We start from the raw sequence: 287,048 nt of genomic DNA on the forward strand, positions 1-287,048 counted from the left end.
CCTGGGCTGGTAAGGGCAGCCGCGAGGTGGAGAGATGTCCCCCTGGGTTATGCCCAAGCTGCCAGTGCAGGAGTGCCCGTGTGCCCCCGAGACCTTTCCTCAGCTCCTTCCCCACCAGCGGCAACTTGGGCATTTCCAGAAGCATGTGATTTCAGAGTAGCTCCCGCGAGGCTCCACTCACCTGCATTACTGCTTGATCGCGGTAATGAACCTCCCACCCATCAGTGAGCGGCTGGCGAGGTTTCCTTCAAGGGGCGCCTGGGCCAAGAGGTGACTCCCCCGTGCCCTGGGGAGTCTCGGGGCCCGGAGGCCTGGGGGGGCGGGGGTACAGCCTGGAGCACAGATTCTGGAGTCAAACGGACTTTTGGGCAAGTCCTGGCCGCAACTCTCTCCAGGAGACTTTGAGCAGATTGCTCGATGCCTCCAGACTTCGGGTTCTCTGTGAGCTGAGGACAGTTAACAAAACCTACCCCGGGGGATTGTTGGAGGCACGAAACGAGGCAAGGAACCAAGGCCCGGCGGAGAGCGAGCATTCGTCAGATCTCCCGTTAGAATGACCATTTCTGTGATTTATAGGTCAAGGGTCACGGTCATTCCCAAGGAGGAGTTTGTTGGAGTTTCGAAGCCTGCACAGCAAGTCGCTGACACCGGCGGGCCTGCAACAAGGGCCACGTCTCGATTCGCTCGTGGGCCTGCCGCGGGGGTGGGGCTTGGGGAGGGGGGCTGGTGTCTGCGCCCCTTGGGGTCCGTGCCGCCCCTCGAAGGCCCGGAGGTCCACGCTTGGCAGCTGACGCCGCTTGTCACCTGAGACCCCAGCCAGAGACGAGGGCCACGGCACCTTCCCCTCCCTCTCCCGCCAGCCTGGGCTTCCCCGGGTCACGGTGGCTCCCAGGGGAGGCTGCCTCCGCTCTGGGGCCTGGCCCCGCAAACCCCGCGGCCCCGCCTCTGCCACGGGGCCCGCCCCGCCCACACCCCGCCCCTGGCAGGCTTGTCCGCACGCGGGCCGGAGGGCATGCGTGGCGGTGCGTGCGTGTGCGATCGTGCGCGTGCGTGGTCATTTTCGGGACGTTCGATCCACCGAAAACTTGCACCAGACGCGTGGACACCGCCCAGCGCTGCGGCGGGGAGGCCGCCAACACCCACGGGGGGCTCGGTCCACAGGCTCCCTCACTTTCCTGCAACAAGCAGGTGTTACTTCGATGATCACTAAACATCGCAATGTTTAAAAAAGTGTGATATAGTGTTTAAAGACTGTTTCTTGGAAAATAGAAAGCGGAGACAGAGAGGGTTTATACCACATGACAAACACCTCTGAGATTCCATCCAAACAACTCTCTGCCTCAAGTTCCTCTCCCTCCCCCCCGAGCAGGCGTCTCCACCCTGAGCTGGCTTGGGGCGCCCGCCAGCCGACCACCGTCCTCCCACGTCACCCCTCCACACCACCGCTCTCCCCTCCTCACGGGCTGTCTCACGGGTTGTCCCGTCCAACACGGCAGCGTTTATAGGCACTGACTCTCGAGCCATTTTCTCCCACCACTGACCCCAAGGAGGCATGACTCCATTATCTCAACAACCTTTCTTGAGTGATCAGGAAGCTTTAACCTGTTCACACTTTATTATTTTTTTAAAATTTTTAATGTTTATTTATGTTGAGATTAGAAGAGAGAGAGAAAGCAAGCCGAAGGACAGAGAGAGAGAGAGAGAGAGAGAGAGAGAGAGAGATGGAGGGAGAGAATCCCAAGCAGGCTCCACAGCACAGAGCCCAGCACGGGGCCTGAACTCATGAACCTCGAGATCGTGACCTGAGCCAAGACCTAGAGTCGGAGGGTCGACCAACTGAGCCACCTAGGTGCCCCTGGTTCACACTTTAAATACCTTATGGGGAAAATGTCAACCAAGCAAAGGTTATTTGGGGACAAAAGACAAACGAACGACTTTTTCCCATTGTTGTTGGGGGATTATTTGAAACAGATCATTCAAATGAAGCAACAGGAAAATAAATAGTAGAGACAATAAACACTTCGTACAAAAATAAACCTTAAGCAAACCCAGGATAAGAAATCTGTCACGGCCGTCATCGATAAAGAAACCAGTGAGAACGCATCCATGTGCTCTGTCCTTTTTATTCATTCACCAGCTCCGTAGGGATCCCTGCTGCCCAGGGCCCAGGGCACCTGCTGAGGCCCCTCCCTGCAGGGCCTGGGGGGATGAGGGGGTGAGCTCTTCCAGGGGCTTCTGCCCACAGCAAGAAGATCTATGTGGGGAGCACGTGACAGATGTGGCTTCACCGAGAAGGCAATGGAAACTGGGCAAAGAGAGGAAGACGGGGCCCCGTGGAACCAGGGGCCTGCACACCAGGACCCACGTGAGCGCGCCAGTGCGTGGCAGGATTCCTGGGTGAAGGCCGTGGTCCAGTGGGCGGTGACTGGCTGGGTGACGCTTGGGGAGAGAGGCAAAGGGACAGGTGGGTGAGAGGCGGGTGCTCTGGAGGTCGGGGTGACGGGCGGGACTCAGACCCCATGGCCCTATTGGGAAGCTCCTGCCTCTGGGACATGGAGGGTTAACCCAACGATCAATGACAGTGACCCACCACTCCTGCGTTCGTCCTTTGACTGGATGCATTTTTACCTGATCGACAGGCACTCAGTTTCCTGCTGGGTTTTAGCAGCTCAGAGGGCACGACTGAGTTGCCCCACGTTACCCGGTGGTGTTTCCAATGAAAGGAAAAGGTGCAAAAATTAAGCAAAGCTGCCATTTAAAAGAAATCTTCGTCTGTTGTCTTCCTATCATGTCTTAACTACAGATCGATGGCTTAAAAATGGATTAATTCCACAGCCCTCAAAGTGGGCAAATGTTTGAAATACAGATCCCAGACACTTAGGAAGCAGCTTTTTCTCAAGCTGGTTCCCCTTCTTCTCCCTGAGGGTTTCCCTGATTACGCCAGAGTTGACCTTTCTTCTCCAACCGCATGATGACTGACAGCTAGACAGACATGAGCATAAACATGGATGTCGATAGACTGTCTACGACCTTCAATAATCTCATTTCCTGAGATTCAAAATCACGGTCAGAGGAACGAAAATGAAAGTTCCCAAACGTCTGGGTGAAAACCAGAAGCATCTGGAACTTCCCATAGGGGCCAGGAGGTGCCTGTGTGTTTCTAGGTGCTAACGTCATGGATGTTTTCCACCTCCTTCCAGCACAAAGTCTGGGCTTGTGTGATCTCCTATGTCCTCCCACTAACATGGTTTCTGGCGTAGTTCTGTGTCGTCGTGAGCCTCGGATAACTACCCTTGGAGTGTGATGATGGTGGTGATTAAGTCGTGCTGACAGCAAACAGATGGCCCGCAGCAGGAACGACTGAGCAGGGCTTAACAGAAGGGCCGTTAGGGGCGCGGGAGCAGCTATGGTCAGCACGCGCGGCCGGGTGCCCGGGACCAGCCTTCGCAGGGACTGTCCTGCTGCGGGCCTGAGGGAGCAGGACGCGGTCCTCACCGGAGCCGGGGCCCCTGGAGGCCCCCAACCTCCTGGGCCTACTTTGGGCCGAGCAAGTACCCCAAATCCGCTGCTGCCCACGCGGAAGCACCAAAGGCCAGAGGTTGTGGTGGGGAGGCTCCGGGGCCACCGGGCGGGGGAGAGGATCTCAGGCAGCGAGTCCACCGCCGGGCCCCTCGAGGCGCTCGCTGCCGTGGGTGTAGACAACGCTGTGGCCCCGACGTGGCAGACAACCCACCCAGTTCCCACACGTTTGGGGGGCGAGGCGAATGAAATCAGTCACGTGTCCGAAACCCACAGTAGTCCCCGACCAGGAAACAGTAGGGGCAAAGAAGGGAGAGAAAACTTAATGGGAAAGCATGGCCCTCCAGCCTCTGCTTCTGCAGACGGTCGCGGGGCCCAGATGGCGATCGCACCTGCAGCCGACCCTGCGGTGCCCCTCGCCCCTCGCGGCACTTCAGACCCCAGTCTGCTCCCCACAGGCCCTCAGCGTCTGGCAGGCCCAGCTGTGTGCTGACTGGTACGCCGGGTGCCCGCTGAGCCCTCTGGCCCCGGACACTGTCCCTGTCCCATGGGATACGGGAGACATAACTTGCCCCCGGCAACTGGGATAACTGCCCAGCGAGCGTAGCCACCATCTTCTCCACCCGATGTTTCCGCGCCACGAGGCGTCAGCAGGGCCAGGGGCCCGGCTTCAAATCGCATCAAGATGGTGGATGCTGCACTTGGGCCACGGGCTCTCCAAATCCACTAAGCCCGGGTTGCGGGGATGAAGGTTATCGGGCGGCATAATGAGAAGGGTCGCTCCCATCTCCCCTTTTTGGGGGCCAGTGTCTTGCCCCGTGATTCCAGGGAGACGGCGACATATGCCAGCTGCTGGTTTAAGGCCAACAGGTGACCCCCGCAGGACCCTACCCGACCTCGCCCGACCTCGCCCCGTAGATGTACTGTGCCTTCAGCAGGCCGTCCCAGCACGGGACCAGCCAGCTGCTTCTGGGCCTGAGGGTTCATGGGGGTGCCCGTGGGGCCTGGGCGTGAGGGTTCCGGGGGGGGGGGGGTGGGGGTGCCCGCGGGGCCTGGGCGTGAACCTATTGTTGCAATGACTGTCCCTTAAAATGCACTTCCTGGTCAAGACCACACTGTGTGGGAAGCCGCGTGGCCCAGCAACCATTCTGCGAGAGCGTGGATGGTAACTAGGGGAAGGGAAGGAGCATCTGAGATTCACTTTTGTGAGGGGGAGTTGCTCCCCGGAACAATGGGGGGATTTGGGGGCGCCTGGGTGGCTCAGTGGGTTAAGCATCCGACTTCGGGTCAGGTCATGATCTCACAGTTCGTGGGTTCGAGCCCCGCGTCGGGCTCTGTGCTGACCGCTTAGAGCCTGGAGCCTGATTCAGATTCTGTGTCTCCCTGTGTCTCTGCCCCTCCCCCACTCATGCCCTCTGTCTCTCAAAAAATGAATAAACGTTAAAAAAACAAAAACAAAACCAAATGGGCGGATTCATGGGACCAACCCGGAACAGGGGTCTGGGTCGGTGGACACAGACCAGGAACAGCGGGGAGGGAGACACTGGCCGACGGGCCCACACGCCCAGGACCGCCCACCTGGTGACCCGGTCTCAGAGCTTCGTACAAAGAGTGCGGGCCGTGCGAACTCCCAGTGCTGCGCCCACCGCGCTCCCCTCACCTCATCGCCCCCATCCCAGTCTTGCGCCTTGTAGACCCCCAACCAGCCGGCGGTTCAGCCAGCCCCCAAATCAGTGTAGACGCGTGCCCCGGGCCCCCTCTCGTCTCCCAGGCAAGTTTACAGAACTGTCGTTCGGTCTAGCCTGATGTTCCCCCGTGGAGACTTCCTTCACCTGCCCTCGGGGCCACTCCTGACCTGGGGGTGGGGGCTGAGGCCAGCACAGCAGGACATGTGACCGCTGCTCTGGGCCTGCCCCTTCCTCCTCAGCTGACGGACGGCAAGGACCTGAGCGGGGTGGGGGAGGCAGCAGCCAGGGGAGCAGGGGTCCACCGAGGTCTTCCAGAACCACTCAGGCTCAGCCCTGCCGCTGGCCTCTCCGTCTGAGGTTTAATGCTGCCCCGTACGTCCGGCTGCACGCCGAAGGGGTCAGGTCGCACTTCACGCTGACAACGCGGGTGCAGTCACGTGGGATCTTGTGGCCAGGCAGCCGGCCTCTCTCGGGGCAAGCAGCCAGTCAGCTGGCTTTCCAGCGGACGGGACAGATGGCAGGAACCTCAGGCGTTGCCGGGGGTTCCGTCTCTGTCCCGGCTCCGCCTCCCCCAGCCCGCCGTCTCTCCGGGTGCTGTTGGGCGAGGGTATGCCACCAGACCCGCCACACGAGCCACTTTCCCGGCATCTTAGACGGCGGGCTCCCGGCGCTCCCAGAGCCACGGCCGCGCCTTCTCCGGGAGGTCCCCATCTCTGCACGGGTCGGGGGGCTCCTTCCGTGGGGGCTTCTCTGAGCCCTGGGGGTCACGTCTGCTCCTGTGGCTGTCGTCTGTGCGTTCTTTGGCGGTTACCTTGACTCACCAGCCTCATTACCCGAGTGCCTTTATATGTGATAACTCTTTCCATTAAATTTCTCTGTTCAGTTTACAAGGTGGGTTCTGCTCCAGACTGGACCCTTACCGGAGGGTCTGCCTCCTGGCCCCTGCCCCGGATGCCCAACCCCACTGGCTGCTGCCTGAACCCAAGTGATGGCCCCAGAACCCAGATCTGACCCAGAAGCTAGCCTCACAACACTGGTGCTGAGACCAGGGCTTACCCCAAAGCAGAGAGAAACCCGCCCAATTACGTCCTAATACGCGTGGCAGAGAGCGTGTTCACCGCACTGAAGAGGGACCGGGGAGGCGAGGAGGAGGTGTCGCTGTGCCCTGGGGCAGTGGCAGCGTATCTGAAGAGAGGCCCCGTAAGCCGTGAAATAAACAGGCAACAATTTAGAGAACGCGGTTAATTAGCTGGGTTTTAGCCACCATCGCCCCACCCAGAACGGGCAGGTGGAAAGGCAGGATTTTTGTTTGTGCTCACTCAGCCCTTGTGTGCGTTCACAAACACTGTTGGGAATCTTTCAAAAGAGACTGTCTTCAGTTGAAGCACTGTTTTGCCGCTGGAGATCGCAGTGGAAATCTTACCACCAAAACACACTGGTTTAAAATATTTATTAATTAAAAAAAATTTAAAATTCTTTTTATACAAAGATGATGAGAAAAATCTCATGCAAACTGGGCATACAATAAAAATAACTCAACTATTCGTATGATGATTTTGTACAAAATAATCCCATTTTGAGTAGGACCCCCGACAGACGTTGCGGCCGCCCTGTCTGGGGCCCGGCGCCCCCTCGGACTGCTGCGGGGGTCCGGGGTCCACGTGTGGAGGCGCTCAGGGTCGTCGCTATGACTGGTGATGATGATGCTATTGCTACTACTCGGGACACCGGACGGACACCCAGCACTCGGAAGGAGCCCCCGTGCCACGGGGCTCAGAACCCAGGGAACACACAAAGGTTTGGAGAAAAGTTTCAGGTACTAGATCAACTCATGAAAACACCTTGAGAGGGATATAGATATTTCTGCTGAGCTACAAACCTGCGGTGGGTTTATGATTTGTATATATTACAAGTACTTTGCATAATTAAACAATGAAGGGAGCGACCTACCATGGCAATTAGAAACGCATCAGACTCGGAACGCCATACAAAAGAGAGCTTCAATATGAAACAGTAATCCTCCGAGAAGTGCGCGCAGCCCCGCGCGGCACCCTCCGCTCCGCACCTGTCCTACTGCGCCTCTCACACACTCATCTCATCTTCCGCAGCCGGAGTCGGTTTTCCTTGTCCCGTTTCTTAAGAATAAGTATGAATTGGTTGAAAAAATGCTCCTGGTCCTTCTTTCTTTGAACAAGACGAAACCTCTGGTCCCGGCCGTACTTCTCTGCAAACTCCTTAAACGTGGTTCTGAAAAACAGGAACTTTCCTGAGACCGGTCTTCCCGGGGAGCGGTTTCCGCACCTCCTGACCCCCGCAGGCTGGCATCCCCTCCAGAGGTGGACAGCCGCTACCACCCGATCTAGCTGTCCTCGGGCCACAGGGAGAGGACATGGGGAAGGTTGGGGACGGGGGCGGGACTTGGGGCAGGTTGGGGGACAGGGGCAGGATCTGGGGCAGGTCAGGGGACGGGAGCAGGATCTGGGGCAGGAAATGGGCATCCCACACCTGCCCCAGCTACTCCCGTGCTGGGCGCCACTCCCCGTGGGGGCCCTTGGGATCCTGACCCCACTGAATACCCGCATGGCTACCTCTCCCCAGCCTCTGGAGATGAACCCAGACTCTCCGGCTTCTTCAGCCTCCCTCCCTCGGAGCTCTCAACTGCCCACCTGCGTCCACCACTGCTTTGGCCACACAGGTCCCCTCCCGTCCCCTCTTAGGATGTCCTGGCTGCCACAGGCCACTCAGGCAGCCCCTCTGCCTGGCACGCTGTCCCTTACATCTGCTCTCGTCACTGGCAGTCGGGCTCCACGTGTCTTTTTTGAGGAAACTCACCCCACAGACGGGGTCCCTCGCAGCCCTTGTCAACAGCCACAACCGTGGTAAGCCCAACTGTGCCATCTACTCCTCCCCGCCCCCCGCTCCACTGGAGGCTCTGTGATCCGTGTTGTTTCCCGCCAAAGGTCCCGGACGCCTGGCGGCAGTGGCCGGCGTGTGGAAGAACCCAAGGTCAACTGAACGGGCCCGGGAGTCCGACGCAGGGTCTGGGCGGCTCAAAGGGCAAGTGGGTAAGCCCCTTGCAGGGACAAATGGCCCCTTCGCGAGCACCGGTCCCCACAGCCTCCCCCGTCCCAGGCCCGAGCTGGCAGCCGGGAACAGGCCCGCAGGGCTACGTGAGCTCGGTCCAGGGATCCAAAGTCCTCCCGCTTCTCCTTGTGGGGGACTTCATACTCCGCTGCAGACATTTCACTCTTGTATCAAAGGATTATAACGTAACAGCTGTTTCACACATAAACAGGAGGGCTGCACTGACACGGCTGTCAGGAGCCCGGACACATCCCCACCTGCCACCAGCGTCCCTCTTCCTGGTCCAGCCCCACAGCCTCCTGGGTCACGCTCCGGGGTTGTGCCTGCTCATGCGCGTCTCAGAAAGAAAGTGCTTCTCTCTGCTGCCCTCCTTCCTTCTTCCCTCTTCCTCCTTCTCTGCCCTGAAAGCGTACATCCCCCAGGATCCTAGGTGGACCTCCGGGCACCCCCCGGTGCTAGTGTTGGGGGGGGGGGGGTCAAGGCCTTTGGGAGGTGACTAGGTCACAAAGGCCTCACCAGACCCTGAGCCAGAGCGCTGATCTCGGACTTCCAGCCTCTAGAACTGTGAGGAATATCCGTTGCTTGAGGCCCCTGGTTTGTGTTCCTGGGAACAGGAGCCCAAATGGACTAAAGGACTAAGGCCCTTGTCTCATCCTTCCTTCCTTCCAAGATGAGAATCACAGGGACTTGCTACTCTCTTCCCTTGTCTGGATAGCAGCCTGCGTATCTTCCATTCAGAGGCTGAGCACAGATCTTGTCTACAAGGTCCTGCTCGGGGCACTTCTGAAAAGAAGTGTCCCTGAGAAGAGAGGGAGAATTACAAATCTGTGGCCCCCCAGCCGCGCCGTGGGGCATCCTGGCTTCTGCTGGGCCTTCCAGTGGGCCGGGGGAGCCCCTGAGTCACGGGCACAGCACCCCCTTTGCCCTCCGGCAGCTGGGGACACAGCCCACCTGCACCTAAAGGAGGCAGACAGTGTGGCCTTGGGGAGAAGCACAGAGCGCAGACCCCACAGCCCGAGCGGCAGACCGAGGGGAGGACCCCCGTGGCCCCTCGCCCCATCTCAGGACCCCCAGAGCTGGGCAGGACTGGGAGCTGGCTCTGGCCGTCCCCGTGGCTGTGGTGACAGGGCCAGAGCACAGTGTAACTGGCGGAGCTGCTGAACCCCGAGAGGCTGCTTCTAGGGTGCTCAGATGGCCTGTGCTTAGCTCACCCGGCCACCCGTGTGCAGCGCCTTGAACGGCACGTATTCTACTAGGAAACCTATGGAACAGTGAGGGGAGAAGGTGAAGTGGTCTGTAAAGTCTTGACGGTGGTGCAGAATCAGCCATTTTGACATAAAAATGGTTTAATAATCATAAAAGCACGTATGCACGGTGCACATTTTTAACCTAGCAGGCAGTTTAATCTACCTTCAAAGAAGAAGTAAGTTTAACTTTCTGATTTCTATCAGTCGTTTTCCTTCTGTGTGTGTGTGTGTGTGTGTGTGTGTGTGTGTGTGTGTGTGAGAGAGAGAGAGATCTTTCTCCTAATTGCCAGACGCGTTATGAGTATTTTCTCCTTTGTCTTCAGGACGGGAAGGGGAATGTGTTGACTTACTGTTAACATTTTACCAATGGACAGATTGAGAATATTTGATGATGATGGTGATGAGAGGCATCTCCGTCACCAAGCTCCTTCTACCTGCCAGGTGCTATGTTCGCTTCCGCGTCTGCACCACCCAGGGACTCTGCTGTAGCCGTACTGCCCACAGATGATGCCGGAAGCTCAGAAAGGTGCAATGCCTCACTCCACTGCAGGGCTGAGGAGGGGTGGGGGGGCTGTGCCCCGAGGCAGGGGCTCCACACCAACTCCTCTCTCCTAGGGTCACCATGTGGGGACACAGAGATGCCAGTGTTCTCATCTCTAACCACAGGAAGTCACAATTTACAAACGTTTAGATGAACATTTGCTCTTCTAGATTAGCCTTTTGTGATGGGGGTAATTCATGCTGCATTTTTCCCCATTCAGAAAACATCTGTCCTTTAAACACTTGGGGAGGCTTTATAAGGACCATATAACCAACATCCAATTATTGACCAGGTGAACTAAATAATTATCAATCAAAACATGGGAGCCTATGTCTTCACAGAAAGCAAACATCAATTAATGTTTTTTAAAAAAAATAATGTTGTATTTATGCATTATTACTAAAATTCCGAAGTGCCCGCATTATTATTAAAAATAATAATGCATAAACGTCCATTCAGATGTATCTCAACCCCAAATAAAAATAAACCAAACTCAACTTTTTTGGCTTATAAAAGTTATAGTCCTATATTTCTAAAAGTAGTACAATGTTCATTACTTCTTAAATATCAGCCAATTTTAGGGGTGCCTGGGTGGCCAGTCAGTTAAAGCGTCTGACTCTTGATTTTGGCTCAGGTCATGATCTCACAGCTTATGAGTTTGCACTAACAGCATGGAGCCTCCTTGGGATTCTCTGTCTCCTCTCTCTCTGCCCCTCCCCCTGCTTACATTCTCTCTCTCTCTCTCTCTCATAAATAAATAAATAAATAAATAAATAAATAAATAAACATTTTTACACAGAAGCCAATTTTAAAGAAGACTTAAGTTCATGCATTTTTCTAAGTTCTAACATCCAGTTTCCTATTGGTTTATTTCACGGGAACAGTGCCAGGTTATTTTAGGTGACTTTGGCAGCAAAATTACTTGGCTCATTTGCCCTGGTGTGTGTCCCTTCTCTTTCCACCCTGGCCGACTGGGAAGACGTCCACAACCAACGGTGAGGTTTATTTTACTGCCGCTGTTCGGGCTCTGTATGCCTAGTCTCCGAGTTCGTGTTCCGTGCGCTTACTTTCTGATCCCTAGATTCGAGGTTAGCCCTCATCTTGAGTGCTGACCTACTGACTAGTTATTTAGGTCATGGAGTCAGGGTGGCCACGCTGGAAAACCAGGCAGGGCAGCAAAATGGAAGGGTGTGGGGAGCAGAGAGAACCGTGAGCCTCGCAGGCAGGCAGGGCTGGTGGCTTAGTCACCGACAACTTCACCATTACGCTTGTGAGGTCTCCGCGATGGTAGGTTACACGATTTAACCAGAACAGACTTTAAAAGCCCTCTTACAGTCATCGTAAGTCTCCCGCCCCGAAGTCACCCGGCATTTCTGTCTCCATACCTGGGTGACACCTTAGATTCCTCCAGAAGTTTCTTGAATTCTTCTTTGGCGAGCAGCAATTTGTTTTTCTTCTCCTTATATTCTTCTTTTATCCTTGTCTTGACAAACTGTTCGAATATCTTGAAACACACACATACGCACACAGAAAAGTATTACAGGTTGCATATCAGAAATGAAATCTTGTGCCTCAAACACAACACAAAAGAACAGCGAGCATCTGTGGTTAAGCCTTTCTTTTCCATAAGGTGGAAGGCACAGCCCCTCCGGGGGGGGGGGGGCTCTCCTGAACCAAGCGTCTACATAATTAAGCCTGGATTCCCAAGAGAATCTCGGGGTCAAACGCTGAATCAGCCCCGCTTGGGGGCGGGGGTGGGTCCTGTTTCTTGTTTCGGAATTCCGTGAGCAGCTTCTGGGGTCACGCGCTGTCTGGCTGACCTTCACATCGCTGCCGGTCGTCCCAGGAACACATGAGGTTTTGTCATTTGTTCTAGTCAATTCCTACAGTGACACAATTGGCATCTGAGCCTCCAAACGTGATTTTAACTTGTGAGAAGAAAGTCAACCCAGCATCTCTGATCCCCCAGCCTCTAGTCTCTAAGAAGACCACTTGTGGTCTGGGCATCAGGGCGGGGGCATCACGCAGACACGGCAAGCCTCTCCTGGGGGCGTCACGGAGCCTCTGGGTGGTCAGACCCAAAGCGAAGACCTGACCCTCGGACACTGTGTGATCCCCAGTCGGACAAGAAGTGGGATTTGAGCAGGAGAACCCCGTCCCCTAGCCTGAAGGATACGAGTATCGTCTGGTGGGCAGGTGCATCATGGCCCCGGGGCCCTCTCCCTTGTGAGGTGACAGTCAACACAGTGACGTGACACCGAGGACCCTCTCTGCAGCCGTCAGTCCGTCAATGGATGGGGGCAGCGCATCACTGTGGTGTGAGGTGCCATTTACAAACCGGAGCCCGAAGGGGGTAGGGACAGCTGCTTCATTCCTAATGCTATCCGAGCCTCAAGAGCATTAAAAAGAAAATACCGGAGATGACTTGAGAGTGTGCGCACGCATGAATAAAAAGATCAATACAATTTTCACGTGTGACCCTGGAAGGCCTATAAACAGCAACTCTGTCCCAACCGGACCCAAGGCCACTGCCGACATTAGACTTTGACCCGAGCGCTCTGGGGGTCCCCCGCACTCCTGCCCCCGAGGGGGAGGCGGGGAAGACGCGGCCGATGCAGGAGGCTCTCTCGGCTTGGACGGGGATTTCACACTGCCTTTCAGTGGCCACTCGCCTTATGGGATTATAAACACCCAATGCTCCCCTGTCCTGAAGACTCTGCACGGAAAGGAAACATTCAAGAGTAGGACTTAAATGGAGAAGGTGTGCTTATACATTGAAGTAGGACTATCTTGGCTTATTTCACCTTCAAGGCAAGTGGTGTGCAACCTCGCCGGCTGTCTTAGAACTTTAATAAAACAGGTGAAGGAAGGGTTATTATCCACATAAAAGTGGCGCTCCGTCATCAGAGCTTTCGCTCTACTAATTTTAAGTCTGGACAGAAACCCTGCCTGGCCGCGGGAGACCCTCTTGTCCTACCGCCGAGCGCCCACCCATGGAACTCGACTTCCCACCTCTCCCCCCTGCCCTGTCACTCTATTTACGCCGCTATAATTTAACGTAGCGGCATCTTTATCCCCTCTTTGACAAATTACACCAGCTCCACTCAAAGTGGGGCACGACTGTTTAAAAGAGAGACCACTGGCCATTGTCCCGCTATGGCGTGTCCTCCCATAATGAAAAGGAAACACTATCTGTTACCGTGGAAACAGGTCTGATGAGCGTGGCCCGACCCCTCGTCTCTGTTTGGGCTCAGTCGCTTCTCCTTTGCAGCCCCCTGTGGAGGACGGGCCATTGGTGGTTTGCCCACCGTGATCTCCAGTTTCCCCATAGAAACACCGTGTGACAGCGGGGCCGGTACAGGTTCTAGCCGGATGCTTGCCATCAATGGTGGGGGTGGGGGGGGGGGGTCCTGTGAGGAGCACTGGGGTTTCGGGTGGCCTAGATAGTGCCTCCTTCTCTGGCACGGCTCCAGCACCAGTGCTCACAGGAGTGCTCATAGGGCTTCCCCCGCGTCGCGGGTGGTTTCTGATCCCAGGGCTCTCGGATGCTGCTCTGTGTCGACCGCCAGCGAGGCCCAGTTCCCGCTCTTCCTCCCGGGGCCTCCGGGGCCACGTTGCAGGCTGGTGACCCTGAAGTTTCCTCTGTCTGATGGTGTCCCCCAAACAGCGCACTCCGGTCTGATCTGTCTGCACAGCGCACATCCAGGCGTGGGGGCCCGGACATCCCAGCCCAGGTGGCCACAGCTGCACCTGCTGCCATGGGGGGGAGGGACACGCAGCCCCGTGGTGCTCACGTGTGCATCTGGTGCAGGACGCCCCCAGAGCAGTTCAGCAGCACACCGAGTGCCACATGCTCCCATCACGTGCGGGGGGGCGGGGGGTAAGCGTTAAGATCCTGGGCGGGGGGGGGGGGGGTGGGCGGCGGGCTTCCTCAGCTTCCTTCAAAGGGGCTTACGGTCTCTAAAAACACCACTGAACTGGCAACAGTGGTGCTGACCGCACCATCAGCGAAAGCACAGTCCGCAGATGGCCAGCGTGCGGGTCTTCACCAAGTAAGGCATTCTTCACAAAAACAAGCGGACTACGAGTGCTCACAGCCGAACAGTCTGACCGTTTGCTCTTTAATATCGCACAGGAGAGCGAAATATTACTCATGATTAAAGTCTACAGTTTTCTTCGGCTGTGTGCACACGTGTGTGTGCGTGCGTAATCTAACCTCCTCTGACTCTATTGTAACTTTTTTTTTTTGGAGCCACTGCTAACACGTTTCACACGTTTTCAGATGTTTCCTTCTGGAAAATACAAGCCAGCTGCAATGCAACAAAAAGGTCATTAATTCTAAGTTCCTCAAAGGTCTAAGTTCCGTGTTCCAGTGTGGACGACCCAGCACCATCCCAAGCCCCGGCGTGTGCCAGCGGGGCCCTGCCATCGGCGGGACGGGCAGGGGTCCGCAAGCCCGAGGCTCTGCCCGCTCGGTGTTTCACTGATCGTGCCGGCGTGTGCTTGAGGAAACTTCAGGACCCACGACAGAGCTGGAAATGGGGTTGCCCTTTCTGTCCTCTGGGCCCCGGGCTCTGCTGTCTGATAGCACGCGGGCCGTGGTGACAGAGGCCACATCTGAAACAGCACTCCGGCCCTCTCTGTTTCCAGCGGCCGATCCGATGACCCACTTTCCATGTGCATCATTTCACACTCAGAAGACTGCAGACAGAAGAGGCAGGACTGGAGCAGGAACCAGAGACCCCAGAGACCTCCAGGGAACACCGGACCCCAGCCGGGCTGTGCATCAGGGCCCAGTCCCTCAGCCGGCAGTCAGCACCGCCCGTCCCTCTGTCCGTCCGCTTCGTCTTGGAAGCCGTATCGGCTCCATGATCTACGCTGACAACCAGCCAGCGCAGACCGGCCAGGCTAACGTGTCCTCCAGGCGAGCTGCCTCTCGCCCACCTCTGCCCTTTCTGGGGACCTGCCCTCTGGACCTGCCACCCCTTCCCTCATACACCTTCTTACTGTTTCCGGGACCCTCCTCTCGTTCAATGTCATCGTGTAAGAGCTTAATTGAGTCTTAACACAGCTATCTGGGGTGTGGTCAGTGTTCCCAGCACGTGCATTTTCATCTGTCCTGTGGGGTCACCCCCAGATGGTTTGCTAAGACACTGAGGGGATGACCGTCCTCTGCACCGGTAACCACTGCTGCGCACAAGCTCACACGCGAGACCACCGGGTCTACCCCTTCCCCTCTGACAAAATGAACGTGACAGGCGTCTGCGTGTCACGAGCGTCAGGAGGAGCGTCCTGCTCGCGCTGGGTTTCCAGAGCCCGCCAGCCCGCCACCATGTTACCTGCTTCCGCTCCTCAGAGTTTAGCAGGAGGTAACGCGGATCAAACACGATTTTGTGTAATTCTTTCTCCCAGGTAGAAAACGCTGACACCTGAAGAAAGATATTCAACAGAGTTGTTTTTAGCATCTAACACAGAGCCCGAGGTCATGCTGAAATCATCGATGGGGGCAAACAGCATCGGGGTGCCGTGGGCTCAGCGACGCAGCCTTGCACGAGAGCGTTAGGCACGCCAACGTTCCAGGAAATCAACACCTAGAGCACTGGGAAATTAAATTCTACACTCATGCCACTATTTCTTCCCTGGATTTCTTCCAGGGCCATGTGCCGCTGATCTGAAGCCCCCATTCTATCTGTGCAGCTGGAACGCCATTCTGGAATGTCACATCTTGAAATCAGAAATAACGGTAAAAACTTTCAGAACCCCGCAGACCATGACAGAGGGCGATTTCTTATAGTCTGCACTTTGCAACAATTTTAGTTGATTTTTAGTCAATATTTAAATCTTTTTAGGTAGGCCATGTTTTTAGAAACAAACCATGTTACAATAGTTTTAGATTTACATAAAAGTTAACAAGAATATTACAGAGTGACCACATATCTTACTCAGCTTCCCATACTGTGAACATCCTACATCAGTATGGATGCCAGATTTGTCTACACGGTTGGTAACAAAAGTCCACATTTAAGACTTCTTTAGTTTTGGGGGCACCCGGGTGGCTCAGTCGGTTAGGCATCCGAGTCTGGCTCAGGTCACGATCTCGTGGTTCGTGGGTTCGAGCCCTGCATCAGGCTCTGTGCGGACAGCTTGGAGCCTGGAGCCTGCTTCAGATTCTGTGTCTCCCTCTCTCTCTGCCCCTCCCCTGCTCACACACACACTCTCTCTCTCTTAAAGATGAATAAATATTAAAAAAAAAATAACAAAGAAAAAAAGACTTCCTTAGTTTTGACCCAGTTTTCTTTTTCTCCCTAGGATCCCACCCAGGACAGCACGGGACAGTGTCATGTGAGTTTCTCCGACTTCCCTTGTTATTCTGGCCTTGACGGTTTTGCTGGTCAGGAGTGTTGTAAGATGGCCTCTATTAGGATTATCTTTTAGATAATTAGATGATTAGACCAAGGTTCTGGGTTTGGGGAAAAGCACAGAACAAGGTGCTGTCTTCATCCATCACATCACAGTGCTTCCTGTCACCGTGACTGACAACACTCGGTGTGGACCCAGACCACTGGGCTGAGGCTGTGCTCACCAGCTCTGTCCTGCTCACACTCACTCTCTGTCCCCTTCCCGCTGTGCTTTCTGGGGGGGAAGTCACTGTGTGCAGCCCCTCCTCGGGTTATGTTCCACCTCTTGAGGGGGGTATCCCAATACGAGCTATTTGGAACTCTCAAGGGGATATTTACCAATTCCCCCACATTTACTTATTTATCGCATCATTTATTTGTATCATTACAGGCTGATGGGTATTTCTAACCTGGGTTATAACCCAATATCATCCAGACGCTTCGTTTTTGCCCACATTCTTCCAGCTTTGGCCGTTGAGAGGTTTTCTGACTGGCTCCAGCGTGCCTTTGGTGTACCCCATCATCGTTTTGGGGGGGCCCTTCCTTATTTTCTGGAACTTCAAGGTGCCCCGGCCTCATCTTGTGTCTCTCCTGCCCCAGCCCTAGAGTCAGACAATTCTCCAAGAATCACGGTTCCTTTTGCTGGAGAACAAATCAGAAACCGTGACCTGGTTCTCTGCCGTGGGACACGGAGCTTCTAGCTTCTCCCCGCTGACAGAGCAAGGAAACGTTTAAGTCATTTACACAATAATTTATCCACTTAAAAGCATGGACTAGGGATTGACTATGCCCTTGGCCCCACGCTGCGTGCTGAGGACTCAGAGAAAGTCAAGGTCCTGACATCAGAGAGCCCGTGGCCTGGGGCAAGGCAGACAAGCGAGCTCATGATCCCTTGCGAGGCATCTGTGCCATATGAGGGACACTCCCGGACACGGAGAGGCCACGGCGAAGGGACATCCCCATCCCCAGGGATCGGTTTCCAGAACACTGACTATTCTGGAACATGGACACTCCTCAGGCTCCCGAAGGGCCGGGGGGTCCAGGAGGGGCTGTCTGGGGTGCAAAGGCGTGTTCGTGAGCTGGGGGTATGTGACAACGGCAGAGCACGTTGGGGGGCAGGGAGGGGTCGGGGAGAGGCGGGATAGTCCCAGGCTGACAGAGGACCTGCACTTGACCTGGGGAGCCACGGCGGGCAGTCACACGTGATGCGCATTTGAGGGAGGCTACTCCGGCCCAACGGGCGGGGAATGAACCCTGGGCCCAGAGGAGACAGCAAGCTAACGGTGGCTTTACAAAAACAAAACCCATTCACCCTCTCACCTCTGAGCACATTGACGTGTTGCTGGTAGAGACACTATTTTAATAAACAGGTGCTTTACTGGGTACACCACAACGTGTGGGTTTTTTTTTAATCGACGCTTTCTACCTTTATTAACAAAAGTCAAAACCCCTTGTTAATATTCATGAGCTCCGTTACTGGGCGGGATGACCCAGGCTCCACCCGGGGACTTCTTCCAAGGAGAACATGGTGAAGTGTGGACACAGCCCAGGGATTGGGGGCAGGGTTCCCGGGGAAGCATCCAGGCAGAGCGATCCCATCATTCTTTGGCTCCCGACCACAGCACCGTTAGGACAGCTGTGGAGAGAAACTGTGGGCCGCCTCGGCTCAGCCCAGGCACACAGGCTCCTGTCCACCTGCTAGGGACCGGTCTCTCAGCTCGCTAGGGAGGGCAGAGGATGTCACAGAATCGGTGTCACATAACTAACTCTACCAGGATTATGAGAATTTGGGGGATTCTAGATGTATAATAAAATCATTAAAAAAAATTAATGGTATATGGTTGCCTCCAAAGGAATTTGCAATCTGTAAGAGGAGATAAGCCGCGTCTTCAATGACTGTAATTCACAGTGACAGAACAGGTGTTGTCACATTACCTGAGAGCCATGCTAACAGGTGCTGCCCAAGTTCAGAGAATGGCGGCCGTGGTTTCGAGAGGGACAACCAAGTGTGGGACCCAGGGCTGGGGATCAGAGCAGATGGGACGGATGGATGGCCATGTTGGAACATTCGCCACCTGTGGGGGCACAGCCTTGTCTGTGAGACCCAGCTGTTCCCAGAGGACCCTGGATCATTGCCGTTACGATCGATTACAAGCATCGCTGCAGACACAGCCTGATCTCACTAGGCCTGCGCCTCCCATGTCCCCAAGGTCACGTCTAGGTAAGTTCATTCTACGGGGCCGGGAAGGAGGTCTCCCCACTCTTGCTGGGTGCCAGCAGGAGCCATTCTCAGCCCCAAGGCCACCGTGTTCCCTGCCGTGGCCCCCCACCCCATGCCAAGTGGCTGGCTTCTCCAACACCCACAGGAGAGTCTGTACGAGCCCCAGGCTTACGTCACGTCACGTAATGTCCTTCCGGGTTGGCCCACCACCCTATTCACGGGCCTGCCCAGTCTCAAACGAGGGGGTTACTCCGGGGGTGCACCCGGGGGTGGGGACCTTGGGGCTGCCTCAGGATCCTGCCCACCCAGTGGGCCCAGGACTGACTCCAGCACACGACTGTTTCTCTCTTATGTCCAGCCCACACTTCCCGACACTTTGGCACTTCCCCGAGATTTCGTCTTTGAACGGTGGAATTTTTCAGCAGTTTTAAACCCTCGCATGCAGAGTCCTGCCATCCCTCTGCAGCCGGGCGGTGTTCTGTGCCGATTCAGTCTCCCCCGCGGGGCCGTGTTCCGTGATCCGCGATCAGCTGCCGACCATCAGCAACTGTGATCCAGGCACGTCTGAGCGCCTGGGTGTGCCGGCCACCGGGAGACTCTGCCGCCAGCCTCTCCTGAGCCCCACGCACGTTCTCTATTTCATCCACGCTGGGGTGTCATCGCCGGCCAGCGTCGTGGGCACGTGCTGGACGGGTCACTGACTGCTGGGCCACGGCCCTGCCTTCTTCCCGCACAGCCTCCTGCTCCTGGCGTTCCTCGGGCACGTGCCCTCCCCGTCGTCTCTAGGTCCTGACTTGCTGTTGGTTCCCTGGCGTCTACGCTGCCGAGGACACTCCTGGCAGACGCAGCTGTAAGATGGCCTGCGGACAGGCCTTGACCTCCGGGCGGGGACCAGAGGTGCCACATGGCTGGCTGGGGAGGCTGTTCCTGTGTGGCACGTCTGCACCCACAGACGTCGCTGCTGGGAGAGGCAGGGGGAGGACGATGAGAGGCAGGGGAGACGCTGGCACCATGGCCGCAGGAGCCGGGCCCTCTTCCAGCCGCTGTCAGCGTGCTCCCCGCGGAGACAACCTCGCTGGGAAAACCCCCGCGTGTTTTGCAGGAACCAGCTGCAAATGGAGGCTGGTCACTGCAGTGCTTGGGAGACGGTGGTCTGGTCCCCAAACTGCTCCCCGTCCTCCAGCGCTCTTTCCCCTGGACCCCAGCACCCACCCTCCCGAGGGCTCCGTTTCTTGAGATCCGACTGGCCAGCCGTTCGTTCAGCCAGGGCCCCCGTGGCGGCTTCTTGGCCAGCCAAGCCCTGAGCTGCTCCCGTGCAGGGCCCGTCTTCCCTGAGCGAGGGACCTCCTCGGCCCCCTCCACCTGCTGGGCACAGGCGAGACCCACCCTCTATCAGAAGCCCCCTGAAGGTGACCAAGGTCTTGGGCACGAGGAAGAAAAATCGCCGATGAGATTGTTTCTGACCTCAGCCCCAGCGTCACCGAAGCCTCTGAAACCGGAGGAAAAGGGTCTCGCATTGCGTTCCACCCGGAACACCAGGTGATATGCCAGCAAGAGCCCCCCGGGAGGCCGTCACAACCGGAAAGGCCCCCGCAGGCAGGACGCCGCGAAGGAAGCAGGCAGATGCTGCTTTTATCTTCAAAGCCAAAGGCCATTTCACGAGCTTGTCACTCACTGGATCACACACAAGACCAGGGACCCTAAGGACCAGAGAAAATGAAGGAAGGCTGGAAACGGATGGCTCGTGCCCAGCCCCGAACTTGAGGGTCAGTTGGCAGGATGGCGGGCTCCGGGGCACATTGGGGGGTGGCAGGGCCACCGGGGCTCCCCTCTCATGCCCTGTGGGGCAGACGATGAGCCTGTGAACAGGTGATGTGACTGAGTCGCCTGTCCGTCCACGGCACCGCCCCCCTGCACTGTCCTGTCACCTCCTGAGGGCTCTGTCGGGGTGCCCTGGCTGTTGGCTGGGCTCAGGAACACGGAGCTGGGTGGTCTCAGGGTCTCGGGGGCAATTTCCATCTCAAACACAAAATGCACTTATTTCAGAAGCCAACGGTTTTGCCCAAATTTGATTCTCAAACACGTCGTGTTTACTCTTTCCTGCCTCTGCGTTCCTAAATGTGTTAACGGAGCCTGGAGGGTGGACGGTCCATCCGTAGGGTGGCTTTTCCCTCTGGTTTTCACGGCCTCCACGCCCCGCAGAAGGGCATCTGTCACAAGCACCTCCCAGCTCTGTGACAAGGACCCTGGCCTCCGAGACACGGGCCGCACCTGCCTGGCCAGTCGGCTCTTGTCTTAGGCTTCTGTCTGCACACGCTGTCTTGGTGCCGAGAGGTGAGCGAGGCTCCTGTGTAACGTCTCCTCATGTCACGTGAAAAACCAAAGAAAAGAGAAACAGGAGAGCGAGACCCCTCACAGGCGTGTGAGGTGACGGCCTGTTCTCGCAGCTGCTAAGCAGTGGGCTGGGCTGGGCCCCGGGGACCCGCCGTGCTCCCCGGCCCCTGGCAGGGCCCCATCGCTGGTCCCCTGGGCTCAGGCAAGTTCCCCAAAGTGTCCATCGGGGGCAGCAGAAGGTATCTGTCACCAGATGGAGGGAGGCGGGGAGCAGGTGCAGGGGTCTCCCAGGCACCCCAAGACTACTGGGTGCAGGTGGACGTAGTGTTTGTCTAGCCACACCAGAGGCCCAGTGGCCCCCGGAGAAGGGTCAAGAACCTCCCTCCGGCCTGAGCCCACTGACCTCTGCCTCCAGGACCAGAGGCTGGAGACGTGGCCCCTTGTTTAGTCTGTGTCTGCGTGGGGTGTGCCTGCCATTCTGTCCATCCACTCAGGAGCCCCCAGCCCCAGCTCAGCTCCCCACCCAGTCCGCCCATGGCTCCCCTCCCAGGACCGGTTCCTCCTGAGCACCGCAGTGCCCCCCCCCCCCCCCACTGCCAGCCATCTCCCACAAACCCGGGTGGCACCAGGTCTATGCGGACGAGTTCTGGTTCCGAGAATCTGCATAGCTGCCCTCCACCCCTGTTCCCGTCCTCCCTCTTCCCTCCTCTCCCGCTGCATCCCACAGGCTCAGGCTGATACCGAATACAGTGTTCGCTGTAATTAGCGATACCATTACCCCCTTTACCCAATTTCTTGGAACGCATGGCTGTGTCTTCCGGAGCTCCTGACAATTAAAGGCAGCGCGAGAGGCCGGAAGGACAGGCGTGCTCCCAGCTCGGCTCGTCCTTGGTGGGGAGGCATGGGCACCCCTGTAGGTCGCCGGGATGAGGCCTGGGTGCAGGCGGTGTGTTTGTGGGGCAGCCGCAGGCATGCTGGGAGGAGAAAAGCCAAGGACGCCGCACAAATGAGCAGGTGACCACGGCGGGCCACCGGCAACCTCGGAAGACTCACGTGGAGCAGGCCCACGGCTGCCTGAGATTTGTCCCGCGTAGGACGGGGACGTGGGGGTTACCTCCAGGTTCAAAGTCATCCACGGAGATGTCCAACCTCTAAACCTAGACATGGGAGCGGTCCACACGAGCCCAGGTGAGCCAGGTGAGCTACAGGTGGGTCCAGAGGTGAGCAAGGGGTCTGCCCGCTTCCCCTGAACTCTGGGCACGACTCCCGCCCTCACCTCCCAGTGCTCATGGGGCTTTAGCAACTTCAGCTTCTTTCTTCTGTTTTGACAGATAAACAGAATTTTGTGCCATCGTTGCACAACATCCTCCGCCGATTTGATTTACGTGTGCGGGTTGTTTTCACCTTAGCGACGGGCGGAATCCTGCTCCGGCAGTGAGAGGGGTGGTCCGCCTCCCTCCCCAAGGGCATCTTCATGATTAGAACAGGGTCTCATCGCTAACCACAGGTATCTGAAGATCTGGATTGCCAAAGGCCACGGCCGTCAGTCCAGGAAAGAGGAACCACAGCACAGGAGCGAGGCAAGACATAAACCCCAGGCAAAGAGTTATAGTATTCAGAAAATGGTATTTACGTTTCTTTCTATTCAGTGCTGCTGGGGCTGCTGGGAAACGCCGTGTCAGGAACTCTCAGACGTGGCCACCGAACTACTCTTCCCAGAGCAATTCGGTATATCGACCACATGTTCGTAGCCCGTAGGAAACAATTCCGCACACAAAATACACACGTCCATATGATCATCAGAGTATTATTTGAAATAGCAAATTTGGAGAATATAAGAAATGAATGAAAATGCAGGATTTCTGAATTGACGACAAATTGAATATTATGACCTCATCCAAGTGTTTTCCAAAGGATTATATGAATGCTTTTTAAAAATGCTGGAAAGGGGTGCCTGGGTGGCTCAGTTGGTTAAACATCTGACTTTGGCTCAGGTCATGATTGCATGCATGGTCCGTGAGTTCGAGCCCCACGTCGGGCTCTGTGCTGACAGCTCAGGGCCTGGAACCTGCTTCGGATTCTGTGTCTCCCTCTTTCTCTCTGCCTCTCCCCGCTCATGTTCTGTCTCTCTCTCTCTCTGTCTCTCTCTCTCTGTCAAAAATAAATAAACATTTAAAAATTTTTTAATGCTTGGGGCACCTGGGTGGCTCAGTCGGTTGAGTGTCCGACTTCGGCTCAGGTCATGAGCTCACGCTTCGTGAGTTCGAGCCCCACGTCGGGCTTTGTGCTGACGGCTCAGAGCCTGGATCCTGCTTCGGATTCTGTGTCTCCCTCTCTCTCTGCCCCTTCCCCGCTCATGCTCTGTCTCTCTCTGTCTCTCAAAAATGAATAAACGTTAAAAAAAAATTTTTTTTAATTTTCATGCTTAAAAAGGAAAAACAGTACACAAATGTATAAGTAGGTTAAACCTCATAAAATCAACTACATCAGAATGTTTGGTTGAACCATGTTCAACTACAGGTCAGTCCTGGTTATGTTCTAACCATTTAAAAATTGATATTTTTAAATCTAGTTTTAGAAACAAAAGACTGGAAAGAAATGTATCTGAATGAAAATAATGATCTCTTAGGACAGATAGGACTTGGGGTGAATTAGATATTCTTTTTGGCAAATTTTCTTTCCATGCACACGTCACTGTGCAGCAGGACTGTGTGTTATTAGTGGTGTGACGTGTGCCCTGCAGGGTTCGTGGACTTGCCATAGGTCCACGAGGAGCAGACACCGCAGGTGTCCAGGCGGGGACTCACACAGGTACCTGAGACGCGTCGCCTCCAGGGCCGTCTCGCCTACGTCGGCCGCTGGTCACGAGGATGACGGAGCCCTCCCGCGTGCGTCCGGAGGCAACGCCATGTCCGTGTCTGAGAGAAGGGGCGCCAGACACGGCTCACGGGGAGGAAGCGAGGTGGCGCTTTCTGCTGCCGGGAGAAGGCGTCCCCCGCCGCCCTGTTAGCCAGAAGGCACCCAGTACTGTTACTTTACGGCAGCCTTGTCACGGTGGACGGCGACTCAGTGCAGAGAGAGATGGGCGTGGCCCGTGGGTGTGAACACGTGGTCTGTGAGTTCCTCTCTCTAACACACTCGGATCCCAACTCCACGGAGCTCAGCTCCACAGTCAGCCACCATGCCAGCCCGTCTCCCTGAGGCCACTCACCGCCGGGAAGCTGGCCGAGGGTCACCCACACAGGGACCCCAGAGAGCACAGCAGGTCTGGGCCGTGGAGTCCCTAAGGTAGGATCTGGGACTCTCCAAAGGCCCTTGGAAAGCCATACTTTTTTTTTTTTTTAATGTTTATTCATCAAATTCAACTGAAGCAGGCTCCAGGCTCCCAGCTGTTGACACAGAGCCCGACGCAGGGCTCGAACTCACCAGCTGTGAGATCATGACCCGAGCCGAAGTCGGATACTTAACCCCAGCGTCCTATGGCTAGGTGCCCCAGCCGTACCCACTTCTAAGGGATACTTTGCAGGAGGAAGATGTTCTCAATAAAATGCTTCTAATACATTTGCCTGAATAGGAGGGATCACATTAACAATCTGCTATTCGACGAGACCTGCCCCTTCATACGCTGAAGTTTTTTTTTTCTTTTTTTTTAAGGCTCTACTGTGCTTTATACAGTAAAGCAAAACAAAAATAAAACCTTCCTTGAGCCGTCAGATACATACTACAAACACGCAAAGCCACAGGCCCTTCCCCAATCTGTGATCCCCACGGAAAAACCCCAAACATGCCCTTGTTAAACTACGAGAAACCCACAGGACCTAGCTCCATCGTTCCGTAAGTACATGAATTTCTGGACTGAAGCATTGTACAAATGCAATAAAAAACATTATTAATCACTCAGTCCATGAAAAAAGTGACCTTTCTGTGCCTCATTTTCAAGCAACAGGAAATCTTATGGGCTTAGCTATCAAATTCTCTTGAGCACTGAGTAACTTATAAAATATGCTGGCATATTTTATAAAGTCAAAAAGCCATAAATGGTGGCATTGCTTTATGACATCAGCAGTAAATTCAGATTAATCTTTCCTATTCATGAGCTGTGTGTGGGATTCTTGCAAAATCCTCCTAAGACAGGGGTTCAGGCTTCGCCCAGGTCTCTTCTTTCCAGGGAAAACTCAGAACTCCGGGTGGGTACTTGGCATTTCTGTGTTGTTTTGCTGATTCACATCTACACGACCTACACAAGGTTCTCACGCAGAAGAATCTACGAATCAAGGGCCGAAAGGAATCACCCACCCGGTGAGGCAAGAGCGTAGTGAAAATCTCATTAGTAAAGCTGCTCGACCACAGCCATTGGGATAAATTCAAGAAACCGCACAGCCCTGGCCTGCCGGCAGGCTTAGCAAACACAGGTAGGTGTCTCAGGCAGCCCTGGGCTCTCCCGGGGGTCGGTCTGATGCTGTGCTGGTGAGGCCGGGCTGGTTGGTTTCCCAAACAAAGAGGGGGACGTGCAGACGAGATAAAATACGTTCCTGCCTCCATTTCTCAAAGGCTCCTAATGCCATCACGTCTCAGGGAAGAGGGGTCACGTCTCCTGCTGGCTGGGTCAACAGGAACAGACTGGCCAGGTCGATCCAGACACTAAGAATTACATATATTTCTGTGCGTGACAAGGGCAGACAGCCACCCGCGTGTTGATCAACGCCTAATGAGACTAGAGACAAACCTCAGGAGCGTCCACGCCTATGGCTCTCCAGAGCAGAAGCAGCTAATTCTGGCGATTGTGTAGGGGGAGGAGTATGCTTTATCACGTCTCCCGAGTGATGCCGAGACCTGTCCTGCAGACGCCTGGTGGCCATGCTCGTGGAGAGAACAGAACGGGGAATGACAGGTGCTTCGGAGATAAGCCCCTTCGTCACGGGCTCGGCGGGCGGGCTCCAGGACCAGCGGGTCAGGGGGCATGTGCGGCAACACCACAGCCCAGTCCCAGATGGCGTCCACGTGGACACTGAGGGAATCTCGGGAGGTTGTTGAGCGCCTGCTGCACACCAGGCCCTGGGGACCCAAGGGAGCACCAGGCAGTCCCGACCCTCAGGAGCTGAGGCCTCTCACGGCAGCTTGGACAATGTGGAAGGGACACAGGACAGTCATTTGGCATCCTGTGTTAGCCAGGGGACGGGCGGCAGGGCAGGGGACCTGAGGCGAGAGCAGAAGGCGGGCAGGGCATGGCAGAGACAGGGCAGGGTGGTGACACTGGGCCATGAGGCCAGCCGGACCGTCACAACCCGAGCAGCCCCAAGGGTGGCAGTGACGGCATAAACACTCTGTTGGCAGCGTCCGGGACCCCCCCGGGAAGAAGGGGAAGCAGCCCGCAGGCCCACGTCCCCAGCAGGCCCAGCTGAGCAGAGTGCAGGACAAGGCCGAGAGCAGAGCGAGGCCCCAGTGAGGGCTGTCCCGGCTCAGCGGGTCTCTCCCTGTCCTGTTGGAGATACGCAGCCGCCCGGGCGGGAGCAGGGGGCCCACTGCTCCCCGGGCCACTGCACATGGCAGGATTTGTTCCCCAAAGGGTCTCAACGTCTTGAAACAATTGTTTGCGTGGGGAGGCAGGAACTGACGTCCTTTTGAAGATAAAATTTCAGCCCAACACATGCAGGTTTGAACATCGCGTCTGTTCAAGTAACCCATCGCCATCAGCGCACACAGGCCGGCCCCCATGGGCCTGTGCCCCCAGCGCCCCTCCCGGCACGGCCGTGTCACCTCGCATCCGTGCCAGTTTGGGCTTCGCACACCCCACCGCGGTTTTGACTTCATGAGGCGACTTCTCCCTCCAGGCCCTCACGGCCAAGGGCTGTATTTCATTTGTAAGTGAATGACAAGACCGATGAAGCCATGCAGACGTTAAAACCCATGGTGCGAAGGAAGAGAGGCCCCCGCTGTGGACCACCTCCCTCCTACCTGTAACACTTAAAGCTGACACGCCCCAGTCGCCCTGCATCGCCAGGGCCTCATGCCAGCCTGACTCTGGGGAGCCCTGCTCGACCTCCCGCTCCGGGGGAGGTGGGGTCTCCCGACACCCGGCCTCAGGGCCCGCGGCACCTGCTGTTGGGAGGGCCGGCCCAGGAGGCGGCCTGGGGACAGCGATCGACCAGGGAGGGAATCTGCTCCCTCTGCCAGGCCTCCCAAGGCCACCAGAGTGTCTGTGATCGTCACCACCACACAGGGCCCCCGGTACCGCGTTCAGCCTCATTTTGTGAAGAAGCCCAACTGGGCTATTAGAGCTGACTCATTTTATACCCAAGAGCCAAAGCTGGACATAAAAGTCATTGGAAGGAGATCTGGTTCTAAAATGTTTCTCTCTTAAATTCAAAACAAGGTTCACAAGTCAACTATAATGAAGACATCCTCATTCTACTAAAAATAGTTGAACGGACCCACAGGCGTGACAATCCCGGCTTGTCCAAGTTAGAACAGGGGACGCCCCTCTGGGGGGCACGGACCCCGGGACCTGGCCGGGCTGCAGCAGGAAGCTTACCAACACAGGTGCTGTCCGTACACAACGCCAGTGCCCGTCCCCCGCCCGCCTCTCCGGGGCCGGCATGAGCGGCGGGGAGGGGGCCGGGCGACAACCACAGCCCTCAAGACCAGAAGCAGGGGCCCCTTTTCATGTCGCTTCAGCCTCAAGTCTTTTGGCACCTGAATTTCACTCGGCCCGATGCCCTGCACTCAGCGCAGGAGGAAAAGCATCCCTCGGGCTGCGGGGGAGACGGCTCGCTGACTGGCTTCCGAGGGGAGCCGTAATCTGCATTCGGGACCCGCCCCCTCGCTCCAGGAGCACGTCTCCGAAGCGGTTCCTTACCCCTCGCTCCAGGAGCATATCTCGGAAGTGGGTCACCCGCTCCTCCAACGGCAGCAGGATCTGGGGAGGTGGCGTCTTGGTGTCCTTGTCCGCTCCTTCTGCCTCCTCTGGCCCAGGACTCGCGTGGCCTTCTGTCCTTTAGGGCACGAGACACAGACAGTTAGCCGTGCCCTCGGAGACCCACCTGCCAACCCCTAAAAGTCCCCCAGGAAACTCTTTAAGAAGCAGACACTCTGAGAACCTTTCAAAGCCTGGTGCAGGCAGCCCAGCAAAGGTGGCGATTTTTGCTCTGGGGCGAAGACTGCTTTGTTGCGTTTGGGGCAGAGCTGAGGCTGAGACCCTGACCCCAGGGGCGCCGGCAGGGAGCAAAGGCAGCGGTGGGTGCGTGCGAGGGCCCACAAGGTGGGAGGAAGCCCAGAGTCACCGTTTCACTGCCTAGACCCGGCCGTCAGAGGAGGTGAAGAAGCCTTTCCATCTGACAAACCACGGGAGCCCACACCTGGCTCTCTTCCTGTTGTTTGGGTTTGTTTCGTTTCAGGGAAGACCTTCCTTTTGGACAAATGCAGGAAGACAATTACCGGAGACCAATCCGTCGACACTCTGCGTACAGAAAACGCCGTGCCGGGGTCTAGCCCGACAGGGAGATTTCAGTGACAACAGGGGGAACTCAACCCCCACCCCAGGCAGTCTGCGCAGCGATCGGTGCAGAGTGGGACCCGCAAGCCCTGGAGCTGTTCCCTCCCTCCGGTTCCCCCCGGCCCACAGCCACCGCCCAGACGCAGAGGGCACAAGCCAGGGCCCGGCGGGCACCAGGGGATCCAACAAGCCACCTTTACCAGGCTGGCGGCTGAGAGGAAAGAAAGAGCCCACTCTCGCGAAGCACCAACCTGGCACCTGCCTTCTGTTACACACCCGGCCGCTCGATGGTGCTCTCGGGTCCACAACTCATTCCAGCAGCATTTGGGAACCTGCTTCCCAAACACCTGAGCATTCGTTGCTGCAAGATGTTCAGGGAACAGCAGACATGGCTCTCTCGCGATGCCCCTCTCACCCTCTGTTCCCCGATGGGAACAAGCCCGTCCAGCCGCCGCGCCTGCCCCGCCTCACAGCCTGGGCTCTGCCCTGAGGCGTGTTCTCCCCCTGCCCCGGCCTGGAGAGCCACGCGCTCTGACCCCCCGGAACCCTCTGCCGGGCCTCCTTCTGGCCCACCCTGCCCCATGCTTCCCCACAGTCAGGTCCCACGGCCAGTGACTCCCGCAAGGACGGGTGCAAATCCATTGTGTCCCGAGACCCCCTGGTTCAGAGAACCTTCACTTCTGATGCGCTTTGGTCAGGTTAGACCAGCGACTGTAAAGAGAAGTCCCCTGGGAGGCGCCTGGACTCAGCACCTCCTACGGGCCCACCAGCACCGACATGGAGACGTCAGAGCAGAGGATGTGCCCCTCAAGAGCATGGCACGTCCCTGCTTCTTTGCAAACCCAGCCTTTCCCTGGGAGTTAGTCAGTGAGAGTCACTTACGCCAGATACAGGGAGGGGCTTCCTGACACAGGTGTGGCATGGTGCCCCCCCAAGGGGACTGCGCTCCTGGGGGACACCCAGCGGTGCCTAGAGACATTGGTGGTTATCACTGCCGGGGAGGCGCTGCTGGCACCTGGAGATATAGAGGCCGGACGCGCTGCTAAATGCCCTGCCTCGCACAGGACAGATGCCCGCGAGGGCTTGTCCGGCAAATATCCACCATCCACGTGTTTGGGGAGGAGGGGGGCAGGCCCACTGAAGGTCATACCATCACTTAGTGGCCGGGACCAAGGTGGTCCCTGCCTCCTGACACCTGCTTTTTCCATCACTGTCTATCCAAGATACCGCAGAAATCCGTTAGTTACCGGCTTCAGGATGTGCCGAGAATATACAATGTTCTATGTCTAACACTCACCAGGGTTGCGCTATGGCTTAATCCAACCTAATACAAAATGTGTGAAGGGAAAAAAAAGAAAAAACATTGGCTCAGCCCATTAGGGAATCTTATTTATAGACCAACTATTTCAGGAGAACTTACATTCTTTGCTGCTTATGTGATTATGTGGAATTTCAAGAAAAAGCAAATTACCAGTGGATTTGCAATTGTATCATAATCCAAAGGGTATAATTAGGAGTTCTTTGTAATAAATTTTCATTAAAAATAGAAGTGTGGAAACAAGACACGTATTGTAACTTGAAACAAGATTAATAGGAACGTTGTAAGCCCAGCAATGATCACATTTTACTGCTCACTCAACACAATACTTTGTTCAGAGGTGCTGGGTGCCTTCCATATTGTGAAGCTATCGGTTCAATTAGAATCGGTCAAAAGTAATGCAAACTTGCTAAATATATTTTTAATAGTCTCATGGCTGAATGAGTGTTGTACCTTTACCAAAAAGCAAACTCTAGTACTTGGGATACAACTAGCTTCAGGCCAAATCACCAGGGACAAGAGGCAGAAACCCCAAGGACATGGTAATTGGTGCCCACAGGTCCTGCTGGCCGGGTGGGTGGGAAAGGCCTCTCATCCAGAAAGAGTTTTGCCGCATGGCAGACCCCTCGCCAGGTCGACACCCTGCTGTGGGACATCTTCCAGGTCAAGTGCATAGGTTGAGAAGGGCCTGGTCCTGCCCAGCCTTTCCCGCAGAGCAGGGGTCCCCAAGTCTGGGCCGCGGTGCTGGGGTCCCTTCACTCTGAGGGGCAGCTCCCTGGCTCCTGGCTCCCTCTGCCCTCTGACTGCTACTGAGCTTGTCCAGCTGAACCGCTAATGGCCTGCGTACGTGAGCACGAGTGGCGTCCACCCGGCCGCTAAGTCTGTAGCGACAGGGTTTGCCGACCTCGCCCATGTGCACAGGGAAGCAGGCTATTTGGTAAAACTCACCAGACGCATGCTCCGTGCAACCAGATTCTAGACGCGGCACGTCTGGTCACGGTTTCCTTTTTGTGGATGACAACCTTTAATGAGCTCATCTGAGGCTGAGGGAGCTCAGGTCGCGGGACTTTGCACATCTGCTGTGTGCCCAGAGGCCACCTCGGACTTGCAGACGCGCCTCTCTCCAGGAGAGGAGGGGAGGAGGCCCGGAGGTGGCACCGTCACCGTAGCAGGTGCGCGCTGGGGGGCATGGTGCTCAGCGCGTCTGAGGCACCCGCTGTTGACCCCAGTGTCCATTCGCCAGCGTGCCATCATTCTGCCACCCCACGGGGAAGCTCACGTGGGGCTGGACCCATCAAAGGCCAAACCTCGGTTTGCACCGACGGACTGAGGTCCGCACACCTCAGGGTCCTCATGTGGGGCGATGACAGTGCTCACCTCACCGAGCTGTGAGGATCCGTGAGATAACCTGTGAACCCCTCCGAGCACCCGCCCCCCTCCCCTCTCCCCTCCCCTCCCCCTTCTAACACCATCACGCGAGAGGCTGTGCACAAATAGAAGGCATTCGCCGTAACGCCGCGCCGACGGCAGCACTGGAGCAGAAGGGAGGTGAAGGCCGACGCCCGGTTCCGGAGAAGAAGCCACACGTGGATGTGCAGAATTCAACGTGCTTCTGAGCCTCCGTGGGGACGGCTTGTTGCAAACTCTTGGGCAAATTATGGAAGTTCTCTGGACCTCGTTTTGGTAAAACCAGGTGGTTTGGACAAGACGATCTTGACACGCCTCAAAGCACCTCCATTCTGTGATGCAAATGGGATCCTGCTCGCTTAGTCCTGGTGAAATAGTCCAGCATCTGGATTCTTCCATAGATTAGCTCTGCCTCCTGGTTTTGACTATAAATTTGGTAAGAGGCTTCCCACATCTTCATCCAGATGGTCATAAAACGTGCAGCAGGAAGTGCCCAGGGCAGTGGCCTCTGGAGGGACCCACCAGCCCCGCCCCGAGGCGACCCTGCGTTCTCCCAGGTGGGCGACGGGCAGGGGGGCGGCCACGGCGGGAGCAGTGTCCTGGCAGCATTGTGTCTGCACGTGCCACGGCCACGGCCACCACTGGGGTCCCTGCAGGAGACGGCCAGCCTGCAGTGCTCTCCGAGGTGCTGGTGGCCCGTCTCAAGTGACCTTGGTTTCATTTAAACCACCTCTCCCTCCCTCCTTGTCCTTGGGTCCGCTTCCCAGGGGGAGGGTAGCTTGGATGGTATTTCTGCTTTACCACCATCGTCTGCAACCGGTGACCACTTGGTGCCACACTCTGCCGAGGGCCGGCTGGCCGGGCGATGAGCTGACAGGGGTGGTTCCATCAGGTAATAACGACTGTGTCTGGTCTTTGTCCCTGCTTTCTTTGTGAATTTCCTGAGTGACTGGGGTGTCCTTGTTAAGGAGCCCGTTTTGGCCATCCCTGAGGTTACAAGACATGGTGATTCGGGGTGTGCCCTCAGACAGGTTCAAGGGAGGGCCAGGCCCACTGGAAACACCAGCACGTGAAAAGAGGGCTGGAACCCTCAGGAAGGGAGGGGGCTGGAAGTCGAGTTCGGTCACAAGGCCAGTGATTCAATCCGTCCTGCCTATATACCAACACCAGTGGGTTTGGAGGAGCCTCCTGGCTGGTGGGCCGGTGTCCCAGGAAGGAGGTGCACCCAAAATCCACAGGGACAGAGGCCCAGGACCCTTCCAGAACTCACCCTATGCATCTCTACCGTTTGGCTGTTCCCGGGTTGTGCCCTTTATGATAAAACCACAACCTGAAGTAGAGTGCTCTCCTGAGCTCTGTGAATCATTCTAGCAAATCATCAAACCTGAAGAGAGGTTATGAGAACCCCCGGATTTACAGCCAAGTCAGACAGAAGTGGGGACAGGCTGGAGACCCCCCCCGTCTGCTGGTGTCTGGAGTGGAGGCAGTTTTGTTTGGACTTCACCTGTGGGGTCTGTGCCGACTGGGGGCAGTTACGATCAGACTCGAGTGTGGGACACCAGGTGACTCTCAGAGAATCACCCTCAGAAGGCAGGCACAGGTTTTTGGGTTTTTTTATTCTGTCAGCAGGTGTGCCTGAGGGCCTGCTGTGTCACCCCCGGTGGCCAGGGCAGGCCGCATGGCTCCTGGGCTCCTGGGTCATTCATGGCAGACCCCCCACCCCCCCAACCATGCAGCACTCAGCCAGGATCACCGATGGGTGCCTTTCAGAGGTCGAGAGATTCTGTCCCCAGTCCCTCCTGGCTTGGTGGCTCACCAGCTATACCTGGTGTCCCCTGGCCCGTAGAGGCATCCAACAGGTCTCTGCCCTCGTGGTCCCATGGCGTTCCCCCATGTGCATTCATGTCCAAATGGCCCCCATTTTTAAGGACACCAGTCATTTGATTAGGGCCCACTTTAATGACCTCATCCTAACTAATTACATCTGCAACGACCCTATTTCCAAATAAGGCCCCATTCTGAGGTTCTGGGGCTAGGACTCCAACGTATGAATGGGGCGGGGGACACGATTAAACCCATAACCAGGTCCATTCTCACTGGGCAGGAAAGTGCCACACCCTCCAGGACGGTCCAGGTTTTCTCAACGCGAGAAGCAACAGGCTGGAAATCGGGGGCCCGAGGTCTCCCTGTGTGTGAAGTGGGGTTCCGACATGCCCCCCAACCCAGGAAGCACCGCACCAACCTCACTCTCCCAGGGATGGAGACCGCCTGGGTCATGGCTTTTTTTCTAAAACATTCACGTTGGTTTGTGCAGAGAGGTCTCAGCTTCTCCAGGACATGCCTCTGTTTGCCCACAGCCCACGCAGGTGTCCCCTGTGAGCCTCTTGGTGGCATCACCACAGAAGAGCCACGTGCTTTCTCAGCTCCTCAGGCTGCCAATCAGTCCACCTGCCTCCTGTCTTCATGGCTGTCTCACCTCTGTGCCTTCGCCGTGACGCTTCATCCTGACATCTGCTCTTCCTGCCCCTTGTCCGCTCACAGGCCTGGCTTGGTTTCCATCTGGTCACCTGGCCTGCACGCCATACCTTACCCTGAGTGACTGAGCCGCTCTCTCCTCTGCACTCGCAGGTGTGGGGTTCCTGCAGCAGGTGGCCCGGACACACGATGCTTTCGTCGGAGCCACCTGGGGACCTGCCTCTCTGGCTGCCAGGCACGTCCCTGCATGCAGCATGAGGGCTTGTTCATGTCTTCTTCTCCAGCCCTAGGCACGTGCTGGGTGCCCAGAAGGCAGTGGCTAAACTGCTGACTTAGATTCTGTGGTTGAGTTTGTTCCCTGTGATTTCCTAGGAGACGCGTTAAATGCAGGAGAGCCTCAGGTCTCACTTCCTAAAGGGGACAGGTGTTGTGGTCTTTAGACGTCTTTCTTACAGCCACAGAATGGTGCCCTTCTGAGCGTTTCCTCTCAAATTTGTCTGGATGTAATTAACACATTTGTGTAAGCCTTCTTGAATGCATGGCTGTTCTCTCTGAGAAGAGTTGTCAAAGGAATTCATAAAACAAGGTTGTTTTGTAAATGTCCTGTGGTTTGGTATCCACCGCTCTGTGCCATGTAAAGTGGCTGAGAGCAACGCTTCAGGACCCAGGCAAGACTAGAACCCTTCCGTGGCTCACGGTAACTGTCTTCTGGATATTCATTAGCCTCTTCAAGCTTCATAGTCCTTGTCCTCAAAAGGGGAGGAACACGGAGGAAGAGGAGGAGAAGGAGGAGGGGAAGAAAACAGAGAAGAAGAAGAAGAAGGGGAAGAGGAAGAAGGAGAAGAAAAGGGGGAAGAGGAGGAAGGGGAGAGGGAAGGGAGGGGGAGGAATGGGTGAGGGGAAGAGGAGGCAAAAGAGAAGAAGGGGAAAGGGAAGGACAGGAAGAGAAAGAGGAGGAGGGCAGATCTACACTGTAGGGATGACACAGGAGGCAGAGCGTTTGTTGGGCATTAATGGTTTGATCTCAACAGACTTGTCTTTGAACTTGGACTTTCATCCAAACATGCTGTGTATTTTCAGACAAGCATCATCATTTTCTTTTTTTTTTTCATCTGTAAAATTGGAATTATAATAGTACTTGACTCTTAAGATCTGTTGTAAGAATTAAATGCAGTAATATGAATACCTGATATTTGTTGACATTCTGTGTGTAAAACCTTATCCTCCTACTTTGCCTACATCACTTCATTCAATCCCAGTGCTACAGGGCGACATGGTTATCATCCTCACTCCACAGATGGGAAAACTGAGATGATGCCTGAAAAGTAGTTAGCACAATGGCTGCTCTATACATAGTACTGATGCTGCTGCTGCTGATGGTGGTGGCGATGGTGGTGATGATGATGATAGTGGTGGTGATGGTGGTGATGATGATGGTGGTGGTGATGGTGGTTGTGATGATAATGATGGTGGTGGTGATGATGGTGGTGGTGATGATGGTGATGATGATGATGGTGGTGGTGATGGTGGTGATGGTGGTGGTGATGGTGATGATGATGGTGGTGGTGGTGATGGTGGTGGTGATGGTGGTGGTGATGGTGGTGGTGGTGATGGTGGTGATGGTGGTGGTGGTGATGGTGATGGTGGTGGTGATGGTGATGATGATGGTGGTGGTGGTGATGGTGGTGATGATGGTGGTGGTGGTGATGGTGGTGATGGTGGTGGTGGTGATGGTGGTGGTGATGGTGATGATGATGATGATGGTGGTGATGGTGGTGGTGATGATGGTGATGATGAGGATGGTGGTGATGACGATGGTGGTGGTGATGGTGGTGATGGTGGTGGTGATGGTGGTGATGGTGGTGGTGGTGATGGTGGTGATGGTGGTGGTGGTGATGGTGGTGATGATGGTGGTGGTGGTGATGGTGGTGGTGGTGATGGTGGTGGTGGTGGTGGTGGTGATGGTGGTGGTGATGATGAGCACGGTGGTGATGACGATGGTGGTGGTGATAGTGGTGATGGCTATGATGAGGATGGTGCCACGTGATAGTGGTGATAACAGTAACGATGATTCTTCACTTTCATTGTCTCTGGCAGCCTCTGACCACACACACCAACCCTCCGAAGACTGGGATCCAGTCCTCTATGTGGCTGGATGATGTCTCATCTTTTATTTGATTTAATAGAAGGGGAGAACTTGTTCTTTCTCCTGGCAAAGAAGGCTGGGAATTCATCATCAAAATACTGCCAGCCTGTAACTCTGGTGTCAGACACAATACGAAATTCTGCAAGAATCAAAGTCTCTGTGAACCTCTGCCTTGTGGGGCCTCAAACATTATGTTGTGTGGTTGTAACAAATAGTCTTCAGATGAGGCGAACTTTGAAAGATGCGTATTCTCTGGTCTTTAGCCCTGACACAGAGCGCGGTAGCATGCCCCTGGCCACTGTCAGAAGACTGGCGCATCGATCAGGGTGGGCTCCAGGTCCCTTGACGGGGTGGGAGGGTGCAGGGGTGCCGGCTCTTCCAGCAATGCCCTTTGTATGCGGATGGTCGGGATCCAGCAGTGGCCTCGAGCAGGGCGCCTCTCCCGGATGAAACGCAGCCATGGGCAGGATCCTGGCTGCGGGGCCTCAGCACCAGTCCCGGGCAGGATGGAGTGAGGAGCTGTGGGAGCACAGGGATGTGGCTGTCCCTGCCTGCACACAGAGGTGAGGTTCAAGGCTGATAGGGACACAAGGTGCGCCCGGAGGAGCAGGACTCAGGCTCCAGGCCGGGCCTGGGACCTCGGGTTTTCAGCGCTGCCCTGCTCTGCCTGACTGACCGCGGACCCCCTGGCAAACCTCTGTGTGTCTCCTCGCCCGGCCCCACCTTCTGGCCCTGATGACACCTTCAGGGGGGTGTGGGGCTGGGGACCAGCACAGGCACCCCGGCTCTGCCGAGGCCAACCCCTCCGTGGCGGGCTGACCACTCAGCCGTCCCCTTTCTGTGCACACAGTTACGATTTGCCAGTTATGAGCCAGGACCTCCTACCACACGATGCTCTGCTGGCCACGGCCTTCAGAGAGACCGAGGGGTGCCAGCTGCAGACTTACTTGTCAGCCTAAAGGCCATCTCTGCGCTCGAAGGCCAAGGTCCCCTCCGTGGAAAGCAGCGGCTGAAGGCTGTTTTCTGGCTCATGGCAGACGGCCCCATTCTGGACTGCATAGAGCTCAGACCCCTGTCTCCAGAAATGGGTCGGTCTGGTTGTCAAAAGGGCAGGTTCTGAGTAGAGTCCCGCTTCACGACCCAGCTCCGTGAGGTGCCATGCTGTCCTGGCTTCAGTGCTTGTCTTGGAGAAATCGGAACAAATTCCCAGCAGCTGGGGGTCCTCAAACGCCTCGGCGGATCCTGTGCGGTCTCATCTGGGAACGCACAGGGCCTCAGCACCCAGAACCTGATCTCACACGATGGCAGCACAGGGGGCCCGCGGATGGGTCCTCACTGTCCCTCAAGAAGGTGTTTCCTCCTTGCATGGGGCTGGTGGCCCCGTGCTGAATCCTGAGCACGCCCAGGCTTGCGGGGGGTGGGGGGCGTCCTCGGCTTGGGGGACGTGGGCCGGGGCCCACGGAGGCTGCCGTGTCACTTGCATTGCAACAGTCACGACAGAACTTTGGGGAAGCACTGGAAGGAATGCATCAGCCCAATCCCACACACCTCGGGACACAAGACTCTTGGACATTTGAAGCTTTAAACCACAGGAAAACCTCCTGATGTGAAACAAAGCAAAGGCAGAGAAGTTCTCAGTGTCCCCAAATCCTCACGCTACAGCAGGCCGTCAGGACCGCGGAAGACAGCCCGCAGACAATATCTTCACAAGTAGGGCAGAGGCTTCCCTGGGAACTCTCACTGTGGTGGGCACAGCCAGGCCCCAGGCACCAGCGGGCCCTCGGGTATCAGCGACGGCCCCAGGAAGCAGGGAGGTGGCGGAGGCCCAGGGAGCCTGACGTGTCCCCGGGGCTGAGAGGCAGCCACGGGGCAGCGGCTGCCCGGAAGGGGTGGGGCTGGACCTGGAGGGGCTCCGGCTTCAGAGAAGCCAGCATGGTGGCCGGGCCTGCGAGCTAAGGGTCCCTCAGGTTAAAACCCGGGACAAGGACAAAGAGAAAATGGCGTGAACTTATCGGAATTACACAGAGACACCAAGGAAAGGGAAAGGAGGGTGAAAGTGGGGGGCACCGTGGACAGGCTCCAAACACAGGGGCACATCCCCGTGTCACGACAATGAGAGGGAGTGTTTCAGAGCCCGGTGACCAGGAATGCCGCCTTGGACCATCTCCCTAGCACCCTCTCGTTTCACTCGAGCTGCAGAAAAATGTCACCGTGCAACCCCACGTACAGGAGTAAGAGAACAATGATGCCCCTGCAGACAGAAGGAGCAAGGCCCGAAGTCAGCCAAGAATCTGATGAAAATAGTAACCAACCACTTGAAAATGAGCTAACTTTTCTTTTCTTTTTTTTTTTATTTTAAGACAGAGACAGCACGTGTCGGGGAGGGGCAGAGAGAGAGGAAACAGAGAATCCCAACCAGCTGCCAGTGCAGAGTCCCACGCGGGGCTCGAACCACGAACCGTGAGATTGTGACCTGAGCCGAAACCAAGAGTCGGATGTTCGACCAACTGAGCCACCCAGGTGCCCCGAAAATGAGCTCACTTGTCAAAGGCTGTGGTGGAGGTTATAAAATCACAGCCTATATCAGAGTAGATAATTCAGGGGGAAAGGGGAATGTTGTTGCACCAAATAAAGATCTGAAAAGACAGCTGGATGATGCGGGAAATTACAAATTAAAGGGAAACAAATTAGAAATGAAGCATAAACCAGAAGGCGCACAAACATGCCTTAAGATTAACAGATAAGAACGAGAGGGAAAAACCTAAAGAAACCAGGAAAGGTACAAAGAGGATGTGAAAGAAAGTGACATAGAAAGGCAAAGAGCTACTTGTGTCCTTGGAGTGGCCAGTAAGGAGGCTCAAAGCATAAAATGGAACAAATTCTAAAAAAAAAAACCCCACAAATTCAAGAAAATCTCCTCGTATTAAAAAGATGTACACCGACATTTTGAAAAGGTACATCTCATGCCCGGGGCAGTCAAGCAACAATCACCAAGACAGGGACAAGCACTTTGTTGTTGTTGTTGTTTTTAATTTTTATTTATTTTTGAGACAGAGAGAGAGAGACAGAGCGTGAGCAGGGGAGGGGCAGAGAGAGAGGGAGACACAGAACCCGAAGCAGGCTCCGGGCTCCGAGCTGTCAGCGCAGAGCCCCACGTGGGGCTCAAACTCACAGACCGCGAGATCAGGACCTGAGCGGAAGTCGGACACTTAACCGACTGAGCCAGCCAGATGCCCCTCTTTATTTATTTTTGAGACAGAGAGAGAGACAGAGCGTGAGCAGGGGAGGGGCAGAGAGAGGAGGAGACACAGAATCCGAAGCAGGCTCCGAAGCTGTCAGCACAAAGCCTGACGTGAGGCTCGAACTTACGAACCATGAGATCATGACCTGAGCTGAAGTCAGACACTTAACTGACTGAGCCACCCAGGCGCCCCACCAAGCTCCTTGTTTTTTAAATGACAGGACCCGTAACAGGGGGAAACACATCAACTGTTTAACTCTGGGAACTCATCGTGAGTTCATCACCTTTGCAGGACACTACCAAGTCAGCACAAGGCTTTGACAATGAGCTTGGAAGGGGAAGAATCCAGCTTTTATCCTGTTTTCTATCTGGGTTATAACTTAAGGGAACCAAAAAGTTTATGAGGCCATTGCTCTTTGTAAAGTGTTCAATCCAGCAGGTGCAAATAAAATGGGACGACTCACACACTGGTGTTTAACAACCCTTATGGAAATGGCAGTCCTACACAAATCACCCACTCATGTCACAAAAAGACAGGTGACCAGAGATGCTGAGGCTCCTGGCGGAGGGAGCTCAGTGCTGCCGTAAGGTTTTCTTACCAAACGTGGACCAGACCGGAGCTGGGGCGGCCTGTACGTGTGGCTGCACGCACAGAAGCTCAGGGGCGGTGGAGCCCATGGACGTGAGGACACGGATGCAGACCTTGGGTCGGGGGAAATGCTGATTTCTTTCAAAGCAAATAAAGAAAACCAAACTGGAGCAGGAGAGGATAAAACCGCAGATTAAAACAGACTCAGGAAGGTGATCAGCAGGGTGTGGAAAGCAAACCTGACTCGGACGCTGGTGCGAAAACGAAGAGTAAGAGAAAAAGAAAACCATCAAGGGAATTTGAACAGTGTCCGGGCGGTGATTTGGTCACAGTAAGGAATTATTGTTTGCTGCTTGTTTTCAGGCGTGACTACGGATATCTTCTAAAAATGTGGTATGTTAGTCCTGCGCCCTGAAATACGTCCAAACGGAATTTATATGAGACCTGGGTTTGTTCCCAAATAGTCTGAGTGGGGGGCACAGACCAGACATGAGCTGCACTGGCCGTGACGTTACTGAGGCCGGGAATGTGGCCCCGGAGGGCGGATGTCCTGCTCTCCTTTCTATACTGAACTTTGCCCCGTTGAAAAGTTGAAGGATGAACTCAGGGCTGGGTCTGCTGAGTTGACCTCACCTGCGTTTTCCCTGCACACAATCCTGCTCTCATCGCGGACCATCCTCTTGGGCCGCACCTGCTCTGTGTCTGTCACCATAGAGGCAAACGCCGCCCTGCTGCTGCTCCAGCCACCTCCCCCTGCCTCCCGCCAGCTGAGCGTTCTTCGCGGTAGACACGACCGTCAGAGGGCGCAGAGCTGACCCATTACTTTTCCCAGGTCTGCAGCATGTACATTCTTGCTCACGGGACACAAGAGAAAAGGCTGCCTCAGGCTGTCACACGCGTACACCTCCCGGGGTTAGGGAGGGAGCCCAAATTCTTGACAGCCAGTCTGGAGAAGAGGGAGGTGAGACGTGGGCCAGCACGTGGCGACGTCTCTCTGTGTCCCCGCCGTGACACTGCCATCACACCGCCGTAAGGGTCAAGTCGACTGGACGGAAGGGCTGCAGGAGACAGGCTCACTGTCGCAGGAGGCGCCCGGCTCCAGGCCGCACCCCCTTCCCCTCACTGGCCGTTGGGCGCGCCGCACAACAACGTCTGCTGAGGCAGAAAACGCATTTCGCATTTCCCCTTCGAAGGGCTGCAGTGATTTCGGACATCCTAACTGCAATCGAGGCAACGCATGCAGGTTGCTGATGCTTGGTCGCTCGTTCGAGCGGCTTCTGGGGAGCAGCTGTAGCCGTGATGACCTCTCGGTAGGGACAGTCACCCTGGGTGCGCCACGGTCAGCAGGATGGAGAGGAGTCTGGGGATAGGAAACTCCCTGGATTCCGTTTAAGACGGAGAGTTTGAAAGTGGGAATTTTGAGGAAGAGGTGGAAATTGAAACTGTCTTCTCAAATCAAAGACCATCTCCAGGAGCGGTCCTGTCCTAAGCTCCCTTGGGAGCGGGCGGCAGAGGGCACTGCACAGGGGTCCCGGGGAGGCCCCCGGGGCTCATCGTGGTGGAAGGAGAGAAGGCCAGCGTGAACCCAGACCCCACACGTCTCCTCGGGCTCCTCCATCCTGGGTAAGCCTGTCAAAGTCCTGATTGTTTGAGACTCAGCTGACGCCTTGCCTCCCTGACCACCCAATGTCTGCGTGGCCTTGCAGGGACCCCCTGAATGCTTTCTCAGGGAAGGCAATGCAGACGGGCACAGCTCCGGTGTCGATGGCCCGTGTCACACCCGCGCTGGGCCCTCCCTTCCTGGGCAGGGACTCAGATCAAACAACAGCTGTGGTTCTGTCATGCAGAGGCCCGAGGAGAAGCCAGATGCCCACGGAGGGACAGACCGGAATCGGTGACTGTGCCCGGCCCCAGTGCAGGGGCGGCAGGCGGTCCCTGTGCCGAGGGGAGGGGGCTGCAGCTCAGCCGTGGTTATCGTACACCCGGCAGCTTCAGCACAGAGACACAGGATGGCAAGTTCCGGGATCAAGGGCTAGAGCGGGGAGTGCTGACATGGTGGCACCAGGGACGGAGACATTTCTGCTGCAACCAACTGGCCCCGGGGTGCCCCAAGCCAAGGAGGAAATACGGTTGGTCCAGCGGTGCCGCGCTGCAGCGTCTGGGATGCTGGGTCTGTCTAGCATGGCCTTAACACTCCTGTCTTCCTGGGATAGAGCTGCCGGAGACAGAAAACGACACCCAAGTGTTTGTGTGTCCCTGGGCCCCACACAGCAGGTGCGGTGGGCATCTGCTCGGCGCACGCCCGAAAGAGAAGGGGAGAGCCAAGGATTGGTTATAATCTGGGAACATGGCCTCCTGTTTGTCCATCCATCCGCTCTGTCTGTCTCTCCAGGAGCCATGGCCTTCCGTGGGAGGCCCCAGGCCTCCTATGCATGACCATTTGACAGACGTGGGCCTCATCTTGTCCCTGAAGTGTCCATCCCACCACAGAGATGGGGGCCATGGGAAGCTCCCAGACGGGGACAACCTGGAGGACACCGGGGGCCCAGGCACACAGTGCAGCACATACAGCAGGTGCTTAGCATTTGACGGATGCATGGGCCAGAACCTAGCTTCTCTCTGCTGGCCTGCCTGTGGGCGGGTGCCACGTTGGCCTTAGGAGGTCACGGCAGGCCGGGAAGGTCCCCAGGGTCTCCTGTGCACCCTGCATGTGGGTGTGCTCTCGACGGCATGAATGGACCCCTCGTGGAAGAAAATTTTCCAGCAGTCCCTCCCCCATGTGAGGGAAGACAGACTGATCATAGACATCACAGTTTTATCTCAGAGTTCAGGCACCTGCTGCAGCACTAGAGGTCCCCAGAGACCCCTGGCCAGCCCTCCCACGCAAAGGTAAGTGATGGCAAACCAGAGTCCCAGGAAGAAAAGGTAGGCTGAGAGTTCTGACGAAGAGCCAACGGGGGAACTTTGGGGGGGGGGGGTGAGGGCTCCGGTTGACTTGGCCTGGCCTCCTGCAGGCCGGATTTCAGATCTCTCCATGGGAGACCCTTGCGTGACGGGTGACAGCAGAAGTCTGCCTGTTCACCCCAAGGCAAGGGGCAGCGCCCACCGCGTCTGCGTGCAGCTGGCGTGCAACACGGGTCTCCTTACCAATGCTGGTATCTGGTCACCCCTTCAAAAACACAGAGGTTTATAATTCTTTTTGAAGAGAAAATAAATGGCAGGAATATGTGTGTTCCAGTTCAAAAAGACAGTGAAATCCCAGCACAACTGATCACTCCATCCCAAAGGCAGCTGTCACAAGGTAACCTGTGTGTGACGCTCTAGTGACCTGTGGCACAGGTTTCTATACAGACCCCACTGATCAGCTGAAATCATGAATTATGTACGGGGAGTAGCAGAAGGGCAGTGGGCGTTAATCGTTTGTTTTCCATGCTCGTCAAAGACCACAGAAAGACGACACACTGTCCTATCTTACGGAGTCTCCTGGAGAAGAACGTGAGACTCCCACCCTGACCCTGGAATGCGGATCATTCTCGTTCTATCAGGGCCAATTAAAGATACAGTTTTATAGCAACTTTATTTTTAAGCCCACCTATTTTCTAGCATTATCTGATGGCATTTCAAAGAGGCGATGCTCTCACTTTCTCAACAGCTAACCTCTGTGGGATTCGAGAAACCCGGTATGTAGAAAGGAAAGAGCTTGGCTCCTGGTTGTCTCTGTGGCGTGATGCCCCCGCCGCTGCCCACACTTACTGATAATCGTTTGCTTGTGCGCCGGAGATCAACGGCTTTCTGACTGCGGTAAGAGGGTTTCCTTCCACCTTCCACAGTTGGCTCTGTCTGGATACGGGCTTGACTGGGGAACAGTGTCAGGGGCAGTGTCTGCAACACCTCCACACTTTATATTAGGCTTGTCTTTTGGATGCTAATGTTTTTTTCGTACTAGATGGATTGTCCCAGCCCTAGATTGCCCCCAGGTGGGGTGTAGAACTCCAGGAAGACAGATCATAACCTCACAGCTCTGTGCGGGGCACCTCGGGATCATGTGTGGACACGGAGGATGGGGATACCTCCTCAGGTGACCCCAAAGATCCTTCAAGACCCAGCCTTGTCCAGAGGCCCTGCTTGGGGCGTGCCTTGGCCACACTGGTTTACCAAGAGAAAATATGCGGGACGTACTTGGGGCAAACAGAAAAAGGACCGGGCACTTCCTGCCGATTCAATGTTCTCTTAGGTCTCCAGCCCACGCTGCTCACGACCCCAAGAAAGCGCCCTATTGATGCGACTTTTTTATGGGATGAGGCCAACTTTACCCCTTCTACCCAAAGCCATCAACTGGGCATCCCCAAACTTACAAACTACAAAAGTTACAAACTTAGAAATAAGCAATACTCCAAGCCAAGAGATTTCTTTTGGTCACCCACAGGATAAAAAATCTGCGCCACAGCTGTGGGGCCAGTGGTAACTGAAGGAGCAAGGCCACCCTTTCGTGCTCCAGGAAGCCATTAGTGAGGAGGAACCCCCAGCCCATCAACTGGTAAAATCAGGCACCGCTAAAAGCCACACATATCGTTGACAATTTCTTCTCTAATGCGTCTTGTGGATCATTTCATTCTGATGTTTAAACTATATGACTCACATTCGCTGGATCCTTGAGATAGTACCGTTCAATTACCTGACATAAATCCTAAGTTCTTAAAATAGACCGCACATGTGAAAAGCAGTCTGAACTTAGAGAAGACCACTCAACCAGAAACCGGCAAAACCCGTAGACACTGCACAAAACGGCAAAACAGGGAGACACAATCACTTTCCCACTTCCCAGTCCCGGGGAAGATGCAGGGTCACATGTCATGGGCGCATCCCATTAAGTAGTAAATAACAAGGCACTTGAAACTGTTCACCAGGTCATGTAAAATATTTTAGTAATTTGAAAGGCTGTCACTGGGACGTATTTCTTTTCCCAGGGAGTTTTGGGAAAAGTATCATCTAGACCTGAATTATTGGAACAATTGAGCTAATTCCATCTGTGGAAGAGTGTGCAAGATGTATACGAGTCGTGTCGGGGTTTGGAAGAAACGCAGGAGCAGAAAGCAACGTCTAATGTTTCCTGAACATGGTGGCTGCTGAGTCACACGCCATAGGAGGATTTGACACACTTCTTGATGACGAAAAATTTCATTAGTTATACAATAAAGGTAGGTCAGAAGGGACTGATTTCAGCAGGTCCTCTGAAGGCTTGTTCTCTTAATATCTATGCCAGAATCCGCCAATTAAAAATACACAAACGCAGTCAGGAACTCGAGAAAAGCCCGGACTCACTGACAATAACCTTCCCAAAGACAGACACAGTGCACGGAGATGCCGGTGGTCTGGCAGCCCAGGGCAATTAGCTCTGAGCAAATGACACGCGGATCAGGCTGTGGGGGGAGTTTGGAAAAACCGCACAGGAGTGAGCCTTCCAAACAGAACACGTGGTGTGTGTAAATGGCTCAGAGATGAATGACCAGGACAGGTGGAATATTCTAGAAGCCCAGTCCAGCTGCATTCACTACAGAGGAAGCACTTCCTGCCAGAGCTCAGTGGGAGAAAAGCGTGGCCAGGACAGGGACCCCCAGCCAGGGAAGGAGTCTGCAGGAGGAAACCGGGGCAGCAATGCCCACAGCTTCTGGGTCTGTTCCAAAGCTGGTGCTCATTTGCGGAAATCATTCAGACGAGTAAGACCAAAATTAACGTTCTGACGTTACTTGAATGCCAGCTGATCAGAATTCAAGGCCAGTCCCATGGGAACATGAGTGAAATGGGGCCACGTGTAGGCAGATGTCCCAGCTACTCTGGACCCCATCCAGCGTCTCCTCCAACCCAACTCCAACATCATCAAATGGTGGCTCCATGTGCATATTTCTGGTGCCTCGGGAAGCTCGTTTTGTTTTTCAGATCGTGGATACATGTATGCAAAGACCAACAGAGACTAGCTTGGCTGATCCCCATGGTCTAAACATAAAAACAAAGACATGACACTCTACTCCCTTTCCTGGAGCCGTTGGCCCCGTGAAAGGCACATGGCCACAGGGAGCCTCTGGCCGTGCTGACCGGCAGCCCTGGTCCCCTTCGTCCCAGGGAGGAGCCATCCCTGCATCCAGACAGACCCCTGTCTTGGGGAGGACAGTGCTCACCATCCCCTGCAGTGTTTCTAGAAAGTTCTGTGCTGTCTGCTTGTGATCAGTTGAAATTACAACATACCTGGGCCCTGGTCAGCAAAACGATTTTTTAAGGGGTGCATAATAGGGAGAGACCCAAAGGCATCGACATGAAAGGAATGGGGACCACACAGGGCTAACTCTGCAGGTCTGGGTCTCCAACCTCACTGGTCCGTCCTCAGTCCCAGAGAAGAGTCCCATCCCGACTGGGGGTCAGGTGTCAGGCGCCCGGTGCCCAGCGCTCGCCCTCCCTCCCTCCCTCTCTCCCACCTTCTTTTGCCAGGAAGCCGCCCCTAAGGGCTGAAGAGGCCGGGATGGGCACAGGCTGAGACAAGATGGCATTTTCCTTCATCACCGTAAACAGGTGTCACTGCGGAAGTCTTACTTCTAAGGCACTTTTTTTTTTTTTTGGTAGAAATAATATTGAGAGTGTATTTTTAAGACTGTACAACATAAGGGTAAAGAAGAATCAGGTGAAAAAAGGGTGCCTGGCTGACTCTGTCGGTGGAACATGTGACTTTTGATCTCAGGCCCCATGTTATGTGCAGAGATCACTTATAAAAGAAAATCTTTAAAATGTTAAAAAAAAAAAAAAAAAGAATAATTGGGTGGCATGGAAATGGTGACAGATAATGGTTTTCACCAAAACACATAGATCAGTGATGTGAGGTCTATTTTCCTCAGATATACAGACGATGATTTTTCTTTACCACTATAGTGATCACACTTTCCGTTGTGATGCTATTAAAAAACCACCAATTTTCACAAGTTGGCTTTGGAGTCTTAGCCAGCACCTTCCCCTTGTCTCCCTCGCCCTCACAGCCCCGATGGCAGGCTGGAGCCCGCCCACCCGGCCATCTGCCTCCCTTGTCCACACAACGAAGCTCTTCTTTGCACTGTTTCTGTGTCCAGAGACTCGTCTCAAACGCTTTCCTTTCAGAATGACTTCAAACGTGAGGCTCTTTTCTGCGTGAGCAGGGTGGGGGCTGGGCTCTGTCTGCAGCACCTGCCTCCTCCGTGCTCGGGTTCTAAGGCACATTGTGTAAGGAGAACGTACCCACGGTGCTCACCCTCCGGGGGCACGCTGATCCCTGCCGCCGGCCGAGGCCATCCCGTGAGAGGCGGGACAAGGGGGCGGCTGGTGTGTGGCCGGGAGCACCCACTGGGCCATGATGAGGGCCGGGCTCTGGCAGGACATGGGCACCCCCTGAGCTCAGGAAGCAGCCCGTGACTCATGCTTCACGGGTGGCCTTTTATATCCCCCTCCTTCTCTGCCAGAGGCGGGTGCCGGACCACACGGCCACACCTTCTGCCCGCTTCCTAGGGGCTTAGACACACGGACCCGGGCTTCACCCCTGATGTGGGGGTCAGAAGGAAAGGAGCCACGGAACCGGCCCAGCAGGAGGGGCTGCAGGGGTAGCAGTCAGAGGAGGGTCCCGCACCTGCGTGTGCTGCCCGCACCACAGCCACAGGGTGACGAGCACAGAGAGCTGTGTATTCGCTAGTGTGACCACAGTCACACGCCCCCTCCCCCCCCCCCCCCCCATCCTCTGTCACCTTATGCTGTCATCGGGAGCTTCTGCAATCTCGCGCAGGTGGGAAATCTGAGGTCAGGGTGGAATTATTTTGCCCAAGTCACAAAGCAAGAGGCGCCCAACTCCAGCCCCAGACCTGCCTGACCCGCAAAATGGTGTCCTCTCCTCCCCCCACACCTGGCACCTTCCATCCACACCTTCAGGGCTCCGGGTGCCAGGCCAGGGCTGAGCATGTGGGCACCAGGGAGAGGGCCAGTGCGGGCCCGACACTGGCCAGTGTCCAAGGTGCCTGGAGTCCTCCCGGGCACCTGCCTGCCGAGGCACAGGGCACCCGGAGCAGTCACTGAGGAGGAACCTGGGACCTCCTGTTGCCTGTCCACTGGTTACACCTCTTCATTGCTCACACGGCAGGGCCAGAACGATCCCTTTTCTTTCCACACCCCCCAATTACCCACTAAGGAGAGACACAGGAGCAAAAGGCATCGTCACCTACCGGTTCCTCTTGGTTCTCATGTTTCGGTCTTCCCTGCCATCCTCAGACCTCGACCCATCGCTGTGGTCGGCTGGAAGAAAACCAAGTTAACAAGATTGCCGGTCAGCGCCCATAACCCTGGCAAAGCCCGGGCAGCCCCCACTTCCAAGCGGAGTCAGCTGGAGGGTCAGGAAACATACTTCCCACAAAGACTGATATCAAATCCTGGAACCAACCTTCCCTTGGTACTCGCTCTATGTTCCAGCAGAAGAGAGATCTGATTCTCTTTCGTGCAGAGAAGGCATCTCTAGCTGCCGCCCATGTGTAGAGGCTGCTAGATTGTCCAGAGAAGCCAGAGGCTGGAGACTGGGAGGTGGGCATCACCCAACCCCCACCCCCCTGCCCCGCCGGCACCTTGGGACTCAGGCCCTGGATAAGCCCTTCTGTGTCACGTGCCCCAGCAGGTTCTCACAAGTGACCTGAGAGACCTGGTCCTCCCTCTGTCCACTGCAGTGAATCACCTCACTTTTTTTTTTTTAATATTTTATTTATTTTTGATAGAGAGAGACAGAGCACAAGTGGGGGAGGGGCAGAGAGAGAGAAGGAGACACAGAATCTGAAGCAGGCTCCAGGCTCCGAGCTGTCAGCCTAGAGCCCGACGCGGGGCACGAACTCACAAACTGCGAGATCGTGACCTGAGCCGAAGTCAGATGCTTAACCGACTGAGCCACCCAGGCGCTCCGTGAATCACCCCACTTCTGCACACGGCATGTACCTCACTACTGGCCATGCAGCTTCTTCAAAAACCCAAATTGATTTTGAAGACAGGCCCCCTATTTCCATCCTGAGGAGGCTGGCCTTGTAAATATTTGATGAGCTTTTGGAATGAAAAAGTAAAAAGGTGCTTCAGCATTTCTTATTTGTCTCCAAAAGGGAAAGAGGAAAAATGAGTATCAGGATGCTTCCAGAGCATTATTATTTCAGTCCTGACAGATGAATGATTTCCATACGCTCCCTGGCGTCACAACTGATTTCTGCCCTGCTTCTCATTCTGTGTCCATCATGCACAGGAGACCACTTTCTCGTGCCCGTGTCCCGTGTGGGCAGAGGTGCAGGGGGCTGGGCTCCGTGAAGCATCCCCGGTCTCCGCGTCCCCCAGCCCACCTGGCTGCCTGAACTCCACCCTTCCTGGGGAGGCTCTGCCATGAGAACGGGGCCACGAAGGATGCGCTGTTTGGAATCCCAGAGAAGCCTCCGCCCCCCACCTTTTCATAGGCTTCTTTCTATGTTCAGTGTGGGGCTGCCTGCAGGAGGAGAGAGTCAGGTTCTGGAAGCTCCCGGCTGCCCCAGCCCAGCCGTCGTCCTGGTTGGGGTTCCTCCCACGCACAGCCACCCACGCCAAGCTGCGTGCACTACACTATGCCATCACGGGACCAGTGGGTGCTTGCCAAGAACCTTCTGGAAGCACCTTCTGGAAGAGGCTCGCCCAGGAAGGAGACATTACAGACACGGACACTGTCCAAATGAAGATGGGGAGCGGGGCTCCCTGTGGGACAGTGGGGAGGGGTGGTCCGGGACCTCAGCCCCGGCAGCCTCAGCGGCACCTGGGGAGCCCTCGCGCAGGGAGCCTCCTGCGCTGGTGACGCTTGGGGCTGGACGTGCTGCAGGTTGCTTAGCACATGCCTGTAGCAGGGGGGACAGGTCCCAGGTGCGACAGCCAGAAATGTCTCTAGAAACTGCCAAACACCCCCTAGGGAACAGAAGCCCCCTCCTGGTTGAGAACCAGGTCTAGAGACGAGAGCATTTGTGACACCAGCTGATATGGGGGGGACTCACCGTCTTCACGCTCCACACTCTCTTCCCACATGGCCCGTCCAGGGCGCCAACAGTCAGCCCTTCTAGGCCGCTGCCCCAAGAGGCACACGCACCTCCCTGCCCCTACCCTGTCCTCCCCACCCGGCCTCTCTGCTTCAGTGGCCCACGGGCACCCCAGCCCTGCACACTCAACCTGTCCACCCCTGTACCCACTCTCCCCCGTCCCTGCCTCCATGCCTGCCAGACCCCTGCACCTGAGACGCCAGGACTGGATCCCGGCCCCTCTGCCCCGGGGGGGACAGGGGTCCCCCAGGGGCTCCGCCTCAGTGACCCCAGAGCAGCCGTGAGCCTGCCCGTCTGCATCTCAGGGTGTCTGAAGGTGCACCTCCTTCCCAGAGCGCCTGGGGGGAAGGGACGCTGCAGCCAGGTTTCGCAGAAAGAGAGGGACTGTGTTTTGCCATCTGCTGGCCTTTCAGGCAGAGAGGACGGGGGTGACGGGGAGCAGGCAAGGTGTGGCCAGAATAAGAAACCAAGTGGAGCAGAGGCAGACCACGCCCCTTGCTCCACTCCAGTACACACTTGAGGGAGGGCAAAGGGTACACGTGAAAAATCAGAAGTTTTTTTCAGGAAGAATGAGGTCATACAATTATAAAGCTATTGATTATTTTTTAAAGATCTTTTGTTGGTTTGTTGCGGATAGTCTCGTCGTGAGGAAAGTAACCAAGACACAGAATCCAGAAGCCGTAAAGGAAAAGTCTTGTACTGCGACTGCCTTTAACAGTACAAGACCAGGAGGAAGATCACGCATTCGGCAGAGCGGGGGGCGCTGCGGTCGGCAGCTCCTCCGGACGCCCACTGAGCTCTGGATTCGGACGAGACCGCATAGCCGCCCGGATGAGCCGCCAGCCTTCAATAACCACAGAGATAATAACGGAGCAGAAACTCCAGAGGCCACATGCAAGGATCACACGTTTAAGAAAATCGTTTGGAAAACTCACAAATGGATGCCTCCAGTCCTCCACAAGCAGGAACCAGAAACCCCTGAGGATAGGAGAATCCGTTTTCCAGGATTTCCATGTAATAAACCCAGAAAGTCCAGTTCTCAACAAAAAATTGCAACCCATACAAAGAAATAGGAAAGCGTGGCCCATTCACGAGAAACAAGAATTGGACAGAAACCATTCCCGAGGAAAATGACCTGCGAACAGATGAGAGAGGTAAATGTGGGAGCTAAAACCATAAAACTCTTAGGGGAAAACACAGGGAGCCATCCTGACAGCAGATTCGGTAATGGTTTCTTACCCATGACACCAAACCACAGGCGATAAAAGGAAGAAAACCCGAGAAATGGGACTTCATAAAATTAAAAACTTTTGTACATCAAAGGACACTATGACCACACAATGGGAGCAAATGTTTGCAAATCACATATCTGCCAAGGGATTAGCACCCGGACCATGGGTGAACTCTTACTGCTCCACAACAACACCACAAACTAAGACAAAACAACCCAGTTATAAAAAGGACCAATGACGTGAAGGCACGCTTCTCTAAAGAAACCATACACGTGGCCAAGAAGCACGGGACAAGATGTTACACACCCTTAACCATTAGGGAAACGCCAGTCAAAACCAGAATGATGCGCCACTTTACATGCTCTATGGTGGTGATCACAATAGCAGTGATAATAATACTAACGATAAAAACGAGATCGGCGGGTTCTGGCGGGGATAGAGAAGGATGGGAAGACCCCCGCGTTGGGACCGTAAAACAGCGTCACTGCTGTGACAGAAGAAGTCTTGGCCGCTCCTCAAGAGGCCAAATGTAGAACTGCCCCTTGAGCCAGAAATTCAACTCCTCGGTATAGACACAGAAGAACTGAAAACAGGGACTCAAACAGTATCTGTGCGCCGATGTTCATACTAACACAATTCATGGTAGCCAAACGGAGGCAACAGCCAAGCGCCCATCAACCGACGGACGGACAGGAAACGGGTCCATCCACACGATGGGATATCATTCGGCTGGAAACAGGAACGAACGTCCGACAGAGGCTACAGCCTATGCGGATAAGCCGAGAAGACACTAAGCTCGGTGAAGCCAGTCAGACACTAAGGGGGCAGGACCGCCTGGTGCCACTCGCAGGAGGCCTATGAGCCGGCGAGTCCATAGCCGTGGGGGGCGGGGAAGGGAGGCTCCCGGGGCTGCGGGAAGAAAGTCACGGGGACTTGCTGATAATGGTTACGGAGTTTCTGTCTGGGGTGAAGACAGAGCTTTGGAGGATGTGGTGATGGTTGTACAACATTAAGGAAGTTAATGCCACCAGATCGCACACTTAAAAATGGTTACAAAGACAGACGCCAAGTTACGTATACTTTAGTACAATCAGAAGAAATTCGGGACCGATTTTTTATGGAAAAAAAATCAAAAGATGAGGAAAAACATACTGTAATCGTGCTGTAGCCCAAATACCGGTATCTACAACACTCCATATATTTCAATAAAAGAGACAAAGCCTTAAGCATGTCACGGAATACAAAACAAAACAAATGGCCAATAAACCTGTGAAAAGGTTCAATTTCACTCAAAACTTAAAAAACGCCAGTCGAAACAAAGAATGGTTTTAAAATTCAAATGTGGATGATCTCTGGTGCTTGCAGAAGTGTGCAGAATCTATTAGTGGGTCTGGGAGCTGGGCTATTGTGGAGGAAAATTTGAAAGGCATGTACCTTTTGACCTGGCAGTTCAAATAATACGAATCTGTACAATACAAACGCTTGTACAGATGCTCCTAAGATAAATATATGTGCACAAAGACATTCTTATCAGCACGTCCAGCTGAGGGAGAGGGAACGGGAGAGAGGAGGGAACCTTGCACAGAGGACCTGAGCACTCTGCGGGAGAAGCCTGGGCCCCGGGAGCCAGGGTCAGTGCTGGCCAGATGTCCGAGTCCCGCCTACAGGACTGCCCCACGGGCACGCCCAGAACACAAGGCTCAGCAGGCCTGTCCTTCCGCTCGATGGGGGCCAAGCTTTGACGGGACAGCTGCACCCCTGACCTGAGTTCTCTGCCAATCGCCCTGCGACAGCTCTGTCTGCATTTCCTAAAATCCATGAAATTTGCAACAGATGAGTCATTCATTTAAAATCGTTGTCCCAGGGGCGCCTGGGTGGCTCAGTCGGTTAAGCATCCGACTTCAGCTCAGGTCATGACCACGTGGTTTCTGAGTTCGAGCCCTGCGTCGGGCTCTGCGCTGACAGCTCAGTGCTTCCAATTCTGTGTCTCCTTCTCTCTGCCCCTTCCTCGCTCGTACTCTGTCTCTCTCTCTCTCTCAAAAATAAATAAAACATTAAAAATAATAATAATAAACACATAAAAGTTGCTGTCCTGTGCTCTTTAGGACTGCTGTTTGTGAGCCAATGGGAAGAATGGGCACCCCTGTTCCCTCCGAGACCCAGAGGAGAAGCAGCCCCCAAGACCGTGGCTGCCCGGGGCGAACGGAGGGGCAAGGTGGGTGCACTTTCCTGCTTGGCCACGAGCCCCGAAACCTGTCCCCCAGGCTGGGTCAGGGAAGCTGGCAGAGGTGGGTGGGGGTGTCAGCACCGGGGGACACGAGGGAATCCCGGGGCAGATCCAGGGCCCTGCACCGTGGCTCCATCACCTCCACCAGCTGGGGGCCTCCTGACACCAAAACTGGTCTCTGCGTTTCTTGTTTGTCTGCCGGTGGTGTTCAGTTTACGGCCTGGCTGCTGGTCTGGGACTCACTTTGCTCCTCCCCCACTGCCCCTAGGCCCCCTGCTCACTGCTGGGGTCGGGTGTCAGCCCCGTCCCCAAGTACACAAATGACTGGTCTGGAAAGGAACTAATGTCCTCCTCCTTCCCCTTCCTTCCCTTCCTCCTTCATTCCTGGGTCCGCAGTCAGGGGGTGACAGCTTGAACATTAGGTTCTGGGGAAAACCACTTTGAAAAATGCTCTTCCCGCCTCTCGGGGTTAACAGCTGCACAGACGGGACCCAGCCCCTGCATCAGCGCTAACTCAGCAGTGTTGCTGACCCCGGTTGAGCCTCTGCCCTGCCGTCCTGGCCACCCATCTGCAGGAAACAGGGAGGTGACTGTTACGGAGCTTCATGAAGACCCCTGTTGTGATGCCTGTCCTGGCTGCCTGGCACATTCTGCTAGGAGTTCAGGCCCCCTGACCCTGCTTTCTGGAGGCATGACCTGTCCCCACTCACCTGCCCCATCTAGGGTCTGGGTCATTCATCCCGCAAAGAGGAGCCACGGGAGGGGCCCCCACGTGTTGTCGGGTGTGGGACACATGTCACATGTGAAGGGCAGCGTCCCTCCCAAATAGCCGGGACAGCTGAACTCTGCTTGGGGTGGGGGCTCTGCAACCTGATCCCAAGGGACAGGTGATGCCCACACTGGAGTGTGGAGGACGAGTCGCTGAGCCCGGCCACCTGGTCCCCCTGTGGCTCGGAGATCCTCGTGCTGTCCCTGGGCAAACAAAGCCGGGGAAGTCACAGCTGTGTTGACTCACGGGGATGGTTCTATGTCCTACTTGGCGAAATGAACGTCATTAGCATTGTACATCTGTCTTGAATATAAATGACTAAAATGTTTACAAAGTAATTGAAGCCAAGTGACGTCCGTGCCCCCTCTGCTGCAGGTTGGGGACAAAGCGGCATTAGAGAACAAAGCCGCCTGCACCTGACTATGGGTGTGTCGGGCACAGGGGGAGGTGCGTTCCCCTCACAGGCTCGCAGCTCATGAGAAGCCTGGTGGAGTCGGACCCACCAGGGTGCAAATCCGGGCTCCCCGCCTGACAGAAGCGTGACCTTGGGCCATCTCTTTTTTATCCCCTCTTCTGTAAAATGGGTACAAAGCCAGTGGGTTGCAGAATGATGACCCCAAAGATGGCCGTGCCCGGTCCCTGGAGCCTGTGACTATATCAGGTTAGGCTGCAAAGGGAGATTTGCAAAGCATCCTTCCTTGACATGGGAGAGCATCCGGGTCGTCCAGGTGAGTCCAGTCTCATCAGAAGGACCCTGCCAAGCGGAGGAGGAAGGCAGAAGAGTGTCCAGAAGGATCTGAGGTGCTGTGCTGCTGCCTCTGTGGTAGAGCAACGGGCCCGGATCCCCGGAAACCAGGCGGCCAGCAACACGTCTGCCGACACCCTGGGACTTAAGTACCGTGACAAACTGGCGTTGTGGCAAGCTGCTAAGCGTGTGATGGTGTGTCCCAGCAGCGACGGGTAGTTCACACAGACGGCGCCCGCCCGGTGAGGCTGGGGTGGGCTGGGCCCGCCGGGCGACGCACCCCTGTTTTCCGTGCGCACGTCCCTGCCCTCCCCCACCCGTGCCACCCGCAGCCCAGGTGCGAGGCCCGGACGGCCGGGAGCCCTCCATCCGGCACGAGAAAGGGGGGCTCTGGTGCCGCAGGGGAATGCGGCCCAAGAGCCGAGCGTCTGATGGGGCCGTGGACACCGAAGCCCGCGGACGAGCGCGAGCGCCCTCTGAACCGAGGCCCCGGCCAAGGCCCCTGCGCGGCTGGGGGGGGGTCGCAGGTGCAGGCTGAGGCTGGCGCCTCTCCGTTCACTCCGGTTCCGCAGGTGTCTACTCTCAACGAGCCGTGGACTTCGAGAGCCGAACCCAATCAGGACACGCTGCCAGACGGTCAGGAGACGGTCCCGGGCTCTGTCTGACTCTCTGAGCGACGCTACCAGAATGAAGGGGCTCTGCTGCTCGTCTGCTGACTGACGAGCGGCTCGGCACTTTTGGCCGTGCTGTGTCCTGGACCCCGAAGCCCTCTGGCACCATCAGCCCCTGCTTGTTTGCCTCACGTCCCCGGCAGGCACGCGCGCTTCTAGAACCATCGCAGCTAGATGTGGCAGCTCTTTTATAAAACTCGTGTATTTCATTTGCCTCTTGAAAGATAATTGGTATCCACTGGAAGGCTTAATTGTTCCATTCCAGACCAGAAACAGGTATTCATATATTCAAATCCATAATGACTCACAGTCGAACAAAATGTGAAAAACAAAATCCTCCACCAAGAACAATCTCCCCTGGAGCTGAGTCTTATAATAATTAGGGTCAGATCACTGATGAGTCATGATGGATGAACAGCCAGGGAAAAATGTCACTTGCTGAAAGCTGGAGGTCATCAACTCTGCCCACTAATCGCTAATTAATCCTCCACAAACACCCTCTGTCCTAATTGTTTTGCGGCAAACACAACAATTTGGGCGGGTGGGTCTTAGGAAATTAGAAATTATGCACGTAAATGTCAATCCTACCCTGCGACAGGAAGTTGCACTGAGGTCATTTGCATATCTTGAAGATTCAGGTTAAAAAAATACTGGTTTAAGAAAATCTCTTCCTCTCTTTACAAGAGGAAGCAAGGTGAAAACTTGTTTTGTAACTACACATAATCTTAGTAATCACATATCTATCTAGGTAGAGTAGTTTGGGTCATAGTAGCAGGTTAATGGATGACAAAATATCCTGATACAATAAATCTAAATTCATCAGATATTTCTGCGTGTGTTTGTCAGACTTAAGACTCAACTGTCTACCTTTTTTAAGTCTAAAATGAGATTCTGTTGGGAGACTCAAGTGGAGCACTGATCTATGACCCACGTAACTCAGATCCCTGCCGTTAAATTAATTAAACAAGGAGGCCACCAGGCTGACGTGGCTCTGATTCCTTGGAGGTCTACTTAAGCAAACCGAAATCTAAGCCAGTAAATATCTCAGGTTGCAACACCAATCAAAACACTAAGGATGACCGGGGCGCCTGGGTGGCTCAGCCTGCAAAGTGCCCCACTTTGGCTCAGATCATGATCTCGCAGTTTGTGGGTTCGAGCCCTGAGTCGGGCTCTGTGCTGACAGCTCAGAGCCCGGAGCCTGCTTCGGACTCTGTGTCTCCCTCTCTCTACTCCTCCTCTGCTCATACTCTCTCTGTCAAAAATAAATAAACAGTGAAAAAAAGTGCTAAGGATGACCAATCACATATAGGCACCTGTGTCTGAAGCTGCCGCCAATCAAACGGTTTCTCTTCTTCGCTTCCCCACCTCGTCTGTCCCCCCTCACCGCCCCACCTCCGCCGCTGCCCTGAACTGCTCCTGCTTTGGTACTCCCCAACTGGAACCGGCTTCTGCTCAAACAAATTCTTCAAATGTTTAATATCCCTCAGCTAATCCTCAACCCAGTCCTCCACCTACAATACCCACAAGCCTTGAAATGGCAGGTGACTCAGCGGGGAGCTCTGTGCATGCCTCTGTTTCTCCTAGACCTGGCTTCATTAGACCCAAAGGACAGAAGCCACAGGGCAACCATGCGTTGACTGTTAATGAGCTCCTTCCTCATGCCTACCAATACTTCGGGGGGGGGAAAGAGGAAAGGGAGGGAAGGGAGGGAGACAGGGAAGGAGGGAGGGAGGAAAGGAAGAAGGAAGGAACGGAGGGAGGGAGGGAGAAAGGGAGAGAGGGAGGGAGGGAGGAAGGGAGCGAGAGAGGGAGAGAGGGAGGAAGGAAGGAAGGAAGGAAGGGAGGAGGGAGGGAGGGAGGGAAGAAGGGAGAGAGGGAGGGAGGGAGGAAGGAAGGGAGGGAGGGAGGGAAGAAGGAAGAAAGGAGGGAGGGAGGGAGAGAGGGAGAGAGGGAGAGAGGGAGGGAGGGAGGAAGGAAGGGAAGGAGGGAAGGAGGGAGGGAAGGAAGGGAGGGAGAGAGGGAGAGAGAGAGGGAGGGAGAGAGGGAGAGAGGGAGGGAGGGAAGAAGGAAGGGAGGGAAAGAGGGAGGGAGGGAGGAAGGAAGGAAGGAGGGAGGGAGGAGGGAGGAAGGAAGGAAGGGAAGGAAGGAAGGGAAGGAGGGAAGGAAGGGAAGGAGGGAAGGAAGGAGGGAGGGAGGGAGGGAGGGAAGGAAGGAAGGAAGGAAGGAAGGAAGGAAGGAAGGAAGGAAGGAAGGAAGAGAGGGAAGGAGGGAGGAAGGGAGGAAAGGAGAAATAGTACCCAATTACCTATAAGTACGTAAGCTAAGGACACTGCCTGCATTATCCATCTTTTACCAATCAAATAAAATCCCAGCTATCACAACTGCACCCCGTGTTTCTAATGGGACTGGGGAGTCCTGTGAGGCCCCAAGGTGTGCAGTGTTTTGTGGTCCGTGAGTCAGGGGATGGTTTTCTATGAGGATTTGTTTTCAGACCTTCTGTCAACAAAATATTCCCTGTAAAAACGGACACCACTCAGTCAAAGGAGGAAACAAAATCACAAACCCAATTCGTAGTGTCCCTGAATGCAGCCAAGTTTTTACAGATTCAGTTCACGATGCACCTAAAGCACTTGTCTTTTCCCAATGTGGGTTGCCCCAGGCTCTCTGGAGAAGGGAGGGCCGTCTTATGTGAAACAAGCATATCACACTGTCACCTCTCAATCCTGAGGACCACCACCAGCTCCGGAAGGGCAACACCTTCCAGGCTCTCAGCGCTGTTAAAAGTGCTAAGAAAGCTTTTATAATACCGCTTTCTAAAGTTGTAGTTAACGCCTCTGCCTCTACCTTTGACTAAGAACTGTGGGCAGGTGCTGGCTTGTGTTGGCCCTATATGATGGAATAAAAACCATCGATAAGCTCAATAAAGCACCCCATAAAAATAAAGACCCCTTTTCCAGGGGTCAAGATCCAGTTTCCTGGCCTCTCAGCCAAGCGCGTGCATCTCAGGTCGGGAGAGTGCTGCCGATTTCAAGGTTCTCCAGCGTAGCCAATGCTATTTTAACCCACGTGCTCAGGGAATGGGGCTTTCCCAACACCACAGCTAATAAAAAAATATATGGCATCTAATCAGAAAGTATCCTTGCTGAAAATGCTGAACGTTCTTCTCAGACTCTGGGGAAATGAGATTTACACGGGTGTCTTCAGACACCATCACCTCCCTGCCAAGTAGCCCGTTCCCTACAGCAGGAACGCAGGAACGTCCCCCACATGCCCACCTCTCCCTGGAATTCAAGCACCCCTCAAATAAACGATGGATGGATTTTGTTCAAGGCTCTAAAACGAAGGTAGAAGGAAATGTGCTCTGGTTTGTGAGCGTCTGGTCTCTCAAGTGGAGCTCACGAAACATTTGGAATAAAAATTCAATGTTGGCTGATGACGGTGCTAGAAGCTTCCAGAGGCAGACAGAAGGCCTCTCTGAGTTCACAACTTTCCATAATGCGGCAAGGAAGCCCCAGCCAGCCCCCGGGAAGGACGTGCCCTCAGCAGAAAGTGCCATAAAAATTTAATTCCTAAATTCTAGAGTAGCCAAGACAATTCTTTAAAGATAAATTTCCTGCATAACCGGGAAAACCCGCTTCCCATCACGACCATCAGGAACACGCAGTTCAAACACTAGGAAAGAGGACGCAAACAGCCCCGCTGTTAGTCACCTGTCGGGGCCTCCAGCTTGCGCTTGTGGGGCGGGTCCTCGATGATCCTGTTGAGGTCCCCACGGTTCTTCAGGTCCATGGGCTTCTCCCACACGGACAGCTGCATCGTCGGGTTGAAGAAGAAAACCCGGTCATCTCCCGTCCACACCACACACCTGTTTGAATGGAAAACTCACCTAAGTTACCCTCGGAGACATTTAGTTAAGAAATCATTGGCCTGCACCCTCACCCAATTATAAACCCTGTACAAATAATGATGACCGTGTCTGGCTTTTTAGGGGTCCTTCACAGAGATTCTCGTACGTCCCCATTTGATTCACAGGTTGGTACTATCCTAACCATCCTTTGACGGACACCAAAGTGGAGCAAAGCAAGCAGCCTGACAAGGTCCTTGGAGGTCCAGGCTCCTCCTGGCGTGCCAACAGTCTCGGCTTTGACATAGCTCGGACCCTGCGCTCTGCCCCAAGGACTGCATACTTTGCAGGGGGCTTCCCGCTAAACATTCCGAAGTACCGTACACGCGGGTGGATTCACGGGCCGTCGTGGCCCAAGGGAGTCCATACGCTCCGGCATCAGAGATATTAAAAGGGCTGCTTTGATTAGCAACTCTGGCCCTCGTTTCCTGGCTTGTTTCTAAAAGATCAAAGGGTGAAGCTTTGTGTTTTCATATGTAGGAATCTAACACCTCCAGAAGGAATAATATGTAATTTTAGGACCCCGTATCTGGGGAAGGTTATCAGGCAGGAGAAAGATTAAAAAGAAGGGAAGAAAACAAAAGAATTTATTTCACCTGTTCCGAAGGAGTGTGTGTGGATCTGTAAGGACTTGGATCTGGGGTCCCAAAGAACGCAGCCGCTCAAGGCCACCAGCCCAGCTTCCGGCTCTGTCCCGAGACTCGTCCCGGGACGGGGCAGGGAAGCAGCGGTGTGCTAGCCTGGGCTCCCAGAAGCTTCCTCTCGGACAAGGCCTCTCCCCTCCCTGGGCCTCAGTTGCCCACAGTGATCTCTCAGCGCCCTGCAGCCCCAGGCATCTCAGACTCCTGGTGCTGGGGGCTGAGCAGGAGAGCCCGCGTGTGCTGAAACCCTCTGGCTATTGACTGTCCCCTGAGGTGGGGGCCTCTGCCCAACGGGAACCGCCTGCCAGGCACGGCCTTCGTCTCCGATAACCAGTTCCTCCCCTGCCCAGCCAGTGGCATGGAGCCGTCTGCCATCAGGATAGAGCCAGCCGTCGCCAGCTGCTCCGCTCTGCACAGAGGAAACCCCTCCGGCCCTGAATGTACAGCCCAGCACACCAAGGAAGACGTTTCCCACGGGCCGCACAGAGGGCTCGGGCGCTGAACCCATGTTCTGGGAACTCTTAACAAATCAGTCTCCTTCCCGAAGGTGACACTGAGATGGTCTGCTGGATTTACTACCCCAGCCAGGCCAGGTTCAAGGGCATGGTCGGCAGAATGATGGCTCCTAAAACGTCCACATCTTAATCCTTCAAGCCTGCCAGCAGGTGACCTAACATAGCAAGGGGGGGTGCTTTGCAGATGTGATTCAGTTAATATCTTCGGATGAGGGAGGATCCTGGATTGTTTTGTAGAAGAGCGAGGCAGGAGGGTCCGAATCAGAGGGGGAGACTTCATGGAACCAGAGGTCAGCCGCACGGGGAACCTGAGACACATAAAGACCCCCTGTGGCTCTCAGGTGGAGGAAGGGGCTCCAGAAGGCAAGAAGCTCCGGAAGCTGGAAAAGGCAAGGAACAGACTGCCCCCTGGAGCCTCCAGAAGGAATGTGGCCCCACCCACACCTGCACTTCAGTCCTGTGAGACCCGGGTGGGACTTCTGACCTCCAGAATGGTGAGGTGATACATTTGTGGAGTTGAAGCACCTGGGTTTGTGGGAGACCGGTCAGCGGGGCTCTCCTGTGGCCCCTCTCCATCCTGGGCACCAGCATCGGGACCCGCCTCCAGCCAGCAGTGACCCAGGTGCCAGGCACCGGGCCCACAGGCACTGGCCACCACTGGCCCAGGCATCCCAGGAGGAAGGAGACAGCAGCCTGCCCTCTGGCTGACATCTTCAGCTGGAGACCTGTCCTTAACTAACCTTCAGGTGACCTTGAGAGCTTCCCTCACCCTGGCGGCCTCTGTTCCATCATCCGTGTAGGAGAGGGTTGGAACGGAAGTCTGCATTATTCCAACACCCCCCCGCTACGGGGACGTGAAAGCAAGACGTCGGGGCCCCTGCCTTTGTTAGAGGCGGGAGGGCTCCCGGGCCACAGGGGTGCTGCCCGCGCTGGAGCTGGAGGTCCAGGGGGAGGGCTGGCAACCGGGAACACAGTGTTCCCATCCCTCCCCTGCCCCAGGCAGCCTGGGCGGGCCTTGCCTAACCCCTGCAGGCCGGGAGGGGGGGGGGGGGGGGGGGGGTGCATGGCTTTACAGCGCGCAACCCGGCGGCATAGAGCTTTTATGGAGCGTGAAGCCGAAGGTAATCACGCTGGCCGTAAGTGATGCACAGTTCAGCCACCGTGTGAGCTCCCCAGACGGGCTTCTGGGCCAACAGGGACCATAAACCCTGTCAGGGCCGCGAGCCTCCTTCCCCCTCGGATGCAGCTCCGGGGACAGAAGGCTCCCCGCCCGTCAGGGGGCCTCACTCCTCACCACACGCAGCCCTGGTCTGGCCACCCCCACGCCCTGGCCTGTGACCTCCGGACTGGAGGGGGCTGGTTTTCCTGTCCTCACGGCAGCCTCACCTGGAAAAAGGTTGTGGGTCAAGCCACGTCGGAGGCCAGCTCCGTGCAGGAGGCGACGGCGGACCCCCGGCCTCTTCCTGCGCGCTGCCCCGTGTGCCTTCGGGCTCGGGGCGCACGCGGCCCCAACGTGGTTCGGGAGCCTCCTCGGGCTGGGCTGTGGCTGGAAAGGGAGCTGCAGGCCGCAGCGTCGTGCATGCTGTTTGACAGCACGGGGCCCGAGTGGAATGTTCTAAAGCATCCCTGGCCCCTGCATTCGTCTGCTCACTTGACATAAAAGAGGGGCCGCGTGGACCCACAGCGTCTCCCCGGAGCCCTGACCTCACCTGACAGAGAATAACCTCTGTCAGCTTGGCTGTGGCTGACACACCTAACGGGCCCTCGGCGCCCAGCAGCCGGGCGTCCCGTCCCCACCGCCCCCACCAGCCCCGGGGGCCCCGCCCCCCACGCTGACTGACCTGTTCCCTCCCCTAGAGCCGTGGAGGGAGACGGCACTCAGCTGGGAGTCCAGGGGCCTGGAGACCTGCCCTCTGGGGCGGCTGTGCCTCTGCGTCTGTACCACCCAAGCCTGTGGCTTCATGCCTCAGCGTCCTCATTTTTGAAAGAAGGTTGGCGGACCGGGATCTGGTCCCAGACGGTCGTGTAAGTCCCTCCAGGCTTCGATTCCAGTTTCTAGACTTCTCTCGCAATTTTCCAGGTTCGTGCCAGGACCCCAGTCACGGTCAAGCTGGTGTCCCTCCCCTCAGACCGACGTTCCGGGCAGGTGCGCCCACGCCTGGCTCCCGGAGCCCGGCGGCCTTGGGTCACGGCCGCACGTCCGAGGTAGCTCTGCTCAGCCAGTCGCAACCTCACCCGGGGCAGTCTGCAGCCCCCCACTTCAGCTGGGGTCAAGGGGCGGGTGCGGTCCGTGGCCCAGGGCCCCCAGGCTCGGCCTCAGCTGCCCTGCCGCTTCCCCTCTCCCCTCTGCCCGGAAGTCACTCCTTGGCAACACAGACATCCAGATCCCTGCCTGCCGCTCCTTCTGGGACATCTGATCCGGACAAAGCCCAAAGGGGAGGAAGGACTGTGTTTCAGGAGATGTCCCAACAGGCGAAACAGCAGGTGGTGCCCGTGCCGGGGACACGGTTGCCCCCCTCTGCCCTAGAAAACCTGCACTGTGGGTTTTCAGAACGAAGACCTGATCCCACCAAACACAGAACTGTCATCGTTACGGTGGCTCAAGGACTCAGGCGTGGAGAAATGGAGAAATGGAGAAATGGCTAACTAGGGCCTGTGGATGTGACACGGTCCTGGGGCACATCAGTTTGTCCCACAAGTAGCTGGGTCATTTCACATGAGAACTACTGAGGAGCAGGTAGCCTCGGAAAGGCAGGTGCCCAGTGGCTTGGAGCAGAGAGGGGGCGGCCTTGGCTCCAGGCCAGTCCCCCAAGGTCCATCACGGGGACCAACCTCAGATCACCCCCAGGCTCTCTCACCTGGCTCTGGGAGGCTGCCCCACTCACGGAGCGGATGGCCTCCTAGGTTGTTGACTGTAAGTCACTGGTTTCCCAAAGGCCCGGGCAGTGTGCTGGGTCCTAAGAATGTTCTGGTCAACAGCAGGGAGGAGACTTGAGAACAAGAAGACGCTGAAGACAGATGAGGGAAGATACCCACCACTCCTGGCTTGGGCAAGCCCACAGCTGTCATGTGGTGCCATGGGGTTTAAGAGAGATGGGGTTTCAACTCTGGGCCCTAGGCTGCCACTTGCCCATATCATGTTGTCCTGACATTAGGCTGAAGGGAGGCTCGTGGGTCCAGGCAGGGTCCAGGCAGGGGTCCAAGCAGGTGTGTCTAGCAGGTGAGTTTGGACAGTAGGTTCAGACAGGTGGCTTATGGTCAGGTGGGTCTAGGCAGATGGGCTTGGGCTCATGAGTCTGGACAGGAGGCCTGGGGTGGCTGGGTCCACGGAGGGGTCTGGACAGGAGGCCTGGCGCTGGTCACGGAGGGGTCTGGACAGGAGGCCTGGGCCAGCAGGGGGCTCTGGGCAGCTGTGTTCAGAGAATTAGGGACTCCACTGAAGCCTACCCCAGATAGGCTAAATGGTGTCAGAGGGACCCCTGGATACCCAACCTCCCCTAGTGCAGACAGCAAGGTGGGGGCTGCCCGGGTTGGACTGACCTCCAGCAGAGCCTGTGGGACCCTGCCCTGAATTCCTCCCAGTGTGTCGGTTTCCAAAGAAAACCAAATAACACTCCAGCAGGGATCAGGGCAAGCCGGGAAATCTGGTTCTCTCGAGAGCCGCTGCAGAGGGCTGACAGTCTGACGTCCGGGGTCCTCCCTCTGCTGCCTCTCCTTTCCCCGATGAAGCCCGTGTGCAGAGACACTAGAAAACATGTGCTCCAAAGAGCCACACGATGGCAGGACCCCCGATGTTCTCCGTCAGGTGGACGCGGCTCGTTTTGTCCCAAGGGGCTTGCAACCAGGCTCCAGGCACCGCTGTTACCGCCAGGAAGAGACTTCACACCCGGGAACTTAATTGGTACCATCCTCCCCAGCTCCTGGGTCAGTCCCCTGTTCCGGGGACACGCTGACTCCGTAAGCTCCCGGTGCCAGGTCCAGAGACACCCAGCTGGCATCCGAATCCCGGGAAGGGCCAGCACCCTGACTGCCCCAAAGTGTAGAAGCAGTCACTGCCCCCTGACTTCCATCACCGAGCGTCCAGAACACGGAAAGACGGGGGCTAATCAGACCCTTACTAGGAGATTATTACCAGGAAGAGAGCCGAGGGTCAACAATGAACATGGCACCCACTTCCCATCCAGGCTGCAAAGAACCCAGTTCCTGTGCCGTAGGGACACGTGAGGAATTGAACCAAAGAGCTGGTGGCAGGGTAAATAAACATGAATCCCCAAGAGAAATCTGCCCATCCACTTGTTATGGTTGGTTTCAACTAGATGGAGCCAGCTGTAACATGCAAAATTAATTTTATGTACCATTTTATGCACATTTTAAGTAATATGTATACGTTCGCCTTCTTTAATCATGCTGCATAATTTTTGGATAGCTGCCATAGTCCCTCTTCTCCTTAACTGTCCCAGTATCCCAGAGGATGTGATTAGCACATCATAGCTATTTAAGTCTGGTACAGAACATCCACACTTAGCAGCCCTAACAGACGAAGATCCGGATCCCATCGAGTGGAATCTGGGCTTGCAGTTGTGGTGCGCTAAAGGGTTCCCACGGTCGCCTTTTGGACGGCGAACTCCCAGGGCTGCAAGCTCCAGGGGTGAGGGGTGTTTCTGCTTCTCTCTCCAAGCATGCCCGCCCTCCACCCCACATACAGGCAAAGACTCACTTCGGGTCCCTGCCTGTCCCAGGAGGACTGTCCTGAGGGGACAGAGCCTGATGTCCCTTGCAACTCACCCCCAGGGCCGAGGGCTCTGGACTGAAAGGCAGGGTGTGGGTGCCCTTCACTCTTCCCTCTCTGTCCTCACCGCCCCCATCACGTCCAGGAAGGGCCCTGTGGCTGGCGCACAGGCGGCTTGGATGGGGTGACAGGTTCAGGAAGGAGTAAAACCTTCCCTCTTGTGATAGTGTGATGTGGACCAAGACATGCACATTTGGTCTTGTTTCTGGCACAGGGTTCCTAAAACCCTAGGCGTTTCCTACGAGGTGAGAGCAGAGACAAAAGGCAAGATGGCCTTCTTGCTACTTGAATGACAAGCCCTTTGTGCTAATGAGGTGACTTTGGGGCAGCCCTCAAGGATGGGGGCAGGTGGCCAGGGAACTAACCATGTGACCAGAGGGTTGGAACTTTCAACCCCGCCCACCCCCTCCTCGAGGGAGTGGAGAGGGGCTGGGGGTTGAATCCATCACCGATGGCCAATGATTCAGTCAATCGTACCTACATGACGAAGCCTCCATAAAAACCCAAAAGGGGGAGGGTCGGAGAGCTTCCAGATACTGGTGAACACATGGAGCCTGGGGGAGAGTGGCCCCCGGGAAAGGGCATGGATGCTCCTCACCCTCTCTCCACACCTCGCCCCTGCATTTCTTCCACCTGGCTGCTCCCAAGTTGTATCCTTTTGTAATAAACCAATAATGCAGAAAGTAAAATGCTTCCTGACTTCCATGAGCCACTCTAGCAAATTAATCGAGACACAGGAGGGGGTCTTGCGACCTCTAATCCATAGCCAGAAGCACAGGGGACAGCCCGGACTTGGGATTGGGGTCTCAAGTTGAGGAGGGGCAGTCTCGGGGGACCAAGCCCTTGACCTATGGGATCTGAGTGGCCTTCAGGTGGACAGTGTCCCATTGAGTTAACCTGCAGGCCTCACAGCTGGTGTCACCGAATGCTGGGCATGGGACAGTCCACCACGGCAGGCATCGTGCTCTGGGGTCTTGTGACCCCAGCAGACCCGGGCGCGTGCTTCTGTCTGTACCTCCTCAGCCTGCTCTCCACCCCACAGCACTTACTCAGGGAAGAGCACACAGCTAACCAGGTGGACACCTGCTACTCCAGACGAGGGCCCGGCCATACCCCACAGGACCTGTCATCGTGGGGAACCGCTGATGACGGCTCGTGTGCGCTCAGCTCCAGGACGTGGAGGCCGGGCCATCTCTCCTGCGGAGGCCGGTCAGACTGGTGAGACCCCAGTGTGACACCAGACAGGTCGTCCCGCTGCTGGGAAGGGGTGCCGCCCAAGATGCCGAGGGCACACAGTTCACCCACCGCAACGCTCGGTGCCCTTCGTCCTGCCGTGTTCCTGAGGGAGGAACGAGGCTCCTGCCCCCCACCCTGTGTGGGAGGCTGAGCGTGCGCGTGAAAAGACAGGAGCGGGGGGCGGGGGGGGGGGAAGGGCAGGAATGGCCGCTCCCAGGCTCCGTCCTCTCCGCAGCCCCCACGCAGGGTGTTTTCGACGACGAAGGTCCATGGAACCGTGCCGGCCTGTGCTCCCGACCACAGTGACTTCCATGTCTTTGCAGAACTCCTGAGAGCATCTGTCTGTCCTTCTTTGGTTACTGCACGACACCTCTCTTCCCGTTTTCAGATGAGCAGCACAGAAGCGCCAGGAAGTCATCGGCAGAGCTGGGCTCCTGCTCCGGGGACCCGGCCTGCTGTCCGTCCGGCCTCTCGGAGAGGAGACGAGGAGCCCCAGGAGGCTGGCTCTCAGCTTCGGAACAAGGCCCAGGACCCCCAGACCGTCTTCACACAACAAAGGCCCTGGGAACCCCCATCCTGACCGTGGCCGAGGCTTCCCGACGAGTCTGCCTTCACGGAGATCCAAAGCGCCGCCTCCCTCACTGTTGCGGGCACAGGACCTTTTCAGGGCTGTGAGTGCTGGTCACTTGGTACCCTGTCCGGCCAGAGATACACAGAACCGGCAGCCTGCCCTGCACAGGTGAGGGGCCACGGCAGCTCCTGACACGACACTCCATCCCCGCCTTGGCATCAAAGCGAGGCCGCCTGAAGACTAATAAAACTAAGCCAAGAGCAGAGCAGAAGCGGCACGTCTCGCGCTCCATTCCGGGAGCTGCTACCGGGAGGCCTCTTAAGTGCAGATCTAAATGGCAGCCTCCTCATGCGTCTCCTCCGTCTGCCTTAACGAACCACTTTGACATTTCACTGAACATTAGAATCCCCTCCCCGACAAGTAATGTCCCACCTGTCCCCTCTTCGACATAACGAAAGGCTCAATTGTGCTAAGGGGACAGCGTGACACTTGGCGTCTCTTCAGTGGGACGTACGCGAGGCAGCGATGGTGCCCGGCCTCCGGGCCCAGCTGCCGTGACCGCACGGGACCCGTGCGCACGCCCTGCGACGCGACCAGCCCAGCGCCCTCGGGGCTGCGTTTTCCACTACTCTCTTCTTGCCAAACATCATCCATGTATGTTGTGCTTTGGGGAACGTTCCTTTCTTTCTGGAAAAGTGCTACCAACTTCCTCCAAGAACTTGTATTTATATTAATTCGTTTAAAGCCAAAAGCGTCCACTACCCGGATTTAGAAAAATCTGGAGAACCTACTTTTAAAACATCACACTCGGTAAGTTAGGAGTTATGAGTGAATAAAGAGACACCACCGATAGGTGCTAAAATATCCAATAAAATCAGAATAAAAAGTGTGGCGTTAACATCAAGTCGGGAGGAGCAGGGAGCGCCCCCCGGGATGCTGCACCTCCAGGCACCTGTTCCAAGGGGGGCCGCCGGAGCCTGACGCGCACAGTGGCTGCACCAAGCACGTCTCTCAGTGCCTCCAGGGCCTGTCGCTACTGCCTGACCTCTCGCTCCAGGGCAGAAGGCCACAACCAGCCAGCGGCTTCCCCGTGGCCCCACCACGGCCACGAACACGCACCTCTCGCGAGACCACCTCCGTCCTCACGGTAACCGCACGGAAGCCCGGCCGCAGTGGCACCTGCTGTCGGTGCCGGCTTCCTGACGGTGAGCGTCCCCTCGTCTTTGAGCACACCGTGGTCTCGTCCCACGCTGCTGGGAGAGGACTTCCCGTTTTGCTATGACGGCATTGCAGATGGAAAACTTGTACTACGTCCACCCTGGCGTTTTGGAAAATGGTACTATTTCAAACCCAATGTTTGTTTTTTTTTTTTTTTTTTAATTGTACAAAAATAGTGAATTACTTGTAAACCCACAGTCTTCTCAAGAATTTCAAAACGTTAATCGCCGGCTTTGGCATTTACTGTCATTTAAGTGAAAACCTCATGAATTTTACACTTTATTTGATAGTTACTCTTGACTTTTTTCCGTGTCTTCAACAATTCCAAGGAATATGTTTTAATTATTTTCCAATAAACAGAGGAATTGCTATGTGGGTCGAAAGCCAAGTTATAAAAAAGGAAGAGGAGGATGGGAAGGAGAAATGGAGAAACAGAAATCTGGAAGAGACTAAAGAAGACTGTTCTAGAATTAACATACCCGGAAGCAGGAGCAGATTGGGAAGGACAGCTCAGATGACGCTGCGTCTCTCCCTCTGGCTCTGACTCCCACTTCGAGGTGGATGGGGTGTCCCTTTTTATGAAAGTTCACACACTGTCTTCATTTTCTTCTTTCTCCTTAAAATACCATGCCCCCAATTATGCCATCCTTAAAACCTCCCAAGGGCATTAAGCTAAATGAGCCTCTCAATGGCAGAGTTGGCCGAAGAAATTTTTCTGGGCTCTGAAACCACGCCCAGTGGTTAAGCGGGCACACACTCTTGTCCCCTGTGTCCACTCGGTGTCAGGGCACTGACTTGGCATTTCTGAAGGGCTTAGCATGATGCCAATATTTTTAAGAAGGCTGTACATCTGGCCGTGTCTCCTGGCAGCGAGAAGAGCAGAGAGAATCTTAGCCGGGTGAGGACAATTAAGGAGGCTGTTGGCTCAGCGCTTAACGCACACCGATGAGCCCCCCTGCCCGGGAGGAAGCAGTGCCTTCTCCGCTCTCACTTCCAGACCAGCGTTCGCACCGTCAGGGTCTTTGCTGACCCTGCTTCTTCCTCCCACACGTTCAATTTCTCAGCTCCAACTGGCTAAAAATGTGACCACAGTGAACAAGGCAACAGAGTAAGAATAGTTTGATTTCCACTTTACGTGTTTTGAGTAGATTCCAAAACTTCGACTTCTTTATTGTGATTCCAGCTTCCCCCTCACCCCCAGCTCTGCAACGGTCAAGAGGATCCTTTCCGAGCCCATGTGGGCTGCACCACTTACCCTGGATCCTCAAGAATCTTCTAGAAATCCTACATTTTCTCTGGAGAATGTTGGTCCGAGATTAAGGCTCAGGTTCCATAGGTGATATGTAATTCTCAGATCTGACCAGGGCTGGCAGGCTGACCCCTCACCCTTCCCTCCAGAGGAGGGTCTGCTCCCCAAGGCAGGAAGGGGGCCTTTTGACCCAGGGGACCGCCACGCAGAGGGTGTGCCTTCCAGAATGAGATTTCTCAAGACCTGAGCAGGGAGCCCTGGGCATTGGACTGTGACAGGGGACCCACTTACGAAAGCACAGAGCTTCTTGGGGGTCCCGCCCCGCTCCTGGGTCACCTGACAGCAGCTGCCGGACATGCCAACACCCCCACTCACCTCCAAGGGACCCAGTCACACCCCCCCACCCTCCCCGACCTCCACCTCACATTAACCCCTCCTGGAATACTCCATCTGGGTGAGGGTGTCCTTAAAGCACCAGGGGCAGGTTCAGATGTCCAGACACACAAGTGGCCGGCGAGCACGACGGGTGATAGAGCCCAAATCCCTCACCCGCCGTGGGTCCCTCTGCCCCCTGACTGCCTGAGAAGCTGGCTGACCCTCGAGAAGGGCCGACTACCAGCAAACCCCAGCACGAGGCCGGCAGTGGGCGGCTCGGGTTAAGCTAGTGAAGGAGACACGGCTCCTCCGGGCGGGAGAGCGTCGCTGCCGGTGACAGATGGCGGTGTCGGTAAAGAGTGCGGTTACAGAGGGTCCCACACGCGCGACGCCGCGATTAGCAGACCACTCCGCTCGCAAAGCCCCCTCCCAGCTGGAGAGTGAGAGAGTGGGGGCCCTTTCACCCAGCAAGGTCAGGGGTCCGTCCCCATTTGCAGGGGACGTGCAAACTCGGCCCCTAGGGCGAGGAGGGGGTTCCGTCAACACTCACATCCTTCACCCAATGGCGGTGCCACGAAGCCCAGAAGCTCCGCTGCAGGCGGAACAGGGTCGGAAGACACAGACGAGGCGGCAGCTCCCGACACATCGGAGCAGTAACACAGGTTCCAGCCAGCGAGTGTCATTCGGACTCAGAAAGTGCGTCCCCGTGGCGGGCGGCCCGTCCGTGCACGTGCACAGGGCGACCACGCCTCCGTCCAGCCGGCGTCCTCAAGGCCTGCCCGCCCCATCCTGCTGGCGAGGCGGGGAGAAGACGCCGGAGCCTGGGCCCCGCTGCCGGCCGCTCGGCCGGAGGCCCGGGAAGGGCACGCGCCGACGTGTAATTTGCGGGCCGAGGACCCACCCTGCAGCGAGCAATTTCCCGACCCCGCTTAGCACTGTGCGTCCAACACGGTATGACCGACGGGGCAGACAGACCACGGCTTCACAGTGAGAAACGCCCAGTGCTCAAGGTCACACATTCCACCTAATTAGAACCCTGCAAGACAAGGGCAGCATCCCCAGCTCGGCGTGACAGGGCCGCTCCCCTGTGCTGAATTTACCCCAACCCCCTACACACGACTTGTAAAGTGCACCTGCCTTAGACACACACCAGGCAGAGTTTGCTTACAGAAGGCCCCAAAAGGCCCCAGCAGCACGTGTGGCATAATAAGAAAGAAATGTTTGGTCTTCGTCCTTCACTGCACCCCTGGCACCGACCTCCTAAAGCCCTTGGGATTGGCTGAGTGATTGGAACATCTTTTTTTTATTCGCCGGGAGCCCCTCTGACCACCGCTGGGTCCACGCAGACGAGGTGACTCCTGGAGGGCAGGGCAGGTCACCAGAAAGACCAAGCAGGTGATTCGAAGGTCGGTCCTTCTGTTCCACCCCCAGCCGCCAGGGAGGGGCCGCAGATGGGAGTCCAGTCCCCCGGCCGGTGACACCGGTGATGCAATCAGTCATGCCTTCGTAAGGAACCTTCCAGAAAGCCCCCAGAAGAGCGGGGTCTGGGGAGCTTCCTGCTCGTGGACACTCCTGCCCTGGCGGTGGCGCTCTCCGGGGCACGGATGTTCCTGGACCCCCCTCCCCACACAGCTCAGCCACCGGGTCTCTTCTGTCTGCCGGTCTATGCTTCCCGATCAAACTGCAACTGTGAGTAAACCTTTTTCCTGGGCTCTGTGAGTCATGCTGACAAATTATCAGACCTGCGGGGAGGTCGTGGGAACCCCTGAATTTGCAATCAGCCAGACCAAAGTGCGGGTGGCCAGGGACCCCATCTGCATCCAGATCTGCTGCGAGGGTAGCACTGGGGGATTGAGCCCTTAGCCTGTGGGGCCTGGGCAACTCTGAGTTGGAGTCGGAACTGAATTGAATTGCAGGATGCTCCCTAAGTGTTGGGACCCCTGGAGAAGCGGGTGTGAACCCTGTGTTAGCAGAAGGAGGCTCTTCCCCAAGAGGCGTTTTCAGGGTGCACAGTGGCTGTGGCCGAAGACAGAGGGCGGGAGGCCGCCAGGTGCTGGCCGACGCTGACCGCCGACCGTGCAGAGAAGGAAGGAATGGTCCAGTGGCTCCAGTTAAGAGCATTATTTACCACAACAAGCAGGTGATGGGGGCATCGGTGGTCACGTCAGACGGGGACCAGTAGCGGGTGGCTTTCCTACCCAGGAGGCACGTGAAGCCAACCCAGGGCGCTGCGTGTGCTGTCCGAATTAGCTGCTCCTTCCGGCTCTGTCCTACCTTCTAATCTTCAGGTTTTAAAACTAATTTTTATTATAATAACCTTTTTCTTCTGCTTCCAAATTACTCCATTATAAAAGGACATTTTAAAAAACCAAAGACAGTGACTCCCTCGTGGAGGCTAGTTTGAGCACAGCATACTCAAAGATCAGGAATCCTCACAGGGCAGCTGGAGAGAGCCAGACACATCTTTAATTAACAGCCATTCAGTTACTAGCTTCTTGGAGGGAAAACAGCTCTTTGAAGCGTAATGCGTGCTGCCTTTTCTTCAGACACCGTCTTTCACTGATATATACGCAACAACTTATTATTTTAACACAGATTTGCAAATGCACGGGAGCAGGATAACTTATCACTTAAATGCTACTTTTCTTTCTGCAGCATTTGACAACAGTATGGTGCTGGTACCTGCCGTGAGCCACAAATTAATTTTTTAAAGCACGGCATTATCTAAGAACGTGCACGTTCTCTTTAGTGCCAACTAACCATCGCTCCCATGTCTTGAGGCATCTTACCAGGGGGATCCGGGCACCGGGGTAGAGGCCACGGGTCGGTTGCCCTTTGCTGCGCTGTCCTCTCTTGTGACTAGTATCGACGGAGGCTCCTTTTAACAGAAAGAGAAGAAGAGCACTTTTTTTTTTTTAATTTAAACACTCGTCTTCAATTAGGTAACCAAGTGAAGGGCAACACGGTTCATGCAGACACCTGCTGGATAATGACCCGCTCAGTACCGCTAAGCCAATGGGACTGAGCAATTATGCTGAGAATACAGAATTTAAGGCACAACAGGCCGTGCTGAGGAATTCAGACCAAGGCATCTCCCTGATCACCCCAGATTGGCTAGACTATCTGCTTTTGCAGATACAGAGAAAGGCAGCCACCACCAAGAGATGGCCTGTGGATGCCTTAACATCTCACGGGCAAAACATCACACAGGATTCATCTCCAGAAATGGGCCGACCCAGAGGCTGGGGTCCAGTGCTTCCAAGACTGTGCGCTCTGGGAGGGAATCTAGAAGGTGCAAGGAGGCCTGGGTCCACCCGGACTTCCTCATCTGGGCCCCTGAGGACGGGGGGCGGGGGGCACGAGCCCACGTCCTTGTAGCATCTGGTGATGTTCTCTCCTTCCCGAGCACCTAGCTGGGGGCGGAGATGGCGGGTGGTGCAAGGGATTCTGGGGCAGATTTGGGTTTGAAAATCACTCTGTGTCTGTGGCTCTATTTAGAAAACAAAGAATGTTTGAACATTACACCACCTAGAAGAAAATGAAGATGTATTGTCTAATATTAAAAAGGAAAAAAAAAAAAAAAACTTTAGCGGTGTGGTAAGGACATGTTTTTCCTCTCCCGGCTGTCTCTACAGTTTTAATCTCAAACTTAGAATAATAACACTGTGTTCTCCTTCTCTGAAAAAATCAGATGAGATTAAAAAAACACCAGAATGTACTCAAAGCAACAACCAGGCTCTCAGAGGAGACTGTCATTTGCAATTAAGGCTCTGGATTCATTGAGTTGAATTGAATTGAATTGAACTGAATTGAATTGAATTGAATTGAATTGAAGAAGGCCATCCTAAAATTCTGGGATCTCTATTCCCACCACTGTTCGTGCCAGGACCTTATGGGATGAGACACTGTAGGTGAGGTGATCAGCGGCCCGTGTGGGTGACGGGGCTGGGAGGTCAGCGCTGCACATGGCAGAGCCGGCCAGCGGGGAGGGCGCGGGCACAGAAGTCCATGCGCTGATCCGGGGCCCTGAGGGCTGCACCCCCTGTACATCGCGTCAGCTTCCCTTCACACACAGGAGCTGGAAAGGCAAACGCTAGATCCTGGGGGCACGGGAACACAAGATCCAGACAAAAAGCCGAGAGAATCCCAGTGTCTCCAAAGCCCGGGCCGCAGTAAGTCCCACGCACAGGAACGTGGCATCTGCGTGGCTGACCCTGTTGCCATCTGCCCACCCACGAGCTGGGGACAGAATGGCCCACGTGGTCGGGGGTGAATAGCTGGCCGAGCAGAGCCGGCCAAGAGGAAGGACACAAGTCGTGGGATGAAAATGTTCCCCCGGAAGAGTCCCTGCGTGGCCTCCGGGTGAGGGCAGAGGGCAAGGCACGTCTCCAACAGACCTAACGCCCAGGAGAGAAGGGGTCACGACGCCTCTTTCGCACGTGTGCTTCCCTGCTGGGGGCCCCCTGCGACCCTTTGCTCACCCACACAGAAAATTTCACTGAATACGTGAGGCTTAATTTATACAATTATCCTTAAGTTCTACAGTTTAAGAATAATTTCTTTTAGACTTTTTGGGGAGTAGAAGATGCCTTTCCTTCCTGTGAGGGGGGAAAAAAAAGGTCAGGATAAATAATGAGTGTAACAGGAAGGACTCAGACAGTGGTGTTAAAATATATATATATATTGAGACCACAGTTTCCATTACTAATCCAATTAGAAAAACGAGGGGAGATTTTCATTATGGAGCTAATTGAACAGTAGAAACCCAATGAGAGCCTCTGAGTACTAGATTACCCCAGCTAATCACTCACGCAGATCTGGCGCGGCGTGATTTGTGACGGGGACTGACGTTCAAATCTGGCAATGCGGGGATTCTCTACTGCTAATTACCAGGGTCTCCTTCTTGTTGCACGCGCCAGTTATGATTTCCTGTTGGTGATAAAAATGGCTAATCATGGCATAAAACTCCCTTTCCATGCTAAAGTAATGAAACTGAATTAGAGGTGTGGAGCCCAGTGATGAAGTAGTTAAGGCACTAGAAAGGGTATTTGTTTAATAAACATGTAATACTGGCACAGATGCTGATCTCTTCCAGAGAAATCCTGCATCAGGGAGCAAAGGTGTCATCTGCACGAACATTCGTGACCCACTTACACCATTTAGCGCCGGCCCTAAGGATGAGAAGAGGCACCCGTGTCCATGATGGTCCCCCCGACCGTCCCTAAGGGGGGGAACCGGCAGGACAGCCCGTGGGTACAGGAGGGTTCGCAGGGCCGGCGGGAGCAGAGATGCACCCGTGGAGGTGAAGTCAGAACGTTCACAAGACCCTGGGGCGACCACAGGCCTCCGAGATACCTGACAGCTTGGAGCGAATGAAATTTGTGATTTTCAAAGACAGCGATAAAAGCTAATCCCTCGGGTCTTTCGTGGGAAGGTAAATGTGCTGAGCACATCCACGGTCAATCCTTAAAATGCCACTTGGCAGAGAGGCAGAGAGAAGGGCCTGAGACTGGAAAGTGTGGAGAAAAAACCGATGTGTGTGGGGCTTGACGCACACGAACTTTAAACATCCGGAAACAGGCTCTGGCTTTGCCCTGTGGTGTCCGTGGCCCTGCAGCCCTGTGGCGTCTGTGGCCCTCTCCCGAAAGTGGGCGCAGCACACCCGGGAAGCCCAGGTCACCACACGGAGCCCCGGCCTTGCGAGGCCTGGAGCCAGGACCCGAGGGGAAGGCCTGGCGGCTTTTACCAAAGCCCGGGGCACCCACCCCTCTCGTCCGTGATCTGGAATCCACGTTCTCGCTGGATTTGACTCCGCTTCACAGAGCAGACCCCAAAGCGTCAGCGAACGACAGGAGGGGGAGGGGTGAGGGGTAGGACCCGAGGGGTGCTCTGGGCCCGGTGCCTCTGACCCCGGGGTTCCGGCTTGCAGAGCACAAGCAGAGTCCAGAGACCAACCTTGTCTTCTCCGTCCCCGGCCCGGCTCTTCCTGTCCGCGTGCAGCATCAGGCCGGGAGGACAGGGCGCTCGGCCGCGCTCTCTGCTTTTATCTGTTGGACCAAAACAATTGCATTAGCATCCCATCTGTCACACCAATTTGGAAAAACAGGGACAAAAAGTGGCCTCGGACGTTCAAACTGGCTGCACACGGTGGACCTCCCGCAGAAAGGCCGTGCTGGCACAGGCCCTGACGGGGCCTTGTGACCAAGTCCCTCCAACGACGCTGAGCTCCCCGGCAACTCCATCGGAGCCTGTGCACCGGCCACAGCACTACTGGCCACAGCTGATGGACCAGGCCCCGGGGGGTGTGGGCTGACGGCCATAACCTGACAGACTTTTCCTCCTTGACGAGGAAAAGGGTCAACGTGGGGCCGAAGAACCGGGCTTTCTCAGGCTTTGGGGGCTGGTGGCCACGATGGGCCACCCTTGGCCCCCATCCTGACCAGGGGACGGGCGGGGCCCACGACGGTCACACCCCAAGTCACCACAGTACACGACCCCCACAGCACTTTGAAAAGTAGTCGTTTGCGGTGAGGGAGGGGGGGAAACGGCAAAAACACAGATTCTGGGTACAAGAACAGAGATTAGATTTCACCTTCTTCTAACATGTCCACTCAACCCTCAGACATTTGCAAGCGGGAAACAGGTGCAGTGAAACACAGCGAGACTAGCCACTGTTTTAATACTAAGGATTTTAAAAATCCCAAGCCACCTAACCACACGCCAACCTAACAGATTCATCCTGGAAGGGGCTTGAAGGTCAGGACCCCGGGGCTGCTGTCTGTCCCGAAGTTAGGAAGGCCCTGGCTGATGGTTCCCTGGGGAAGGGAGGAAGGCGTAGAAACAGCACCACTTCACACGTGTGTGTGCGTGCACGCGTATGTGCACACACACGCACAGAGCAGGGGCAGGGAAGGTCCCTGTGCTCGCAGGGCGGGGCAGGGAAGGGCGGGGCTGGGAGGCCAGGTGGGGCCACCTACCTCCACCCCACCTTCCTTACCCTGCTGCAGACTCTGGCTTCCTCTGCCGCCGATCCCGGCAAGGAGGCCACGGGAAGGGGCCACACGGGCGGGGACCCCTCGTGGGGCCCTGCATCTGTCCGCGGCGGGCGTCTACACCTGGAACCCTTGGGGCCACAGACCCGGGTCCTGCAGGGCAATCTGTCCCAGAGCCCAGAGGAGGTCAGCTCTGACCACCGGGCCCCGGGGCAGCCGTGACCACCAGCAGGGGACACGCGTGAGGGCCCGGCAACCCCCAATATGGGTCCACCTCCGGATCGGCCCTGGGGAGGAACCATCCAGCTTTCATTGAACTGGGAAACCGAACCTGAGTCAAGAACATTCCAAGCTCACGGGCAGCGGACACATTTTATTGTCGCTCACGGAGATAAGCAGAGCCCAGGGCCGCGCCGACACCTCCAGAACCCGTAGGGATTGCCGCCCAAGGCCCGTTTCTCGTCCAGGTGTGAGGAGCAGTGGGGAGCCTGGGCACCCAGGTCTCTGCGGGTCCACGCAGGCCTGTGCCGCCACCCGCACCCCCAGCCCCACGGCACGGAAGGCGGCGGGGCCTCACGTCCACGCAGAGGGAGCGGCTAAATGGGGGAAATGACAGACGCGGCAGCAAAACACAGCAGAAAGTGAGGCGCTGCCCGGGAAAGCGAAGGGGAGACAAGCAGGACTCAGTTTACCGAATGTCTCAGGAGGGTGGGTTTCTCACCCTGAAATCACAGGACCACTTCCGTCAGTGTTTTATGTCGTACGCGGGGATGACGCGTCCTCACGTTAATGATGCCTGATTCACCAGCGTCAACGTCAAAGCCCCTTCCATCCACACTTCCTCCGCAGCTGCGCACTCCCCGCTCTACTCCGTGGAGACCATCTGTGCGCAAAGACTCATGATCTAAACATCCGGCTACCTCAGCCATGTTGTCTTCCTCTGCTGGAACCAGCCAAGAAGCAAGTGCGGGCGATTCAGCTAGATCATGGGCACACTTTCCTGATACCCTGTCTCCCGCACCCATCCCAGGGGCCCCTGCCTGTAACAAGACCCCAGACCCCAGGGATCCCCATCTGGGCTGCAGCCCATGGCCCCTCGATCCGGCCACCCACCAACTGTGCTGGAGACGGGAGAGGGCTCGTCCAGGAGGTCTGGAGCCCCCAACTCCTCTCCCACCAGCAGCGGAGGAAACAGGGTTGGGAGACAGTGTGCAGCCAAGTCTGGGTGTGGGCGGGGGGATGTCTAGATGGGCCAGAGACACGAGTGGGCCTGTGTCAGGGGGACCGTGGAGGACAGGAGGACCCACGGACGGCGGGTGTCCCAAGGAGCCAGGAGACGGAAGCAGGTCGCCCACCTGCACTGCTTCTGAGCCCTCAGGGAACAGCGTTAAAGGGGCTCCCAGAGCCGCCAGGCGGGGCCCCAGACCCATGCTCCTTGTTGCGCGAGGGAGGCCACAGAGTGAGCTGAGCCCACCCTCCTGTGTCCCCGTAGAGACCCAGCCCAAAGCAGGCCTGAGGGGCAGAAAGACTCTGACTTGGAGCAGAGCCCCGCTCTTCGGTGATGGCCCGGGACTCCACCTGTTTAGTTACGGCACTGAGCCTGGCTTTGTGGCTAGAGATGAGGGGACGGAGCCAGGCCTGAAGGGGCCGTGCAGGGAGACGAGATCGGGTCTCATTGTGCATGACGGACTCCACGCCTCCCTGTGGTGTCTCCGCAGAAGGTCGCAGCACTCGTGAACCAGGATGCGCATCGCTGACTTCTCCGCGTGAGAGTAACACACACACCGTGGAAAGTGTGCTAGGAGACCTGACCGTGGGCTGGGGTTCGCCCAGCTAATCTCAAATGCAAGTTGCCTTACTGAGCTTTACTCCCTCATTATCTCAACACAGCATGAAAATAGCTGAAAATAGTTGATCTTGGTGAAAATCAGCTTCCGGAATCTGGCTTTGGAGGTAATGGATTTGCACGGCTCCCTGTGACTGGCTCTCTGAGGCCGGGGAGATCATTTCAAAGCCCCGCATCACAGCCCCAGACCCCAGACTCTGCGGGACACGTGCTCCCACAGAGTCTGCATCTTCCAACAGTCCTGGGTTTGCAGCCGCCCGCGGCACCGTGGGCTCTCACGCGTGATCGGGTCGGCGTCTGGGCCGTTCCGCCGTGGAAATGCTTGCTCTGCGGCTCCCCGTGGGCCACTTGTGGGGTCTGCTCTGACAGGTTCACGGACTCCCTGCTCTGGGCCTCTCCACAGACTCTGCTGATGTCATAAAACACTCCCCGGGGTGTCAGAGAGAACGAGTTTATGGAGGGAAATGTACCAGCCGTGACAGCAGGGGCACCGAGGCCCCCGGGCCCGTGCTGCGTTTCGCCCACGGAGGGAGGCGGGCGCTCAGAACTTTCAGGGCTACCTGCCTATTCATCATGCCCAGCTCCGCGATTTGAAGTGCTCTCAAATGGCCTGCGGCTCGATGTTCCTCCCGGCCGGGCTGAGAGGCGAGTGGGCCTGGAAGGACGGACGGAGGGAAGGTGTCTGCTGAAAATCCCCACGTCCGTCAACTGACAAGTAGTTATTTGCCGCTTGCGGGGAGTCCGCACAGCCCCGGTGCCGGTGGGGGAGGTGCGGGGCAAGTGAGGTGAGCAATCATACGTCCGTCAGGCTGACCCGAGGAGACCACGGAGGAGGACGCTCAGAAGGCGAGCAGTGGCGGTCATTTAATCCCTTGGAAAAAACCGAGGTTTCCGGCCCCAGATCAAAGGCAGCTCTCAGGGCACAGGATGGGGCAGCAGGCCTGCTGAGAGCTCTGCCCTCCATTCAGCAGACGCTACACATATTAGACAAAGCACTAGGCTTTTCTAAAAACATTCAAAACACTGGGTTGTTTTAATTATTAAAACGAACTGCAGACAAGTCAAAAGTGCCTAACTTCTCAAAAAGACACGAGAAACGTATCAGTATCTCCTCATCCACAGGAAAATTCTACATTCAGTCTAGTTCCAACTCAGTAAGTACTGACCTCTCTTGCTCTGAGGCTCTCCATCTACAAAATAAACTAACCGCCTGAGTGTCTTCCGGTCTGGGGACTCGAAGAGTCATCTCCATGCTGGGAACTCTTGGGGGTAGATGTCAAGGAAAGAGAAGTGACCTTGGGGGGGATGGTGAGAACAGTCTTTGGGGTTGCTGCTGGGGAGAAGGGCCAACTCTGGAAAATGGATTAACCCCAAGGAAGAGGGCAGGAGAGATAACCAACCGTTCCTATTCTGAAAGCCAGTAAGGACCTCTGATGGACGGTTCCTTTGGAACCCACCCTCTCCGATGGATTTGGAATTAAGTGGGAAGTCCCCTCGTAGGCCGAGGGACCCCTAACTCGCCCACGTCTCCCCCAGGGTGCCACGAGGTTGAAGGGGACCACGAGACATCCGGAGTCCTCCGGCTGTTGCAGACCATTGGCCGTACAGGAAGAAGATCCACATCACCGACCCACCACGCTCGCCGGCCTCAGCCTGCAGCATGCTGGACGTCAGCCGTGAGACGGGTTCAACAGAGGCCCACGGCGGGGGAGCCGTGCCTACACACAGGTGTCTCCTCCCAGTGGCCTCCGCTCCCGAGAAGCCTGTACATGCGGGTGTCAGGGGACAGACACCCCTGCAGTCACGGCGGCTCCGTTGTCTGTGTTTGCCACAGTCTGGCGACCTCATTTCCGCGTTTGAATGTTCTCACCTCCGAGAGCAGATAGTTCATCACGTGCAAACAGCAGTGTCTTATGGAGAATAATGGGTGTTATTTCCACCTTGCACACGGTCTCCCCACAAGCACCATCTTGAAATTATCTCCCCGACGCTCGAGCAAAGCAGGGGCGATCATCTCGTTTTACATGTAAGGAAAACAGACCAGGTGAGCCGTTTCCCAGGTTACAAAATAACCCATCAGGGAGGGCAGACTTGGTTTGTCAATTTAAATGGCATCGGGCTCCCCTGAATATCTGACAATAAAATAAGGAGAAAAGTGCAATTGATGGTTAAGATAATAAAAATGACAGACTCTGGCCTGTCGTACATGGTTCTAAATGAGGCTGGGAGAGCACGTTGGTTTTCAGAGTCTGCTTCCGGGGAACTAACGCCTCGAAGGGAGACCCCGCCCCTCCCCGGGAAAGTGGGGCTTCCCCTTGACTGCTGCCCCGTGGTGAGTCAGCAGGGGCCGCCGGTCCAGGGTGCCGACGGACAGACGGATGCAAGCAGGAGAGGCACGGACTCCAGAGGCTGAAAACAGGTGGGGTCCCAGCCTTGGCAGAGTGACGGGGGAGCGGCTGTGACGGCCTGGAACAGGAGGTCACTCCTTCCGTCCCTCTGCCCTTCATCGTGCCGCCCGCCCCGAGGAGCCCCTCACCCGGTCCCTATGGGCCTTAACAAGGTCACCACGGAAGGACAAGCCCTGCTGTGAGGACTGTGCGGAAAGGGCAAGGCCGGGCGGCTGCCCTCGGGTTCTCAACCCCCAGCTCAGGGGCCGGAAGGCGGAGACGGAGACCCAAGTTCCTGGGAACCTCCCCGCCGTGCCGGCAAGCTGGGCAGTCAGCGTGGCTGCGCACAGAGGAGGCAAAGGTGGGCGGTCACAGGGATCCCATTCTCCTGTCCCCTCCTCTCACCAGGGACACCCAGGCCGGGTCTCCCACCCTCTCAAGCCGCGTTACCATACAGAGTGGCCCCCACAGCCGGGATCAGGAGGCCACGAGTCAACGTCCCCGGACACCTGGGAGTGTGGCTGCCTGGGTGTGAAGACGAGGCTGCGAATGTCCACTCCCAGCAAGCCCACGCCCCGACAGCAAAGGCAGAAATCCTGAGGTTAGCCAAGTTTTGGCCGTTTGCTCAGAGAGTCTCATGGGGACGGAAAGACCTGGTAAGTGCCGGGCAGCGGAGCCTCGGAGACCGTGACCTGGAGCCTGCTCAGCGGGTACAGCATCGGGAGGCCGGGACAGCACGTGCAGGGAGGGCCTAGGGTGCAAAGGGTCATTCGAAGGGGCCAGGGGTGTCAGAAACCTGCTGTGTCCTGGCCCGCCTTCCTCTTCCCCCAGCAGAGGCTGCCACATGAGGTCTAAGGGCACCTTCTGGAACTCTGCTGCAACTGAAGACTATTTTCCTATAAATGGCAAATCATTTCTGAGTCCTTCTAAATTTTTCATGGGCAGTGATTCCCAGAGTTGACAAGCTGCAGAGAAAACTCATTTTCTACCTGTTTGTAACATCCTGGATCTCACTTTGCAGGAACAAAGGGTTTTAAAACACTCAGTTTAGAGGCCGTGAGCTTGGCTGTGACATGTTTTCACCCTGGTGACGGGTTTCTGTCCCCTCCGTCCCCCGCCAAGCTCCCACACCTGCACGTGCAGATTCTGCTGCTGGTCTGTGTGGGTGAACAAGGAGCTGATGTCACCCCTGTGGACATGATGGGTCATCCTCACCAGATGATTCTAGAATCCGAGCCCCTGCAGCTCTCTGATGAAGGCAGGCTTGTGATGGGGCACGCCCACCTTACAACGGGATTACGTGGAAGAGGCCAGGCTGTGGAATGCTGGTGGGGACAGCGCGGCTCCCCTGTGTCTGGCAGGAGGCAGAGAGGAGTGGGCAGTGCCCCTCTCGCCTGGACGTGGTATTCTGGCCCAAGGGGAGGTCGGGGTCTTCCAGAGGAATGGCTCCAATGCTGTGCCACGGCCGGAGACCTACTCCAAAGTCAGCGGGGCCCCGAGCAGAGCAGGTCGGCACCCGGGAGCATCTGTGTGTGGAGGGACTGGGAGGGCCAGTGCCCGAGCCACCTCGCTGACCCCAATGAACGTGTGTTCGGTGAGTGACCGAGTGACCCACAGGTGAGTCCCACACAACTTCAAAACCTATGTCCGGGGGCGCCTGGGTGGCGCAGTCGGTTAAGCGTCTGACTTCAGCCAGGTCACGATCTCGCGGTCCGGGAGTTCGAGCCCCGCGTCAGGCTCCGGGCTGATGGCTTGGAGCCTGGAGCCTGTTTCCGATTCTGTGTCTCCCTCTCTCTCTGCCCCTCCCCCGTTCATGCTCTGTCTCTCTCTGTCCCAAAAATAAATAAACGTTGAAAAAAAAAAAACAAAAAAAAAACACCTATGTCCGAAGCTATAATTATTATCCAAAAGTAAGGATATTAAAGGCAAGAGGGACACAGCGAAGGAGAATTTCCATGAGAAAGGAAGCTGCAAGCCCTCTGTCCGCTATGCGGTGGACTTTGCCACCAACTCGGACCAGGAAGAGGACAGGAACGGAGCAGGTGGAGACAGGGGTGTGGAGGGGCCTGTGAGTGGCACAGGGGTGACGTGGAGACAGGCAGCGTGGGGGGGAAAGAGGGAGAGGGACTCCTGTCACCCGCAAACCATCGTTTACGTCCCCTTGGGCTCCGGTAGAACGTGCCGCAAAAGCCCAGCGTGCGAGCTTTTCCAAAAAGCGCACCCGTTTCACAGTCCGGCTGCATCACCCTCGCAGCACCTACCGTCCGGGCCGTGCAGAGTGACGGCCTCGGAAGGCCGAGGTCACCGCTTCACTCCCTCCACGCGCACGCGGGCCGTTCCGCCAGACTGGCCCCGCGAGGTCACGGCAGTGCTGGTCACGGCGGTTGCTCCGGGGACGTGAGCTGCTTGGGTGTCCCCTGAGACGGACGCTGCCCCCCTCCGCGCACACGCGTGCACGGAGACAAGGCTGGTTTGGGGATGGCTTCCTAGCCGTCCCAGAGGAGAAATTCGCTGGCCACGGTCCCCTGCTCAGTTAGTAACTCTCAGGCCCACACGGCCGGAAAGGAATGGAAGAAAAGTTGTCTCTGTTAGGAAAGCCACGCATGCCACGCGCTGCTTCCGAAACACAGACGACATCTGTGAACGCTGCCCCAAAGCGCGTCTTTAGCGGGAGCCCCTCCTCTGGCCCCGAGGGCACAGCCCCACGTTCGCTTGCGTTCTTGCTTCCTCGGTGGGTCGGGGGCAGGGTGCGCGGTCCCACTCACATCCGCACGCCTTCCAAGGCCCCAGCCAACACCTGCTTCTGGGGCGCCGAGCGGGTGAGCAGGCAAGGGGCCCGGAGACATGACCCCACAAGGCTGCGGGGCCAACAGGCTTCCCCTTCTGCACCCCCGTCGAAGCGTTCAAGACCCACCCGTCTGTGTTCTTCAGTCTTTCACGAGGCCCGCACCCCAAACGGTAGCCACCCAGCCCCTCGGGCCTCTGGGGTCAAGCAGTTCCCCTTGTCTCTTCTGCTGACAGACCTCGGCCTGTGGCCATCTCTAACCTGACCAGCCTGTCCGTCTGGGACAGCCGCCCCCGGCCCTCCACCCTGAGCCCTTCTCAGGCCTCCTGGCGGTCTCCTCGGAGCTTTCACACACCCAGGGCCTCGGGCCCACCCCTGGACTGGCAGACCCTCGCCTCACCCCGGTGCAGGTTTCCCGGGCTAACGCAGGAAGGAGAAAGCTGGCGCGAGGCCCTCGAAGCGGCTTTGGAAAAGGCCGGCTCGCAGCGTGCACACCTCTTCCCGTCAGCCGAGCCGCGATCGATGTGAAAATGAGCCTCTTGTGGCTCTGGAGTGCGGCTTGAAAGGCCGGGGCTGAGTGTGCTTCCCGGGGCCTCGCCGAGAAGGCGGGGCTCCCTGACCTCGTGCACAGGACACCCTGCTCTCACAGGCTCTCGCCCGGATTCGGAAACTGGCCGTGGAGACACCGGGGCACGCGGTGCGGAAGCCCCCAGTCCCGCAGACCCGCTGCTAAGCACCCGCCTCGGCATAAATGCTCCCAGGTTGACGATCCGGTTTTCCACACTCGATGGCTCTCTTTTATCAAGTTAAATAACAGAATCAACAGATGGGACTCTGCTGCACACTCCAAAGAGCCACAAATTAATTGTTTAATGAGAAAACAAAGCCGTTCTGATAGAGCCGCGCAAAGCTCCGCATCGGACTCCAGTGTTTAATAGCTCAGATGTACTCGTGAACGCGTGTTTGTGTCCTGCAGGGACGTGCTCCCCTCGAGGGACAGGAGTCCAGCCCTATGGCAGCCAGTAAGTGTCATGCGTGGGGGCTCAGGGCCCCCAGGATCACACGGCCCCTGGCTCTGCCCACAGTAGGAACAAAGCAGGTCTGTGCGGGGTGAGCCAGGCCCACCCCGCACAGCAGGCCCACCCCGCACAGCCAGGCCCGCCACGACCCTGCGGCCCCCTGGGCTCTGAGCCGCACCTGCGGGTGGCCCGTGGCCAGGACGCTCTGTTTCCTTCTCCGGGTTGTGGAGACAATCCGTGCCATGACTACGGGCAGGACTGGCTTAAGTTATAAACAAAGACGCATCAAAACGTGGATCATTTCAGTCGGTTTTCAGACTTTTCTTTCAATTTGAGAATCGCTAAACAGGGGTATGAAGACTGAGTCCCTCAGAGCGCCCTGTGTCCTGGAGAGTGTGGCCCCTCCCTCCCCCAAAGGCCACAGGCAGCCTGGGGTCCAACCAGGGTGGACCCTGGTGGTGGCATCTCCAACCTCATGACCCTGAAAGTTCAGGCAAGGCCCCGCCCACCAATGGGGCCACCACGAACAGCTGGGGTCGGGGGTTCCCAGCAAGCAACCTCTTCCAATCCCAGGTTACTAAGCAAGGACCACACAACATACTCGATCTGGGTTTTGAGGTTCATGACAACTTTGCCAGTCTATGATCTACAGCAAGGGAACAGAACCCTAAACAATACAGCACCATGAGTTGGCGATAGTTTATGGGATGGTCTCTCCGTGAGGTCACAGCCCACACACCCCTGGGGGTCCCGCCACAGAGGGGTGGCCGCCATTTTCATCTCTGTGCCCCCGGACAGTGGTCCTCCCCAAAGACAAAGGGTTTACTGCTGTTTCTTCCTCTCTTGCCCCGAAGCTGGTGCCCGGCACTGCCCTGCTCTAAGCACCGCATGAGGTGTGAGGGGGAGCGAGGGACAGGAAGGGCACGTCTGAGGCCAGCGTGAACTTCGGCGGTCAGCGGTGAGTGGCCAACCGACGTGTCGCCAGGGCGCCTGGGGGAGGCCAGGCCAGTGGGGCGGGCAACTTGCACACACAGTGAGCACGGAGAGAGTCCCCAGGACGTTCCACGGAGACCCCACGATGGGAAGGCGTGAGGACAAGGGGGCAGGAGCACCACATGGAGACAAGGAAGAGCAGACGCAAGGTCCCGGAGCCAAAGTCTCCTGTGTCAGCTCCGACCCTGGGGCGGGGCGGTTGGAGGGGTGGGGCCAGCGGGGAGCCAGGCCCCCCACCGCCCAGCGGAGCAGTCCCCTCCCCACATCTGCACGTCCACGAGCATCAAGAGATGGAAAATGTGAGGACAGTGACTGGGGCCAACGTAGACAATGCTTTCAGGATACATCACGCGTAGAATGTTCCTGTTTCTGCACGTAACAAAAGTGACTCAGCTTTATTTTCACACTGAAAATTATTTGTCAAGCCCTCTAATTACTGTTCCTATTACTTCCCAGATAAAAGGAACCTCGAGGGGGGCCTACAACATCCGCGGCCGCGTTCTCACAATGCAGGAACCGAGTCTCGCAGCCATACGGTTCAAATACTGCCTTAACGCTGTGGTGATGCAGGCGCGGGTTATCTGAGGCTTCAGATGTTCAAACATCTCCAAAGCACCTTTTTGTAACCTTTAGTTACAAATGGAAGAGAAAGCGTGATTCAACATATGCATACTTTAAATTACATCATTAAGTTTTACCAAACGGGAACATTTCTGTAGAACGATGGGATCCAACATTAAAGCAATTGTAACATGATAGGGAGGTTTGCGCTCCGTACTTCTGGAACAGGAATCATGATCGCTGAGTGTGTCCAGTCATGGCCGGGCTGTGGCTGCAGGCTCAAAGTGGGTGTGGGGCTGGGTGTCTGGGTTCAAGAGCGCCTGCTGGCTGTATCTCCTGACAGGCCCTTCCGCGCTCAGCCCAGGAAGGGCACGGCGCCCCCCAAAGTCACTGCCCCGTGAAACTGACCGGTCTGCCCCCCCCCCCCCACTGCTCCGGGTCGGCCCAGCTGGGACTCCCCAGTCCTCCAGCCCCACCACAGACGGAGCCCGGCCTGGGAGGACAGAACTGCGCTGGGGCTCAGCGAGGAACCCCCTCCCCTTCCCTGGCCGAGGAGGCCCAGGAATCAGGGAGGATAGGGCAGCGGCTGACGCATCCTCAGGGACCAGACTGGACAGGGGCTCAGCACCCAGGCTGGGCCTGGGAATCAAGGCTCAGCTCAGCCACTTCCTACCCCGAAGTATGGGGACGAGGGGCGGAGGGCAGGCCGCCAAGGAATGTGCCCCTTTGGCGTGTGGATTATTTCGAGCCAAAGACCATCAAGGCCCAAGGAACAAGAAAGGCCGTTGATCTCCCCCTTCACTGCCCTGGGGAGTTTAAACAGGGGTCTGTACCAGGAAGACAGCTCTTCCCAAAGGTTTTTCAGAAGAAAGACTTCTCCTCACACAGCCCTGCAAACACCTGGGATTCCCACTCCCCATGAACTGTCCTCCCTTGGAAGCCGGACCCCACCCCTTGTCCTTAGCTCAAGGGGGCACGGAAGCCTCTACTGCCTGACGCTGGAGGGGCCTCTCGCGTCCTCGTGGGGCTCCGGTCCACACAGGATCAAATCTGTGTTTCTCCTGGTAATGTATTTTACGCCAATGTAACTGTTGGACGAGCCGAGAACACAGAAGGGGAGGTCTTCCTACTCTCCAGGGAGAATCCCGTCCCTTCCCTGAGTTTCAGTGTTCCCAACAGAATGGGACAAACAATGTTCGAGCTCTCCTATCAGAATACCACACGTCGAGGGGACTGCAACAGTTCCAGAGGCTGGGAGTTCCAGATCTAGGTGCTGGCGTTGTGGGGTCCTGGGGGAGCCTGGGCCTGGCCGGCAGGTGCCACCTCTTGGTGCGCCTTCACACGGCAGAGGAAGAGCGCTTTCTGGCGACCCTTCTTACAAGGGCACTGATGCCATCGGTGAGCGCACCCCCCCCCCCCCCCCGCCAAGACCACATCTAAAGCTAATGAGCTCCCAAGGGCTCCACCTTCAAAACCATCACCCTGGAGGCTGGGGTTCAACATGCGAGTTTGGGGAACACGGGCATCCAGTCCATACACAGCCACAGGGAAGATCCCGGTGACAGGCAGTCCTCGGCCACGGCCGGCATGCACGCAATGAGGTTCTAGCAGTTATGGTGGCAAAGTCATCCTAAAGCAGCTTCATCTGGGGTTGGGCGAGCACAAAGGACCCCTGTGGATCCGCAGCAGAGGGGCTCTCTGGGCCCCAGCTCCCCCCATGGTAAACTCGGGCCCCTTGGGCCCTTTGACAGATGCAGCCTGTATCTCCAGCAGGGTCTTTCAAACTTGTCGTTGCAACTATTCTTTTTTAAAAATTTTTTTTTCCAACGTTTATTTATTTTTTTGGGACAGAGAGAGACAGAGCATGAACGGGGGAGGGGCAGAGAGAGAGGGAGACACAGAATCGGAAACAGGCTCCAGGCTCCGAGCCATCAGCCCGGAGCCTGACGCGGGGCTCGAACTCCCGGACCGCGAGATCGTGACCTGGCTGAAGTCGGAGGCTTAACCGACTGCGCCACCCAGGCGCCCCGCAACCATTCTACCACAAAGAGTTTAAGGGAAACGTTGACAGCTCCTTTCAAATATATTGGGAAAGAGCACCCAATCCTCCCAAAGCATCCTGGCTGTACTAAAATGCAGCCGGGTATCAGGGCGCAGAAACCAGTGGTCCTCTGACGTAGCAGTGAGTCTAACCGTGCGCAGGTGCCAGCTTTCCCAGGCTTTGAATCAAGCCCCCTGCTGAATGTCCTAGACCCTTCCCCTGGCCCCGGGGCTCCTTGTGAGCAGACATAAGAAACAAGTCCTGAAGAATTTTCTCACGGGTCCTAATTGCTGCGTCCGGCACTGGCATCGTATGGCAGAGATGAAACACGTATCAAGGGGACATCACAAGACCGTGGGAGGGTGCCCTCCTCACCCGGCGTCTTTCTGGTCCCCGCACCTGCCTGGGGGTGGGGGTGGGGCGGGCACCGGCTGGACCCCATCACGTACATAAATTGAAAGGATTAGCATTTATTTAAAAAAAATGTCTTAGCTATAAATCATGATTTGTGATACATTCGTCCTGACCGAACTCATTTGCATGGTTTCAATGAACAGATACTTACCGGGGTGTATGCCCTGTGCACAAAAGTTGTGTTTCTCGTAACTCTATGTGCCTGAAACAGCAGGAGACAGTAAAGGACGGACGGAGGCCACCGCACATCCGATCGTGGTGGCCCAGCTCACGTGCCTGCTGCCCCAGCACTCGCAGTCAGCTTCTCCGAAGAGCTGATTCAGAGTCCGCTCGGACTCTGCGGTCGCATCTATGTGAAAATGCAGCCCTCACCTAGCTGATCTATGCTCACGCTTAGATGTAATAAAATGAATAGTGCACTTCTCATTACAGTTGATGAAACTAACTCAGACTTTCTAAAAAAACCCAACTTCCTTCAAGTATTTTCTTTATTTTCAGAAGGGAAGTTTTTCCAGTCATTTGATACAAATGGCTTTAATTAGTTTGAAGGCAAACATAACCTTTAACAAATACAGGCTGGGGATCGCTCGTCGTGTGCTGAGGGATTAAAAAACAGTGCTGCGCGCACAGTGATTTGTGATGTGAGCCTGTGTGATCTGACTCGGTGGCGTCAGAGTAAACCCCCGTCCCCCGAAAAGAATGATCCCCCCCGCCCCCACGGAGGCCACGGGAAGCCGGCCCATCTGCTCACGCACACAAACCCAGTTTTACAACATGGGGCGCCAGGAGCAGGACACCCAGCGCATCTGTGTTCTGCGCACTCTGGTGGCCTGAAAATCAGACTTGCGCTGCCTTGGAGAATGGTAGATGCCTTCTAAGGAACCTGCATTTTTAATGACTTTCTTGTAAAGGTATTAAAAATGAAAAACAGTTAATCCTACTCTTGGCATGGAACACGTGGTAAAAGGAAACCTTCATCTCGGAAATACTCAAATGAAGTCTTGAGTCGACCTTCCCCCGGCTCCCCGGGGCAGGTACCACAGCGGGCAGCTCTTCGTGGACTAGAATCATTGACCAGCACATCTACTGCACGTCTGACCGTGGACCCTTTCAGTGGCACCCCCTCCTCTCAAGACAGACTCGAATCCCCTCCCTTCCCCTTCAGCATCTTGTTCTCTAGGAGCCCCCGCTGCCTGAATCCCTCCCCAGAACAAGGGTTCCAGTGCTTTCCACACCTGCTCCGCGCAGAATGCCTTCCCCACCCCTCCCCCGCACACAGCTCAGCTCTCCTCCTCCCTGCGACTGTCCGGGACTCTCCACAGTGAGCCGACTTCCTCGCTCTGCCCTCCGCTCTATTTCTCACGTCTTTACAGATTGTACTAAAATTGTTGGCTAATGAATCTCTCCTTCTTGGGAGATAAACTCCCAAGGCAGAAACCATGTCTTAGCATTTTTGTCCATCATGCACCTGCACGGGAACTGGGGGTTTCACGGGGATCACCCAGCTCCGTTAGCCAAAGTGACTTTTCTACCTCAGTGACCATTCCTTCTCTCTGCATCTGGCCAGGCCGGGCTGCGGGCTTTTCCATCTCACCCGCTATCCGTGCCTGTGTCTGTGTCTGTGTCTGTCCCTGTCCCTGTGTCTGTGCTTGTGTCTGTCCCTGTCCCTATGTCTGTTTCTGTGTCTGTGTCTGTCCCTGTCCCTGTGTCTGTGCTTGTGTCTGTCCCTGTCCCTATGTCTGTTTCTGTGTCTGTGTCTGTCCCTGTCCCTGTGTCTGTGCTTGTGTCTGTCCCTGTCCCTATGTCTGTTTCTGTGTCTGTGTCTGTCCCTGTCCCTGTGTCTGCATCTATCCCTGTCCCGGTGCCTGTCCCTGTGTCTGTTTCTGTGTCTGCGTCTGTCCCTGTCCCTGTGTCTGTTCCTGTGTCTTTGTGTCTCTCCCTGTGTCTGTGTCTATCCCTGTCCCTGTGCTTGTGTCTGTGCCTGGGCCTCTGTCTGTCCCTGTATCTGTCCTGGATGTTACTGTTTCCTAGAATTTGTCTCCCTTTCTGCCTGACAGCCCTTGTCCTCTGTGCAGTAGAGAACGCCAGTGCTCCTGTCCTCTGCAAAGCCTTCCCATAGATGGCTACACAGAGTAAAGACCTTATTGTCCTTCTGTATTTTCAAATATATATATTCCTATTCTAGCATATCACATTTAAATGACTCATTTCATGTCTGTGAGCTCTCCGAAAACAGAAGCCATGTCTTTTAATCTTTAAATCTACTTTAAATCAACTGTGTGATGGATGCAAAATAGATGCTTAATGAATGCTGGATGGCTGATTACATTTGTACTCAAATGAATGAACAACCACCCTCTGGAAGAGAGAAGCGGGCTTATCCATCTGCCCCCTCCTGTGTGCAGAGCAGTCAAACAAAAGAGAAACAGATCAGCAAATAAACAAGAAACTGGACACAAAATTCTGCAGAAGCCAAGGCAGCTAGTGTGGGGATTCTCCATTCCAGAGAAACACCGATCGTTTACAGGTCCCACCACCGAATGGCTACCTCCCAGCACACCCAAACTCCAGCAAGATCTGCCTCTGGACGCTCCCTGAGGAGACCGAAGTCGTAGTCAACTTTGTACCGGCTGACTCTGAAGGCCGAACGGGCAGCCCGGGGCTGCCAGACACCTGAGCACGTCTGCGGCACGAAAGAACGAGGCCACCCGTGGGACACAGGTCGGGGGGCAGCGGACCTCACGTAACGGAGGAAAACGTGAGTGTTCTTATTAGGGTCTGCTCATGCTTTGCATGGCGCCCTCAAAGGGGGTTAAGAAACTGCTGTATCCATGAAACAAGAACAAAATGCTGCCAAAAATAACTCTCAGAAAACATAACTAATCCCTGGGAACAAATATATAAAGGCGCTAATACACATTATATTCTATTACATATAGATACACACACACACACACACATATATATATATATATATATATATATATATGTATATATCTTTCCTAGTATATTTACATATACTTCTATTCCAGCTTACACCTATATGTGTAATACAGATATGACTTCATATTAATATATGTGTATATACATAAGAAAGACCATATTAACTATCTCCAAATAGAGAAGAATGTGATCGAGACTTTTAAAAAAGACAGAAATGTGACCTTGGGTTTGGCAGTGGGTTACTGGCTAGGACACCAACAGCATGAGCCACAAAAGAAAAAAACTGATAAATTGTACCTTCTCCAAAATGAAAAACTTGTATGCATCAAAGGACAGTGTCAAGGACGTGACAAGAGCCACGGGATGGCAGAAGATATTTCCAAATCACTTCTCTGAAAAGGGTTGAGCATCAGAATATACAAAGAACCATTACAACTTAACAAGAAGACAACCCAATTCAAACGTGATTTGCTCAGAAGGCCCCAGACCTGCCCGCCTCTCGGCACTGGGAGCCCCGCTGGCACCCTTCCCTTGCAGCCCGCAGCCTCCCTGCACCCTGACATGCGCTCTGGCCCCCACAATCACGCACGCCCACCAGACACACACCACAGCACCACGGGTAACCGGAAGGACGGGCCAAAAGCACTTTGGATGGAGGACCCGTGTCCCTTAATACAGACGACAGTGACTTCATTGACGGCAGGGCGTGCCGGTCAAGGACGCCATCACCCCCACCCAGCCACCCGTGCAGGAGGGTCTGACGCACGGAGGGGTGAGGACGGGAGTGGCAGGTATTGGCTAGGGCTCATCCAGGGCTGCTCTGGACACTCCCGTCGTCTGATGTCCAGGGGGCCCGGCCGTGAGCATTCGGTCTGGTGCTCCGCTCTGCTGATATTCAACCCCATGGCCTTGTTAAGGACTGGCCCTCATCCCCACCCCCCCACCCCTGCTCAGTGCTGGGTGTTTGCTAGGAGGAGGTGTGTGTGCCCTGCGTTCTGTTCATTCCACAAGGAAAAATTAAAGGCCGAGATAATCTGCCCCTTGCGGGTCTCCTCGGTTCTCCCTCGAATTTCCCAACTTCCTTCCGCCCCCCTCCCCCATCACCCATCTGCCAGAGACAAAACAGCCCTGCGTGGGATGTCTGGGCCACGTGAGCGCCCCTGCGGGCCCATGCAGCACCTCTACGAAGCGCTGGGTCCCGCTGCCACTTTGGGGCACTTGGGGTGAGCCCGTCAAAAGAAGGGGGAGAGCCACAAGGTCCCCGGCAGAGGGCAGCGCCCCACGCGGCCCGCACAGCCACTGCCCCTTCCTGGCTGGTCTCCGGCCTGGAGGGGAATCGGTCTGGAAGTGAGTCAACGTACGCTCTCCTCCTGGGAGGCATCGTCTCCGCTCCGACCCCAGCACACACCTTCACCGCCCACCTCCGGTGCAATTAGAGCCCTGAGCTCACGGCTTTTGACAAGAAGGAGGACTCGGCAGTCCTGGCGGTTAATTGGCGGTGTTATTTATGGGCGTTGAATGCTCCTGAAGTTCCCTGGCCGTTTCTGATGCAATTAGCTTCACTGATGGCAAGGTTTATGAGTTGAAATGGTGGAAATCTAAGTGCCGCCTGATACAACAGGACACGATAAAATATGGGCACACGCTGCCAGTTTCCACGCAGAACATCGAGACAACGGGCTTCAAAGTTTTTACGGGAAGATAAAAGATGCCTCTGGCTCAACTACCGTATCCACACTGGAGACATACAGACCACAGCCAGAGGGCGACGAGCCCCCGAAACACAAGGCAGATTGCACTTGTAGCCAGCCCCGCATCTAAGTATCACAAAAACAAATCTGAATTTCTGTATTTCGGTGACTCCTACATTCAGTAACGGGCACATGATTCACGTTAATTCAGGACAATTATTGCAGAAAACTCAAAAGACGTTTCACATAAATGCTTAGTTTCGACTTCGAGTGTTTTGCATGTGACAGTTACATATGCACGCGTATGCGGGACCTGATTCTCTACCTTTCTTTTTTAAATCAACTTAAGTGTTAATAGATAATTACCCAACGCCTAACTATTCAAATTCCAAACAATACAGAAGAATATAATGGGAAATAGCTCCCTTCACTCCTCACCCCAGACACACAACTGTCTTTGGAACCAGCGGGTGTCAGCCCTGTCTTCTGTGAGCTTCCTTGGGTGTTCCGTGCATTTACACACGAATACGAGTGCACCTGCTTTCTTTTTGTTTCTGTACACAAACATACAGTCACACATACTTGCGTTGTGCCTTTTCCCTCAAATCTAATAATGTATGTATGTTTGAGATCCAGGTAAAGAAAGTCTGCATTACCCTTGGGAACAGCTCTAAATAGTCACTGTATGGATGACTGAAGTTGCATAGCCCTCCCTCCCTCCCCATTCCTAGGTGCTCTGCATGAAAATTAGCGGAACCTGCTAATTTTTATTGTGTTCTATTGTTTTGGGCATGAAGATTTTTCCAGTCTTTTGCTATCACTGCTATTATTGACCCCGCAGGTAAAGCCCCAGAGGCCAGTGGCTGGGTCAGAGGCCACGGTCTCTGTGATTTTGACCTTTGCCGAATTGACCATCCCATTTCTCATTTTTAAAAAAATTTTAAATGCTTATGTTATTTTTGAGAGAGTGAGAAAGAGAGAGAGACAGAGTGTGAGCAGGGGAGGGGCAGAGAGAGGGAAACACAGAATCTGAAGCAGGCTCCAGGCTCTTAGCCTGTCAGCACAGAGCCCTATGTGGGGCTCGAACCCACAAACCCTGAGATCATGACCTGAGCCAAAGTCAGATGATTAACCAACGGAGCCACCCAGGCACCCCCCATTTCTCATGTTAATCAGTGACCACACCTCCCACCGCGGGGAGTGCCTGGCTGCCTGGCTTCCTGGCCACACGATGGGGCATCAGGTGCCCCCTGGGGCCAGTGGGAGACATGATGCTTGTCTTAAGAGAGAGCACTTGACTTTGTTTCCTCCATTGAACAAATGTTTGTGGAGAACCTCCCCGAGGGCCGAGTGCCAGCCACAGTTCTGATGCTGCCGGGGAGCGCACGGGGAGCAAACCACATGAGATCCCCTGCCCCCCGGACGTCCGCTCTGATGCAGACAGACCTGGCATCATTATGACTGTGGACAGCATGGCCCCCGGACATCCATTCTGTGGGCAGCACCTTCCACAGCTGAAAGTTTGCCGTTCCAGCCCTTCCTGCAGCCAGCGGCCCCGCACACACAGACACACACACACACACACACACACACACACACACACACACACACACGCTGTTTTAAGATCAAAGGGCAAAGAGAGCTGATGGTGGAACCTGGCAGACGACACACCCATGTTGCTAAATCCGACCCCCTCGACATTTTTGCTGCCCCTCTTCCTGGGGTCCCTGCCAGCAGCAGAGACCCCCCACAGCCAGGACCTCTGGTGTCCGCAGATGCTGCCTACGTTCCCGCTGGCCCAGGTGAGTTTCGGGGTCAAGCGGCTGGGGACCTGCCCCAGCAAGCACGGGGACGGTGGTGAGACGGGGAGCAAGTGAGTCCTCTTGTCACATTGGCAAACCTCCCAGGAGCCTGGACCCCTGAACGGTAAGCCGGGACCACAGCCTGTCCGTCCTCACGGGGCAAGCGGTGTGGCCGTCCTCCTCACGTGAGCTGCACATCTCCGCTCAGAAACCACAGCGGGACGCCCACAGCAAGGCCTATCATCCGAAATGCTTAGGCCCCTGTGAGTACAGCCAGAACCCGGCTTATGAAATCAAGCTCACATTGAAAAAAGGAAATCCCTGATTTTCAAGGTTGATTAGAGTTGGGAATCCCTTCCTGAAATGGGCGCCAGGAATGCGAGCTTATTCCTAGGGATGTTCTCCCAGATGGTCTTGCAGCTCTGCTCCTCCCATGGCTTCCGTGGTAGGGGTGGGGTGGGGGCAGCACAGGACCAAGAGGAACCCCCTGCCTGGTCCGGAGCGTCCATCAGAGGGCTGTGGTCCCACCCGTGCCACCTGAAGCTGCCACACAGGCAGACACGCCTGCTGGGTGCAATGATGCTGAGGGCTCTGCCCAACGGCACAGGCATTCTGGAAAGTTCTGCCTTGGGGTTTTGTGGGATTACCATGGGAAGTCACGGTGTGCTTACCATGTACATGCTTCCTGATGGAGTATGTTCAGACAGGCTGCTTGTTATAAATAAATCCTCACCGGGGTGCATGGGTGGCTCAGTCGGTTAAGCATCTGACGTCAGCTCAGGTCACGATCTCAGGGTTCATGGGTTTGAGCCCTGCGTCAGGGTCTGTGCTGACAGCTCGGAGACCGTAGCCTGCTTCAGACTCTGTGTCTCCCCCTCTCTCTCGATCTTTCTCCTGTTCACTCTCTCAAAAATGATTAAACATTAAAAAAGAAAAAAAAAAAGGAATGAATCCTCACCTTACCATTGTACACATCTGAGGACTGAGGGACGTTTTCACCGACCTGCTTCCCACCTGGTCCCGAGGGACTGGGCACCCGCACGCTTCCCCCGTGCAGGTGAGAGCAGAGGAGGCTCCCCTGGGAGCCGTGCCTCGCTGGCATGGCTGGCCCTGCCCTGCCGGAAGCAGAAAGGTGCCCCCACCGCACCTGCCACACTAAGCGAACTCCCCGTTCACTTCCCCACGCCGCGTCCTGAGTGCCCAGGAGCACCCCACCCCCGCCCCGCAGAAGAAGCCGAGGAGGGGTGGTGGGGAGAGACGGCACACAGAGCCTGCATCTTTGCAGAGTTGAAGTGAGCACAGGGTCAAGTGCACACAGTGCCAGGAGCTCCCCAGGGGTCTGGGAGGAGTCTGAGGAGGGGGCCCGGGAGCTTGGGCTTCATTCAGGTCTCTGCAAACCCGTGGCTGAAGCAGCAGGACTGTTTGCCTTATCTGCTATTTTAACAGACCACGTCCATGCTTCCAAAGCCCTTCACGACAGGAGCATGATTTTAACAGCTGCCTAATCTCTCAACAGAAACGTAGACTACAATTTGCTCAGTCCCTGCTGTTGGACACTTAGACTTTTATTATTTCTGATTGCCCTATTTTACACCATATTCTGTGGCTGCGGACCTGTCATCATGTTCTAAACTTTCAGCTGCTATTTCAAGCTTGAGCTGGACAGGTCACTTTGCTAAGGAGCCTGATCCCTACCTCACCCCATGTCCAGGCGAGCCCCGTGCGAGTGGTCCACTCGATTGGCTGCTTTTTAGAGGGGAGGAAAGAAGGGATCGAACAAGAAGGTGTCAAACCCCAAGGCTATGCAGGAGTAGCCGGCTCGACCCGTCCAGGGGGCTGCAGCCCTGTCCTGGATTGCTGACAACAGGGCTTCTTAGGACCGAGTCCCAGGATTGCAGCTGCTGGGCTCAATTATTTGTAACATTAAGCATCTTGATTGATATGAACCCATATCTTTCTAGAAGCATTGTACCAAGTTACATTATCGACAGCTACATGATACTTTGCCACCTGCTTGAAGAAGCATGTAGAAAAAACTCACCAAGGACTGTTTGTGATGGGTCCACATTAGGAACACTTTGTCCAACAACAACAACATATGTTTACGCCCATACCACGGAATATAACAAATATGTTTATGCCCATACCACGGAATACTCCTAGAGCAGTTAAGATTGGAAGTTCTTTCTGTGTCACTGCATTTTGGTCTTCAAGGTACGTGGCTAAGTAAAAAATTAGAAATACCTGCACCACAGAACCCCATGCAAGTTAAAACAAGCATTCTCCACACAATCGTGAATGAATGTGTGTGCACATAATGCATTCAAAACATTCTGACTATCACACGAACCTTCTAACAGACGTCTCTTCTGTGAGAAGCACAGGGCTGAGAGCAGGTAGAGTTCTATATGCTTCTAAATTGTTCCCCTTTCTTAAACAGAATATATTCACATTTTATACTTTAATTAGAAAGAAGCAAACATTTAACCAATCAAGTCTCTAGCCCAGGAGACCCACACCTCGTTTGAGACTCTGCCTGACGGAGCAGACGATCAACTGCCATCCTAAGTGGAGGTTTGGGCTGAGAGGTTTCTCTGGTCCTCAGATGATGGGAGAGTGGCGACGGCCACACTGGCAGGCACACGTGTGACGCGGCACACCGACGCCACTCAGGAATTCAAGAACCATCGTGACAACAGCCCCGGAAGTATCTGGAAGAGCTGGGGCAGGACTCGTCAAGGAGCTGCAGTGGGAGTGAGTGGTGCTCACACTACATCAAGGGCCCCCAGACCCTGTGATTCCCTGAGTGCGTCTGCGGCGAGAGGCCCCTTCAAGGTGGCCGGTGCGTCACCGCAGCGCACCGCACAGCACTCGACGTGGCTCATTCTGGTGAAGGATGAGGGACCGGGCGTTAAAGGAGGTTGATGGCAGAGAAGTGCCAGATTGCCCTTTTGTCATCGGCCAAACCGTTCCTGGTAGGTTCTCTAAATTGGCCCCACCCACACGAACACGTTTCTACTTTAAGGAAACACGTGTACGGGACTCACCGGCTCTCCCTGCCGTGCGAAACCGCTCGAGTTTGGAGATGATTCATCACCGTGTCAGAACCAATCAGCGTCAGCGACGACGACTCCTTCCTTTTCGGGAGCCCGCCATCCCCAGAGCCTCAGCGTGGCCGGGATCGGAAGGAAGGCAGGGATTCGAGGTGGGAGACACACATCCCCTTCCCGGCTGCCGTGCCAGGGACCTGATGCTCATCATTTCTGCATACGCCCCGCTGGGTGGCCTGGCCGCCTGAGCCGTCCTGGCTCTGGGTGTCCAGGGCACCGCAGTCTGGTCCCAGGAGCCACTTCCCAGCTACAACCACACAGCCAGAAGGGACAGCTGGTGTCTCCACCACAGCATGGCTGAGATGGCCGCCGGCGGGCGGCACATTAGGCCACAAACCAACACGTGGGCTGGTGTGACCACCCTACCTGCCAGGTGGCCACAGGTCATCAGGCTCCCCGATCTCAGTTCCACCAGGGACCTTTGGGAATCCCTCATCAGGGTCCTGGTGGGGGTCTCCTAGAGTCCAGGATGAGGGTCCCGGGCACCGACCTGGCACCCCCTTTCTCACACCGTTCCTTGAAGGGGGACAGAGTTTCACTGCCACGGAAAGCTGGCTTGCCTGGGGACAAAGTCAATGCTTTCGGAGGAGAGGATTAATTTTAACATTTGCTCTTAATTACAGCCATTGTAATCGGGTCATCTGGCCCTGGGTGTGCTGCCACCACCACGTGTGGCCTCCAGGACATCCCAGAGATCAGTAGGATGTTTGAAATCCTCCGCTGGACTTCACCAATTTTGAACACTTCTGCGCCCTCATGGGCTGCCAATGCTGCTGCCAGTCCTCAGCAATAAAAAGCTGACCCTGCAGTGGGAAGGGTCCTGGGGGGCCCTGGCTGGGAGGATCAGCCTTCCTGGATCCCAGGACAAGCCCTTCCCCTCCATGGCCTGTGCAAACTGGAAGGAAATAAAGGGGCACCTGGGGGTTCCAGGAAAGAACATGGATCTCGACCCAGACCCACCACTGGCAGGCGCCAAAAACTAGCGACTTACTTGTCCTCATAACCTCCATACACGTGGCGGAGCAACGGCGGGGGGGGGGGGGGAATCACGGTTAGATTCTTCCCCCGCCCCCCCCCCCCCCACCGCCAGGTGCCAGGAAGCACCTGTTGCACTCTTTCCAAAGGGAGGAGTTTTCTCGAATACCAGCTGACCCCCACTGCTGGCTCACCGCCCATCAGCTCCAATGAGATGCGGGTCTCAGGTAAAGCGCATGCCCGTGTCCTTCCACGGGAGCCATCTGTCCAACGTTCTTCCTCTGGTGGCTAAAATGAACCATGGAAGCTGCGATGTGATAAAGGGAAATTTGTTTTCAGAGCAGAAGGCTTCCCGTAAGGGAGAAGCCCCCTTGGTAGGGGACTTTGTCCATCAGCCTTGTGCTTCCCAGGCCCCCAGTCAGTGGGGGGCCACAGGCCAGACCTGTGACCGCCCAGCCGGTGAAGAGTCCCCGCGGGAGCAGAGAGGAAAGCCGCGGCAGGACGGTGGGGAAACCGGGGGGTCGGGGAGGGGGGCAGGACGTCCTGGGCTGCGTCACGTACATCACACACTCTCCCAGTACTTCTAACAAATTTCACTTTGCTCATTGTACTAGTGTCCTGGGGCTTCCTGAATAAATTGACTTAAAACGGCAGAAATGTGTTCCCTCATGGTTCCCGAGCCCAGAAATCCTAAATCGAGTGTCAGCAGGGCTGTGCTCCCTCGGAGGCTCCAGGGGAGGGTCCCTCCTGCCTCTTCCCGCTCCTGGGGGCTCCAGGCATCCCTAGGCTTGTGGCTGTATCACCCCTCCCCAATGCGGATCCCTTACTCTGGCCATGTGGCTCTGTTCCCCATTTCTGCGTCCTTCTCCTTTTCTTGAAAAGACACCAATCATTGGATTTAGGGCCAGCCTAAATCCAGCCCAGCGTCCTTCTGAAGTGGGTTTCTTTTTAGAGGATGCTACAAAGTATGGCTCCTGCTTCCAAGTTATTACAAATTGAAGCCACCAAGGGGTTTGCGCAGAAGAGTCACAAATGTATAAACTGAGATACTCAAAAGCTTAAATGTCATTTAGTCCTTTATACCAAGAGAAAGTCCAGGGAATAATGTCACCCACCTCCCGGCTTCATCAGTGGATGGAGGGAGAGGTTTGCAGGCAGGCTGGAGACCCTCCAGACCCCGAGCCCAGCATCACGTCCGTGGGCCCAGGGCTCGGCCGGTCCACGTCCAGGGTCTGGCCCGGGGCCGGGCTCTGTCTCCACACTGGCCCCGTGTTCTCTCTGGGGCTGCCGTGGGAAGCCAGCCGCGTCACATCAAACGGCTCATTTCATAACCAGACCCATCCTCCCTCAATCCGGTCTCATCAGACCTGATTTCATTGCCTTTTGTGCTTGATAAGTGGCTCCCTTAAAGAGAGAGAGAAAATGTTCATCTTCGCACTTGGTGCTTTCATGCCCGCAAACCTCTTTGGAGGAGGCGCTGCGTAATTAAACAGGGACGCAAGGCCTGGTCGTGAGGCACGAATCAGATGCGTCCTGGCGACCTGGCAGAGTCACTTACCTCTAAAATGTGAAGCTATAAAACCTAAACAGGCTTTCAATTCGTCCTGACGTCGAAAAACAATGGCAATAAAATCAACAAGTGAGGGAAAGGAAAAGGGAGGTAGGCTCTGAGAGCGGCACCGGCCACGAAACCACATCAGACGCGAATCATTCCCACGATGATCCCGCGGAGCGGCCTCGTTCCCACGTGGCTCCCACACGGACACTCGTCAGTGGGCAGAACGTGTATTTGGAAAAAGAATAGAAACTTCCTCCTCCGCAGCTCCAGCTGCAGAGGGCACCTCTTTCCGTGGCCTCCTGTGTGGACCTAACGAGGGCCACAGCCTGGAACGGTGGACCTTTCCCTGGAGCCTCCGCGACGACGCCCCCGGGGCCTGCAGGCCCAGTTTTGCACAGACCCGACTGCCTTACAAGCCGTGCTCGAGTCACCAGAGGCACAGGAGCCTGAGACGCAGAGCCGAGGACGTGGCTGGTGTCGTGGGGCCGAGGTGATGGCCCCCGCCCCACCCACCCGACCCCCAGGGGCTGCAGACCTGACCCTGCAGACACTCACGGCCCCCACCGTTCCCATCTGGGCAACTGGCGGGTAGCCCTGCGTTCTAGAATAACCAGTACAGACAAGGTCGCCAGCATACATCCAGCATCAACTGCCCTGCCCTGCTGGGTGTCCAGCCAAGGTCAGGGAGAGAACCCTCACAAGAAGGCTGAGGGGCCCCCCTCAGAAGGACCAGGTCTGGCGATGGGAGTGATGGCCCACAGACAGCTGTCAACCCGGGGGTGGACCGAACACAGTGGGGCGCAGCGGAGGGTCCTCTGGGTGGACGCGGAGGCGGTGCGCTCAAGCACGGGGCACGGGGGTTAGGGATGGGCTGGGGGGCTTGTCACTGCCTCCAAAGCCCCCCAACATCCAGGAAGGACAGAACTCGGGACGGGACACCGGCCCTCCTGGACAGGCACCTGGGCAGCAACCAGCCATCAGCGCGAAGGGCAGCTGCTGATCCGGGCGGCCACCAGGAGGGGCAGAGCGGTGGACCTTTGGTGCACGCGGATGCGGCCAGCACCTGGGAGGCCGATCGGGACCCCGGGCAACGGATGAGAGTCCATGAAGACAGGGACCCCCCATCGCTGGGCTCACGGCCCGCAGCAGGGGGAGGGGGTGAGGCAACCAGGCCTTGTGTCCCCATCAGTGACCGAGGGCCGGACCATCGTGGCTCTTGGAGCTGGGGGAAGACAGGTGGACACAGTGCGGGCTGGAAGGGGGCAGGACACAGCCTGGAGGGTCTGCACGTGGGGGTGAGGGAGGGGGTGCCTGGCCTCTGCATGTGGTCCTGCAGTCATCGCTATGAATCAAATTCTGGGCATAATTTTAACACAGGGACCCTTGGGACCACCCCCAACCACAGAGCCGGCCCGACCTAGCCCCCCAGGGACAACAGGGCACAGGACCCGGAGGCTGGGAGAAAACAGACTGACCTTCCTAAGCGACCTCTGATCTTCTTGAAGATCCAATCCTGCACCCTCCTCTGAGGGATCCCCCACATTCTGGACCCTTCCCTCAGGGATGCCCCAGATCCTGGACCTCCCCTGGGGGATCCCCAGACTACTTCCATTGGAAAGCTCTGAGGGCTCTGTCATCCGGTCGCCCTGGCCGCCATGCCCGGGAGGGGCTGCTGGCCTTCCTTCCTCTGCTCCCCCTGGGCTCTAGCTCCCCGGTGCCAGCAGGGACACGACCCAGTCCAGGACCACAAGCTCCACGGGCATGTGCTCTGGCCAGGCAGGAATGGCGGCGTGAGCCCCCCGGCCACCGAGAGACCCCGGTTCACACAGGGCCTCTGTTGCCGCAGCACCGTCTCCACGGTCTGTGTTTTAGCGGACAGATTTTCACCGTAGGAGTCACGTGCACACAGTGGGGATGCACAAACCCTGTGTGATCCGTCCGCGCCCAGCCACCGCCAGTGAGGAGCAAAGGCCAACGTCCACCTCCAGGAGGGCTCTCGGCCCAGCCTTCACACCCCTGCAAAACCATGAGCCTTTTCAGTAGAAACGAGAATGAAACACCAAGTGGATACTCGCCTACTGTAATTATGATAAAAAAAAATTGGAGATTTGTTTAAAAAGCATTAGGGGATCATTATTAGAACTTTGAGGAACAGACATTTTTCTACGCACATGGCTTGACTTGTAAAATAATTCCATTATCACACATGTGAATGTTCTAGATAAATGTCCTCATAAATATAAAATGTACCATCCTCGCTGTCTGTGCGGGAGCCAGCCTTCTCCGGGATCGTCCCTGCCCCGCACGTCCCGGCAGCTGAAGGCCCATCTGTCTTCCCCCTGCGCTGACCAACACCCCGGAGCAGCGACCCAGGAATCATTACGTTTTAGAATCATTTAAATACTTAACGACAATACATTATTAAGTAAGCCATTTTATAGTTATCTAAGTAAATATCAGCAAATACTTTTAAGCTGAGGGAAGACTTTACGGTTTTAATATTAATTTTCAGAGGTAAATGCTTTCTCAACGTTTTTGTCTAATAAATCAGAATCTCGACAAGGCAGCTCCCGCGGTAGCAAGATCCCAAATATATTCCCACCTACAAATGCAGCTTTCATCGATCAGAGCTTATCGGGAAGCTATCGTTATTTTACCAGGCCGGCCACACCGACAAAAGCGACAATTAAAAATCGAGAGGATGCTGGGGCGCTTGGGTGGCTCAGTCGGTTAGGTGTCCCACTCTTGGTTTCGGCTCAGGTCATGGTCTCCCGGTTCAGGAGATCGAGCCCCACGTCAGGCTCTGTGCTGAGAAGACCCTGCTTGAGATTCTCTCTCTCTCCCTCTCTCTCTCTGCCCCTCCCCTCCCTCCCTCTCTCAAAATAAATAAATAAACGTTAAAAAAATCTAGAGAATGTTGTCCTTTTACTAGTTTTCAAAAATGTGTTTCTGGCTAAGCAAGGAACATCAGTGAGATTAGACTGGCAGGAGAAAACCCGGCCTGACCCGAACTGGGAGCCGCGGGAGCCCGTTGCGCAGATGGGGACACGGATGCTGGAGGTATGTGGTGCTCCCAGCCTCCAGCTCTGAGGCAGGTGTCCGCTCACAGATGGACACCTCCCAGTCCCTCGCGGCCCCCCAGCCCGCCACCACCTAGGGCAGAGCTGAGAACCTGCCCAGCTCTCACCTCACTCCCTGAGGGGACCACAGCCCCGCAAAGCCCTCTCCAGCAGGGGACTCCCAAGTGATGGGGACTCCATGGGCAACATCCAGGAGAAGACAGGATCGTCTCCGGGTGGGGTCGAGCTGTGCCACTCACGAGTGCTACTTGGCCCAACAGATACTAAGAAAACTAGAGCAGAGCCTTGCAGGATTCGATTGCCTGTCAGGTCTGTCCTGGGGGCACACCCTCCCCTCCCTCCGCCTACGGGGCCTCCCTCCCCTCCCCCACTTCTTATTATTCTTTCTTCCAGCTATGCTAACTACCCCATCAGGCCCAGGTTGCAGACACATTTTGCTTATTAATAATAAATTATATCTGCAGTCAATAACTCATTTTCCAAAAATTAATTTAGGAGCTACAGGACACAGTTCCCCATGTAAAAATCAAGCAGGCATTGCAAGCCACTGAAACCCCCAGTCATTATATCATGTCCTTGCCATTTTCTCATTTTCCTCCAGTGAAGATTTACAATTTCCACAAGGAGCTGCCATGCACTTTAATGTTTTAATCAAAATACAATGCCTAGAGGCATTTCGTTCAATCTGCCCCTCTGACTCACACCCACCTGGGGACACTCTAAATGCCGGTTTGCAGACGTTGCCCGCCGTGTAGACACGTGTGCTCTGGGAACGGCCGTGGAGGGTCGTGGGGTTGACGGGAAGACAGGAGGATGCCGTCTGGGTGCTGGAGCGGTCAGGGCCACAAATGCAGGGATCAGGCCAGCCTGGAGGGACAGGGGCCACCCTGGGCCTTCAAGGTTTCCACGTAGGACTCTACTTAGACTAGACTCCCCAAATCAGGACAGAGTCCGATGAGCCTGGAGAATCTGACTGGGCCCTTGAACATGCAGCCAATCACAGCTCTATCTTACTGACCCCTGTGCCTGGGGTGGGGGCGGGATTCCTACTGCGATTCCCTTCCTGGCGTTGTGGACCCATGCTGTGCTGTGTCCCCGCCCCTCACTACAACACTCCTACTACCACTGACATGAGTCACCGTCGCCACCATCACCACCATCGTCACCTTCACCGTGGTCACTGTCGTCACCACTGCCATCGCCATCATCATCCCCGCCGTCCCCACCACCATCACCGTCCTCAGTACAGCTGCTGACGCTCGTGGAGTCTGACTCTGTACGAGGCCCCACGTTAAGCATCCTTAGATACGGTGCTTCGCTTAATTCTTCCATATACCTCTGCCCTTCACAATTCATACACTAAACTGAAGAAACTGAGGCTCAGAGAAATGAAGGAGCTTCTCTAAGATTAGATAAAGCTAAATTTTGAACCCCAGATATGTGACTTCAAAGCCATGGATCCCAAGCCCTAAACCACTTAGGGACCTACGCTGACCAGTGCCATCCTCCTCACCTCTGGGCCGCACATCGCTTCTCCGGTACCGGCCCCGATTTGGGGAGGCTGAGGCTGCCATCCCCAACCCCACTTAGCCTACACCCTGGACCCCCATCCAGGTCCCGTTCGTGCCTCCCACCCCCAACCCTTGCTCTTGCTGGGTCCTAACCAAGCTGGAGGTGTCACGGTCCACTAGACAGCAGCTGGCTCTCCTGGAGGGAATAAAGGAAATAGAGCCAGTTCTAGAAGCCTACCCCACCTCATGTGGCTTCTCCTCTGAGCCTTCCCAAGGCTGGGCCGGGTCACGCACACTGGACCGTCACACTCACGTGCGGTCCCCTGGAGGCAACCCAGCGCCAGGGACTGAGCGTTGGAGCCACAGGGTCAGGGAGGACTCAAGATCCAGGGAAGGGAATGTGACTGGAAGCACACACAGGCAGGGCCCCAGCCTAGGCCTAAGGGCCAAGAAGCAAGAGCCCACCCTCCGCACTCAAGGCCCTGCAGGGGGCGGTGCTCCAGGACGCAGAGCCAAAACGCACAACACGAAGGACAGGTTCCCACAGAGTGTCCCCTGTGCTCAGCCTGCTCTCTCCCCCGCCCCCCGTGTCTCTGTCTCTGTCTGTCTCTGTCTTTCTGTGTCTCTCTCCTCCCTCTCTCTGTATGTCTCTGAGTCTCTGTGTTTGTGTCTCTCCCTGTCTGTCTCTGTTCCTCTCTGTGTTTCTCTCCCTGTCTCTCTGAGTCTCTCCCTGTGTCTTTCCCCCCACCATATGTCTTTCTCTCTGTCTCCCTCCTTCCTTTCTCTCCTTGCACTGTGTGTCTCTGTGTGTGTATGTGTCCCTGTCCCTTTCTGTCTCTCCCCCCACACTGTGCGGGTCTGTGTGTGTGCGTCTCCCCATGGCACCCGCTCACCTACGGACACCGCCCATGGTGGAGAAAAGCGGAAGGCCGGGAGACAATTTCCCCACCATAACCCACCATGAACCATCAGCAAAAGGAGACATTTTCAGAATAAAATTAACTAACATGCAAAGGGACAGAGAGCCACAGTAATTATTTGCATTTGCACAAGTTCAGATGCATCCCTGGTGACAAGCCGGCCTCCTTTGACGTCATCAGGTGTGCTGGGGGCGTCCCTTTGCCTTCCTGCTCAGTGAAACCCTCAAGCACTCTGAAGTCAGACACCGAAGAGTAGAGGCTCTCAAACGGAGGAAGCGGAGCGCCAAGGCCATGGGGCAGTGAGAAGTTCATGGACGGTCTCCCATGTCTCAGAGCCCAGGCCTCACCCACAGGTGCCATCTTGCCACCGAAATGGAAGGGCTCAGTGCGGTGACAGTGATGCTCGGGTTCAGATCTGACCAGGGAGTGCCTGGCTCAGCCTGGGAACAGAATTAGGACGTGGATGCAATTTATTCCGCCACAAAACCTTTAAAAGAAGGATCCGTGGTGTGAGTGGTGTAGACCGATAGGGCCTTGGGTGGTAAAAGCTGGAGGGGCCAGAACTCACGCCAGATCTGGCGCAAGCTCTCACGTCTGACGAACGGCACGACAGGAACGCCCTGCTACGTGGTGACGTCTTCACTCGCCTCCCAGACGGTGAACGGAAGCTAGGTCCTGTGTTTCAGCCCCAGGAAGACATTTGCCAGAAAGATCATGAATGGCCTCTCTCATGCATGTGATGTACGTTATTAACATGTAGGGCTTCAAACTGCACAGCCAGAGAAAGGGCATCACTAGGACGTGGCCTCAGGCCTGGCAATGGGGTACACCCCGACAAGCCAGAGAACTGGCTGCCCACCCCCAGTAGCCTCTCGAATGCACAGTGACTGGTGGCAAAGGATTGTCCGAAAAGGTTTCTGTCTCGCATCTGTCTCTCTCTCTCAAAAATAAGTAAACATTAAAAAATTTTTTAAAATAAACAAAGTGAAATAACCACTGTGCCAAGGTGGCACATTTGGGGGCAACCTACCCTTGGGCCCCACAACGCTGAGGAGGACCTTTGAGATCTTTCCCTTAAGACCCTGCAAAATAAACCGTGTTGTGGGTCTGGGAGCACTGTGGGGGGAGGGGACAGCCTTCTAGCCCAGTCCCTGAGTCTGTGTCAAGATGGTGTCAGCAGGTGGAGAGAGGGGACAAGGAGGCTGAAAAGGATTATGCGAGGATTGTAAAACAGCAAAGTAATCCAATTAGCAGAAATTTCCACAGCATTAATCCTAAGTGAAACTGTCTTTTTGCCTTTGCTGGGAAGCTACATGACCACCGTAAGTCCTTCTTGTTTCTTTCCCGGGTCGGGAAGCAGCGACAGATGATAAAACACAGCAACTCTAAGGATTTTGTGCAGAGAAGCACCCAAACAGAGTCACGGACAGGTGTTCTCTCTGCAAGAGCTGCTGCCACCTGCAGAAGCATGGGGAGGGGGGCCTGCAGAGAGAAACCGCTTTGCCCCTCTGGCTGTGTGGACACGGGAGAAAGGCAGAGTCTCGCCGTGCCTCAGCTCCCTCATCTGGGGAGGGAATCATAACAACACCTCCCAGTGCCTTCTCCCTGAGCCTGCAAGGAGAACAAGTTGGGTGAGTATTTAGAGCCCTGCCTGCCCTAAGGTAGGGTTAGTGATGGCTGCTACAGCTGCCGTTACTCTGGGGTGGGATGACTGAGAAGTTTAGGGGAACAGCTTTGCACTGAGTTGGCTCAGAGCGAAGAATTCTATTTCCAGACTAGAAGGGTACAGTTGCTCCCGCCGCTAAAATCTGCCAGCTGAATTCAATTCTCTGTGTTGTCTTGGCTCCGGCAAAACTCACAGACACAAAGCACGAAGAGTCTGTGACTCAGGTGTGCACTGGATCACATCACCCTCATTTCCAGGCTGGATAAGAGGATGTCGGTCTCACCCCTTGTGTGAGGCACGAACCCGCGGTCAGGCCGGCTGAGTGCGTGTCTGCCTCCTAGTCCCCTCTCTCCACCTGCTGACACCATCTTGACACAGACTCAGGGACTGGGCTAGAAGGCTGTCCCCTCCCCCCCCCACCCCCCCCCACCCCCCCAGTGCTCCCAGACCCACAACATGGTTTATTTTGCAGGGTCTTAAGGAAAAGATCTCAAAGGTCTTTCTCAGCGTTGTAGGGCCCAAGGGCAGGTTGCCCCCAAATGTGCCACCTTGGCACAGTGGTTATTTTATTTATTTTTTAAAACATTTTTAATGTTTACTTATTTTTGAGAGAGAGAGACAGATGTGAGCAGGGGAGGGGCAGAGAGAGAGGGAGACACAGAATCCAAAGCAGGCTCCAGGCTCTGAGCTGTCAGCACAGAGCCCGACGCAGGACTTGAACTCACGAAGTGCGAGATCATGACCCGAGCTGATGTCAGATGCTTAACTGACTGAGCCACCCAGGAGCCCCAGCATATTGATTATTTTAAATGAAAGTTACCTAGGAGATAGGCTTGTACAAGAAGGGCACTCAGACTTCCCTCTGTCCCCTGAAACCAGGGAATAAACCTCCCACACAGAAGGTGCCCTCCCTGTACCAGGAGGAGAAGACTTCCTTATGACCAGAGGTGGGAAACGCAGGGCTCAGAGGGCGTTGTTACTTCTTACTCATTTACTGCTCCAGCCACATTCTGTTCAGCACTCTTCCTGACCGAAGCTACTGGAGAGAAGTGTCCTCTGTCCTGTCGATCCCCCACAGATTTATTATCTCTTTGTCTAAAAAGTATAAAAACTGCCTGTCTTGGCTATTTCTCTAGGTCTCAATTTCATTATTGGGCCTCCGCGTGCACACAATAAAACTTTGGGTTTTTCTCTCCCGTTAATCTGTCTCACGTAAATTTAATTCTTAGTCCAGCTACAGGAATTCTGAAGGGTAAGGAAAAATGTCTCCCTCCCCACGGTGTCCACACCACATGACCCGAAGTTAAGAGTACTTCAAATGCATGATGGGGAAGTTCACTCATTCATCTTGGCATATGCAAGAACAAAATCACAAGCCCCCAGCTAATGAGCTTATCATTAAATTAACCTCCAAAGTGGAATGACAAATAGAGAGGGTGAAGTTCCAGATGAAACATCAAATACACATAGACAATTTGAAGGGTCTCAGACACCCGCTAGTTTATACACACACACGGCTGCTATGCCAAGATTCTTAATTACACCTGGAACTACCAAATTAGGCCTATTAACTGGTGGCTAATAAAACAGCTAATTAACTTGTGAATGCTGTGAGCAACCACAGATGCGTATAAAAGCTCATTTTACAATCAGATGAAGAGAACTGAGGCATGGGTAATTCTGACAGTTGGACGGCATGTGCTGGGGCAGGTGACGAAGGTGCCCTGTGTGGGGCCACACCCCTAGAGCACTCTCCACAGTAGGGCTCCAAACCCACTCTCCTCTCAGCCACTTGACCTTCAGCTGCAAGTTGGAGCTGAAGACTTTAATTAGTAATCAGCTTGAAAATGCTCCCGTCTGCCCCAGGGAGGCAGGAGGCCCAGAAAGCCATTCCTTAATCAGCCCCAATCAGCGGCTGCATGGGCAGTGAGGGGTGTCTGTGGGACTGAGGACCGGCTGCAGCCCCCGGAGTCTAGGATGGGTCCCCTCCTGGGATCAGCATGGCCCTGGCGCCCGGAAAGAGGGCGCATTTCAGGCTCACCACCTGCACATCGACCCTCCCGTGACCTTGGTGGGGCTTGATATCCAGGCGGCCCACTTGTTCAGAATTCCCAGAGAAATGCAAATATTGAAAATAGATATAATTGGAACAATAGTTCATATTACAAAACTTCTTCACTGGAACTAGATATTTGTAAATGTCCACAGGTGTTTAAACACGATTCTGTTCTGCAAAGTCCTAGTGACTATCAGGCAGCAGGCAGGGGCTCAGCCCTGGAGCCTCAGCTCTGATCCCAGCTCAGCTGAGCCACCCTCTGCCTGGCTGGCTTGGCTGTGTCCCGTCTGTGGAAGGGGGACAAGAAGCAGAGATGCCGAAGCTCCTTGCTGAGAAGGTTCAATGAGCTAATTTATGCAAAGCACTCAGAACTGCACCTGGCCCAGGTAAGCCCTGAGCAAATGCGACTGTGTATCCTGCTCTCTGCTGTGTTTGCTGAACAAAGGCCTAGCTGAAATAACAATTTACACAGAAACATGAGAAGTCAGCGGAGCCTGAGCTCGGGGCTACTGACGGGCTGCACCGCGCACAACACACGGAGAAAACAGAACCGCTGCCCCAGGCAGGTGCGTCGCGAGGACTGTGGTCCCAGGTCCCGAGAAGGGCTCACAGCGCCAGCCTGTCCTGCATGAGGACGGCTCCAGTGAGCGTGGAAGTGAATCGATAACACAGCAGAGGTTTCCGTTCAAGATGAGGACACACCTTTAACATAACACCAGCAAAACAAAACACAACACCGTCTGTCGACAGAACTGGCACTCGCTGGTGAATTTCCAGCTCCTTGAGAAACCCGCAGGCTCCCGGGGTCCCGGCAGGGGTGGGGGGCTCACTTCCGAGCCCTAGGCCGATGTGGCAGGTTCTGGAGACGTCTCCACTGCTCTCACGGCCAGAGGCCCGCCGGCACCCTGCCCCGCTTGGCCTCTCTGCCTCGTGGTTTGGAAGTGTCCCTCCTCCCAGAGTAAGGCCCTCCTCCTGGAAAAGCAATCTTTATATTTGCTATTTAAGAAAGGATTTACCATCCTCGACACTTTGATTTCCACTGAACATTGCGCATCAGGAGGGAAAGGGACTGCCTCCCTCCAGGGATTGTTTGCTGCAAGGCTCATCAGGCCCTTGGCTCTTGGGAAGTGAGGAATCCACTGCGGGGGGGGGGGGGGGGGGGGGGAGAAGCTTCAGTTCAGCCTAAAGGAGGATTTAGAATCCTCGAGATGGTCGGGGGAGGGCGTGGGTGTCCACTCTGCCCACACGCCTCCAGCGCCCCCCAAATGCCTCAGGAGCTGTCACAGCAGCCCTGGTGGTGGCCCCGCTCACGGACGGGCAGCCGGCGCTCCGAGCCGGGCTGAGCAGCTCGCCCAGGATGGCACAGGGCCAGTGGAGCGCGGGCTCAGCCAGGCTGGCGGCCCCCTCCGGCACCTCTCTGGATGCCTGCCTGCCGCACTCAGGTCACAAGTGGGACACATCCCCATACAGATGTGCCCCAGTCAGTGCCACTTTATTTAGTGGTCCTGACCCACTAACTGATGTGGGAAACAAAGGCAGAAGGAAACGGCAGATAGAAGAAACATCCTTATAACCTGCAGCCCAGTGACAGATACTTGTAGAGTAGAACATCTCTCCAGGAACTCCCTATGACTTGATGCTAATGCTTTGCTGGAGGGCAAACAACCTTAGCTTGATGATGGCTAGGCCTCCGGTATCCTGGGAATCTTCTTTAGCAGATGAAAGTCTCACTGGAAACTCCCCCTGGACTTTACCTCCCCCCCAACTCCACAGTATATCACCAGTCTCTCCTCCTGGCCCTGGGGCAGCTCTTCCTGCCCACAGGTCCTGTCCCCGTGCTTCGATAAAACCACCTCTTTGCACCAAAGACGTGTTCAAGAATTCTTTCTTGCCCGTCGGCTCCGGGCCCCGCAAGCCCCACTATCACCCCAAAAACCCCATCACTAATGATTTCTGATCCTATGGAAACTCCAGGCCGTGGGTCAGCCAGGCTTTCGTGTCACCCGCACACCAGTGACTCCCCTGCAGAAGCCACCACACCCCACGGGGAGCCAGGACGCACGCCAATCACCTAAGACTCTTTCTAAGTCATGCTAGTGTTTCGAGTTGGGAACTCACCGCTAGACAAACATAACTGCTGAGAGAAAATTTCCCTAGATGTATATTTAAACATAAATGGAAATTGTCACTCCAATGCAGCTTGATTCAAATGGAACAAACAAAATTGGTGAAAGCAGCAGCCTTTCAGTCTGGGGAGGTCCTCGGGTGTACGTGAGACCTGGGGGGTCTGACCAGTAGGGACCCTGGCCTGAACTGGACCGCGCTGGGTGGAGGGCCACTGGAAGGAACGTGGTGGGGCATGCGGGTTCCAGGGGTGCTGGTCCCCCAAGAAAGCTGGCTGCTGTTGGATGGAGGCAAGAACGAGGGGAGAACACGGTCGTGGGCCCGGGGTTCACGCTCATAGGTCAGAGACCCAGAAACTAGACACAGAGAAGGACAAAGCCAGTATGTCGCAAACAAACACAAAAATGTCTTCAACGGCAAAACCGCACGACTGAGAAAAAGAGTGACCAACGGGAGCTCAAGGGAGGCCAGGCCTCTTGCACACAAGCAGCGACCCGAGCGAAGCTCCGCCCTGTTTAAGTCAGAGAAACAGGACAAGAGTCCTGAGCAAACAGAGAGCGTGTGCAAGATGTGTGAAGTCAAAGCGGGTCAAGTGCACGCAATAGGGGGTGACACGGGGACCACAGGTGCCTGCAGAGACGGTGGGCACGGCTTTGGGAGTGTCAAGCCCGCCACAGACCCCACCACCGTCGCTGTTTCACATCAGCGAGGCCTTCAGCTTGGACACGATTCGGCCTCTTCCCGGAGTGGTTCTGAGAATCTTGGATAAAACGGGCTTGCCCCGGCCTTGTGGACTCCAGCAGGTTTTGTCATGTTATCCTGGGTTACAGAGCAGGAAACGGAGTCTCCTCCCGCCAGAGTCAGGACGGGAGCCAATTTTTCCAACAGCTTTCTCTTCCACTTTGCTGGGACTCTAACAAGGGCAGCAGGAAGACGAACGGGAAACGGACCTCAGGAAGCAGCCCCACACTCGGAGCAAGACGTGGGATTTCACCTGCGCCGACCAAGGTGGGTGGACAGACACTGATGGCACTTATGAAGCGACGTATGCTGGGCGGACCATGGGCCAGCCGCGGGAGGCCGGCCACATGAATTTCCAGCGGTCCCCACAGCCGGGTGCCCCCGCCAGGCTGCAGGAGGAAGACGTTGCTGCTCATGGACCGCGGCTGCAGAGAAGGGGACGGGAGGCAGGGCTGTGGTCTGCTGCAGTCTGGCTCCCAGACACCGCTGGGGCTGTGGCACCTCGCAGGGAACCCCATCTTCCCGCCCGGCACTGGTGTGTCGGGAGACCAGGGCGGTGGCCACACTGCAAAGCCAGGGGAAAAGTGGGAGGCACCCGCAGGCCGAGGATGGCTCTCGTCTGGCCCCGGGTGACAACTGGCTTCTTAACTGAAGGTTGAAAGAGTGTGAACCCCCACAAGTAGGAGCGTCAGGCACAGTCGGGGTCCCTGTTGCTTGTGGGGTCAGCGGTCTGCCTCTTCCCCAAGGCCATCCCTTCTTGCAGACACCTCCCCCCCTTCCCATGCCCCGAGGGCGTCCCCAGTGCGTCCACTTTCATTGTTTTGACAGCACAGGAGTCTGGCTTATACTTCTCTGTAAAGTTCTGGGAGTGCGGTACTGGGAAGTGACAATCATCTGACAGATACATGAAACTGCTAGAGAGCCGTGTTTTGGGTTTTTTTAAATTTTTTTAATGTTTATTTCTGAGACAGAGAGAGACAGAGCATGAGTGGAGGAGAGGCAGAGAGAGAGGGAGACACAGAAGCCGAAGCAGGCTCCAGGCTCCGAGCCGTCAGCGCAGAGCCCGACGTGGGGCTTGAACTCATGAACCGTGAGATCATGACCTGAGCCAAAGTCGGATGCTCAACCGACTGAGCCACCCAGGCGCCCCAGAGAGCCGGTTATTAAAACACATAACAGGGGTGCCCGGTGGTTCAGTCGTTAAGCGTCCAGCTTCGGCTCAGGTCATGATCTCGCGGTCCGTGAGTTCGAGCCCCGCGTTGGGCTCTGCGCTGACGGCTCGGAGCCTGGATCCTGCTTCGGATTCTGTGTCTCCCTCTCTCTCTGCCCCTTCCCTCGCTTGCACTCTGTCTCTCTCTCAAAAATAAACAAACATTAAAAATAAAAATAAATCTTCAGACTTTAAAAAATAAAATGAAATAAAATAAAGCACGTAACAAAACAAAGCCCCATGGAAACACCATAGCCCTATTAGCTGTCCTCCCTCACCCCAGAGAGAGGGGAGCCCAGGGGCTCCTTCCCTGCAAAGACCCCTCACCCTTTCTGACCTGCAAGGAGCCACGGCATTGCCATTGCGCATCAGTTACAGCTGATGCAGGAAAACTCTGAGCATGCTCAGATCTAGCAACACTTTAATTCGCCTCTGTAGTTGCTTTCCATGGAGACACCACCCCTTTCTCAACCTGTGGATTTCAGGCACCGGGTGTGGAATGTCAAGGCATCAGTGGTTGACACAGGCCAATGCATCACCTAGAACCCACTTCCCATCCAGAAGCCGACCATCAAAGCACAAGGAAGGCAAGCTGCTGTCAAACAAGGAGGCAGAGGTGGGTGTGGAGAGGAGACTGCATGGGATTCTATGGGCCCCTGGTGCCGAGAGCTGCACCCACGCAGCCTCTGGAGACACGCGTGAGTCAGTGACCGGCCTTGGCACCTGCCCTGGAGGGCTCCGCTAAGGAGGATCCACGGCCAGGAAACAAGAGCCCCCTTCATAGGAAAGTTCCCCCTTCTTGAATTTTTCATAAGCACAAGATTTGGGGAGACACACTCCCTCCCCGATCAGACAGAGCCCTATGACGATTTCTATGAATTCTGATTCCTGGGGAAACACTACCCAATTCCATCTAGTTAATCAATATTGGCCTATCTTCCATTATAGCTGATTCTGTTGGTTTTCATCGGTTTATAAACGGCAATTGATTTTCTAGGGTAGGTTCTGAGAATATTCCTCTTTTTATCATCATATACATTGCTGTGGGGCTCTCCTTTTATAAAACTTCCAAATATGAATCCTGTAAAACCTGGACCCTGGACTCCACCGTCGGGCACGTGCCCACCTGCGAAGCACGCTGCAGACACACACCGTGCGATGACGATTCCTCCCAGTGGCTCTCGTGGACGGACATTCTAACTGCCCCACTCATAAACGGGAGAAGGCACAGCATCAGGAGTACGTGGACGTCCCCCTGGAATCAGATCAGGGGATGCGGGGGCAAAGCCAGATTCACCCAAGTCACTTTTTTTTTAAGTTTATTTATTTATTTTGAGAGAGAAAAAGAGAGCGAGCAATCAGGGGAGGGTCAGAGAGAGGGAGAGAGAGAATCCCAAGCAAGCTCCATGCTGTCAGCGCAGAGCCCCACGTGGGGCTCAAACCCACGAACCTTCAGATCACGACCTGAGCTGAAATCAAGAGTTAGCCGCTTAACCGACTGAGTCCCCCAGGCGGCCCCCAAATAACTTGTAAATGCACTTGTGCTGTCCTTTGCGGGGACACCAGCCCGTCCCCTGTGGCCCTGATGTATTCCAGCTGTATTGAAAACTGACAGAGCGACCAGATAAATGAGTCCGGTGTTAAAAAGAATCAATTGTGTAAATATAGAAAGATATTTAGGTGTGGTAAAAACAAGTTATCAGGTGTAAATTAATTAAGTTGCTTAAAGACGAAGAAGTCTGCAATCAGGAACCCACAAGCATCACCGTGTCCCGCGTGCAGGGCTGGGCGGCCCTCACACCCGGAGCCCTGTTGCAACCATGGTCTGTTCCTTGCTCTGCTGGATTCTCAGAAACAGGCCCTCAGAAAAAGGCCCTTCCATCCTGAGCTCTGGGCCTGGCCCCGCAGGCAGTCGATCCCAGCCCCCCAGCGCGGGCCCCGGGCCAGCAGGGCAGTGCGTGCCGACGGTGCCCTCTAACCCACCTACTCCCCCAGGGTGCTCCACCCTGACCAGCTGGTGTAAGTAGCTTCCCCTCAACAGAGGGAGATTCCGGTCACTAGTGTTAACTCATCAGGATACCCTCGTTCAGTGGGCTTTGTGTCCCAGACACCATTGGGAGACTCCTGGGGGCCCCCCGGGAAAGCTTTTCAGGGGGACTTGGGAACAAGGGGGCAGTGAGGAAGGCAGCCCAGGGACCTGAGCACACACAGCCCCCACAGAGCTTAGGATCCAGGCCACAGGCTGCAGGGAGGGCCACGCATCACTCAGCTCACCAACAAATACTTGCTGAACACCTACTACGCGCCAGGCCCCTCATCGACACGGGATCACACGGGAGACGGTGAAGTGTGGACACAGTGCGACATCCACACAGCCTGCTGCTGGCCGAGGCCGGGGTGGGGGGGGTGCTCAGACGAGAAATCACGCACCAGCACGGGTGCCTGCCAGCTGGGGGGTGAGGTCGGAGCCCGGCCTGAGTCAGGGCCCGGGTGGAGGGAGGCCCTGCCCTCCGGGGGTAGCCAGCAGCCACTTCCTGCCCTTTGCACACAGACTGGCGAATCATTAAGGACCGTGAGACCCACGTCCGCCCAGTGGAGTTCTTCTCCTGTTTCTGGTTTGGACTCGAGATAAAGAGAGACGAGCTGGGCTTCCTGAGCCCCCTCTGTGAGCTGGGGACAGGCTCCAGACAGAAGGGGGAGTGCAGACACCCTGGGGGTTGGGGACACTGCCCTGTGCCCCTGGGGCCCTTCCTCGGCTGTGGGGAAGGGGCTTGCCTGAGCTCCCGCAGCAACTCCAACCTTGATAAACTGTCTGTCCCCTTGGCAGTGCTTGAAGGCCAGGGTAAGGGAGGACGGTGGGTGGTGGAGGCAGGGTCCCGGGGGGCAGACCCCACACTTTGCCAACCGCTCTTCTGGACAAGCGTGTGTGTCTAACATCATGGCTTCTGTCCTGGAGTCAGGGCCACCACCCGTCTAGGGGACATACAGCACTGCTCCATCGGGTGGTCCTGTGTCCCTCCCACCCCCGGCCAGCGTCTGCCTGTCTCCGTTTCCCTGCAGCCACAGAGCAGCTGGGAACTATCTCCCACCCGAGGACAGGTGTAGCACCCTCCTGGCCAGGGAGCCTCTGGGCAGGAAAGCTGTGGGAGTAAGAGCAGCCTGGGACCGGGAGGGCCCCGTGGCTGGGACACACAGGTGTCCCAACCAGCGGGACCCCTTCTGAAGGACAGGGCCCTCAGCCTCCCCACCTTGCACCAGCCCCGGCCAAAACACGCTCCAGTCAGTACCCTTTGATGGCCGATCGTGCCCATGCGTTAACCACAGACATTTATTAAGGGCCCAGCTTCAACAACACCCTGAGTCAGGCATTAGGGACATGCTGATGAGAAAGTTGCCTGTAACACCCAAGGCAGCTGACCTGACAGCTCACATTTTCCGGGTGACAGCAGGAGGCACACTGACAGTTCCAGGAGGTGCCCTGAGTCGTGCTCCGGGGAGGAGACAGGAAACACAGGAAAGAAAGACCCCGTCCAGGTGACGGCGTTCCCCCAGAACCCACTTCCGCCGGGTAAGTAGAAGCGAACGGGAAATTTCCCCAAGACACACAGCAGGGAGGCAGCCTTTGGAAGTAACGTGCCATTTTTTACAGCTGGCCGGGTCCCCGAGCTGAGACGCGGGTCAGACCCCAGAGCACGTCACACCCAGACAGGGAGTCCGTCGCCCTCGCCGTCCTGCTGTCCCGAAGGCAGAGGAGGCGTCTCCACAGGCTGCTCGGCCCGGCCCGTTGCCACAGCACACGGGGCTCCATGGGGCCGTCCCACCGAGAGCCATCCTGCAGCCAACGCACGTGGCTGACTGTGGTTGGGGGTGTTCCCGTTTTTACCCAGGGCCTGTGGCACGCGGAGGACGGAGTCCCATCCCGCATTCCTCAACAACCCCAAATCCGCAGGAAACCAGCCTCACTCAGTCTGGACCGCGACCGTGTCGCCCATTACGCAGTAAATGTGAAACGGCCTTACAGGTTCCAGCCCATTAAGACGGCCGTTGCTGGTGTTAGTCTGGCGAATGCGCCGATTCATCAAATGAAAGAATGACTGATGCCCACTCAGTCATCCGGGGTGTCCAAATCTGACAAATGCTTCAGAATCACCACAAATGGTGTCCTTGTTTGGGCAGCGGTGGCCGCCTTTGGACCATGCATGACCCAGTTACCATTCACGTACAAATCCGTGCTGTTCTAACGGGCCGTGAGCCTGAAAAATGTGTTGGCTTCTTCCCGCAGGATCCAGCATTCTGAGAAAGGCACGTATCTCTACCGGCAGATAGCAAACCCACTAGAATTCTCCACCTACCTCAGAAGCCCCCGCCCCCCAGCGAGGGTGTGGACGCCAGTCCTGAGACTCCCTGAGGACAGAAGGGAAGTTCCAGGTTTTCAGGTGGCTCATTCAGCACAAGGGACCTTTGCAAAGGCTTCCGCACGAGTCCAAGTGGGTGTCCATTGAAACAGCTCCGGCTGTGTGGGACCGTCCCCCTCGGGAAGCGAGACCCTCGTGCCACTGTGCCCACAGCCTGTCACCTGGCCTGCCCCCCTCCCCCACGTGGATTAGAGGCTGGACCAGGTCCTTCCCGACTCAGCCTCCGGGCAGGTCCCGGGAGACGCCCTGCAGATGCTCCGCGGGGTTCACCGTTTCTCCAGGGCAGGTTCCGGGCCGCTGGCCTGGCAGGTAGGGTCCCCCAGGGGGCACTGAGGCAGAGGACAAGCTGAGCCGTGTCCAGCACAGGGGAGACCCTGGCGAGGCGTGCCAGGGCGTGGGCCATCTCACCCCGATGGCCACCCCCCCATCAACACCACCGCGGGGCTGAGCTCGGCTCTGGGGAGGGCAGAGCCACCGCCCAGAATGACTTCTTCTAAAGTTCTTGCAAGTCCATCCTTCCTTTCTTGCTGTTGGCCCTTTTTTCTTAGAATATAAACATATCCCGTGTTTTTTACCTTAAAAACCAACAGCTACAAAAATGAAAAAACCAGAGTGTATGTGCTCACACCCACATACACATGCACTCACACACAGACGTACACTCATGCACACACGCACACTCACACGGACACATACACACACTCACACACGTGGTTTTGAGCCAGGTGAAGTCTAGTTATCACTCGATTAACTTTTTCCCAGCAAAATCTCCTGGAACATCAGACCCTGTGCTCGGCAGAGTCTGTGTCCTACCCCCTCTGGCTCCCGCCAGGAGTCTGCTAACGGGATAAACTTTGCTCTCCCCAGGGTGATTTTTCAGACGCCTTCCCAGGCTCTCTTGGGCTCTGTCCACACGGCTGTCTGCACACTCGGATGCGGGGACCAGCCTGCCCTGGAAAGCGTCCTCCGGGACGACTGGCCTGCAGGTGTGGCCCGAGCTCCGGCCAGCCCCTCGCAGCAGCCTCCAGGGTCATCTCCGAGTCCTCTGCTCCCCGGGCCCACTGTTCCTGGGGACGCGCTGTAACCGGCACCCTGAGGATGCACACTCCACATGCCCACCCCAGATCCCCCCGCGGCACCGTGCTGGCCAAGTCCTGGCCGTCCTTCCAGGCCCCCCTCTCCTCGCTCTGTCCCCTGGACGGCGGCGAGGGCAGCCCCAACCCACCAAGGCTCTACAGAGGACACTTGGCATCTCGGAGATCCTTCCCGCTGTCTGCGGGTCCCGCAACGTCCCCAGCTCCTGACAATGCCGCCCCAGGGCTCCCCCGAAGCTGGTCTCCAAGCCCCAGTGGAGGCCCTTCCGTCCACCCTCCTGGGCGCGGCTGAGCACCTCTGGCCCAGTTATCCGGCCGCCTTCCAACTTCAGGCTTCTCTCTGGGACATGGACGGTGCCCCCCTCCAGGACCGGCAGGAGGGTGACGGGGGACACACCCGAAGGCGGCCGGTGTCTCCCCGGGGCCTGGTGGTCTCCCCGTCCCCGAGGCCCCTCCCCCAAGTCTCCAGAGGGAACACCAAAGGCAGGACAGTCTGGCAGTAACAAGGTCTCACATGAAAAGCCTGGCGGGGTGTATCTCTGCTCGGAGCAGAGCGTGTGGACCTCTTAGGCCCTCTGCGCTCCGCAGTGAGCAGACGTGCTCGGTGGGCAGCTCGCAGGGGCAGCGAACACCATCCTGCACTTTGACTCGTTCACGTTGTCCACGTGTCACCCTGGAGAAATCTGTGTATCATCCCATCTCGCAGCCGGGCACAACAAGGCCCTGGAACCCGCAGCCCCCGCGCAGGGTGCCGCTGGCCATGCAGAGCCCCCCGGACGCTGGAGCTCGCACCTCCTTCTACATCAGCAGGGGGCCGGCGTATGGGAGGAAGAAGGCTTTGCGGGGAGCTGGGCCGCTGCAGCCCCATGAAGCTCCCTCTGTGACGGGCCCTGCGCCCCAGACACCAACATCCGGCAGCAAAGCCCAGAGAACAGACACCCGGCCGGGCCACGCAGGCTGGAAATGCACTACAAGCAGTGTCCCGGGGAGGGCCCCCAGGATGGGCTCAGAGCGGGAGTTAAGTCTGTTCACGCCAGCACAGTGCTCTCCCCACACACACAGAGAGGCGAAAATCAGAGGCGTCCCTCACGTTTTTAGTGTCATGACCTCAGGGACGCCAGCCCAGAGCATCGCTTCTGCCTTTTGAGCTGCCTTCGGGACACCCAGCTGGCTTTGATTTCCGAGCAAGGATGCACTTTAATGCTGATGGCCAAAGCAGGACACGTGAAGGGAAACCCCAAATCCCACAGCTGGAACGGAAGTGGTCAATCCAAGCACGAGGGCAAGGACTCCCTGAGGGGCAGATGGAGAACATGCCCACGTCAGGATGCCACATCCCTGGACGCCGACCAGCCCCTCACAGGAGTGATGCTCTGATCTCTGCACAGCAGGATGCCCGAAGTCAGCGTTAGGCCCCGAAAGCAGGCAGACTCAAAGTCAGCGACTTGTTTTAAATCTCCCTATGAGATGAACTGACTTAAGCAACACGCACCCCACAGAACCCACACTGGACCCCAGATATTAACTGTTCTTCAACCTCTACCTGGCCTGGTGCTTCCTCACTCCAAAGAACCCCACTCGGTCCCAGAAACAGGTGACTACCTTTCCAGAATAATGGGGAATCCAGAAAATGATTGGGTTTTCAACATTTCCTTTGGACCCTTTAGAGTTAGGATTACACCGTGAAAATCAGCATTCAGGAGGAGCGGGCTTTCTGCTTGGCGGCCGGGGAACCGAAGTTCTTATTAAGCAGACAACCGAAGGAAGTGGGCCATCACGGCTGGGACAGCTGGTGGCAGAGGGAGAGACACATCCCACAGATTCAATTTCAAGGCACTCAAGGTAGATTAGCCTCATAGTAAATACACGTGATCAAAAATCATTATGGTTTAGAAGTTTTAAAGCCGAGGCAACAAAAACTGGGTTGACCTTGAACACAGAGGAATCCTGTCCTTCTGCCTAAGGGTGGATGGACAGACAAAATGCTCTATTTTAATGTGGGGGTGAAACTTGGGGGGGGGGACTCAGGTTTCCGGCTTCAGAAGACCCAAATGTGGGGGTTCTTACACTGTTGGTCTCCGTCACTCCTGCGGCTGGCGGCCACTGCACCAGGCCAGGCAGGCTCTGGGCAGGAAGGAGGCACCCCTCCCCTCTCCCCGGTGCTCACCTCCTGCCCCAGGTGTGTCCCCTGCCTCTGGCCTCCTCACAACAGCAATGTTGAAAACTGGCTTGGCCCTTGGCCCTCATAGGCCACAGGAGAGAGCGACTCTCCATTCAGAGGCCGGCTCTCCAGAACTTTCTGTGGGTGTGGTCATGGCAAGGGGGTCTCCTTTCACGTGGAGCTGGCCACTAGGCTTGGAAATGCAATGGCTGGTCTGAGCTCAACCCAGCATGTGACCCTGTGGAGGGCCGCCCTCTCAATGCCCGTCCACGGTGGTCTCAGGAAAGACGCCCCCTCACTTCTCATTCTCCTGGGCGGGGCTCAGAGCTGGCAATCAGGAGCAGCAGAATGCACTCAGCTGGGCCAGGAGGTGTGGGCAGAAGTGGACGGGTCGCCCCCACACACTGGTCCTCAGTCTCCCTGCCGTCTGGGCTTGGGCAGGAGAGCACAGCCCCTCCCCGACCCCGCGCGTGCACGCGCACACGCACGCGCACACACACGCCGGATGCAAACCCGACGTGGCCAGCATCTCCACGGACCACCTGGCTCAGGCTCGGGGGAGGAAGGATGGAGAAGCTCGAACCATCTGCAGCCGCAAACCTCTGTGCTCTGCATCGAAGTGACCGCTCAGCTCAGCCACACAACCAGACCAGACCGAGAGTCTGCAGCAGTCAAGCTGGCTGTCTCGCTGGATTGGCCGTTTGGGGCTGAACGGATGAGCAGACATGATCACACATCTAAGACACACACTGTGGTTTTTCAAAAAAGAGGACAGTCATATTCATTAAAATATTAATCACTCATAAGTGATATTCTTTATTTCACACTTTTTAAGCAGAAGGGGAACCTCTTCTCCTGGTATCTGCGTAGCATTTTTATTTCAATTTGAGCACCGCTATATTTAAAGCCAGGGCTCACCAGTGGTTCAGACGGGACAGGCTGGGACCCTTCTCATTCGCGGATGGTCCCGCCGGCTCCTACCATCACCCTCCTCCCCCTCCTGGTCCTCCCTGGGTTCCCGCACCCTGACTTACATTCTCTGCTCCCTGATGAGGCTGCACCTGTCCTGCCCAGCCCTCAGCCACCTGGTGCTTCTCAGGGACATCCCAGTAGCATTACCTGGACTGCCTCCACATGCCTCAGAGCAGAGGAAAGGGACTCTCCACCCCTTTGTGGGTCTCTATTCCTGGTCTAGCCTCTGGGTCATCATCACTACAGGGTCCAGCCAGGGCCCTGCTTCTCTAGGATGACCTCCATTGAAGGACAGAGCCCACAGGGCTAATGCTTCCTTCAGAATTCCCTTTTTTTATTTTTAATTCCCTTCCTGATGGATGGGTTGGGGAAGTTAAATGCCTTCACATATCATACCAAGATCTTTAAGAAGGGCAAGTCGTGGTGGTCAATAACACATGTTTTATGCTTCCCACCCTCGATGCCCATCGCCAAAATGCCTACTCAAACGTTCATCCCACAGCGATAAGGTAGTCCAACCTCACTACTCACGAGTGAAGGTCAAAGTAACAGGGAAGGTTAAGAAACAGGTACAAATGCCGACTACTCATCAGCTTCTGATTCTGGGAGGTGAACGAGACCCCAGGATAACCCGAGATATATAGGGCTCTTCTACCGTGAGAAAGCTAATGACTAAGAATCATGGCCCGGTATGCGTGGCCTCCTAGCTCTCGTAGCAGCCGGGTTGCGGGAGGTCACGACTGCACTTGGCTGCACTTTCCACACTTCCTGTCGCTGCATTCTATGAGGACAGGGTAGTTCATCTCTATCCTCCCTACACAGACCCGGTCCTGAGCCCTGAAGCATCTCTGGAGCAGAGGGAGGACTGTCCTGGGTCACCCACGAACCCCACACTCAGCTTCTCAGCACAATTCCTGGGTGAGTGTGGTGTAGCAGGGAGACTCCAGTCATCCTGGAGAGTCCTCGCCCCAACCGCAGCCAGCCGTTCCACAGCCCAGGAGAGCAGAGCAAATGGAGACACGCCCCAGGCAGCAGAGCTAACACCCTTTCACCCCGGGCCACACAGGTGCATGCTCTGTGGACTGCCGCTGGCCCCAGTCCTCACCCTCGACAAGCGCTGGCTGCTCTCAGAGCCTGGTGCTGCAGGTGGTGCCAAGGCTCACTCCTTCAATGTGTCACGCAGGCCACACACCTGCTTGGTCAGAGCACGTGTTCTGGAACGTACCTTTAGAGACTGTGACACAGCCTATTCAAAGCACCTGGGGTTTTGCTATTTAAAGGCATTTTTGTGAAACATTCTATAAAGAGAGTAAGACCTGGCTTACATAATTAAGTTTCTACTTTACCAGTTTATGTGTACACACAATAGTTCATTTTATGTGTCAACGTGACGGGGCCGAGAAGTACCCAGATGTTTGATCGCATGCTGTCCCGGGTGTGTCTGCCGGCACGTTTCTGGATGTGGTTAGCGTTTGCGTCCGTGGACTGAGTGAAGACGCTGTCCCCTCCCAGGTGTGGGTGGACACCGTCTGATCGGTTGAGGGCCCGGATTGAACAAAACGGTGGGGGAAGCATGACTTAGCTCTGCCGGACGACTGAGCCAGGAATCTATCCCCTGCACCCTGTGTTCCGGGTTCTCCAGCCTTCAGACCATACCTCTGGCTCTCCTGAGTCTTAGCTTGTAGCCCCCACAAACGCGTGAGCCAGTCCCGGCTAACAAATCGCATTATATCCCACTATGATTCCCAGGATGTATCTATATAGTTACGCAGATACATAGACGTACGCGTCGCCCTGTTGGTTGTCTCTCCCCGGAGAACCTTAATACACAGACGGACACGTGTGATGTGCGTGCACGGGCACATGTACGTGTGGGACATACACAAACATGTATCCGTACAACGAAATACATGTGCACCTTTAAAGTCTCACCTTCAGTTTCACAGACAGGCTCGAAATTCTACTTGTTAATATGCAAATACATGCTGAAGGAAAACCTCATCCATTTCTCATGGGGCATCTCACTGGCCCTGCTTCCTGATTTCGGCCACACGAAACCCAGGGCAAACACGGGGCTCTGTGGCTATGTATCAGGGATGCCGCACCCACACCTGCTGAATCGGAAGCTGCATTTTAACCAGGTCCCCAGAGGATTCCCAGGGATGGAAGCGTGAGGGGCGCTGGCCTAGAGCACCTCTGAACTGGAGAAAAGTCTGTCCCCACAGGCTCCTGCTTCAGAAGCCTCCCGCCGGCCTGTACGCCCACCTCCGGGCCCCGGCCAGAGGGAGCCGCTCCCTCCCCACACTCGCTGGCAGGGCCTGGATGCCGCTCTCTGGTGCGGCTCCGAATCCGCTCACCAGCCGTCCAGCTCCCAAGCGCCTCATTCTACCTGTGTGAGCATCACCTCGTTCAGCCTGCCCGCACCTGTCCTGCCTCTGAGGCCGAGGCCACGGGACAGCTTCCCACTCGAGCCCGACGGCTCATGCCCATGACTCTGAACCACCGGGTGTGAGTGGCCGTGAGTACAGCAGTGGCCATTCAGTACATACAAATGAGAAGAGTATTTGTGCTGGACGCCTGCTCACAGACGAGAGGACACCAAACACACCAACAATCAGTACAGCGTCCCAGCTGGGCTGTGTTCTCACCCCGTTCACACCTCTGGGGTCTGAGGTGGGGTCACCCACCCGGATCCCACCGGTGGGCTGGCCGCCTGAGCTCTGTTCGGACACTGGCCTGGGATTATCCCTGAGGCGATCGGCCGTCTCCAGGGCCTGCTCAAGGCTGCTCGTGGCCAGAGGACCCAGGGGCAGCGGCAGCACAGAGCTCCGCGGGCCACAGGGAGAGGCGCGGGCATCCACCAGGCTGGGAAGGTGGCTCCTGAGGGGAGGAGGTGCCCACGCCCGTGCAGGGGGGCCTCTGCCGAGAGCCGGGTGCAGGGCCCGCACGGGGCACCTCCCTGCGTGTGGGGAAGCCCCCTGAAACTACACGAGATTGGGATTTGGCCTGAAAACCACATAAAAAGGTGTTGTCAGTAGACGGTCCGACCCAGGGGACTGCAGGCAGCGTGACAGTCAGAGCAGGAGGGGGACTGTGGCCTTGTCGGCCTGCCCGCCCGGGGCGAATCAGCCGACAGGTGCTCAGTAAGTGGGAAGCGAGAGGCCCTCGGCTGGGGTCACGTGTGGGTCCGGGCAGGCTCGTGGGAGGCTGGGATGTTTGCACGGTTGACACCGGGGGCTTCTGACAGTCACGAGCCACCAGTCCGTCCACAGCTGTCCTCAAGGTGGCTCCCACGCTGATATCAGCACTGGGTCTCAGAGAGCAAAGAGAATTCAGTCAGTGGAGACAGCTCGGTGAACGCCTACTGTGTGACAGGCCTGCACAATGTCACATCTGGACACAAATGTCATTGGCCTTGCTCCAGTGGTAGACAGCTGGGGCTCAGAGAGTGTGCACCCCGGGACCCAGACTGCTTGGACCACCGGCTGCAGAATGCTGGTCCCAAACCACCACGGCCACACTGCGGAGGGGAGGCAGTCCGTCCACACCCCTGCCATCATCCCCGGCGTCCCGGCTGGCAGGCGGCCTGAGGAGGAGGAAGGCGTGTGGAGCCCAGTAAATCTCCCATCCCTCCGCCTGGAACCACCCAGGTCCCACAACCACCTGCCAAGACCTTGACCCGCCGGAGCCCAGCCAAGGTGAACCGCTACCCAGATGACTGGGGAGGACCGCCAGGGGCGCCTGTTGCCTCCTGCCACCAAGGTTTTGTCCGTCACACACACACAGAACAGATCTCTAATGTTCCCCGCACCGCCGGCCCTTGCACACACACACCTGAATCCCGCAGGACCGGCCGGGGCGAAGCCTGCACACTCGACTGACTGCATGTGCTCTGGTCCACAGCCCATCTTTGTTCTCAAAAAACTGAGTCACGGGAGTTGATGAATCCTGAAGTAAGTTTAAAAATAGTGTTTGTTCCTTCTCTTCAAGATCGCATTGGATAGAAAGATTTCCAGGAGTGAAGTGACTGTGTGCACAGAAAGCCCTTTGCCAGGAGCTGCTTGTGGGGGTGGGGGGCGCCTGCAAAGCCCCCCTCCCTCCGGCTCGTGGGACCGAGGCCAGGGAGCGAGCTCGCGCTTCTCACCTCTGCGCCTGAAAGCGCCAGGCGTGACCAGCCTGTAGTCTTTGTAAACAGCTTTTGGAACAGGCTACACAGCAGAGTTACTTCAGAGAACGACGTATATATACGCGTTAGAATGGGCTACACAGCTACGGGAGACGCCGTGCGTCCGAATGTCACACATAGCTCTGCCTGGGGCCAATCTCCCGGCTCCTGAGACCGAATTCCCCTGAGGAAGATCGTGGGTCAGAGGCTGTCAGCGTGCCAAGAAAGACGACTCGAGGCTGTCAGCGTGCCAAGAAAGACGACTCGAGGCCCCAAAATTCTGGCACAAAGACACTTTGTTCTGCTGGAAGCTGTGTCTGAGCCTGTTGCGAGGCCTCTGGGGCAGTGAGAGCTCACTGTTACAATTTGTAGTTTCTGATTATTAACAAAGTTACACTGACTCTGTATTTTCATTAACTCGTGTATTTCTACTTTCTTGATCCCTTTATGTTTCTATGCATTATGTTTTTTATAAGAGCTAATGTTAATATACCTGTGTGTATAATATACGTATATATATAGAGACAGACTTAGGAAATTTAGATTATGCATTCACATTTCTGTCTTTTTATAACTTTTTTCTTCCACCGTACAGTTTACTAGTTTTTTTTTGGTCCCCATATTTTCTCTCGTTAGTGCTGGTTTTATGTGCGACTTTATAATCCATTTTTAATGCTACATTAAAGCATAAATTTTGAAACTATGGAATACAGATTGCAGGGGAAAGAGGATCTGTCATTTTAATTTTCATTAAACATTTAGGAACGTCCTTAATTCCTTAAAAACTCTTGAAGGCAGACCATCAGGTATTTTTGCTGTGATTACTTCCTGCTCCATCAACCCCAGTCCGTCGCTCCTGAGACTCAGTGCACCTTTTAGGTACGCTGTCAGAAAAATATTTCACAGTAAGACAAGCTGATTTCACAAACGTCATTTCAGGAATGGTCGCTATGACAAATAATGACAAATAATTTTGTTGTTGTTGTCGTCTATCACCAGCGGTTAGGCACACGAAAGGGTAAAATAGTGAATGGGATATGAATGGCTATGGAGAAAATTATTAAAGTCTTTTATGGGAAAGTTCTGAGAAAACTGGAGAGGCTCCAGGGGTCAGGAGAGTGGACTGGAGATGAGCTCAAGGGACTGTACGTGTGCAGGAAGCGCACACTCCCTCCTTCTTGCTCCGATGCTGCAAGCAGTGAGCGCCCCCTTGCAGAACGCCCCTGAGGAGCCCCTGCAGGTTCAGAGGCGCGGGGACAGCGGTGTAAGGAGGTGGCAACTTCCCACGAGTGGAGAGCCGAGAGTGGCAGGCAATCCAGCGCGTTTTCCACACGAATTTCAGTGATGACCCCTTGACAGGGAGACAGGCTGGTGGGGCCTTCTGGGAAGCCACTGGGCACCATTTTTTTTTTTTATTAAAAATTAAAAAGCGCTTAACTTTTGGGCCAACAATTCCATTCTTGGGAGTCTGTTCCAAAGGAGGTGCACAAGGGGCACCTGGGGGGTTCGGTTGGTTAAGAGTCAGAAACTTGAGGGGCGCCTGGGTGGCGCAGTCAGTTAAGCATCCGACTTCAGCCAGGTCACGGTCTCGCGGTCCATGAGTTCGAGCCCCGCGTCAGGCTCCGGGCTGATGGCTTGGAGCCTGGAGCCTGTTTCCGATTCTGTGTCTCCCTCTCTCTCTGCCCCTCCCCCGTTCATGCTCTGTCTCTCTCTGTCCCAAAATAAATAAAAAACGTTGAAAAAAATTTAAATAAAAAAAAAAAAGAGTCGGACACTTGATTTCGGCTCAGGTCATGATCTCACGTGAGATCAAGTTCCACCTCAGGCTCTGTGCTGACAGCTGGGAGCCTGCTTGGGATTCTCTTTCTCTCTGTCTCTCTCTCTTTCTCTGCCCATCCCCTGCACTCACTCACTCTCTCTTTGATCAAAAGCTAAAAGCAATATTTATAGGCCGGTGAGTCACAGAAGCTCCCCAGTGGGGAGTGTTCACATGCACTTTCACAGAATGAGAGGATCCACGTGTGCTGACAGGGAAGCCATTCCAATAGAAATGATTATGGGAAACTATCAGGTTTCCCATAAACACTGCAGAAGAGACTACCCTTCCCCCTGCGTGTTCCCGGCACCTTGTTGCTGATCGGTTGACGGTAGCAGTGGTTTACTCCCCCTACCCTCTTCCATCCGTCTCCAGGTCTGTCCTCACACCAGAACCACACTGTTTCGATTACTATCCCTTTGTGGTGTGTTTTGAAACCAGGAGGTTGATGCCTCCAACTTGGCTCTCTCTCAAGATTTTTTGGGCCAGTCAGGGTCTTTCCATGGCTCCATGTAAATTTTAGGGATTGCTTCGACTTCTCTAAACAACACCATTGGGATTTTGATACGTACGGCACTGAATCTGTGGACAGCTCAGATTTCAAAAATAAAAGTCTTTCAGCCCGTGGACATGGATGTCTTTCCATTCATTTGTGTCTTTAATCACTCTCATTCCACTTTTATAGTTTCCAGTGTGGTCCCTTCAACAGAGAGTCGGGAAAACTGCCCAGGCACACGGGAAAGAATGAGACTGGCTCCTCATCACACACCATACACACAAGTCAACTGAAAATGCATGAATGAAAGATTTACATGTGAGACCTGAAACCATAAAACTAAGTGAACAGAGAAAAAGCTTCCTGGCTTTGGTTTGGCAATGATTTTTTGGGTCTGACACTAAAAGCACAAGCAGTAAAGCATAATGAATTGATTGAATTAATTTCAATTAATTGATTGAATTAACTGAAAAGAAAATCTACAGAATGAGAGAAAACATTTGTAAACTATACATGTCATAAGAGACTGATACTCAAAGTATATAAGGAAGTCCTACAACTCAACAGACAAACAAACAAATGAACAAATCAGCGACTTAATTAAACGTGGGCAAAGGACTTGAAAAGACATTTCTCCAAAGAAGCTATACAAACAGCCCACAGGCATCTGACACTGTGTGCAACGTCCCTGGTCATCAGGGAAGACAAAGTCGTCACACCTTCGGGTGGCTGTTCCCAGAAAAGCAAAAATAGTAGGTGCTGGTGAGGATGTGGAAAAATTGAAACCCTTGTGCACTGTTGGCGGGAATGTGAAATGATGCAGTGACCAAAGGGGGGAAAGTTTATGGAGGTTTCTCAAAAAATGAAACATGGAAATTACCATAGTATCCAGCAGTCCTGCCGAAAGTGTATCTATCTACCGACATCAGGATTCGACACCAGGATCTTGCAGAGACACCTGCACCCCTACGCTCACTCGGCACAATTTACAAGAGCCAAGACACAGACACAAGCTAAACGTGCGGTCACAGATGAACGGATCAGCAACGTGGCATGTGCACGCAGTGGAACGTTATACGTGACAGCACGGATGAACTTGGAGGACTTTACGCTACACGACATAGGCTAGGCACAGAAGACAAATACTGCATGATTCCACTTCCAGAATGCACCTAAGAGTCAACGTCACAGCTGCAGTGAGAAGGGAGCTGTCCAGGGTTCTGGGACACAGAGTTTCAGTGATGGAGGATGAACACACTCCGAGCTCTTGAACGACGCGATGCCTGTCGTTAACATCACTGCCTCGTGCACGTAAGAGCACGGTAAGTGGGTAGGTCTCATGCGAGTGTTCTAACCCACAATTTTAAAAAGAACTACTTGTAGAACAACGTTTATAATGCCCTGTTCTTGCAAGCCTTCTGAACAGGCCTGTGTCTGCTTGTAGCACAGAAATAGTCTGGGAAGTTCTGGAGAGGCCACCAAAGGCAGACAGTGGGGCCAAAGTGGTGATGTCTTGCTCTGTGTACCTTTGTTCTGTATGAATCTTATAACGTGAAAATGCAGGGGCCCCTGGGTGGCTCAGTGGGTTAAGCGACTGCTTTGGCTCAGGTCATGATCTCGCGGTCCGTGAGTTCAAGCCCCGCGTCGGGCTCTGTGCTGACAGCTCAGAGCCTGGAGCCTGCTTCAGATTCTGTGTCTCCCTCTCTCTCTTCCCCTCCCTAACTTGCACGTTCTCTCTGTCTCTCAAAAATGAACAAACGTTAAAAAAAGAAAAGAAAATGCATTTGTCTATTACTTTAAAATAACATGATCTCTAGGAAACAGTTTCTGAATTAAAGAAATCTACAGAAGGTATAGTAAAATGAGAATGCAAATGGTGTCTTTCCATGTGAACAAACGAGAGAGATTTCATCACATGGAGGTTCACCTAGACGCCTGTGCCAGGCAGTGAATATACCTGCAATACCTAATTAAACCCCAAATGCCAGGGTGATTCTTGCCCTCTCCATCTCCCAAGATATTGTGTATTGTGTCTTGCTTACGTGCAAACCTCAGCTTTTGAACCTTGTTAGCCCTGCTCTGGTTGGTGGTCCTCAGTGTCTAAATGTATGTACAAGGTCATACACCTCAGTCTGTGATCTACAATCCAACGGATTCAACCATAAAGACCATTAAAACAAGGTTCTCAGAAAATAAGTCATTACTGTGATTTATTCAAGCAATGTAGTGAGAACAGCCATTTGGTAACGGGCCATGGAAGCCAGGATCACAGAGAGAACGGGGCACGTGCTGTCATGGCACCAGAAGGTCACCGCTGCTCGGAGAAGAGCCTTTGAAGGTGCTGTCCCACGTGTGTCACAGCATCCAGCTCATTTGTCAGTCAACATGACACGTGTTCCATCACAGCCATCCCCACGGGGTGGAAGGACTGGAGGTCTTTTTATCCGCGGTCCCCCTTGGATCACAGCTGTGGACTACCCAGGGGTGGAGACACTGAATAGAGACAACTGAGTCCATGAAAAGAGCCTGCCAGGAGCTGAGGCCCCGAGAAGAAAAGGACCAAGTCAGGGAAGCAGGAACATCTACCCGCCCCTATAGGCTGGTGCAAGTAACAGGTTCGACTGACATGTTGGTTTGATATGAATCGAGGACCCACGGTTCTTATAAATTCCATCACGTGGACACCTGCTTCCCCCTTGACCCCGATGGATCCTTCTGAGCAGCAAGGGCAGTGAGTAGGGCTCTGTGTCTTGCATGGCCACCGTGAAACAATGGGAAGAAGTCTCATCCGAGAGAGAGAGAGAGAGAGAGAGAGAGAGAGAGAGAGAGAGAGAGGCTTTCTGCAAGTTATGTGGGCTCCTATTGGGAGCTTTTCCTGGTACATTCATTATCTCTGGTGTTCCTTCCAAGATTCTGCGAAATAGAAATCACACTTGTATTTGCAACCCTGCAGCACGAGCCCCAGCAGGGCGAGTAAGGACCTCGGTTAGAAGCACACTTGGGGGAGGCCTGTGAAGACTGCTCCGAAGTCCTGGGGGCTGTGCTGGAGAGACGGGCCACTCTGTCCTCATCGTGAAGGTGAGGTCAAGACAGGACAGGGCCCGGCTGCTGCCTCAGCTCCACACAGCTGTGCCCGGAGCCCCTCTGCCTGACAGCACTGGTCACCGGCACGTCCCCGGCACAAACCACACACCAGGCACATGTGCCTGCTGGTCCCGGAGTCTCCTTCCTGCCATATACTCGAACTCTGAGAACATGAAAACAAAAGCCCCAACTAGCCTGTGTGCTTTTTCATATGCTGTTAACCAAACAGAGCACCTTCCCCAAAGGACACTGTATTAAGGGCTGCCAAACGCCAGGAAGCTGGGATATAACAAAACGCAGAGCTGAGCAGTCACCTCCACCCAGAAACAGAAGTCAGATCTGCAGCTGCCTTTCGAAGGTCTAATTCTACGCCTTCGCTTGAATGCAGCCTTTATCAGACATAAAAAAGAAGTAACAGTCCAAAACCTGTTTGCTGCATGGGAACCAAAGATATGCAGATAGAAAGGACCTGCCGTAAAAGACGTTTATGTAACACCCAGATTAAAAATGAGAATTAAATGTCAGCGTACATCTTATCTCCTAAAAATAAAGACATGTCAAACAAAGAATACATTCCCTTGTTATCTGTTTATTTATTTATTACTCCGAAAGAAAGCTTTTTGCAGATTTGACAAGTGGTCAAATAAAGGAAACAAGTTTGGTAATAATCAGACATCTCTCACCAACACCACACTTAACGATTTGTATCTGCAGGGGCTTCCGAGCCCCACGCGCCCAGAGGAAAAGTAGACAGAGGTCCACAGGGCAGCATGGGCAGAGGGTCCTTACGGGACTGACCTTGAAGACCTCAAGGCCGGGCACACTGGGGAGAAATCACCTTCAGCGCTGTGGAAATCTCACCGCTTGGCTTCATGCCCAGCTTCCTGCACAACGGACTGTGGTTCCTTCCCAGTCTGCAGAGACTCTGCACCAACTCGGGTTGGAGTGAGGATCCCCCTCAGGGCTCTCATGACTCCCTAGCATGCAAGGTCTTCAAAAAACCTCCCAGGACATGGAGTAGAGCAACCCCATCCAGACAGACACAAGTCAGGTGGTGCCAGAAAATGGGGTACCTGGGGTTGGGGAAAGGGTCCCTCCCCAGAATATCCTTCCTGCCCTGCCCCTGTGAATGGACATGACTGTAGACCTCAGAATTTCTGACCCTGAGAACTCAGCAACACCACATTGACCCATCTTTAATTCTGTGCAGAGACGCATGGCCTCATTTCAGGACTGCATTCCCAGCCTGACGCAGTCCCTTGCTACACCCAGTTCTGGGCAGGGGCCGTGCACAGAGCAGGCATGCGCCAGACCACCAGCAGTGTTCCTGCAATGTGACAGACACCTGTGTCCTGCTGCTGGTAGCGGGCGCTGTCATCCACATAGGAACTAAGTTTCCTCCTACTCCTATACTTTCCCCGTCCATTCATTTATGGAATACATTTATGGGCTTATTTATCGTGTCTCCTGTGGCTAACCCAGAAGCTTCTGGAAAGCGGGGACCCTTGCCTCTTCTTCAAATTGACCATCTCCAGAACCTGGCACAGTTCTGGCACAGAGTGAGTGTTCAGTACATGTCTGGTGGATGAATGGATGGACGGGTGAACGGGTGAATCGATGAATGAATGGGTGAATGGATAAGTGGGTGAATGGGTGAATGAATGGGTGAACGAATGGATAAATGGGTGAATGGGTGAATGAATGAATAGGTGAATGAATGAGTGAATGAATGAGCAAATGGATGACTGAGTGGGTAAGTGAATGAGTGAATGGATGGGTGAATGGGTGAATGAATGGACAAATGGGTGAATGGGTGAATGAATGAATGGGTGAATGAATGAGTAAATGAGCGAATGGATGACTGAATGGGTAAGTGAATGGGTGAATGTGTGAACGGGTGAATGGATGGGTGAATAGGTGAAAGGGTGAGCGTCTACCCAGGAAGTCAGGCCCAGGACAAGGAATAGAGATATGACAGTGAGCACAATCCCATCTGGGTGGAGTTCAGTCCCATAGCAGGGACATTGGTCAAACCTTCTCAAAGCACAATACCCAGCTTGAGGCCTCAAAACTTCAGGGAGACACCTGTGCTTCAGGGCCTCCTGATACAGATATGGAACAGCCAGAAAGACAAGATGGGGTCAGGGTGGGCAAAGGGGGTCCCTAACAGGTGAGACATTCCCACAGGTGTTAGGAAGGAGAAGCAGACAGGAGCCGGTCCCCTGGGAGGGCACAGAGGCGGCGGGTCCCTTGGCTGGACTCCAAGACGCTCCACGCCACTGCTCCCACACAGATGGGACCCACGCCCATCTGGGATTTCTCCTCAAATCAGGAGGAACAGCTATGCAGACAAGGCAGAGGCGAAGAGGGAGCAGGAAAGACAGACTGAGGCGAGACGATCCAAGAGAAAGTCAGCAGGGGGACGGAACAGAGCGGCAAGTGAGACAGAGTGAGTCACACGGATGCCACGTGTGCCACAGGAAGAACAGAAAAGTGTGGGGGTGAGACACCTGCTCAGAGAAGGCAGAAACGCTTTGGAAGGTGCAAACAGGTGTTTTAAAGCTTCAGTAGATTTGGAAAACAAAGATAAGGAGGCCTTCCAGAATGTGGGGAAAAGTCAGAGAGGCAGAAAATACAAGAGAAAAGAGACAAGGAAGGATGACCGGTGACAGCTGGCAGTCCGCTGACAGGAGCCCCCAAACCAAGCATGTAGCAGCGGGGGAGGGGAGTTACAGAGAGCACGAGGTTCCTACCACACTGTACGTAGTGTGCATTTTACGTTCTAATGTACATAACGTACATAATGTACTTAAGACACAGTACAACATACAACACATAAAACATCACGCATCGTGTACAATACGTAATACGCAATATGATGTGCAGCATAATATAAAAATGTAATATGCAACATATACTAAGAGTACTGTGTGAATGCATGTCTGTGTATGTATAAACAGAAGAGAATTTTCCAGAAAGACAGAAATCTCTCTGTTGAAAATGCTCATAGAATGTTCCACTGAATTAATATTTAGAAATGTGTAGATATCATCGGAAAATCACTGAACATCAAAGATAAACGAGATCCTGTCACCACAGCATTTTTCCAAAAACAAAACAAAACAAAACACCAAGACAAGCCACCAATGAAGTCACACAGACTGGAATGCGGCCCTTGGTGAGTTCAGAAGGGACTCTGAAGATCTTAGAAGATGACACGGTCATTTCTTTAAAATTTTGAGGGAAAATCAGTTCAAGCAACTATTAGCATCACCTGACACCCTACAAGTCAAGCGTGAGGGCACGTGAGAAAATGTGAACATCAGAGCAGGGCATCGTGCTGGGGTCCGCCCCGGGAGAGGGCAGGTGTGACCAGGAAGGGGACGGCGCCAGATTCAGGGGCAGAGGCTCCACACCGAGCCCGCCCGCAGCTGCCCTGGGGAAGGGCAGGAAGGAGACAGAAAGGGCGGTGAGCAAGTGGAGAATGTCCCTGGTGAGAGGAGCGGGGAAACAAGGAACGGCAGGGCGCCAGGCAGGAGCCGGTGGGAAAGGCATCCAGGACACGGTGGAGAGAAGCCCCTGATGCAACAGGAGGGGCCTGGCTGACATTGATGCCACAGCGTTTTCCCCGGGCGGGGGGATGGGGGGGGGCATCCATTAACACATGGATCCAGGTTAGAACAAAGCAGGAAACTAGGGGCGTGGCTGTGGACAGGTGTAACCCTTCCCACCCTTGACGATGGAGACGTAGAGCTTAGGACTCAAAGTTGAGGGGGAAACGGGGAGGTGAATATCCTCACGTTATTAAGAAAAGGAACAGAGTCACCATCTTAGGGACGGAACTCGCCTTTTTTACGGAAGAGGAATTAGACATTTAAGTATTCGGTTTACGTTGCCACTTATTTAAGACTATTTGGTTTGAACTGTCTAAAGTGCTATAAACAGCATCTCGGGGGGTGGCGTGGGGAACCATGCTCTGGCCGTGGGAGCCACGAGCCTCCAGTTTTCTCCCACCTCTGCGTCCGTGCTCTTTGGAAGCCCACCATCCCCAGCCCCGCACTGGCCGGCGGTGCAGCCGCAGACTTGACGTGGACATCTGAACGTGGCTCACACCTCGAGGCTCACCCGCTCTTGCTGCCCCCCGAGCTCCGTGTGAAAAACGTGGTCTTGCTCAGGGGAGGCACGTGGCCAGCGCCCCTCTCTCCCTGGCTGCCCACTGGACACATGATCAACGCCAGCCTCGGTCAGCCAACCACGGCCAGGGGCAGAGTGACAGCTGACGGCGGTCCCCGAGGGCCACAGCCAGGAGCAGAAGACCTGCCACGGAGCCCGGCCTCCGGCACTGACCACGTCACCAGTCAAATAAATACTGGCTATTTTAAGCCGCAAGTTTTGGGGCACTTTGTTACATCGCGGTAGAGGACGGTCACAGAGACGGGTACAGAGGAAGCTGCCAAAGCAAAAACCTAACAAAGGTGGCGTTTACGTAAGGACGGGTCAGAAAGCGGGCGTCACACTCTGTCATGTGGTGCGAGTGACGAGGGAGCATTAAGGCGGGCTGACGGCAGAGCCCGAGCTCACAGCCCTGCGTCCCGAGGTGGGATCTGCGGGACTCTCCTGGGCTCTCCGGCTGCCCAAGAACAAAGCAAAGGGAAAAACCCAGGGTAACTGATAGAGGTCACAGTCCTGCAGGACAGGCGTCTCCCTCAGTGTACGTGTCTCGGTAAATTACAAGAAAAAGGCAATCTTGTCAACAGCCTAACCTCCAGACCCCTGTAGACTCAGTTTCCTGGAGCCCCAACGTCGCGCTCCCCTCCAGAGTGATGTGGGAACAAAGGCCAGAAGGAGATGGCAGGTAACGTTATGTTTCCTTCTAACCTGCAGCCCTTGGGCAAATACTTGAAGCAAATACCGAACAGGAGTTTCTCCAGGGCCCCCTGCTGCCCTAATGTTCATTCCTCACTAGAGGGAAAACAGCCTCAGCTCCACAAGAGCAAGCCCTCCCTTCAGGGATCTTAGGCGTCCTCGTTAGCACATCAAAGTCCTTCCTGAGGCCTCTCCTTTGACTTCACCTCCCCCAACTCATAACCAATCACTGCACAACTGCGGGTGCTGCTCTTTCTGTGTCCCTGACCAGCCACAGCCCGGACTTTGGTCTCAGGGATGTGGGAGCATGTCCTAGGTAGGTTTGGCTCAAGAGCATCAGCTGGGCCCCTCCAGCTCATGGCCACTGGAATCATGGCGTGATTGTGCTTTGAGCACAGGGTGACTGTGCTTTCCCTGTGGACAAACTGTCAGTGTGGCTTCGACACACTACGGACTGCAGGGTCCAGGGTCCCAGTCCTGCTCGGTCACCAGGAGGAGTATCACGGCATTTCCCCCAGGCAGGGGAGGCAGTCATGAAAGACCAGCACATCTCACGTCTCGTGACCACAGGTGGGGTAGGGTGTCTTCCTGCCCAAGACACCCCGGCCTTGGGGCAGCAACGCAGGGAGCAGGAGGTCCTGCAGGGCCCGAATGCGGAATGCTCTGGCCCAGGGTGAGGAGAGGCCCCATCTGGGTCCCCAGGGCATCCCTTCACACCCTCCCGGCCAGGCCAGCGATGGGCCAGCAGGATGTGGCAAACTCCCCAAGGGTCTCACTGGCACCCATGCCCCGCGTGTGGAGCGGGCGCCTCGGCCCATGTCACGCGGAGAGCGGCTCAGAGGAACTAATTACAGAGACCGGTGAAGGGAGGCGGCAGGAGCATATTAATTACAGCATTTAATCCATTAGGCAGAGCCACCAGCTTAACCTCTTTGGAATTCTTAGAGTTTGTCTATGATTAATTATTCTTGGAAATAACAGCCAGCATCATAGCTTGTTAATAGGCTTAAAATAATAAATTTCAAAAACACTGTGAGACGTTTGCACGGGATTTAGCTTCCAGAAGGCCAACAGTAATTTCACGAGACACATCGGCCTCGTTCGCCTGACTCACTTCCTCTGCACGAGGCCACGGCTGTCCGCACGCGGGAGCCAGAAACGCCGCCACGTCAGCAGCTCCTGGCCCTCCCCCACCGGGGACAGAGGAGTGGGGGTCCTGAGAGATGCAGGCTTGCACATTAGCAGGCCCTTCGTGGTGACAGCCCAGGCCAGAGACGGGCTTCCCAAAGCAGCCACCGTGATCCATTCTGATTACCCGTTAAATATTACGTCTTCACAAGGAGCCGGTCCACGGTCTGCGTGAGTGGGAGGGATGTAGCAGGTGTTGCACAGATTTGGGACATGCACCTGGGCCGTTGTCATCTAAGAAGGGAGCTGTGTGAGGTTGCACTGGGATTCAGCAGGGGTTCGGGCTGAGGGGCTGGCTGTCAGCGTCACTGATGTCTGGACTCTGACGCTCCTGAGCCCAAGAGCCACTGCCGGGAGGAGGTGCTGGTGCCCCCAACAGGATCTCCATCCTGGCCCCCGTGCTGACGGGGCACCTCCCGGTGTTGGGCCGCGCCCGGCAGGAGGGAGGTTACACTTCAGCCGGGCCCTCTGGGGCTCCCAGTCCGGCAGGGAGCAGCCCTGCACGATTCGCCGATGGCAGGTGGGCGCAGTGCTGTCCGGGGCACGAGTAGCACGTAAGCTGAGCGCAGGGGCCAGGCTGGGGCAGGTGCACTGGGGAAGGCTTTCTGGAGGTGACACCAGCTGGAGGTTTGAGGGCAAGCAAGAGCTGGCCAGGACCACCGTGGACAGGGGAGTGGGGCTCCCAAGAGACGCGGCGAGTGCTGGGCTTGGGCAGTGATGGAGAGAGACGTGCTGGTGAGGGCGCAGAGGCCGGGCCAGGAGGCATTCTCACAGCAGGCCAGCACCTGATGCTGGAGCCCGAGGGGCTGTAGGCTGGGAGCCTTGTGGTCTGGACGGCGCCCTGTGCTTTTTGTGGCCCTGGAAACAGGCAGGGAGAGCTACAGGGTGTTTCCAGAGGGGAGCCTGGGCACCACCTTCTGCCCTCAGGTGGGACCACCCCCCGGCCAGACGCCCTCACCGCTGCAGACCCTCCACGCGCTGTCCTTCTCAGGGCCCTGCGGGCAGGCGGTTGGCGGCTAGTGACGCAGCCCAGGGATGTGGTTACCAGCAGTCCGTGTTCAAACATAACCAACTAACGCCCTTTCCCGAAACCGTCTCCACCCACTGCTCGCGAATTCCCAAGCCGATGGATGTCGGGGCGCAGACAAAGTCACGGCACCTCTCAGACGAGACGCAAATGGGCAGTTCCATGCCCCCACAGCACACGCAGCGATTGGCACATTTCCATCACCAGCAGCAGCCAACACGGCGGTCCTCAAACCTGCCTTGTGTCGGGCAGACGCAAAGTGTCTTGTGTGTAAATTCATTTCTATTAATTACTGTAAATTAAGTATTTATATACTTAAGTACGATTATGCATGAGCTGTAGCAAATCACATCTGTGCTCTCTTGCTCACCGTTGTCGAATTTTGCAACACGTGCACATAAACCAGCGTCATCTGACCTCATTCTCCTCCTGCCTGGGGACTCACTCCCTTAAACGACCTCAAGGGCCCACAGAACCCCCCTGGACGAGCCCCTGGGGCACAGACCCAAGCCTGTCACCTGAGGACAGGCAGGACTAAAACGTCATGTCACAAAGGGCTGTTAGCACGGGTCATCTGTGACACCCTCTCCCCACAGCGCATCCTTGGTCCCCCCATGTCTGTCCCCTTACTGTTTTCCAGACCCTCAGATCCACTTCTCACAGCCATTTCCCCCCGTCCCCCACCCCTACCCCATGCCCAGCATCACCGAGGTCACCCGGGCCCCTGTGTGACACTCACACACACGCACCCTCACGCCTGCACACGCACCCTACAGCTCACACTTACTGGCACCCACATCCTGGCACGTGTTTGCACACACACGTGAATCCAGGGTCCACAGCCTCAGCCGCATGCCCGCTCTGGGGTCCAGCAGCCGGATCGCTCTCCAGAAAGTGCCACAGGAAGCAGACATCATCCTGACCTGGCAAGCACTTTGGGGTGTCACCCGCAGCCGTGAGTGGGGAGGACCGTCCGTGGGAGGAGCCTGGGAGACAGAGCTCGCGTGTCAGTGAGGGCTGGGGGCCAGGGAGCCCTCGCTCTGGGCTGAGGACCCCTGACTCGCTGGGTGGGGACCTCATTCTGGCTCGAGATTTTCCCGACTGAGGAGTTTGCTACATGGGAGCAGCGTGAGCTGACAAGCGTCCCCGCCGGGGCCTCAGCTCCGCTCAGGCAGTGCCCGGCCCAGCAGTGAGGACAGGACCCTACACAGAGCACAGGGCAGCTCTTCGGGCTGGAGGGACATAAACAGCCACCGTGACAAACACAGGCCCTGCTCTCAAGGCAAAGCAGGGGCTCCCGGCGTCCACTCCTTCCGGGAGACATCAAAGGGCCTCCCGGAGGTTTTCGCCGGGACGGCCCCACTGCAAACAGAACCAGAACACCCGTCACCTTCCCGTGTCATCGCCGCAAGAAAAAGATTTACAAAATGATCCGACACACACGAGCCAAATAACGCAAACAGTTGTATATGCACTTGGGAAATTAATGGAATCGCTTTCAAAGTCATAGACGTACCAGTTACTAAAATGTGTCTGAGGACGTGCGCGTGATCACACGAGGTACCAGGTTCGCTTTCCGCGGGTCCCCCTCCACGACCATCCCGGCTTCACCTTGTACCAGGCCATGACTCGTGCCCCGAGGGCCTGGAGAGGAAGGGCCGCCCAGGATCCCCTCCCTGCGTTAACCACACAAGAACCCACACCTCAAAACCTGGCCTCCTCACCCAGACTCAGTACCTTCTCTTCCTGACCCCAGGCTCAGGGCTGCAGGGGCGTGCACTGCCTTTGAGTCCTCTCTCCTGCCCTCCTCCGTTCCCCATCCCCCCAGGCCCACGGGCCCTCGCCTGTACCCCATCCCCCATCCCAACTGCCTGATCCTGGGGAAAAGGCTGGAACCTCAAGACGACCAGGCCAATGCAGCAGGGCAGCGGAGGGACTGAGACCTGAGATCTTCCCTTGCAGGACCCGCGGACCCCGGGCCTCTGCGACGATGACGGCCACAGTCATGCAAATTTGCAAAGCTACCAGGAAAGAGCTGAAAATTACTTGGAAACATTCACATAGGAAATTACTGAAATTAGCCACTTTGACAGAGTGCTCCTGCACTCTCCCCAGGAGGGGTGTTTAACTGCTGGGCTCTGAAGTGGTTTTCACCCCAGAGAGATCCCGGCACAGGGCCGCACAGGGCCGTGAACCGCCCCCCTGCAGAGCTGCCCGTGGGGGCTGCAGAGGAAACGGGTGCCTGCACTGTTTGTTCTCCCATAAAGGGTTCATCAAGACACGGTTCACGTACCCTAAAACTCACCCACTTGAGTTGGACAAGTGGGTGGCCCTTACTAGATTCATGGAGTTGTTGAAACCACCAGTTTCAATCGGTTTCAGAACGCTGTCACCCCCGTACCCATTCGCAATCACTTCCAGCTTCCACACACCCTCCCCACCGTCCCTCTACCCTACAGGACCTGTAATCTTCTCCTTTCTGTCACTGGATTTCATGGTGGTTTGGGTTTGCATTTCCCGATGACTTGATGGTACCGAGCATCTCCTCATGTGCTCATTGGCCATCCGTATGTCTTTTTCTTCGGAGAAACATCTACTCAGATCCTCTGCTCATTTAGTCACTGGGTTCTTCATCTTGTATGTATACTTTCACAAGTAAGTGAATCTTCAACAAACTTGATAATTCTACAGTGCATGGAAAGGGACAGTTACATACGCAGAATCAATGCAGACTGGATGGTTTGTGCACATGCTGTCAGACCACAGGTTTCTTAGCACAGTCTCCAGATCCCCTCCAGGAGCGAGGGCACAACCTCAACGGCCATGAAACTCTAACACAAGGACGCCGTAAGCCTCCTGCCACCTGTCCCTTCAGCCACTGCCCATAACCTATCTTCCGTGTTTTACACCATAGATACTCTTTCCATTTCCCCCCCCAGATGCTGCATTGAGAAGAATGAGTACAATAAAAATGTGAGCTTGTTTGATAACATTACAAGGACATTTGGGCCCCGTCTGGGATCGGTTCAGTGTGAGGTGGTTATTAAGTATGCAACGGGGAACGTCACGTAGACATTTGGATGCACGAGTCGGGAAGTGGGGAATGGTCCAGCGTCCCAGGACAGAAATTTGGGGCAACAATGCAGACGTGCTAATTTAGCCCCGAAGCTGGATAATTTTATTGGAAGTTGCACCAGCACAGGTGCTTGTGTTGGAGAAGCCAAGTACGGGTCTAGAAGGTAGGAAACGATGACCCAGCTGGGGGAGCTTGGCATTTAACGGTGGTCAGTTGACAGGAGTAACACCAGGTATGGAGGCAGGGCATCCGGGAAGGTGGGATTAGCCCTGCACGCGGGACGGCCTGGGGGCACACTGGCAGAGCCATTTCAAGGAGAAAGTGATTAACTCTGCAAATGTAGATACCAAGCCAATAGCAGTAGGACTAAGTATTCACCACACCACTGAGATTTTGGAAAATCCAGGTCTTGGTTACCTAGTACAAGCAATTTCAGTGGAACCAATGTCTGCTTGGATTACGTTCAAAAGAAAATCAGAGTTGGGGCACCTGGGTGGCTCAGTCAGTTGAGCGTCCGACATCAGCTCAGGTCATGATCTCATGGTTCCTGAGTTCAAGCCCCCATCGGGCTCTGTGCTGACAGCCTGGAGCCTGGAGCCTGCTCAGGATTCTGTGTCTCCCTCTCTCTCTCTCTGTGCCTCCCTCGCTTGTGCTCTCTCTCTCTCAAAAGTAAATAAACACTAAAAAAAAAAATAAAAAATAAAATAAAATCAGAGAGAAAGAAGCTGAAACCAGCACACATATGCCACATATTTGGAGGAATGTTGTTTAAGACGAGAGGGAAGCAGGCTGATGCTACAGGAATTCGGGGTCCCGGGGTCTGCCTTCCCACGTCCACGCGGCCCAGGCACCCTGATGGATGGATGGTGCTCCCACAGGCTCCTGACGCTCAGGAAGATCACCGACGCCACTCTGGACTCCGTCTCCTGCACAAGCATCCCGCCGACCAGCCTGCTGAGTGAACCCCTCAGTCGGCGCAAAGTCGGGCCCCTGCCCACCCCCACCACCTGCTTGACCCAAGCCTCCAGCATGTTATTCATGTCATTGTCACAGCTCTCTGTTTGTCCAAAGTCACGTAAGTAACTTAATGACGACTCCACGGGACCAGTTAATTACTGCAAAGAACTGACAGGGCTGGGGCAAGAACGTTAAGTCACGGACACACTCACAGAGGCTGCACCTGGCGGCCATGGCCGTGTCCGCCCTGACCTCGGAGGCCGTCTGGCTCCTGCGTCTTGCTCCCCTGGATGCATGGACCCTACTTTGTGGACTCGTGGCCCCTTGGAGGCAGGGAGCCCCCTCAGGGTTGCCCCTACCCTGGCGTCCCTCTTCACCACTGAGCAAAGCTATGTCAGGGAGAGGAGTGCTGTGACCAAGCTCACAGAGCCCTTGAGACTCGGACCCCCGAGTCCCTTTTGTGCCGTTAGCCTTAGCATCACTAAGCTCTTCGGGCCAGGGGCCGAGCCTGGTTCCTGACCCGCCGTGGGCTAGTACCTAGCCCTGCTCTCCACGGTGATTATGCCCACAGGCTGCCCCGTCATTCAATGGACACTCACCGAATACCCATCATGGGCCGGATGGTTCCATGGGCTGAGCCAGCTGTGAAGTTGTAACACCCTCCACCCTGCATCCCATTTCTCTGTGTAACCATCATCTACAAGTCCACTCTGGCCCTGTGTCGTCTGGGCCAGTGTCACTGCCCACTTGTTCAAGAACAGTGGTCCCGAGGACAAAAGAAGCCTGGGGAGAGCCCTGAAGAATGGTCTAGAGTTGGAGGGCCCCCACCAACATCTCAACTCCTCGCGAACTAAGGGGATTCCTTTTACAACAACCACCATTTCAGGCGCCGCCCAGGCCCGGGCCCTGCCCCTGGCCAGAAAGGTCATAGTTCCAAGATGGCAGAAAGGTCTCTGTGTCTCCAGCTTGGAACCCTTACTAATTATGACCTCTAGAAACACCAGGCTTTATCCAAGCTTCATGTCACCAGCCTACCTTGTTCCCAGGGCACACACATTCCCCTGGGCCACCGGCCACACCTGCTGTGCCACCATATTCCCTGAGGGCGCAGCTCCCCCACACAGGCCGATGGCCGCTGCCTGCTCCCGCTAAGTCTCTCTCGGCCCTGGGCCTGTCAGGCTGAGGGTGGTCTCGGCCCAGGTGCAGGCCTGGAAGGAATGCCATGAAACTGGAGACGCCAGAACTGCCCTTTGACCAAACACAGGGGAGAGTCAATGGAAGGGAGCCTAGCGCCTTGGAGCCTTGAGGGGAACGCCCTGAAGAAGATGCTGGAACGTCCGCCCGAGTCCCCAGCAAGCCTGAGCCCCCGCGGCCAAGAGGAATTATACCCCACGGAGACGCCTCTGCACCCTGATACTCTCCTCCCCCTACGATGCTCGCACCACACCTGCATCCAGAGTCTGCTTCCGGGAGCACCGTCTGCTCTGGGCCAGCCCTCAGCGGGACTGGCTGGTGCCGAGAGGGGCCGGGTCCCGGTCTGCGAAGCAACTCCCCTGACTTAGGGCACCCGACTTAGCGTCCATACAGGGGGAAGACATCTCCTCTCTTTGCTCACAACTGCACACGTGGAGCCTAGCCTCGTGCTGGGAATACAGCAGGTGCCCAGAACTGGGGGGGGGGGGGGGGGGGGGGCGTAGGGCTGGTGGTTTATTGAGCAGGGAACAGAGCAGGTAATTCATTCAAGAAAGTGGAGATTTCCTGTCTACACTGTGCTGCTGAGGAACCACCTCCTCCGGCTGTCACTGCCGACCCAGCAGGTGCCACTTCCAGCTTCTAAAGAAAACGGGGCCAACGGAGCCTCCTGCTCACACGGTGCTTGAACCTGTGAGACCCCGACAGCGGCCTCCACCTGGCTGGCTACAGTCTAGTGTCTGCGAGCTCCTGGACAAGAATCATCCTTTCCAGGGAAGGGAAACACACACACACACACACACACACACACACACACACACACACTGGGTCCTTTCCAGCAACGAAACATGGGTACTACTGTAATTTCAGTTCTTTTTTAATTTTGATTTTAGAGACAGAAAGTGTGAGCAGGGGTGGGGCAGAGGGAGAGAGAGAGAACCCCAAGCAGTCTCTGTGCTCAGTGCAGAGCCTGACATAGGGCTCAATCCCATGACCCATGGATCGTGACCTGAGCTGGACTCGAGACTCGGATGCTCAACGACGCCCCCCGGGCACCCCTCGAGTTTCAGTCCTTGAAAAGCCTCAGACAGAACTTTTGGTCCCCCCGTATAAATTACCAAACCGTCTATGTCTCCACCGGAAACCGCAGAGCACTGCTTCACGCGGGCACGCTGGCCACTGTGGCTGCGGGGCTGGTGCACGCTGGGGGTGGGTTCAGAGAAGGCCGCACAGACCGCGTCCTCCTGCCCTTCCAGACCATCGCAGGACACCAGCTGTGTGCCCGGCACATGAGCGCCTGGGGACAGAAGGCAGTACTCCACCCTCACTTGCGGGATGGTTCAGACACTGGTCTTCGCCCCGTGAAGACGGCTATGCCTGCAGAAAGCGGTGTCCACCTGCCCAAATGCCCACGTGAACGCCGCACCCAGACCTGCTCCTGGGCCGGCAGAGCCTCCGGGAGAGGACAGGGCAGAGCGGCTCTACTATGTGCTTAACCATGAGGGCGAGCGGACCAGAGCAGGGGCCCCGCTGAGTCCACTGAGGACACATCCTGCCTCATGCCCGACGGGAAGCCGGTGGAGACCACGTGGCCCCCGAACGACCCTCTTAGAGACAGTCCAGCTAAAGCCACCGGCCCGGCCGGCTGCGCGGGCTTTCCTCCAGCGGCTGCACCGAGCATGATCGTGAGGACGTGGAGGGGAGCGGCGAGTGCTGAGAAGTGGGTGCACCTTTGCGCACACAGGCTAATCCCGCTTTGTCCCGCACTGCCTGCATGGAAAAAAGATGTGTCAACGGTTCTCAGAGGCCGAGGGATTATGGGCAATTTTAATTTTCTCATTTATGCTTCTTGACTATTCTCTAAGTGTTCTAAGTGAGCATTAACCACTTTAATAATTGGGGAAATCTATGAAGGATATAATGAAAAGGGCAACAACAGCCACAAAAAGATGCCTTCGGTTTTCCAGCAGCTAGACCGGAGGCCACTGTCACCAGGGCTCTGTCACAGCTATAAAGGGATGGACAAGCTGTGCTGACCCTGTGGGCGCATTTCTTGCTGTAACTGGAGTCAGAGGCGGGGCTGGGAGTGGTTGGGCCAAGGGAAAGGGGAGAAGGAGCTTGGCGGGGCGGAGGGAAAATTGAAATGTGAGGGACCGCTGCCCGGGTGATTGGGACGTGCCCTGCACACCGCCGCCCTGGGGGCTGAGTCCCGTGCCCCTAACGCTGGGCTGTGTGCAGGAGACACAGACGGACACGCCCTCAGAGCCCCCCTCTGACCCAGGGTTTGAGAGTCCGTGGACCGCACGGTGATGTGCCACATACTCCTTACAACTACTGACAGAGAGGATTCCCACAAGTTGTCGGCCCCCAGCATTAACCCTGGCCCAGTTTGCCCACAGGAGGTGGCAATCTTTTCGCTCCACGGCTCCTCTGGGCAGTGGGAAGTGACCGCACCCCGCAGCCCACCAGGACCAGGCCTGGCGCTTAGGGACCATGGCACTGAGGCTCCTCGTGCCATGAGCCCACAGTCACGGACTCGGCACGGACTTGGCCTGCTGGGGGGCTGGGTTTCGCGCCCTGGAATCTCTTCTACTTTCCCAGGTCCTGAGGAGACCCCACTCCCCACGCCCCGTCTCTGAGGGGCCCGGGCTCCACCCCTTTGAATGCTCACAACAGGCCTCTGGTGGCCCGTAGGTCCTTCCAACATCTGCTTGGTCCTTCCAACATCCCAGCAAGGGAGGGGGGTGCTGTTCTGCTCCCCCGATTCCCTCCCCACCGCCACAGTCTCACGCACACAACCTGCCTCTCTCTCCTCCCCATCCTCCCACCAAATCGTGTGAGGAAACTTTGGGTGGGTCTGCGTGAAGCAAGAGAGAGAGAAAGCAAAGGAGAAAGTGTCCCTGTCTTCACAGGCTCAGCCGGGGACAGCGGGTGGTGGCCACAGGCACATCCACCCCGGAGGCAGACAGCAGACTGGCTGGGGCTCCCAGAAAGGCAAGGCTGATCATTCTACAGCAAAGCCTGTTTTATTAAAGTGAATTCTATGCAGGCACAACAGAAATTTAAAAATCATGAGAGAGAGAGAGAAACAGAGAGAGAGAGAGAGAGAGAGAGAGAGGGAGGGAGAGAGGGAGAGAGAGACAGAAAGCCTGGGAATGCCTTATATCAGTAAATTTAAAAGTTTAGAAGAAATGATCAAATTCCAGGAAAGAAACATATTCCAAAACTGACTCTAGAAAACAAAGAAAACTTAGTCATGTGGTTAGAAAAAAATATCAAATTATTACTTAAAACTCTTCCAATAAAGAAAAATCAGAGGATCAAATAGATTCATAGGAGAATTCTGTCACCCTTCAAGAAACAAACCATTCCAGGGGCACCTGGGGGCTCAGTCGGTTGAGCATCCCACTTTGGCTCAGGTCATGATCTCACGGTCTGTGGGTTCGAGCCCCACTTCGGGCTCTGTGCTGACAGCTCAGAGCCTAGAGCTGCTTAGGATTCTGTGTCTCCCTCTCTTGCTCTCTGCCCCTTCCCCGCTTACACTCCGTCTCTGTGTCTCTCTCAAAAATAAAAGACATTAAAAAACAAGAAAGAAAGAAACCAATTACTTCCATCCTACATAAATTCTTCCAGAACGAAGAGAGAGAGAGAGAGAGAGAGAGAGAGAGAGAGAGAGAGAGAGAGCGCGAGCTTACTTACTCTCCGAGGCCAGGACAAGCCGGTCTCAAAGGGTCACACACTGACTGCAATCGCATGGAACCCATCACCACAGCTCAGAGGCCACCCAGGGACGGGCGGGGCAGCAGTGGAAGGGGCTGATAACGAGCTCAGGGGTTTCCGGGGGTGCAGACGTTCTGGAACCAGACGGCGGTGTTGGGGACCCAGCACGCGACCCATAAAGGACACCGAGGCGCACACTGCAAAGTGGCTGATGGTTAATTTCACGTGTGAAAACTCAATAAAACTGCACATCAGCCTCACTCATAAAGGAAGACAGACTTTCGGAAGTTGTCCGTGGGAGATGTTTCTGAGCAAGGACCCGGAGGTCTTCAATCCAGCACGAAGGAGCAGGGCTCCCAGGCCAGGGGCCGGGACGGCAGGAGCCCCCTCCTGCCCAAGGGGACGGCGGGGCCGCCCAGGTGCAGCAGACCAGGGAGGGACCTGGCGTGTGTCCTGTGGGCGCCACCAGCTGACCTGACCGCGGAAGAGAGCAGAAAGCTCTCTGGGACTGGGCTTCGTGGGGAGGGCTGGCTGACGGTCCGGACCCTTTGTCAGCCTCTTCTACAAGATGAGGGGCTGCTCCTCCCGGCTCCGCACCCACGCTCTCCCTTCACCCCCTTGAGGGGGGAGGGCCTCCCACCACAAGTAGCAAATGGTGACGCCGGGCAGCTTCCCGGCCGGTACAAAGGTCAGTCCCCGAGAGTGGGTTACACGGTCCTTCTCAGGCTCCGTGCCTGGAACTCTTTCTTATGTTGGATGGCACAGGAGATGTGCCAATTTCTGCGCAGCACAGAGCAAACGAGATGGCTTCTGAAGACCCCTGAGTGTCTGGAGAAAGAATCAGGAGCCCGTTCCCTGAGTAAAGCCGTGCGGGTGCCACGGCTCAGGGATCTGAGCAGACCAGAGACGTCGATGATGCCTTTAGGGGGAAATGCAACATAATGACCGGGCTGTTTCCTTCTCGGGGCAAGACTGTATTCCCAGGACGGATAACGGGAAAGGACCACGGTCTGTGCGTGTTGCACAAGCAGGGAAGGGGCCATTTTGTGAAGCGGTATAATCTTAACAATCCTGCCTAACTTGACCAGTGGAAGTCGCTGCGTCTCCTCCGGCTGCCGAGTCTCCTGCCTGGGAAAGACACCAAGCCGCTGCCGTGAGTGCACATGAGCGTCTGAGCCCGAGCGGGTGTGCAGGCAGCACCGGGGGAGCCCAGGTCTGGACTGGTGAGCCATCTGCTACCAGGCAAGGGACGGGAGAGGCAGGCACAGGATAAGAGTACGGGGCCTGGGAACGGTCTGGCAGCAGACAGGGCTCAAGGCAGGTGCCGCGGACGAGGTCGGCACTCCCCTGGACGTCCAGAAATGGGCTGGGGTGTGGATGGAGGGAGAGGAAAGGCCACAGAAAAGCAGGTGGGAAGCACAGCACTTAGACGTCAGGCTGCGGTTCTAACCCTGCGTGCCTGCTCTTCTCCGAGGGTCCCCCGTTGCCACAAAGGTGGTCCTGCAGCCCGTCCCTAGATGGGCCCCACTGCACGGGGGGGGGACACGGTGTCAGAAGGGCCTGGGACCCACATGGCTGCCAGCCCTTCCCCGCCGCCAGCTGGAGTGACAGACATCAGGGAAAGGACGAGGGTCCTGCCCGTGGGCGTCCGCCCGAGGGGAGGGGTGAGCCCCCAGCAGCTAGAGTGACGGTCTCAGCAGATAGGGTCCCAGCAGAGCGTGGCGCACGGCTCAGGGTGTCAGTCTGCTCTCTTCCCCCTCTGTCTCCCCTCTGGGTTCAGGCGAGAAGGGCTAAGGATTGAGCACCAAGTTGCACTTTGCTCCCCGGGGCACCCTGCCGGCCCACATGGCCTCGGGGAGAGCCACCGCCTTCTGTGTGTCAATCTCGTGACCGATGGCCCACGGGGGGTCCCCGATCAACTAGTTCACTGGGTGACAACGTCGACTAGCGCGTTACTCCCTCTGGATGGGTCTGCTGCAAAGCCCGCAGCGCCCGGCCGGATGGTCGGTGCAGCGACAATCCACTGGGGTCGGGAGGGACCGCACCGGGGGAGGAGGCTGCGGTCCGGCACTTCCTGATAGGCTGTTTGTGCGGCGGGTACGTGCCCGCAAGAACCTTTAAACCGTCACGCTGGCCCCCGAGGAACGCTCAGCACACAGCGGGTGGCTGGCCGCCGTGGGCGCACCCGCGAATGGCAGGACGGCCGACGGCCGAGTCCTGGGAACCGGGAACACCACACTGGGCGGGGAACGGGGTCTTGGGTCAGTCATGACCCAGTCCGAGCACTGCTTGTCCTCCCACTGCTTTGGGAGGCGGGAGGAAATCGAAGCAGGGCTCGCTCACGATCGCTCTGCGATGGGACCCCCGCCGCCCCCCCCCCCCCCCAGAGAGGGAGACTGCAAGGCCACTGGCCGACTTCCTGGGGGTAAGTAGCTCACACTCCCCATCGCCGGCCTTTATAGAACTTCAAGTACTGTCGGGGTGTCTCGACAGCACGCGTCCTTCCTGGCTTAGCAGTTTCCCAGGAGCACACTTCTCTCAGGACCTAGGACCATGCTGAGCCTGCAGACCGCCCGCCCTATGCTGGGGGACAGCGTGAGCTGGCCCTGCACTAGGAGTCAGTGCGAGCCCGGCCCTGCTCTGGGGGTCAGCGTGAGCCCGGCCCTGCACTGGGGGTCAGCGTGAGCCCGGCCCTGAGCAGGGGGTCAACGCGAGCCCGGCCCTGCGCTGGGGGACAGCGTGAGCACCACATCCCAGCTACTCCTGCCGCGGAGGGTGGAGGACCAGCCAGAGTTCTCCAGTTCGTTACGTCAGCGGGCTGACAGTCATCAGGGGCACGTCCCGGAGCCCCGCTCACCACTATCGCACATCCCTCAGGGCCGGGGATCCCAGCACACACGGACAGCGGCTTCACCGCCACAGGGCCCTCCCAGCGTCTACACAGACAGCCTGCGCCCTGGCCCCCAAGTCCAATGCCGTGGGTCAGCCTGTCCACACTGACGGCAAACCTTGACGCTTCTATCCCACCCTCCCCACACCTGCCCTTCCTGCCCCCCCCCCCCCCAGGATGACCCAGCCCTTCCTCCCTCTGCCGCTCCCGTGACCGCAGTCCCACTCAGGCCAGCCCGGGTCTCCACCACCCCTCTGCTCTCTCCAGATCCCACCCAAGCTCTGCCAGGCCGCCTCCCAGGCCAGGAGAAGGCACACACCTTGCGACAGCTGTTTTCCCACACTCGGAGGACTTCCTTCCTCCTTCCTTTCGCCTCAGTTTCTACTGTGTTCCAGATGGCTCAGGTTGCCAGAAATCCAGCTGCTGGAACGGCTACTATCAGGGTTTAATCAGGGGACGTGCGGATACTATGTGGTCACAAATGTGACCTACAATGAAAGTCGTAAGAGTGAGATGTTTCGTCTCATCCTCCTCAATGCTGTTCTCCTGGGACTTTCCAAATCCCTGAAATAATTATACTTGGTGCCCATACATTTCATGCAGAGTGTCTGTGTGGCCCTGGTATTATTTCCTCACCAAGTGGGTCTGTTTGAGAGTCGAGACCAAAGCAGCTCAGCCCAGAGACCCTTGTGGGTAGGTCCCTGGACCGGCCGCCTCCGAGGGCACGTCAGGGTACGATGCCCCTTCCCGAGCCCCCGAGCGGGCACCGCCCCCTGCCTCGGGTGGCCACTGGCCACGGATGCTACTTCCACGGTGCCGCTCTCCCAGATGCGATGGAAGGCCCTGGAAGGAACCCGACGCGAAGACAACACACTGGCTTGTGGCCACAGCCACCAGGCCTCCTTGGAGGAGGTTTTCCATTAAAGCAACAGCCGACATGTGGCTGTCGTCTCCCTCCTCTGGCTCAGACCAGCCCATTTTTCCCACAGTCCCTCCAGGGTCCCCTGTAAAGACAGAGCCCTTGCAAGATCACCAGGCCCACCAGAGGGTCTGTACCACGTACACCGCTGTGTGTGAGTGTGGCCTGGCCACCGTCCTCTGCCCGGGCTGGAGCCTCCCGGTGAAGGCCCCCGTGCAGACGGGGCCGGCCACAGGGCTGGATCCGGTTGACAGCCCCACCGCCGGAGTCCTGGTCACTGACTTTTAGCACAAAATGGCTCGATGGATCGCGGGGTGTGGATGTGGCTGCCGGGAAGGAGGGACTGACGGCTCCGGGACCGGGGCTGGGAGCTTGCGGCCCTGCCCTTCCCAGCACCGGGACGTAGGTGAGGCGGCCTGCACCAGCCCCCCACGCTGCCTCCCGGCTGTAAGGGTCAGGATGGGTTGCGTGGGGTCTAGGAGCCTTTTCAGGGTGAAAGTCTGGGGTTTCAGGAAACTCAGATCTGACAAGAATGTAGCGACTGAGGCACGGCCTCTGCTTCGAAGTCCTTCACCACTAATGCTGAGCTGATGAGCGATGTCAGGAGCACTTCTCTGGCCCAAACGGTGCTGAGAAAGCCCGCAGCGTGGAGAAGTCTCCCCGTGTCACGACCCTGTGGGGGAGGCCTGGGCCGGGCGGGGTGGGGCACGGGGTGAACCCCGTCAGAGCGGACTGTCACCTCTCCGGAACAACATGCTGTTACTGGGTGTACCGCGTGCAGCAAAGACGGAGACAGCTCCGCCCTGAGCACTGGCCTTGGTTCTAGACTCACAGTGAATAATTCACGCAAAGCCCCCGCCCTTCTGGATCCGACACTCAGGGTTGGAGGGTGGAGAGAAAACAAGCCAGAAACAGACATTACAGATAATTCTGGATGATGAGAAATGCTACAAACACTGCAGAATGGGGTACCGGGGGTCTCAGACCTGAGGCCTGAATGACAGAGGAACAACCAGCCATGTGTAGAAGACATTGAAGGCAGAGGGAGTGGCCAGTGCAAAGGCCCTGAGGCAGGGCGGGAAAATGAGGACTGGCACAAGTGGCAGCCAAAGCACAGGCCAGGATCACAAAGGGTGGGTTCCAGAGACTCCAGATAGCTGTCTGGAGTTTGCTCCAAGCTTCTGGAGACAACCCTCCTGGGAGTCTCAGGCAGGGGAGGCTTGATCTGGCACATATTTCTGAGAAGCCACCTGAGGCTCCCGCGTGGAAAACAGCTTATACCAAAGGGCGCGTTGGGAGCAGAGACTGTGTGAAGCAGCCACAGTCTGAAGGTGGTGCTGGCCCAAACGCAGAAGGCGGTCTTGGGCACGGGCTTCAGGAGGGGCAACGGCGGATGGGCTGGACGTGAGGGGTCAGGCAAAGGGAGGAGCCAAGCAGGCTTAACCAGAACCCAGCAGGAGGAACACATTCTCGAGTTCGGTTTTGTTTTATGAGCAGGCCCATGGGTCGGGAATCAATACTTCCTTCATAGGAAAATGCAGTTTGAGACATCCATCAGAAAGTGCAGGTGCCCAGTAGGAAAGCAGATCCGTCAACGCTGAGGTCAAGGGAGGAATGGGCCCTGGAGACAAGGCTGCGTGAGTTACTATCCCCGAGAGGGTTTGGGACGCCAGAGAGGCCGTCTGGCACCCTGCAGAGCCCTGTGCACAGCGCCCCGCCCCCTAGGAACACCAGCAGGGGAGGAAAGTGCTTCCAGAAGGCGAGAGAAGGCCACTGTGCTTGGCATTTCAGAAAACAGCCCAGACGCCCACCAGCAGCGGGACACCGGACGCATTACGCGGATTCCCACAAACGACGGAAGGCTTTACCTAAGGGACGCGATTGCATTACAAGCACATGCATCCTGGTATGACTGAAACAAACAAACAAACAACAACAAAACCGTCATTTTGAGCAAAAAAGGCAATCACAGAAGAACGCGTGAATTATGGTATTTATGTAAAATTCAAAAAAGCCTAAATTACACGACACACGTTTAGAGATAACACATACACAGGAAGCACGTTTCTAAAAACGTCAAAGCAACGACTGGCACACAGTCCAGAGTACTCGCCCCGGGGCAGTCAGGAGTCGAGGCTCCGGGGCACAGGGGTACGGAAACGTCTACGTTCTCAGGCTCAGAGGGAGGTATTTGCGGGTGCTACTGTGTCGGCGTTCTTTCCGTGTGGCATAAACACACACGTGCTTTTGTATGTGCGATGGATCTCCAATTTTTCCTTTCAAACCGAGAGTGAACTTGAGCTAACAGAGCTGAAGGGTCAGGCATTTCTCAGGGTGGGTGGCAGGATGGGACCAGCCCCGGGGCGAAAACAGGCCAGGGGAGGACCTTCTCCAGAGCACACGCACTCGGGAGGACGCTGTTTGAGAGTTAAGGCCGAAGCAGCTTAGCCCAGAGACCCTTGCGGGTGGGTCCCTGGACCGGCCGCCTCCCTCTCTAGGGCACCTCAGGGTTCTAGGTCCCTTCCCGAGCCCTCGAGCAGGTGCCGCCCCCCTGCCTCCGATGGCCACTGGCCACGGATGCTGCTTCAACGGTGCCATTCTCCCAGATACAGTGGGAAGGCCCAGGAAGGAACCGATGCAAAGGCGACATGCCCGTGCTACGGTTTGTGGCCACAGCAACCAGGTCCTCTAGACCCCCAGGCCCTCCGGGCCCCCGCCGTGGGACGTCCTTTCAAGGAAAATCTGCACTTTATGTGTGCAAAGCTCATGTTGCCAACTTGGCCATTTGTAGCTGGAACCCTTGACCTGAGTTCACCGTGGATAGCACACTACACACAAAGCCTTTTTGTTTGTTTAAATCCAATACCTTTTCTGCTAAAAGCATCTCGATCCCTGTATCACAAACACGTATGTCTTTCTCACAGAAGCCAATGAGTCCCAGGCACTTTGGGGTGTAAGCAATTTCGTCGTGACGGTATTTCTGTCTCTGAAAGTCTCTAAAATGTTGATAGGTGTCATGACGTTTTTGATTACAGTGAAGGAGGAAACGATGCCTGGATGAAACAAGAAAAGGCTTCCTCCCCAGTCGCCAGGTCATTGTCATGAACCTATTTTAGCACCTGCACATGCCGCTAACGAGGGGAGCCACGGCCCCATGAAAGGCGGCGTGGCGGCTTTTCCTGGCTTGTCGCAGAGCTCGGGCGGAGCGTTTCTGATAGAAGAAAGAACAGTCACTTCCCAGCTGCTGTGTGGCAGGACAAAATGTGAAATTTAAACCACTAAATAGTTCTGGAAGCAAAAGAACAGGTGGTAAATGGTCTGCAAGGCAGATGGTGCTTTTTAATCGTTGTGTTCGATCGTCATCCGCTCGGCTAGCGACCGTAGCTATCACTCATATTTTACCTTTCTCACTCGAATGCTTGCAAAATGGTGGCAAAGGTTTAAAAATAACTACCGTCATTCATAAAAAAAAAAAAAAAAAGTATCAGTTCATTTATTTCCTCAAATAGGGACACCAGTGGAGCCCGGCTGCACCGTGGCCCCACGTGGCCGGAGGACAGAGGCTCCAGGCAGGTTGGGGGGGGGGGGGGACTGGAGCCCCGGGGGCCGGGACAGCAGCCCTCCACTGGGTGCCTCATCCTCCCCAGAAACCCCAGGGTCTCCATAAATGGAACACAAGGTACATCTTTCCCCTACGCTCTAACACATAAAGGCCAGTACGAATGGAGGGAGGCAAGCTGCATTCAGCTGCAAGCCCACAGAGAGGCGACCGAGGACGCCCGCCTCTGCTGGCCCTCCAGCTGCCACACGCCCTCATCCAGGGGCCCCGCGCTGCCAGCATCGGGGACGGGACAGTCGTGTCTCCAGGCCGCCTTCCCCGCCCCGTGAGTCACCCGTGACTTGGGAGCACCTGTGTGAGAAGCAGCCGATGGCGTGGCTGACAGAACTGGGTATTCAAGGTGCCCACGTGCGGTCTGCAGGATGGTCGCCCACGTCGGGAAGCCGCCAAAGGATGCGGTGCCCAGAGCCACGGGTTCAGCAGACGCAGGTGGGGCCAGGAGGGGAGGACTTACAGGCCAGGGAGGGGGACAGACGAGTGACAGACGCCAGCGCACGGCCCGGGAGATTCCCGAGGAGTGCGCGGGCCCTGCGAAGAGCCACGGCCAGGACCCACTGAGCCGCGCGAGCAGGCAGCGGTCTGGAAGGAAACAGCCGTTTGTGACTGGGGAGGAACAGCGCGTGGGGCTTTTCAAATACGGTGTCTCCCTCGAAACGTTAAACCACGTAAAAGGCACTTAACCAAGTGCGGCTCTTACGGCTGATCGTCTTTCCAGCCACAGCCTGTTTCCTTCAGGCTCCTTCAGTTACTAGGTGCCTGACTCTCCCAGGGGAGCCTAGTCACATGCTAGTGCAGGTTTTCACGCTTCGTCAAGTGCGGTTCTAGAATATAATCCAGGGTTTCCCAGCAGAAGCACTACCACCTTGGGCCGGACACTTCCGTATCATGGGGCTGCCCCGGGGGTTGTGGGGTGGGGAGTGTCCCTGGCCTCTGCCCCCAGACCCAGGAGCACCCCCCCCAGACTTATGGTGACCAAAATCTGTCAAACCCCATACCTACCTCCAGGTGAGAACAGAAAGCTAACCCCTGTAGGGCCCCTAAGGCTCTCTGGCTTTCACGACCGAGCCAAGAGCATAGCTAAAGTAGTCTAGCTTATTTACCGGATGGGAATGCTGTGAATAAAAACAAGGTTATTCATCTGCAGATGAAGGAAAATTCACCCGCTTTTATGAAATCAGCTTCAATATGGAGCACACTTCACAGACAGGTGCGTCTGCCTTCGTCTGTGAAATCTGCTTTGCTGGGGTCGCTGCTCTGTCTCCGCCCCGCTGGCCCCACCCAGACCTGACGGGACACCTCCTCCTCCTCCCCCCCCCCGTCCCCCCCACCCCGTCACCTGTGTCAGGGGTGTTGGGAATGTCCCAGCTGGCCGCCTGAGCCTGCACCAAGAACGTCCCTCAACCTCACTGAACCTCACCGTACGGAGTTCCTGACTGTGGTTAAGACGAGTTCTGAGGGCCGAACCGCTCAGGTGCCTCTAAGCTGCGTTTCCCAGAAGGCGTTCAGGGAAATTCTGGAAAGGCTTCACCCCAGCTATGGCCAGTGTCGCTCACTGACGTCAAGGGGACACCGCCAGCTCAACACTGCTAGGTGGTGTTAGCGCGCCAGCACCCTGCTTTCCAGGGCGCCCAGGGAGGCCCACGCCCACGCTGGCTCCAGGGAGGGGCACAGAGCTCCGCAGTCACCCAGCGGTGCACAGAGCTGGGTGTCATGCGTCCGGACCAGCCCCTGACTGTATTTCATTCCCCCACCCCCGGCCCCTCTGCGTCAGCGTGAGGTTTGGGGGTCAATGCCACGGGCCGTTTGAGAAGCCATCTCTGGAGTGCCGCCCCTCCCTCCCGCTTTCCGACGGCACATGTTGGCAGTTACGTACAAGACAATGTCGCCGCTGGTCTCCTGACTGAATACGCGTTACAGCAAATTTGATTACGGGGCCTTATAAAATGCAAAGACAGAAAGACGCCTAATTATTATGTCACTTTATGAATCATAGGAGGCATGGAAAGTGAAGCCACCCAGGGGCACGTGGGTTTTGGTTCCGAGATTAATTTTCTCAGAAAATACAAAGTCACGCTTAATGAATGCCAATGGACTGATGGATTTTAACTGAAATCTTGACACAACTGTAAATTATGTTCCACACAAGAGATTATTTATGTGTTTTATTTATTCTCCCCATCACACCCTCAATGCGTGTTCACTAACAGCCTAAAATAAGATTTTGTTCTTGAGAGTACAATGTCCCACCGACCAACTAATTTATCAAGCCGGTAGGGAAATACGGGCTCCAAAGGTCTAGTAAAAAGACGACATTAGACTTATCAAAACCAATGTCAGCAAACCAAAATGGGAAAAGAACGAAACTAGGTTTTCCTGTTTCTACCATGAACTTGGATGCGTGTGTGTGTGTGTCTCACAATCTAGTGATGCTTCGTATTAGCAATAACCTAGCAATTGATGATATTAATGCTAAAATTAGAATTCTAGCAGAGAATTAATATCAGAACCCATAGAATATTTTTTTAACTTTTTTTAAGAGAGAGAGAGAGCAGAAGCAGAGGAGGGGCAGAGACAGAGGGAGAGAGAGAGAGAGAGAGAGAGAGAGAGAGAGAGAGAGAGAGAATATCCCAAGCAGGCTCCACACTGTCAGCTCAGAGCCTGACACGGGGCTCAAACCCATGAACCGTGAGATCATGACCTGAGCCGAAATCAAGAGTCAGACGCTCAACCGACTGAGCCACCCACGCGCCCACCATTTTTACCCAGGTCTTATCGCGTGCAAACCCAACACTGGACTAGCAGTACCAGCTCTCAAGATTGAGTCCTTCCTAAAAGTCCTTCCGAATCAATGTTGTTCTTGCCACATTTAAGGGAAGGACCTGAGCCCGCGTCCACAGGTGGCTTGGACACACGGCCCGCTGGTCACCGTTAACGGACACACCTATAGCTGTGACCACACACGGACAACGGAGCTGCAGCCAGCCCAGGACCCGGAGCCCTCCGTCTCCCTCCCGAGCCCCTCAACACGCACCTGGGTTCCACCGGGGATGGTGGAGTGCCTACCAGCCCCACATCTGCCTCGAAGACCTTCCGGAAGAAGCGCGCAGCCACGGTTAAGGAACCCAAGACCCTTCACGGCCACGCACGCCTCACAGTCAGCCCTGCGCCACGGGGACCGCCCAAGCCCCCCACCCCTGTGCTCAGAATGAGCCCAGCCAGCAGGCCCGGGGGAGGGCGTGGCCAGCACTGCGCGTCTCTGTGTGTCACAGACTCGGGCTCTTAGCTAGTTTCCGGCGTGCCGTCTTCGCTTCCTCCCGAGCCCCGTGCACCAAAACTGAAAACCTCCGGGGATCCTGACACTCTGAGTCACTACACTACTCCCCAGAGACCCTTGGTAAAGGGAAGCCTCGTCTGTCCAGACGGAGACTTCGAGCTAGGCTTTACGGCAAAAAAAGCCCCGCTTGGCCTAGCAAGAGCTTCTTCGAAGGAACCAGGGTCCATCTGTGCAATCTGACGACGAGCAGCACCCGTACGACCACTACCGACTGTCCCTGCCTGGGGGGCCGCGGGCATGGGAGTCCAGGGCTCTGCGGCCGGAGGCAGGCGGCTCCTGCCAGCTCCCCACACCGTGAGCTCTGGACCGGCTCCAGGCGCCGAGCGCCCGTGCTCTGTGCTTACCGGAGAAGGGGGCGGTCCGCAGGGGTATTTTGATGGGGGCCAACGTCAGGAAGTGGCAGGGCTGTGTGCTGGGGGGGGACGGGCCCCCAAGTCCCTCGGGCTCCACAGACAGCACGGCGGCGGCGGCGATGGCAATGGCGGGGCTGCTGCCGACGGGCTTGAGGCTGTCGGGACCACCACCTGCAGAAGAGGGACAGGGAGGTCAGCCCGGGGGTGCCCGGTGGCCGCCAGAGAGAGGCACCGCCTCATCGGGCCACACTCGAGTGCCCGGAGAACACGAGCAGCCCACACCCCGTTCTCGGAAGCCGATACCCCAGAAACACACGGGATGGTCCCCAACCTGTCACAACGTCGACTGGGCACAGAGCACACGCACGCTGCCGTGCGACGTTCAGAGGCACAAAGTCCAGTCACCAGGGGACGTGCGTGCCCTGGAGAGAAGTGGCTTTGCTGCAGTGCGTGCGCGTGGCACACACAACCGGGGCTCCTGGCGACAAGGTCACAGTGACTCGGAGCCGCGAGAGGGCCCGGGAGGGGCACGGAAAGGCGGGCGGCGGGCCCGGAGCGGGACGCAGCTGTGGGTCGGCGTGGGGAGGCTCAGCTGCTCCCCGAGGCTGCCACCTGCCCAGCCTCTGCGGCGGAGAAACTCGATACCCCCGTCAGCCTGGATGGCTCCTCATGAGGGGTCGGGCCCCAAACCTGGAATTCAGGCCGTCTGTTGTCTGTCCTGACATAAGTGGGAAACTGTGACAGTTTGCTTCTGTCTGTGCCTTTCCTGTAAAGTTTTATTTATCATTTATTTATTTATTTTTATTTTTACATTTACATCCAAGTTAGTTAGCATCTAGTGCAATAATGGTTTCAGGAGGAGATTCCAGTGATTCATCCCCTACACACAACACCCAGTGCTCATCACAACAAGTGTCCTCCCTGATGCCCCTTCCCCCATGTAGCCCATCCCCCCACCCACCACCCTCCAGCAACCCTGTTTGTTCTCTGTATTTAAGAGTCTCTTTGTTTTGTCCCCCTCCCTGTTTTTATGTTATTTTTACTTCCCTTCCCCTATGCTCATCTGTTTTGTTTCTGTGAAGTCTTTTAGTCCCTAAAATAATTGTGGTTTCTAAGAAATATTCTGCAGCTACCAGCTTACATTGATGGTTCCAGTTCTGGAAAGCAGTTTGGAAACATGTTTTTAAAATGTTAATATGGATCACAACTTTTGATCTAATGTTTCCCTTCCTATAATCCGCCCACATATCCAACGTCTTCAGATAAAGGTTTGTAGTGAGAAATTAGAAATACCAGCAAAGGGCAGGTGGTTGTATAAACAACGGTGCATCCACTCAGTGAGACACTGAACGGCCAGTAGAATCACACAAGGAGAAACACTCAGTGCCACAGGGGACGACCCACAACATGCTCAGTAAATAAAGCAAATTACAAAATCATTTCTATTTCTACACCATTCAGTCAACAAATCTATATTTGGTTGACTAGATGCCAAGCATATTCTAGCTCTTAGGGATGGAGCAGTGAACCAAACAGATAGAAGACCTGCCCTCAGGGACCACACCTCCCAGGTAGGGACAATACACGGAATACGCTTTCCTTGTTTATTTGCTTTGTGTTACAGGTTGATGGGCACAATGCCGAAAAGTAAAGCAGGGAGAAAGGATTGGGAATTGGTAGGTGGGTTTCATCTTCACACGGCGTTGTCAGGAAGGTCTGCCCTGGGACGGGAACCCGTAGGTGACAGCCTGCAGGAGGCAAGAGGGGACAAGCAGGCCAGGGAGAGGCGAGGATGTGCGAAGGCCCTGAGGCAGGCGCCTAGCCATTGTGTTCCAGAAGCCGCAAGGTGATCAGGGAGGTGCGGCGGAGGGGCAGAGATGAGAAAATGTGAGTGGGGGTGGGGCGTGGGGGTTGGAGCGTCAATGACGGGAGGGCATGATGTGGAGTGAGGGGAATGCGCTGACTCCCATTTTAATGCATCGTCCCGGCTGCTTCGTTGGCAACAGACAGAAGAGGGCAAGCTCGGTTCTGGCTGCCCTCAGCCAGACCCTCCTGAGTCTGTCTTCGTTTCTGTCTTTCCGTATTTTTCACATTCCCTTTGACGGGCATATACAAGTTTTACAGATTTAGTTTTTATAGAGTAGTTTCAAGTTTATGGAAAACTTGAGCAGCAAGTACGGGGAGTTCACACATATCCCACTGCACCCAGCTTCCCTATCACCCCGTCTTCTGCTAGCTGCTGCACCTGCTGCCACTGAGGAGCCAACACCAATACACTGTCATGAAGGAAAGCCCCTGGTTTAGAGCAGGTTCACTGTTTGTGCTGCACACGTGCGAGTCATAACGTCATGTGCTCACCTCCACCCTGTCGCACAGAAGGGTCTCACTGCCCTAAAATCCTGTGCTCTGCCTGCTCATCCCTCCTCCCACCCCACCCCTCAAGACCACAGATCATCTTACTGTCTGTGTACTTTTGCCTTTTCCAGAATGTCTTATATTTGGAACCACACGTTATGTAGCCTTTTTAGACTGGCTTTGTCCACGTATCGACGTATCTTTGACGTCTGTCTTTTCATGGCCAAGGTAGCTCCCTTCCTCTTATCACTGGACCACATTCCACTGTTTGCAAGGACCACAGGTTACTTATCCATCACCTGCTGAAGGACATCTTGGTGGCTTCCAAGTGTTCACAATTATGAATAAAACAGCTATAAACATGTGTGAGAACGCGAGTTCTCTATTTGGGCAAATACCAAGGAGTGCGCCCGCTGGACCGTGCAGTACGACAACATGTAGCTCTGTAAGAAACCGCCAGACGGCCTCTCAAAGTGGCTGCACCATTTTGCATCTCCAGCAGCAGCGAACGAGAGCTCCTATCGCTGCTCATGCTCGCGGGCCTTTGCTGTCCGTGTTCTTCTGGATCTTGGCCGTTCTGACAAGGGTGTCGTGGTATGTCCTCATTGCCATGTATGGAGTTACAGAAAAAAACCAAAAAACCACTGTCCTGAATATATGATCTTACTTGATGGTAAAAGCCCATTATAGAAACTTTATAAGATGGAGTGAATAAGCGTATCAAAATGTCCCCACGGCCTCCCCAGCTGAGCACCGCTGGTCTTCTGTTTCGCAGGAATCAGCAGCTTCCTGGCCACGTGGTCCGGCCACCGTCACAGCGCAAGCACAGCTTTGTCGCGAGCTTTACAAAATGAACACTTCCCCTACCATCAAATGGCTCACCCACGTCCAATTAGTAACCGGGGTCTTGTCTTCCAGGTACTAGGCCTGACACTCGAATTTGCCGTATTCACTACTATCCCCCGTCCTAACAGGCATTCCCTCCTGTAAAGAAACATGACATAAACGACTGTTTGCCAAAAAAGTTCATTTCTGCATATATTGTTCTAGGACAGATGTTCAGGGTCAAAACAGTGTATTTTTGGGTGCATGTATCACTTTAATGAGGTGGTCGACTTTTGTGGAAGTCGACACACCGCGGAGGCCTCTGCAAATGTTTCTTATTAAGTGTGGCCTCTCTCCCTCGGGATCTATACATTGAGATGCTCTCACCAGAGGTGTTTAACCACCTATTTGCGCTGCTCAGAGACAGACCTGCCGGTGTAACTCAGCACCAAGTTCCATGGCCTCGGGGACGTGTTGCCTGGCGAATCTGTCTAATAAACTCAACCTGTTCTTTACAATGAGGATGACCTCTTAGCAATAAATGGCAAAGCAACTGCTGATGTTCTCAAAGAAGCAGAGGCTAAATGCAAGAGCGTTTTGTAGATGAAAGTGTGGGGACGTTTATATTATCGCGTGATTTTGTTGTCAGGAATAATACGTCGCTTCCTGATTTCAAGCTATACTATGAAGCTCTACTCACAAAAACAGTATGGTACCGGCATAAAAGCAGACAAATCGGCCAATGGAACAGAACCAAGAGCCCAGAAACAAACCCAAACATAAATGATCAACTAACATTTCACAAGGGAGCCAAGAACACTCAGTGGAGAAAAGATGGTCTCTTTAGTAAGCGGTGCTGGAATAACTGGAGAAATGAACCTGGACCCCTATCTTTAAAAAATTTTTTTGATGTTTATTTATTTTTGAGAGAGAAAGAGACAGTGAGTGGGGAAGGGACAGAGAGAGGGAGACACAGAATCCGAAGCAGGTTCCAGGCTCTGAGCTGTCAGCACAGAGCCCCACGCGGGGCTTGAACCCGCAAACTGCGAGATCATGACCTGAGCCGACATCAGACGCTCAACTGACTGAGCCACCCAGGCACCTCTAAATTGTTTTTAATGTCTATTTATTTTTGAGAGAGAAAGAGAGAGAGAGAGAGAGAGAGAGAGAGAGAGAGAGACAGAGTTCAATGGGGGGAGGGGCAGAGAGAGAGAGGGAGACACAGAATCTGAAGCAGCTCCAGGCTCCGAGCTGTCAGCACAGAGCCCGACGTGGGGCTTAAACCCACAAACCACGAGATCATGACCTGAACTTCACCAACTGAGCCACCCAGGCGCCCTGGAACTGGACCCATATCTTACACCACTCACAGAAATTAACTCCAAGTGGATTAAAGACAGAAACATAAGGCCTGAAACCATGAACCTAGAAGAAAGCAGATATGTTTTGGAAATCGTACCTAAAGGTCAATCAATGTGAACAAAACCAGCAAGCGGGACCATGTCAAACAGCAAGACAAATCATCAACAAGGTGAAAAGACAACCTGCAGAATGGGAAAAACAGTCATTTGCAAACCGTATATCTGATAAGGGGCTTATATCCAAAACATATATTAAAAGAAATATAGATCCTACCGCTCAACGCCAAATGAATAAAAATCCCAAATGATGCAATTTAAAAATGGCAAAGGATCCCGATGGAAATTTCTCCAAAGAAGATACATGAAAGGCCAACACGTATGTAGTGAGGTGCCCCACACCACTCATCACCAGGGAAATGCAAACCTGAACCACAATGAGGCATCGCCGGCGCCTGTTAGAACGGCCATCAACCCCAGATAAGATGGCAGGTGCCGGCGAGGATGTGGAGAAAAGGGAGCCCTCCTGCGCTGCTGGTGGGCATGTAAGCTGGTGCGGCCACCGAGGAAAACAGTGTGGAAGGCCCACCAAAAACTTAAACACAGAACTACCCTGAGATCCAGCAACCCCACTTCGGGGAATTATCCCCAAAGGTAGCGAAAACGCTAACTCATGGATCTACGTGCACTCAAACCCCGACTCACAACAGTCAAGACACGGAGGCCACCCAAGTGTCCGTCGATGGATGAATGGATGAAAAAAATCGTACATAATAGACTGTTAGTCATAAAAAAAGAGGAAATGTTATCATTTGTGACAACATGGATAGACTCTGAAGGCATTATTCTAAGTGAGATCGTTCAGAGAAAGACACGTGCCACACAATTTCACCTATATGTGGAATCTTAAAAACTACAAAAATAAAAACAAAAAACCAAACTCATAGAAAGAGATTAGTCCTGTGGCTAAAGAGGCAGGGGGTGGGGGAGGGGGAAGTGGAGGGAGGTGTCAAAATGTAAAAGTTCCAGTTATACTATAAACACGTGCTGGGGACCTCACGGACAGCGTGGCGACCGTGGCTGACACCGATGTACGATTTATAGGAATGTGGTTAAAAGAGTAAATCCTGAGTTCTCATCATACGGAAAAAAAAACGTTTTCTTTCTTTCTTTCTTTTCTTTGTGCTGTCTCTATATGAGCAGGTGGGTGTTAGCGGAGGCTATCGTGGTGACCATTTTACAACAGATGTAACGTGCTGTACGCCTTAAGCCTATGCAGTATGTCAATTACTTCTCAATAAAACTGAAAAAAATGAGTCAATCACAAAGGAACACTAGTAAGTTAACCTGAGCTGCCTCTTCAAAACACAAAAACAGCTTGGAAAGATATTTTTTAACCTGCTTTGAATTCACTTGGTTACATATGAAAACGCAGCCCTCTCCAGGTCACAAAATCGACTGATTAATATCAGTGAAGTCAGGACGTTAATAACCAACATCGGCAAAATGATGGTCATAATTGGTGGGTGGGATGGAAAGGAGGTCTGGTCTTCCCGCGGCAAGGGTTTGGCCAGGCTCCAGGCGGCGGAGTAACGTGCGAACTCACCGTGTGACACACGAACCAGGTGGCCGGTGTGACGGAGCGGAACGCACAGCCCGCCTCCAGCACGCCGGGAGCGCGCGTGAGCCCGGGCACGCATGCGCGTGTGTGGAGGCGCCCGCGCGGGCGGGCCGCGCATGCGCGTGTGTGAAGGAGCGTGTGCGCCTGCACGTGTGTGGAGGAGCCCGCGCGAGCGGGCCGCGCATGCGCCTGTGTGGAGAGGCGTGTGTGCGCCTGCGCGTGTGTGGAGACTTGCGTGCAGGAGCCCAGGCGGGCGGGTGCTGGAGAACGGTTACAGGTGAGCGCGCGGTAACAAAATCCCGCGAGCCCAGCTTCGGGAGGCAGTTGGCCGCTTTGTGTTTTTCCTCTCGGTTTCGTTTCCCGCACCCCTCAGCCGGGCATTTACCAAGCATCTCTACCTGCCAGACTGCGCCCAGCTTGCGGCTGGGAAGACCGGATGCAAACAGATAAGCGCCCGCAGGTGCCTCCTGCCCGTGGACACCGGCCGGCAGGTGCGCGGAGCCAGTGAGAGCCCCGGGACGCCGGCTGCTCCCCCGAGGAATGCCCCTTGAGCCACGTCTTGGAAGATGAGCAGGCACTGGATAAATTGTGTCGACTGATAATAACTATCATAACTTTCTTTCCCCAAAGGACTGCAGAGAATCCCTTAGTTGAGTAAATAAACAGTGAGATAAGAAGTCCAGCCAAAAGAAAACTGTTAAGCCAGCTAAAAGATAAGCCAGGAATGCTATCCCATAAGGATTACTTATAAAAAAAATCAACGTTTTAAGCAGAACCGTAATTAACCGCGAGCTCTGCTTGAGGACGGGCTGAGGCGAGTGCAGGCCCGCCGCTGGGGGAGCTCCGGGGGCCAGGCCCTCGGCCCCAGGCTGCTGTTTTCATCACTGTTCCCACTGTCTACCTCCTTCTCTGACTCCCAACTTGCAAAAGAGCTCTGTTTGCATGTTTTATTCCCAGTAGTCCCTCTAGTACCGCATGAAGGAGAAATTCTCCTGTCTTTGTGGCCAGAGACAGCGGGGTGGGCGAGGCTGAAGGAACTTCACAAGGGCACCTGAACCCCAGAGCGGGTGTGTCTGACCCGAATCCCCCTGCGGGGCTGGTGCCGGGGCCCCACCTGGCTGGCCATGGGCAGTCTGAGACACGTGGTGGACAGCAGCGGCTGGACGCCTTCCTCCTTTGCTGGCCGGAGCCCACCGGGGGCCACACGCACAGGGAGCCCTTGGTCATGGCTGATGCGCTGGCTTACTTAACCCCACACCGGCCTCAGGACCCTGGAGGGCAGGCGGGCTCTCGTCATCAGCTGTGCTCACAGGCAGACTGGCTGTGGACACCCTTCCAGAAGCTTCCTCCCAAACCGGAAGTCAGCCAGCAGCTGCATTTTGCTTTTCTCAGGACTGGACAAGGAAACGAGAAAGGTTGGTGGCCGTGGGAGCCGGGACATGGGAGTCTGATGTGGTCAAGGAGTCTAGAACCTCCCAGTGCAGGTACACGTTCTAGGTACGCACTCGGTTCAGATGGCACTGTCTGTCCTGGTCCCCGGGTCTTACCTCTGTTCCAGGCGTGCTCTTGGCCCACAGGGCCTCAGCTGCATCCTGCAGACCGAAGCAGGGGCAGGCGGTGCTGGAGGGGACGCACCCCTGCTCTGGGCCTCCAGCCACCCTGCAGAGGGACTCGTCACAGAGTCACCAAACACGAAGTTGGGGTTTGAACCGCCGGTGGGTTGCAGAGTAGATAAAGGCTAACCGGTTAGCTTCTGCATCTTCTCGGAACAGGAGGCAGGCAGCGCACACGTCGTGTGTCTGTGAGAGCGCCCACAGAGGTGAGGGCCCCTAGGCGTCCAGAACTCAGAGGGTGCAGAGTAAACAATGGGCGGCTGGCAAGTCCTCAGAGGAGGAAACCTTGCCTGACAAATGCCAGCTGCTGCCTTCTCTGTGCTGAGCCACACATTCCAAAAAATAAACAATCATTAGTTTATTATGTCTATTTAGCAAATGATTTCAGCTCCGGTGGAAATCCTTCAGGCGATATATCTACCAACTGGTAATTATTTCTGCAAAAACGACTGTTCGATGAGAGCGGTGACTTCAGGCTCCTGGTGCATGTGCATGGTGCTCACGGAGGCAAGTCCGGGGACTGTGGCGGGCAGAGGGGAAGGACGCAGGGCTCGGCCTCGAGGCTCCAGCTGCCATCGCCCTTCCTGGCCCCTGAGAGCCTGGACACTCAGCTCCCGGGAGTGAGGACATCCTCTTAGCAGGATGATGATGGGCTCTGTGCATCCACATGATAAGCCAGCTTTTCCTGAGGAGCTGAGTCAGAGCTGGGTGGCATTTTGTCTCCTTGTATCAACACTCGGGTGCTATGGTGAATGTGGACCTATAGAGACCCCATTGACATCTCCAGTCTCCCCCCAACCTTCTGCCTTGTTATCTTGGGTGAAGCTGGGCAGACTCAGGATCTCGGAGTCAAGCCCACAGCTGTGGGTGCAGAACTTGAAAATCCACGGTGGTGCTCTGAGCCCCACACCCCCTGATCGTATGATGAAAGTTGTCCATGGATCTTGGATCCTGGCACTGAAGGGGCCACCAGCCCAGATGAATTCAGCTCCTTCTCACAGCCACGGGGACCCTCTGGGTCTCCTCCCAAGGAGCTAAAGAGCAGAAGGTGTGGCTTTGACACGTGTGTCTCTACCAAGGACACCTGACGATGGTTGTTCAGAACGTTCACTGGATACCAGCGCATCCATATGAATGAGCACCCCATCCCCCAGTGGACAGAAGCCCGAATTCCTAATCACTGAGTTAACCCCCCGGGAGCAGGAGCATGGAATTAGGTCTCCTAGCCTGGGTGCTGCAGACGGTACAAGACAAGGACAGATGAGCTATTTAATGCTAACAGGGTGGCAAATTCACTTCGCTTTGTGCATCAATTTAGAAATACTAACTTGTTTTATTTTTATGATGTCATGTAACTTGGTACACAATAACGTGAAAATTCATTTTATTAAAACCAGAGATTAATTATACTACCCCAAAGAACAAATTGCCACTAATACTGGGTAATCTAAATGTCCTGATTGTGGCAATAAACTGAGTCAGGGAAGGAAAGGAGAAGAGAGATCAGGGTGGCAATTTGCTTAAGAAACAACGGACCGTCTAATGGTAGCTTCTACTGAACGCCGTGAGCCCAGGCCTCCGCTCTGGGCCAGCACCTCCCACGGCAGCCGCTCTCTGGAACCCCAGTGCCATCACAGGAAGGAGGTGATGATGGCAGGCCAAGCTGAACCCAAGGGCTGGCTCGGCAGAGCGCCTGGCCTGCTCTGGACTCAGTTGCCATCAGAACACCCAGGACCCAGGCACCCCTACCACACACACAAATTCCTTGGGGGTGGGGCCGTACCTGTAAGACATGCCCAGGTACTGTGCACGCAGTAGGTGCTTAATGGATGCATGCCAATCAGGCGGCTCCGAGACAGCATTTGTCTCCTGAAGGACTCACTCCATAAGTGGCTTAGCGGGTTTCACGGGTCCATACGGACTTGTGAGTCTACTGCTGAGAGAAGCCCGCGCTTGGGGGGCCAACGGTGCACGCTGTCCCTAAAGGCAGTGCGTTTTCCTGTGGAATGCAGTGGCTTTGGTGAAAGATTAACCTTTCGCCTAAAAATAAATGTATTTACATTCCCGACAGGAAGCCTGAGGTTTTGCTGACCTTGAAGCAGGACAAAATCTTATTTGTTTGCACGACAACAAAAGTTGTGTGAAGGGTTCTTTAATGCGTTAAGCAAAACTATGCTGTTTATCATCAGGCAGCTGTTTCAACCCACTTCACTATGCTCAGCGCACACATGATTTACACTCACCTCTTACCTGACTCATAATATCCCCTGGCAGTCATAAAGCACAGGAAATTATTCTCAGCCCATGTCTCTCTCTTCAGAGACACATTTAGACAGCGATGCCATCAACCAGCTGACGAGTTTTAGGAACCTTCCTGCTTTGCTGCGTCTATCTTCATTATGAAATTAAGATGATTGAACGCCTCATAATGGAGACACCAAATATGCCTTTCCCCTCACCACCTGCCACGGTGGTTTTGTCCCCTGAACTTCCCCAGGTAGATGCATGCGGCTGTTCACTTGCAAGACGGCTCAGGAAGGTAGGTGGGGCGTTCACGGATCACGCCAGGGTGACCGTGTCCACACTGACTACTCTCTTCCTCGCGACCCAAGCGCTGTCCCTAAACACAGCCTCTGGAGCAGGGTTCTGTACACATCCCCGATGACACACGGTACTTGAGAATGAACATTTTAAGACAGAAACTTTCAGAAAAACGTTCTCACCATATGCTGCCGCTGCTGAAAGATGCCGTACGGGATTCATGTTTCCGTTATGGCAAAATATGGTACAACCACGTCTGTCCTTGAAGAATTGATACCCCAAGTGAGACGAGAGTCTGAGTTTTCAGAATCCAGGTGCAGGTAGAAATAAGGGTAATCACAGTTCTGCTCACACCAAGACTGCAGGGAACAGGAGGATTCGCAGGGCCATTCTCAGAACTTCCGCTCCTGCAGCCCACACGCTGACCGCCAAGGACGAAAGGGACTTGAAATCAGCAGGCTCGTTACAGAGATTGTGAAAGATATGGAGGAGGTTTTAGTCCACTTTTGAACCCCGGCCCCTGAATCACGAGGACCCTCGGTGGCAGGTGTGTGCCCGCCCCAGAGCCCCAACAATAGCCCCTGTCACGGAGCCACTGCAGCTACAGGGATGGGCGGCAAGGACCTCCTGCAGGAGGTGAGGTGGTGGCTGGGCCAGGCGCCAGTGACACAAGGGCCGCTCTCTGCTTCTTGCCACAAAGGTCGGTGTTCCCTGTGGCCGTGTTCATGCACTGCCTTAGCGGACCATACGGAGCACCTCAGGGATGGCCTGCCTCATCCGGGGAGCAGTGGCTAACAGCCAAGGGCAGGGTTTATGGTGCAAAGTCAGGCGCTGGCTGGGCTGGGCAAGGATGTGAGGAAAGGACACAGAGGCCTGGGCACTCTTCCGTAAAAGGGCCGGGCAAGGAGGCTGGTCCCAGAGGTCACATCTCAGCAGATCTTAAGGAAGCAGCAGGCGGTGAGCTACAAGGATTTCTGGAGGAAAGGCGATCCAGGAGGAGGGAACAGCAGTTGCAAAGGCCATGAGGCAGGTGCTTGAAAAGTGGAGGAAGCCAAAGGGGCAGGGGCTTCCTGGGAGGTGGGGAGGAGTGACAGGGGGTGAGGGGGGACCACCATGCGCTTTGGGTTTCATTCCCCATGTGGATGAGGGCTTTGCTCACTTGCCAAGGCTCAGGCTGAAGAAAAAGCTAGAAAGCTTCACAGACGCTCCCAGAGAGAAGCCGAGAGAACCAGGCTGCTCAGGAGGCCACGTGCAGTGGCCACTGGCTGCACCCCGCCCCACAGGGCCCCAAGGGCTTCGACTGGGGACCCTGACCCCACAACTCCAAGCCTGCGGTCTTGGGAAGGACCTGAGCTCCCAGAGCCTGCATGGGTCACCTGTCTGTAACACACACCTCCGCGGGGTCACATCTGTGCAGTGCAGGCAGGGCGCCCCACCCCCACCCCCAAATTATCTCCACACCTGAGCCCCTGGGGTCTTTTCAACACTCACAGCTGACCACCCTCCTGCCTCCAGGCTGCCCCGAGAGAGGCCTTCAGGTCCCTGAAGGCTCAGGCTCTGTCCTGCCACAGGAGCTCTGCCTGGTCACCCCGATGGTTTCCCATGTCCCCCTTCATGATGACCCACCCCCTCTAGTCCCCATACATTTCCCACCCACCCCCCCCCCCCCCCACATACCAGACATTGTCAGCTGCGCACGCACTTATGAGTTCATCCCCTGAAAGCCTGTCTCTCTTGCAGCCTCAAAGCATAACAGCCAGGAGACCTTGGCCGGCTGGTTTAACAATGCCCTTCCAGAACCTGGTCTGGCCTCACGGCAGCACCAAGTGTCCCCAGACACTGTGGCGTCCACAGAGCCTGTGTGAGGAGCCGGTGACCAGTTCCCCTTATAAAGCAGTATGAACTGCACACAGTTCATGCTCAAGTAAAAACGGGTCATCGTCCTTGCAAGTTTCAGGTGTTGCAAACATGTGCTGCCTTCACAACGGGTCGGAGGGAGCGAGGGGGGACAAAAGGCAGAGGCAGTCAGGTAAGCAGGAACATGAGATGCTTGGTGTACTGTATTGTCATAACCACCATTCCTATGTGTAAATCCCAGGCATCGCGGTATGCCTTGACTTCTTATGACCAAAGCACTCCCAGGAGGGGCCAAAGAAACTCAGTACCATCATTGACAGGAGCAAAGCGCACAAGCCCTGGAAGAAATGACGTTTGGCGAGATAGATGTGTGCCACGCATGTGACAGCACCTGAAGCAGAGAAGACCATGGTCACATCAGTCTGGAGTCCATGAAAATTCCCAACAAAGGAGATGGAAAATCAAGATGGACCCAGAAGGAACACAGGCCACCCAGTGTCCTTCAACAGACCCACCTCAACGTACTGAGTCCTCAAAATGATCCAAAGGAATGGAAGGTGGATGAGTGAGTTCAGAGCTTTAGCAGGTCCCCAGTGGCCATAACACCCGAGGCAAACTTGTCTCAGCCCACATTCAACCTCCCCTTCTGCCTTCCAACGTAGTGGTGAAGCCACACCCTCAGGCGTGCACCCTAAGCCCACTGGAGATTCCCACCAGGAGTCCACTTGGGGGAAGCTTCTCCCCGTGTAGCGGGGCCCAGCAGAGCGAACCTGCATCCCTCAATATTAAGCTGCGCACGGCATCTGCACCTGCACAGGAAGACACCTCTGCACACACCCCCGTCTCCTCTGTGGCTGCAGTGCATGGAGTCAGCGGCACCTTCACCCAAGGGCCATGGAGAAGCCCTTGTGACAAGCTCAGGGTGGGCAGCGGTGGGCCTCGCCACCAGAGACTCTGCAGCCAGAGGCGGACCATGGCAGGCTGTCCTGGGCCCTGTCTTTTCCTTCCTCCGACATAACTGTGGAATCCAAGCCAACCCCGTGACCCCACCCTTCCTCTCCTCTCTAGACCTTTAGACTCAGTCACAACATTTCATTCATAAAACGTGTGGTCCTCGGCAGGAACCGTTTCCCTCTTCGTCAAGCCTGAATCAGTGTCTCTGTGCCTCTTTCTTGTGATCTCAACGGCAATCATCTACCGCCAACAGTCACTAACCTGCTTCCTTCCCTTGCAAACTGTAACACTCCATTCTCTGCATAGTCCAAACCACACTCGGTCTTCCTTTTAATGAATCAGCAGATGTTTTCTGAGTGTCCATTATGTACGAGGTCTCGCAAACACGCGCCTAAAGGACACCGTGCATCCCCCACCCCGCATAATGAAACGTTGAGGCAGACTTGTCTCTCTTTCCTGGAGAATGAATGCAAATAGGCTAATTAGATCCAAAGAGATTCCAGGTTCATTTCCAATTAAAAAAAATCCTCTGTGTTGAAGATAACACTACCTGAAGTGAATACTTATTTTCCTTAAAAGAGTGACTAATGTATTGTTTATATAAGAGGCATTCATATTGATGTAAGGAGGAACAAGGAAGTTACAGGTAAAACTCGGGACCACCAGGTCATTATCCCAAGAAGAAATACAAGGGTTGGTCATTGGGAAACACTCAGATATTTATTGTTTCCAAAGGCAGATCTGACTTGACATTCGTGAGGCTTAACCTCCAGAGCGTTCATGCACACGAACTCTCCCAAGCCTCTATCCTGAATTCCTATTAGTGATTTTGTCTTCTCTTCCTTAAAAAGGAAACAAAATTTGCATAAACGTCATGGTCGGAAACACCTGGTCCTCCACTTCTTACCACCTTCCTTCAGTATCTAAAAGTAAATATTGCCCAGTACCGCTGAAAACCCCTGTTTCTGCAAAGCTGCTTGGAAAGAACTGATCCCATCCCCCTCTCCTGGAACACACATAGGAGCCAGATACTGAGGTCTTAAGCTTTCAATTTTCTCAGAATTCTAACTGAAATCACATTTACATGAATTCAGCAAATTTAATTACGAAAACTATGACCATGACTGCAGGGCATCTTAGAAATAGGCATCGCTTTTTAGGAGATCTAGTGCCGTTTTCATGTCGTTTGTTTTCATTTATAGTGTTGGTAATACCTAGTAAGCAGAAGAGAACCGATTCCTCATTATAGAAACCAGTGAAAGTAGCCTTGGGTGTCGCACCAGAGAGACTGGGTGTGCCTATCTGAAAACTTTCCACCAAGAGTATTTTAATCTATTCATGAACGTGATACACTAAAATGTTAACAAAATAATAAGCTAGAATGTAAGACCTATGGAGGCAGACCTCTTAATCTTCTTTGTTTACATCTGTCCAGCATTAACAGATGCCCAGTCTTATCGACCATGATGAATGGGACATTTATGAAAACGAATAATGTATCAGACCATAAAGCAAATCTCAACAAATTTCAAAAGAACTGTTGTTAAATAAGCCACCCGTCTGACCACAACTTATTTAAATTATAAATGAATAACAAAAAGAAAATTGTAAATCTTACAAATTGTAAAATTAATTAAACAGATATATCCTAAAAATCCACGAGACATAAAATTGCAATAAAAATGTAAAATCTATAAAACTGAATGACAAATAGACATTTACAGATTTACGGAAAGCACTGAAAATGATATGTGGAGAGAAAGGGGTAGCTTTAAATCTTTTATTAGAAAAGAAGACATAATTATTGTGCAAATGTACAACTTAAGGAGTTAAGAAAAGAAAAATCTGAGTAAATCCAAAGAAAATGGAGGAAACTAGAACGAAGGGCAGAAATAAATAAGATTGAAAAATATCTATAGAAAATATCTTTAAAGCGCAAATGTTATTTCTTTGAAGCTCTAACAAAATGGACAAATCTCTAGTGAAGTTGAGCAAGTAAACTTTTTTTAAGTAAAGAGGTTTGTATGAGCGCCTGCGTGTCTCAGTCCATTAAACATCCGACTCTTGATTTCGGCTCAGGTCATAGTCTCACGGTTTGTGAATCTGAGCCCTGCATTGGGCTCCGTGGTGACAATAAGGAGCCTGCTTGGGATTCTCTGTCTCCCTCTGTCTCTGCCCCTCCCTCCCTCTCTCTCTCAAAAATAAATAAATAAACATTTAAAAAATTATATAAAGAGGTTTGTAAATAAGCAATATTATATGTTTACAAGGAGATAACTATTAATATAGTATATTAAAACAAAAAGTAAATATCATAAATAACCGTATACCAAAACAGTTTGAAAATTTAAGTTCAAGTATGAATTCTAGAAAATATATATATAACTTGCCAACCCTGGCAAGAATAAAAAGTAGAAAGCATGAAGAGTCTTAAGACAATTAAATACATTAAATCAGGAGTTTAAAATCTTTCCACAAAGGAAAAACCAGGACTTTATATTTTGACAGAAAAGTCCTACAAGTTGTTGTGTTTTTTTTTTTTGAAGCATCCCTTTCTAGTGTGAAACACTTCCAGAGAATTAAAAAAGAGGGTCCTCTTCTCAATGTATGCTATGCAAGCGATACAACTTCCACACTAAAACCAGGTGAGTAAGAAAAAAACGAAGGTGCAGGAGCACAGATCAACCACCCTAAACAAAAGAATAACAATAACGCAGCGCTCTACGTAAAAATGGCAACTTGTAAAAAGGAACTTGGATTTACCCAAGAATGCAAGTGATTTAACATTAGAAATCTTTTTTTAAACTTGATTGATTGACTGATTGATTGAGAAAGAGTGCAGCAGGGGAAGGGTAGAGAGAGGGGGCAAGAGAGAATCCCAAGCAGGCTCCACACAGAGCCGGACGTCAGGATCGATGCCACAAACTGTGAGATCATGACCTGAGCCAAAATCGAGAATCAGACGCTTAACCAACTGAGCCACCCAGGCGCCCCAACATTATAAATCTTTTTAATAGCATGTACTACAATAACAAATTAAAAGAAGAAAAATGTGCTTATGTTAATAGAAAGAGAAAAAAATTGACAAAAATTTACTTCTAAATCATGATAACAAGCAGTTACCACCAGCAAATGAGGAACAGAAGGAACTTTCCTAAGCTCAATAAAGGGTAATTAATAAAATCTACAACATGCATCATTGTTAATGGGAAGGATTAAAAGCATCCCTTCAAAATGGGAACTGCACAGAGCACCTACAATCACGACTAGATTAGTTATTGCACTGACAGTCCTGGACAGCAAAGGTAAAAATAAAAATTCTGAAAGTAGAATTAAAAAGCATGAGAATGGAAAGGAAGAAACAAATCCTTTTCTTAATCATCTTGCAGAGCAAGATGTGGTTCTTGCAAACCAGTCTCGTGTCCTATAAAGCAAGGCAAAGACTGTGACAATTTGGCTGGAGAAGTCTTTAAGAAGACTGGGGAATTAGGGAAAGTTTATGCTAAATGCCTACAAAATACATATGCACAGTGAAAATGTGAAAATAGTTTCTTCTGGTGCATTTATGGCAAGTAAACTCTGCTTCATCAGCTGGATTTTGAAAAAAAAATTAAAGGTAACATTTACTAATTTACTAAATTATTCCATCACGGAGAAATACGTATTAAAATATTAAGTCAGAGTCGAATGCAAAACTGTGGTTATAATATCGCATCACATCTGGCAATGCAGCCACACAGCAGCAGCATTGCTCAGAAACATTCCCTGGAGCCTTGGGTGACTTTTTTTCCTTCCTTCTACATTTTGGTAGTTTCTACATTTTTCCATACCTAACAAATGTGGATAATTGTTAAGTGGGCAAAAATGAAATATGTTAAAATGAAAGGCAATCCATTTGTGCATATAAACACCACACACGCTTATTACCTTCTAAATATTCTAGATGTGGGATAAAATTGGTGCCTTAACTGTTTTTAGAAGATCATAGACATGGAAAGGTCACATTTAAATTCAAGTTGTTTGCAGAATGGGCATTGAGTAAATTTCCTTGAAATGCTGTCTCAACACCTTATTGAGCAGGCATTCTATAAAATATCCTGACAAATAGATCTCTAAGGTCTCCACAGATACACTTGGTTATTATCTTCCTGTGCTGCCCTGTCCCACACAGGGACATTAGCCACATGAGGCAATCAAGCATCGGCTGGTCTGCACTGAGGTATGCTGTGCGTGTAAAACACACTCGACTTCAAAGACAATATAAAATAAAAAAAGGAGGTAAATACATCATTAATATTTTTGTACTGATGACATGTTGAAATGACAATGTTCTGGATATGTTGAGCTAAATAAAATTAATTGCTAAAATTAATTTCACCTCTTTCATTATGCTTTTTAAAATATGACTACCAGAAAACTAAAAATTCTATATAAGGTTCACGTTACATTTCCCAAGGGGAATAGTGCTTTTTTTAATTTATTTTTTATTTTTAAAAAAAATTTAATGTTTATTCGTTTTTGAGAGAGAGAGAGAGAGTGCACACGGGGGAGGGGCAGAATCTGAAGCAGCTCCAGGCTCTGAGCTGTCAGCACAGAGCTCGACGCGGGACTCAAACCCACGAACCGAGAGATCATGACCTGAGCTGAAGCAGGACGCTTAACTGACTGAGCCACCTAGGCGCCCAGGGAATAGTGCTTTAGAATAGGTACCAGCCTATTGAAACTTCCCCTGAGAAGAAAGTAGGGAATAAGCATGTCTAAATTAGATCTTGAAGTCCACAGTTATCATGGAATTCTGACACTCCCCTAGTTATTTTCGGAATGGGGGTCAGCACTAATACAATGACTCAGGATCAAATCTGTAACTTACAATTCTCATCTTTAGACAAACTGTTCCATTACTTTGGGGAATGTCACCCATAAATTCAAAGAGTAAATGATCCCAGGATGCAAACCCCTAGTTCTATAGAAGGAGACGAGTTATGTTGGTTAATTATTTCATTATCTAGGCAACCTCTCAATTGTTGCTGATGTCTGAATACTTCACCACTGGTTCTAGGGACACAACAGTGTTCATACAGATGCAGCCTTGAAGTACAGTCTAGACACAGAGAAAATATAAAGTGATGACTCAGTCTCCAAGAAGGCACTGTCCCCACCCCGCCTGGAGAAGAATGCCTCCCCCAAGCAGCTGAGAGAGCGCCAGCATCCAGGATGGTGGGGACATGACCACTTACATCGATTACTAATGTCACAGTAACAATGTATCTAAGTCTTGAAAGAAGCCCACTTTAGCGATGAGGAACACTGAGGACCACGCAGCTAACAGGTGGCAGGTCACACTCTGAACTCAGGCCATCTGCTATCTGTGATGCCTCGTCTCTAACGCAAACTTTCAAGCCACTTATTAGAAGATGTCTTTCAAATGTAAATATTTTTCTGACTTTCTGCCTTTGGCACAATTCACAGGGATTCCTGGCTCTCCCCGCCACCCCCCACTCCCCCCGCACACAGTTTTCTCCGGAACTGGAGGGAAGCATGAACCTACTCGCTGGGTGCGGGGCAGACTCTAAACTGGCCACCGCAAGCCCAGAGTCCCTTGAGGACTTCCTGTTTTCTGGAGGGTCAAACACATCTGCATCGCCTACTAAAATGCCCGCTTCTCAGTCACAGAAAGGTGGCGTGTCTCCCCCACCCTCCAAGTAAAGTTGGGGGTCCTGGAAGATCTACGTGCCTTTCCTCTCGCCACAGAAATCGCCGGGCCCTGTTGGCACAGGGGCTGCGACGTCACGGCTGTGCTTCCCACTGAGCTGGGCTGAGTCCTGGCCGGCAGTGATTAGCTCTGTGCACATCCTACTCTACCCCCTCGCCCGACCCTGGCACCTGGACATCCAGTGCCAGGGCACGGATCAAGCCGCCCAGAGCAGGTTACATCACGGGGACGCCACCTCCAGGGAGTGCCTGTGCTGGCCCCCGGGATCCACAGGGCTGTGTATCCAAGGAGGAAATGAAAGCCATCTCCTTGGGTTCTCCACCTGTCCAAGGCTGCGTGGCAAGACAGAGCCCTGCTCCTTCCCCGGTAGGGCAGGGGCTGAAAGAAAATGGGGCACGGCCATAGCCAGGCCCTTTCTCGGTGGCGCAGATGGGCACAGCTTCACTGTCTTCCTTCTGCGGGGCTCTGCTGAGAGGCCCTAGAAGCAACTCGTATTCTCACGTTCAATGCCATGAAGGAGAAAGAAGCATTCTCGTGTATTTTGTGGCACTTTTCTGATTATAAAGTAATAGCTGCTCATTAAAAATGGAAAATAAAAGATACTCTATAGTTGGACGTCAAAGGTTCCCCCCCCCCCATTCCAGCATCCAGAAATAAGTACTACCATTTTGGAGTGTTTCCTCATCATTTACCAGTGTGTGTGCCAGTGAGTGTGCGTGTGTGAACGGTGCTCTCAAACTGAACTATCCTGCCCATACACTTCAGAACGTGCTTTTAAACCTTTTAAACTAATTTTTTTAGTTTCTGAACTAAGCTTTTAAAGTAAACTAAACTAAAAAGCTTTTAAACTAAGCTTCTTAGATTAAAACAAACAAGAACATTCCCTTTTGTCTAAATAATCTTCCAAACAGGATTTTATTCAAGGTTAAAGACCATTTACTTTTTAATACTGATGTATCCTAACTCACTGGACCAAATGTCTAGTCATAGACATTTGAGATTTGATTTTTCTTCTTAGTGGTATAAATAATGATGCGCTGAATCGCTTTACATATATATTTGCTCTTTCTTGAAGAAGTAGAATCACTGGGTGAAATTATATTAACTTTTTTAAAAGATCTGAAAGTCAGACTGCATGACCCATTACATTCTAGATTTCGTAGCATTAAGAATAAGTGTACATCCCATTGCACTATTGCAAACACGGAACAGAGCCAAGGGTTTTGAAAGTCTGTGCTAATTTAACAGGAATATTATATTTGGTGGTTTAAAATTGCATTCCTTGAATTACTTATGAGTCATCCACATACCGCATAACGATCATTTATAATTATTCTCTAAGTCAGCTGCTTATGTCTGTTCATTTTTTATTATGTACTAGAATGCCGTTCTATGTAACAATTCTTTTAACACTCATTGCATTGATCTGTATGGAGGTTAGTACCACATTTTTAAAAACTGATGCAACTTGAGAATAAGAAGTGAAATCCACCTTACAGATTCTTAAAAATACATATTTGTCCATCTCCTGTGCATATTCCATGATCAACCCTTATAAAATGATTTTCTCACATTCCAAAAAAGTAGTTTCGTTAGCATTGTGTCACATCCACAAGCTAATGTGAGAAGAATTGGTAACTTGGCCACGTTCCATTTTCCCATCCAAACACATAAGGAGTCTCTCCAGCGAAAAAATACCATTTTCAGTTTTCTTTGTTTAGAGTCACACACAGGTGAAGATTCTGAGTCATCTGCCCATGCCGATGGCTCTCGATGGCTGTGTGCAGGTACTTGATGTATTGTCCACGTGCACTTGCCCACAGCAGCCTCTAAAACAACTATTAATATGTAGGAAAAATATTGTCTTTTGTATGTTTGCATTTTATCCATCTCTCTTGCTGAACTGCCTTTCTAGTTCTCAGTTTTTAAGCTGAATGTCGTGAGTTTTCAAAATATTAAAGCGTAAAAACTTCGAGCGGTATTTCGTATTTGTGTTTCATTTCTTATTGCATTGGCTGGGACTTCCAGCAAATAGTCAAAAGATAAACAGGGATCGATTACCATGGGAATAACGGTGATGTTTGCCGTGCGATATGGCAGTTTTTAGATAAACATCACATATCGTGTTGAGAAATTACACTTCAGTGTTTAGTGTTCTCACTTTTTAAATGGTTGTTGAGTTCTATCAAACAATACATCTTCCTGAAATGCAGTTAAAGAATATTTTTTTCTCATTAAACCTACAGACATGACGTTGTTGCCAACGCCCTTATTACTATCCAATTTCCACAACCATGAAATGTGTTCCACTGAATCCTGGCAGATGTTATCGTTACTATATTGTTACATTTTCAATAATGCTTTTAGGATTTTACAGCCACCTTTCCAACTGAGATCTGTCCAAATCATTTATTCCCTTCTTTTTTTTTTTTTTTTCCTATTTTTGAAAAACATTGGTGAAATGGGTGGCCGACTTCATAATCTGTCAGCATCATACCATTTTCTACATTCTGAAACAAACTCTGTATGAGGAGAAGACCCTGGCTGGAGTCCGGGAGACTTTACAGGTCACACCTGGGGGTGCCAGGCTGCAGAAGAGAGACAGGTGCAGGGAGCCGTGAGGGCAAGTGTTTGAGCACCTGTCCTGGGGGCTGTGACCCAGGCTACCCCACCCTGGCCCGAGTTGAATAGCTCATTGCGTCCCAGAAAACAGTTCATCTAATTATTTAAAAAACAACTGGTATTGAGCAGAAATGTTTCCACCTAATCTGTTTTTTTTTTCTCACCATGGGTGGGGCGTGCTTTTTAAAATCAATTTATTTGTTTTTAAAACTACAAACGTATGCCTTTATTTTTATCATTTGCTTCCTCACATTTTCCCTATTTCTGTCTCCCTTCCTGCTGCCTTGACCGAAGGCAAATTGATGCTGGGCTCTCCGAGCGGCACGGCCGTCACACCTACCATTTCTCATGCGCACACATCGTGTGTGGTCACTGCATAAAGCGTTTACTTTTGTAGCACTGATTCCTGCTTTATTCATTTATTCTTGGGTAGTGTTTTCACTTCCCGGATGCTGGGGTCTCCTTACAGTTCACCTTCGATTTTCAAGTTCGATGAGAGTGACAGGCGGGTGATCTGCGCAATCCCTCTTGTAACTCCTTCAGGTGTGCTTCCGGGTGTCATTTTCTTGCTCATTTTCCCTTAATTTTTACTTTCAACAGTGATACAATAGAGAACAGTGTGACGAACCCCAGGGCCCCAGGGCCCCACAAGTGTCAGCTCACGGCAGGCTTTAGACCTGTCCACGCTCACACCCCAGCCACCCCAGCCCCACACCCGGATTCTGATCCGGTAAACCCGTGACTGGCTTCAGCTCCGCCCACATGGTGTAACAGGTGTCTCTCAATTAGAAGGTTCTTTTCAAAAGCATAAGCATGGGACTCTTATCACACCTACAAATTACCAAATTAACAATAATCCCCTAGGGGCGCCTGGGTGGCTCAGTCGTTAAGCGTCCCCGACTTTGGCTCCGGTCATGATCTCGCCGTTGGTGAGTTCGAGCCCTGAGTCGGGCTCTGGGCTGACAGCTCGGAGCCTGGAGCCTGCTTCGGATTCTGTGTCTCCCTCTCTCTCTCTCTCTCTGCCCCTCCCCTGCTCACACTCTGTCTCTCTCTCTCAAAAATAAAAATAAATAAAAATAAAAACATTAACGATAATTCCTTAGAATTATTAAACACTTATTGTTCAGATTTCTCCAGTTGTCTTACAATTTTTTTGTTTGGTTTATTCCAACCAAGGTCAGACAAAGTTTACATATTTTACTGGGTACGTCTCTTATGACTCTGTTTAAAAGAAAAAAAAAAGTTGGGCGCCTTCAGACATAATTTACGTATAGCAGCATTCGCTCTTTCTAGGAGTAGAGCTCTCTGAATGTCCACAACTGCAGTCATGCAGCCACCCTCACAGTCTGATACCTGTCCACACCCCACAACATGCCCTCTGCCCCTTTATGGTCAATACCTTCCTGCCACCCCAATCAGTCCCTGGGAACCACTGATCTGGTCTTGGTCTTACAGCTCCATGGCATGTCACAAAAACGTAATCGTATGCAACACACATTTGATTCTGGACTCTCACTTAGCATAATGTCTTTGGGATTCAGTGACATCGCTGCGCGTACCAGGGGTCCCTTCCTCGCTGTTCCCATCAGGGCCCCTTGTTTGGACGCGCCCAAGTTCGTCAGTCCATGCAACAGTCAACGGGTATTTGGATTGCCCCCAAGTTTGTCGCTCACCAAGAAAGCCAGTACAAACACTCGTGTCTAGGTTTTTGTGTGGACACGCCTGTTTTTCTTGGGTGAACACCTAGCACTGACATCACAGGGTATATGAGACCCTGCCAAACTGATTTCCCAGGTGACCCTCCCGTGTCGAACTCCCACCAGCAAGTTGGGAAAGTTTCAGCTGGTCCCCACCTTCACAGGTGCGAGGGGCTGCCTGTGTATCGTCTAAATCACAGCCGTCCTGATACAAAGGGGCGCCTCGTTATGGTTTTTCATTGGTATTTCCCTAATGATAGAAGACGTTGAACATACTTTCATGTGCACAACTGCCATCCATGTATCTTTGTTGGTGATGTGGCTCGTCACATATTTTGCCTATTTTTGTTGGGTTGTTTGCTTTCTTATTATTAACTTACAAGAGTTCTTTGTGTATTCTGGATATCAATTCTTTATCAGATAATATGTTTTGCAAATATCTTCTCCCAGTCTGTGGCTTTTCTTTTCATTCCATTAAAAGTCCTTTCAAAGCACAACATTTGATGTCGATGAAGAACAATTTATTGATACATTTTCTTGTATGGTTTGGGCTTCTGGTGTTCTATCTAAGCCATCTTTGCCTAAGTCAAGGTTAAAACTTTTACTTTTATGTTTCCTTTCAGAAGTTCTAGGGGTTTGGCTTTTATAACGAAGTCCGTAATCTATTTTGAGTTAATTTTTGTATATGATACAAAGTACTGGTTAGGGTTTGTTTGTTTATTGCAAAGATGAATGTTCAATTGTTCCTAAACTGTTCATTGCAAAAGGCAAGTTTTCTGTACTGAATGCCTTTGCACCTTTGTCAAAAATAAATTAACCCTACCCGTGTGTGCCTGTTTCTGGAAGGTCTCTTGCTACGTTCTATCGATCTCTGTTCCTATGCTTCTTCTTCATTCCTGCAGCTTTATCCTGAACGTTCAAATCAGTTATGTGTGATTCCTCCCGTTTTTTCAGCTTTCCAGATGGACTCAGCTTGTCAATTTCAAGGACCTGGCGTTTTGTCAGCATTACGTGGAGTTTATAGATCAATTTGGAGACCACTGATATCTTACCATTAAGTCTTCCACCCCAGTAATGCAAAACATCTCTCCACTTATTAATGTCTTTGATTTCCCCCATCAATGTTCTGTAGTTTTCAGGGCATATATTTTAGCAGGTTAACCTGTTTTTGGTGTTTTAACGCTACTGCTATTTTATTTTAATTTCCAGTTGTTCATCAATAGTAATACAGGAACACAAGTGGATTTTCACACTAACCTCGTGTCCTGCAACTTGCTAACTTGACTTATGAGAACTAGTGGCATTTGGTAAACTCTTTGAGATGGTCTATATGCAATCATTTTGTCTATATATTTTTGCATTTTGACTGTATGCTTTTCTTTTCTTTTTTTGTATTATTGCATTGATTAGGACTTCTAGTAAAATTTCGCATGGGAGTACGGAGAGCGTAAATCCTTGCCTTGAGAAAAAGCATCAGGAATTCACTAATATAATATTATATTGTAAATATAATATTAGCTGTGACTCTTTAAAAGATGTCCTTTCTTCGTCTGAGGAAGCTCCCTGTAATTCCTAGTTGACTTCAAGATTTGTTTGTTGTTTTTATTTTTCTTAATCTGAAGAGATGCTGAATTTGACAAATGTATTTTCTGCATCCGTTGAAATGGTCATATTGCTTTTTTTTCTCTATCCTTTTGGTAAAGTAAATAACATTGATTTGCTAATGTTGAACCGGCATTGATTTCCTAGAAGAAGCCCTGCTTGGTCATAATGTATTAGCAGTTTTACATATTAGCTAATATCATGTTGAGGATATTTGTATCTCTGTTTATGAAGTATATTGGTGTGTAACTGTCTCTCTTTGCACTATTCGAATTCTCTATGAGAGGAACGCTGACCTCAAAAAGAAACATATGCATACGTACATTTAATTAGTTAGCTAATTAATTAATTAAAATTGAGAAATGTTATTCCCGCTTTTATCTCCAAACAAGTTTACTTAAATTTAGTATCATTTTCTTCAAATATTGGGTAGAACTATACTGAAGCTGTCTGGGTCTGGAGTGTTCGCTGTTGGAAGGATTGACTTTACGAATTCAATATTGTTAATAACAGTGCCATTCATGTTTTTCATTTCTCGAGTGAGCACGGGTAGCTTGTGACTCACAACAAATTTGTCTCCTTGATGTAAACTGTTGAGCTTATCATCATGAAGTAGTTTATAATACTTTTCTGTTTCATTTTTATGTTAAGACCCATAGTGATGTCCCTCTTCTGATTCCTGACGTCAACAATCTGTGTTGTCTCTCTTTTTTTAATTATTCTCTATAGCCAGGGGGTTTTCAGTTGTATTGACCATTCTATAAACAAACACATAAATAAAGCCATTGGTTTCATTGATTTTCTTTATATTCTTCTGTTTCTAGTTTCTTTGATTTCTGCTCTTGTCAATAGTATTTCCTTCTTTCTGCTTGTTTCTGGCTAATTAGCTCTCTCTCTTTTCTGGTTTCTTAAGGTGGAAGCTTTGATCATTGATTTCAGAACTTTCTTCTGGTTTTCTTTGTTTCTCTGTTTTTGGTAAGAACATTTAAGATCTAGCCTCCCAGCAACTTCAAAGTGTATAAACACAGTGTTGTTGAGTATCAACGCCAAGCTGCGCCTCGGATCCCCTGAATGTATTTGTCTTCTAACTGCAGGTTCGTGCATTTTGACCAACATCTGCCCTGGCGATCCCCCGTCTCCTCTCTGTTTCCGTGAGTTTGGCTTTTTTAGATTGTGCTGGGAAGTGAAATCACGCAGTATTTGTCTTTCTCTGCCTAACTTACCTAGCACGACAGCCTCAAGGTCCATCTGTGGTGTCACAAACAGCAGAACCTCTTTCTTCCTCGTGGCTGAGTAACATTCCATTAAGTATATGTACCGCATCTTTTTTATCCTTTATCAATTAATCCACAGACAGACACTGAGATCGCTTCCATACCTTGGCTGCTGTGAATAATTCTGCAATAAACATGGGAGTGCAGGTGTCTCCTCCAGATCCTGATTTCAATTCATTGAATATATACCCAGAAGTGGGATTGCTGGATCAATTCTATTTTTAATTTGGGGAGGGGGGGTACCTCCATATTGTTTTCCACAGTGGCTGCACCAATTTACATCCACAGCAACAGTGCAAAAGTGTTTCCTTTTCCCATACCGCCACCAATACTTATCTCTTGTCTTTCCGACAGCGGCCATTCTGAGAGGTGTGAGGTGGTGTCTCACTGTGGTTTTGATTTGCATTTCCCTGATGATGACGGATGTTGAGCATCTTCTCATGTACCTGTTGGCCATCTGGGCGTCTTCTTTGGAGAAGCGTCTATTTAGTTCTTCTGCCCATTTTTTAACTGGATCGTGTGCTCTGTTGTTACTGAGTTGTAGGAGTCCTTTATATATTTTGAACATTAGCCCTTGACAGATGCATGGTTTGCAAATACTTCCCCCCATTCCATAACTTGTTCTTTCATCTTCTCGATTGTTTCTTTGGCTGTGCAGAAGCTTTTAAGTTTGATGTCGTCCCACCTTTGCATTTTTGCTTTTGTTGTTTGTACTTTTGGCATCATATCCAAAACCTCGTTGCCAAGAGCAACATCAGGGAGTTTTTTCTTTGTTTTCTCCTAGGAGTCTTACAGTTTCAGGTCTTATGTTTAAGTCTTTAATTTTTGTGAGTGTGTAGGATAAGGGTCTAAATTTGCCTTTTTAATTGAAGTATAGCTGACCTACCACATTGTAATAGTTTCAGGTGAAGGACATAGTAATTCAACATTTATATATTATGAAATTTCGTTTTTCTGCTTGTGGTCACCCAATTCCCCAGCACCATTTACAGAAGAGACTATCCTTTCCTCATTGAATATTCTTGGCTCCCTTGTCAAATAGTAGTTTCATACATATGTAGGGGTTCACTTCTGGGCTCTTTAGTCTGTTCCATTGGTCTATGTGTCTATTTTTATGCCAATGCCATGCTGTTTTGGTCGCTGTGGCTTTGCATTATAGTTTGACATCAGGGCATGTGATGCCTCTGGCTTTATTCTTTTTTCTCAGGATTGCTTCGGCTGTTCAGGGTCTTTTGTGGTTCCATAAATATTTTAGGATTTTTTTCCATTTCTGTGAAAAATGCCATTGGAATTCTAATAGGAATTGCATTGAATCTATATATGTGGCTTTGGGTAATATGGACATTTTAACAATATGAATTATTCTGATCCATGAACACAGACAATGTTTGTTTGTTTTTTTCCTTTGTGTGTGTGTGTGTCTTCTGCAATTTGTTTTGTCAAAGTCCTGTGGTTTCCATAGCACAGATCTTTCACTTCTTTGGTTAAATTTATTTCTAACTATTTATGGGTTTTAATGCTATTGTGAATAGGATTGTTTTATTTCTTTTTCAGATATTTTAGTGAAATAGAAAATAGAAGTAGTGAAATAGAAAGGCAACTGCTTTCTGTATGTTGATTTTGTGTCTTGCAACTCTACTGAATTTGATTAGTTCCAACAGAGTTTTGGCTTACCCTTTGGGATTTTCTCCATATAAGATTATATCATCTGCATATAAAGATAATTTTACACCTTTCTTTCTGTTTTGGATGCTATTTATTTCTTTCTTGGCCTGATTGCTCTAGCTAGGACTTCCAGTACGACGTTGAATAAGAGTGGTGACAATGGACATCTTTGTCCTGTTTCTGATCTTAAAGAAAAAACTTTCAACCTTTCACTGTTGAGTACAATGACACCCGAGGGCTGGTCACATAGGCCTTTATTATGTTGAGGTATGTTCCTTCTGTACTCAGTTTGTTGAGGGTTTTTTTTTTTTATCATGAAAGGATATTGTATTTTATCAAATGCTTTTTCTGCATCTATTAGGAGGAGTATATGATTTTCATCTGTCAGTCTTTTAATGTGATGCACATTTATTGATTTGCAGGTGTTGAACCATCCCCACATCCCGGGATGGATCCCACCTGATCATGGCGTATGCTCCTTTTAATGTGTTGAATTCAATTTGCTAATATGTTCTTGAGAATTTCTTTTTTTAATATAGGCATTTTAATGCAATAAATTTCTGTCCATACTCTGCTTTAGCTATGTCCCACAAGAATTTTTAAAATTGACTTTCATTTACATCCAATTCTAAATATTTTTAAATTTCCTCCATCACTTCCTCTTTCAGCTATACAGCACCTGACAGTTTTTCGTTTAATTTCCAGATACCTGGAAATTTTCTGGACTTTTTTTTTTCCCTGCTACTGATTTCTAAATTAATCATATTGTGGCAAGAGAACAGATGATATACATCTTTAACTATTTAAGATTTGTTGACTTGCTTTCTGGTCAGGAATATGATTTATATTGGTGAATCACACAAAAACTATGCACGCTGATCTTGTTAAGCAGAGTGTTCCATAAACGTCGATTTGATCAAACTGGCGGACAGTCCTGTGTAAGGTCTCTACGTCTGTACTGATATTTCGCCTTCTCACTCTGTGAACTCCTGAGAGACAAGTGCCGCAGTCTCCAGCTACTATTGGTCTACTTCTTTGTTCAGTCCATCCTTGTTTCATGCATGCTGATGTTCTCTCACTGCATGCAGGCACGTTTAATATTTGTTTATTTTTCGGAGAGAGACAGAATGGGAGCAAGGAAGGGGCAGAGAGAGGGCGAGACACAGAATTTGAAGCAGGCTCCGGGCTGTCAACACAGAGCCTAACATGGGGCTTGAACCCATAAACCATGAGATCATGGCCTGAGCCAAAGTCGGATGTTCAACCGACTGAGCCCCCCAGGCACCCCACATGGAGACACGTTTAGAATTGTCATGCCTTTTTGGTATGTTTTTAAGTATGTTTTATTAGTTACATAATGTCCTTTTTCATCCCTGGTAATACTTCCTGCTCTGAATTCCAATCTGCCTAATATTAATGCAGACATGCCAGCCTTCTTCTGATTGGTACTTGCATGCTGTGTATTTCCTATAGTCTCACTTTTATCTACTCTATATGTTTATTTTTAAAATGACTTCCTTATGGACATCACGTACTTGAGGATGAATACTGCCTTTCAATTTGGGAGCTGATACTTTTGTACTTAAACCTACCATGTTGTAGTTACTATTTTTTTTAACATTTGTTCCATCTGTACTTTGCTCCTTTTCTTCCTATCTCTGCCTGCTTTTGTGTTATTTGTTATGATTCTAATTTTATCTCCACTATTGTTTTATTAGTTGCAACCTTTTAAATAATTTGTGAGCACTCCCTTCATGCTTTATAATATGCATTTACTTCACCAGAGTTTGCCTTCAAATAATAATATAACCCTTGATGTGTGGTGTAATAGACGTACAGCTCTACCCTTCCAATTTCTCCCTTCCCTTCTTTGTGATCGCCGACATATATGTTGATTTTATATATGCCATCTACATACATTATATCACTACTGCTCATCCTTTACACAGTTAGCAATTAAGAGCAATTAAGAAAAAGGAAAATATATGTTACCTTACTGTATTTAATCTCTAGGATTCTTATTTCTTTTTGCACATGCTAGCTACTCCCTCTATTATATTACTTCTGCTTGATATGCTTCTTTACATTTCTTGAACTACAGGTTTACTGACAATGAATTCTCTTCAGCTTTAGTTTGTTTGGGAAAATATTTATTTCACCTTGTTTTTGAGAACTGTTTTATCTTGGTAAAAAGGTCTTGAAGAGAGATATTTTACATTTTATTTATTTATTTTGAGAGAGAGAGAGAGCACCAGCACGGGAAGGACAGAGAGAGAGAATCCCAAGCAGGCTCCGTGCTGCCAGCACACAGCCCAAGTCACAGTTTGAACTCACAAACTGTGAGATCATGACCTGGGCTGAAGCCAGGAGTTGGACACTTAGCCAACTGAGCCACCCAGGTGCCCCTTGAGAAGAGATTTTTTATCTTGGTCCTTTTCCGATGTCATTTTGTGCCTTCTGGCTTATATAGGTCCTGACAATAAGACTACAATTTTAATCTTTGTTTCTGTGTAATGTGCCTTTTTTCTTTATTTGTCTTCAAGATTTGATTTCAATCTTTGAATCAGAAGTTTTAAAGTGATTTGTCTAGTTTTCAGTCGTGGAGTTTGCTGAGTCTCTTGGAGCCATGCTTTGACAATTTCCCTAATTTTTAAAATCATGTTTGGTCATTATTTCTTCAAATAATTTTTTGTTTTTTGCCATGGTTTCTCTCCTCCTCCTCAGAGTTCAGTGAATACATGTGTTAAACCATTTGTTATAATGTCAGACCTCTATCATTTCACTCGTTTTCTCTTTGCGCTACCATTTCAGTAATTTCCATCGATGTGTCTATACATTGGCTCATTCTTTCCTCGGACGTAATCATATCTATTCATGAACCCACCAAAGTAGTCTTCATTTCTTATAATATGCTTTTTTTCCCTAGTATTTCAGGTTGTTGTTGTTGTTGTTTTTATTTTCCATATCTGTGATGAAATTCTCCATCTGTTCATGTCCTCCTTTTCCATAAACACATGACGATATGAATGGCAGTAATTCAAAGTCCCCGTCTGAAAGCACCAACATCTGCGGCATCTGAGGGTCTCGTTCTGTCGCTTGCTTTATCTCTTGATGATAGTTTAGCATCTCTTGCTTTGTGTGTGTGTGTTGTGACTTTTTAATTGAATGCCACACATCGTGGATAGAAAACAGAGAGTGGGGCAAATAGGATTTACTCCTAGAAGTGGGCACGCCCTTTCTTCTGTGAAGCTGCTAGTGAATGAGGTACGTCAGCGTATTCGGGGGTTGACCTGGATTTGGATTTTGTTGCCGCAGTTGCCTTCAGTGTCCCATAGGCTTCAAAGCCCTTTAACGATGCCTTTTGCTGAGGATAAGCTCTGGGGTATCTGACAGACTTTCCTAATATCTGAGCACCCCCCCTCAATTTTCAGCCATCCTCATATTCCTGCCCCACAGAAGAAGGGTCCCTCTCCAGGTCTTACCCTGGTAAGTGGCAGATGGCTGTGACCCTCACTCATCTGTGCTAGGCTGGGCAGGAGCCCTGGTCCAGTCTCAGATGCAGATAACGTTATCTGGGCTTCAAGTATGAGAGTTTTCTAGTGTTTCTGCTGCTTTTAACAAAGTTGAGGGATTTTAAAAGAGTTTGTACCTTCGTACTCACATCTCTCATTTCTCGTCTCCCTAGTTACACACAACACAATTTGAGGTAGTCTATTCAAATCACTATCATTATTGTAATTCCTTCTCTAGGAAGAATATTGCTTGGACTTTTTCACTCGTTCCTGTAACCAAATTAACAAGTATTCTGTACGATTGACAGATGTTTGATAGTTATAGATATTTTGAAGCCTAACTAATCCACTCTTGGTTCTTGCCTTAGATTAATTTCTCAGTTAGTAGAAGATATTAAAGAGAGACTATACATTTTTACGACAAAATTTTCCCAAAATTCTCATATTCTATAGAAGAATTCTGAAGTAGATAGTGCTGTCATGGTTTGGAAATCAGAGGAAACAGAGGATCAAGTCTGCCTTTCAAAATCTTACTGGTAATTGCTTGAGAAGAGAGGATCAGTATTGACACATTCCGAATCACCATATAAAACACACGTGAACAAAGTCAAAACACAAATAGCACAGCAAGAGAGTAAAAAGAGAGTAAAAGAAAGGAATTACAGAGAACAAACTGATGGCTACCAGAGAGGAAGAGGGTAGGAAGACGGGCAAAGTGGCTGATGGGGATTAAGGAGTGCACTTGTCCTGATGAGCACCGGGTGATGTATGGAAATGCTGGACCACTACATTGTACCCCTGAAACTAATATCACTTAACACCGTATGTTAACTAACTAAAATTAAAATAAAAACTTAAAAAATTATTTTAAAAAAGGAATCACAAAATACCATTAGAAACAGGATATAATAATATGGCAGAAGAAATATAAAAACAGGAAATCAACTCTAAATATGCTGAGCTACATCTCTAAAAGGCAAAGGCAGAGGCTGTGCCTTTAAATGATTAACCTAAGCTTAAAACAAACGACGAGGCAACACTGACAGGAAAGAGGGAGCCGTGCCGTGGAATAGTTGTCCAGGTAGGACAGAGGCAGGATTCACTTCCGACAAAGTCGAACTTGAGGTGAAAACTTGCTGCGACAAAGCTCATCGTGGCTTATTCGAGAACGTCTTTTCCCTGCTTACGCATATGACTTTCCCGTTGGACACACGTTTCTTCAATCACAAACTTTTTGCTCATGATTCTCTAAAGCTTCCCCAACAACCAATCGCATCTAATACTGTAGGATGATGTGAAGCTGTGTCCACTCCTGTGTTAAGTGGTGCCCCTACCATGCATAAAGTTTACCAGGAAATAGCGAGAAAGATAGCCGGCCCGGCCACGGGTAATACTTGAGCCGCACTCCGTTTCCTATGGAGGTCAAATAAAAATAGACGTGCCGTTTGCTTTCTATTTTACACATCACTCTCTCTAGCTATTCTCATCTTTTTTGTTGTCCCAGATACATACGCTCGAGACTTTTCCTGTGCTGTCATCTGTCATTACGTCCAGAATTGGTTCTTCTCTTTATTGATTTTAACGGCCAGGGTTCAAAATTTCCCTGTATCATCTCCTCATCTCTTCAAACTATCTTCCCCACGACTTTGCACCTTGACCAGCTCCCTTTCGATCTCATTTTTCGCTGCTCTTTTCATAAAACTTTTTTTTTCCTACTAAGGTAAACCAAAAGTTGATTTACCCAACATATTTACAAGTTCCTGTGCAAGAACCTTTTCCTAGGTTTGTTTCTCTCCCTCATCTGTTGAGTAAATAAGCCTTTCATGAAGCAGAGTTCCGCACTTCAGCTTTCATTTTCTCTCCCTCTCTCCCTGGTCATCTCTGACCAGGCGTTGTTGGGGGATTTTCCCAAGGGAGGGAGGCCAAGCTGGTGGCAAGCCGCCTCTTCTCCCCAGCAGTCCTGCCCTGAATCACTTTCTGATGTCTGGGAATGAGTGAGTCCTGGCTCGTTTCTCAGTGCAACCCATTCACACTTTAATTAGGGATAATTCCTTAAAAAGCCGCTCAATTATTCATCAGAGACTTAAGTTTCTAGTACAGCTGTAACTTTGCATAGTTTTAAACGCTGGGGTTTACTGTTCAATGAGAAAACTCTCTGTCTTCTCTGTGTCTGTTCTGCTTCACTGTGCTGAAGGGACCACGGGTCCTCAGCCAAGGAAGGATGGAAAATTCCACAGCACTCTGTGAAGAGCGGCGGCTTCCTCACAACTGAACCAGAGGGATGATGGGGCCCTTCTGCTGATCCCAGATCCATCCCTTCCCCCCTACCTGCCTCTGTGGTGTCGCCACACCCAGCTGCTTATAATGACCGGATGCAACATTTCCCATGTGTTTGTGTCTTGGGACATTCCACTCCCTTTCTTTGGAATCCCATTCCCCTCTTCCTGCCCCGTTAAAGTTCTGCCACGTCTTGCTCGTGTGTTTCCGGTGGCGTCACCCTCCTGGGGGTCTTTCCTGACAATCCCCTTCCTAAGATCTCCTCGAAGGCCTGCAGCCAGCATACATGATCCGTGTGGTGTAACTTTATCTGCCAACTTGCCTAAGCCCCACTGGAGCATGATCTCCCTCGTGGCGCCTCGCAGGGCCCTGGCTCAGGCGTCACCCCTGCGGGGGGGGGGGGGGGGGCGGGGGGAGGGGTGCACAGTGACAGCCTACCTGATGAAAGAAGGCGGGAATAGGATATTAACTATCCGCTTCCATGATTAAAACTGGTCAGTGGGCTTTTTTTCAGACCTGCATATGGTGGCGGACCATCACTATTCTGGTCAACATGAGGGAGACCGGGATGTATCAAAATAAAGTTAAGTCCTTTATAATATTTACTAGACTTCTGAAGACTTACCCAAATCCGAAGTTGTGCTAATATTACATGAGACCCTGTTGCCGTGCAGTTAATTCTTTTTAAAAAAATTTTTTTAATGTTTGTTTATTTTTGAGAGAGAGAGAGAGACAGAGACAGAGTGCAAGTCGGGGAGGGGAAGAGAGAGGGAGACACAGAGTCCGCAGCAGGCTCCAGGCCCCCAGCTGTCAGCACAGAGCCAGATGTGGGGCTTGAACCCACGAACCGTGAGATCATGACCTGAGCTGAGACTGACTGAGCCCCCCAGGCACCCCAATTCCTAACCAACCAGTATATCTGGGGGGGGGAGCGATATTAATATGAGTCTCAGGGATCACCTACCCACACCAACATCCCTACCTGTTTCAACCTCTAATTCAGTTCGGCAAACAACATGCTTACTCAAACAGCCGCATTCTAGCGTCACATCACGTGAGCTCATGGTCTGCTCTGACCGTGCCCTACACACAGCACAACACTGCGTACAAATCACTACTTCAAAAACAATTATTATGCAGAAATTGCTATGCATCCAAGAAAGGAAAATGAGCTTCCCTCGGTAGGCCTGTTCAAAACGAGGGGGACTGACTCATTCTTCTGGTTCTTTTGGAGTTCTAACAGTGCTTCTTTGATTAATTGAAAAGAGATCAATAAAATAGATCTATGATGGAAGGCCATTTACTTATGAATATAACGATTCATAACAAGACCGATCAACTTAAAATATCAATTATATACCATATTTATAGATGATACATTAATATACCACATATAGTTTTATATTTAAAATGGGTAACTATATAATAACAAATTAATATAATATTTAAATGTATCAATTTATAACAAGATATAAAATTTCACAGCAATTTTAATAATTACTTTTAATTATACATCCACAACTTGACATGGAAAATGTTTCATAAAGTTTTATTTTCTTATTAACTAGGGTGCTCCTGGCACGATGCATTTTTTCAGTTGACCTGGAGCTGACCTCCCCCGCCTCGCCCAGTTACTGGCACCCCTTCCCAGTTCCTCTGTTACGCAGTTAGTAACACATAAACAAACCCCTAAATGTGCTCTTTGGAACACAAGACATTTAACACATACTTTCCAGAATAGTGATCCCTAACAATTCTGAAATGCATCAAAACATCAAGTTTTTCACAGAGTTCAGAAACCCCCCTCTCAAAACACATGCATTTAACTGTTATAAAATTATCTATGAAGGCAGACAAATATTTCCCCAGAAGATAGCAAAACGGTAAGTGCTATATTATTATGGTTTATAAGTAAAAAGAAAAAAAAAACGGGGAAAAATGAAAGCAGAGATTCGACACACGGCAGACCAAGTCAGAATGGTCATTCTATTATCCACCAAGTTAGTAAGAAATATTCCTCTCTTTTGTTCTTTAAGATAGATTAGCCAGAAGGCAAAGGTAAAACTAACACAAATATGCTTGGAAGAAAGTGTGATCTGTTTCCCAAACAATAAACGATCTCCATAGGAAATAAAAGTTGCCATAAGCTTCTTCAACTAGATATTTCACACATTCATAGTAGGGGGTTCCTAAGAGGACTAGGTCTACTGAAAAATGTCTCTCTGATATTCAAGGATAGCACCCAAGCCAGTTAAAGTCACAGAATCTTGATATACGACGTGCTATCTGATCATCTTTTATGGTCATTAAATTAAATAGGAAACAGGATCATCTCAGCGTAAAGTGTTTATAAATGTATGTATGATACTCATTCAGATTTTAATAACTCAGTAATGCATAATTACAAGGACAGAAGGGAAGATTCAGTCAAGAATCATTAAAGCCTGTGAAAAACACTAATAGTTGAGTTGTTCTTCCTGATTTATTACTAAACAAGATCTATAGCAAATTAGAATACATAAGATAGGCAAAGAGAGAAGAAAATAAATACGTCTCCTAAACCAGCACTGCGTTATCCACAGGAACATGTCCTTATTACTAAATTTTAGAGACACATATTGAGAAAAGCTTGGTAGGTAGGAAATTACAGGGAGATAATGTAATTCTGAAGTCATAAAATATTCCATAATGGAAGGCGCTGCAAGATAATCTTGGCATGGACAACATTTGCTTTTATAATGTGATCTACGTTAAGGTGATTTTAAAAATCAATTTAAAAATTCATAAGATGATTTTATTCCCCTGTTGCTATATAGGGTTATTATACAATCCTTCATCCAGAAATTGTTTCATGGAAGTCTGTTCCAGGACAAATGTTCTTTCAGGCCACCAGACTCCAAAGATAGAACAAAATCCATCTTCCAAACGGTATATTTTTACAGGCCAGTCCCAATATCACCCCCAACGTGCAGGCAAAATTCATAAACATCCTGCACGTGCCCCTGCCCCTAGATCAAGGAGCTTGCTACACGCACCTGAGTCGGCATGGCCACACGTGTTTAACGGGTTTGATTAGCGCTCATACCAAGAGCTATCGGCAGAAGATGTGGTCCTGTTCGAAAATTTGAGCGCCAGAAATATATGATTCTGTGCAAATCCCCTCTACCAAATCTTCATCTTAAAAACAGATTCCATAGTCTAAAAACGCAGTAAATGGGATACCTAACACTCAGTTTCTTCATAAAAAGGAATCATGCTCGTGAAAAACTCTATAACTTGAAGTAACCATTTGTTTAAAACGACAAATATGGTTTTCATACCTAAAATTAACATGACTAAAGCAAACGTATATATGTATATATATTTGCTGTATAAAAATATGTATGTCTGTATGTATATACAAATGTATATGTGTATGTATATATATATACATATGTATATGTGTGTGTGTGTATATATATATATATATATGCTATATACACACACACACACACACACACACACATATATATATGTGTGTGTGTGTGTGTACATAGGGCACCGGGCACCAACCTGGTATCGGCTGAGGCGCCAGCACCAGTGTAGGAAGAGGCCTGGAGGCGGGAGCTGGTCTGGACAGAGACATCGCCACTTGATTCGCCAACAAGTGAGGCTTTTCGTGCCCATGGAACAACCTTGATTCCTCAGGATATATCCATGTTGAGTCCAGAGCAAAGGAATTGTTAAAAAAAATCTGTCCAAAAATAAAGCAAGCGTAACATTTAAGACAAGACACACGATAAAAGCTAAACACTGCTATAAAATATTTCTCTTCCCCAACCTTGATCGAATATTGGAGATTCTGTAAGTGGGCGCTCTGCAAAAGCATCATGCTAAAATTTAAAGATCCACGAGGCTCTGATACCAGTCACCTTCTGGACAAAGTCTTCTGGGCTGGTCTTCAACTATTGGCTTGGTCACTTCAACCTAGCAGCCCGCTTACAGATTGAAGAATCAGCCCACTGAGGTCAACAGTCTGCCGTAGAGCAAGCCACCATATTAGCTGCATTCAGTTTTCCGAGCAAACAAAGTGTGGCCATTAGGTTTGGATTCAAACGCCAAGATGAAGCATCAGAAAGGTGGACACTCAAAGCAATAACGGCAAGAAAACCCCGCTTTCAGAATTCATACTTAAATTATATAATGTTTCAGGCTAGATTCCGATCAACAGTCATAGATTCAAAAACTGAAAACTTTTAGAAGTAGATTCTGATTGGAAGTAGAAATCTCATATTGTTCTATGGAATCCACATTTTTAAGTTAAAACAAAAGGAACCCCCCCCCCAACCTCTGCTGGTGCTTTCGAACAGACTGATTTTACTCTGAAAAGGTTTCTCTCTAGACCTACAGATTACAATCAGAAAATGCACAGTGTTTTCTGCTGTTGTGGGTAGACCCAACAAATTAATAATTAAAGGTCCCCTTATCTAATTAAACTGCTTGCATTTTACCTTACAATTAGGTATCCTTTTGTCTATCCAACTTTTCCCAACAGGAGGAGGAAGAGCGGCTGGGCAGACATGTGGGAAAATGGGCACCAGCTCCACAGTGGAAGAAGGGGTCAGTCCTATGGACGGAGAATGGCCACCAAACAGCCACTGAAAGCCAAGAGAAGAGAAGGGAGTGCTCATTAGCCTAAATAGATCAGCTAGGTCGTACCACAAGATACCTGGGGAAATGCTTTTGAAAAAGAATTTAAAAGTGTATGCATTTGATTAGGAGAGAAATTCCCTCCTTCAACAGTGGAGGAAAACTGTAAATGTTCACAAAATTTTAAAAATTTAAAAGTTTTCCTATTTGAATCATCACAACGCATCACCAACATTGCATTCTTCCATACCGAGAAAGAATTTCCAAGCACAAAACCGTAAGAATGTGGTAAGAAATGGGTTTCTGCCTTGAGATAATGAGAAACCACAGTGGAAAGACGAAATGCTGGGCATTCCTCTTACAATTCTTGAATTCTTTTCATAAGCAAGCAGGGAGTTGTATTTTATGATAATCTTTTCAACACAACATGTTGTATTAATTATGCTTATCATTTAAAAAGCCAACACAACCAATATTTTCAAAATAAAATCAGCTAAGGGGTTAAGATTCAAAGTTTCCCAAGGTTCACAAATGCAAATACATTCCAAGGCAAAGAAAAGGTAAGTGAGGTTATCACATAACCGAAGATCCCAGTGCACAGAATAAAACAGCAAACACTGAAAGGGGGCAGACAATTTAGGAGACGGTCTCCCTAAAAATAACTGAATCTTCATCAGTGGAGAACCAGGAAGATCACTGCTCAATGGTATGGAACGTTTCGATATCTATTTGTTTTAAGATCATAAAAGCGTTTTTTTAATTTTCCTGTTATGGGAAAATATTCTTCTGGTTCTAAATACTGTTATTTAACAGAAAACATGTAGCACGAAAATATTTAGAAGATAAGAGTTTTGGATTTTTCTTTTTAAATTTACACACACACACACACACACACACACACACACACACAAATGCAGTGTTCTATACAGAAAAAAAAATCGTAGTTCCTTGACATTATACACCTCTAGTGGTAGCACTCTGATATAACAACCCCTTCAAAACATGGAAAAAGCTACCAACGTTTTATTCAATAAAACCCAATATGAACTGCATCACACATCAAAATGTGATATCCAGCACCACATATGTGATGTATCATTAAGTCTAAAGAGCAAATTAGGAGGAGTTTAATAATATCTTTTAGAAAAGCCCACAGGATAATATTGGAATTAAATTAATTAAATGATGTATTCTAACACACCACTCATTTGAATATGCTAATGAAGGCAATCTTTGGAATAAAATACATGTTATTCCCTGATTTAAATGCATCTGCATAGTTAGATAGCAAACAATGGATCTTGCCAAAAGCAGGCTGCCTTGCTCTGTTGCACCATTAATCAAAGGCACAGTCACTTTTTCGTTTTAATTCCAGGCTTTCGACCCCAAACTCTTCTAAAGTGCATTACGGCATTAGCTAATCTGGTGGACTCAGGCTGACCAAGGTGGGAGGGGAAATCGCCCGTAATATTTCCCAATATTAAAGGCAGGATTTCCTTGCCGGCTTCCATTGGTTTGAATTCTCTCAAGCATTGTCCTGAGTCTATTTTCAAAAAAAAAAACAAAAAAAAAAAACCACCCAGATCAGAATCAGAAATAGCTATTGATTCCCAGCCTGCTTTTCAAGTCTGGCAGAGACTGTAAAAGTATTAACTTCTCTGCGATAAGTCAGCCCCGGCTCGCGGCCGCAGCGGCGGAGACTTCCGCACCGCGCTCTGGACAGCGACCCCGGCCCGGGCGAAAGTTGCGGCCAGGGCGGTCCCAACTTGGCCTTGAGGTGCGGGGTCCGGAGCGCTCGGCCCACGCAGCCCGGCGCCAACGGCCGCAGGACCTGCCGGGAGGCAGCGCGGGCCGTCGAAGCATGAACTTTGTCGCCGAGGCATGGCTGCCAGGCTGCGCCCTGATGGCTCGGGAAGCCGAGGACCACCGGGGGCGGGGAAAGGGCGCGCGAGCCGCAGGGCCAGGGGCCGCCCCCCGGGGCCAGGCGCGAGCCGCGCCCGGGGGGGGGGGGGGCGAGGTGGGGCGGGGGTGGGGCCCAGCCGGCGACCCCGGGGCCGGGGCCGGGGGCCGCGGACACGTTACCTGCCCGTGCAGCAAGGGGTAGTGGAGCGCGGCGGCGGCGGCGGCGGCGGCGTGGTCTGGCGCAGAGGGCAGCGGCAGCAGCGGCGGCAGCAGGGGCTCGCCGGGGGCCGGCCAGCCGGGCGGCCCCGGGAGCAGCGGGGCGGCGGGGGGCTGCGCCGCGGCCAGCAGCACGGGAGGGGGCGCGACCCCGGCGCCCAGCCGGAGCAGCCCGGCCGCGCCGGGCACCATCCATACCCAGGGCGGCGGCGGCGGCGGCGGCGGGTCTGCGTTCATCGGCCAGAGGAGAGGCTGCCGCCGCCGGGGCTGCTGCTGCTGCTGCTGCTGCCGCCGCCGCCGCGGGAGCCTGGCGCCCACCAGCATCCTGCATCCCCGCGCGGGCGGCGGCGGCGGGGGCGGCGGGGGCGGCGGGCGCCCGAGGTGCGGGCCGGCGGCGGCGCGGGCTCCGGAGCCAACTCACTTGGTTCCGCGGCGCGACCGCTCGCTCCGCCCCTGCCCCGCGCGGGGAGCCCCTCCTCCCGCCCGCCGCCCGCCCCCTCCGAGCGCGGCCGCCCTCGCCGCCGCCGCCGCCGCCGCCGCCCCCGGGGCCCCGGCCGGGCCCGTGCGCCCCTCCCCCCAGTCCCCCGCCCCTACTCGAGGCTGCGGCCGCCCGCGCCCTTGGACCCCCAGCGGCGGCGCGGGCGGAGGCGGCGGGGCGGGGTGTGGGGGGGTGGCGCGGGCGCGCGGACCGGGGTCCCGCGGATCGCGCCCCCGGCTCCCGTGCGGCGCGGGAGGCCGCCGAGTGGCGCGGACGGTGCGCACGGAGGGGCCCCGAGCTCGGCCGGGCCCGGGAGCGGAATCCACGCGCGGCGGCCAGCGGAGGCCAAGGCGGCGGCGGTGGAGCCGGGCGGGGCTGGGGGCGCGAGCAGGCACCGCGCCAGCCGCCCTCTGCCCGGATTAAGCGGCGCCGGGGTCTCGGGTCTCAGGGCTCCGAGGGGGTGCCGGCCGCGGACCCGACGCCCCGCAGGCATCCATCGCCACTGGGGACGAGTAGATTTATCTCTCGGGAGAATCTTCCCAACATTTCCCTGAGTCCCCAGCAGGTAGGTCCTCTGCCCCGGCGGCCTGTGCCCCACGCCCCACTAGCTCCCTTGCGACGCAGCAGGCAGGTCGCCTCCGGGCCTTTGCACAGGTTGGCCCCGCGGTCGGACAGTGAACTGGTCCTGGATTCCCCCAGGCACAGGACTGTGCCTCCACCCACCGCAGGCGGCTTCTGCCGAGCACCCTGAGCTGCCTGGGGCTGAGGACGGATCCCTCCTCCCAGGACCCTCGCTCAGCCCGGAGCACAGCCTGAGCCTGCACAGCCGGCAGGTACAGCGCCGGTCACACGCAGTCACCGCCAGGCGGCGCGTCGCAGCCGCTCGGGCCCACCTCCTGCTGCAGACCCTGGTCCCTAGGAGCGCCATCAGCATCACCTCCGTGTGCCCCTGGCCCCAAACAGCGGCTCGGACACTTAGCCCAGCCCTGGGCGACTCATGTGCTGATAAATTGCTTAGGTCGCTAAGCCAGCAAAGCCCACCAGCAGCGAGCAGAGCCCGGGCTTCTGTGCAGCATTTGATGAAGGGGCTTCCGGCCGCCTAAAGCGGAAAGGGGGGCGGGCTTCGAATGCACGCATCCAAGAGCTTGTCTGGAAAGCTCACCCTGACCTAGAGGGACAGCATGCGCCCACCCACCCACACCCACGGACACAGTTGAGACCCCCTCGGACCGCATTATCTCATCACCTCTGAACTGGAGGCCACATCCCCCCCAGGGAAGGTAGACCACCAGGGCGCCTTCAACTTGCTTCTGGCCTTGTGTGCTCGTCCTAATTTGCCTAATTTCCTCCTGGCCTGGCATGGTTTCTGGTAGATCCGGGCATATGCTAATTTACATAGCTGGCATCCCCCTACTTCCCTCCATGCAAAGCAGCTTTCAATTAGCAAGTTTAGCTTTCTCTTTGATGCAAAAGTACTGGCAAGATTTTGGGTTTTTTCTCACCTAAAATCAGAAAGCTCTGCAGATTAGAGTCTGTTACTATTCAGTTTAAGCCCTTGATTCGTGTGCATCTATTTGTCTGTGCATACACACGTGATCTTGAGGCCACAGCCAGACTAGGCTTTTCGGGGCGGGCGTCTTTAGGCAGGCTAACGTGGACCTCTTAAGGGTCCTGCTTGAACAGGAGTCTTCGTCCCTTCTTCCTCACCAGGGGACTGGAGACCGGGGACCACTCGTGGCAACGTCCAGCTCGTTTGCTTCTGCGTGAACACAGGGCTACGCGCACTGACTCCCTGCCCCTGGGAAGGCAGGGTCGAGCCACCATCCCAGGCGCTTCGGCAAGCACTTGGGGAGGACTCTCGCCCCACTCCTACACAGCACTGTCCTTGGAGCGGTTCTACTGAAGGCAGCTTTTGTCACCTGCTGATATTTATTCCCTCCCCGGGGATTCCAGTGCCCTGAGTGCAGGTGCCTTGGGCAACCACTTGGCTCTGAATGACAGCTAGAAAATCCCAAGTAACTGTTCACTCACATAAGCTCAAAGTAGTCCAAACTCTTTTGTCGTTTCCTGCCATGGGCTTAACTGTACCCGGTTATTACAACGCTTTGAATTCTTTCCTGTACCGTGCCCCATTCTGGCGACAGCGCAGATGCAGAGTGGTTTCCACTAATGCGTTAACGGACATGATGGGAGACCCGGGAGACGGGCTTATCTCCCACTTCTGGCTCTTGTCCCACTCAGCCTCATCCCAGGGTCTCCCCCCTACACCCTACTCAGCCCGGGAACAACCCTAAACCCTCTGAGATAGTAGAAGCTCTCCTCATAGACACTCTAATCCCAGCGGGATTTAAAGGCCTCTCTTCCAGCAGGAAGCCCTGTTCTCCTTGAGGACCAGAAATCAAGGACCCGCCCATCCGCAGGTGGAGGCTCTGTGCCAGATAGATACTGTACTACTGGTAAGCAGGTCTGCTTGCCCGGCAGTGCCCCTGGGGGGGGGGGGGTCGCCCTGGGCGGGGCACATGGCTGGCACCCCACAAATTCAGGTCGGTTGTCTCAGTGAGACATTTTCTTTATAAAGACTTTTATACACAACTAGTGTCAAGGTCTCCTAACCAATAAAAACAGCCCTAAGTCCACCTGTGTGATTCAGGGAAAACCAGCAGAAATTTCTAGCTGAGACCGACAGGGAAGAGGAGATCCACACCGTGAGAAAACATGTCAGTTATTGACATATGCTAACGAGTTCTGGATTGTTTCTCACCTTTCAGGAAAAAATAATGTTGGGGGTTAGGGAGAGATCAATGAAATAAGATTTTGCAGGCTCTAAAAGGCTTTTCTTTTTATTCCAAGTTATTTGGTTCTGTTTTCCTAAATAAAAAGTAATAGAATCTGAAGAATGGGAAAGATACAGATGCTCCCTTCCAGACCTTCAGAGTTAAAACAAGGCCCCGGAGAAGGGGAGGAAGGTGGAGCGGGAGGCGTCCCCCCTGCAGCGCCCCGCCCACCTGCCCACACAGCCGGAACATGGTCACAAAGCAAACACAGATGCCACCTCGTCCTCCCCTGCTGAACACTCACCAACTGTGGCATGATGAGGTCCTGGACAAGAGCCAGGAAGGCCGCCACAGCAGGGGCAACAGCTGACAACGTGGTGCCTGACTCAGTGCCGGGTCAGAAGAAGAAGCTTCCGGGTAAAGCGCTGGTGGACGTGGGAGCCTGTGCAGCTGAGCATCTCTCCTGGAGGTGAGGACTTCGGGGGTGACCAGCAGCGAGGAGAAGGCGGCCCCAAGCAGGATGACTCAGAAGCCCCTGTGGGAAATCGGGGAAGATGCACCGTGTCACAACTGGAAACGCACTCGGGAGTTCGGGGGCAAAGTCGTGGACGGGGTGCGGGGCTTGGGTCAGCCTGGGAGCTGAGGGTGACAGCTGTCGGCGTCCCTGGGGGCAGGGATGGGGGCGGGCTCACCCCAGCTGATGACGTGTCTTGGGTATACATCACATGGAATGCATCCTATAATATCGCATTTCATACTGAGTTGCATTTTCTAACAAAATAGTTTTGATTCACCTTGTGCTGTATATAATTTAAATCTTATTTTTCACCCAACTTCATAGCGTGAGCATTCCTCCACATTATTAAAAATTCTCAGAAGAGCCCACTTATCAATAGCGGGTGATTCGGAGTTAAGGTGCCCTAATGGGAATTTGGTAGCCGACACAACTCTGCCTGTGTTTCATTTTGTAGTTACAAAACTCTGTCTATCTGTCTGTCTGTCTATCTATCTGTCATCTATCTATCTAATCTATCTATCTATCTATCTATCTATCTATCTATCTATCTATCTAATCTGTCTGTCATCTATCTAATCTGTCTATGTATCTATGTATCTGTCTATGTGTCTATCTATTTATCTAATCTATCTGTCATCTATCTAATCTATGTATCCATGTTTCTATCTATGTATCTATCTGTTTATGTGTCTGTCTATCTATCTATCTATCTATCTATCTATCTATCTATCTAATCTGTCTGTCATCTATCTAATCTGTCTATGTATCTATGTATCTGTCTATGTGTCTATCTATCTAATCTACCTACCTACCTACCTATCTAATCTCCCTATCTACCTGTCTATCCATCCATCTATCCATTCACCCATGACACATGTAAAGTGTTCCAAATAATGGACGGTGTAGAGGCGTGTGCACAGAGCGAGGCCGCTGTGAAACCAGAGCCCTAGGCGGTTTCTCCCTGGATTCTCAGGACAATTTGGGAACCATGCTCCTCTCCCCGTGCCCCCAGCCTCCACCCTGCCCGGAGACACGTCCCCAGGTCCACACTGATACTGGGTCATGGCACCTCTTGGGTCACCACGTGCACCTCTTGGGTCAGCTCAGCTGGAAGTCCAGGGATGGCAGAGACCAAATGTGCTTCTCTTTTCTGTCCCCCAGCACCCAGCGAACGGAAGGTCTGTGCGGGAAGCTCCCCTGAGCCCTTGCGGGACCAGGAGACAGATCTGTTACCTGACCGAGTCCCAGCCAACAGACAGTGACACAGCCAGGGCTTTGCGGGTTGTTTCCAAGGAGAGGGGCTGGGACCCAGCCAGGCCATCTGCCAAGCCACATGCCAGGTGTGTCCACCCAGAGGGGCAGCTTCCTGAGATCCACAGCAGGGCAGCCTGGGTGCTGGGCTCCAGAGAATGACAGAGAGAGACAGCTGTGCCTCATGAAGTGACAGCACCAAACACTCGCTCGTAAAAAGCAGAAGGCCCTGGGCAGGGGGTACAGGAGGTCCTACGTGCTCTGAGTGCACTCATTCCTTGCTTTCTGCTCTTCAGACAAGGATGACCTGAGAAGGCACGGAGGTCAGGGACAGGGGGACGGGGGGCACCCCCAAGACAGGTTCCGGCAGTGCTGGGGGGGGGGTCTGTCTTAATGCCCTCACAGCTCCCGGCCCCTCCCTGTGCCTTTTACTGTCCCACCACTGCCCGGCAGCCCCAGCTGCTGGGTGGGGGTTTGGGGGTCTACAGTCTCAGAGCCTGGGTTACCCGGCCCTTACGATGAGGAGGGAGGAGACACACAGTGCAATGAATTCACACCAGCCAGACGATTTATCTGCCTCGTTGTTGGCACACATCTGGCGGCATGATTTGTGGGTTTTGGAGACTCGAAATGGTTTGCACTCTCACTACGAAGCCCGACCAGACAACGAGAGAGCGCCGTGATGCATGCTAAGCAGACCCAAATTTCCCATTCCGACACAAACATTTACACGTAGGTATGCTTTTATTTTGTTCTGTCAAAACACGTTGACCTCATGCCAGACGAATTAACCGTGTTAACCCGGTTCCGATCTGCCCGGCATGAAGTGCTCTTTCTCCGGATTTCTTAACTAGGTCGGAGAAGGGGGTGGGGACTCCCAGCATCCACGTCCCTGTGGAGAGGCACATTTGACCACCACTCCGCTTAATTGCCCTGTGGCCTTGCCACATGCTGACTTGTAAGAGGGGCCGCGATCCGAAAACCTGTTGGAACATTTCTGCTGATTGGAAATAACTCAGGAGGAGAAGCAGTCTGGTCTGAACTGGGAAGAACGTAGAGTGTCGGGTGCATTTTTCACACAATCTGACTGTTTCGGGGCATAACCAGTAGCACGAGGTCATGGGAGGTCAAGGGGAAGCCTGCCACGCCACCTCCAAGCAGGTGAGAGGTTTTGGCAATTACACACCAAAGGCGTGTCGTTCCTCTTTGCAGGCTAATCAGCTTCCTCGTGCACTTTGCAGACTCCAACCAGGTTCAAATTATTTTTTTTAGTATGAAATTTGTTGTCGAATTGGTTTCCACACAACACCCAGGGCTCATCCCAACAGGTGCCCTCCTCAAAGCCCAGCACCCACTTTCCCCTCCCTCCCGCCCCCCATCAACCCTCAGTTTGTTCTCAGTTTTTAAGAGTCTCATATGGTTTGCCTCCCTCCCTCTCTAACTCTTTTTTTCCCTTCCCCCCCCCCCACCAATGGTCTTCTGTCAAGTTTCTCAGGATCCACATAGGAGTGAAAACATATGGTATCTGTCTTTCTCTGCCTGACTTATCCCACTTAGCATAACACTCTCCAGTTGCATCCACGTTGCTACAAAAAGCCAGATTTCATTCTTTCTCATTGCCAAGTAGTAGTTTATTGTGTCTATAAACCACATCTTCTTTATCCATTCGTCAGTTGATGGGCACAAACCCCCCAGCACAGGATCTGGATTCACAGCATAACCCAGAGCACATTTCTTTAGAGGCACGGGACAAGATTCCCGGGGAGCGGATGGTCTGCACCGCTCCTGGTGGCTCAGCACCTATCTGCCAACACGGGCCCGAGCTGACCGGAATTCTGAAGATCCACAGCCCTCGCTCCCCCCAGCAGCATCCAAGCTGCCCGGATGCAGGGGCCACCATGCTGGCCGTCACACAGGCTTCTGTGTGCCCTGACCGTGAACGTGGGGGTCCAGCCCGCGGTCCAGCTGCACGCCGAGCTCCAAGCACAAAACCTAAGGGCGGAAGTGGGTGTCGTTAGGTCAGGCTGAGGTGTCTGTCCGTCCTCAGCCTCTGTGCCTGATTCCACTCTTCCCTTCTCTTCAGAAGCATCTGGGCCCCGAAGCCTCTCTGCACAAATGTTTGGTTTTATGCAGCACCTCCCACTCCCGAAAATGGCAGGTCTGAACTCAGCGACCATAATCCTCCAAATCCAAATTCTCCCTTCTCGATAATAAATCACATTTCAACCGAGAAAAAATCGAGGATACGACTAAACATGCTCTCTGCACCATTGATTGTCTTAATATTTTTCACCTTGATAAAATATTCTTAGGGCAAGAAAAAAAAATAGAAGTTCGTAGAAGATCATCTGTTTTTTCTTCCCTGAACCATTAACTTAAGTAATTCTCTGCATTCAGCAAATTCTGCCACTTAACCTTTTCTCTGACTCCTCCAACTCATTAATAAATATATTGAAATATACTTGCTTTGGGACTAATCTCTGGGGCACCCGACTTCTGACCTTCTTTCCACGTTCAGAGTTGGACAGGGCAGAAGTTTGGAGTATTTAAAGAGCTAAGTGGTAAAGGAGAGGCACAAACATGAAAGTCCCAGGCCCCGAGAGTGAAGTTTTCACAGGGATGCTGGTGGAGGGACAGCAGGGCCACCGTGCTGCTAAAAAGCTGCCCCGTGAGCTCCTGGGGCTGCCACCGTGCCAGGCTTCACGTGAGACATCCACAAGGGGCTGGGGGCAGGTGGCCCATGGCTCCCCCTTCAAGTCCCCTCAGCAGGTCATAAAGATCCTGTGGCTCCCAGTGTCCCCCTGGCCAAGGCCCTGACAGAGCTGGACCTCAGGTGTCCGCGTGGGAGACGGGTTTGGATGGAGTCAGCAGTCTCCAGTAGTGTTTGGGCATGTGTCTGGGGGGCCCTGTGACTTGGGACAAGTTCTGCCACCTGCCCAGACTCAGGTTCCCCAGACAGAAGCCAGAAGCAGGTCGCACAACTTGGCAAGGCTCCCATGGAGGCACAGCGAGCAAATGCTCACGGGGATATTTGCCGGGAGTTGATAAAGTCCCCGGGTTTCACTGTTGTTCTCTGTGCAACGGCACAGGCACGGCTCCTCAGCTCCTTTGGCGATGCCGTGTCCCCACTGCCCGGAACGATGCCTGGACCACGGTGGCTCAGGGAGAAAACATCCACATCTTCGTCCGTCCCAGAATACCGCGGACGGGGGCTTGTGCAGGAAAACTCTCTCCTCAAGGCTGCGGGAGGCAGGTCTGGTGCCGGGACGTCCTGCTTCCTGGCTCACAGACAGCTGTGACCTCACGTGACAGACAGCAGAAGGAAGCGAGTCCTCCTGGAACTCTTACAAGGACACCAAGCCCCTCACGGGCTCGTGACCTCAGCAAACCAAAGCCCTCCCGAATGCCTGATCCCCGAATACCACCACACTGCGGGGTAGGATTTCAGCACATGAATTTGGGAGGGGCGGGGACAGACATTCAGACAGCATGCATACAGAAAACCCCCTAAACTCCATTCCACAATAAACAAGACCTGCCGGGAGCCCGGGAGAGGCCGGTATTGTCAGAGGGACTCTGTCCAGAGCCTCTCTGGACTCCCAGCAGCAAAGCTGGCTGAGAGATTCACCCACCCCGAGCCCCCAGACTCGGGACGCCCCGCACCCTGGGCCAGGTGCGGGAAGGGCCTGCCCCAGCACGCCTCTGGGGCCTCGGAAGGGACACCTTCCACCGCAGTCAGAGAAAAAAGCAAAATAATAACAATAAAATAAAAGATCCCTGAAAGGGGCAAAAGAGTGACGCGTACTGGGCCCCTCAGCCCTTCATTTCGAGGAGAGAGCTCTGTTCACGGGACCAGACACGGTCCGTGCACTCCAGAGCCAAGCCCAGGCTGGGATGCAGAACCCTTCTAGATGCTGCTGCAGCTTCGGCTCTGGGGGCTTTGGGGGGCAGGAGGCCATGCACACTGGGCTCCCGGGCCCACCTACAGACGGCAGAGCTCTGCGAACCCCACATCCCACCAAGCCCCGCGGCCGCCCCAGGGGGCACGTGAGGCCCTTCCGGCAGCCCAGCCGGGGCCAGGGTCCTGGTTCCACGGCCGTTGCTCTTTCTACCGTCAGCAAGGTGAGGACCCATGCCAGACGGACAGACTGGCTTGGGGAAGGAGAGGGCTGGGATGCATCAACACCCCAGCCCCACCGGAGCGGCCAGAGCCTCAGTGGGGCGGCCCCCGGGCCCCAGGTGTTTCTTTCGAGGGGCTCCCCTCCCTCCCTCCCTCCCTCCCTCCCTCCCTCCGCCTCTGCCCCTGCTTGCTCTCTCTCTGACCAGGACGACTGCTTGGATTTGCAGAAGTTAAGCGTCCACCCAAGTGCCAGCCCACTGCATCAGCAGCACCGGGCCTCGAGGGCCCGAGGTCAGAGGTTCCTGTCCGACCTCAGCCCTGTGCCACCCAAGCGAAAGTTCCGACCTGACAGACAGGGCGGGCGAGGGCGGGGCCCACAGCACAGTGACGCCACGTTGCTTTTCCTCCTTTTCCTAATAAAATCGTGAGCCGCCTGAGTGCCAACACCACACCTGGTGTCCTGCTTAGCTCACCTCCCGTCCCTCGACCTCCTGCCGGGGACGTGCCGGGTCAGTGAGCCGGTCTGAACCCCAGTGTGGCCCTGCACCCCCCTAACTGTGCAAGTCCCCTGCTCCTGATTCTTTGGGACAACGGAGAGCCTTTCCTTCCCGCCCCTCCACCCCCACAGGCTCCAAGGACAGTCCTCCCTTCTCTGTCCGGGTTCCATTTGCCGGCCACCGAGGAGCACTTTGGCACAGCCATGCCCCCCGCCTACAAGCTCTGCCCAGGGGCCACCTGTCGCCCCTCATCCTTCCTCCTGCGATGGATGGAGACACCGTCCTCCTCATCACTGGCTCCCTGCTCACTGTCCGCACGGAACAGCCTGTGTGGGGCCCTCACTGTGGGCTGGGCGGGGGACAGGGCACTGTCCCTTCCTTCTGCAGCCAGAATCTCTAGACTCTCAGCTTGTACGCATCACGTTCTCGGAACCAAAGCACAGTCGGCCGGTGGGTATATGCACTTGCTGAATGAGGCTTTTACAAACTCTACCTCGTGAACAGAGTTTCTAGTATGAAATGTGGAAAGAAAGTATGAATGAAACTCTTGAAAAATCCAAGGCTGAATTAGTTAAAAACAAACAAGTAAAGGAAAAGGTCAGGGGCCAAAAATGACAAGAAAACCCAAAACGGAGCCGTGACAAGGCAGTGGCTGTCATCTGACCACGTGGCATTCACTGCCCATGGGGACGCCTGCGCCCCTTGTACTGTCGCTACGGAGACCACACTGGGGACGGCAGCTACCCCACGTCGTGCTGGGAGCCCAGGAGTTGTGACGGCCACCGTGTGAGCCAGGAAGAGCGTCCCGCGAGGCGAGACAGGAGCCTGCCCACTGTGCACCTGCCGCCGGCTGTCAAAGGAAACGTGTCCTCTGGAAATTCATAACCACAGACTGTCCTCACGTGGAGTCAGAATTCACACCGCCCCCGCACAGAAAACCATTTGAAGTGGCCCGTGAAGGAAGGAGGCCCCAGGCAACTGGCAGTGAGGAGTATCAACCTCTGGAAGGAGACAGTTAGATCCAGTCCCCAGAGGTAAGCCTCAGAAGGAGATCAAAGGCACCTGTCTGGATGGGAACCCCCCGGGAAAGAGGGAAAGAAGTCGTCCTCACTCAGGTTTGAAGCGAAGAAATTAAAACGGAAGGATCAGACCCCAAGACGAAAATGTCAGAATTACTGGGCCTGGGATGTAAAATCTGTGTCCTTGACACATTTAAATAAAATCGAAATATTTTAGCTCACTCTGTAGAAACTATTTCTAAAATAGTTTAAAGTAATGTGTTGGGGCACCTAGGTGGCTCAGTCGGCTAAGCGTCTGACTTCGGCTCAGGTTCGTGGGTTCGAGCCCCGCGTCAGGCTCTGTGCTGACAGCTCGGAGCCTGGAGCCTGCTGCGGATTCTGTGTCTCCCTCTCTCTCTCCCCTCCCCTGCTCACGCTCTGTCTGTCTCTCTGTCTCTCAAAAATAAATAAACATTAAAAAAAATTTTTTTAAAGTAATTTCCTAAAGTTGCAGCTAAAGAATGAGATTATGAAAAACAACTAGGTGAATTTGTAAAGTGATTTAATGACCCTCATAGAGAAGAGCTCAGTGTCCATGGCATGTGGATTAAAAAGCAGAGAAATGGCCTGAGAGAGGAGGAGCCTGGGGGCGTGAGCACGGGCCGGGAGGTTCAGAGGATACGGGAAAAGGGCTCGTGTGTGTTTAGTAAGAGTTCTGGAAAGTGACCGAAGGAAGAGAAGGGGGGAGGCAATCTTTGAGAGATAATGATCACTTTCCAGAGCTTACAGGAATCACAGGTCCCTGCTTCTGGAGGTGCGACGGATCCAGACGCATTTTCTACGCGTGTGGCCATCACCGAGGAGGCCCCAGGACAAGCCCTGATCGGGTGTGGGGCAGCAGGACCGACGGACAGCTTCCGGAGTAAGGATGCAGCTACAGTTCACGCAGCTGCACAGGTGGGAGGGAATGTGCACACGGCACCAGCCACACACTCGAAGCAGCCGCACTCCGAGAGTCACAACAGCTCTGCCGCCCTTCTTCCCAAGTCCGGAGTTACGAGATTGGCCAGGAATGATGCTTCTGGCAATGAATAACATGCAGGGAGCACTCCTGGACCCGACCAGGAAGACATGCTGTCTCGAAATGACCAAGGATCTTCATGGGCGCCTGTCGGAGAATAAACCAACACGCGGGGCCTTCTGGTCTCTCCGCTGTTGTAAATCTTCTCGGATAAACCCTAATACCTCGAATGGGTCCCACGGATTTTCTAAGACATTTTAAAATCAAGGTACTCGCATAGACAAGACCCCACGTGAAGTATTTGCCCAAGGCCCCACAATCACGAGGGGCAGTGCTGTGTACAAGCAGAAAGAAAGAAAGCTGGTGTAGGCACGCTGATATCGACGAATACTTGGAGACAAGAGTGATGATCAAAATGTGCAGCAAATAACGAGTAACAAGACAGAACATTTCGAAAGGTGTACGTACCTAGCAACGGAAACTCAGAATACATAAAATAAGTATTAGTAGATTTTTCAAACAGACAACTCAGTAGTCATCCTAGGGAAGTCTATCGCATCTCTCTTAGCAACTGGACGAACAGCCAGGAGAGTATGGAAATCAGCAAGGTGCGTAAGAGATGAACATAACGACGGCCGCCTTCTTGATGAATACGGAACACGGGGCCCAACATCTGTGGAAGACAAAGGCAAGGGCAAAACAAAGCTTTGTGTAAACCGACAAAGACTGAGAGCATTTACTCCAATGGACCCTCGCTATCGGGAGTTACAGAGAGGCTCTGGATAGAGAAAGCAGGGTCCCAGGAGGAAGGTCAGAGATGCCAGCAAGAACAGTGAGTAGAGGAAGCATTAGACACGCGCGCAAAATATGCACCTGCACCCACCTGACAATCCTTGGTGGAGGAAAAAATTAAGTTGGGAATAACATACTGGACCAAAACAAGTAGCACATAAATCTGGAGAGAAATAAAGACGCTGAATTTTAACCTTGTTAAATTAAATATGCATGTTAGAATTTCTAGAGCGAATACTAAAAGAATAAAAATAGAGTTTGGCAAGCTTTTAAAAACCAATATATAAAGAAATTATTTGCATTTCCATGATACATGCAAGTGGAACATAAAACTTAAAAATATGTAATATTTAAAATAGTAATAAAAATGATGAGGTTCCTGAGAGTAATCTACCAGAAAATGTGTAGCTTCTTTATGGATAAAATCGTGTAACATTGTTGAGATATTGAGAAAAATCTTAAAAAGTGGATAAAACATATATAGAGATATAAAGACTCATATTTTAAAGCTGTCAGTCCTTCCGAACTTGATGTATCATTTTAATGCAATCAGGATAATCAAAAGTTGTTTCTTAATAGAACTTGAGATACGAATCCTCAAATACATCTACAAGCACAGGGTTAAGAATAACCAGATGTGAGGCACCTGAGTGGCTCAGTCTGTTATGCATCCAACTCTTGATTTCGGCTCAGGTCACGATCTCATGGGTTGTGAGTTTGAGCCCCGCATCTGGCTCTGTGCTGACGGTGCTGGGCCTGCTTGGGATTCTCTCTCTCCCTCTCTCCCTGCCCCTCCCCCCTCTCAAAATAAATAAACATAAAAAAAACAAAAGAATAGCCAGACGTAATGAGCCATTCAATAACGAAAACTACTCAAAGGTCTTTTCAACAAATGGCGTGGAATTCCTGGATAAAAGTATGAAACGCAACAAAACAAAATTTGAACTTTTGTTCTTCAGAAGAGACCATTAGGAGAATTAAAAAAAATTTTTTTAATGTTTATTTATTTTTGAGACAGAGAGAGACAGAGTATGAACAGGGGAGGAGCAGAGAGAGAGAGGGAGACAAAGAATCTGAAGCAGGCTCCAGGGTCCAAGCTGTCAGCACAGAGCCCGACGCGGGGCTCGAACTCACGGACTGTGAGATCATGACCTGAGCTGAAGTCAGATGCTCAACCGACTGAGCCACCCAGGTGCCCCCCCCCCATTAGGAGAATTTTTAAAAACAACCCACACACTGGGAGAAACAAAATTCATAGCACATATATCTGACAAAAGATCCAGAAAATATAAAGAATATCCAGCCTACACAGAGAACTTCTATGCATTAACAGCAATTCAATAAGAAAAGTTGATGGGACGTTTTATAAAATTCATGGCTGATGCCCATGAATGTCACCAAGCTCTGAAAAGTCACAAAACATCATTAATTACTGGGAAAATGCAAATTAAAACCCATGGGAGATGCACTGCACATACCCCCAGGATGACTAAAATTAACTAACAAACGAACAAAACTGAGCATTGCAAATATTCTGAGGCTGTGGTGTAACCAGAACTCACACACTGCAGAGAACGCCGATGGTCCCACCAGCGTGGAATTCTGTTGGCCAGTTTCTTTCAATGTTAACCTTGGTCGTGTGACCTACAATTTCATTCTGAAATACGATAAACATGCCAGCAGTAAGACTTGTACAAAATGTCTGAGCAGATTTAGTCATGACAGCCCCAGACCGGAGACCTCCCAAATGTCCATCAACAGCGGACAACGGATTTTGGCACATTCAGACACTGAATTACTACTCGGCAATAAAGTAATGAAAGTTCCTGAAAACTGCAACATCGATTAGCGTTGAAAACATTATGTTGACTGAAAGAAGCCAGACGTAAGAGAATACGTACTTAGTTCCATTTTTTTGCAAAATCCAAGAACAGGCAAAAACTGATCTGCAGCGATAGAAATTAGAACGCAGGTTGTGGTGCGGGTGGGGATTGACCTGAAAGGGACCCAAAGAAATTGTCTTGGAAGACGGACATGTTGTGGATCTTCCGTGGATGGGGTTACGTGGGTGCAAACATTTATCAGAATTCATCAATCGTTACCTCGAGATACGTGTGCTTTACTCTCTGTACATTTATCTCATCAAAACATAGATAAAGGACTCCTAAGCAAGAAACACTTGTTTTACGCCTTTACAAATTAAACTTTTCGTTTGAGCTCGTTGCTGATTCGCAGGCAGTTGTAGGAAATCATTCAGAGACATTCTGTGAACCTTTAGCCAGTTTGGTAACATCTTGCAGAACTGGGGTACGATGTCACAACCAGGGTACCGGCATGGACACGGTCAAGAAACAGAGCACTGTCATCGTCCCCAGGACCCACACACTGCCCTTCCAGCCAAGCCCACCTCCACGCCCTTCCCGCCACCTCCTTACCTCCAGGTGGACGCTAATCTATTCTCCAGAATTCCAAGTGGGTCCCTTCGGGATTGCGGTGCAAGTAGATTCACAGGGCATGTAAGCTCTGGGGTGGTGTTGTCATTCCTCGTAATGCTCCGAGGACTTACCCAGCTTGTCATATGCATCGACACTGCATTCCCTTTAGCTGTTTGTTCAGAGGTATTTCATGGCCGTCTGGATTGGTTTGCGTTTTGGGCTATGATGAACAAAGCATCCGTAAACATTCACGCACAGGTTCTTGTGGAAACACATTTGCATGTCCCTGAGAAATGCCATTTCTGGGTCATATGACAGTTTGGTGTTCAAAGAAACTGTCAGATTGTTTCCCGGAATGGCTCTACCATTTCATGTTCCCGTATGAAAAATCAAGTTTCTCCTCATCCTCACCAGCACTTGGTGTTGTCGCTTAGAAAAACTCAGCAGCCATTCTGACAGATGTGGAGTTGGTGGTGGGTTTAATTTGCTTTTCCCTAATTGGTGGTAACATCGAACCTCTCTTCCTGCGTTTTTGCCATCTGTATATCCTCTTTGGTCAAATCCTCTCGATACCTGGGGCCACTTTCTAGTGGGATTGTTTTTTAACATTGAGTTTTGAGTATTCTTTATATATTTGAGATAATCCTTTGTTGGACCGCTGATTTGCAAACACCTTCTTGCAGTGTTTACAATTCTTGTCATCTCATTAGCAAGGTCTTTTGCAGAGCAAAATATTTTAATTTTTATGTCTGGGTTTTTTTTTTTTTTTCATTTTTTTCCCTTTTATGAGTCATAGTTTTGGTATCAAGTCTAGAAACTCTTTGGCTGGCCCTAGATATCGACGTTACCTCCTGTGTTCTTTTAGTCCTTCCTAAAAGCTTCATGGTTTGTGTTTTACATTAAGCCCATAATTCATTTTGAATTAATTTTTGAACAACGCGTGAGAATTAGGTTGTTTTGTTTTTATTTGTTTGTTTTGCCTGTAGATTCCAGTTGGAAGCACTTGCTGAGAGGCTCTCTTTCCTCTCTGGAATTGTTTTGACTTCTCTGTCAAAAGTTAGTTAGGCAGGAAAAACCAACCCGAATGCGCAGCAGCTGACAATGCGCACACGAAGCGTGGTAGGTCCCTACAACGGAATGTTAGCGATCAGCAGGGAGAAAGCGCGGACGTGCTCCAACACAGGTGGGCCGTGAAACCGTGATGCCGAGTGAAAGAAGTCAGACACGAGAGATCACGCATTATACGATTCAGTTCTTATGACGTGTCCAGAATAGGCAAACACGTAGAAACAGAAAATAGATTGGTAGTTTCTTTTTTTTTAATCCTTGACTCCATATTTGTTGTATTTCTTTTTTTCTTTTTTTTAATTTACATCCAAGTTCATTAGGATATAGAGCAATAATGATTTCAGGAGTAGAACCCAGTGATTCATCCCCTACATGTAACACCCAGTGCTCATCCCAACAAGTGCCCTTCATGACCATCACCCATCTAGCCCATCCCCCCACTCACCTCCCCTCCAGCAACCCTCAGTTTGTTCTCTGTATTTAAGAGTCTCTATGGGGCACCTGGGTGACTCAGTCAATTAAGTGTCTGACTTCGGCTCAGGTCATGATTTCACGGCTCATGAGTTCAAGCCCTACATCAGGCTCCTTGCCGACAACTTGGAGCCTGGAGCCTGCTTCGGATTCTGTGTCTCCCTCTCTCTCTCTGCCCCTCCCCTGCTTATGCTCTAACTCAATCTCTCTCTCTCTCTCTCAAAAATAAATAAACATTTTAAAAAATTAAAACAAAAAAGAGTCTCTCATGGGGGCGTTAAGCGTCCAACTTCACCTCAGGTCATGATCTCACTGTTCGTGGGTTCAAGCCCCGCGTCGGGCTCTGTGCTGACAGCTCAGAGCCTGGAGCCCGCTTCGGATTCTGTGTCTCCCTCTCTCTCTCTGCCCTCCCCTTCTCATAGTCTGTCTCTCTAAAATGAATAAATGTTAAAGAAAATTAAAAAAAGAATCTCTTCTGTTTTGTCCCCCTCCCTGTTTTTATATTATTTTTGCTTCCCTTCCCTGTGTTCCTCTGTTTTGTATATTATATTCCAGATATGAGTGAAGTCATGTGATTTTTGTCTAAACAGGTAGTTTCTTAAGGTTGGAGAGGAGGCAGGATAGGGAAATAAATGATAGCTAAATTTGGGGGGAGGGTCTTTTTAAGGTGATGAGAATGTTCTGAAATTTACTGAAGGGATAGTTGCACTAAAGACCACGGAAGTGTGCACTCTTCGTGGGCAATGTATCCCCAGCGATGCTGTCTGGGGCATGAAGAAGTCCTTCGGGCCAGGTCGCCCTGTGTGGTGGGGGCTGTCCTGCTGTTACCAGACCTTTGGCAGCGTCTCTAGCCCTTCGCCATGGGTTCCAGTAACAGTGCTCCGAGTCACGATGATGAAAGAATGTCTGCAAACATTGGCAAATGTCCCTTACAAGGAACCCCCTCAACATTGAGACCCAATGCCATTGAGTCAGAAAATAGCAAAAAAAAAAAAAAAAAAAAGCAAACGTTGAAGCCACGTCAAGAGACCCACTGTGAAGACAGCCAAAGCAGAGCCACCCTGGAGTAAAGGCCGGTGGTTATTATGCGCACCCACACACCCACCCGGCACTCACGTGACTGACAGCAATGTGGACCACTTTGGGAGTCTTCTCCTTAAAAGATGGCTTCCTCACTCCTGGGGTTCTGTCTCTGTGTCCTGTGCTTGACCAGGATCCACGCAGAGGCTGGGAAACAGGGCCCTAAATCTCCCCACCGCTAGTTCAGTGAAAAGGCGGGCATGACTTTGCACAAAGACAGATGCCTGTGCTACTCCAGCGGGCGTCCCTCTTTTCCAATTCATTTTGACCAAGACGGTTCAAGCTCCCTGGTGAAGACCCCCTCCCCACGGCTGACGAAAGCATCATGCCCCGAAGGAGGGTCTGGCTTCGGTCCTCTTAGACCTCCACTTTGTGCAGGAGCGACTTTAGTGGATGCCACAGAGTGTCTCCGCTCTCGGGGAACGCCAGGCTGAGCTCCTACCACGGCATCAATCCCTCCGAATGACACCCGAAAGGGAGAATTCCTTGCTCGTATTCCTTAAGGAGGAACACGAAGCAAAGCAGCAACCAGCCACCAGAGATGCCCCTCCTGCTATTCCATTCAAACTGGACCTTCCGTAGGAAGAAGCACTAAAAAGCCGTATCTCGAGATTGATGGGTTGCACCACAAGAATAATTCCACTTTTACCATCAAGTGGCAAGATGCTTTTAAATAACATCACTCACGCTGTTGTGGATGTCCCCTGGGAGCCCGCTTCACGAAGAGCCCATGAATAAAAGACACAGAAGAAACCTCAGCAGAGGCTGAGGCCCAGAGACCCTTGCTGTGCGGTGAGGCTGTGTCAGGGCCAAGTCACCCTGATGTGGATGGGGTGTGGTCCCGGGCCCCTCCTAAGACCAAGCACAGACTCCTTAGGAGGTGAAATTCCCGCTAAGGACGAGCACACCGCGCGGTCACACGTGCAAACCCGCCTTGGAAGTCACGGAGAAGAATGGGTTCTAAACAAGCAGGGTTTCACGTGAGTTTCAAACCACTTAGTTTTGTGGGGCTGGAGTTTCGTCCTCTGTTCCCTCCAAAGCCTCCTCCATGGGACAAGACTCTTCACCAGCAAACACTGCCAGCCAATGGGACCGGCTGAGGAAGGACAGGGGCCACATCGAGGCCACAGAGGATGAGTCTCCCGGGGTGGGCTGGGGGGTAGGTGTCCAGCCTCAAGGGTGAGAAGGCAGTGGAGGAAAAGAAGGACCGCATTGCCCATTGCAGGGGGAGCAGGATGGGGCCTGGGAAGGGTCACCAGGGACATGTTAGGGGTGACTTCTCCATCCAGCTGGCCTGGGCACTGGCCACTCCCAGCATGCAAGAAAGTTTGCTCTCGTTTTGGCCTTTGCTGTCCTCTCCTAGAGTGTTCTCATCCATCTATACACATCCTACTGTCTCTCCAGTGTCCACCTCCAGGTCACTTTTGTGGGGATCTGGGACTTCCAGCCAAGGTGGTCACTGCCTTTTCCACGTTCACATAGCATTGGCACTGGTGGCCATGAAACATCCATGTGGGCCATTCCTCCCAAAACTGTAGGCCTCGGATTTATTCAGGACCCAGTGCAGTGCCTGGCATACAGCAGGCATCAGTGTGTGACATAGTAATGGATGGAAGAAAGAAAGAAAGAAAGAAAGAAAGAAAGAAAGAAAAGAAAGGAAAGAAAGAGAGAGAAAGAAAGGAAGGAAGGAAAAAAGAAGGAAGGAAAGAAGGAAGGAAGAAGGGAGGGAGAGGAAAGGAAGGAAGGAAGGAAGGAAGGAAGGAAGGAAGGAAAGAAGGAAGGACAAGAAAGAAGAAAGCAAGAAAGAAAGAAAAAAAGAAAGAAACAGGAGGGAAGGAAGGAAAAGAAGAAAGCAAGCAAGCAAGCAAGAAATGAAGGAAGGAAGGAAGGAAGGAAGGAAGGAAAGAAGGAAGGAAGGAAGGAAGGAAGGAAGGAAGGAAGGAAGGAAGGAGGGAAAGAAGGAAGGAAGGAAGGAAGGAGGGAAGGAAGGAAGGAAGGAAGGAGGGAAAGAAGGAAGGAGGGAAGGAAGGAGGGAAGGAAGGAGGGAAGGAAGGAGGGAAGGAAGGAGGGAAGGAAGGAAGGAAGGAGGGGAGGAAGGAGGGAAGGAAGGAGGGAAGGAAGGAAGAAAGGTTTATGCTGTCACACACGGCTGTAGTCCATGGCTGGTGATGCAATCAGCTTGTTAAATGCACACCCTCACCCCCCCCAAATATGATTGCATAAAAACAAACAAGAAGATGCAAATATGTAAAAAAAAATATTTTCAACAAATAAAGAAAGGGTGCTGTTGGTGTCATCATCTGTCAGTCCCTGCGCGAAATCCTTCCCAGCAGACGAGAGCTGGCGTGGGAGCAGCAATGACGGTAGAGAGAGCCCAGGCAGGCGATTCTAAGACCAAGAAGTGCCCCAGGACTGCTCCCGGTGCCCGGCGTGGCGGTTCAGGGGATGGAAGGCCCCTCACCCGGCTACCCCGCCGGCAGCGAGCAAGCCTACACTCGTTCCGTTGATGGGGAGAGAACCGTATTCCATGCCAAGGACAGATTTTCCTGATGCGTTAATTACCATCAACCCACACACTATTTCATCCTTTTCCACAAATTGCCAAGAAGGGGTTGCCGTGTGAAGCCTCGGCATCGGAGGACAGTTGGCACGCAGATCGCTAGAAGTTATTTAGAATATTTTATGGGGGCGGATGGTGGGATGCAAAGACGTGGAAAAATGTTATGTGTGCCTATTTTCCATAGCAGTTGTTAGTTACTTCTGTCCCCTCAGTGACCCTCTCCACCTTGGCAAAGCGCGTTTGGGTTCCAAAACTCCCACAGCAGTGACGTCGGTCCTCAGGTGTTCTCGGATTTGTGAATCTCTCCACGAGGAAGATGCCCGGTCCCGATGCCTCCATTTACCTGGTGTCTGTTTTCTTTTTTATTTAAATTTAAAATTTGAAAACGCTGGAAAAATACACACACACATACACATAACAGTTCTCCTCCAAACACTGGGAAGTACACAGTTCGGTGGCACTGCGTCATAAGTGTCGTTGTGATACAGGTGTCCCCACCATCCATCTCCAGAACGTGGTCGATCGGCCCATTAAACACTAGCCCCCCGTTGTTCCTGTCTCCCAGCCGCACTCCCCACCGTCTACTCTCTGTCTCTCGAGGGACAGCTCGAGGGATGTCATACAGCATTTGCCCTTTGGTGCCTGGCTTATTTCACTGAGCGTCGTGTCCCCGGGGATCGTCGGTGTTGTAGCAGGTGTCAGGGTTTCTTGCCTCTTTTCGGCTGAATAACGTTCCGTTGTTTGGATAGACCACAGTTTGTTCATCCGTTCATCCCTGGTGGCATTTCCATTGTTGCTGCTTTTTGGCTAATTGTGAATAACCCTGCTGTGACTATGGGTGTACAAATACCTTCAAAGACCTTGCTTTCAATGCTTTCGGGGACACACCCAGAAATAGAATCGTTGGACGATACAGTAATTTTATTTCTAGTTTTGTGAAGAACCACCCTAATGGTTCCCACAGAAGCTGCCCCGTTTTGCATGCCCACCAATAGTGCCCAGGGTTCCAATTTTTCTTCATAAACTCTGACACTTGTTATTTTCTTTTTCTTTTTAAATAGTAGTGCACGTGGTAATGTATCTCCTTATGGTTTTAATTTGAATTTCCCTAATGATTAAGGAAGTTCAGCATCTTTTCATGAGCTTACGGGCCATTTTTTATGCCCCGAGAAAACTGTCTATTCAGGCGCTCTACCCATTTTTTAATCAGGTTGTTGATTTTTTGTTGTTGAATGTAGAAGTTCTTTATATATTCTGGATATGCGCCCCTTATCGGATACATGGTTTTAAGGTCTTTTCTCCTAGTCTGTGGGTGCCCTCTTCACCCTGATGCACACGTTTCCGGTCTTGATGAGGTCCCACTTATCCATGTCTTTTGCTGCTGGCCTGTTCCTTTGTGCATCCTTCTCGGCTCCCAGCCCTGTCATCGTCTCCCGTCCTCCGTGAGCTGCCGAGCTCCAGAGGCACTGCACTTTTTGGGAAACATGGGCATTGGAGTCTGGCTACTAGAGTTCGAATCCCCGGTCAACCACTTTCTGAGTGACAGAAAGCAAGGCATTTTACACCTGCCACTCAGCCTGCTCTGGGAAATAGGACAGGCCCCCTAACGTTTACCTTACTGTGTTGTAATGACACAGGCAAAGCCGCGCTAAATATTCACTCTCTGTAAAGGTCCTTGCACCCCGCTTTCAGGAGCACGTGGGCTGGGTCTTCACGGTCAGGGAAGCCCCGTGGACATGTGACATATTCCCTGAACATCGGGTAAACAGAGAACCCCGTCCCCCATCCCATTTCACATCTGGTGACTCGGGCTTCCCTTTCTTTCCTCCTCTGCTCTCCTCCATTTGCACATAGGATAGATGGATTTCTCTGTAAGTGCACCTGATAGAAATGCCCCGTAGGTAAGAATATCCTCAGAAATAAAATTGTATGTGCTTTTTACCCATCATTGAAATCAGGTCCAGCTAAAAAGTAGCACAAATAAATACGTTTGCTTTGTGTGTGTATCTTGTTTAAGCACTAACGTTTCGGGTTTTCTCTCTCGCACGTAGAAGTGCTGGGGACAGCCACCCAGGACAAAGGGTCTGCTCCCAGACGACTCTGAGCCTTACTGGCGTGTTCCAGACGGTCGCAGGTGGAGCTCCAGCTACGGATAAGCGGGACGAAGAAAGGGACAAGAAACGCCAATAGGGGCGTGCCAGCTGATGTTTAAGAAGGTTTCCAAAGACTGCCACGTGCCTGAGGGCCCCCTGGCCTGTCTTTCGTCCTGTGGCCACACCTGTCTGCCAGAGATTCTGGGAGGTGCAATGTTTAGATTTATGAGATGCAGGTGTCTCAGCTGAGAAAGTCTATCACTCTGTAGGAAGGAAAAAGGCTGTTAGGTGACAACCAGCAATCTCAACCACGGAGAATCTCTCATGAGAATTTACGCTTTGAGAAAAGTGCAGACTTCCAAGTAAGCTGTGTCGGTGCTTTCAGAGCAGACTTGGGGACAACCTCACCGACATTTTCGACGACACGAGATACGAGAATGCCCTTTTGGGAGATGCTGCACCCCATACTGAGTGGTTAAGTGCCTGTGGGCACCCTGACTCCCATGGTCATTACTCTCTGACCTCGAGCTCTCTGTGCCTGGCACGTTGCAGGCATTCACATTAAATCCGCGCAACTCGTAGCTGGGGTATCATTTTTATCTTGTACACGGAATGAAAGAGAGGACTCCGGCACCCTGGTCATGCACATGCACCGAGCGAACAGCCAGCTTGGGGCTGGGGGGCCAGGAGAGAGAAGCCACCTTCACAGGCTCAGGCACCAGGTGTTTTGGCTGGTCAGCCGTCCCCAGATCGCCTCCTTTCCAGTCACCCGCACAGTGTGCTGCGAGTTCTTCACAAAGTTTCCCAGAGGCCGCATCGTTCTCAAGACTGGCAGGTTCTCCTAGAATTTGGAGAAATGCACGGTATTTCTCCTCTTATTTTTGGAGACGTGAATTTGCTACAGGGAAATACTAATCATTTGGATTTTTGCCTTTTGTAAGTTTTGTTTTGGGTGTTTTTTCGTTTTGTTTTGTTTTGTTTTGTTACTTCTTAAATTATCTTTCCTGGGATGTATGTTATATGTATGCAATAAAACGCATCCATTTCCAATGGCTTGACAAATATAAACACCGATGTAACCACCTCCTCAATCAAGATGTAGGACATGTCCACGACCCTCAAACAGTGCCCTGTGAATATCGTCCCGCAAGCCATCCCCCACCACAGGCTCCGGGCAACCCCTGACCTGCTTTGCGTCCTGTTAATTAGTTTTGTCTGCCCCAGAATTTCACATAAAAGCATTTTTGCAATTTTCACCAACTTATGTCGTTTCTTGGGCTCAGCGTGATGTCTGTGGGACTCATGCGTGTTTTGGTGAGGACAAGCTGCACGCTCCTGTTTATTAATAAGTAGCATTCCGTGTCTAAGTATACCCAGACCTGCTTATCAGTTCGTCTGCTGATGGGGTTTTTAGTTGTTTCTAACTTAGGGCATCATGAGCAACACTGCTATAGACATCTGCATACAGTCATTATGCGGCCATATGTTTTTATTTCCTTTTGGTAAATATATGAATGGAATTTCTGGCTTATGTGACAGTGTGTGTTTAACTTTATAATCAAGTGCCAAACAATTTTCCGAAGTGGTTGTACCACATTTAATCTCCCCAGAAATGCAGAAGGGTTCCAGTTTTTTTTTTCATATTCACCTAAATGTGTTTAAGATTTTCTCCTTGCTACTGCACCTGTGAGCCTGTCTCACTGGGGCTTTAATTGGCCTTTTGATGATTCCTGATGATACTGAACATCTTTTCATATGCTTATTGGTCACTTTTATATATTGCTTTATCAAGCTGTCCTCAAATATTTTGCCAAGCTTATAATATTAAAATTTTAAATTAATTCCACCGAGGTTTAATTTATGTAGAATAAAATGTGCTGACTTAAAGTGTGTAATTCAATGTGTATAACGTAAGACCTTCTTTGTTGAAGTGCCTGTCCAAATACTTGTCCTATTTTCTCTCAGAATGTTTATCTTGTTATTGGCTTGTATGAGTCAGTTATTGTTTTGGATATGATTCCAAGATTCAGGCATTTTTCTGGAAGAAATGCTCCTCGGATTGTGGAAAGCCTATGGTTAATTTATAGGTGTTAGTATTAAAAATAGATGTTGGTAATTCTTTACATTGTTTTCATCACTTTTATGGATTTTCAGAGGTCCTAGCCATTATGGAAGTGGCTTCTAAAAAGACGGGCCCCACTGACTTACTTTGACATTATATTCTGTTAATTTGACCTATCAATCTATGCTGAAAGCAAATCGCACATGTTCTCGATTAAGGTAGCTTTATCGTAAGTCTTGATGTCAGATAGTATGACCATTATGAAAATTAAAAATAACCAGCAGAGCCAAAACAATTTCAGAAGAGAACAAAATCAGGGAAGTTATACATGAATTTTGCAAGGGCAAAGAATACAAGGTCAATAGTTTATTTTAGATACCCTTAAGCAGGGTGCGGAAATGCCCTTCTATTCATAGTTTGCTGACACCATTCCTCAGGGATGGATGTTGGGTTCCATCAAATGCATTTTCCACATATATTGAGGTCATTTATTTTTTACTCTTTTAATATGGTAAGCGACATTGGTTGATTTTTTAATGTGAAATCACTCTTGCATTCTGAGAATAATCACCACTTGATAATAATATATTATTCTTTTATATATTGCTTGATTTGAATTGCTAATACTCAGCTAAGGATTTTTACATCTATATTCATGAGGAAAATTGGTCTGTAGCTTCCTTTTCTTGTAATTTTCTGTTCATAAATGAGCTGGGAAGAGTTCCCCCTCCTCTATATTGTGAGGGATCTTACGTAACGTTAGCATTACATCTTTCCTAAACATTTGGATAAGATTCACCATGAAAGCCATCTGGGTCTGCAGTTCCTTTTGTGAATGAGTTTTCAGTATAAATTCAATTATGCTACTAGATAAGAGGTATTTATTTTTGTGTCATTTGTGTGACATTACTGTTTCTCAAGGAATTTTCCAACTTTGTTTATATTTTTATATTTATTGGAATATAGTCGCTCATGCTGCTATCCTATTGTCCTATTAATTTCTGTAGGATCTATAGTGATATCACCTCTTTTACTGATGATATTAGTAGATTGTATTTTTTCTGTTTTTAAAAATAAGTCTAGCTAGAGACTCATGGATTTTATTGATTTTTCAAATATCACTTTACATTTATTTCCACTGTTTTTTGTTCACTTTTTTACTTCATTGAGTTCTTCTCGTATTTATTGTTCCCTTTCTTCTACATTCTTGAGTTTATATTGTTCCTTTTTCTGCTTGCTTCTTCATGTACAAGTTTAGATGATTAATTTTAAAACTTTCTTCTTTTCTGACATAGTTTTCCAAGCTCTAAATTCCTTTCTACATCAGCTTTATCTGTATACCGTTAGCTTTGATACATTGTGCTTTGTATCACTGGATTCGAAACATTTTTGCTTAATTTTCAAATATTTAGAGATTTCCCAGATATTTTTCTTCCTGATTTCTAATTTAATTGCAACTGGTTCACAGAAGATAGCTTATGTGATTTCAATTCTTGTAAATTTATGTGGATTTGTTTCAAGGACACCTATTATCTATCTTGGTGGAGTTTCCTGTGTACTTGAAAAGAACATGTGTCTTGCTGTTGGGTGGCGTATTCAGTGAGCACTAGATCAGGGTGACTGATGGCACTGTTCGAGTCCACTGTTTCCATACCAAGTCTATAATTGTTGATTTCTATTCTTTACTTTTGAATCCTGAGCTTTGGTCTTTAGGTATTGGAAGTCTCATTCTGGGCACACACACACACATTTAGGACGTTATGCCTTCTTGACGAACGGATCCATTCCTTGTTGCAGAAGTTTGCTATTTACCTCTTACGATAATCTCTCTCAAACATGTTTTGTGTAGCAACAATAAATCAGCTGCAGCCCTTTTATCATTAATATTTACATTATCATTAATATTAATATTTATCATTAATATTTATCATTAATATTTTATCATTAGTATCAATAATATCATTAATGGCATATTTCATCATCTTTCCATTTCCAAGTGTTTCTTTTTTTATATATCTAAAGCACATTTTCTGAAGACTGCATAGGTTTGTGTTGTATTGTTACCCAGTGTGATCATCTGCTTTTTTATTGTAATTTAGACCATTTACATTTAGTGCAACTATTGACAGGGTTGGGCTTAAGTGCATAATTTTGCCATTTTCTTTCTGTTTGTCCCATTTGTTCTTCTTCAGCTTGTTCCCCTGCTTTTCCTCTTTTTTACTAATTGTTTAGATTAATTGAGAAATTTTAGTATACATTTTCTCTTTCCCACAGGCTTATTAGCTAAATCTTCTTGTTTGTCTTTTTAGTAGAGGCTATAGAGACTGAGCATCATTAAAATATCACAATCAGCCTTCAACAAATACACAACTTCACATTTAGTCCCATAAACTTACAACCATATACTTCATTTTTCGCTTCCCCCCCGTATGTTACCTGCACTCACTGGACTCCAGTATGTGCTGCAAACTCCATAATACATCCCTGTCTTTATTGTTGTTTTCCCTATGTCTCTGATAGATGATCTGGCGTTAAACAAGACCACCTTCCTTTGTTTGGCCAGTCAGAACACAAACATCTTCCAGCTCCTGTGAGCCATGGGAATCGCTCGTTTTGCATCCACAGGCAGTTTTCTTTCAGTCGTTCTCACTTTTTATACAGATTTCCGGATTGTGCATGTGCAGCTTAACATTCAGCCAAATTTTCATAGGACTAGCCAACGGGAGGCCTATGAAAATTCGTGGAGCCCCTTCTTTACATAGCTTCTTCCTGTCCAGTGACCTGCTCTGCAAATCCCAGACACATCAGCCTTGCTAAACTGTGACTTTTGTCCTCAACTCAGAAAGACTGTCATACACCATCTATATGTATGACATGCACACAGGCCTCCACTCCTTGTGCCACAGTCTGGGAAATACCTCCAGGGAGAAAGGTGAAGTGATCATAGGATCTCAGGGACTACACTCCTGAGTTGCCAGTTAATGAAAGACTCCAAAATCATATTTATATATTTTGTCCAGTTTTCTAATTGATGGAGTAAAGATAAGTTAGTTTTTATAAACTAATTTGTCATAAATGGAGGTGGAATGAGAATCATATAATATTATCTTACACTTTTCTTTCCCACATTCTAGTTTTATTTAAATACTTTTTGTTTAAAATTATTTTTGTTTAAAAAAATAAAATAATTATGGTCTCTAACCATTATATATTTCAGCTTTAAAAACTATAGCCCTGAGGGTTTTTTTACACACTCTCTTTTACGAGGTTTTATTTATATGTTCTTGCCTTTTATATGCTATGATAGCATTCATTATGCAATTTTGTGACAAATTTTACTTCACCGTCTTTATTTTTCCATGTTGCAAAACATTTCTGACAAACGTGATTTTAAACAGCCACAGAATAGTCCATATGTGAGTGTCCCATGTCCCCGTGATGAATATTTAGGACCTCCCAGTCTTGCTAATCTGCACAATACCGTATGACTGTCTCTGAGTATAAATCTTTGTCTTCACATTACAGAACGCCAAAAGGTAGGGGCCCTTTTAACATTCCTGATACACATTGTGAAGTCGCTGGTGTGGGAGTGTAGTCAGTCCATCTCGTGTCGTTACAGAGCATTAATCGTTTTTGAAATCGTTCAAGCCTGGCAGGCAACAACTAACCCTTTCTTGTGGTTTCAATTTATATATATTGGATTCCTACTGAGGTTGAATCGTTTTTAAAAACATGCTTATTAACTAATGTCCACGCATATGCCTTCTATTGTGAATGATCGGCTCACGTTCCCTGCTCCTTATTCCGTGGTACAAATGTCTTCTCCTGATGCAAACTCCGCCAAGAAAGTTGCCCACCGTTTTTTCCCCTCCTCATACTTCAAGGCTTGAATCAATTATCTTCGCCTATGAAAAGCATCTTATTACTTCTGTGACATGTCTAATCCCACAGCCTGCTCTACTCCCAGAGCTCATCCTATGTCTTGATTGTATGACTGTGTCCTTTTATAGGATTTTGTTGAGGACAGGAATTCTTTCCCAACTGTCCACGTACAGCAAGCCCTCACCTGGATGAATGAATGAATGAATGAATGAACGAACGAACGATTCGTGCTCTGATGATGCTGAGGCCCCTGCCTCCGTGTTCACAGGTGTGAGGAATGGACAATAGCAGGGATACTTGGTTCTTCGTCCAAAGAGGAGCTGAGGAAACTGGCCAGTGTTCTTGTGTGGCAAATGTGAGGCAAAACAAGGAAACCGGCCTTTGGCGAGGACAGAGGCAGAGATAAGGACAAAACACGTTCTCTGAGTGAAGAGTGTGGTTGGAAAGCTGACATGGCTGTTTGGCGGGCCCAGCCGGAGCAGACAGCCTGCTGGTCAGACTCCGCCGCCTTCCGCGCAAAGCCATGGTCCATGAGTCAGGGCGAGGCTTGGGGACACAAGTGAGAGGTCCCCCGACCGCCAGCCTTCCTCCTTGCAGAAGCCGTGTCTTTGAGGCAACCCAGTGCAGCCGCGGGCTGACGGACCTTGTTCACGGGCACGACCAAAAGCGTTGGAGGGAACGGGGGCACACGTCTCCGGAGGAATCCGTCGGGTCTCCGTAGGGGCCCCCCTCCCCTGCCTCACTTGCTGAGGCGCCCGCGCCCTGGGCTCCGGCGCTATGGGAACGCTGGCTGCGTGCCCCCCTCGCCGATGAAAAATGTCCATCCTTTCTTTGGATCACGGAAAAGCCAGATTAATGTGATTTGTTTTCCTTGATTCTAAGAAGTACATTTAAATGTCAACCGTCTGAAAGGAAAAATGCACTTCAGTCGATACGGTGTGCGGTATAGTTCCCATAATGCGAGGTTTCACGCAAGGTCAATAGTATATGTAAATTTTACTCATTAAAATAAAGTCATTTTTATGTTTTCCCCTGGCACTGAATAGTTAAAAGAAAGATGTTTTAAATTGCCAGCTTGTCTCATTTTCAAGAGTAATTGAGATCCCGAAATAACTTGGATGAAACCTTTTTAAAAAATGTTTACAGAAATGAATTTTTCTTTAGTTCAAATAATGGGAAGTCAGTGTCTGCTTCTGTTTCGGATTTTTGTTTAATTTAATTCCACCAATGCTCTTCTCCTTTGGTTCATCCCTGTCCAAATGCATCATTTTATCTTCTTAGTATTGATTATTACATCCCCGTGTTGTAAAAGCATGTCGTCAGGCAGCTGCATTTATGGTGAGATGAGGCAGTCCATTTCAGAAAGAAAAATCAGGCTTTGGCTTTCTGAGATTCATGACTATGATTCATTCTTCCCCCGGACGTACAGTTTGCTCCCAGGAAGGTGCCACTCTCATTTCTTAAAAGGGAACACGTCCACTCCTTTGCTTATTCTTTCCCCGTGAAGTATGTAGGGTGATCATTCAAGCCACAAAACAGGAGAACAGTAGTTCCCCAAGCACCCAGGGGAGCGTGTGGCAGAAAGGGCTGGCAGGCGGCTTTCTGTCCCTTCCTGCGACGACTCTGTCTAAGGCAGGGGTTGGCGGGGTCGATGGCTCCAGGGTGCCCACGGGCAAGTCTCTCGTGCAGCTCTTCTGGCCTCGGTGAGCACCCTGGCTTCAGCGGGAGCGGCCCCGGGCCTGTGTTTGCAGCTCTCAGCTCAGATAGGGCAGGTGCACCGGTGATGCTTCAGCACAGCGCCCGCTGCGTGACAAATGAGGCCCACGCGCAATGGCCCGAAACACAAACATTTATCCGGCTCGTGAGTCATGGGTCTCTGGCGGGTCTTTTGGTTTCAGCTGGACTCGCTCACTCGTCTGGAGGTGGGGTGGCTTCCACACGCCTACGATGGCTTTCTTCCGTGCGTCCCCTCCCCCAGCACGCGGTGGGAACGTGGTGCAAAGGCAGAAGGACAGACGGAGAAGCCCAACCCAACAAGGGCTGTCCAGGCTTCTGCCCGTGCCGTGTTTGCTCACAGCCCCTTACACAGCTCGTCCCCGGCGGAGGCCGGGGATTAGCGTGGGGGGACCGTGAGTCGTCACAGGGTTGGGAATCTACCACAGCGGGATTCCCTTCTGGCCAGCGCACGGGTGCTTCGCCCTGTTGGTGCCCTTCCCCCTGACAGAGTGAGCTTGGTCTGCGCTTGGGAGAGGGGGTCCGCCTCTGCAGCAGGGTCTCAGGGGCACCAAACGCTTCCGTGGCCCAGAGTAGCTGCCCCTTAGCCTCTGTGGGCCCGTCCATGGGCCCCAACAAGGGCCCGGCCTTGGCACGCGGTCACCCCACCTCAGTTATCACCTGCAGGGGCCGTGGGCGGGGCTGACCCTTGGGGGCAGGGTTAGGGAGAGGATAAGAAGACAGGACATGGAATGGGATGGATGGTCCATGACTGAGGAAAGGGGTCTGGATGGGGAAGCCAAGCCTTCGATGCCCCTGCTGCGGCCTGAGGCTGACTCCATGCGGTGAGACAGAAGCCTGGGCGGGACCCTCCTCCCAGGCCGCACAGGCACACCTTGTTCTGACGGGAAGGCAGAGACGGAGCCGGCAGGTCTCTGTGAGGAGGCCCCTGCGTTTGTTCGCAAACTTGACCCCCACCCCGGACGCTCACCTGGCTTTCCCCAGCGTCCTCACCCGGGACGCGACCTCTTTCATCACGGGCAGACGATCCCTTGAGATTCAACAGCGGCTTGCTTTTAATTCTGCCCTTTCGAGGCCAGTTACGTGGTCTTGGGTTACTGATGCGAGATCTGGGGCCTTCTTGGACCCCACCTCCCAGACGGCAGTTACGAGTCCTGCTCTTTAGGATTATCTTGAGAAATAGAGATTTTGCACACCTACTCACATGTGTGTCTACACAGAAACGTGCATATATGGGTTTGGGCACGTAGCACATAAACTTATCACTGACGTGTCCTGACTTTCAAAATCACAGTGTCCTCAAGGCACACAGGGGAAAGTGTGGCCTAAATTTGGGGTTGTCTCTGTGGTTTTGCTTTGTTATTGTTTAAAACAAGGTGGGGTCCAGAGATGTTCCCAGGGAGCAACTTGCTCAGAGCATCGTCCTGGGGGAGGCCTGCTCTCCCCCCTCAGCCCCACGGGACACCTGCTGTCCCCCACTCAGCCCTGCAGGATGCCGGCTCTTCCCAAACTCAGCCAGTCGGACCCCGGGGCTCCTGAGGGAGCGTCACCAGGGCTCCAGGAGCATCTGGAGGAGGTGACAAAAGCCTGCACACAAAGCGGGAGTTTCTTGTGTTAAAGGGAGCCTGGGGCGGATGGCGGGGGCGCCGGGCCCATCAACACCCCCCGGGGTGATGCCAACAGCTTGGTGTCACACGTGGCAACAGGCACCGAACTAAATACAATCAGTTCATAACCATTTGCTGAACAGTTCGACTTTTCCACTTAACCACAGTCGTGTGTTGAACTGTTGGTAAATACATAACGTCACAGGGCCCAGCGGTGGGCGTAGCCTAGGTTCTTCGAGCACGGACACAAGACCACCCTGCAGAGCTCACTGAACCGTGGGGAACGTGCGGGATCAAACGGGCAGGAGCTGAACCCGGGGGGCTGGCTCGGTATTTAGTGCGATCTTCCTGCAACTCTAGCCCAGAGGCCCCAGGAGGAGTTGCCAGCAGCAGGCGAGCACAGCGTCTTCAAAACATTAGCGTCTGCAGAGCTAGGGGGCCCGCACCCCAGGGCCTGGGCGAACCTCGTTCCTCCACCCCTGTTCCTCCCTCTCTGTCCTCCTCCAGCGAACATCCCGCTTTTCCAGAAGGACAGCAATCTGAGACCGTGGTTCTCCAAGTGTGCTCCTGGCAAGGCAGCACCAGCTTCACCTGGGGGCTTGATAGAAATGCAGATTCTCAGGTCACGCCCCAGAACACCGGCTCCAACACTCCAGGCTGCGTCCCTTCAGGGTGTTCTGAGGCACCCGAGGTCTGACACCCATTGTCCCTGACGTCAGGTCACCACCGAGGGATCTGGAGCATGAAGTTTGCCTCAGACGCCAGACCCTGAGGACACAGGGCATTTTATTGCTTGATGGGTTTCCTGAGGTCCTGAGATTTGCTAGTGGAAATCCTTCCTCCCAGGCATCGTGCGGAATCTGTGGATCCCACAGGGGCACGGACTGGGGGCCGCCACAGGAAGCTGGTGTGAAGATTAACCACCTCTGTCGTCCCCAGTTCCAGGTGGGGACAGGAGCGGTGCTGCCCGCGTGCACAGAAACAGGGCCCCCTTCCCCGGGTCTAAGGGACCCCGCAGGAGAACAAGCAAGCTAGTTAATGTGCAGACAGGCCAGTGAGGACTTTCGCACCCCCGGGGGGGTGAGGCTTCACCAAAAATAATTGTCCCATTCCACCGAGAGAAAATCATATCACACAGGGAATCTGCGGTTCAATTCTCAGGGGCTGGCGGTAAAACTGTTTGGAGATAATTGTGTGTGTTTACTGAGCCAGGCATCACTCTCCGCCCGGACGTGCACACGCGCATGTAAACCCCCAGCAGCACTTGGAGATGGCGGGGCGGCCGCTTACTTGGCACATGGAGACACTGGACAGAAGCACCGAGTAGCCTGACCCGGCTCATGAGGCTCGGAAAGGAACAGGGCAGGATTTCAAAGCAGCAGCCGGACTTTGGGGGGTGCCCCAGCGCCCGCGACGCCAGGCTGCTGGGGCAGAGAGGAGACCAAGCCCTCGGCTTGTCCTGCAGCGGGGGCTTTAGGAAATCACTGAGCGTGCCCATGCGGGATGCTCCCCCAGGGCCCCCCGCAGGAGGGGGGTGCAACCCTCGCCATGCGCTGTGCACACACGGCGCCAGCTCATCTCCAGGGAGATGCTCACACGATGGTCACAGGGAGGCACCGTGGTCCAGGCAGGCCCCCCCGCCCCCCGCCAGCCTCCTCCAGAGGGAGTCCTTCCAGCGAGGACACTGGCAAAGCCCCACCAGGTCTCGGTAAATGATGAAGGGTCACGTTAATGTCAGATCGGACCGGTCACTGCAGGACACCACGAACGGCCCGGCAGGCTCTCGTGTGGCAGCCTCCGCTCCCCAAGGCCCTGGAGTTTGCAGGAAAAGCAAGCAGCAGTTGGAAGCAGAACCAGCCGGGCTGACCTGCAGGGGGCGAGCCACCTGGTCGCTGCCCTCACTGGCCTTAGCTGCGACTCCAGACTGAGCACACCTCCCGGGGGGCCTGCTACCATCCGGCTCACTGCGCGGCTTGTCCTGGGCACCTGCTGCAGCCCGGGACCCTCCCCTCACAGGGCTCTGCAGCTGACCCTCAGCAAAATCCCAAACGCCCCTCCACGGCCCGACCAGCGATCTGTCCACACGGCTCCCACAGGGGCCTTTGCGGGGAGTGGGGTTTCCCAAAGCCAGTGCCTGTCGGATCCCCAACCCCTGCCCCCATGACACAGCCACCCACGAACCACCTTCATGCTGGCCTCCCTGTCCCCTCCAGCTGGTGGCAGCCACCCCCTCACCCCCCCAGTTCTTGACCTCAGCCCCCTCCAGCCTGACCTTGTTAGAGGAGGCAGCACGTAGACTGGGTCCGTCCTTCGTTCACGCCTGTCTCACCGAGTGTCCAGGCCTCCTGCATCAGATCCACCCACCGGCGTGTTTACTAGGCCCCACCCCGGCGTTCGGGACGTCGTCTGCCCTTGAACCTGCGTGGCCGCCACTACGTCACGACTGAGGGTGAGCGCGCTGAGTCCCCGCATCCCCCTCAAGCGTCCCTCGCTCCCACAGTGGAGGGGGGCAGTGCACCCGCCGCCGTGCAGCCCCCAGCCCCTGGCACCCCTCCCCCCGGTGTCCTGCCGCGTCCTCCAGGTGGCGCCCGCGCAGCTCCAAGCGCGGACCCTCATTCCGCGGTAGCCGTGCGGGGGAGGGGGTGGGGTCAGTCTAAATTCCAGGGTAAGTTACGCAGGTCACGTCCGAGGGGGACTTTGTGCTCAGTCCTCATCCCCCGGGAATCAATGGCCCTCCGGAGGCCTGCTGTTTGGTCACCATCTATCCCCGGACTCGGGCCATCGTTGCGTGAAGCCCGTTTCTCTCCGGGGCCCCCTGCTTGCCCTCCAGCGGGCGCGCTCCGCTGAATGATGATGCGTTTACATCCCTCAGCGTCAACGCAGACAATCCGCCCCGAGGTGCAAAGGTAGCGGGAAGCAGAACCGCGTCTCCGCTGCCGGACATGTCACGTGGCCGTGCCGAGCATCTCTGTGCGCGTGAGGGATTTTATTGTCCATAAATCTTGAAGAGCCAAAGCGTACTTGTCCTTGCAGGAAGGGAATGATCTCCTGGTAGCACCTCGTGGTCTCCGAGGACGTACCTAGTCCCTGAAGCTGGAGACCGAACTTCGGGCGGGATGGGGGTGCGCCTGGGGGCTGTGGAGCGTGGGGGCCGCCTTCCCCTGGCCGGTGACCCTCTGACACCCCTGTGCATCACGGGGGAGCACGCGGGAGCCCATGTACCTGCTGTCAGGAAGGCCCGGTGCTCGCAGAGGCGAGGTGGGGAGAGGCTCCATCAGCCTTCATTTGGCGGGGGAGCGGGATCTCCGGGAGGGGGAGCAGCCAGCCCGATCCCTCAGGGGGGAGCCCCGCAGACCGAAATCGCGGCAGGGGGACAGAGGCCACCGGGTCCTCAGCACATGAGGAGCCCGAATGTGATCTCAGCACCACCCTCCTGGCTTCCTGGGAGGAGAGCTTCTTAAACATGAGGATTTCTTTCTGTTGTTACTTTGACCTACTTCGCTCCTGTTTGTGCCGTTATTGAGAATGGGCCACGCGGAGCCCTGTGGCTTTTTTGGGTCACCTGAGGGAGGCAGGCAGGTTGATAGTTTATCACAGCCTGCGACGGGGCTCCCAGCTCTACCTGGGGTTCAAATCACTGCCTGAGACCTGAGCCACGGAACATTTCACTCTAATTTGCAAAGACTTAAAAAGCTGCTGCACAGAACAAATCTAATCGGAACCTGTGCTGTGATGATGGGTCTCAAGCACTTAGGGTAAGCACCCATCTGTGCTCAGTTGTGCGGGGCACTGCGCTCACTCCTTTACACACATAACCCCTGGGGCACCGGAGGGGGAGGGGCTCAGTCGGTTAAGCATGACTTGGTTTCGGTTCAGGTCATGATCTCATGGTTCATGGGTTCGAGGCCCAGGTTGGGCTCTGTGCTGACAGTGCAGAGCTTGCTTGGGATTCTCTCTCTCCCTCTTTGTCCCTCCCCTGCTCATGCATTCTCTGTCTCTCTTTCTCTCTCTCCTTCTCTCAAAATAAATAAATAAACTTAGAAAACTAAACACACAACTCCTTTGATCCCCACAGCAGACCTGGGATGTAGCTGTTTCCATTATCATCATCCCCATTTTACAGCTGAGGAGCCCAAAGCATAGAGAGGTTAAGCAATTTGTGGAAGGTCACACAGCTAGGAGGGGACAGCAGGGATTTGAACTTGGTCTTGGCATCTGTGTTTATACCTTCACTCTCCAGTCTCCAAACACATTATGAAAACCACATGAAGTGGGGCACCTGGGTGGCTCAGTGGGTTAAGCGTCCGACTTCGGCTCAGGTCACAATCTCGCAGTTCGTGGGTTTGAGCCCCGCATCAGAGGTTCAGACAGCTCAGAGCCCAGAGCCTGCTTCGGATTCTGTGTCTCCCTCTCTCTCTGCCCCTCCCCCACTCATGCTGTCTCTCTCTCTCCTTCAAAAATAAATAAAACATTAAAAAATAAATTAAAAAAAAACACATGAAGTCAATACCGCGGGTCTGGGCTCAGCCATGCTCAGGATCCACGGAGCAGGGAGGGAGGCACATCTAGGTGGTGCTCTGTGAGAGCACTCGACCGAGGACCGTCAAAAGTCATTTCCGTACAAGCTGCACCCAGAGGGGCAGGCTCATCCAGACCCACGGGGTCCTCCTCGCTGAGCAGAGGGAAAGTTCGGTGGCAGAAGAGGACGGTCTGGTTCCAGGCCACTTCCCTGTGCCTTGAGGAAGATCCCCTGGGGACAGGTCGTGCTTGGGACTTGCAGTCCAGCTGGCGTTGGACCCCGCAGGCTCCCTGCATCGGGACCTGGAGGCCGTGGGGAGCACGGTGCTGGGCTCCAGGGAGCGGCCTGGGGGCACTGGAGGGCCTGACGTGGGGACGTGGGACAGAGTCCCAAAGCGAGCAGAGCAAAGCCCCACAAACCGTGTTTCACTGGCCTTATTGGCATGGATCCACTCCTGAATATAATAATGATAATAATAATAAATAATCTCGTGTGACAAATAGCACAAGAATTAGATGATTCTAGTTGCTGTTTTGTCTTTCCTGACTCTTTGGCTGTTTTGTTAGAAACAGGACGCATCAAGGGGCACCTGAGAGGCTCAGTCTATTAAGGATTTGACTTCAGATCAGATCATGATCTTGTGGTTTGTGAGTTCGAGCCCCATGTCGGGCTCTGTGCTGAAGGTTCGGAGCCTGGAGCCTGCTTTGGATTCTGTCTCCGTCTCTCTCTGCCCCTCCCTGCCTCATGCTCTGTCTCTCCCAAAAATAAACATTAAAAAAAAATTTTAAATCACTAAAAACAGGGCGCCTGGATGGCTCAGTTGATTAAGCGTCTGACGTTGGCTCAGGCCATGATCTCACGGTCTGTGAGTTTGAGCCCCACGTCGGGCTGTGTGCTGACAGCTCGGAGCCTGGAGCCTGCTTCGGATTCTGTGTCTCCCTCACTCCCTGCCCCTCCGCTGCTCACACTCTGTCTTTCTCTGTCTCTGTCTCTCTCAAAAATAAATAAACAGTAAAAAATTTTTAAAAGAAGCAGGATGCATCAATGCACTAACATACTTAGTCTTAAATTTCTGGAACTTACTCGATGCAGGATCCCTGACCTGGGCAGCTGCTCACAGGAGAGAGGATTTTTTCTTCTCTCTGAAAAAAGAAAATCTGTAAGTAAATTAGTTGTGGGGCCACCGATAAAAATTAAATAAATGTTTACTTTATTGTGAAATTTGAATTTTCAACTGCAAAAATAGCCTGGGAAAAAAATTAAATGATTTGAGTCCCTTCTTAATAAAATCCCCCAGAGGCAGCTTCTGGGAAATAAATTAAGTAGTGAGAGAATTGGACTCAACGACATTCAAACAATCTATTTTTTTATTTTGTTTTTTTTTAAATTTTAATGTTTATTTATTTTTGAGAGAGAGAGAGTGAGTGGAGGGGAGGGGCAGAGAGAGAGGGAGACACAGAATCCAAAGCAGGCTCCGGGCTCTGAGCTGTGAGCACAGAGCCCGACGTGGGGCTTGAACTCACGAACCGCGAGATCGTGACCTGAGCCGAAGTCGGTCACTAAATCGACTGAGCCACCCAGGCGCCCCCAAACTACTTATTTATAACTTGGCTTTCCAAATTAACAATTTCACTTAAAATAATTCTCCCACATAAGCAAGTGGCCGAGTTATGTGGCCCGTTGTGGAGCAGGTGACAGAGGTCTCAGGCTTCCTTTGTGCCCAGTCCCCAGTTAGGTTCACTCCGTGTGACATCCGGGCAGATGGACGCTAAAGGTTTCCCTGAATATGGCCCAAGACAAATTAAGAGAAGGCTAATTTGTGCTTACATGCTTTGTTATGCCGAAGTGCGTCATCAGTGAGGGTGTTCTAGAGAAACACCACCAGAAGTGTGTGCTTGTGTGTGTGTGTGTATACCTACACCTGACCTGTACCTGTATTGACCATCTGTCTATCCTTCTGTGGAGAGAGGGGTGTAGGGAATTAGAAGGCTGTAGTGTCAGGTCCTAATCCGTAGGGCAGGCTGGAGGCTCGGGCGGGATCCGGGGCTGCAGTCTTGAGACAGAATTCCTGCTCTGAGACACCTGAGTTTTTGTGCTTAAGGCCCTCGCCTGATTGGATGAGGCCCACCCACATCATGGAGGGGGACCAACTGTGTGTCGTCCCTAACACCACACCCAGACTGCTGTCTGGTTCACTCAGGGGCACTACAGCCTGGCCAGGTGACACGTAAGACTGGATCACCCTCCTCAAAGCTGTCAGGGCTCCATCTGAGAACAGACATACCTCCTGTTTTCTTAGGAACAAAGGTTGAAAACTCTCCCCGCCACATGCCAGGCTTGTCCCGGAGCAGGGGTGCTGTTCGGTCACATGGGAGCCCTGACTGCAGGGCCTCAAGTGGGAAGGGGGTTCTGGGATCTCTCCTGTCAGAGCTGGAAGGGAAGAGACCCCCATCGGGCACACAACGGAGGCAGAAGGAGGGCAAAGGGGGGAGGAGAGAGATCCTGGGACCAGGCTCAGGGCAATGTCACCTCCCCAGGTGCCTGCCCTCTCTCAGTCTGGGCCAGTTCTCGCTATGCAACCCCATTCCGGGGCACCCCTGAAGTCTGGGCAACCCCATCCGGGGCACCCCTGAAGTCTGGGCAACCCCATCCAGGGCACCCCTGAAGTCTGGGCAGCCCTATCCGAGGCACCCCTGAAGTCTGGACCGCTCTATTCCGGGGCACCCCTGAAGTCTGGGCAACCCCATCTGGGGCACCCCTGAAGTCTGGGCAACCCCATCCAGGGCACCCCTGAAGTCTGGGCAACCCCATCCGGGGCACCCCTGAAGTCTGGACCGCTCTATTCCGGGGCACCCCTGAAGTCTGGGCAGCCCCATTCTGGGGCACCCCGGAAGTTTGGACCCGCTGCTCCTTTTTGCCATCTCTCCGCTTAATGCTACAGAGATGAAAGCAATCTCCAGCGCTCAGGACTCTCTCCCCTGATCGTCTCTCCATGCTTGGGAGAAGGTAATGACCGCGTGCACTGCCCTGGCATGGGGACGGTGACCGCGGTGTGGGGCCTGGGGTCGCAGGGAAGCCCACGAAGCATCCAGTTTATAATTTAGAACCTCTTCACCTAACATTTGGACTTATTTTTATGGTAGAGAATATCTGAAGAGGTTTTTCTTTTTCCGAGTCTAAAAAGAAATGTGAGGTTATTTTCAATGTCACCTTATTAAACCAGAAGCTGAAAATGCTTTGAAGCCGTGCCAGATGCAGTAGCTTCCCGTTCACTGAGGCTTTTCCCAGCGTGAGCCGAGAGCCCCTCTTCTCCCCTCGGCCACGTGGCAGGATAATAGCCCTCCTTCCAAATTGGTTTATCTCCGTCCACGGCAGCTTATAGCTCAGTGTCAGGGAAAGAAGCCCTCCCTTGGGAGTGTGTCAGCGTAGAATTGGGGATCCGCGGCCAGCATGGGACGCCGTCTCCAGCAAGATGCCACCGACGCTCCGACGTGCCCGTTCCCACCTCCGTCACGGTCGGCTCTGCGGGGGTGGGGGGGACACCATGCCACAGGGACACAGACCCTATCCTCAATCCCCTAGCTTCGTTTCCACCCTGAACTCCGGCTGCCACACGACGCACCCGCTTCAGTGCTCCTGGGACCGCCGTCCAGCCCTGTCGCTCCACGGTGCTGTGGCCTCCCCTCGAAACGGCTGGCTGGGGAGGGAGAGTGGGCCCGAGTGCCTGACGCCATGGCTGTGGTGAGTGGGAATTTGATAGACTTCCCCAGAGGAGGTGCCCCAGGGCACGAGGGTCCCAGGGGGGCCGGCCCAGCAGCCCCCCACGTCTAGGAGCCCACCCCACAAATCCCGCTGGTGTCCCAACTACCTGGTGTCATTAAAACACTACACCAAGAATGAGTTAACACAACACAGGTGTATGGGCCTTCGGTAGGGATGCCTTCTATCAACGGGCGAGTTCAGCTGTAACGCGTGGCTAACGTCTCCCACCAGCCAATATGCTACTCTCTGGGTTCCATTTCTGTGCTCACAAAATTGGTAGTTTGCACCCGGACCGTCACTGATTTTCATCCCAGTTGGAGCTCTGTGTGAGGGATGCAGGGCCCCCACCACGGACCCCACGGGGGCCTCAGTTACCCCGGGCACCTCCCTCGCCCTCAGCTGGACACTAGGACCAGAACGGATGACGACGACCACAGATGACGCGCCCTCACCCCACTGTCGCGTGCAGTCTCCTAGAGATGCTCACGCCCCGGCAAGGGGACGCCCGCAGTGACCACGCATCACACGCATAGCTCATTATAACCACAAGCCCGACGCTTTGAGACCAACCACATCATTCCAGATTTGGGCTCCCAAGAGCCTTTGACACGCTCAGAAGATGTAACATATTTTATTTTGTAAGAGATACTGGGTAAGCAGAGCCTTCCTCTGCTAATTATTTGTCAGGCCCCAGAAAAATCAGTCAGCCGTTCCCATGGCTTCCCCGTCATTTTGCAAAGACGGTCTCCGACTTTCTCCCTCCAGCTCTGCTCGGGGGGGGTGGGGGGGCCCGCCGCTTGCAAATGAAGGTTTAGGTGCAGAAATATGAGGGCGCATCCTGGCAAGAGAATCTGACAAAATTATTAGTTATTGCGTGGGGATAGAAGGGGATAGGATCAGAAATGTGTTCGCACACAGCACTATTTTAACAACAAAGAAACGAACGGGGAAGATAGCATTTTCTACGGGAGCTTTAAAAATCAATTACTGCAGATTTCCAGTGGAGAAATATGTCTGCTCAGCATAACTGTTTTCATCTCCCACATTAACAAGAAATATTCTGCTGATTTCCTGGCTCACCATCCCGCGTGGCCCCGGTGCCGAGGGATCTCCTGTGTGCCCCGAGAGGGAGAGGGCGGCCGCTATCTCCCCTGGTTTCTAGAGCCCGCTGTGCACTTCTGGGGCCCACGGGCTCTCCGGCCGGCCCATCGCGTCGCGTCCACAGCATGAAGTGATGGAGGCCGCGGACGTCAACGAGGGATGACGGGTGGAGAGCCGGGAGGACAATGTAGTTCGCTGCCCGGGGCCCCTCGTGCGTGTGGTTTCCCCCCCTCGTCATCGAGCATTTGTGGCCGTGGGAGAGGAGGGGCCAGTGTCACCCGTGGGAAGGGAACCCCTCACGAGCCGGCCTCGTGGCGCTCACCTCCGCGGGGGGCCCTGCCAGGGGTGTGCGTGGCCCCCCCGCCAAGGCCAGGAGCGCCTGCCTCAACGCAGTGCCTACGCCTGGTAGACACCCGCGTGAGTTGCGAGGAGGCTCCACACGCGAGGGCTCTCTTCCCTCCCCGTGGTGCCTCCCACGGAGCTTCTGACCCGATGACTCATAGTAGACGTGTTTGAGTCAGGCCCCGTTGGAACATCTCAAGGAAACAAAATGGCAGGTGCCAGCCCTTGATTTCAAAAGGAGGGCTACATGAGTCACCCAAATAGGCCCCCACCCAATTTGTATAACTGTCTCTGAATTAACTCTGCTCGCCGCGGGCTGCATGGTGGCCGGCGGAGACCTCAGCTCAGGGGACCCCCGTCCCTCTCCCCGCCAGCTGTCTGTCACGTGTCTCTTCACACGGTCTGCAGGCCAGCAGGGGCTTCCTTTTGAAGATGAGGAGGATTGAGAACTTGGCGAAATCCCCCAGAGCAGATCACGCCCCTCTGGTCGAGCGAGGGTTTGGGGAACTTGTCCTTGTCCACACAGCACGGAGACGGGAGTGCCACCGTGCCCCCGTGAAAAGTTCCCGGTGATCCATGGCTCCCTTGAAGGCACTGTGGACAAGCTTTCGGGCCACGCTGCCACGAGCCTCGCCCTGCCCCCGTGGTGCTCCCACCGCTCAGGCACCCTGGACGGGGCAGCCCGCCCCTGCCGGGCAGTCTTCAGAGTCTGAAGGTGCGCACGTGTGTACGTGTGTGCACGTGTGGCTCCGTGCGTGTGTACCTGTCTCTGTGTGTGTGCATGCATGTGTCTGTGGGGCTGCACGTGCGTGGGTGTCCATATGAGCGTGCACACGTGTGCACGTTTGCAGGTGCGCACGTGTGTATACGCGTGTGCATGTCTCTGTGCATGTGTGTATGCACGTGTGTGCACAGGCGTGTGTACGTAAGTGTTCTAGAGGAGAAGGGTTGCAGGTGGATGGCTCCGGAGAAAGGCGCGCTGAGCCACCCCCAGCACCCCCAGCACCCACATCCGAGTCGCCTACACTGTGAGGCAAACACAGAGGTCTGTTTGTGAAAGTCGGGCTGCGGAAGGGAAGGTAACACGCAGAAGCGTTCACGAGCAACGTGAGACGTTAAAAGATTAAACCAAGAACAACTTCGGCTGAAGTGTCTGCTTAATTAAAATTAAATTCTGGCAGCGGTATAACACGTGTCCCATTTAAAGCAAACCCAACATAAAATATCCCTAATTCACATGAACCATAAATTAGCAAGCGGTCATTTCCATTAATACCGTCCTTCTTCCCTTTGCAAAGCTTTCGTTCATTCATTCGTCGGACAAACATTCCTGAACACACACTGGGGCTATAGCCATCAATAAGACAGTCACATGCTTGTCCTTAAGGAGCTCGTGCTGCAGACGGGAGGCACACGTGCAAAGGGGCAGCTGGAACAGAGCGTGACAAAGAGCCTAATGAGAGCTGTGTTCGAGTGACAGCAGGAGCCCCAGGAGCCGGCAGAAGCCCAGCGTGGTGCGGGGGGTTGGGGGGGAGGAGGGAACGATTACTGGGTGCGGGGACCACGCTAGGGTGGTGCTCAGAAGACGGAGATACTCGCGCTCGAGGCGGGTGTATCTGTCAGCGCGGGTGAGGTCGCACAGTCGCCAACATCTCCACACCTCGGCCTTGGCAAACAAAGTTGAATTTCCTGCTCGTGTGAGCTCTGCCGTGCTCCTGGGAATGCTTTAGGGTAACGCCCCTTCGGGTAGTGACTCAGGAACCAGACACAAAGGCCAGACCCAGAGGCTCCATGATCTGGGCGCTCGGCTTCCTCTGTCTGCTGGAGGGTCTCACGTCGATGATTAAAAACTTGGCCTGGTGGTGACGCACGGTGATTCTGTCCCCACCGGCCGTGTGCCCTGCCTCACCCTGAGCGGTCACGGGAAGGTGCCGCTTCCGCTAGTCGGGAAGGAGGAAAGGACCAGAACTGCTGAACCGCAGGAAAGCCCCCCGGCGTCAGGAGACGTGCAGACCCCCGAAGTGCGAGCGCAGAGGGTCATCGGAGAGCCTCGCGCGGGACACGCGGCTGCCCGTGAGGCTGAAGGGGACTCAGCGCTTTCGGGGTGGCCCAGTCTGCCAGGCCAAGGGCCCCATCCCACTCCTGGTGCAGGACCACCCGAACGGTGCACGGTGCCCAGGGAGACCAGGCCAGGACTCAGCTCTGGGGACAGGAGGGGACATCTCTTACAAAACGTAAGGCTCGCCAGCACTCGAAGGAGAGGAAAAACATGGTGACGTTTTGCGGAAGACACTGCGGCTCCTTCCAGCGTGATGTTATCTGTGCAGTAACATTTGGACAAGATGTGACTCATGGACAGATCAGAGGAGTTCCTGTGGGCGAGAAAGGGACACCCGGAGGAGGGTCCTGCCGCCAAGTAGCAATCACACATCGGGGGAGACCTCGGAGATCAGCGGCTTCTTTCTCACAAGGTCGCCTCGAGCCTCCTGCAGATGGAGAGAGGAGCACAGATGTTCCTCAGCGCCGCCTCCGCTCCGGATGGAGACATCCCGCAACCCAGGAGTCCACCAGGAGGCGGTGCTGTAACTGGAGCCACGCACTTGGGATCTCGGGCCGCGGTTGTTGCCGAGACCCTACTTCCCAGGGGAGGAGCTGTGCCGTCTGTGGGTCCCAGGGTCTTTGTGGATGGAGGGGTGGTGCCATCCACGGGGAGCACCCTTGGGACCTGGAAGGCAACGATGGCAGCGACGCCAAAGGGGCAGGGACTCCGGGTCAGCTGGCCCCTCGATGCTCACTGGTGGGGCGCCCTCGGGCAGGGGACCCTCAGCATTGCTAGCTCCTCCCACGTCGTAAATGCCCTGGGGCAGTGGTCTTGAGAGCTTTAGCGGCAACAGTCGCTCTCAGTTCATCTTTCGCCCAGTGAACCAACGAGTCTCATTCGACCTGAGGACTCAACGGGTGCAGATCTGTAACCGGCATCATTTTAGGCACATTGACAGCTTCTCGATCTTACGTGCAAGAGGGAGCCATTCCTGAACTCGTTCATTCAACACCCTCTATCGAGCACCAGGACTGGGATTCCAGACGGGAGGACGTCGCGGAGCACCGTCTGACGGGTCCCGGCCCGAGCTTCGTCCCCAGCACGATGACGGGCGATGGCCGTCGCTGCTCCCTCTGCCTCCACTTCTGCCTCTCGGAGCCGCCTCCTTGACCTTCTCCTCTCTTGGGGCCCGGGACCCAGAGCCTTCTCTGGGACACCCCGCACGGGACACCCCACACGGTCTCTCACAGCCTGACCTCTACCCTTTGGTCCTTCTCAAATTCCTCTGCCCCCTGCCCTCTCTTGATGCACCCGCCCTGAGGGACCTCGGCCACCTGCCGCTGAACCCCCCACAGAGCATCCAGCATCCTGCCCTCCAGCTCCCAGACTCCAGGCTCTGCCGAGTCCCACCTGCACAGCAGGCACCTCGGGATAAAGCCCAAAGCTCACTATCGTTTTCCCAGGCCCTAAACACCTGCCTCTGCCGAATCGCTATCGGACGGGGATGCCCCAGCCTCTCAAACGCCCACTCCAGACATTTCCTGCCATCTTCGGGGCACATGTGCCCCTCGCCGCCCACCCGTGCTCGGCCCTGAATCTGCCCCGTCCACCCACCTCTCTTCCGTCCAACCCCTCCTCCTGCCTCGGAGTCCGAGCGACAGAGGACGACTCCGTTCTCCCAGGCTTCCCCGCTCTGGAGCACCTTCCCTTTGCGTGTGTATCGTCCACACGGCTTCTGGCTAGACTGACACCACCGACACCCGACCGACACCCGACACCCGACGCGGGTCCACCACCGACACCCGACGCGGGTCATCACAGCCCCTCGTCACCGCCAACACGGCCCACGGGCGCCTTCGCCGCACTCGCCCGCCCACTGGTCCTCTCCCACCGCGTGCTCTGTACCCCGCGTCTCTCTCCGCAAAGCCCAGTCCTTGCGGCACCGTCCACGGGTCTGGCTCCTCCTGCGGGATCCTGGTCGGATGCACCTTGCTGCTGACGTCTGCCTGAACACCCCAGCGCAGGTGGCCAATCCTCCTCGATGCTTCTGGAAATAACAGGCACGTGTCACGCCGTGCTGCATGCTTCCCTAGGGCCAGCTGCCCTCACGACACTGGGACTCTGTTGGGGCAGGGCACGCATCATTGAGGGGCTGCCCCTGCTGCCCATCTGTACCCGGCGTGCACGGGGCACCGAGGGCGTCTGTAAGGGAGAAAAATACACCCAAACTTCTGTTTCGTGCACTGTGTCCATCTGTCGTCCACAGCTCCCTCCCTCTCTGTCTCAAAGCCGCGTGGATCACGGAAAGCAGCGTGCAGTCTCTCACATCCAGCTGTTCCCTTACGGGCACCGGACACCCGAGTGACGAGAGACTTCGAGTCCACGGGACGAGCAGATCCTACTTCCTGCCACGGCTCTGCCTCCACCTGGGAGTGAAACCCACACCAGCTTTCGTGGCCACTAGGAACCCCAGACTCGTCATCTGCTGTGAGGACACGAGTGCCTGGGACACAGGGGTATCCGAAGCCTTGCGCATGAACGCTTCCCTCTGCTGCGATCAGCATCATTACCGGATCCATTTAGTGAAGAGACTAATCCGTTGAGCACCTATTAAGTTCCAAGTGCCGTGCCATGCTGGGAGACAGGAAGGCAAATCAGACGTGGCTCTGCTCCCGAGAATTCACTGCAGGGTCACGTGGTGACAGTCGGTGTTGTCAGATCTCACCAGTCTAGACCCTGAGCCTGGGGACCAGAACCTGGTCTCTGAAGCCCAACGTCGCCGTCATTCTTTTGTCCTGCTGGTTGACGAGGCAGAGCGTCCTGCGGCTCAGGACCACGGGTGGCCGGTGACACTCAACCACGGAGCACGGCTCTGAGCCCGTCCCGTCCTCCGGGCAAGGTGCCTGGACAGCGCCCACCTGCACCGCACCTGCTCCTTCCAGGGGAGATGGGCACCTCATGGTGACCGTCACCACTGTGACCCAGCCAGCAGGCTTCCCGGGGCTTCTCCTTCTGTGCTCTGCAGAGGTGGGAGGAGAAATATTTTCTTTACAAAGTCGAGATGAATTTTTAAATCGTGGCAGGACTGCATTCCCAAGCTGTTCTATGTTGTCTTGGCTGCTTTTCTGACATGTAAATTAAATCATCATTTCTGCCCCCGCTATTTTTTTTTTCCTTCTGGTTCGCAAAGTGAGTGCTGTGTGAAAGTTAGTGCCATGCAAGGATTTTAAACGTCTGAAACATTTTACTCCATGGGGCGCCTGGGTGGCTCAGTCCGTTAAACGTCTGACTTCGGCTCGGGTCATGATCTCACGGTCTGCGAGTTCGAGCCCCCGCGTCGGGCTCTGTGCGGACAGCTGGGAGCCTGGAGCCTGCTTCGGATTCTGTGTCTCCCTCTCTCTCTCTGCCCCTCCCCCGCTCAGGCTCCATCTCTCTCACTCTCAAAAATGAATAAATGTTAAAAAAAAATTAAACAGGGGCGCCTGCGTGGCTCAGTCGGTTGAGCGCCCGACTTCGGCTCAGGTCATGATCTCACAGTCCGTGGGTTTGAGCCCCACTCCGGGCTCTGTGCTGACAGTTCGGAGCCTGGAGCCTGCTTCAGATTCTGTGTCTCCCTCTTTCTCTGACCCTCCCCTGTTCATGCTCTCTCTGTCTCAAAAATAAATAAATGTTAAAAAAAATTAAAAAAAAAAATTAAACGTCTGAAACATTTTACTCCTTCATTATCAGAAACATAATTGTTCCAAAGGAAGCTTCCTCATCTCCAAATAGCATCCCTCCACCCCCCACCTTAGCAAGTAGCTGTGTGTTAGGATGATGTCCCTTAGAAAGGGGTGTGGAGAGCACTTTGTCCCTGTGCGGCGGGGGAGGGTGTGTGGGGAGACCCCGAGTGTGGCGGCCATGCTTGCATGTGGGGTGAGCGTGTCTGGAGTCCGTCCTCGGTGTGAGATGGGAGGGGAGGGCGGGGTGCTTAGCCCACCACCGGGCTTCCAGCAACTCTGAAAAAAGCAAAATGCCTAATTACGGGCATGAATCAGGTCTTCTGCTTGGCTGGGTGGGTAATTGTGATATTTGAAACATAACAACCAAAAGTCCTTAAAAACAAAACAAAATAGCACGGAATACAAGCAGCGATGTGGAGTCTGAAATTTGGGATTCAGATTTCCTGGCGTCCAAATCCACGGCCCGGCTTCGCCGAGAGACCGCACTTCTCTGTGCCCCGATTCCTTCGTTTACAAATTGCCGCAGGATCGCCAGGTTGCTGATGTGACATTCCTGGAACAAGTGAAGGTGGTTCCCTGTCTTCTCTTTTGTAAGTCACTGTGTAATTGCTGGGAACAAAGTCTAAGCATGAGGCAGAGCCCGTGGAGTCCAAACGCGCCTCCCTCGGTCTTCACTCTCTTGCCCGCGCACCTCAGCTTGACCTACAGAAATAACGGACGTGCGCGCTCCGCCCCCTCCAGAGCTCTCCCTCTGCCAAGACTGCAGGGGTGGGCCAGTCTTCCCAGCCGGTTTGTCCCACACGTTGAGAGCTTGATGCATTTGTACTGAACCCCATTCAGCCTCGCTGGGTTTGAATCGGCACGTGCTTCTGGAGAAAAAGGTGACGTGCCCGATTGACATCTGTTTTCTTCATGGGCTGTCTACTTTCGAATTATTTTTCTGACAAATAAATCATCCCTTCCCAAAGCACAGACCAAGCTTTGAGAGCACATTCTAAAAATAACTCAGGAGACCGCAGAGCCAGAAGAGCAAAGTTAGGGGCATCGCTGTCGCGGACACAGGTGCGTCCGGGCGGCTGGGGCAGCCGCCTCGCCTCACCTCGCCTCGCCTCGCCTCGCCTCTCGGGGGTGTGTGTCCACTCCCGCCCGCCGTCTCCCTGCGCTGCTGCTGAGTGCGGGCTGTTTAGACTTATCCCGACTGCCCGCAGGCTCTGTCTTTCCAGCTCGCTCTCTCATTGACGTGAAGGGGAGCTATTGATTTCCGATGATGATGCTGTGTCCATTCATTCCCTTTGCTGAATGTGTTCAGCTTATTAGAAACAGATCAGTAAAACGCTTCCCGTGCCAGCGCAGGACCGTTGGGTGGGTGTCGCCCCTGCGGCCAGCTGTGCTCTCCGAGAGCGTGACGTTCCCAGGGTCGCTCATGAACCGGTTGCACACACACGAGAGCACACACCAAGCACATCTGCCAAGTGTCTATCAAATGCCACCGATGGATCCGTTACGTGTCCATCCGGGGCGCGGGGGCCGGGCCCAAGGGTCCCGCCACATCCGAGAGCCTGCCGTCGCCCTCGCTCGACCCCCAGCAGTCACCACCGCCCGCTGGCTGATATACAGTCAGCCCCCCTGTGTTCCTCGATCCCAGCCAAATAGTTCGTCCACTCTTCTCCTGAGACATTTATATTTTTCCTCGTTTTTGACACTCGGTGTCAAGTAAAGCCTTTATTAAGCATGTGAAGCTTTTAGAACACGACCCAGACCATGAGGATAACATGGGACGAGCCTTCACAGGGCAGTGTCGGGGTGGCTGCAGCCAGATGAGGAAACAGAGGCATTCACAGAAGCCCTCCCCACACGCGGTCACCCACGCCTGCACCCGGGGCCCCCGTCCTCCCCGGTGGCTGCCCCGGGTCCCCACCGTGTGCGTCACTAGAGTCACACGGGGCGCACGTTTGAGTTTGTCCGCTTACGGCCAGAACTAGGTTTGTGATATTTACCCGTGTCGTCGGGTGTAGCTGCCGTTCAACTACCCATCGGTAATTGCCGTACGGGATTCTGCTGTGGCCCTTCCCGCCGTCGATGGGCAGCTGGGCTGCTCTGGGTTTGAGCTGCGGCCAGTAAGGCTGCAGCGAACACTCTAGAGGGTGTCCGTAAGGGCTCCAGTCACTCTGGGTTTCCGCAAACACCCAGCATTATCCACTGTGGTAATTTTAACCATTTCGTAGCGTGGCCATAAATCAACACGACATGGCCGTAAATCAAATTTACGGAAGGACAATTTGCGTATTATGAAATGCACTTATTTTAAGCGACTAGTTTGATGAGTTTTGACAACTATATACATTTCCATCATCTTAGATAGGCCCTGATGTCCCTTCTGGCCAGGCTCCCCGCCCCTGGGCTCAGGCAGCCACTGGCCCATCCCCGTCTCTGTGGGTTGGTTTCACTCTTCCAGAATTCTGAATAAACGCACGCGGGGGCATGCGGTATGTTCTGTCCTGGGTCTCGCGAGAATCACGGTTTTGTGGTTTGTGTGTGTGGCCATATGAACCGGCATTTTATTCATGTCTATTGCTGAATATGATCCAAACGACTTGTGTATTCAAGCCTCTCACTGAAACGCGTTAAGGTCGTGAGTGAAGCAGATATGGACAAACATGAACAAGCCTGTCTTCGACCTTCAGGTGTCCCTTCCCCTGGGTTAGTGCCGAGGACAGGGATTCGGGGCCAGGTGGCAAGTGTGCCTGACCCTGTAAGAAATCGCCCAGCCATCCAGCCGGTTGCAGGGTCTGGGGCCCCAGCCTACAGGTGCGGGTTTCCGGTTGTCCCACGATCTCGCTCTACTTGGATTGTCGTGAGAAGAATTCGTTAGCCTTTCCGGTGGATGGATAGTGGCAGCTCCCCGTGGTTTTATTTTTAGTAGACGCTCGAGCAGTTTGGGGTTCACGTCGACGTTGACCGGAAAGTGCTCTCTGTGGTTCTCCTTCTCATTCCCCTGAGGACTCATGGTGTGGATCTTTCGATGTGTTGATCAATCATTCAAATATCTTGTTCCTGAGAAGCGTCCGTTGTGCCTATTTTTAATTAGGTTGCTGTGGATGGGACATTTGTGTCTCCCTGTCCCCAGATTTACACAATGAACCCTAAATCCCCAGTGATGGCTTTTGGATTAGGTCGTGAGGGGGGAGCCCCCGTGGACAGAATCAGTGCCCTCATAAGGGGATGAGGAGAGCAGAGATGTCTCTCCACCACGTGAGCACAGAAGGGGACAGCAGTCAGTGTGCTCGGAAGGGGACGTCCCCAAGGCCAGACCCCAAGGCCCCATCCCTGTCTTACAGCCTCCAGGGCCGTGTGAAATAAACATTGGTTAACCCGTCTGCGGTGTCCTGTTACAGGAGCACGGGCACCCCTGTGGGCTCAGGATGTGCCCCCCGCCCTCACAGGCCTACGACACATCCCCGGGGCTGCTCCTCTGAGAAGCCCTCCGTGCCCAAGCCCCTCGGCCCTGCAGGTGCCACCCATCCACCCCCGTCCCCGCCCACCATCAATGCACCCTGTTCCAGAAAGTTCTTGTTGATTTCTCACTGAATTTCGCTTCTTTCCTTTTACTCCACATTCTCCCTTGGGGGTTCCTGCCGCTGGTATTTGGGAACTTTCCAGCATGCCTAATGTTTCTGTTGAGCCCCCGATTCCACGCACCCTCCCTCACGGTGCTTCCGTTTGGGGGCGCGGGGTCTGCCGGCACCTTCTGCGGCCGCTGGAAATCTGCGGTCAGGGCCTCCTGTTTGTGCGTAGTTCCTCGATTCCAGAATCTCCAATCGGTTCATCTTCATGAACGTCCGATCCTTGTAACGGCCTCCGTTTTTTCGTCAATTCACCACATGTGCATCTACTATCTTTAACACAGTCACATGGTCACCGCGAGGTCCTTGCCCCCAGCCTCAGGGTCTGCGTCAGTAACAACCTGTTCTGGGGTCTCCTTTCCCCCCTGGTTCTGAGTCCGGTGACACCGTCTTGTGGAGCGGGAGACATGAATGTCCAAAAAATGTCGTAGCGTCTAATGACGTTACTCCTTCCAGCGGTCACCTGGTCCCAGCCCGGAGCTGTGCCCCTAACGCTGGGTCTCGGCTGGCCCACCCGAGGCCCCCAGGTTCCTACAGGCCACCCGTGTCTTCTCCGCAGCAGGCCCCTCTGTGGGTCAGGAAGTCTAGCCTTCGGCTCACGACCGTGACCGGAGCTCCCACGGTTTCTAGGGGCTTTCTGCGACGGCTTTTGGTTTCCAGCTTTGTGGAGGGGGAGCCCCGCCCTGCCCTGAGGCTGCTCCCTGCTCAAGCGTCCCCTCGGTCCCCTGCCCACGCCCAGAGCGGTGCCTCAAGGGCCCCTCTCCTGCCGCGGTCCAGCAGGTGGCCTCTTCCTCCGCTCTCCTCTGTTTCTCTGTAGGAAACACGGTGTCCCACCCGCCCTCCCGCCTCCCAGAGACCCAGGTGCCACAGCAGGACGCCTGAGTCTCCTTTGTGGCTCGAGGGGGCACTCGGCCTCCAGGAGGCTGCCCTCGAGCCGCGGGACGTAAAAGAGCCTTTTGCCTTTTACCTCCTTCTGGCGCCGTTTCTCATCCCTACACGTACCGTTCTGTCCACGGACAACACGTGCAGTCCACGCGGAGAGTGGGACATGGGGTCCAGGCTTTATTTCTGCTTCCCCTCGAACGGAAATCAGGTCTGACACTCTGCCGAGCACTGAGCTACCTCCGTGTTTGCGACGTCCGCCTCCCGCCGGGGCATCCGCGTTGTTGTTCGGTTCGTTTGTCCTGCGCGAGTTGTAGCTTTCACCCCAGGGACAGCTGGAAGGCGCTTTCTGACGTCCCGAAGAGTGACTTCTCTCTTCCTAACTTTCCACGCGTTTTAGGATCAGTTGGTGCGTTTCTTGGAAAAACAAAAGGAAGTGCTGGACGATTTTGACGGGAATTTGCATTTGAGAGTGATTAAGGGAGACTTGACATCTTTACAATATTAAATTTTAAATAGGCATTGTTAAAAATAAAAATTTGTATTCCAAGATGCCAAGTGATAAACTGAGACTATGCCACGGAGTCTTTAAGTGTGGTTATTGTAATTCGGCATTTTCGTGTCTGATGCTCCGGGGAAATGTGGCTCTTACGCTGTCAATGCTGGGGTGTGGTATCGAATCTTTCCCAAGTCTCAATTTCTGTCTGTCAGAAGCACACAGGTGCCCTGCCCAGTCGGCGGGGGGGGGCGGGGATGACGCCCTAACACACCGCCCCAACCCCTACCTTTCAGGACAAAGATACGGCGGCCCCAGCCCCCGGGAGTCTGGCCGGGGCTCCCAGCCTCGTCCCTCGCGGGAACATCAGAGCCGCTTGGCCCACCGTCCTGCTTCTCCACTGGGGACGCCTGGTCCGTGCATCGGCTCAGCCCCGAGCCGCGGGCTGGGACCCTTCAGAGGGGCCACAGCTCGCCTTGCCTCCCAGCCTGCCCCTCCTCCCCACGGGTGTCGTTGGCAAGAGCACCCCCTCCCCGTTGTCAGCTTCCCCCAAGCAGATCTCACTTCCCGACTGTGGGAAACACTTTCGAGGAAGGAAGAAGTGTCTGAAAGGAGATTAGGGAGCGGGACCCCGGGGACAGGGCTGTGATCCCCCCGAATGCTCTGCACCACCCACATCCCCGGCCTCATCCCCCTTCAGACCTCAGCTCCAGCATCGCCTCCGTGAGCCGGTTCAGCGTGAGTTGCACGAACCCCGAATGCTGACACCTGGGTCCCTCCCCCGAGTTCTGACCCGGTTGTTCCGAATGTGCCCAGACTCGGGTTTTTCCAAGCTTCCCGGGTGACGCCGCTGTGTGGCCAGGGTCCAGGCCTCTGTCCTTCGGGAAATCTTCCTGCTGCCCGGGAGGCCCTGGGGCCTGTGTGTGCCGAGGTGATGGCACCGACCCACCAGCCTTGACGATGTGGGGGTCGGCCCCCCCACAGGCCTCGCAGCCGCTGTCATTCGAGTGTGGGCACCAGTGTCTGGGAAATGCCAGGGGGCTTTCGAGGTCCCGGGCTAAGGTCGTCCCGTTTAGATGAGGTTTGGAACCCAAATCTCTAAAACCTTTAAGTGCAAAGAAATGCCAATTTTAAACCTTATGCTTTCTTGACCATTTTATTCACGCGGTGCTAAAGATTGAGAGAGATTTTCTCTTCTGTGTGGAGCTCTCTGGACGTCAAACTCCGCTCACCTCCCGTCTTGGAGAGCACCACCCCCCTCCCACACACACGCAGGGAGGCCCGTCTCTGAAAAGGTGACCGTCTCACAGACTGGTTTCTTCCAATGAGCCTCGGTCTGGAAAATCTGGGCCCTTCTGAGAGCCTGGAGGTGAAAACAAGTGTCTTTTTTGTAGCCTCTGACAAGCCTCTCCCCAACGCATAATAAATGCAGAAAATGTCTCATCACAATAAAATTTAAAAATACTCTAAACCAGTTGCTAAATATGATTTTTATAATTATTGGAATACTCTTATTGTATATTATTAAAGTCGGATATTTTAAATGAGATTTTCTATCCCCTTGAGCAGCCCAAAATGCAGGGGTTTTTTTACAAAAAATAACTGAATTCTTCTACATTTTGATTAAACCCTTAACCAAGATTACCATAAATGAATGGTAAAATGAAATTACTTCTAAAACTATAGTTGACTTCCACATTTCTATCAATGGCCTGACTTTAAACACTATTTATTTATTCAAAAGCCTAGGCAGAGAGCTCTTGTCATCATGTTGTAATTGTCTGGAAAGACCCCACCCCAGTCTCCTCTCACACCTGCTGTGGTTTAGGCTCTACCCCACCTGCCTTCCTGCCACAGGCCCTTTGCACGTGCTGCTCTGGCAGCCTTTCTGCTCCCCCAACAGAACATCCTTTCTACCATCCCCTGCTCATCCGAGGGCCCTCACCCCAGATACCACTTCACAGAGACTTCCTGACCCCTGTCACCCCAAGCATAGCTTCTCGTCTTTCGACACTTCTTTTGAAACTTCTCGTCTTGTGACGCTTATATATAACACTGAAACCTTCATAGTCAGTTGTGCAATGACAGGACTTGTGCCTGTCTCCCTCCTGGACCGTGGTCCCTGAAGCCAGGGCTGTCTTCCCGGAGGGGTGTGCACCCCAGGGCCCGGCGGCCATGCTGTGGGGGGAACACAGCCCCAGCAGCCAGACGTCTGGTGTCACCCCTGCCACCAGGGCAGGAGACGCCCCGGCCACCTGTCAGGAGTAAGTTTCACGGACTCAGAAAGGCCGGACCGGAACTTACTTTCACAACAAGAGCCTGGAATGATGGCCTTTCGTCTAAACGTCTTTAGGACCCTGAACATCTAAACTGGAATGTTTATCACTATCACCGCACACGGCATGTCCTCGTTTCTTGAGCCTCTGAAAATAGCTGTGCGATATTTTAATTAAGCCAATTTTTTCTGGTGACAGAATTTTTCATACTCTCATTCATGGAGAAGAGGCTCTGTGCCTTCAGATAGATTTTACCGAAACGGCTCCGGAGGCCTCCCTCTGCCCACAGAATGGCCCTTCCCTGTTGGTGCTGTGACCTCGGAGGAAGAGATTCCCGCCCCGCTGTCCTGGGGGAGCCCTCGGCCCCTCTGCCGGCCCGGCCTCTGTGGCTGCAGCCACCCCGCTTCTTCCCCAAGTCAGGGCAGCGTGCACGCGGGACCCAGTAAGGAGCACGAGGAGGGGGGCCAGGCGACTCTGGGGGGCGGGCGGGCCTGTTCCCGAGCTGTGCCGGCCGGTCCTGATGGCTGATTAGCCCAGGCACCCTGAATGAGCCGGGAGCCTTTGCAGGCTTGACCGACGAGGCATCGGTTTCTCTATCTGTGGCTCCGCGTGGCTCTTCAAGCTGGTAAATAGAACCTCACGCCATCCACCGTCCTGGTCGCTGCTTTGAGGGATCTGCTCCCCCGAGGGGGCCACATTATCTGTGCCCAGGACGGGCTGAAACACATTCCAGCGCAGCAGTCCGTGTCTGTGCTCCCCAAAACCCCGACGCCGACCTTCCTCTCCTCCGCGAACACTGTGACCAGAGCCTTCCGCGCTCTCCCGCCAATGAGGATGCCCCCGGGTGTCTCATCACATGCGTCGTCTCGTACCGGCCTGACCCGCGCTTAGGAATCCGTGTCACCTACGGTTGGTGAAGAAAGCTCGCCATCGATGCGGCCAGCAGAGCCCCGCCCGGTCCTCCCTCCCGGCCCATCCAGACGCGGCAGCACGCGCAGGGCCGGCCAGGCGGAGGCGTCACAGCTGGAGGCGTCACAGCTGGAGCCGCCAAGGGCTCCGCCTTGCAGCGACACATCAGTAAAAATGGGGACACGTGCATCCATCCGCGTGCCTGCATTTCGGATGAAAACTTCCACCGGTGAGAGAAGGTGTTGCTTCCCTGTGGTTTATCCCCACAGGGTTGAGTGTGGGGGTCCTGGGCTGCTGTCCACTTCTGCACTGTTCGATCCTGGGGACGCATCAAGGGGGCAGAGGTCAGGGAGAGCCATGGTCTCCAGGCAGGTCTACCGCCCTGGCCCACGGCGGCGTACGGGAGCCACAGACACAGTCTCCCCTCGCCCCTCCTCCGTGCCCCCAGGGTTCCCTGAGCGCCTGGGCCTCAGCCCAGGTCAGGGCGTGGTGTTCCCACGCCGTAGATGGGCTGGTCGGAGAACAGAAGGTGGCAGGTGGGGGCAGGGAGGTGACTGGTGGGCGGGACTGGCCTGAATTTGGAGCTGGACAGGGTGGGGGCCTCAAGATGGGGTCACCAACTCTGGCTGCAGCTGAGCCAGCTGGATCCCATCAGGACCCCTCCTGGGCTGAGCCCAGCTCAGGCGTATTTTACACGTATGGACGGATGGGTGTGTGTGTGGGTGGGTGGGTGGATGGTTGATGGACGGATGGTGAATGGGTGGAGGGATAGACACACCTAAAAGGAAAGAGAATTTTAGAAGCCAATAGAAAAATAAATGTTGTCCAGGCAGAAAAGACAAATAAAAACAAATAATGCCAGCAAATCCCTTATATTTTAAGCTCCCAGGAAAACCCTGATGCATCCAACGCTGAAGACCAGGGGCTGGGCTCGGCCGGGCAGAGAAGGGTCCTTCTGGGAAGAGACACCAATGTCGGGTGGTCCCCTGGGGTCCTGCTGTGGGCTGGCACCACGCCCAGGGCCTCCCCAGCACCCCTCCTCCCCTTCCTTCCAGAAGCTTGGAGAGTGCCTCCTGTCTAAAGCTGTGGGGAGGAACACCCACAGACCCTGCTGCTGAGGTGGTCCTGCCTCGAACCTCGGTCCCCGGCGCCCAAGCCCACGGCCTACTTGCACCCCTGCCGCCCGCTGTGGGCTCATAGACAAGACGCTGCTCTGCTGGGAAAGGAAGCGGGAGAGAGAGGGGGCCTCACGGGGGCTCGGGAACCTGCAGAACGCGGAGCGAGCAGAGCAAGTCTTACGAAGAACACCGTGCGAGCCTCTCAGTCCTGTTTCCCGGGAGAACCCAGCCCCAAAACAGGGCACAGAGACCGGTAGGTGAAGAGAAGGCCCCAGGCCCCACACCTGTCACCCCCAGCCCGGGGCTAGTCCCTCTGGGGGTGCGGGCTGGTCCTGGGAGCAGGAAGGACCCGGGAAGGGTGGGTCTGGGCTGAGAGGGACCTGCGAAGCGTGAGACTCGGCCACAAGCCCCCAACCCAACCCCGATGTCACCCCCGAGGCCAGCGCTGGGTGGACAGCACCCCACCTGAGGCTCCCACGGAGGCAGAGGGGCCGGTGCCACAACCAGTCTGTTTGCAGCCCCCTCTCCACAGACAGTCCAGTGACTGGAGAGAAGGGCAGTGCAATTCACGGGCAGGACTTACGCATCATCCTTAGATGCCCGCGTCGTACAAATAAAGCTTTCTACCTCATTTTCTCTCATGTCCCATGCAGAGATCCAAAAGAAAGGTCTGAAGTCTGAAAATGTCAATTTTATTTTACAAGCACGGGAAGCTAACACCAAGAAAAACAATGCCATCAGAAACTGCAAAATTTTCAAAAAGGGGGTGAAATTGGTCGTGCTGACTGGTGGCCAGTCCCCCGCGTGGCTCTTTCCCGACATAACACCGTGGGGAACACCTGATTCACATCCCAATCTACTGGTCAGCAGAGAAGGGTCGCGGTCCACACGCACTCGCCGAACTGCCCAAGCACGTTGTGAAGGGCTCCCCTTCGGTGATCGGATTTTCACCAAGATCCTCAGCCTCGTCACTGAGGAGCATCTTCCTGCGTGGGAGCTTGAGATCTGCTGGGCCAGCCGGAAGTCATGCCGGCAGAAGATGCCGGTGCGTTGGAAGCAGTGTCCCCTGGGTCCCTCTCATCTCCTGGGGCAGAGGTGCCCCCGCCAGCCCTCACTTGAATTTCCCCAGCGCCTGAGGAGTTGTCACAGAGACTCTCGTGAACGCTGTTCTGCCACTTATTGGGAGGGCCTGTGAGGCCCGGACACGCCCATGTGTGGCTCGGCTGGAGCCCTAGCAGGAGACGTTCAGATGCACCTTTTCGAGGGATCCCCCCAGGAGACCACATGTTTCCTCTTGGGGCCAGTGCCCCCCCCCCGCCCCCGCAGAGCTGGGGGTCCGGCTCGGGGGGGGACCGTTCTCGCCCCGGACAGCGGTATCGCTGAGGGCCTCCGTCACGCATGGCAACACCAGGCAGGAACGCTTGTGATTTTCCATGAGACACACATTATTTTTGTTTAGTGACTTCGAGTAGCTACTTGGAGGCGATCGACCATTATGGTTTATGGCTTTGACTCTCAGGTTGAGCGAATGTCACCCACGGGCGTCTCAAATGAACTCAAAACGTTTTGTGAATGTCTCTAATGTTTTCAAGTGTGTGTGTGTGTGTGTGTGTGTGTGTGTGTGAGACAGAGAGAGAGAGAGAGAGAGAGAGATCAAAATGATGCTCACAGCTCCCTGCTATCTTTACGCCTCATCTGTTTTGGGTTTTTTTGTTCTGCAGGGGAGGGCGTGGGGAGCAGAGGAGAAGGGGGGAAGCTGCCCCACAAAATTGGGCTCGTGGAGCTTCACCAAGCCGCAAACTTGGCACGTCACTCTCTGGAGCCATTCAGCCATAGCACCACGAGGGTGACCTACGGCTCTCTTGACCACGACACAGACACCCTGCCCCTGATGAGCGACCGCTGGTCACAGTGCCCACAAGGGCAGAAAGCATCTGGCTCTACTCCAAGTGCCGTGCCGAGATTTTACATTAATGTTGCACTTAAGAAATTTGAGCTCTGTAGCGTTTAGCATAATTTTCCTCTTTTACTGACTGTTTCCAATGAAGCGGCCAGGCAGCAGCGCATCAGAGAGTAGGGCCTCCTATAGCCACGGGCGATGCTGGGGTTGTCGCGTCCCAGGTGGCCGCTGCTCGGGCAGCGGAAGGGCCACAGGCATCCAGGGCCAGGAGGCTCCCCCTTGCAGACTGCAAGTCTCCACCCACGCGTGGGCTGCAGGGGAGAGCTGGGCGGGCAGGGAGCCCGGGGGGCGGCGTGAGGAAGGATGCCCGGGAAGCGGTGGCTTCCTTGCAGAGTGCACGGGAGCGTGGATGGATGGGAGGTGGGGGAGGCCACGAGGGGCAGGCTGAGGACGGAACGCCGGCCCCGGTTTAGGGCTGGCCAGGCGGTGGGGGCAGGGCCGGGATCCAGACATCTGAACGGCACAGCGGATGTGATAAAACCGTCAGACGTGCAAGTCCCTGACTCAGGTAAGCGTTCCGCATCCCTGACACAGCCTGGATGCTGCTCCGCGGAAGCAGGTCTCCCCTAACTGCCCCAGGGTGGGTGGCCAGCCCGGGAGGGGTCCTCGGGGCCCACGTGGTCGCTGTCTGGGCTTTTAGCTTCCCGCACCACCCCCATTCTGTCCACACGGTCCTATCTCTCTCCTCTCTGCCTCGCCTCTCACCTGTCCTGACCCGTGTTCTGTGTGGGTCCGGAGGCCACCAGCCTACCCATGGCCGCGAACATCCCCCAACCCTACACACTGAGAAAACCTGGTGCCAGACTCCAGGCCCCTCAGTGTCCGCAGCACGTACCCGCACTTATCCCTCCCCGGACTGGAAACCGGGCACGAGAGGACAGTCTCCCCAGGGTCTAGGTGACATATGTGACTGTCAGTGTCAGACTCCAGAGCACCCCCAGGACAGCCCCTCCACACGGCTGGGCCGCCAGGCGACAATGAACTCAGGGAAGCCTTCAAATGACACCTGCCTTTGAGAATGTCTCTCCACTGCCCTTTCTGCCCGCAGACTTTGCAGGAAAAGGGAGTCAGCCAGTCCTGACCCCCTCTTCACTCTTTCCAGCAGCAGGGACTACGGGTAAAAATGCCCACATTAAATCCCCATACAGATTTATTAGTTTTCCGTCACTGCGGTAGCTAATCACAAACTTGGTGGCTCAGACTCAAGAATTTACTACCTAACAGAGCCGCAGTCACGTGTACAAAACGGGTCTCGCGGGGCTAAAACTGAGGCTCCCGGGGAAACCCACTTCTTTGCCTTTTCCAGCTTCTAGAAGCGCCTGCCTTCCCTGGCTGGTGGCCCCTGGCCTGCCTCTCTGGCTCTGCTTTGGCCGGCGGGGTGTCTCTGTCTGTGACCCCTCTTCCTCTTTCAGGGACCCCTGTGATGCACTGAGCCCGTCCAGATGGCCCAGGGCCGTCTCCCCAGTTCCTCAGAGCCAGCTCATTCGTAACCTTAATTCAGTGGGCAACATCAACTCTCCTCGGCCACGTAGCCTGACCAGCTCCCAGGTTCTGGGATTTGGACACGGACGCTGTCGGGTGTCTGTGCAGATGCCATTCCGCTGCCACAACGGGTAACTATTGTAAAACAGTGACAGAATGATATATGGGCCATGGTAGAACACTTCCTAGTACTTCGCAGCTTTTTGAACAAAAGAACCTGCAGAGAGATATTTAGACAAACATACTCACTACATATATTTAAAGAGAAAGAAAGAAAAACCCATCATCCAGGGCAAAGTCACAGGGCAAGATCTGTCGGTGCCATAAATTAGCTCTTTGTTTACTTAGACTGCAAAGGGCTTGAAGCAGTCACAAACATTTAACAAGGAGAGACCCATCACTCTGCTGGTACGAAGGTAATCAATGAGGTCGGCCAGACTGCGTTTCCAAAGCCTCTGCTCGCAGTAGTTTTCTCACCAGGATTATAGTAAAACTCTGTCCCCAGATTCCAGGGGTGAGGACAGGCGTGTGTCGTTGTGGCAGTGGCCAAGGCAGGGGACAAGGGCGGGATGAGCGGCCGTCTGGTTTACCTGGGACTGCCGGTTTCCTGGGACACGTTTCAGTCTCTAAACCGGGAAGGTGGCGGGCACACGGGGACGGCGGCTCACCTGTCTCGGGTGTGAGATTGCCCAGAATCAGGCACAAGGACACTCTGCCCATCCTGAGAAACGGAAAGACAGATTTACCGAACGCCCGCTGCGCATTTCACCCCATCTCCAGGGGACATGGCCCAGCTCATTTCACAAATGGGAAGCTGAGGCTCAGAGTCCCGCATCTGGCCCACGGCACGGCCTAGGGCTCAAGCCCAGGCGTGTCTCACCCCGAAACCCACACTCTGAACCTCAACATTCAGGGGCTCATTTGAAAAGCTGTCAGCTGATGTACCGTTCTCTCCACTACCTCCGTGGTGGTGGCGGCTAGATGAAACGATTGCTCATGGCTTGTGCGTGTGCGTGCGCGTGTGGATGTGCGGGTGTGTAGGTGGGGGGAGTGATATAAAGCCATGAGAATCCCCATCTCTCTCTGGCTTTATTTAAATCCTTCACATAAACCTTTCATAATGAAGGCTCTCCGGCCTTAAACTTTAACCGAAGCCTCAGCCAAAATCAAACGCGACCGGCTTCCTCCCAGAAATCGTCTGTCTGTGTCAGCCCCGCAGACTCGGAATTGAGCCTGGAACCCAGGCACATGTGCACATTTCGCTCGGGTCTTCCGGAATGTCTGACACCTTTGCTACAGATCCTGGATGTCTGAGGCTCCAACGGCATCCTGCTGAAAAATAAGCCATTTGCGTAAAAGGTGTCTTGGATTTGAGGGGAAAGAGTGGGATATAAATAAACACGAGGGAAAAGAAAGCGCATAAATTGAAAGCTCAGAATAATGTGTAACTATTAAAGATTTTGAAAAATCCACGTTATCTGGTGAACAATCTCTGAGGTGACGGGGAGGATGACAATCTCCAGCTGGAATTATCGGCTAATGTTATTCATAACCAGGCGTTATCAGCCTCTATCCAGCTGCATGTTTTTATATTCTGTTAAATTCTGCATCCAGTAAACGAGCGCAGCGGGAAGATTCGTGCGCTCCTTCGCGGACACATGGAAAGGGTGAGCAGAGATTTTTTAACTGATGAGTCTTCAGCCGGGGACCCTCCTGAAGTTTTCATCACCCCCCTAATTGTAGGACTAGCGGTAACAAACGTGCGGGATTTTTCCATGAAAACCCTGCCTAACAACCTTACTCCGGGAGCTGCTCTGTGGGCGCCCTGACCGCGCAGGGGACCCGCCGTCCTGGCGAGGGGACAGAACGCCCCCCTCCTCTGCAGCTCTGGCTGGAGCTCAACCCTTGGCCTGTTCACATTCATCCCAGGAGGCAGCCTGGGCATTTCTCTGTCTGTCTCTGGCAATTTGAAAAGTCAAAGCACGGACACAGGCCACATACACACACGTTACACACATGTGCACATGTCTCCTCAAGGATTGAAGTGCCTGCAAAGCAGATTGCTTCGTGTCAAATACGGGTTTTGACCTATCTGTAAAAATAAATCTTTTTCTTATTCTAGTCTTTTTCTTTAAAGAAAAAAAAAAAGATTATTTATTCATTTTGAGGGAGAGCGTGCATGCACGTGTGAGGGGGGAGGAGCAGCGAGAGAGGGTCAGAGAGAATCCCAGCAGGTGCATGGCCAGTGTGTGCTTCCTGAACTGAGTCCGAGCCCAGTCTCTGTAGCCCCCAGGGCCCTTTGCCTCCTTTGACCCACACGGCTCTTCTCAGACTCTCAGACACCCAGGCCCACCTTTCTGGTCTTCGGGCTCGTCTTTGATTTGTCAGCACGCGGCACCCTCTCCCCCACCATGTGCTGCGTCTCTTGGGCACAGGTGCACCTCGAGTGGACTCACTGCGACCTGCCCTGAGTCCTTTTCCTAAGTGGTTATTGAGTGTGAGCCAGGATGCTGCGGGGCCGGGCCACCTGCTCGCTGATCCTGATGTCACCAAGGTCTCCAGGTGCAGAGTTAGCAACTGGGATCAATTAGGAATTATGATTGAAGCTAAATGTAATTAATTATATAATTTGAGCGAGTCAGGTTTTAATTATACTAAAATTGCATCGAACACCCAGGGCATTTGGAAGGAGCCCCAACAAAAGGCATCCAGGCAGGAATGCAGCGCCTACACAACCCGGGTCTCATTTGCATCACGCCTCCTGCTGCGTGCCGGCGTGGACCGCTCACGCTCGCAAACAGCCGTGCGCCCTGCGTACGGGACACCTCACTCGCTCGCTTCCACAGCGCACCAGCGGTCAGTGAGCACAGTGATCTGCGGCACGGCCAGCCTGACTGCACTGTCCTCCCTGTTGCCGACAGGAACGGACAACAGAGCTTCGCCCTTTCCATCTGTGCACCGGGCTTCAGGTCGCTCTAGGATAACACGGGCCTGCACCTCTTCAAGGTAAAGCTTAATGCAGATTCCAAACACTCAGTTTTATACCCTGCACCTCTATGGGCTGCTTGAGGGGCAGTCATTGATTGGATGATGTAAGTCCCTTGTCATTAGTTTCTGGCACTACTTGGAAATCTCTGGAAAATGGGGCATTCGTTCTGGCAGTGATTTCTTATTCCTCAGAGTAGCTCAATAAAGTCCCGCGAATCGGACCATCGCACAGCCTGGATTTGCTCCAGTATCACTGGGGAGCAAGTGTCGCCAGGAATGAGTGTCTCCCGGGGTCCCTGGGGGCCTCCATGGTGTGAGTGCCCACTGTGTGCACGGGGAGCAGGGCCTCCGCACGGGGAGAGCCCTCTGCAGTGTCCTCTCCCCGCTACAGCAGGGCAGTGCTCTGATGGTCGGGAGCGCCTACTGACCCCTTGCTCATTGGAGTGGTCACGTCTCTGGCCGCTGGCCTTTCTGATTACACTCCTGACACCGCTGAATCAGCACTCGCAGAGGGGAGAGCAGAAGGGCGCCGCACTAGGAGAGGACGCTGGTCCAAGAGAAGCCTTATGGATCCACGCGTCTGGCCCCGGTTTGTCTCCTGCCTGGGAAGCGAGCTCAGAGGGCAGGGATTTTCCCCTGCCAGCACTCAGTTCTCCACCCTGGCTGGTGCACTCACTCCCTCATCCACCTTCTGCCTCCAGAGCCTCGTAGATCCCTCTGCGAGGCGGCCTGGAATCTGACACCTGCCTGTCCTTGGCTCCGCTGGCCTCCCCCCCTAGAATGTGTGCTCCGGTGACAGCTGTTTGCAGAAAGTGTTGTCTGCATTCTTTTTAATTTTTTTGATGTTTTTATTTATTTTTGAGACAGAGAAAGACAGAGCATGAGCAGGGGAGGGGCAGAGAGAGAGGGAGACACAGAATCTGAAACAGGCTCCAGGCTCTGAGCTGTCAGCCCAGAGCCTGACGCGGGGCTCGAACTCACGAGCTGTGAGATCATGACCTGAGCTGAAGTCGGACGCCCAACCGACTGAGCCACCCAGGTGCCCCGTGTTGTCTGCATTCTTAGGAGCAGGTGTACCATCTGGGCTTCAGCCTTGAGTAAGTGGCTAGGTCTCTCTCCCCAGGAACAATGAGGCCCGTGGTCGGCACCCACGGTGTGGGAACGAAGCAGCTGATGGATGCCAAGTTCCTCACAAGCTCTTAATACGCTGAACGAGCCTGGGGTGTTCGCGTTTTACACTCCATGTTACATTCCCTACCGTCCCCAAAGTACCTTCAAGAAACGTTGCACCAGTAGACGGCAAAGTGAACCGTTCGTGTCGCTAAAATCACAGAATTCTCAGCTAGAGAAACCCTGAGCCCATCCTGACGCCCAGGTGTCCTCGCTCAGGCACACGGGCGTTCAATTCCTCTTAAAGCTACAAAGGCAGCTATCGGCCACCTGAGGCACAGGCTAGGCGTCCCCTTGGGGAACTTGGACACCGCCTTCCAATTCATATTTCCAAATTCCAAACATGAGGGAGAGCTTCCTAGGTAATGACAGACATGCTCAGAAGCTAAGTCAGTGCAACACATTGTTCTTCGGGTTTCGTTCCTGCAGGCGGGATGGTTAGCGGTTCGCGGGGGGATCTGCCGGCGTATCATCTTGATCACGTTTGCTGATTCAGCTCTATGCGGAAAAGACCTTCACAAATAATCATTACCAGCCTCGTTGATCTTCTTGCGCCCCGATAAATCACACAGAACAAGTGACAGGATCCACTGATCCGTGCTTTAAGCCATGCTCCTAAAACATCGGGCCACCGCCAACTCTGCCCCCATGCTCCCCGGTTCATCCCGTCCCTGTGGCACACCTATTTATTGAGCTGTCTGCATGGGGTGGAACGAGGCCATTGGCGCCTCTGCCAGGACAGCTAAGGCTCACACCCTGCAGAGTGTTCATCACAACGAGCAGAAACACGGGTACGGCTGGCCAAAAGTTTGAGGCAATGGCCTTTCTGGGCATGCACACCCCCCAAGAGAATCTGAAGATATGTAAGAATCTTTAAACCCCAGGATGCTCGCTAAGAAGTGAGTTTTGCAATCTCACCAACGATAGCCCTCGCTGCCGTTGCGTTCTTCCTCAGAGTTCACGGGTAGGAAGCTACGATCGCAGATCTGTTGGAATAACTCTCTTCTGTGAAGCAATACACCAGCAAAGTATCGACGAGAAGTCTGATTGAATCAGGATGATTCATAAACACATGGAGTGATAAAAAAGGAAGTACACGGAGGCAGACGACGCCACTTGCAAGAGGACAGCTTGCTGAGCTCAGCGCTGAGACTCGGTGCGCTCGTTCCAGGAGCCAAGTCACGTCTCGGTGGGGCCTGCTGTCCCCCCAACCTGGCCTGCCCAGGGCAAGGCGTTTAGAGGTCAGATCTAGTCACTAGGAGATCTCTGGTGAAAGTAATCACCTGCGAATGTTGCTGCCCACATCTGGGAGCTCATCGGTGCAAAGCATGCACTTGACTTTGTCAGGCGGTCTCCCGCGATGTCCTAAAGGAGGGGCTCTGGGAAGCTCCCGCACACACAGCCGGCTGGACTCCAGCAGCCCAGGACCCGCCCCTCTGCCTTTGCAGCAATGGGCTCCAAGCTGCCTCGTCGTCTCCCAGAGCCCAGACTGCCGGAGTGGCTTGCCCTTCCCTGGTGGGGACATCCCTCTGGGTCCAGCCCACGCCCTGGTTTTGAGCTTTGCGCTCTTCCTCACTAACAGAATCACAATGGTCAAGACCCACCGACGGGTTGGGGGCGAGGCCCACGCCTGAAACATCCCAGCGTGTTTAGCCTTTTTAAACTGCAGCTTGTCAGAGACTGGGGCCCAAGGTGGGGGTGCAGGGCAGATGCTGCAATGCAGGCACTGGGACCGGACGACAGAAACGGGAACAACGGAGGAGCACCTCAGGGTTGCTCGATTGTTCCGGAACGAGAATTCGCTGCTCTGAACGGAAAGTTACCAACCGAACGCTGCACACAGACGCTGACTGAGCGTATGAATGACAGAAGGAAAGAGCTGACACTCGGTTAGGACAGGAGACTATCACCCCGGCTGGCTCCCCTCTTGCCGTGAAGGGACCGTGAATATCTGGTGTCCATGTGAAGGCCCGGGGGCGTCATCTCAAGAGGCATTTCCATAGTTTCTTGTGGATCCTCAGGGTATTTCGAACCCAGTTCCCTAAGTTTATGAAATATAGACAGAGGTTGAGGCGCTCCGGGCCCAGCCCGCCGAGCCCGCCACAGCCTCTCTCTGGGCCCTGCGGGCCTGTCCCAACGTGGCCCTGACCGCCCTCAGGCCTCTGGCCCCGGCCTTCTCAGCTACCGTCCACTCTCCAGATGGGCGGGGTGCACCCTGCCCTCCACCTTCTCACGCCCCCTTCTGTGCCTGAGAGCTTCTCACCTCTCCCACCACCCATCTCGAAAATCCCATGTTACACCACAGACAACATACAAATCATCCTCTCCTAAGGATTCACACCGCCAGTATCCCGCCCCCATGACAGACGAGGTTAAAATGCAAACATTTTAACAACATTAAAGAGGCTGCAGAGAGTCTACAAAGGAGACACTCTCCAAAAGTGAGCTTGATCTAATTTATTAAAGGCTGCTTATCTTTGTTTTCCCAAATAATGCAACAAAATGGCAGCAGAAAAGAGATTGTCTGCACAGCCCAGAGTGGGGGGAGGAAGGCCCATTTGTCACCACCTAAGTCATCAACACAATGAGCTCATCTTAAATTAATGTCCACATTTAAGAAAAATCTTGTTATCTTAATGTATTGTTAATCCTTCCCGGATAATAGGTTGGGGAAAGCTGGCCTGGGGAGACCCAGGGGCTGCAATCCTGGGACATACGCAAGTTGTAGAAAGGACAGAACCATCTGCCCGGGATGGGGAGCCATCGGGAGACAGGTATGACTTCAGGCTTGTTAGTAGCTGACATTTAAAGGCCATCAGCTCCGGCCCAAGCTACGTGTGACCTTGCAGGTGGCATCTTTGCCTGTTCAAGGGGGAAGGAAGTCAACTGTGGGAGCAGAAATGCCATTTTCAGAGGATGCCCTGGGTAATGAGACCTTGTGGTTTCTGGGGCTTGGATGTCCCCGTGGCGCTCTGGGCAAGGATCTGTCCTTGGCCTCAAGTCAGGCGTTCATAGGGTGCACGCTCAGTGGCCCCCTCATCACGCTTCTGCGTGTATACTGGTCACCTATTTGCAAATCTTTGCTTTCTTGGGTCACGTTGCCACGGAGACTGTTTTTTCAAGTTTGATAAATTTGTCAGGTGTGTTGTGCAATTAGAAAGGACCATTCTCCCTTCTCCTATTTGTGATTCTGTTCTATGCCCTGGGGTCAAAGTTCTACGAGAACACGTGCTAAGTCCAGAGTCCAGATGGCGACAGAGCTCTCAGAGGTGACAGTGAAGATGGGCTGGCTATGTTGATTCTCAATGTATACTTGTACATTGAAGAAATATGTTTGAAAACTCTGGAGGCCAACCAAGAGATGTGTCTGGAATGAATGATGTGAAGATACGCTTACACATAAAGCACCCAACACCGCCACGCAGAACATCCCGCCCAGTAGATTGAGCAGAAGGGTGTTCCCGCCAGGCTCGGGCAACCGTCTTCACCAGTGCCGTGCCTGCTCTCTTCTCACCCTGCACACTTCTTGATTATTTATTAATACTGATTTTGCTTTTTAATGTTTATTTATTTATTTTGGGGAGAGAGAGAGAGAGTGAGTGGAGGAGGGGCAGAGAGAGGGAGAGAGAGAGTCTGAAGCAGGTTCTGTGCTGTCAGTGCAGACCCTGATGGGGGGCTTGAACCCATGATGACCTGAGATGACCTGAGCTGAAGCTAAGTCAGACACTCAACCAATGGAGGCCCCGCCCCCCGCAGTGCCCCTACACTGGTTTTAATCCTGAAGCTCCAGGCGACCCCTCTGTTCACAAGAGTCATGAGGACAGAGTTCAAGAGCTCGTTACAGTCTGGACCCCCGTCCACACAGCTGTGGAGAGTGTCACTCGGTGACCCTGTGGCTGACGGGACAGTGTGTCTTGTGAGGGCCGCGAATGGCAGGCGAATAACACAGGAGCAAGAGTTTCTCCCTAAGCACCCGTCATGCGGGGACGCAGGCCCCCCTTGCGATAGTAGCCCACCAGCCAGACAGAGCTGTCACCCCACTCTCCACGTGAGGAAGCCAGAGGCGGAGAGGAGAAACCTGGCCCAGGAACACCACTAGTTCACCAGACTCGGCTCCGTGGGCCGTGCTCTCAACCACCACAGGTGTTGTCCTGACAAAGGACGTGGCCCCAGTTACCACTTCCTGCTTTTATTCCTGGTCCCCGGATGGGAAGCTGGCAGCCCCTGGCATGCCCTCTGGATGGGTGTGGCTCCCCATGGATGGCGGGGCTTCTCCAGACAACGGCTTGGGGACCGCTGAGACGGACTTCAGCAGGAAGTCCCGACAGGTCTCGAGGCCTCTGCCGGACTGAGCAGAGTGTGCCCGTCGAGAGTGCAGACACTGGCCCAGCGTCCTGTGCCCACAGGACCCCCACTTTGGCGCCTTGGCCTCCTCACCACCCTCTCCATCTCCGCTCTGACATATTCACCCTAAAGACACCTCAAACAGGCACTCACCTACACCCATACCTCTACTTGGTTGTCTGGCCTGTGTCCCAAATCAAGGCAGGAAAGTGATGCTCTCCTCCACTCGGAATGCACACGTAAGCCTCAGACCTTCCTCACCCCTGCTCTAGGGCAGGGCCCTCATGACACTGTTTTCAATGCACTCGTGTCTACGGGAAGCCGACTTTCCCACGCCTCGGTGGACCCCTGCTCACCGACATTGCGCTGTCTGTTGAATCTGAAGGAATGGGGACAATTGCAACGTCATCACAGAGGATACTTCATTTGCTTACTCGTTCGTCTTGCCGTCCAGCGTGGGTGCTGGTGAAATGTGACTGGAGGCTCCAGGAGCACCATCAACCCCACATCGACGTCCCCTCAGCGAAGCCCCTTGGAGAACGATCCCAATCTGGCCTCCAAGCTCTCCTTCCCCAATTGGATAGTGTAACCTGACAGCAAATTGATGTAGGGTAGCCGAAATAAAAGCTCGTTTCAGTGTCGACATCCGCTCTGACGTGGAGTCAAGTTTCCTTCCACCTCTCGCGGTGCATCGGGAAACCATCTGCCTGAAATGCGGCCTTGCTGTGGACTGAGAATCTGGCCAGTGTAGACTGGGGTCTGAAAGCTCCCTCAAGAAAGACCAGGTTTCCTGGGGGAAGGGTCTACAAGACCAGCCAGTAATCCCGGGCGCTCGCAAACCCCTCAAGCTCATGAGATGTGGCAGCAAGGAGGGCGGTGGGTGCAAGCGTAAGGAGGAACAAAATTCGGTTCCAGAGAGGCACACCGTTCGTCCCAGTGCTTGGAGTAAGCTTGGGCTCCGCTGCGGGTTCTTTGGCACCAACAGCCACTCCTGCTCCCGCAACTAGGAGGAAAGTCTTGGTGTAGGAGCCGTGGGCGGGGGCGGGGGGGGGCATCCTTGGTTACGGGTCAGGCTTTGTCTCCATTTCAGACCCTGTCCTCTGAGCGCTGAGATGGATCAGACCTGGACTCTGCCCTCAGGAACTGGGTCTCCCAGCTGAGAACAAGGCCAACACGTGTGCGGGGAGAGAGGGCAGAGCAAGCGCGTCCAGATCAACCACCAGTGATGGCGTGGAGAGTAGGTGCAGGTGGAGCAGAGCAGAGAAGTCCACAAGCGCTGAAGAAGCCGCGGCAGTGAACTAATCACCACTCAACTAACGGTGAGGGCAAAACGGATGTGAAACCTGGAGCACGGCCCCAGCCAGCAGCGGACGAGGGCAGCTCAGATGACCAACCCCGGCAGCGCCTCATGGAAGCCAGTGTCCGTGTCCACTGGGCATGCGACGGTGCCATGGGGTGCCCGGATATTAGTCTAGGTGTTTCTGAATGAAATTAACATTTGGGTCTGTAGACCGAGTAAGGCACATTGCCCTTCCCAACATGGGTGGGCCTCACCCAGTCAGTTGAAGGCCTGAAGAGGACAAAAACTCCGATCCTCCTTCGAGTAAGAGAATTCCTCCTGCCCGACGCCTTCGAGCTGGGACAGTGGGGTTTTCCCTTCCTTCAGACTCAAACTGAAACATCGGCTCTTCCTGGGTCTTGAGCCTATGTGGTTTGGGACTAGAATGACACCATTGGCTTTCCTGGGTCCCCAGCTTGCCGACTCACCCTGCAGATCTTGGGACTCTCTGGCCTCCGTAATTGCGTAAGCCAAATCCTTACAATAAATCTATGTATCCATCTAATTGGTTGTGACCCTCTAGAGCACCCTAATACTCTGGGCAACCCCCCCCCCCCAGGGGCCGTTTTCATTCAACATGCATCCGTAGACATTCAAATGATGCTGCCTGGAAAGACGGCACAGTGGCGACTTCGATGTTTTACTCTGTGATTAGGAACTGATAATAAATGTTTGATTCGTCCCGAAAATAAGACCGAAAAAACCTACAGCAGCTGTCTTCACAGAGCAAACCTGGTCGTAAGCACCCCGATGTTGGACAGGTGTGGGGTGGGACAGGCAGCAAGAGGCACCAAGGAGGCCTGGGGCGCGTGTAGGACAGAGGCCCCTGGAAAGGGCCTGGGCTCGGGGGGCGGTGTGGAGTCGCGATTCTGCAGAAGGAGCCGGGGAGCATGTGACTTGGGATTCAGCAGGAATCTACCCGGAGAAGCCTCCCCCAGCACTCACATCCTTCTGCCCTGAACCACATGCTAGTGCACAGTTTGATTTCTCATCCCATCTCTATATGTTCATTCATCTATTTACCCTGTACCGTACCCTGGACGGTAGTGTGGACTCGGGTACCACTTCCTGACCGAAGTCTTCACCACCCTCCTGTCTTCCTGGGTAAACCCTTCCGCGCCCCCATGACCGGGAGCCGTGTTTGCTGATCCCTTATAAGTCCGGGGCGGTTCAGCCCACAGACAGTTCCCGTGTCTCGAGTCCCTCTTAATATTGATTGCAGCCTGTGAATGATCCCCTAAATCTATATCAGACACTTCCGTTGAGAATGGGCAGATTTGCCAAGACGGGCCCATTCCTGATTCTAAATGGTGCTAACAGGTGGGGTGGCCACTTGCAATCTAATTAGCATGATACAGATGTGACAAGAGCTGCTGAGTCCTCTGCTGTCACAAACAGGAGCATTGGCCAGCTTCACGCGGACCAGACAACGACATTTTTAGTAGACTGTCTTAGTCAACGTGCCGCTGACCACCAGGAGACAGAGCTGAGCATTAATCACATTAAGACTGAAGTTATCTGCGATTGGATAATGCTCAATCACCATCGGAAAGTCTGTGTTCAGCGGGTTTGCGTGGCTAGAGCTAAGCTGTCCTGGTGGGGGCCCCGACACATGTAGGTAAAGACAGCTGATTTTTATGGGAGCAGCAGGCAGCCGGCCGGGAAGCTGCCACGACTTTTGAGGCTTCTCCCTCGCAGGTGTGTTCGGGGTGCTGTTCTGATGGGACGGGCCACAGCTCTGATGCTGCATGCACACGGAAGGCGTGTTCTAGAGAAGCCCACGCGAGGCTAACGCGCCCAGACCCGGGCCCAGAGGCGTGCGGTGGCCCTCCGCTCCACCAGGGAAGGTGCCAAGGGGCCATGCTCCTGTTTAGTTATTCATGATTAATTTCAAGCCCTCAAGTCAGACTGACGGGGAGCCCCGGCACCCCACCCCCCACGGAGCCAGCCACTCTGGGATCCAGCTTCCAGAAGGCACCCCGTCGCGTCTACATCTCCAGATCCCGGCAGAGGGCTCCCCCCCACAATCTGTGATCACTCCACCCACGGTCACCCGGGATTCTCCTGTGCCAAGTCCTAATGACGGTGGGGTTCGGTCCACAGAGAAGAGCAAGAAAAGCCCCTGTCTCGGGGCAGGAAGCCACCGGCCATCTGGAGAGCTGTTGCCAAGACTTCGAGCATGAAACAGCGCTCGTTTAAAACAAAATGTTCCTCCTGGTTTGACAGTTTTTGGCTCTCTGGCCATCATGGCACCACGGCCACGTTAGGATCCCTTTTGGGTCCCGGCGGGCAGGGTCTGACTTCGTGACTCTGAACTTGGAGCGAACAATTTCCACCTGCTCCCGCAGCTCATTAGAGGCGGTTGAGCAGCAGGCAGAACTCAAGGACATGGCCCTCCGTGGGGACCTGTCGCATCACCTGTCAGCGAGGGGGAAGGAGGCTGTCAGGCTGTGCACTTCACCCCCAAAGTCATCACAAGGAGCAAAACAACAACAACAACAACGAGGGAAGATGAGCACCCGGGGCAGGAACTGAAGAGAAAGCCGGCCTGCAGGGAGCGGGAGGGAAGGGGGTCCTTTGCGGCTGGGCTAACCGCCGACGGGGGAGGGGCAGAGGTCTCGACCTTGAGCTGACGGCGGGAGTGTGGCTGCTGGAACCACCGGAGCACCAGCTGGAAGAGTCGGTCCCGATCCCCTTGCTGCTGGCCTTCCTGACCTGAGGTCTTGTGTTGTGGGCCCGGCCCGGCCAAGCCTGGTGCACGGAAGATGAGCCCCATACCCCCAAGCGTGGCGGCCCCAGGCCTGACTCAGACATCCAAACGCTTCACTGCAGAAGAGTCACGGGCCACGACAGCTCAGGAGCCACAGACCACATCAGTGTCCACTAACGGGGCCTCGGCCCCACGAGAGAGGCTCCCAAAGGCACGGAGCATGGTGACTCGGGGCGGCGGGGGGGGTCTGTGATGGCCGCCCCCTCCACAGCCACCCGTCCTCGAGAGGGTGCCCCCGGGTGACGAGGTTCCAACTTTGCCTCTCATTTTGGCCACCCAGCTGCCACATCACCCAGGAACCACCTTCTCTGTGGGCACACGCTTTGGGCGCCCAAGTATATCGCATTCCTTCTGAGCCTCTGCAGGCATGCCTCAGTGCCACTCCTGGGGGCACTGTGGGGGGACACCCGTGCCCCGTAAGCCAACTGGTCTAACTGGTCGGATCCGGTAGCAGAGTTGAAACTCTGTCCCCACCGCAGCAGCTGGTGATTCGCCCTGAAATACGGGCTCCATTTACTGGGATATAGAAATGGGCCAGATAAATGGAGGCAGGTACTTCAGAATTCCACATTAATGCGCGGGGCCGTAAATACTAACCAATATTGATGGCAGAGATCTAAATTCAGATTTCCTTCTTGGAAACGGCAATAAATAACATGAAACATTTTATACTTCAGAAGCCTTATTTGCTTGGAGCATCAAAACAGATATAAATGTCATTTCTTCAAGGAGCAGAGAACAGCTCAATCTCCCCACCAGGGAGTTCCTGGTGAGATGCTGGGAACAGAGGGGGCGGCCCCGGGGGAACCCACAGACCGTGGCCGGGGCCACGCCGACGTGTGGCTCGCCCCATCTGCTCTGTGGAAAGGCCCCACCGGGAGTGGCCCTGACGCGGTCCCTCCGGCAGGACCGCGGAGGCACGACAGGATGCGCAGAGGGGAGAGGTGAGCTGCCGGAGGCCTCCGGGACGGACCCCCTGACGGTGCGTGCCGGGCCCACCTCATTTCGCCTGCCTCCTCGAATAAGAAGCACCATCCACCTGACACAGGTGACGAAACGGAGGACCGGAGCCGGTGAGGAAGACACGGAAGGCCCGGGTCCACGCACCTGCGGGAGGCAGCGGGAGATCACATCCTCCTGCCCGGACCCCGCACTCCCTCCCGTCCCACTGTCCGACCCGCAGAGCCCCCAGGAGGGACGCACGGGGTGGGGGGCGCGGGAGAACGCGGTGTGCGAGCACGTGCCCAGGAGGGATGCGGGGTCCCCGGTGGGTGGAGGCGGGTTTGGGTGGGGGTTTGGCGGATACGGCCGACCGCTGCCGTCGCACTTCCACATCCGTAAACGCACCTGCTCGCCACAATTTACTTGTAACCCCAAACCAACGCCTGGAGTGAGTTTGCAATCATCCCGGGCGCGCTCCGGGCGGTGAGGGGTTTGAACGGCCCCACGTGCGCGCTCCCGGCCGAGGTCACGCACGCGACACGCCGCCTTCCTGACTCGGTGCTGAGACTACGAGCAGGTCTCACGCCACGGTCTGTTGAGTTCCAGACTTTTCACATCTTCGTGCTGTTTGCGGGTGATTTTGCGGCTTCACTGGCCCCTGGGCACCGTGTTGAGGTGCCGTCCAGGGGCCCTGCGCGCCAGAGGCTGAGGTGCGTGCTCCTTCTGGAGGAAAAACGTGTGTTGGATAAGCTTCCTCGGGCGCCAGTGGCGGTGCTGTTGGCCGTGAGCTCGACGTGAACAAAACCACCACACGCGTTACACGAGGTATCTTTCAACAGCATGAGCACAGCAAAGTTACACATTAAGAAACATGCCGTGACGGCAGGCCTGTGGGACCCAGACCCTGCGTCTCCTCTGAGCCGTGGCTCTGTGCTCGCAGATCCACTGTCTGGTGCCACGGACTCAGTCGCCCCAGTGACGTGCACCACAGAGCAGGTCCGACGGGAATGCGGCGTTGCAGGCCACAGGACCCCGCTGTGCTGGCTTCGTCCGGGGCCTTCGGTCATCTCCACTGTCCCCAGGACGACCCAAAAAACGGGAATCCTTCCTCTCACTAATCCCCCGGGGACCGAAGTCTGGAAACCCTGTCACCGGCCAACGGCGCACAAGCGACAGGTAAGGGTGAAGCCTCAAACCCAGGCCGGACCCGGGGCGCCTCGCCCAGAGCACACATTGCTGGCCCCTGTGCAGGACCCACAGACCAGCGAGGAGCGGGGAGCCTCACGGACGACACTACTGCTGTGTCGGGGCCCCGGGGACAGGGCATGCCTGCTGAAAGCCTGGGGGGGGCCCCACCTGGAGAGATGACCTGGAAAGGCATCGTCCGAGGCCAACCACCTGCATGCGACAGCGTTCTGACCGGCATTTTACAGTCAGACCGCGGAGAGGCGTCCAGAGAGGCTCGGCGCAGAGATAAGCCCTTCCCGGGAGGCGGTGCCCTCGGCCTTCTTGGGGGAGCTTCCCAGCAGACGGACCTGATGGAGACCAGGGCTAGCAGACCAGGGATTATCTCCAAATGCAGGGAGGGGACCCCCAGGCAGCCAAGGGCCTCCGTGGAGGCAGAGAGGATGGAGCAGAGCCCGGAGGACGGAGGTGATGTGCATGCGGCCCGCGTGAGACAGGGACGTCGCATCTCATGAGCAAACCGGGAAGCACGGGTTGACCAGGCCGAGGCTTGAGGAGGCGGCAAGGAAGCGGCATCTGAGAGGCCCCGGACGTCCGTACGGGCACCGGGTCCGCCAGGCGCAGTCCCGTCACCTGCAGAGCCAGGCCGCGGACCCCTTCTCTGGAGCAAGGGCCCGGAGTGACAGGCCTTGTAGGAGGGACGTGGGGTCCTGAGGAGACGACGGGCACGAAGAGGCTCACAGAGCTGCAGGCGTCACCGATGCGTGACACTTCCGTGTCACTGCTCAGGCTCCCTCGGGTTCGGCGTTTTCTCGAGTGCAGGGTAGCTGTTCCTAAATTCACCCTCAGCTTTGCAGACAGACCGAAACTAGCTGCAGAAAACAGGCACCGCCTTAGGAATCTCTGTAGGCGGATCATCTGACTGATCTCCCGCCTCTGGGTGGGGACTCGGGCCAGAAGAGCTGTCTCTGGGAGCCCGTGACAGGTTCCTCACCCGAGGGGGATCACAGCCGTTCCGCGGCTGGTCACACTTACCTTTCATCGTAACGGTTAATATTAAATCACACTAGTTATGAAAATGCAGGCCACGAGTCCATCAGTCTGTGCTAACAGCTACCCAGCTCTCCGTAAAACTCATCCATGAGAACGGAGCACTTTGAATGTGTTCCTCTCAACCACAGGCCGAGCTGCTGTGCTACTTACCATGACACTTGTGGAAGCCTTGGCGGGTGGCCCGCTGCTGAGGACCCGGCCGCCCCCGGCAGGCAAGAGGCCTGGCTTGAGGGTGACGGGGGTGTCAGGACCACCCACAGCCAGGCACCCCCTGCACAGGTGCAGACACTCAGGGGCCCTCAGCCCCCGGACGGCACCTGGGATTGGCCCCAGGACCGCGGGCCACCTTGCAGACAAGGGCCGTCCTCGGTCCCCCGTGCCCATAGCTCCGTGACCGATCCCCACACAGCTGACTCAAGTGCAGGGCGGTAGCCGGAAGACAGGATGTCTCTGTCACTTGCTAAGATTGTGCCCATCACGTGAGGTTTGTAATCAGGTGCCCAAGCTCAGGGCAATTACAAAATCAAGATGCAGCCAGTTTTCCCAAGCGGGAATCGGACTTACTCTATTCTCTGTTTACCAGCCCGTCGGGGGAGAAAACTCAGGACCAGTGGCCGGCAGGAGGCGGGAACTTGGCCAACGGGGACGGCGCACCGAGGAGCCATCCTCGGGGACCCCGTGCTGTGGCGGGAAGGAGCCTCTGGTTCCCCGCAACCAGCCCCAAACCCACGGACTCGGGATGTGAGCGATGTGGTGGTGAGCCGGCATCTGGAGCTCAGGGGCCCGGGCCTTGTCCGTGGGGTCCCGCTCCCTGCCACTCTCACGTCCACCCACCGGCTGCTGAGAGGGTCAGACGGGGGATCGGAGCCCGCTGGGGAAGTTCGGGGCCGCTGCTGGGGGACTGCAGGGGGGTGACATGCATGGAGCGTCAGCTTCGTTCTCGTCACGTCAGCTGGGCCACAACCCAAACGGAGGAGACCATCCACAGACATGGTGTGAGTGAAAGCGTCACTTGTGGGTCGACTTGCGTCCCCAGAAGATGGGCTGAGGGCCTAAGCCCCAGAGCCTGTGAATGTGACCCTATTTGGAAATAGAGTCTTGTAGATACAATCAGGTTCAAATAAGGTCATGCCTGATTGGGGTGGGCCCCAAATCCAAGGCCTAGAGTCCTTCTAAGAAGAGGGAAGTTTGGACACAGAGACGCACACAGGGAACGCCACGCGAACGCAGAGTCAGAGAATGAAGCCATGCGTCTACAAGCCAAGGGCCAGCAGGGCCAGAGGATGCTACACCTCCAGGGGGACCCCCACCCCCTCCCGCACCGTGACTATGAGCTTCTGGCCTCCAGACTGCAAGACAGTACATTTCCTTTTCTTTTAAGGCACCAGATCGGGTGCTTGGTACAGCGGCCCCCGGAATCCCATGCACCCCAGGGGCTGGATTCCCCAGGGGAGCCACACGTGTGCTGCCCACACCCCCTCTCAGAGGGCCGGCTGCATCCACTGAACGGAACCACGGAGCTGCACTGCCAGGGGACGTGACGGATGAACTGTCACCACACCCCTGGGAAAGCTGCCAAGGACATCAGCAAACACTTTTCAGATTTTAACACGTGCATCCCAATAAACAACAAACTGAGCCCTGAGTTCAACACGATGCTGCAGACAGCGTGTTGCAGGACGAATGAAGCTCCCTGCTGGGTTGTGCGTGGCCGTCCCCAGCCAGCTTGCGCCCGGGCAGCCGTGCTCACGTAAGAGAGAAATAACCTCTCGGTTCACGGCCGCGGACGGGATGCTTCAGACAGCATTGCCCCCAACCCCCAACTCCAGCCCTTCCAGGCATAGGAATTTAAAGAAAAAAAAGGAACAAGTTTTCACTTTATTATTCATAAGATCGTCACATTGCTTCAAGCGTTAACTTTCTAGAAAAGTACGATTTCTGTAAAAACGCGCTAATGTGAGGCACAGCCGCTCTTGGCAGGAGGAAGGAACGTGGATCTCCCAGAAAGAGCGGAGGAGGGGCGCTAATGGGATCAGCAGAGTTTCGAGCGCCAAGAAGGGAGGTGACACGGGAACCGGAGCCAATGGGAGCGCCACTCACAACGCGGGTTGACTCGAGCCGGTGATGTGCCCACAGCCCTCCGGGCGCTGCCCCGGAAGCGAGGAGGTTTGCTGCTCTGACTTGGCCGCCTTCTGGCATCTTCCCCCCACGGCCTTCGGCACCTGCCTCCAAACCTGCTGGCGCTGGCCACCTCTCCTCATTGTCACCGGGGCTGGGGCTAAACCCAGGATGCTGTGAAGCCGTGTGAACCCTGGTGCGGGGGTCCGGGGAGAGCTGGCTTCGTCTCGGGAAGGTGCTGCCTGGTGCTGCACCTACCGCCCCCAGGTGGCGGCGTGCGGCCTCATCTTCCACACCCGTCCCGGGCTCCCCCCTGGGATTTCGAGCTCAGTGTGTCCACGGCCCAAAGCAGGGGTCAGCGAACCTTCCCCGTAAAGGACCAGACAGGGAATACTTTAAGCTTCGTGGGGCAGACGGCCTCCGGCACAGGGCACAGGCGACCTAGACATCAGGTGCGCACGCGGGTGCTGGGCCCCTGTCCCTCACCTGTGGACGCTGTGTCCCCACAGAGCCGTTCTTCTGTCGATGTTTTCGATGATTTACAAACACGGCCCGCTTTCCCCATCACTGTGGTATCTTACTTCCCTGCTGTGGGATTTTCTGAAGGTGTGTTTTGCATGTTTTCTGAAATCTCCATTAGTTATTAGATTTTATAACTATATTTCATTTAAAAATCTCGTGTTGGTACCTGTATAAATTTACTGACTTATGCATTTAATGATGACAAAATATAAAGTGATATTTAGGGGTGCCTGGGTGGCTCAGTCGGTTGAGTGTCCGACTTCAGCTCAGGTCACGATCTCACGGTTTGTGAGTTCGAGACCCGCCTAAGGCTCAGTGATGAGAGCTTGGAGCCTGTTTCGGATTCTGTTTCCCTCTCAGCCCCTCCCCCACTCACACTCTGTCTCTTTCTCTCTCTCTAAAAAATAACCATTACGAAAAAAATTTACACTTGTATGTTTTATTTTATTTTTTTAATGTTTATTCATTGTTGAAGAGAGAGACAGAGAGTGGGAGCAGGGGAGGGGCAGAGAGAGAGGGAGACACAGACTCTGAAGCAGGCACCAGGCTCTATCAGCAGGCTCTATCATCTATCAGAGCCTGATGCAGGGCCTGAACCCACAAACCACGAGATCATGACCTGAGCATCTGAAGTCAGACACTCAACTGACTGAGCCACCCAGGTGCCCCTAAACTTGCATGTTTTAAAGGATATCACTAAGAAAGCGAAAAGACAATTTATATAATGGGAGAAAATATTTGCAAACCCTATGTCAGATAAGAAACTTGTATTTAAAATATATAAATAAATAATACTTACACGTTGATTTAAAACTTTAACCCAATTTACAAATGGACAAAGAGGGGCTCCTGGGTGGCTCAGTCGATTAAGCGTCCAACTTTGGCTCAGGTCACGATCTCGCAGTTCGTGGGTTTGAGCCCCGCATCAGAGGTTCAGACAGCTCAGAGCCTGGAGCTGCTTCGGATTCTCTGTCTCCCTCTCTCTCTGCCCCTCCCCTGCTCATTCTCTGTCTCTGTCTCTCTCTCAAAAATAAACATTAAAAAAAAAAAAAAAACATGGCATTTTAAAGTGATATTTAGGTAATTTTTACAATATCATATCTCATACAGGTGAGTGCCCGCGAGATGGTCCCCCAACACTGCTGTGGGGAACGTGAATTTGCTAGAAAAATAAACAACAAAGCCACAAAGACGGCTCTTACCCCGTGGGCCTCACAGAAACCTCACCAGCCTGATCCGGTACTCGGGCCACAGCAGCAGTCCCCAGTCGTGGTGTCGCACACCCAGGACGCCCGCGGTGGGGGAGCTTGGCCTCTGCTGACTATCCGGGCCTCAGTCTCTCCCTAGCAACTGACCTTCGGATGTGGACAGACACACAGACACGCCAGCCGGAGACCCCACGCCGGAGCAAACACTGGGCAGGCACAGACCGTGTTCACCGGGGCCTGCTCTGCATTGGTCTCCTCCACTCTCAGCAGCCGGGAACAGGGCCGCAGACGGCACGGTGTGTCGAAGGACCTTTGGAAAACCCGGACCCGGCAGAGCCTCTCCGGGAGCTCTGCTGGGCACGAGTGCATCAGCTTGGTGGCCGCTCGGTCAGGGAAGCATCGACGCGGCCCTGAGTTCTGCCGAGCACCGAGCTGGTGGGCAGCCACGGGGAAGGGCCTCCGATGTCTGGCCTGTACCCTTGCCCCACCTGCCTTTCTCCACCCTCAGCCCTGCAAACCGCGAAGCCCCTTGAAGCTTCCCTCTGCCCCGTTGCCTGACCATCCACAGCTGACCCCAAAAGCGTGTGGATCCATGAGGACGCAGGAGACCCCACGTCTCAGGCCTCACTGCAGAGCCCTCCGCCTCTCCCCACCACCCTCGGCGGGTCAACAGGTACCGACTGAGAAACATCTCCAGGTCCGGGGCTGTTAGGAGCTTCAGTATGGGAGCCCTGGGAGGCTTATGCAGCGGCCAAGGAAACCTCAGTGTGTGTGGATGCGGGGGGGGGGGGAAGGGGGGTGCATGAGGCTCCTGCAGTGGGGAGGAGGGGGGAGTGGAGGCAGGGAGGGGGGAGAAGGAGTGAGGGGGTTGGGCAGGTCACCCAGGACTTTGGGAGCCTTGGATCCTGGGACTTTATTTGAGGAAAGCAGGGAGCCCTCAGGGGCTCCAAGCAGGGTGAGTGTCCACTTTGCAATTTAGAAAGACCCCTGAGTCCCTCTAGGAGAGAACAGACCAGAGGAAGAGGTGGACGAGAGGAGATGAGTCACGGGGTTGGTGCAGAAAGCTAGCCCTCATTTGGTGTAATTGTTCAGAGGGAAACACCAGGGCTAGAAATAACCTGCAGGGGTGACCAGGGTGGAGGCAGGGGCAGGTGGAAGGGGGAGGGCATCTTTGCATACTGGTCGCAGAGCCCCCAGAGCTCCCCCAGAGACAGGAAACAGACCTGTCCGTGTTGATGGGACTGCAGGAACCGGATGGAATCCATTAAGGTGGGGACCCAGAGTAACCAGTACTTGTAGCCGGTCCTGCCCCGAGGCTCCTCTGGGCCACCAGCAGGGCCTGGTCGGGGACTCGTCTCCTGTGGGGGAGGTGTTTGTTGTCAGAAGCAGGAGTGCAGGCAGAGAAGATGGGGGCAACGGGGAAGGGACCAGCAGGGAGCAGCAGGGCCTCCTCGGGGAGCCCTGGAGAGTTCTGGAAGACTCTGGAGAGGTCTGGAAAGATCTGGAGGGCCCTGGAGAATCCTGGGGAATTCTGGAGGATCCCGGAGAATCCTGGAAGACTCTGGAGAGAGCCTTGGAGAGTTCTGGAAAGATCGGGAGGGCCCTGGAAAGTTCTGGAAAGATCTGGAGGGCCCTGGAGAATCCAAGACACACACGACTCCACCTGAGACCTTTTACTGTGCGTGTTTTTCCCTCCTAATTGTAACGATCTGCCTTCAATTTGAAAACCACTTCCTTTGCTCACCTTTCCAGAAAATGTGACACCCTATGGAGCCCGGCAATGAAAAGGCATTCTGCAGGCCCGTGCACCAACCTTCGGAAAGGAAGATTACCTATCGGGGCACAACCGGTAATGTTGGCGTTATTTTGGAAATGCCCTTAAAGACAGATGGGCAATATGGTGGCACACCACCCTGGGGCTTCTCTCTTCGAGGTGCATGATTCTTCGGGCAAGCTAGCCAGAAAGGAGGGATAAAAGTGCCAGGGGCGTGAATGATGTGCCTGCGTATCCCTGGAAGGGAGAGAGAATTTCATTTTCTCACTTATTATCCCCTATGATGTGTCACCAATGGTCTGTGAAAGGAAAAATGGGAGGGACCACAGTAAATTTTCTCGCTAAGCTAAAAAGATTAGGGAAGAGGCAATGCGAGCTCTCAGCTCGTATTTCTCTGCAAACTTAAAAAATTAGTTTACTAAGCAAATCTTTGACTGTTCCCATTGGCTAAGAAAATGAAGAAAAGAAAGAGGAGGCAACCAATGGATCTGACAGCTAGAAAAAGTTGTGTTAATAACCTCATTTGGGTAAATGTCCTTAGAATGCTCTTTAAAAACTATAAACATGAGGTATGTTCTGCTCAGATTCATTTTCTAAACGTCCCATTGCTGCGGGTACTAAAATCACTTCGAGTGCATTTCGGGAGGACAGGGCATACACTGCAGAGTAGAAACCGGGTTTTCTTCTCTGATTGCAGACAACGCGTGACCTTGGAGGAGAGTCTGTCCTTCCTCATCTATAAAATGGGGCCGCGTCGGAGGAAAGGTATTGAGTTATGCTGAGTCCTGTGTTCCTGCTGAAGACAGCTTGGAAGGTATTCGTGCAAATGCCTGGAGTCACTGTATCTTTATTTTAAGTTTGATTTTTTTTAATTAAGATACTATTTTTAAAAGCAGTTTTGGGGGCGCCTGGGTGGCTCAGTCAGTTAAGTGTCCGGCTCTTGGTTTCGGCTCAGGTCATGATCTCTTGGTTCATGGGATCGAGCCCGGCATCAGGCTCTGTGCTGATGGTGCAGAGCCCGCTAGGGATTCTATCTCTGTCCCTCTCTCTCTCTGCCCCTCCCCTGCTCTCTCTCTCTCTCTTTCTCTCTCAAAAATAAATAAACAAAAACTTAAACTAAAAGCCATTTTAGATTCACAGCAAAATTGGGAAACGTCCAAACTTGTTGTGTCATTCAGACTCCTCTTTTGCCTGGGGTGTATCAACCTCCAGACTCAGTCTCCGTGAGTCACCACCAAGCCCCATGACTGTTGAACGAGCGCGCGACGGGGTGTGCGGTACAGAGCGATGGGAGTGTGTGCGCCTTCCACCGCCTGTAGGCTCCCGGCTCCCGCGCCTGGAGGAGAGAGGAGAGGTCAGGGACCCTTCCCAGCGAGCACAGCTCCTGGGCCATCTGTCTATCCGTCCTCCTTCCTCTCCTCCCCTCCCTCCCTCCCTCTTCTCCCCTCTTCACTCCCTTTTTCCCCTGTTCTGCTCCTTCCCCACGTGCACCCCCGCCAGCTGGAGGGAACCGTTCTCACATGCTTCGTACATGCTCGTGAGTGGATTCACTGAATCTTGTCCTTGTGCAACGGGGTGGTGGAGTTCTCCCTGTGCACTTGTGTTTTAACTATGTCACTGAAAATAATGCAGAGATCCTAAACACACAGCTCAGTGTGTTATCACAAAAGAAAAGTGGAGGTGGTCATCTTCCAGGCGATGCAACAGGAGACCCCGGCCGCCCGAAGCCATCCTCACTCGGGCGACCCCACCCTCCTCCTAAAGGCAGCCCCGTAAGCCCCATGCAGCTGGCATTGGGAGCACGGATTCTGTTGTGACCGGGTCCTGACCCGATGTCACGTGTGCGGGAGCCACGGTGGTGAACGGGGGTTTCGTTCGCTCATGTTGGTACTGTACGTATTTCATGGCATCGGTGTTTGTCATAATGTTGATCGTCGTTTTGATTTGTTCGAGTTTGGGACTATTTCATAAAACGCCGCATAGGCAGCCGACGCACACCCTTTAGTGCGCATGCGCACGTCTCCGCTGGGCTTATACTCAGAATCGCTGGGCAAAAATAGTGTTTCAGGCCACTGCGCCAGTGCGCACATGGCAGGCATCGCGTGGGAGGTCCAGCTGACTCCCAAGCTTGCCAGATTCTGGAGTCCACCTTTTGAAAAGTGTCAGCCATTGTGGCACCATCGCACGTTAATTTTATTTGCGTTCCACAATTTAATTTGTAATTCCTCGATGATTAACAAAGAGAACCGCCTTCTTATGCGTTGATTGCCATTTGAATAATGTTTTCCTATTTTCGTCCCTTGAAGCTACGATGTTGGATGCACGCGGGCTCACACTTAGCGTGTGCACGGGGATCCCTGTCTGGTTTGGGCCTTCAGGATCTCTGCACCTTCACATCAAGCATAACATCTTCCGTGAAAAGCGCATACTTGATGTTCTGACTTGCACCCACTCCGATGGTCTAGCCTCGAAGAGCGTCGGCAGCCTCACGTCGGTGGCATCGCCATCCCCTCTGGTGGGTCCTGTCGTTCGGATCCCTGGGCTTCACCCACCCCTCCCACGTCCCTTCTTCTTCCCCTTGTCGTCTTTTTCATGGGTAACTGGATATGTGTAATTGATTTTCCCCTCCATTGAATTCATAGTCACGCAGCCCCTCATCGCTCTTACAGGTTGTGCTGGAATCCAGAGCAAACGTCATCTTCTCATTTCCCACAAGAACTGACCCTTAGAGCCCTGTCGGTGCATTTAGCTTCCTCCTGCTTCTGAGGGATGGTTGGTAGGCCTTTTAACTTTTAAAACTTAAACTGAGGGGCGCCTGGGTGTCTCAGTTGGTTAAGCGTCGGACTTTGGCTCAGGTCATGATCTCACGGTTCATGGGTTCAAGCCCCGTGTTGGGCTCTGTGATGACAGCTCAGAGCCTGGAACCTGCTTCGGATTCTCTCGCTCTCTGCCCCTCCCCCGCTCTCTCTCTCTCTCTCTCTCTCACAAATGAATTAAAAAACATTAAAAGTTTTTTAAAAATTAAATTGAAACTTGAATTCAGTATGTTGAAAATCACACAAGACAATATTAATTTGGTGGCTGCAATCAGTCCTCAGTGTCCACTTACGCATGTATTTATGGTTTCCCTTTACCGCTCAGGTTTCCTGACTTTCCCTGCTTCCGCTGCCCTTGGGGTCATTTTCCTCCTTCCTGGAGGCCTCTCCTCAGTATTTCTTTCCATGAAGCTCTGCTGGGTATATTCTCTCTTCTTTCTTTCCTTTGCTTTTCTTTTTTGTCACAAAATATCTCTTTTACCCTCACCGTTGAGGGATTTGTGCGGGGGCCCTCGATCCTGGGTGCACGGCAGGCCCCTCCCGCGATGCCCCTTCCCCCCCCCCCCCCCCCCGCCACCTCCGGCTCGCCGACCCCTGCCGAGAAGCCAGCTGGCCCTCAGCCCCTCCTCGATGTATTTCTCCTGTGCCTTCTCGATTACCCGTGATCTCAGCATCCCCCTCCTCAAAAGCCTAGATTATTTGAGGTTCATTTTGCATTATTTCACTCACTCCTTCTCAGGGTGCACAAGTCGTTTTGAAGCCGCGCTACAGATTCAAGCTACTGAAAACCCCTTTCTGCGTTTTAGAGGCTTTGAGTCAGCATCCCAGCCCCTCGGGCTGCCCGGCCAGGTGTCCAGCCGGTGCGACGGCCAGCAGCTTTGTTTGTTCCCTGCGCGGGCAGCGCCCACAGCCTGCACCTTCCCCCGTGTGCCCCGGTGAGCGGCCCCGAGAGGTGAGTCTGGAGTGTCAGTGTGGACCCTGCACCTGGCTCTGCCCCGAAATTCCCCAAAATAGTAGTATTACCTTTCACATTTAGAATGATAACCCCCCTGGAATGGCATGTGTTTACTAGTGAGTCAGGGAAAAGCTCATTCTTGTGACTCTGGGAGAAACAGACGTATCTCCACTGGTGCACCTGTGCTCTGTGTCATACCCGCCGTGGGTCAAGTGTCCGCGGGGCGGGGGGGGGGGGGGGGGGGCGCGGGTTCTTGTCCGGACTTGACCCTGTTATGTTAGCCCGTGTGCCCACCTCTGTTCCAACAGCAAATCTCACTGAAAACGAACAGTGACATTCGGGAAATCAAAATCTCCCTCTTGTTCTGCGATCCGGCCTTCTAGGTCTGAAGGCCTTTCATTCCCACATAAATTTCAGAATTTGTTTACTAATGTGTAAACACTTTAACGATAAACAAACAGACAAAACCTGTCGGTGCTCTGACTGGTATTGCGTTGCCTCTGTAGATAAATTTGGGGACGATGGGCGGCTCTGAAATGCTGAGTTTCCCAGTTCACGCACCCCACACCCTGCCCTACTTCCTTATCGGTCTCCCCAGATTTTCTAATGTCCTCAGTGTTGGTCTAAACCAACCTGTCCATTCTTTCCAGAAGAAGTCATGAATGTGGTATCTCAATTTACAAAGAGTATAATGTTATTTATGTCATATTTTTCACTTATTCATTCAACTCTACAGTTCATGATGACTTATGAATACCTACTTTATTGCTTTTTAATGACTGCAAACTTATACAGCAATATCCTTCATATCTTGCAAAATAATAAAATAACACAAAAAACTATTACAGAAAATCTATTACATTATAATAAAATTAAAAAGTCAGGGGCACCTGGGTGGCTCAGTCGGTTAAGCAACCGACTTTTGGTTTCGGCTCAGGTCATGATCTCATCACGCTTCATGAGTCTGAGCCCCACGTGGGGCTCTGTGCTGACAGCACAGAGCCTGCTTGGGATTCTCTCTCTCCCTCTCTCTCTGCCCCTCCCCTGCTCAGACACTCTCTCTCTCAAAATAAATAGATAAACTTAAAATTTTTTTAATATTAAGAAAGTCAATAAAAGTGGATAAGACAAGAATCATCAGAGAAAGCCATGCAAATTATCAATATGAAACTGAAGATACACTCAACTTCACTAATAATCGAAGAAATGCAAATAAAAACAACATTTGTCCCTCTCATATTGGCAAAGATTTTTTTTTAAAGCCTGTAATACCCAAATTTAGTGTGGATGTGGGGAAACAGCCTTTTCCATTGGCTATTTTGAGGAGCTCAAATCAGTATGTCACTGTCTAGTGAAATGAAAAGTGTGTACGTCCTTTGATGGGCCAGATTTTCTCCTTGATATTTACTGAGGAAAAAAAGCTGCCGTCACAAGTTCACAAATAAGCATATAATGTGATAATCATGGTGGGCTTGAGTGGAAAAGGAAAAAAGGTTCAAACAACTTACATGTCCACTAACAGAAGACTAAATATGTAACTTCTTGGCCATCCATCCAGGTGATATATCATGACGCCATTAAAACATGATCTAAAAATCTGACATATTAGGATACTTTTGTGATGTGGCGAAGTTAGAAACCAAGTCTGGAACCCAGGTGCAAAGCGAGACCACCCCACCTTGTGACGCTGCGGCTTGTGATAGAGGACTTCACAACCTTCCTGTATCGTGGATTAATCCGCTTAGAATATGTTCAGACGAAGCCAGGCACGTCGAAGATGAGAAAGTGTCACCCCCTGTTACATAAATGCACACAAACCACAAGAGGAACTCATATGCAGGAAGATTCCTGAAAGAAGAGACATAATATTTTTAAAACTAACTATCGCTGGTGCTTGTTTCTGAGTTAACCACGTTCGTAAAGTTTGAGATTGAAAACGATCACTTGTTGGGAGACAGGGCGGGAGGTGGGTTAAGTAGCTGATGGGGCACCTGTTGTGATGAGCAGCGGTGGTTATTCTGGAAGGTGTTGAATCACTGTATTGTACACCTAGAGCTAATATCATAGTGTATGTTAACGAACTGGAATTTAAATAAAAACTTTAAAAATTATTTCAAAAATTGATCATTTGTTACTTTATAATCTTTCATAATTGAGAAACATAATCAAAGTGAAAAGGAATTATTTTAAAAAAAATTTTTAATGTTTATTTATTTCTGAGACAGAGAGAGACAGAGCATGAGTGGGGGAGGGGCAGAGAGAG

General features: G+C 53.5%; 1 protein-coding gene and 1 long non-coding RNA gene across 4 annotated transcripts; one reads left to right on the forward strand and one right to left on the reverse strand.

Moving 5' to 3' along the window:
• Nucleotides 1-6,642: 6,642 nt before the first annotated feature.
• Nucleotides 6,643-200,267, reverse strand: TCERG1L (transcription elongation regulator 1 like). 3 transcript variants are annotated; one of them, XM_027063419.2, is made up of 12 exons: nucleotides 199,893-200,267; nucleotides 197,672-197,818; nucleotides 196,734-196,914; nucleotides 159,687-159,866; nucleotides 75,883-75,974; nucleotides 72,717-72,805; nucleotides 59,140-59,294; nucleotides 47,929-47,998; nucleotides 27,889-28,024; nucleotides 15,419-15,508; nucleotides 11,465-11,583; nucleotides 6,643-7,454 (listed from the first exon to the last, which is right to left on the reverse strand). In XM_027063419.2, exons 1-12 carry the CDS (start codon nucleotides 200,250-200,252, stop codon nucleotides 7,298-7,300), a joined length of 1,776 nt encoding a protein of 591 aa, XP_026919220.2. In that variant the 5' UTR covers nucleotides 200,253-200,267; the 3' UTR covers nucleotides 6,643-7,297. The 3 variants fall into 3 exon arrangements, with proteins under 3 accessions (XP_026919220.2, XP_053062863.1, XP_053062862.1); XM_053206888.1 differs by lacking the exon at nucleotides 11,465-11,583 and having other exon boundaries at nucleotides 7,309-7,454; XM_053206887.1 differs by lacking the exons at nucleotides 6,643-7,454; nucleotides 11,465-11,583; nucleotides 15,419-15,508 and adding an exon at nucleotides 24,101-26,087.
• Nucleotides 140,254-163,393, forward strand: LOC128312560 (uncharacterized). The gene is made up of 2 exons (XR_008291999.1): nucleotides 140,254-140,591; nucleotides 162,826-163,393. It is a non-coding gene; the product is annotated as an uncharacterized LOC128312560 (long non-coding RNA).
• Nucleotides 200,268-287,048: the final 86,781 nt, after the last annotated feature.

The sequence above is a fragment of the Acinonyx jubatus genome, chromosome D2, assembly GCF_027475565.1.
Source record: "Acinonyx jubatus isolate Ajub_Pintada_27869175 chromosome D2, VMU_Ajub_asm_v1.0, whole genome shotgun sequence".
In the NCBI taxonomy this organism is placed as follows: Eukaryota; Metazoa; Chordata; class Mammalia; order Carnivora; family Felidae; genus Acinonyx; species Acinonyx jubatus.

Excerpts from the sequence above, each read along its gene's own strand:
- TCERG1L (XM_027063419.2), bottom strand. The coding sequence starts at position 200,252 with ATGCTGGTGGGCGCCAGGCTCCCGCGGCGGCGGCGGCAGCAGCAGCAG. Across the intron at positions 196,915-197,671 it reads AAAGGATACCTAATTGTAAG|ATTTTTTTTAACAATTCCTT; the intron begins GTAAAATGCAAG and ends ATTTTTGGACAG. Across the intron at positions 75,975-159,686 it reads GCGGACCGCCCCCTTCTCCG|ATAAAAGCAGAGAGCGCGGC; the intron begins GTAAGCACAGAG and ends TTGGTCCAACAG.